At 44.2% G+C, this 243,793-nt stretch overlaps 1 protein-coding gene and 1 pseudogene across 1 annotated transcript; both read left to right on the forward strand.

Annotated features, from left to right (window-relative positions):
- The first annotated feature begins 87,775 nt into the window (after positions 1–87,775).
- On the forward strand, positions 87,776–88,957 carry LOC111187864 (non-selective voltage-gated ion channel VDAC3-like; annotated as a pseudogene).
- Positions 88,958–91,572: 2,615 nt separating this feature from the next.
- STAB2 (stabilin 2) lies at positions 91,573–243,049 on the forward strand. The gene is made up of 68 exons (XM_022600016.3): positions 91,573–92,051; positions 95,977–96,110; positions 98,588–98,703; positions 114,439–114,524; positions 115,350–115,419; positions 122,081–122,176; positions 127,229–127,354; positions 128,855–129,051; positions 130,634–130,767; positions 141,910–142,043; positions 143,925–144,007; positions 145,375–145,524; positions 146,793–146,936; positions 147,344–147,400; positions 147,550–147,675; positions 152,616–152,669; positions 152,954–153,034; positions 155,345–155,497; positions 157,517–157,579; positions 160,193–160,279; positions 161,348–161,434; positions 162,901–163,012; positions 165,489–165,669; positions 167,688–167,781; positions 168,999–169,157; positions 171,192–171,287; positions 172,986–173,081; positions 175,586–175,633; positions 177,123–177,259; positions 177,690–177,804; positions 180,701–180,778; positions 182,837–182,935; positions 183,023–183,130; positions 187,626–187,757; positions 190,427–190,555; positions 192,020–192,076; positions 193,093–193,188; positions 194,756–194,951; positions 196,372–196,467; positions 199,756–199,801; positions 201,063–201,139; positions 203,878–204,003; positions 204,803–204,876; positions 205,575–205,646; positions 207,080–207,199; positions 207,974–208,021; positions 208,859–208,942; positions 210,224–210,370; positions 211,211–211,351; positions 212,430–212,489; positions 213,825–214,001; positions 215,375–215,464; positions 217,804–217,950; positions 219,223–219,279; positions 220,411–220,537; positions 222,106–222,255; positions 224,022–224,126; positions 225,431–225,538; positions 227,271–227,464; positions 228,570–228,711; positions 232,858–232,991; positions 234,551–234,716; positions 234,862–234,968; positions 237,276–237,395; positions 238,186–238,326; positions 240,455–240,562; positions 241,496–241,624; positions 242,611–243,049. Exons 1-68 carry the CDS (start codon positions 91,974–91,976, stop codon positions 242,908–242,910), a joined length of 7,782 nt encoding a protein of 2,593 aa, XP_022455724.2. The 5' UTR covers positions 91,573–91,973; the 3' UTR covers positions 242,911–243,049.
- Positions 243,050–243,793: the final 744 nt, after the last annotated feature.

Raw genomic sequence — 243,793 nt, forward strand, 5'->3', positions numbered from 1 at the left:
GCACGTCTGGAGCCTGTGCTCCGCAACGGGAGAGGCCACAACAGTAAGAGGCCCGCGTACCACAAAAAAAAGAAAAAAAAAAAATTATTGGCTGAAATGGAGCAAACCTACTGACCTAAAAAATATGTAAGAAGATGCATTATCTCTCATACACTACCTTCATGCTAATTTGAAAGAGTCTGATTTGTAGTCAGCGAAAATGCCTCTTCTCCCATTGCTCTATATTACATCTCTTTAGACATCCATTAGCTGAGTTCATCTCCCTAAAAACAGTGTGTGGAGAAAGAACAGGCTTACAATGATGCTACAATGAGGCAAAAAATGACATTTTTAAGATACAGAATCATCCTAACTATGAACATATTTCTTCCCAGGGACTGTCAATAAAATTTTGTACTTTTCTACATAAAGTTCTTGACCATCTTTTGTAAGATGTAATCCTAGGTACTGTTGGGATTTTTTGTTTGGTTAGTTTTGGTTATTTTGCATTATAGATGGTATCCTTTATGGGATTTCCCCAGTGGTCCAGTAGTTAAGAATCCACCTTTCGATGCAGGGGACGTGGGTTTGATCCCTGGTCGGGGAACGAAGATCTCACATGCTGTGGGGCAACTAAACCCGCACGTTCTAGAGCTCACGCGCCACAACTAGAGAGGCCGGGCGCCACAACTAAGACCCAAAGCAGCCAAATAAATAAATATTTTTAAAAAGATGGTATCCTTTAAACTACGTGTCTTTCTAATTATGTCCAGCGTATAAAAATGTAATTTAATTTTATATATTGTTTTAAAACAGCAAGTTCGCTAAACTCTCGTATTAATTCTGAAATATATGTCTATAGATTATTTGGGGGTTTGATGTGAACAACTGTTATCACCTGCTAATAGTGACAGCTTTGTTTCTTCCTTTCAATTTTTTTATTGTCTAATACTGCACTAGCTTACATCTCTAAAACAGTGTTGAACAGCGGGCATGGTGGTAGTGGGCATCGTGTTTTACCCCAAAACAGATTTACTGTTGGTATACTGAAGCAAATAAAGCTTGCTTGCACAGGCCCCTGTGAGTTCTAGAAATTATTAGGATTTGCACAGTAGAGAGGTAGAAGAGGGGAAGCCTAGTGAATTTCTAGGTAGAGAGGGGAAGCCTAGTGAAATTGGGAAGCACTTCCGATAAACTGCTTTAAAAGGTCTCAAAATGACAAAACTAAACACACTCTCACAATATGATCCAGCAACCATGCTCTTTAGTATTTACCCAAAGGACTTGAAAACTTACGTCCATACAGAAAACCCTGCATATGAATGGAATTGCCAAAACTTGGAAGCAAGCATCAAGTACAAAGTTTGCTGCTTATTTACTTATTTGTTCTTTGTAGATTGCCTTATGAAATTAAACAAGTTCTCTTCCTTGTTTGCAAAGGTTTGGGGGTTTTGGTAAGGGGATGTTGTTTGTTTTTAATTAGGAAGAGATGGTGAATTCTATTGAATGTTTTCTCTTCATCTATTAATATGATCATATTTTTCCTTTTAATCTGTTAAAGTGCTGTTACATTAATCAAATTTCCAATATTAAACAAATCAAGCATTCATAGGATGAAAACAACTTGGTCATAATGTATTTTCTTTCTAGTATATTGCTGGATTTCATTTGTTGATATTTCATTTAGCTTTATTGCTTCAATGATCATGATTGAAATTGACCTTTTCTCCCTTATAATGTCCTTGCCTTGCTTTGGTATCAAATTATGCAAGCTTCATAAAATGACTTGGAGAATATTTTCCTTCTTTAATTGCTGATAAAGTCTGTATAGGATGGAAATTACCTATACCTTAAATATCTAAATGACTGTATTGGTAAAACTATTTTATCCTGATGCTTTCTTTAGGGAAAAATTTTAACTACTGATTCAATTTATCTAATGGCTATAGGGCTACTTATGTTTTCTACTTCTTTTGAGTCATTTTTTAAATTGTGTTTTTCTGGGAAATTATTCTTTGATTTTCCAGTTTTCCAAAATTGACATTAAAGTATAAACATTACCCACTTATGCTTTTAATCTATTCATTAAGAGTATATGTTCCTGTTTTAATTTTTAATGTTATTTATATTGCATTTCTCTCTTCTTTCTTGACAAATCTTGCCAAAGGCTTGTCAATTTTATTAGTCTTTTCAAAGAACCAACTCTTACCTTTGTTAATCCTTTTTATATGTTTATTTTCTGATTTATTAGTTTTTATTCTGTGCTTTTTTAATTATTGCCTTTCTTATACATTTTGGGAGCTTATCTGCTATTTTCAACTCATTGATATTTAGTTTTTTAAATATTTTACCCAGCATTTTTGATTTGTCAATTCAGAGAGTCATATTAGTCTGCAATTCACTTAGAAATAGAAAACCCCCACTGTATTTTCTAACTTATGTTTATTAATATTTTAAAATTATTAAATGTTGTACTTTGGTATCAATTAGTTTATTCAACATGATCATTTTTCCACTGATTTTTTCAGATTTTATTGGTGAGCAATACATTATCTGTAATTAGTAATCTTTTTCTTGTTTTCAACTGGCTATCTTACTTACTACTGCTTCATGTCTTTTTTAATTTCCTAGAATTTTCAGAATAATCTAAAATAATAGTGACACTTAGGTATCCTTGTCTTACTTATAATTTAAAAGTCCTCCAAGATTTTTTTCATTAAGTATGATAATGACTCCTACATTAAGATAGATTCTTTATATATTAAATTAGTATCTGCCTGTTCCTAATTTATAAAAAAGTTTATAAAGAATAGCTGTGGGCTTCCCTGGTGGCGCAGTGGTTGAGAGTCTGCCTGCCGATGAAGGGGACACGGGTTCGTGCTCCAGTCCGGGAAGATCCCACATGCCGCGGAGCGGCTGCTCCCGTGAGCCATGGCTGCTGAGCCTGCGCCTCTGGAGCTTGAGCTCTGCAACGGGAGAGACCACAACAGCGAGAGGCCGGCGTACCAAAAAAAAAAAAAAAAAAAAAAAAAAAAAAAAAAAAAAGAATAGCTGTATGTTATCAAAATGCCTAGTATTTAGTAACATTCGCCTATGATTTTTCTTGTTCAATCAACTATTGTGATATATTTGGTTCCTATAATTCCTAACATTGAAACAATCCTGAAATAATATCTACTGGGTACATAAAATATGAGATAATACATTGATATTATTTATATATTCATATAAAATAATATATTTTATGTACAGTGATGAATTTAATGTGTTCATGGGGATTTTAGGACATGGGCATGTATATTCACAAGTAAAAAATTTTATTGACTTATTTTTATTATACTAGTTTTGTCCAGTTTGGCTATCAAATGAATTAAGAAAATTTCACCAGTTTTTATGTCCTATAACAATTTCTATAATGTAGAACTTCTATTTCTTTAAAACATTGAAAGAACTCACTTGTAAAACTGTCTAGGCTCAGAGCCTTTTTTAGAGTTAATTATTTGAAAGAATTTTTCATCTTTGTCATGACTACTGTTCTAGTTAGGTCTTCCATCTCTCCTTGAGTTAATTTTAATTGTTTTTGCACATTAATATGATAATTTTATTGAGGGTTTTAAATGTATCACCACAAAATTTTACATAGTGGTTCTTATATTTTAAATCTCTAAATTAAGGGAAAACTCTGGTTCACCCATTTTATTTCCTTGGAATTGTAGATATAGTAGTTTCTGTTCTACTCCTCAAGAGAAAATATAGAAACAAACAGTCCTCCCCTCAAGAGATAATTGGCGAGATTAGAAAAAGGCTTATATCTACAGGGCTAAATTTACCAGGAGTTACACCATTTAAAAGGTAATAAGGGGGACTTCCCTGGTAGTCCAGTGGTAAAGAATCTGCCTTCCAAAGCAGGGGATGTAGGTTCAATCCCTGGTCAGGGAACTAAGATCCCACACGCCGTGGGGCAACTAAGCTCACGTATCACAACTCCTGAGCTCACGTGCCTCAACTACAGAGCCTGCATGCCACAAACTACAGAGCCCACACACCCTGGAGTCTGCACGCCACAACTAGAAAAGAGAAAACCCACATACCACAACTATAGAGAAGCCTGCGCGCCTTAACAAAGAGACTGCGCACCATGATGAAAGATCCCTCATGCCTCAACGAAGATCCCGTGTGCTGCAACTAAGACACAGCGCAGCCAAAAAATAAATAAAATAAAATAAAAAGGTAATAAGGGTATATATCTCATTCTGTGTTTTTATCATGCTTCCTCTTCTGCCTTCCTGTGCCCAGACATAGCAGGTCTGGTTTCTACATGGCAAGCAGACCTCACAGACCTTGGCAATAGGCCTGCCAATCACTGTTTTATGTACTCAGCTTCTCCACTGTGACCTGTGAGTTATCCTCAGTCATTTCAGACTGGAGAGAGTGGGAAATCCATTCTGGCTTAAAACTCAAGCCTCAATCACCAATTCATCTTTATCAGGAGCCCCTTACTTGGAGAGTAATTTGGCCTACGTTAATACAGCTGATAAGTTGATGGAAAACAGGCCTTTATTCTATGAAGCAGGACTGAAGGGGGATGAAGGAATTACTGACTTCCCAAACATAACCCCTAACTTTTTAGACACACTTCTTGTCATTCTCTATTTTACGTGCTTGTGGTTTGTCTTTTTTCTTGAATCAACTTTCCAGCAATTTGCATGTCATTATTATTTCATAGTCTAAAATAAGAGACTTAGTCTGGGTCAAAAGTGACTGTAAAGACCTCAACGGCATGACTTTATACATCTTCATTCTAATGTCACTCTAGTCACATGGCACAGTTTCCTTACGTAAACTTGCTTCTCTTTGCCACCTTCTCTTCTCTCTAACAAATAATTTCCTCCCCTTCAACTATATTTCCTTCCGCTTAAAGTCATCCATTTGATTATGATCTTTAATGATTCTTTCTCCAGCTCATGACTTTTCACATCCTCTCATGCTCAGTATTACCAGTTAAGATTCAGGAGGTAGGGAATCTTCCTAGCCCAGCTCATGCCTTCATGCCAAGCCACATTACAGATCCTGAAGAGCACAGGGAATGATAGAGGGCCTAGCGCCTGTCAAATGTCTGTCCTTAAGCCTACCATCTTGACTTGGCCTCCTCAATAACAGCTCAAAATCAATATATAGAAGCAGAATTCTTGATTCACACCCTTTTTCAAGCCTGTCTCCCATCTTTGTTCTCTTCCGCATCTCCATAATGTGACCACTGTCTCCAAGTTATTCAGCCCTATATCCTCTCCTTGGTTCCTCCCTTTCTCTCATCACCTCACTCATACACTCCCATGCATCAAGTCCCATCATTCTTTCTCTAAAGTAGATCCCAAATTCATCCATTCTCTTCATTTTCATGAACATCACCTTAATCCAGACACCAGTATTTCTTATCTGGATTATTATAACAGCCTCCTAATGGGTCCCTAACCAGTCACTACACTCCTGATTCTTTCCATCATTCTCGCCATACTCCACACAGTAATGACCTTGTTAAAATATAAATTCAATCAAATAGCTCCCTCACTTAAAATCCTCCAGTAGCTCCCTACTTTTCTCAGAATAAAATAGTCTTTTCCTGTGCCTGACACAGCTTTCCATGATCTCATCCTGGCTAATCTCTCCACCTCATCTCACGTGTTCTCCCCCTACTTACAGTGTTCCAGCCACACCGCCTTCTTTCAGAGACCCAAGACCCTTAAAGCTGTTTTCTGCCTTAGGGCCTCGGCACACATCACTCTGCTTGTTTGATCGTCCTTCTGCTCCTTCACTTGCTTTAGATATTTGATCTTCTCCAAGTGTCTTTACTTGGCCACCCTATCCAAAGGAAATTTCTCCCAACTTGTAATTCTTTATTTTATTGCCTTATGCTTTCATATTTTTGCCTGTCTCCCTAAATTATTGGGAAAGAAACTACAAAGAGCAGAGCAAAAGAAAATGCCAAAAAGAGAAGCAACAACAACAAAAACCTTCAAAAGATAAGAAAGATGGGGGGAAAGCAAGAAATTGAAAGGAAATAAGCATAAAATTATTAACCTTCCTGGAGAAAAGAAGTTCATAAAATATTTAAATAAATGCAAAGCTTGTATGAACCACTAGTGAACATTTTAACCATTATTTTTCTAAGTCTTATGTACTGATTTCTAACTTTCCTGCCTTCAAGATTTATGTAAATCGATTTTCCTTGAATTCTGGTGACTACAATATTCTGTTGTTTGAGAACTTATCATAATGAAGGCTCAGAATGAGTTAGAAGCATTTGAAAACGTCATTATGAGCCACTAGAAGAGTCTAATGCTTCTTTTCTCATTGTAAGTTTGCATAGCAAGCATCCAAGACAAGTTTTAACATAAAACAACTCTTGGGGCCACGGGTACATGGGGCATCATTTCCCCACAATAGCCTGGCTCTCTCGCCTCCTTTTCTCTTCTGCAATGCCTCTTTGTAAATCACAGGTGTTTGTGGGCACAAAGACCATCAGAAGGGAGTTTATTGTGAAGAGTTCTTTCTTTTCCACTTGTTCTAAACCTGTTCAGAGAGTGCTGCATGCCTTAGACCAAATCTCCATAAAAATCAAGAAACAAGAAGTTTTCTGTACTCCTGCCCAACAGTCACACTATGACATCGGTTCGACAGCTCTGTGACCCTGTATTGTCCCAACTTTATTCACTAGTCTCTTTTCTCTTTCTCCCTCCCTTCCTTTTTTTAAGCCTTTATTGACATTTTTTTATCTACTGTAAAATGAAAAGGAGGAGGATGGTTTTTTGTTAGGTTTTTTTTAAGCGCCCTATGTTGCAGCTAGAAAAAGCTATCTGCAGTTACTGTAGTAATGGTTTCAAGAAACACCTGCAAATCAAAGAAAGACACCATAACAGTGTCTTCAGTTTTTTGTTTTTGTTTTTTTTTCTTCCCTCAGAGCTCCTTCTTGACCATTATAGAGTAGGTCGGGAATGAATTTATGTGACAGCTATGAAGTTAGTATTAAAAGTGTGAATAGTGCCTAGCAGTTTTCATGCACTTACTATAAGATCGCCTCAATTTGCCACACAGCAGTGAAAAGGGTAAGGGGGGTGGGGGGGAAAGGGGGGTGTCAAATGAATGGGAAGAGGAAGGTCTGTGAATGGGAAGGTTTCCCTGGAGGGAGCAGCACGGGACTCACAGGAGAAATGTGCTTTATTTTTGAAATTCCAGAAAGAAAGCCCAGGAGAAGCTGCCTAAAAGTCCTGAAGCATGAGGGTGAAGGATGTGAGATATACGATATGTCTGTACACATTTAGCAAGTGTCAAAGCCAACTCTAGAATCATGGACTGGGCGGGGAATGGGGGTGGAAATGGAGGTGCGATGGTAAATCCATTCCGCTGGTCTTCCAAGATTGAATATTAAATGCCAGCAGGGAGCAGATGCGGGTAGGGGCTACAGAATGGGGGTAAGGGGCATGGAAGCAGGGCGTTAAGCGTTTATCTCAATGGAAATTAACCACTCGAGGAGAATCAGAAGAGAGCTGGAGCGGGCTGGGCAGGGGAGACCGTCTCTTCTGGTGCGGGGATTTGAGGAGCGCCTTCAGAAAAATGAGGTGAGCCGGCCTGCAAAGAGCAAGGCGGGGCGTGCCCTCCACAGCCCCCGGGGCCCCGCCCCCGCAGCACCCCCACCCCCACATTAGCATGCGGGCCGCAGCGGGCCGGCCGGGCGGGGGAGGGCGGCAGTGGGATCGCCGCGCTGGGCTCTTTGTGGGCCGCGCTCGCCTCCGCGGGGGACCATCTGCTCGCTGTCAATGCATCACCTGCTCGTCTGGGCCGTCGCCGGGGCAACGGGGGGCGGGGGATTAAGGAGCGTGTACGTCTGGGTCCCGGCCGCGGCGGGGGCGAGGGCGGGGCGCTCCTCAGCCGCCCCCAGCCCCGGGACAGGTCCGCCCCGCGGAGGGGGCCAGGCGACCACCGTGGCGGGCGGCGCCGCCGCTCGCTGCTGCCCCTTGGGCTTGGCAAAGGCACCCGAGACGCCTCTACTCGCGGAGGCGGCAGTCTCGAGGCGGAGCAGACAGCCGACGGCCCCGCCCTTCAAACTCACCGGGAGGGCTAAAACTGCGACCCTCGCGTCTACCTGGAGCTGCGTGGGCCAGGTCCCGGCGGTGCCGCCTGCTGCCTCATCCGGGGAGCTGGCCCGCTCAGCCGGTCCCTGGGGGCGCAGTGCAGCGCGGTTCTGAGCGTCCCGCAGTCGCTGAGCCACCGTAATGGGGTCAGCATCGCAGGTAGAACCTCCCGGCTCCAGACTGCCATCCAAGTCACAGATAACTTCCAGACGTATCCTCTGACATTCTCGTCGGCCGCCCATCGCCAAGCCTGGGGAAGCCTTGGAAATCAGAATATGAGTGACACCTGCTCTTTAGATTTATCTAAACGGGTTTTCCACGGAGGGAGTAGTTCTGGAGATAAAACCCCCCAGAAATCCTGAAATCCCCCTTCCACCCACTCGTACTCCTGCACTCTAATTTTGAATACAGGAGAAGTGTGGTGAGTGATTTCAGCCAACAGCAGGGGGCAGAGCTAGGCTGCAGATAGGACCACGTCCACTCTGGGATTATATTGGATCCGAAGCCATGCTCTCTGGTTTAGAAACTTCCAGGAAAATCTATCCTCTGCCCTTGCCCATCTCCACCCCACCCCCCAACTGGTCAAGGACACCAGCTGCACCAACATAAGTCAATCATATCTGCCAGAGGATTCCATGCCCCTGAACTAAGAGCAGCTAACTCCCCGACGTAAACTTAACATGGCCTACACAGAACCAAGGAGTTCAGCTTTAATCACAACTCATTTTTTTTTTTTTTTTATGGGCTGGCCAACTGCTTTTATTCCTTTGCAGAATAACAGAAGCTGCAGAAAGTAGATTCACTGAGTCCCAGGCCTGACACCCCTACCTCCTCCCCAAACCCACATCTAAAACACTTCCAGCCGGGTAAAATTCTAGCTTTTTTTCTAAAGCTTTCCGAGTCAAGAAAGCCCGAAATCTTTCGGGAATAAATCTCATTCCAGAAGCTGGCAACCCTTGAGGAACCAAGAGTCTTTGACTAACTTAGTAACTCAAACCCACTTCCTGCAGTTCTGCTCTCTGAAGGAAGAGAAATTGGCCTCTTTTCAAATGAACCCTTTGTGTTGAAGAAATTATTAAATTGTCTATTAACCTTCTCAAATTTTCTCCAGTCTTTACTATTTTTCTTTTCTTTAACAAAATCCATATTTCAGGTTACACCAAATCAAGTTTGTGATATTGACCCTACATAACTTCAACTAAAATCTCATAATCATCAAATAAAATTTCTCCCATACTTTTATGATTTCTAGATATGAACACCATGAATTAGACTAATTTTGTGATTAAAATCAAAATTTTAAAGTTGGGCTTCCCTGGTGGCGCAGTGGTTGAGAGTCCGCCTGCCAATGCAGGGGACACGGGTTCGTGCCCCGGTCCGGGAAGATCCCACATACCGCAGAGCGGCTGGGCCCGTGAGCCATGGCCGCTGAGCCTGCGCGTCCGGAGCCTGTGCTCCGCAACGGGAGAGGCCACAACAGTGAGAGGCCCACGTACCGCAAAAAAAAAAAATTTTAAAGTTTACTGTTACCATCATTTATTTGTTGTTCCTATCATTTAATGCAAGAGAAAAAAGTCAACCATAAAAATATACATGCACTTTGACATGAAAGGAAGGAAAAAAAAAAACAAGTGTGTAATGTATAAACTTGCCCAAAAGATTAAAATTTCACCCATCCAATACTGCTTTTAATTGTGACTTTTAAGAATTAAAGGTGAGAGTTCTTAGAAGGCATGCTCTTTGATTCAAAAGGTACTTCCAGATAGACAGAATCATGGCATCATTCCCACTTTAAAAAGGATGAGTTTGAGTCTAACCATCCTATCTATAGAAAAGATAACTGAAACCAAAAGATAAGCAACTAGCCCAAGACTGTTATAGACAGTGGCTGGGGGTGCTCAGAGCACCTTCAGCCCCACTAACCTCCCAGAGGAGCAGGCTTCCACACCAAGAACACCTCAAAATGCCCTTAATCCACTCTATTCCCACTGCTACAGCTGCTGGCCGCACAGCAGAGATGAGAACTCTTCACCAGTTCAACAAATAATCATTGAACACCTGCCATGTGTAAGGCAAACTAGACAGACACCACCCTCATGGCGCTCACTGTTCAGTAGGGGTAAATAGATTTTTTTTAAACTTTTTATTCATTTACCCAACAAACATTTCTTGAGCACCTAATCAACTACTAGGATAGGGGAAAATACATCCACAAGTAAGATGTGGGTATCTGTCTCAAAAAGAGAAAAACACACACAAGAAAAACCAGAGCATAATGTAATTAATTAGAAGATAACATCAGTATGCCGAAGTATCATGGAAGTATAGAGGAGGCATCAGATGATTTTGTCTAGATACTGCCACAGAGATGTCATAAACTGGGCCATCAAGAATTAGTAGGCATCCCCAGCACCTAAAACAGGGCCTGGCACATAGCAGATGCTCGATAAATAGTCATTAAATAAATTATGTATTTTCCAAGTAAGGAAGAAATTCCAGGTGAAGAAGTTACAGTATGAGCAAAGGCTCCAAGCATATTGTTTAAGGAATGAATGAGCAACTCATTATGAGCAAAACAATACAAGGGAGGAGAAAGAGGATGATGGAATGCTGGTGTGGAGGCATGTGGAGAAGGGATGTGGGTACCGTGCCAGGAATCTGGACTTCGTCTTGGAGACCAATAATTTTTCAAGAGCAGAACACTTTTTTTAAACAGAGTCTTGCAAGAAACTCAAATACAATAAAACTGATCAAAATACAGCTGCCCTAGTTGAAACAGGAATAGGATCTGACATCCTGCTCCCTGGTCACAACCTCACCCTTTAGGCACTGCTGCGGAACCCTTCTATTGCCCCTGGAACACTTTAAAAAACAGTGCCATGGGGGCTTCCCTGGTGGCGCAGCGGTTGAGAGTCCGCCTGCCGATGCAGGGGACACGGGTTCGTGCCCCGGTCCGGGAAGATCCCACATGCCGTGGAGCGGCTGGGCCCGTAAGCCATGGCCGCTGAGCCTGCGCATCCGGAGCCTGTGCTCCGCAACGGGAGAGGCCACAGCAGTGAGAGGCCTGCATACCGGAAAAAAAAAAAAAAAAAAAAAGTGCCATGGGCAACGGGCTATCACTGAACATCACTAAGCATGAGAGTGCGAGTTTGGATGGGAAGGAGTCTAGGAAAGCATTTAGGTTGTTACTGAAACTGTCCAAGCACAAAATAATGAGGACTTAGTGAAATGGATGATAAAGAGATTTTGAAGATGGAATCCTTAATATGTATGGTCTTTCTGCTTCAGGGAAAATAATTTCACCTCTGGTACATTCTGAATTTGGATATTTTTATAGTAATATGTAATAAACTGTGCTGTGCATGATAACTGTTACTATGTCCAACACATTCCCACACTTGCAAACGTTTTGAAAAAAATACAAATTCCTTTGCACTAGCTGCTTAAGATGTGGCCCATATGTCAGAATATAGATTTTTGGATCTTAAGATGAGTAAATGGAAGATTTATAAATAAAACCAAAAGGAAGGCAGAGATGAGAGATATCTAATGCTCCTTTAACTTACTAATCAGGGGAACCAATTTTTGAGCAATGATCAAAGTTATGGTGTACGGTGACCCTTCCCTGCACCCGCTCAAATGTAAGCATTCAAGTGCTTTTCTTAAAAGTCACAGGAAGTTCATCACTGATCACTTACATTGAGCTATAATTGCCCATTAAAAGCCCCTCGTGGGTAGAAAACTTGTGATTTAAGGAATCCATGGCACTTCTGAACTGGGTAGAACAAAGATGTATGCTCACGCAGGTGAGCTGAAGGAAGAGGGGCAGCAAAGGGGAGCTGGGACGCCAAGGAAATTCACATGATGAAGATAGCTGGCGTTTAGCCGGAAGTGAAAACTATAAATATTAATCAGATGAGAATCAGCGTCACTCCACTTCAAGAATGTTCTGTAATTAAAAAGGGTGGGTATTGTGTTGTGCACGTTAGCACAACTGTCACCAATAATATTGGATGCCAGCAGCTCCTGAGTGCCAGAGAGAACACAGGTTCCTGAGGATGTCACCTAGCAGAAAGTTTACTACATAAACATCAGCCATTTATGTCCAATTCAAATAACACTCTAAAATAAAGGGAGAAAAAAATACCTGGGTTTCAAAATTGTGTTTCTGTTTTTAAAAGAAAAGGCAAGGAAAGAAATATTTGTTGGATACCTATTATATGTCAGGCATTTTCTAGATGCTTTCCATATGTCGTGTCACTTAATCCTTACTTCAGGCTTGCAGAAAAAGTGTCATCGTGATCACATTTCAAAGATGCGGCAGTTCCCAAGTTGGCTTTAACGTCCAGGGTGTAGCTGTTGGTGAGTGTGTCTGAAGTGGAGGGGAGAAGTGGTGTCCCTGACATTGGTGAAGTTACAAAATCATGAGATTAGGATGCTCGGTGGACCATCCACATGAGCGCTGAGTCTCCCAGGAAGCTGATGACTTGGAGTAGATGAGAAGGGTAGGAGGGAGGCACCAAAGCTCTCATTTGGGGACATCAGCAGTCACTCTACTCAGTGGTCAGGCAAAGGACATGTGAGCAACATACCAAGTGTGTCAAAGGAGAGGGGGTTGTTAGAGATCAGAGGAGGAATGGTTGAAAGAGCCAATGGGGGACAAAAGTATGTTGTTCTCTTCTTCTGCGTCTGGTCAAAGATGAGCAAGGATGAAGAGCTTACGCTCCGGGGGGTACAAAGGAAGTCACCTCGTCAAAGGAGAACAAAGTTTTAGTTGGGTCAGAAGTGGAGGGACCTTTGAATGAAGAGGCGAGGAATGCAGAGGAATTCTGATGAGGTCACTCTCTTGTCTCTCCCTTGCCTACAGTTGAAATCCAAATCCTTAAAGGTAATCCCAGCCCTCAAGGATGTGACCTTGTCTAGTGGTGCCCTGGTCAACGTTTAACAACCAGCTCTCAGGGAGGATAAAGCCCTGATTTGTAGCATTTGCCAATTTCCATAGTGTAAATACTCCTACTGTGACTGATTTCAAGCTTCCAACGTGACATTAGTGCGTGCAGATTTGGGAAAAGATGTGTACAATCAGCTTTGATAAGTCAGTGCAAGTTGGCTCAAACACACCACTGCCTTTGACTATATTTCATATTTCCTGTCACTTCTTCCCACCGTGTATACTTGTTCAAAGATGGGGCTGCTAACTTGTGCAAACTCTACACTGCACAACTCTAGGAGTGCCACATTCATCACAGTCCTCACTGGCATGTCTAAGTAATACGACAATTTCCCTTCAGATGGTGGGAAATATAAAGAAGGATACCTTCCTTAATTTTCACAAAGGCACCATTTGGTTGTCGTGCTGCTCAAAGACCACATACCACGAGTCACAAGCCAAATCCAGTCCACAGGCATGCTGGGTTTTAAAATGTTTGTTTTTTTAAACTACCTTGCTGACGTTTAAAATAAGGAAACAATGGGCTTCCCCGGCGGCGCAGTGGTTGAGAGTCCGCCTGTTGATGCAGGGGACACGGGTTCGTGCCCCGGTCCGCATGCCGCGGAGTGGCTGGGCCTGTGAGCCATGGCTGCTGAGCCTGCGCGTCCGGAGCCTGTGCTCCGCAACGGGAGAGGCCACAGTGAGAGCCCCGCGTACCGCGAAAAAATAAATAAATAAAAAATAAAAATAAGGAAACAAGAACTCAAATTTCTAGGTTCTCTTGGAAAAATCAGAGCAGGCTGTATTATTAACACATGGAAAGTGCCGATGCCTACAACAAGGTCGTCATTCAAAAGACGTCAGTATTCTTCAGCCCACCCTGGCTGATACTTTATACTCACCATTTTTACCTCCATAATCCATGGAATCCACATCATCTGGACTCTATCTCCCCTGCAGCTCCTCTCTTACCATCTCTCAGTTTCTAGAATAGTCTTTCCACCTCAGCACCTTGCACCTGCCATTCTTCCTGAAACACTCCACTCTCCACCCCCTTCACTTGGCCAAGTCCTTCTCCTCCTTCCGTTCCAACTTAGACATAATCTCCACCATCAGCTCTCACCAAGACTCCCTAATAGCCTCCAACCTGCTGGTACCCACGTCATGTGCCACAGAGCACTCGGAGTGACCTTTTTAAAATGTAAATCATAGCGCAGTGCAATTATAATGAAACACAAACTCCTTAAAATGACCTTTAAAGGCCTACGTGATTTGGACCCTCTCTCCATTTTTCAGTCCCACTGTGTCCCTTTCTCCTTCACAAACACACCATGCCTGTACTCTGGCTGCCCCTTCTGCCTGCAATTCTTTCCCAGGTCTTTATAGAGGCCCCAGCTGCGTATCATTCAGGTCTCAGCGCGAATCACCTGCACGTGCTCAGAGAGGCTTCCCGGCCATCCACGTAGAATAGCAGCCCTCCCTTCTACCAGCCTCCCTGCAATGACTCTCTCTCACACCCTTTGTTATATATCTCAGATACATTCCCACACCTCCAAATCGCAGTTCCTGCTGGTGGGCCTGTCAACCTGTGCTTCTTCTGAGCTACCCTTGATGATTCTGACGTGCACCAACTTGGGACGCCCAGGCTATGGAACAATGGGTGAGAGAAAATAGTGGGCATGTTAAAGAATGCTGTGGTTCATTGTTAGTGATTTGTTCCTTCTGAGTTTTTGTAGTTCAGTATTGCAGTGATAGTATAATACCACATGCCCAGCATAATTTTATGACCATCAGTTCTCTGCCTGTTTATTAGTGATTTCTAAAGCCTCGATCATCAAAATTCCTCTAATCCCCAAGAAGAACAGTTATGATCATACTAGTGAAGGGATGGAATGAAGGATGGACACCTAGAGGTGAACTCGACAAACCAATAGGATGAAATAAACACAGACATGTGTTAAAAAAAAAAAAAAGCTGGAGAACCTGGGGGTGCTCGAGAATCACTGGCAAAGTATCTAATGTTGTGAGGAACTGTAAGATTAAAATCTTACTTAATGGTTATGAAAATACAAAAACTAAAGGAAAAGAAATGGAAAATGCCCATATGATCAGCAAAGGTTAATAAACCGTGTGAGTGGAGGGATTGTTTTCCTGACAGGGTGAACATGAGAATCACAGAGAAATTATTTCCCAGCAGCTTTGTAAGCTATTGAGTTTGTCTTAGCAAAATTGAAGCCATTTGGGATGTCATTTCCATGGCATGCTTCCAAATTTAACACTTAAAGAGGAAAAAATATTCCAAGTCAAATTTGAAAGCCCACACCAATAAATGGAAACGCAATTCAGTCAATATAAGACAAAGTATTGCAACTGTCCAGACCCCTGCTAAGAAGAAATATCACCCTTCTCTGAAACATTCCTCATCTCCCCATTTGATAGAATCTCTCCTAGGACCTTTCTCTTTTTTCCCTGGAAATTATAGTTTTATATCTATATATCTATATTTATATACCTATATAGATATATATAGATATCTTCCCTTCTGCACTATAAGTTCCTTTAAGGCAACATAATACAGAAGGTCAATAAACCTAAGCATTGGAGGCAGAGACACTTGATATCAAGTCCTGGCTTGGCCACTTGCCAACTGCATGACCTTGTACAAATTATTTGACCTCTCTAAGTGTCAATTCCCCCATCTATAAAAAGTTTGTCATCATTTAAGAAATAATAATAATAACTAAATAAATAAATGCTTATGGGCCAGGTAAGTACTAAGTGTTCTAAACGTTTTACATGCAATATTTTAGTCAACCCTCACAAGAACCCTTTGAGGTAGCCATTTTATAGATGAGGCCAACTGAGGCTTAAGGCTGTTACGTAACTTGCTCAAGGTCACACAGCCAACAGGTAATTAAGATGTTATTTAAATCCAGCCTATCTGATGCCAGAATGAGATAACTTGTAAAGCACAGCAGTTGTATGCCTAGGGTGATCTCTTCACACCGGGGTCTCCTCATGCCATCTGTGCCATTTGGTACGTATTAACCATAAACTACCTTATGCTTCAATCATGCAACGTTTGTTGCTGAAGAATCGGGGTGGGGGTGGAAATATAAGAGTAAGTCTGTAAAGTATCTCACTCCTTCTGAAGTTAATCACCACCCAACTAAGAGGCTCAAGGAAGAACTATTTTGCCGAAACATTTCCAAATCTGCCATTTTCAAAGGGAAAAAAAATAAATCTCAGCCCCTGAGCCAAGACTGAACACCTATAGATAGCCTTGAAAGTGCAATTTAAAAAACAACCGAAAAAGCATCTTTGTATAAAATACAGATGGTACTGCCGAAGAAAAGAAAATGGTAAATCAAAGTTAATTTCCAAGCCTGAACCAACTTAGCATCACTTCTGAGCAGAGCAGGTACTGGATGTTACACATGGGGATACTGACCCTAATCAACTCACATTTTTATTCTGAATTCCTGTTTTGAGCAGTACAACCCAGCTAGCTTTCAGAGGTCACACCTATATATGGTATAGAATAAATCCTAACAGCGAGGCTTTCTCTTTTCTTCCCTAAACACATAATAACAATTTCCACATCCTGTTTCATCTTAGCCCTTTAGACTTCTGAACCCAGGGAGTCCTAACGTGGAGATATAATTTTCTTTAAATCCCCCTGCAGCAATCTTTTCATTTGTGATGAAATTACTGTATCACACTCCCACCCTGGGCTCCCTTCCTTTGTGCTGTAGGCTCGAGAGAAGCTGGGTCATAAGCATTCGAGAACAGAAAACTTTGAAGCGAAATCAATAATCTTATATTTTGCCTCTTCTCTAATGGCTGCAATTTGGTTTTCAGCCCATCCTTAATCCCAGTTGCACTTCAGCACAATGCAGTTCTCTTCTGTATCCTGTCCATGCACATCAGGTCCAGCCCCCTCTTCTACCAAGAGACTACACATCGTTGGGTGTTCCCAAGCTAGTAAGTGAAAGACATTACCCGACCACATTGGAGAGCTGTCAAGGTTCCCTTCCTTGAGGCTGGGGCACAGGATTTTCCATCCTAACTCTCAAGAGGCTCCCAGACGAAGCCCTAATTTTTAAAGCCCCCAGAGAAGAAATGGTGAGGAGCATAGAAATACCTTTGAAAAGATAATTTCATTCACTTAGGATGCTAGTCTCATCATGACCTTCAGTTGGATCCCAGTGATGTTTAGAGAGTCTAAGAAGTAAAAGAGAACCAAAATAAATCTTATATATGTTTAATATATGTTTAGTAGAATTATATTTTATATAATTTATAATTATATACATTTATATAAGTATATTATAAAATGTATGTAATAAAATTATATAATGTGTGTATATAATGCATACGTGTATATACATTCATATATATATTGGATGTAACAAAGATTATCACTATAAAAACACCCTTTAGCCCTCACTTGGGGGTGTAAGGTATTCCAAGCTGGTTCATTCCATTGCTCTACTCTCCTTTTTCTTCTCTCTCCTGACTTTACTCTCACACGCTCTAGAGACATATATAAACACATTCACTTACTCAAAAGAGCCACTGACATGTTTCTGCATCGTCCAAAAGTACAACTAAAAGCAGGGCCAAATAGACACGTGTTCCATGGTCTCCAAGTTGGCCAATAATGTAACATCCTCGGTGAGGTCGGTAATGCTTTGATGCCTTTCTAATTGGTATTCCTTAAATTTTTACACATCTTTACATTACAGTAAGTCTTTAAACATATAAATATACTTTTTAAACTTTTGTTTAAAGGACTAGCTTCACTCATAGGAATTGGAAAGCTACGCTCTTGCCTCAACTGTGCTTTAATCTACTCTGCAAAACAGAAGCCCGGGAAGCACCCTGACCAGTCTCCTTAGAGAGTAGTTTGGGAAATGAGTGCTCAGATTTGAGCCTGCTCCTTTGGAGTCCTGGTCCCTTCCCAAGAGAATCAGCCATATTTTTATTCCTGTCACTATGGTTCTCTCCTGAGGAGTACTGGTATATTTTATTTTCTCCCTCTCATTACATTTTCAGCGCGATTTTGCTTCCTTTCATGGAATTTATAGCCAACAGCCCCGGTGGCCTGCCCTCCAGTGAAACTCTGGGAACCTTTCAGGACAGTCGTCTTGACTGTGCAGCAGACACCTAAGACACCTATTGCTGTCTGCCCAGCATCCATTCCTGTTTCTTCAGGTAAGAGTTTGCTAATAGTCCTTTGGGGAAATGCTCACCCTCCACTCGCAGTTCATGTGTCCAATGGGGCCTGTGTCCCAGAAATGGCACAGTAACCGATTCAGAGAAGGACATGTGACCTCATCCAGGCCAAGGAGAGTCAGGATGCTTGCATGAACTCTCAGGAAGGGGGAACTCTTTCCATGGAGTTTGGTAAGCCAGTAGGAGAGAAACCTGTAGCTCCATTTGGCCGTTTGCTGCCATCATGTGAAAAGGAGAATGAAGCCACAGGGAGGGAGGACAGATCCAAGAAAGAGAAAGATTCCTGAGGACACGAATTCATAGCCGATCTAGCCACGCCTAAGGCCAGTTATGACCCTGAATATCAATTACATAAGCAAATACCTTCCCCTCTTTGCTTAAGCCCATCTGGGTTAGGTCTTTTTTTGTCCCTTGCAACTGAAAAAGTCCTGATTAATAAAAGCAGTTTCGCTATAGAAAATGGGTAGGAGGTAGCAGGGGGCAAGGACAGAGTCTGAGAGATGATGTCCCTCGGCAATTCCACTCAAGCTTTTTTCAGAAGCAGTTTTATATAAAAGCCTCCAAATCCAAGTAGTCTGTCGGAAGTCTACTATAGGCTCTAAAATGAAGAACTGAGGACCTCTGAAAACAATTCTCAATTATACCTGCAGAGAGAGAGTTCGAAACCATAGTGCATAAATAATTATCATTTTAGTCCCTCATAGTTCTAGACCAGTGGTTCTCAATCAGGGGACACTTGGCAATATCTGGAGACCTTTGGGGTTGTCACGACTGGCAGCGGGCAAGGAAGGGAGAGAGCGCTCCTGGCGTCTTGTGGATAGAGGCCAGGGAGGGTGCTAAACAGCTATAACGCACAAGACAGGCCCTCCACAACAAAGAACTATCCAGCCCCAAAGAGCAATAGAGCCGAGGCTGAAAAACCCGAGTCTAGAGAATGCAAAGAGTCATTGTTCTTAGTTTTAGTGTTAGTGACTCTTAAACTTGCGATAAATATGAAATCAGAGAAGCGCAAAACGAGTCTGATTATTTTCCTCCTTGGCTAAGCATCTGAAAGGCAAAGACTACAGTTGCTGTTTTACATTTAAGACCACTTACTGGAAAAAAAATGAATAGTGGCCTATGTTCTCAAACAGACCATTAGAGGGAAAAAAAAGTAACATAAGAATATTCCTAAATTTGCGGTGGAAGAAAACTTAATTTTTTTTAATATGAAAATTTCATTCCAGGGAAACAAAAGTACCTGGCACAGATTTTGCTGTGGGGAGGAAAATGCCTTTGAAAACCCAACTAGTTGTATAATTAAGTGATAATGAATGCAGAGCCGTACTTTGTATTCCATTCCAGCACATTGGAGTTGAATCTGAGCTTGAAAGGCTAAATCCCTCAGTGTTCTGGCCCCTCATCAGTGAAGTGCAAATCGAGGCCTTTTACTGCTACAGAAGGGGTGGCTCCAAAAAAAAGTGTGAACTACAAATATGATGTTTTCAAACTGCCTGCTTTCTAATGATATGCTAACTGTGTGTAATAAAAAGAGATATTTCGTTGGAACAAGAGAGCAAACTATCATATGTGATGTTTTATGTACAATGGAGCAATAATCTACTTAAAATAAAAGAAAGAAAGGCTCCTAATTTCCATTTTATATGGAGAATAGAAAGGCTTTCTGGATTTTTAACTCACTGATGATTTCACCTAGAGAAAGACTAAATAATAGTTTATGTTTGTGCTCTAGCTAACGTCACGTATCAGAAAGATGTGTGAGAGTACATATGCACGTTGGAATGAGTTTTTGCTTGGTTACAGAAATATTGGGTTGGCCGAAACGTTCGTTTGGTTTTTTTCCGTAAGACGGCTCTAGCAGCCCTTAGTTGTCTTTAACTTCATTTGAAACAAGTTTGTTAGATTGTATGTGACAGCTGTCATATCAGCGTGCATTTAAAAAAAGACTTATCAAAATTGGTGAATTTTTGTGTAGCCATTTTAATACTGAAGATGGAAGAAAAAAGCAACATTTCCAGCACATTATGCTTTATTATTTCAAGAAGGGTAAAAACACAACTGAAACCCAAAAAAGATTTGTGCAGTGTTTCGAGAAGGTGCTGTGACTGATCGAACGTGTCAGAAGTGATTTGCGAAGTTTTGTGCTGGAGATTTCTCACTGGACGATGCTCCACGGTCCAGTAGACCAGCTGAAGTTGATAGCGATCAAATCAAGACATCAATTGAGAACAATCAACATTGTACCATGCAGGAGATAGCTGGCATACTCAAAACACCCAAATCAAGCGCTGAAAATCATTTGCACCAGCTTGGTTATGTTCATCGCTTCGATGTTTGGGTTCCACATAAGTTAAGTGGAAAAAAACCTTCTTGACTGTATTTCCACATGCGATTCTCTACTTAAACATAATGAAAACGTTCCGTCTTTAAAACCAATTGTAATGGGCAATGAAAAGTGGATACTGTACAATAATGTGGAACAGAAGAGATCGTGGGGCAAGCTACATGAACCACCACCAACCACGCCAAAGCCCGGTCTTCATCCAAAGAAAGTGATGTTGTGTATATGGTGGGATTGGAAGGGAGTCCTCTATCATGAGCTCCTTCCTGAAAACCAAACGATTAATTCCAACAAGTACCGCTCCCAGTTAGACCAACTGAAAGCAGCACTCGACGAAAGGTGTCCAGAATTAGTCAAGAGAAAATGCATAATCTTCCATCAGGATAACGCAAGACTGCCTGTTTCTTTGATGACTAGGCAAAAACTGTTACCTCTCTGCTGGGTAGTTCTGATTCATCCACTGTATTCACCAGACATTGCACCTTCAGATTTCCATTGATTTCCGTCTTTACAAAATTCTCTTAATGGAAAAAATTTCAAGTTCCTGGAAGACTGTAAAAGGCACCTGGAACTGTTCTTTGCTCAAAAAGATAAAAAGTTTTGGGAAGATGCAGTTATGAAGTTGCCTGAAAAATGGCAGAAGGTAATGGAACAAAAGGGCGAATACATTGTTCAATAAAGTTCTTGGTGAAAATGAAAAATGTACCTTTTATTTTTACTTAAAAACCAAAGGAACTTTTTGGCCAACCCAATACAACATAGTACAGTTAATTAGTTAATCCTTGGAAACTTGTTTAAAGAAAAGTTGGAGAAACATTAACCTTAACAGAGGACCTGCAAATGTAAGAAATTCGTAACTGGATGGACTACTTAATATTTTCTCATCGTAATTAAAGGACGTAGTATACTGACCTGAGGCTAAGCAATCATTCAAAGGAGCCACTATCACCTGATGTTTCTATCTTGAGGTTCAAAAACAAACAAGAATAAAGTTGGAAGAGATGGAAATTTGTTTTTGTTTCTCTACAAATTGGTATTTTCTAAAAGAGGGACTAAAACAAAAATTCCACATACAAAGAATTTAGGAGGTAAGCCTGATGGGGAGCGAAACAGACAATCTAATACATGTTCAAGTTCAAGTAGCATTTCTATAAATAGGTAGAGTTAAACATTTGAAGAAAAACAGGGCTCTACAATAGAGGGGCGGTAAACAAATGACAGAAGCTGTGAGAAAATACCTATCCATTTAATACAACTGTTGTCTGCCAGATTTGGTAGAGAGCACAGATTCTTGCCTAGCTTTGACCCCAGGCACATGCCGTGGTGCAAGAGCCCTGGGAAAAGAACCAACCAGTCACAGGTCTGCTAAGGGGACCACCAGGAAAGACCAGGACAGCAGTGAGACCAAGCTGTCCAGTCATTCTTCCCTGCACAGTGGTGACATGATAATGGAAGGAACAAGTTTGGGCAAACCAGTTTGGTAACACAGTAAGACAGGCCCAATATATATGTCCCTTTTGTAAATACACATCCATCCAAGTCTGTCTGCTTAAGAACTTTCTGGGTGAGGCAGGCAAGTAGCTGCTTCGTCTGGCTCTGGTCAAACCAGTATAATTAATTAATCATGGAGTTGCATATCTACATCGCCCTGCCTTTACTGCAAGTCGCCACTCCTTCACCAAAAAAATTGTGGACTGGGAAGCTTGCAGTCTGCAGCAAGAGATTTTCGTAGAAGTAGTCAAAGCCATAGCACCGAGAGCAGGATGTGAAGGAAGTCGTTGGGATGACTTTGCTGACGCCAAACATGAAATGGAGTCAGCCTGCTTGAAGGTCGAGAGTGGCGTGATCCACTTGATGGATGACCCACAAATTAAATAGACCATTTCAGGGGAGTGGTTAGAGAGTTAGATGAACTAAAACTTCTTTTCTGATATTTTCTGATTAGGAGATACCCACAAGAGAGCCCAGTGTCAGAAGAGAGGCTGGTCTCTGGGAAATGTATTACTTGAGCTGTGCTTTGAATTATTAAATTTTTAATTCAAAAAATTGGGTATGGGGCTTCCCTGGTGGCACAGTGGTTGAGAGTCCGCCTGCCGATGCAGGGGACACGGGTTCGTGCCCCGGGCCGGGAGGATCCCACATGCCGCGGAGCGGCTGGGCCCGTGAGCCATGGCCGCTGAGCCTGCACGTCCGGAGCCTGTGCTCCGCAACGGGAGAGGCCACAACAGTGAGAGGCCCGTGTACTGCAAAAAAAAAAAAAATTGGGTATGTCTTTTCTCTCCAACTGGATCTCTGTTATCCCTAGCATTTAGCTTTTAAAGACAGCCTTTAGCAAGGTCCTGCTCAGAGGAAAGAACAAAGAGTCACAGAGGACATTTTTAAGATTTGAAAGAAAATTCATTGAAAATAATTTTAAATAGTTTCTTCCGAAAGAGGATGTAAAATAACGGTATGCTTGTGGATTACACCTCCATACTTTTCCCTTTTATATCATCATAAATCAGAAAATAAAAAAATTTTGAGCAATATTCAAAAGGCAATAGAAATACTTTAATGCCTTTGAAGGCCCAGCAGAAATTAAAACACTTCTGTCAGGATATAAGGATTAAAGAAATTGTGACTTTTGAGAAAGATGCACAGATGTTTCTTTGAACTCCAGGCCATAAACTGGCTCACAGGCTTGCTGCAGTCTGACGCTGTATCTGTCAGAGTTCCTAGTAACAAATAACAGAATCTACTTCGGCTGGTTTAGGCAGAGAAGGATTTATTAAAAGTTATGTGAAGTAGCTCATAGAATCTTTGAAAGGGACAAGAAGCAAGACCTGAAGCCATCTGACCAGGAATCCCAGCCATCCTATGGGATTCTCTAGAGAAACATCACAGCTAACTCTACTCAGTATCCTCTCTTGGGACCAAATACCAGAAGCTTCCACTGTTGCCCCAGATGAAGTGGACATCACTGCCCCACCACACCCAGAAAACTGACTCTCCCCCACGTGCGGCCATCTCCTCCCACTGCTGTCTTCTGAATCAAGTCTCTTAAGGGTGGACCCAACTGACAGAACCTGTCACACATGGGCATCCCAGGTGCAAGAGTCCAGGGACATGGACTGACAATAATGTGGAACAGAAGAGATCACGGGGCAAGCTACATGAACCACCACCAACCACGCCAAAGCCCGGTCTTCATCCAAAGAAGGTGATGTTGTGTATATGGTGGGATTGGAAGGGAGTCCTCTATTATGACCTCCTTCCGGAAAATCAAACGATTAATTCCAACAAGTACCGCTCCCAGTTAGACCAACCGAAAGCAGCACTCAACGAAAGGTGTCCAGAATTAGTCAAGAGAAAATGCATAATCTTCCATCAGGATAACGCAAGGTGAGAAGCTATCAGAATGTAGAGAGAATGTTCAAAGGTGGCGGGCAGCCACAAATGACTAAAGTCCAATATGAATCCCAATCTACCTCTTTCATCCATAGTTCTTCTTTCAACCCTCCATTCTAGGCAGCCTGATCTCTTTATTATTCCCCATGCATCCTACTGCCCAGCTTTACAATATGAGGCTTATTTAAGTAGGCTACTCAAGATCACACAATGACTAAGAAGTAAAAACTCTGCATTTGAACCAAGTCTATTCTGACATCCTGGGTTTGCATCTCAGTCACGTGTTGAGAGTAAACTTAAAGTCTACCCTTCACGCTGTCCCCAGGCACCAAGTTCTCTGTACTAGCTACTCAGTACCAGGTACGAAGCAGACAGTAATTTAATTCACTTCAACTGTTATGTTTTTAATGCTTGGAATGGAGTCTTAGATCAGCCACCTAGAAATTATGTAATGTTGGACAAATTACTTAACCCTCTGAGTCTGTTTCCTCATCCACAAAGTGAAATGATGAGTTTCTCACAGAGTTGATGTGATGACATTTTTTGGAAACAGGGCACAAGCTTGGACTGGAATAGACACACAATGAATATCAGGTCCACACATCAAGGAGACGAGAACAAGCCTTATGCTTACTGGAGTAAGCAGGTGCCTAGCTGTATGATTACCAAGGTCCCAGGAAGCCCTTCCAGCCCTCAACCAGTCCCCTTACACACACAAACATACACAGCTCACTGATGACTGAAGTCAGGGAGATGCCGGGATCCAGCCATGAGAAATGAGGTTGACAAGATCATGGATTTGAATAACCCACTTTGAGACAAAAGTAAGGGTTATGAGGTCCCATTCTGAGAGCAGTGGTACAGGAAGAGGAGGGAAGAAGGTAAAGGATGCTGGACGGGCTAGTGGTGGCAGGAGACGGGCACCACAGAGGGCCGTCGAGAAGTGAAAAGGGATGTGGTGGCCACTGAAGTGGCCCAGACATCCCTCAAAGAGATAAACGACAAGCTCTGCTTGACCAGTGTGAAGAGTGAACGGTGAGTATAAATGACCCACAAGACCCAGGATAGGAATCACAGAAGACTGGAAAACCCTGATGGGCGACATGCCTATTTCACCTTATAAAGGGAACAAACCACCCACAACTCCTTGGCACAGGCAGTCCCAGGTAGAGGATGGGGGGAGCAGGAGAGATTTCACTCTATTTGGACCTCAGGGCAAAGGGTTGAGTCTATCATTCCTGGCCTATCAAAGACCCAATCTATGTGTACTCCCTGATCTCCTATGTATCACCTTACAATAAACAACCCTCCACAGGAACCCTCTATTTCTTATGACCAAAAGCAAAACAAACAACAAAAACACTAACTAAAATAGTGGCCTGAGCCAGGAACCCTTGAGAGAAAGAATGGCCATGTGAAGACTTCATGGCATGCCCAAAACACACATGCTCTGCCATCTCTCTCTGTCCTTGTGTGAATGCCCTTCATTCCTGTCACCACCTAGCAGACTGCTACTCATCCGTCAAGACCCAGCTTAATTATTTACTGCCTTCTGTGCAAAGCCTTCCTCCAGGACTACAGGAGGATTCAGCCATTCCCTTCCCAGCTGCAAGAGGTTTTCATGTCTCCATCCACTACAGTGTTTGCCTGTCTCCCCAACTAGGAAGCAAACTCTTCCTTTATTTTGTCATGTCATACTCCTCTGTGTACTATGGACTGTAGGCTGTGACACACACTGGGCTCCATTAAACCTTCTAGCTCCAGCAGCAAACACAATACATGGTACAGAGATGATGCCCAACAGGTGTTGACAGTGACCAGCCCTGATCTCAGCTCTACTTTCCCCTTTGTTGCGCTCTGTCTCATTGGTCGGGCACCTCTTGTGTTCCACCTCCCGCGTTCCTAGTTCACTTTTTGACCCAGCCCTTGCTGTGGCACCAACCGTGTCCAGGAATTATCTGGCAATCTTGTGTCTCATCCACACCCACATCTCTCACGTTTTCCATCACAGCCTCATCCAGCCATCTTGACACAGGTACAAACCTAGAAGGAAAAGGGAATTAACACCCCACGGGACAACCCTGACCATCAGAAGACAGGAGCCAGTGAAAACAATGCCCCACCCTTTCATGTCTCAGTGGATTTTAAGGTGCCTTCCACACAGCTCTTAAAGGTCCCCAGTGGGATTGCATTCCAGTTGCCCTCATCAGTAACCGGGTAACAATACACCCTCCAACTAGCTTTCCAATCTTCCCAATTTCCCTGTGTCTTAACACCCCCCCCCCAACACGCTCCTTGAAATTACTTCCCCAAATAAGCTACCTGCAAACAAGCCCTCATCTCGGGGCTCTGCTAAGCTACGAGTCCACAATGGTTTTGATTGTAAAGTGCACAGGGAGTCAAACCGTCCACCGCAACAACTGCTCTCCTCAGGAGGTCAGCTTGGAAACAAGTCCCGTTGTTATGAGGGTTATGGGAGGAGCTGGTATCTAGCAGGATCTTGTGGCTGGATAAGCACACACCCCTCGCTCCCAGAGAAGAAAATAGCCCCAACTTTGAAATATGTCAGTCTGAAGAGCTATCTTTGTATAGCAAGGCCATCTCCTACATCTAACTTGGCTTAGTATCAATAGCTAAGATAAATTAATCCTCTCTTCTAAAGATGGCCCCCCTATCGTTCAGTCCTTTCAGATGGTGGCTCCCAGTCACCTGGAGGCTTGTAGGGCTTTTGCAAGGGCCCATGATAACTTATATGAGCATTGTGCCTTGTCTTCAGAGAGAATAAATGTTGCCTCATTTTCATCTGACCAACTATGTATGTAGATGTGCTGTGATTCATCAAATAGAAATTCATTCCAAAATGTTACTGTATTATTTTCTCCGTCAATAATACATATCCTAGCATGAGGGGTATCTGCAAATTACTTTAACATTATAAAGGGATGCCCATATTCCAAAAGGTTGACAACTCCTGTTTCAAGTGATATTAATATAAAATAATAATTGCTTAATAATATCTTCTGTGCATTGAATGCCTACATATATTATCTTAAACCTCTCAACAACCCTGCAAGAGAGTATTATTAATCTCATTTTAGAGGTAAGAAAACAGATTCAGAATGTGTAAGGGACTTGCCTAAGGCCACAGAGATAGTAAGTGATGAATGAAAGATCAAAAATCCAGGCTTCTGAAACCTTATTGTGATTATCACTCATTCATTCATCTACTCACTGAACAGGCATGTTTGGGGACGTGGCATGTGCTATAGACTTTGGGTAAACATAGTCATTACCCAACCTCTGCTCCTCAAAAAATGTTCCTTCTGCCAATTTAATTCAATTATTCTGTCTTTCTACTCAGTTTAAGCAGGTTGAAAGGGTAACAGAATCTGACCTTCTCTTTTGGCTTATTTTCACAGCCCCCAAGACCTATTCTGCCTATCCTTTTTCAAGGATTTCTTGTTTTTTTATTATGTTTGTTCTCTGGCCTTTATCTCACCTACAAAGGAAGATGAAAGAGGAAGTAGGCCCAGTGATTTGAGTCTCTCCAGCCACCCCGACCCCTTCCTTTTGTCTGGGAGGAGAGCTTGGGTCTACAGAGAGGAATCAAAAAGTTGGCTACAATAGGGCCCTGTCACGCCCAGCCAGGCTTCCTTGAGGCACGGAGTTGGAGCAAGAGAGAAATGCACGGTCACATTTCCCAAGTGTGCCCTTCTCGTTCCAAAACCAGGGAGACATGCTTCCCTGGCCCCCTCCCCCATGCCTGCTCCCCTATTCACACCAAGTGACAGCTAACCGTGGGCAAGTCCTCCCTTTAAAATGCTACCAGTGAACAAACCCAGCAAACCCAAGCAGCCATCAACCTTGCCACTCACCAGAATGACTGTCAGCCCAGTGACACAGTAAGGCTGGACCAAATCAACTCTGCTTTACTTGAACTGTATGATTCACTAAGTACATTTATTTGTCACAATGGCTCTAGGCATTCCCTGACAGGGTGTCTCGTGATGAATGGCTGCTCGGGGGCAGAACGAACAGAAGTACTGTTCCCAGATCCATCAACAGATAGGACGTGGGTGAGCTAAGTGACAAGAGAATCACAAGACATCTCCAGGAAATATTCTCAGGGACACCTATGCTGTCACAGTGGCAAGAGAAGTTCAGCATTACAGCACCTGAATCTGGTTTTGATCAGCGTTGCCTCCTCTCGAGTCCAAGAAAGGCTAATGACAAAACACACCTAGCCCAGCTGCTAAGTTAACTACCGGCTCCATTAGATGGGGTTCTTGAGTCTTAAATGAGCTGTGTGGCAAATGCTCTTTGACTCAGCAATTCAGCTCTTCTGGGAATATACCTTAAGGCATGCAGACATTTCACTACAAAGCTGTTCATCGCAGTGTGACGATGATGGTGACGATGACGACAGCAGATCAAGCTTGGCACTGGTCAATGCACTTCATGTCTATTAACTCAGTTTATCTTCATAACAACCCCATCACGTAAATGCTGTTATTGTTACCACTTTACAAATGAGGAAACTGAAACATCAGTTAATAAATTTCTCACTATTACACGGCCAGTAAGAGGCAGAACTGGGCATGTGGCCCTGGCGGTCTGATTTCAGAGACTGCTCTCTTAGCCAACTATGCTATTTGCAAGAAGCCGGTCATCCTAGTGTGTTTTGTTTTTCAACTATGCAGAACTTTCCAATTTACACTTTTTAGTCCTCAAGAAATAATAACAGAGAATCAGTAATGATATTCCTATAACAGAATTACCAAGCTATCTTTGAGGAGAAATAATATAATCCTCAGGCAGAGTAAGACATAGTTTGCTTTTCTGAAGTATATTTAAGCTACTCTGGCTTCCTGGCTTGCAACAGCCTGCTGTATTCTCACATGGTGGAGGGAGAGGTCATCTCTGTCATGTCTCTTCTTCTAAGGGCACTAATTCCACTCTTAAGGGCTCCACCCACATGACCTTATTACCTCCCAAAGGCCCCACCTCCAATTCCTATAGCACAGAGGGTTAGGTCTTCAATTACATGAATGTTAGGGGGACACAACATTCAGTCCATAGCACCAAGACTCAGAGAAGTTAAGAAATGTGTTCAAAGTCACACAGCCAGTGAGTGGTAGAGCCAAAGTTCAAATGTTGTGAACCCAAAACTCAACATTCTTTCTACCATTTTATGTTTCTAAAGGATCATGAGAGTTTGTACCTAAAAAAAAAGCACCAATGCAAACTAGCTTTAATATTTAATCCCATGGTCTTATGAAAACCAATAAACGCCTACCCTCCAAGTACCTGAGAGCTTCCATGAACGACATGACCTAAAAATGGAGATGATTCGCATCCCTTACCTGTATCTCATCTCAGACGATCCCAATAAAAAGTGGCTCAAGATCCCAACCTTTGCATCCAGTTACTTCACTCTTCTCTTTACCACTATTGATGGCCACAAATATTAAGTTTTAGTGAATCTACGATTTCTTTTGATAAACAAGGATATAACTCTAAGGTGGATTTCCTCAGAACGTGATGCCTGTAATGCTAGATTTTGTTGATCTATTCATGGAAATGCTGTGATGGCTTTCTTGGTTAATGAACTATTTCAACTGTGCCTTAGCACACCCTCTGTTCTAAGGATATTCACTGCCAGGTAAACACCCCATTCTGAACAATACCACCACATAAACAAACTGCACTGAGCACAAAAACCCACCAGTCTGGGCTGGCAGCAGGAGATAGCCAGGGATGCGGGATTTGAGAACGTGAGCTCTACAGACTACTCTCTGGAGTGTACTGCAGGGTCTGAGTCCTGCTCTTCAGAAGCCTGGCAGCTGGAATAAATGCATTTCCACAGATTATTTCAACCTGCAATTTGCAGAAATCTGATTCCTTCTACAATGTTTGGCTATTTCAGTGGTGCGGCAGTACCAGCCCTCCACTTGAGCACTGAACTCCCATCGCTTTTTAACTTCTGCTTCCCTCACCTCCCCCTGCCCTGAAAAGCTATTTCCCAAAATTTCCTTTATGGTCACCTTCTGTCCTCATTCTCCCTTGGATAGCATTCCCCCTCTGACACTGTCAGAATTCTCCCCAGAGACCCAGGGAATGGGTCTTAGAAATGTATTTGTGCAATCACCCCGTCTTGGTTTTGCTTCAGTCAATACGTTTGGGACACAAGTTATTAAAAAGTGTATTACCGACTTGACCTTAGGCTTGGAAAGTACAAAGGAGGCTGCTCTTGACACAGCCAGTGGAGACGCTGAAAATAATCAAGCCCAGGATGGGAACGTTTCCATTTCGTCCTTTTCAGAGCTTCCGAAGGTAAACCGTGCCAGGCAATCAGAATTACCAGTAAGTGTGTGCAGAATTGTCCTGGAGGCCCTTCTCTCCTGGAATCCAAACTGTCACCAGCACATGGAGCCGGCTGACGTATGAAGAGTGGGATGGGGGCCTCTGGTATTCTGCGAAGGCGGCGGCGCACGCTGGGGGCCCCCCGGGCGGGCGTGCTGGCGACTCTGAGCTCTGCCAGGCTTGCTCTCCCTGCAGCTTGCTCCTGCCTCCCAGCAGGAGCGACCCGGGCTTGGAAAAGGTTAACTAGCACAAACAGCCATCATTTGTGCCGAGTGGGAAAGCCCCATGTGTTGCCCCAGCTTCTCTTTATGCGGCGTGAGGGGTGGCTTTTCTCTGTCGTTCAGCCCGTTGGCACGAGGTAGGTGCCCAGCAGGCTTCTGCTTTAGGGACGGGAAGGGCCGGGCTCCAGGCGAGTGTGCAGGAGGTAGAGAAAGGAAGCCATCCGTCGGCAACCCTCCCGTTTCCAACCCGGGGGAGGTGAGGGGTGGAGGGGGTCGGCAGAGAAGTTGGGGTGGGTGTCGCAGCAGAATAGCTCTTCAGTGTGCGCTGAATAAAGGCGTTCACCTCGACCTAATCGGTTCAAATGCTCTGTTTTCAAACCCCATCTGCTTATCTCGAGCGAAGTTTGGGGAACAGCTCCGTCCTATTGTGAGCCCATCATTTTGCAAATCTATTCCCGTCAGAGCTCTCATTATAGCAGATGTCAGCGGAGGAATCCGAGCTGTCGGGGACCGCCAACCATGAAAAGGAGGGGCCCGGGGGCGGCGAGGCAAACAAAACAGCCGCCCCCAAAAACGTAAACAGGCCTGTGTGTCACAATATTTTCCCACATCGCCCGGCCATTCCAGGGGACTTATTTCCAAAAGAAAGGGGGGTCGGGGGGGAATTACTGTAACAATACAGAGGCAGAAGCCGTCAAGTTCATTTCCTCCAAGTGGAAGGATTCGTAACCTCTTCCTAAAATCACCTTTCTCTGCAACAAAAGTTGATCATATGTTTATTCCCTATCGGAGAGGTTCTTGCTAACGTTAAAAATGGTGCACTAACTTTTAGTCTGGGCAGCAATCAATGTAAAGAAGTTGAATTCTTTTAGTTTCTTTTTTTTTTTTTTTTAAATAAATCCTGACTCCCCCTGGATTGTGATCAACACAAGACCTAACATTTTGCACCTTGTAGGACGGAGAGCACAACTTCTTGCCAGCCCTGTCCTCTCGTCAGAACATTAGGATAACCCATGTAGGATAACCCAGGAGGGCCATCTGTAGCAGCAGGACATGGTCAAGGGCTGCTTACTTTGGGAGTAGTTTGTCTAAACAGAGTTTCCCGTTGTCAAAGGAAAGCAGAGTAGGGTTTGGGAACCGGAAATATTGAAGGATCTGGATTTTGCCCCTGCTCGTGATTTCAGAGGTTTGAGTGGCAAGTTCTTCTCACTATATTTTAGATAAAAGAATATTAACCTGGGAACTACTAAAAATTAGCATTCATCAAAACATATTAATTCCTGGACCCTGAGAGGCTTCCCTGAACTCCCGCCCAACATCAAAGCCCCCCAGTGATTTTGTTTGAAGACTAAAGCCCTCCCCGTATGTGCAAACAGGAGCTTGAGTCGGTCACACCAGTTCTTTGTTGAAAAGAAGACAAATCCGTAAAAGTATGTGCTGGTTCTTTAAGTTTTATTTTACTCAAAACTTTAAAAGCTGCATTAGGAGGAATTGTGGGATTAAAGTTTTGACATAACTTGGGTTGTGATGTTTGGTGGGCTTGTTTTTCTATTTTTAAGACCAAATGATTATGCAGACTCCAGTGTTATGGCCCATCTGTGAAGTGTTACCCACACGTCCCATAAACACACCTATAAACAAGAATCCTTTACAAGCATAGCCTGTTCTTGGCGTCACAGAAACTCACTTAACTGTCATGACAACACTCCAAGGAGGCCAGTGAAATGTTAGTACTCTTATATAGTTGAGGAAAAATGAGGCCCTGGAAGAGCTGTGGTTTAAACTTGTGTCTTATTTTTTTTTAACATCATTATTGGAGTATAATTGCTTTACAATGGTGTCTTAGTTTCTGCTTTATAACAAAGTGAATCAGTTATACATACACATATGTTCCCATATCTCTTCCCTCTTGCGTCTCCCTCCCTCCCACCCTCCCTATCCCACCCCTCTAAGTGGTCACAAACCACAGAGCTGATCTCCCTGTGCTATGCAGCTGCTTCCCACTAGCTATCTATTTTACGTTTGGTAGTGTATATATGTCCATGCCACTCTCCCGCTTTGTCACAGCTTACCCTTCCCCCTCCCCATATCCTCAAGTCCATTCTCTAGTAGGTCTGTGTCTTTATTCCCGTCTTGCCCCTAGGTTCTTCATGACCATTTTTTTTTCCCGATTCCATATATATGTGTTAGCATACAGTATTTGTTTTTCTCTTTCTGACTCACTTCACTCTGTATGACAGACTCTAGGTCCATCCACCTCGCTACAAATAACTCAATTTCGTTTCTTTTTATGGCGGAGGAACATTCCATTGTATAGATGTGCCACATCTTCTTTATCCATTCATCTGTCGATGGACACTTAGGTTGCTTCCATGTCCTGGCTATTGTAAACAGAGCTGCAATGAACATTGTGGTACATGACTCTTTTTGAATTATTAAACCTGTGTCTTTCCTCTACATCCTATGTATGAAAAGCCCCAGAAATTTTTCACACCCATTTGCATCACGGAATCAAACAGCCACAAAAAATTAAACAAACAGGTAAGAGATGACTATTTATCAAGACAATAAAATGTTTACAGCATACAAAATGGAAAAAAGCCTGATACCAAAAGTATGTGTAGTGCGATGCCAATTTGTTTTATAAATGGATTTATACCTAGGTTAGAAATATGTATCAAAATATTCATTGTGGTTGTCACTGAATGGTTAGAATTTTACTTTCTTTTCTATAGTTACTTTGAATTTAAAACATTTTATACCTTAAACTTGTAAAAGAGTTATTTTGTCTATCAGGGGGAAAAAGTATTTATTTGTTCTCAAGGAGAGCAAATTTGATAAGAAAGGAAAATAGCTCTATTTTATTTTGTTTAATTTTCCACAAACTCCAGAAATTTCTTGGCTTTCAGATCTATGACCTCCGCAGCAAAATCAAACATTGTCATCTGCCATTTGACTGATGTGCTTATTAAATTATCATTAGTACTTGTGACCTACTATGTGACCGAATGCAGGAAAATGAGGATGACCGCTGTGTCCCTGTCCCAGGGGTCTCCCGGCTTGCCAGCCTTCTCTTAACAACGGGGTGAGGCACAGGGAATTGTGTGTCTGCTGACAGGACTGGAACCAATGCCAATCACACTAAAGCTTGGCCTTCAGTTCAGTCCTCGACAGGATGCGATTCCTTTCAGGCCGACTCTGCCAACAGAGTGAGCTCCTGAATATATCCCTGCTGCATTTCATAACACTAATGATGTAAATGAATATTGAGCCCCGGATATTCACCTGGAGCAACAATGCTGGTTACGTCCTCTAACTCAGTAATCACTGCGCTTGTTAAATACTATGGTGATTTGTCATGGCTAAAAACAGCAAATTCGTTTTGGGGAGCTTGAATTTTCTCAAATTGTCCCTTCAGATTTCCAGCCAGGAATTCACTCTGGCAGTATAAACTTTAGTATTTGTAAGAGCCCAGAAGGTGGTTTGGCTAATCTGCTGTTCACTAGCTCAGTGATTCCAGCAGCTGCCGTCTCTATTATTATTCTTTTCCACTGTGCTTTTCGGCCCTCATGGGTCTTAGTTGAGAAACATCCTCTCCCCGGTCCCTATTTTCTATGAAAAAGTCCCCTGGATGACCTCAGGGTCTAGGTAAATAGTAAAACTATGGTGCCAGGTATGTCTGGGGAACCAAAGCACATCCTGTACTCAGAATATTGATGTTTTTGAAGCTACTTTTTTGAAAACCACATTTTCTGAGATGTTTACAGCACACAGTTGAGGTGGAAATATGTGAAGGTGACATTTTTTAGGGCCAAAAGGTTCAAAGGTCGGCAACTTGATCTTGTTCAAGTGCACAATACTTGTCAAGCTACAAATTTTCAAATCATAGGACCAGATAATGATTCACTGAAAACACATAGTATAGGCTGACATCCTACCACCCTCCTTCTCAATAAATGATAACCCTCCAACATTGGCCCTTTATGGGCAGAGGGATGCTTTGGGTGGAGTCATGCCTAGGTCTGAACACCAGCCCAGCACTTGCTAACAGCATTGTCATGGTGAGTCAATTTCTCTAAGTCTCAGTTTCCTTGCCAGCTAAATAGGGCTAATATAATACCTACTTCATGGGGTTGCTGTGCAAATTAAATGAAGCATGTTAAATGCTTAGCCCCACACCTAGTCCCATGCCTGGCCAGACAGTAAGCACAAAATAAATTCTTTACTTCAATCAACAAAGTGTATTAAGGACTTACCATCTCCAAAAACACCCTCGTAGAGCTTCCATTCTGATGGATGTTACAGTTTCATCAAAGTTCTTTGAGGATTCTTTGAAGATTCTTCTTGTACCAGAAATACCCGCCAGTCCCCAGCCTAGAGATAGAGTTAGATTTCAAATAAATATCACAGCAATTATCCTGAGGCTCTGTACACCCAACTTACATGCTCTGGAAGAGGGGAAAGGAGAAGGAGAATATTGGGATACCTCATAATCACATCATCCTCCTATTCCTGCAATTACACTCCCAAATACTTGCCCAGGCATGACCCAGAGGATCCATGACCCATTAGGAGAACCCCAGCACTGCTTCCCAGATACTGCTCTAGCCTTGGATAAGAAGAGCTAGACATGGAGCATCAACCCCAACCCTGTGTCACAAGTAGAACTGAGGGCATTCATTCATTCATTCATTCATTCCACAAACATTTACTTCACATTTACTATGCACTAGTCACTGTCCCAGAGATAAAGCAATGGAAACAGATTGTACCCTGCCCTCAAGAAACTTACAGTACAGTTAGAGAACACGTCAAATGAACAATCAGTTAAAATAATCTGTAATAAGTGGTACGAGACAAATTCTCCGTGGGTCTCTCAAATTTCTGCATGCCTTGTGAGCAGAAACGTTCACTGCCCTTTTGCTCAGGCTATCTTTTCAAGAACGCTTGCAGAGCAAACAGCCTTGGAAGATAGAAAGAGTATTTCCCTCCAGAGAAAGGACAAGTTTTTTTACTGTCCAGTAAAATGAATATAAAGGCTCTCCCCGAATAAATTTTGGGCAGGTTTACTTGCAACCCATTATAAAAGATTCAGCTTCTCTAAGTCCAGGGTTCTGCCCCTGTAACACAACGCCCTGCATGTGCAAGTGTCACCTGACCCTCATTACCTCACCCTGTAGAAACTGAACCCAGAGAACCAGTAAGTACAAGAAAATGATACTCTGGCAGCTGCTATTTCTGTGAGCGATAAGCCTTCCTTTGTCTTTGACCCAGGAGTCTGTGTCCTCTGCCAGAATCTAGGAGGCTGGGGCAGACTCACATTTTCGAGTAGTCTTCCCAGAAGTAGGGACTGAGAGGCCAAATCCTGAAGGCTGTGTAGAGTTCACTTATCAAAAGGGAAGGGAAGTTGCCTCAGATGGAAAGAACGGTGTGGATATTGTTTTCCTGAAAGCTCGAAATGGCTTTCCTGACCTTCACCCACCCCCATACCCTGTAATATATCCCTCACTGCTTGAAATACCTAAAATGGTTTGTTTTCCTGGCCCAAAACTTACTGATACAAAGAGACTGGCGAAGCAAGAGAGGACAGGATCGTTTATGGAATGAAGCATGGAGGCAACGGAGATGGGGATGGGATTCAGAGTTTGAGTGAAGGAGGGGCCTTGAAGAGGTGCAGGAATCCTTCCTTAATTATCCCAGAAGAGAAAGAAACCAGGATGAGTATGAACAAATCCAGGGGAAAAGGAGGGCATGGTGTCCAAAAAGTCTTTTCTCTCTCAGGAACAATAATCATAATTGCTAACATTTACTGATCCCCTAATCCATGTCAAACAATGATTTAAGGACTTTAAATGTATTAGCTCATTTAATGTTCACCAAGATATAATAAGTATAATTATTATACCTCCATATTCCAAGAAGGGAACTAAGATACAGACAGATTGAGTGCAGAGCCAGAATTTTAACTTGGGCAATCCATCTCCAGATATACATATATAGATAGAAACAGAGATAGAGACAGAGATAGACATATACTCAGTAGCACAGAATTTGATTTAAATGATCCTCAGTTCTTGTTTATTTATTACTTTAATAAGGAAAAATCACCTATCTACCCACCATCCAATACATGAACTAGAATAGTAAGTTACGTTTACTCATGTGCTTCTCCAGTTCTGTTCACACACCTCTCCCCATTTGAAATGATCGTTATACTGGATCTTGTCTTCATCAAACCTTTACTTTTTAAATATAGTGTTAAGACATACATCTGGGAGACCTTGAAGATGGCAGAGGAGTAAGACGTGGAGATCACCTTTCTTCCCACAAATACATCAGAAATACATCTACATGTGTAACAACTCCTACAGAACACCCACTGAACGCTGGCAGAAGACCTCAGACTTCCCAAAAGGCAAGAAACTCCCCACATACCTGGGAAAAAACAGAGACAAAAGAATAGGGATGGGACCTGCACCTCTGGGTGGGTGCTGTGAAGGAGGAAAAGTTTCCACACACTAGGAAGGCCCTTCACTGGCAGAGATGGGGGGGTCGGTGGGGGGGAAGCTTCGGAGCCATGGAGGAGTGCACAGCAACAGGGGTGCAGAGGGCAAAGCGGAGAGATTCCCGCATGGAGGATCGGTGCCGACCAGCACTCACCAGCCCGAGAGGCTTGTCTGCTCACCCGCCGGGACGGGCAGGGGCTGGGGGCTGAGGCTCGGGCTTTGGAGGTTAGATCCCAGGGAGAGGACTGGGGTTGGCGGCGTGAACACAGCCTGAAGGGGGCTAGTGCGCCACGACTAGCCGGGAGGGAGTCCGGGAAGAAGCCTGGAGCTGCCTAAGAGGCAAGAGACCATTGTTCCGGGGTGCGCGGGAGAGGGGATTCAGAGCACCGCCTAAACGAGCTCCAGAGATGGGCGCAAGCCGCGGCTATCAGCACGGACACCAGAGATGGGCATGAGACGCTAAGGCTGCTTCTGCGGCCACCAAGAAGCCTGTGTGCGAGCACAGGTCACTGTCAACACCTCCCCTCCCGGGAGCCTGTGCAGCCCGCCACTGCCAGGGTCCCGTGATCCAGGGAAAACTTCCCCGGGAGAACGCACGGCGCGCCTCAGGCTATTGCAACGTCACACCAGCCTCTGCCACCAACTCGCCCCACATTCCACACCGCTCCCTCCCCCCGGCCTGAGTGAGCCAGAGCCCCCTAATCAGCGGCTCCTTTAACCCCGTCCTGTCTGGGCGAAGAACAGACGCCCTCAGGTGACCTACACACAGAGGCAGGGCCAAATCCAAAGCTGAACCCCAGGAGCTGTGAGAACAAAGAAGAGAAAGGGGAATCTCTCCCAGCAGCCTCAGGAGCAGCGGATTAAATCTCCACAATCATCTTAATGTACCTGCATCTGTGGAATACCTGAATAGACAACGAGTCATCCCAAAATTGAGGCAGCGGACTTTGGGAGCAAATGTAGACTTGGGGTTTGCGTTCTGCATCTAATTTGTTCCTGGTTTTATGTTTATCTTAGTTTAGTATTTAGAATTTATTATCATTGGTAGACTTGTTTATTGATTTTGTTGCTCTCTTTTTAATATATAGATTTTTTTTTCCTTTTTCTCTTTCTGTGAGTGTGTATGTATATGCTTCTTTGTGTGATTTTCTCTGTATAGCTTTGCTTTTACCATTTGTCCTAGGGTTCTGTCTGTCCGTTTTTTTGGGGAGGGGTTGTTTGTTTGTTTGTTTTAGTATAGTTGTTAGTGCTTATTATCATTGGTGGATTTGTTTTTTGATTTGGTTCCTCTCTTCTTTCTTTCTCTCTTTTTTATTATTACTTTTTTATTTTTTATTTTTAATAACTGTATTATATTTTATTTTTCCTCCCTTCCTTCATTACTTCCTTCCTTTCCCTCACTTCCTTCCTTCCTTCCTTCCTTTCTTTCTTTCCTTCTTTCGTTCTTTCATTCTTTATATCTTTTTCTCCCTTTTCTTCTGAGCCAGGTTGGCTGACAGGGCCTTGGTGCTCCGGCCAGGTGTCAGGCCTGTGCCTCTGAGGTGGGAGAGCTGAGTTCAAGACATTTGTCCACCAGAGACCTCCCAGCTCCACGTAATATCAAATGGTGAAAGCTCTCCCAGAGATCTCCATCTCAGTGCTAAGACCCAGCTCCACTCAATGACCAGCAAGCTACAGTGCTGGACACCCTATGCCAAACAACTAGCACGACAGGAACACAACCCCATCCATTAGCAGAGAGGCTGCCTAAAATCACAATAAGGTCACAAACACCCCAAAACACACCAATGGACGTGGTTCTGCCCACCAGAAAGACAAGATCCAGCCTCATCCACCAGAACATAGGCACTAGTACCCTCCACCAGGAAGCCTACACAACCCACTGAACCAACATTAGCCAGTAGGGTCAGACACCAAAAACAACAGGAACAACGAACCTGCAGCCTGTGAAAAGGAGACCTCAAACACAGTAAGATAAGCAAAATGAGAAGACACAGAAACACCCAGCAGATGAAGGAGCAAGGTAAAAACTCAACAGACCAAACAAATGAAGAGGAAATAGGCAGTCTACCTGAAAAAGAATTGAGTAATGATAGTAAAGATGATCCAAAATCTAGGAAACAGAATCAAGAAAATAAAAGAAACGTTTAACAAGGACCTAGAAGAACTAAAGAGCAAACAAACAATGATGACCAACACAATAAATGAAATTAAAAATTCTCTAGAAGGGATCAATAGCAGAATAACTGAGGCAGAAGAACAGATACGTAACCTGGAAGATAAAATAGTGGAAATAACTACCACAGAGCAGAATAAAGAAAAAAGAATGAAAAGAATTGAGGACAGTCTCAGAGATCTCTGGGACAACACTCAATGCACCAACATTCTAATAATAGGGGTCCCAGAAGAAGAAGAGAAAAAGAAAGGGACTGAGAAAATATGTAAAGAGATTACAGTTGAAAACTTCCTTAATATGGGAAAGGAAATAATCAAGTCCAGGAAGCGCAGAGTCCCATACAGGATAAATCCAAGGAGAAACACGCCAAGACACATATTAATCAAACTATCAAAAATTAAATACAAAAAAAGTATTAAAAGCAGCAAGGGAAAAAAAAAACATACAAGGGAATCCCCATAAGGTTAACAGCTGATCTTTCAGCAGAAACTCTGCAAGCAAGTAGGACATATTTCAAGTGATGAAAGGGAAAAATCTACAACCAAGATTACTCTAAGCAGCAAGGATCTCATTCAGATTTGACATAGAAATTAAAACCTTTACAGACAAGCAAAAGCTAAAAGAATCCAGCACCACCAAACCAGCTTTACAACAAATGCTAAAGGAACTTTTCTAGGCAGGAAACACAAGAGAAGGAGAAGACCTACAATAACAAACCCAAAACAATTAAGAAAATGCTAATAGGAACATACATATCGATAACTACCTTAAATATAAATGGATTGAATGCTCCAACCAAAAGACACAAACTGGCTGAATGGATACAAAAACAAGACCCATATATACGCTGTCTAAAAGAGACCCACTTTAGACCTAGGGACACATACAGACTGAAAGTGAGGGGATGGAAAAAGATATTCCACGCAAATGGAAATCAAAAGGAAGCTGGAGTAGCAATTCTCATATCAGACAAAATAGACTTTAAAATAAAGACTATTACAAGAGACAAAGAAGGACACTACATAATGATCAAGGGATCAATCCAAGAAGAAGATATAACAATTGTAAATATTTATGCACCCAACATAGAAGCACCTCAATACATAAGGCAAATGCTAACAGCCATAAAAGGGGAAATCGACAGTAACACAATCATAGTAGGGGACTTTAACACCCCACTTTCACCAATGGACAGATCATCCAAAATGAAAATAAAAAAGGAAACACAAGCTTTAAATGATACATTAAACAAGATGGACTTAATTGATATTTATAGGACATTCCATCCAAAAACAACAGAATACACTTTCTTCTCAAGTGCTCATGGAACATTCTCCAGCATAGATCATATCGTGGGTCACAAATCAAGCCTTGGTAAATTTAAGAAAATTGAAACCGTATCAAGTATATTTTCTGACCATAACGCTATGAGACTAGATATCAATTACAGGGGAAAATATGTAAAAAACACAAACACATGGAGGCTAAACAATACACTACTAAATAACCAAGAGATCACTGAAGAAATCAAAGAGGAAATCAAAAAATACCTAGAAACAAAGGAAAATGAAAACATGATGACCCAAGACCTATGGGGTGCAGCAAAAGCAGTTCTAAGTGGGAAATTTATAGCAATACAATCCTACCTCAAGAAACAAGAAACATCTCAAATAAACAACCTAAACTTACACATAAAGCAATTAGAGAAAGAAGAACAAAAAAACCCTAAAGTTAGCAGAAGGAAAAAAATCATAAAGAACAGATCAGAAATAAATGAAAAAGAAATGAAGGAAATGATAGCAAACATCAATAAAACTAAAAGCTCATTCTTTGAGAAGATAAACTAAATTGACAAACCATTAGCCAGACTCGAGAAAAAAAGGGAGAAGACTCAAATCAACAGAATTAGAAATGAAAAAGGACAAGTAACAACTGACACTGCAGAAATACAAAGGACCATGAGAGATTACTACAAGCAAATCTATGCCAATAAAATGGGCAACCTGGAAGAAATGGACAAATTCTTGGAAAGCATAACCTTCTGAGCCTGAATCAGGAAGAAATAGAAAATATAAACAAGCCAATCACAAGCACTGACATTGACGCTGTGATTAAAAATCTTCCAACAAACAAAAGCCCAGGACCAGATGGCTTCACAGCCGAATTCTATCAAACATTTAGAGAAGAGCTACAACCTACCCTTCTCAGACTCTTCCAAAATATATCAGAGGAAGGAACACTCCCAAACTCATTCTACGAGGCCACCATCACCCTGATACCAAAATCAGACAAAGATGTCACAAAGACAGAAGACTACAGATCAATATCACTGATGAACATAGATGCAAAAATTCTCAACAAAATACTAGCAAACAGAATCCAACAGCACATTAAAAGGATCAGACACCATGATCAAATGGGGTTTATCCCTGGAATGCAAGGATTCTTCAATATATGCAAATCAATCAATGTGATAAACCATATTAACATAATGAAGGAGAAAAACCATATGATCATCTCAACAGATGCAGAAAAAGCTTTCAAAAAAATTAAACATCCATTTATGATAAAAACCCTCCAAAATGTAGGCACAGGAGGAACTTGCCTCAACATAATAAAGGCCATATATGAGAAACGCACAGGCAACATCATTCTGAATGGTGAAAAACTGAAACCATTTCCTCTAAGATCAGAAACAAGACAAGTTTGTCCACTCTCACCACTATTATTCAACATAGCTTTGGAAGTTTTAGCCACAGCAATCAGCAAAGGAAAAGAAATAAAAGAAATCCAAATCAGAAAAGAAGAAGTAAAGCTGTCACTGTTTGCAGATGACATGATACTCTACATAGAGAATCTGAAAGATGCTACCAGAAAACTACTAGAGCTAATCAATGAATTTGGGAAAGTAGCAGGATACAAAATTAATGCACAGAAATCTCTTGCATTCCTATACACTAATGATGAAAAATCTGAAAGAGAAATTAAGGAAACACTCCCATTTACCACTGCAGCCAAAAGAATAAAATACCTAGGAATAAACCTATCTAGGAGATAAAAGACCTGTATGCAGAAAACTATAAGACTCTGATGAAAGAAATTAAAGATGATACAAACAGATGGAGAGATACACCATGTTCTTGGATTGGAAGAATCAACATTGTGAAAATGACTATACTACCCAAAGCGATCTACAGATTCCATGCAATCCCTATCAAACTCCCAATGGCATTTTTCACAAAAATGGAACAAAAAATTGCACAATTTATATGGAAACACAGAAGACCCCGAATAGCCAAAGCAATCTTGAGAAAGAAAACTGGAGCTGGTGAAATCAGGCTCCCGGACTTCAGACTACACTACAAAGCTACAGTGATCAAGAGAGTATCATACTGGCACAAAAACAGAAATATAGATCAATGGAACAGGATAGAAAGCCCAGAGTTAAACCCACACACATATGGTCACCTTAGTTTTGATAAAGGAGGCAATAACATACAATGGAGAAAAGACAGCCTCTTCAATAAGTGGTGCTGGGAAAACTGGACAGCTACATATAAAAGAATGAAATTAGAACACTCTCTAACACCATACACAAAAGTAATCTCAAAATGGATTAAAGACCTAAATGTAAGGCCAGACACTATAAAACTCTTTGAGGAAAACATAGGCAGAACACTCTATGACATAAATCACAGCAAGATCCTTCTTGATCCACCTCCTAGAGTAATGGAAATAAAAACAAAAATCAACAAATGGGACCTAATGTAACTTAAAAGCTTTTGCACAGCAAAGGAAACCATAAACAAGATGAAAAGACAACCCTCAGAATGGGAGAAAATATTTGCAAATGAAGCAACTGACAAAGGATTAATCTCCAAAATTTATAGGCTGCTCATGCAGCTCAATATCAGAAAAACAAACAACCCAATCCAAAACTGGGCAGAAGACCTAAATAGACATTTCTCCAAAGAAGATATACAGATTGCCAACAAACACATGAAAGGATGCTCAACATCACTAAGTATTAGAGAAATGCAAATCAAAACTACAATGAGGTATCACCTCACACCAGTCAGAATGGCCATCATCAAAAAATCTACAAACAATAAATGCTGGAGAAGGTGTGGAGAAAAGGGAACCCTCTGGCACTGTTGGTGGGAATGTGAACTGATACAGCCACTGTGGAGAACAGTATGGAGGTTACTTTAAAAACTAAAAATAGAGTTACCATATGACCCAGCAATCCCACTACTGGGCATATACCCTGAGAAAACCATAATTCTCTAACAGTCATGGACCACAATATTCATTGCAGCTCTATTTACAACAGCCAGGACATGGATGCAACCTAAGTGTCCATCGACAGATGAATAGATAAAGAAGATGTGACACATATATACAATGGAGTATTACTCAGCCATAAAAAGAAACAAAATTGAGTTATTTGTAGTGAGGTGGATGGACCTAGAGTCTGTCATACAGCGTGAAGTAAGTCAGAAAGAGAAAAACAAAAACAAATACCGTATGCTAACACATATATATGGAATCTAAAAAAAAAATGGTTCTGAAGAACCTAGGAGCAGTACAGGAATAAAGATGCAGATGTAGAGAATGGACTTGAGGACACAGGTAAGCTGGGACGAAGTGAGAGAGTGGCATGGACATATATATACACTACCAGATGTAAAATAGATAGCTAGTGGGAAGCAGCCACATAGCACAGGGAGATCAGCTTGGTGCTTTGTTTCCACCTAGAGGGGTGGGATAGGGAGGGTGGGAGGGAGATGCAAGAGGGAGGAGATATGGGGATATATGTATATGTATAGCTGATTCACTTTGTTATAAAGCAGAAACTAACACCATTGTTAGCAATTATACTCTAAAAAGGATGTTAAAAAAAAAAGACATACCTGTGTATTCCTAAAAATTATGATTAATTTTTCTTAACTTTAATAAAAAGTTGACATGCTAAACAGAATCTGAAATGATTTTTCACTTTATATTTTATAGAACATGAGATCATATTTATTCTTTTCACTTTTCAGTTCTTTGATATATTTTTTTTAATTTTATTTATTTATTTTGGCTGCGTTGGGTCTTCATTGTTGCGCACAGGCTTCCTCTCTAGCTGTCGTGAGCAGGGGCTGCTCTTCGTTGTGGTGCGTGGGCTTCTCCTTGCAGTGCCTTCTCTTGTTACGGAGCACAGGCCCTAGGTGTGCGGGCTTCAGTAGTTGCAGCACGAGGGCTCAGTAGTTGCGGCGCATGGGCTTCGTTGCTCTGCGGCATGTGGGATCTTCCCGGACCAGGGCTTGAAGCCATGTCCCCTGCACTGGCAGGCAGATTCCTAACCACTGCACCACCAGGGAAGTCTTCATATTATTACTGATAGTTTTGTCCACTTGATTTATCAATTACTGAGAAAAGTGTATTAAAATCTCCCTAGTAGGCTGTTAGATTTGTCAGTTTTTCCTTGTAGTTAGTTTCGGTTTTATTCATTTTGTGTGTATGCTGCTAGGCAAATTATCTTTAGAATTTTTATATTCTCAGAAATTGAACCTCTTCTCATTACATGGTAACTTTCATTATTTATCATGGTGTTCTTTGTCATAAAGTCTAAAGTTATTAACATTGCTACACCAGCTTTCTTATGACTAGCATTTGCCAGTTATATCATTTTCTATGCTTTTAATTTTTCTGTATCTAAGGTTTTACATTTCTCACTTTTTAAAGAGCATATGGCCTTATTTTCTTGAAACCTAGTCTGACAGTCTTTGTCTTTCAATTGGAATATTTACAATTTAATTTTTTGCAATGACAAGTACATTTGGTTTTACTTCTACCAATTTATTTTGTACTTTCTACTTGTCTCATCTTTTGTGTTTAATATTTTTTCTTCCTTACCTTCTTTTGGATTGACTTTTTATTTCCACTGCCTCTTCTGACGATTTAGAATTTATAATCGCTACTTTTATTGTTCTAGATTCCCATATAAATTACAGCATGTATATTTAAGTTATTAAAGTCTAAAATTAATTATATATTTATGTTCTTCATGAAATTCAAAACCTTAAAACACTTTAACCCAATCAGTCACTTCCAATTTGCACACTATTGTTGTTCTGTGTATTTCACTCTCTTGGCTTATCACCATCAATGTTTTTATACAATTGATCTTCGTTTTAGACTTATATTGGGTTGGCCAAAAGGTTTGTTTGCTTTTTCCATAAGATGGCTCTAGTAGCACTTAGTTTTTAACTTCATTTGAAACAATTTGTTAGATTGTATGTGACAGCTGACATATCAGCGTTCATTTAAAAAAAGACTTATCAAAATTGGTGAATTTTTGTGTAGCCATTTTAATATTGAAGACGGAAGTAAAAAAGCAATATTTTCGGTATATGATGCTTTATTATTTCAAGAAAGGTAAAACCAAAACGTAAAAAAAGATTTGTGCAGTTTATGGAGAAGGTGCTGTGACTTATCGAACGTGTCAAAAGTGGTTTCTGAAGTTTTGTGCTGGAGATTTCTCACTGGACGATGCTCCACGGTCCAGTAGACCAGTTGAAGTTGATAGTGATCAAATTGAGACATTAATTAAGAACAATCAACGTTATACCACGTAGGAGATAGCCAACGTACTCAAAACATCCAAATCAACTGTTGAAAATCATTTGCACCAGCTTGGTTATGTTCATCGCTTTGATGTTTGGGTTCCACATAAGTTAAGTGGAAAAAAACCTTCTTGACGGTATTTCCACATGCAATTCTCTACTTAAGCATAATGAAAACGTTTCGTTTCTAAAACAAATTGTGACGGGCGATGAAAAGTGGATACTGTACAATAATGTGGAACAGAAGAGATCGTGGGGCAAGCTACATGAACCACCACCAACCACGCCAAAGCCCGGTCTTTATCCAAAGAAGGTGATGTTGTGTATATGGTGGGATTGGAAGGGAGTCCTCTATCATGAGCTCCTTCCGGAAAACCAAATGATTAATTCCAACAAGTACTGCTCCCAGTTAGACCAACTGAAAGCAGCTCTCAATGAAAAGCGTCCAAAATTAGTCAACAGAAAACTCATAATCTTCCATCAGGATAACGCAAGACCGCCTGTTTCTTTGATGACCAGGCAAAAACTGCTACAGCTTGGCTGGGGAGTTCTGATTCATCCACTGTATTCACCAGACATGGCACCTTCAGATTTCCATTGATTTCAGTCTTTACAAAATTCTCTTAATGGAAAAAATTCCAATTTCCTGGAAGACTGTAAAAGGCACCTGGAGCTGTTCTTTGCTCAAAAAGATAAAAAGTTTTGGGAAGATGCAATTATGAAGTTGCCTGAAAAATGGCAGAAGGCAGTGGAAAAGGGCAAATACGTTATTCAATAAAGTTCTTGGTGAAAATGGAAAATATGTCTTTTATTTTTATTTAAAAACCAAGGCACTTTTTGGCCAACCCAAATACATAGATTTACAACTTTTTCACTAATCATTCCTTCTTGTATCTAAGAACCTTCCATCTGGAGATACCTTTACTATTCTTCAAGCACATCCTTTTAGAATTCTCTGTAGTAAGAGTCTGTTGGTATCAATCTTTCCCAGTTTCTATTCTTCCTGAAAATGTCTTTATTTCACCTTGACTATTAGATATTTTGCTGGGTAATACTAGGTTGACAGTTATTTTCTCCGTACATTCACAAAATTCTACTTTTTTCTGGCTTTCATTGTTGCTGTTCAGAAATCAGTTCAATTCAATTGCCATTCTTTTGTAGATAGTCTATTTTTCTCATAGATGATAGCTTTGAAGATATTATCTTTTTGGAGGGATTCTAAAGTTCGACTGTGAACCTTCCAGGTGTGTATTTTTTATTATTTGTCCCAATTGGGATGGATTAGTTTTGTAAATATGAAGATTGATGCTTTTCGCTGGTTCTGAAAAATACTTAGCCATTATCTCTTCAAACATCCTCTCTCCTTCATATATCTCTTCTCTTCTTCTGAGACCCCAAATATTAGGCCATCTCACTCTAGCCTTGTGTCTCCTCTTTTCACTATTTTTCATCTCTTTGTCTCTTGGTGCTTGATGCTGGATACTTTCTTCAGATCTAGCTTTGAATTTATTAATCCTCTTTCTCACCAAGTCTAATCTACTATTAAAATCCATCCATTGATTATCTTTCTTCCTAGTACCAAGTTTCAAGGCAGACCATTTTCCTTGCTGTTCCCTACTTGGGGGGCTGGCAGCTTTATTTTTAGTTTACCCTTGCATACTCAGCCTGTGCGGGCTTGTGGGTTTCCAGCTATATGTGGGATTTCCCTTATGCTTCCTACATTGCATGGAATCTAGTTTTTTCTCCTTTCTCCCATCCATAAGAGGCCATTACAATCAAAATCCAGCTTCATTGGGGTTTCGTCAGATGTCCTCAGAATGAAAGTATCTTTAGTAATCTGTTTACCTCTCTGGGTTCATTGCTTCCTAACAGCTCACTAATGCATTTTAGGATTTTTTAAAATTTTATTCTGCATTTGAGGATTTCACTGGGAGGGTAAGTCAGAGTATCTTATCTACTATTCTTCCAGAAATAGAAAATTGGTTTGTTTTCAATTGGGAATAAGAACAGACACCAAATCTAGCACACATTCCAGGTTTTTTATGAGCAATTCAAACAGTTGTTGGATATGTGTAATGTATGAAGAGCAAGTTGTAAATAAGCATGTATAGTATAACACAATTTTTGTAAAAATAAACATTAAAAAACCTTTAAATATATATTTGTTTACATATGTGTATGAGCATAGAGAAAGATGTAAAGAGCTACATATAAACTGTTTTGATCACTTCAGAATGGCTAAGACAGGGTGTGAGACAATAAGGGCAAAATACTATAAAAAGAGGGAAAATATACAAGTTATTAAAATGTACATATTCTTCCAAATATGTAAAAGTTTAATAAGACTACAGACAAGGACTGAAAGGTAACATGAACAAATATCTCAATGGTTTAGGTGTTATCTTCCCCAATTATAAATGGGTTAACCAGATGATCTTGCACATAATCCTTTGAATTGTCACTTAGGTAGTCCTGAATCACAGTGGACCCACAGCAATCTCTTCTCTTTCCCAGATTCATTTCTGAATCACTTCCTCTGCCTTATCTATACTAACATTACAGACCATCCAGTGTACCCCACCTTGGCCTGCTTATGACCTCAGAATTATTTTGTCTATTTACAATTTTTCCTTGATTCTTAAACCCAAAGCTCAATATTAATAAACTTCACTATGGTTCAGATTCTCCATGTGGATAGGGTGCCTCTATAAAAATAGGGACAACTAGTATTTCTTGAGCACTTACTATGTGTCAGGCACTAAATAGGTGTTTGCTCTGCATTATTTGTCTTTACAACAACCCTGTGAGGAGAGGTGCAAATGCTGAGAGAACGCATCCTAGGGAAGTCTGATTAGTGATGGAGATCAGAAAGTCATCCTGAAGAGGGGATGATGAAGCCAAGTCCTGAAGAATGGGTAGGAGTTAAACTGGTGATTCAATCTAAGAAATTGAATCTAGGAAACTCAGCATATAATGACTCAATATTAACATTTTAATTGATTGGCAAAGGAAACTACATAGATTTTTTTAAGACCAAATTACGATTTTGCCCCTAAAGGGGAGCCAGTGTTTGAAGTCCCGAGCTTGAGGCTTTGACCAAAGGGTCCTGTCACGGCTCTCTCTGGAAGGACCCAGGACACGTCTTCTCTAACGGAATGATAGGATCAATTCTATTTTTAAATTATCACTATTTTCCTGGTTGTTTTTAGGTTTTTTGTGACTTTGTTGTTTAGATGATGGGTTAAACAAAATAAACACTTAGGAGAAAGAGTATTGCCTGGGGCTCTTAAGGGATGTGAGAGAATAGGAGAAAGTAGAACCTGATGGTGATGTGGTACAAAATGTGAGGTGTTTGAAAGGAGGTCATTATAAGATAAATGATGAATGCTGAAGTTTGAAGCTACTACACTTAATAATTTATCATCTAGGTTTTCTGTGTCGTCCAATATGAGGCTGCTAGCCACATCCAGTTATTTAAATTTAAGCTAAATAAAATGAAAGATTAAATTCCTCAGCCTCACTAGCCATATTTCAAGTGCTCAACAGATATTTGTGGCTAGCAGCTAATGCCCTGGAGAGCTCAGATATAGAACATTTCCACTGTTGTAGAAAGTTCTATTTGAACTGAGAACAATAGCTCGGAAGGGAACAGCCCTCTCTAGTGTCCTACTACACATTTACAAGTACAATTTTCAGTGCAGCTTGTAATTGTCTAAAGTTTGATGTCTTATGTAGAAATTCTATCAACCTCAGTCAACATTTATTAACCACCTTCTAGATGCAAGACATTGAACCAGCCACTTGAGGGGGGATTTAAAAAAAGAAAAAAAAAATTAGACATGACCACTTCCTTTAAGAAGTTCATTACCTGGAGAGGAAGAAAGATATATTACCTGCTTCACGGGCTGGAAGAACTCAGGAAACTTTTCCTTAGGCACAATTTCTCCCAAGACTAAAACTGTCAAAGATACCACATTCCAAACACCCCAATTATAGTGTTCAAGTGAAGGTTTCTGCAACTTTGGGGACAATGGAATGAGATTTGCACAGTGACAACAAAGGTCTCTAACAAAGAATCCAAGACCAGGATTCTTTCAAAGCTTTCTCCCTTGCCCATTTTGAAGGCAGAATGGAGCATGGTCACACAGCATCACGTGGCCCAATGGGGTTCGCTGTTGTCCTTTACTAAATTTTCACGTTCCTCCAAAAAGGGAATGTAAATCGGCTTGTCTTGGCCTATTTTCTCATTTGTAAAATGAGCAAGTTGGACTACAAGACAATTCACTGCTGCTGCAAAAAGATCATGCTCAAATGATTTATATTAATTTTTATCTGAAAATACGAGAAAGTGGGTTTCACTCATCTGGATTGACACGAGGCCCTCACCTGGGGGCTGTGTCAGAGCGTCTGTGGTCACATAAGGCTTGTGAGGAATCCTGAGGGAAGAGCAAGAACTCCACAGCGTGGAGGCTCTGCAGCTCTTTGCCTTATGGTGACGCATTACAGTTGGGGACCCAGTTAGTAGATGTATATGTTATACCAATTAGATAATCAGTTTTTCTAAAATGGACAAATGGTTTAAAAAATTCTGCCAAGGGCTTCCCTGGTGGCGCAGTGGTTGGGAGTCCGCCTGCCGATGCAGGGGATGCGGGTTCGTGCCCCGGTCCGGGAAGATCCCACATGCCGCGGAGCGGCTGGGCCCCGTGAGCCATGGCCGCTGAGCCTGCGCGTCCGGAGCCTGTGCTCCGCAACGGGAGAGGCCACAACAGTGAGAGGCCCGCGTACCGCAAAAAAAAAAAAAAAAAAAGAACGAAAAAATTCTGCCAAAAAAAAATGTAGACTGAAGATAACGCAAATAATGCACCTACAGGTTAAACCACATGAAATTGCCAATATTTGCTCAGTTTTTACATAAGAAAAATAGCAATTTAATATGGTTCTAACTAGTGCTTGCAAACAACAAGGAAATGGCACTATTCCTGGTGCCAGCCAATCAGCCACATTATCAGGCAAAATAATGCCCACCTAAAGAGACTTTACAGAAAGCGAGTTCGAAGAAGGTGAAATTTTCAAGATAATTAGAAATACGGACAATATACCCACTCACCTTAACTATGAACCTGCCTGTAAATATATACTCTGCCTTAAGATAATAGCTAACAACAGAATGAAGATACCAACGTGGCTTATTTGCTTCATCCTTACATCATTTTTAATTCTCTTTAGTGGTTTATTTTATAATGTACGTAATATGTTAGTATAACAGTGCTGATTGGACCGTGCAATCAAAACCTGCGTGGATGACTTCTTGATCGCCAACCACAGGGCCTCCGTGGGAACTCTGATGGGGATGGTTTATGTTCTGCTGCCATCTCGTGGCGAGCAAACTGGGAACATGCTTTTGGGAACAGTGGGGAGGATTGGTTTGGACGAGTGAACTCCAAATTTCTGGGGATTCTAGAGCCCAAAGAATCTGAGTTATCAAGCGTGTCACTGCCACAACACCTGGAAAGTTTCACAACCCAAACCAGTCTCAGGTCAGAGTCTTATGACCTCAGCAGGTAATCTCACTTCTTTGGACCCCTCTTTCCTTACCTGTAAAATGTTGACAATTTTCTAACTCTAGATGAACTGCAAAAACACTTCCAGTTCTAAAATGGCTATGATATTAATCGTGTCATTTTTTATTTTACTAGTTTCCACACTTATTTACTTTCATTTCTTATTCCATAAAGAGCTCTAACATCTCAGAGTTAGTGCCCCTTTCTCTGTTTCTATCACATCGTGTGAACATCTGACTCTTACAGTGCTTGCTGGGTTAGTGTTTTGTTTTTTTGCTGTTGTTGGTTGAGTTTGGTTCAATTTTACTTCTTATTTTGATATAACTATAGATTCACAGGAAGGGGGGGGGAATGTACAGGCAGATCCAGTGCATCCTTCTCAACCTCCATCAATGGTAACATCTTACACAACCATGGTACATGAGCAAAACCAGGAAACTGACTTTAGTGCAATCCACAGAGTTCATTCAGATTTCACCAGTTTCATACGCACTCAACGTTTGTGTGTGTGTGCGTGTGCGTGTGTGTATAAGTTGTTCTTATGCAGTCTGTTATTTGAGATGCTCCGGCTCCTAGCATAGTGCCTGGCAGATAAATAACTTCCCTCCAATGTTGGTGAAGGGAGACAGAGGAAGAAAGGAAAGAAGGATGAGGGGAGGGAAGGGCAGAAGGGACTCCTGTTGATTAATAAAGTAAATCAAACAATCTACAAAGTAATAGTAATGCTTAAGTAATTTTTTCTGAGATAACATGGTAGATCAATGTTAAAACCCAGCTTTTCTAGAATTAGTCATTTTTTTAAAAATATTACCCAATAGATTTTTATAATCCAATCTTCAAGACATCCATGCAAATTATAGAATCTTGGAGTTTTGGGAGGCCATTCCAGTGGCTGATGAGGCCCTAACGTGCATGTTTTCTTGTTCTTTTCTTTTTCTAACACCATTTCTAAAAGTGCTGCTGAAGGCTTGTTTTACTGTAGATAGTGACTCTACTCTCTGAGCCTCAGTTTTTCCACCTGAAAAATGGCAAATGTCCCTCTCAGAAATGATAGTCCAGTAATTCTGTGGTTCCATAGTATCAGACTTCCTTTTCAGAACTACTCTTTTTATTACAAATACAATATCAAATATGAATGTATTTGAATGTATAAATATTTGCTTGTAACAAAAATATAAAAAAGCATTGAAAAAGTAAATTCAAATCACCTATAATCTCATACACTGATGATGCAGTATTAATATTTTTACAAGTTATCTGATTTCAGTCCTTTTTAAACCTGTTCATTTCACTTTACGTATGTGTGTGTGTCTATACACACATACAAATACCTATAGAAAAATAATATATTTAATTGGGAATCAAACTGTACTTGAAGTTTTGGGGCTCTAAGATCCCCAGAAGTTTTGAGCTGTGTGTCTTCTTCTATTTAAGTTATCTCGAGGGTACTGCCTCAGATCATGAAAGTCTTCAAGTATTTGTAGGCTATTCCATAATTCGGACATATTGTTAATATATTTAATCATTTCCATATCGTCAGACATTTACTCTCCCCCGCTTTTTTTCCTACTATGAATAAACCTGATATGAACACGCTTGTATGATCGTATAGTCAAAGCATATTTATTTCTTTAAGACCCTTGATACAAGCCTATATTGATGAATAATATTCCAAAAAGGTAGTTACAACTTACATCTCTGCTAAGTGCAGATGCATACTTTCATTACACCTTTGCCAAAATATTATTTTTAAAACGTTGCCTAGCGCTTCCCTGGTGGTGCAGTGGTTGAGAGTCCGCCTGCCGATGCAGGGGACGCGGGTTCGCGCCCCGGTCCGGGAAGATCCCACATGCCGCGGAGCGGCTAGGCCCGTGAGCCATGGCCGCTGAGCCTGCGCGTCCGGAGCCTGTGCTCCGCAACGGGAGAGGCCACAACAGCGAGAGGACCGCGTACCGCAAAAAAAAAAAAAAAAAAAGTTGCCTAAAATTTTATAGTTAGAAAATTATATCTCCTTGTTTTTATTTATATTTAAAAGCTAATAAAGCTAAAGTTCTGTGTGCTTATCAAATAACATTATATTTATCAAACAGCATGGTATTATATTTGCAAATTCTCTGTACTTTGCCCCTTATTTCCATTAGGGTGTTAGTGTTTTGTTAGTAATGTCATATTAATTTATATATTATGGATATGAAGCCTTGTCATATTTGTTGTTCAATTTTTGCCCCTAATATTTACGAAAACTATCTATAATTTTCTTAACATCTCTTTCACGTTCTTATTCTCAAAAATCCATTCTCTAGAATCACTTAAATATTTAGGTACTTTTTTCCTTTCACTTATGATTTCAGTTTTTATATTTAAATTTGAATACCTAAGAAGTGACTATGGTATGAGGTGAGCTACTGTAGCATCATTTTTTCCTGACTAGTTCTTCTCAAGAATTTAGGAATCTACCTCTTGCTTGTTTCCGCCCTATTTAGACTGGAACTACGCCATTGGCTTTCCTGGGTCTCCAGCTTGCAGGCGGCAGATCGTGGGACTTCTCAGCCTCCACAACGGCATGAGCCAATCCCTCATGGTCAATCTCTTCCTACATAGGTATGTAGATCCTCTTAGTTCTGTGTCTCTGGAGAACACCGACTAATACGTTAGAGGAGAAGGACAAATAAATAACTGCCATAGACTGTGATCAGTGACACAGAAGAGCACTAGTTACAAGAGAAGGCTGAGAAGATGTCTCTATGGGGATCTAAAGAGATCTGGGAGGGTTTCACAGAAGACACAATGCTCGAGGTAGGAATACCGGGCCTTCAGTACAAATACCGGGACCACTCACACCCTCCAAAATGTTGCTGGTGAGCACCCGGTCTAATCCACAGGGTTTCTCAACCTCAGCCCTATTGATACTGGGGACTGGATGATTCTCTGTGATAGTGCTGTCCTATGCATTCCAAGACGTTTAGCAGCGTCCCTGGCCTCCACCTACTAGATGCTAGGAGCACCTGCTCTCACACACAGCTGTGACCACCAAAAGTGTGGTGGTCACAGACATTGCCAAATGTCCCCAGGGGGCCACAAAGAACCCGGGTTGAGAACCACTGGTCTGTCTCTTCTCTTTCTGAGAGCAAAAATGAAAGTCTGGATAATGTAAGAGAGCACAGGACTCTCAGGCTTCAGTTGGTTACCCATCCTCCCCAGAGACAGTGTAAATAGTCCTGCAGTCCTTAAAGAAAAAGCTTCCTTAGTCAACACAGCCTACAAGGAAGAACTGCATGAAGAGAAGGTTGCCCCATACTCCTTTTGAAAGATTCAGAGACTCTCATAATATCAGCTCCTTCACTGGAAGCACAGCACGAATAAAAAATGTTTATGCACAAAATGTACATATCCATAGAAGCAGCCCATTTTATCGAGTTATTTACAGCACCATGGTATTCTAGTACCACAAGTTCATTGGAAATTGTTTAGGTCAGTGGTTCCTAAACTCTCATGCTGCTTGGCAAATGTGCAGATTCCCAGGCCCCACCCTACCCTCTTGCTCCCTGCAGTAAGGAGGAGAGCCTGGGAATCTGTTTTTGGTAAGTGCCCCAGATGGTTCTTCTCATCAGGGAAATTTAAACAACACTGTTCTAGGGCGGCCTTTCATTTCCCCAGAGGAGACAGCTGAGCACCAAGGAAGTGATTTTCCTAGGGATCCCCCAGGTGGAAAGTGACAGATCCTGGACTCTGGCCCCAGAGCTCTTTCCCTTTCACCAACCTGAGGCCAGCAGGGTCAGTGAATCCCTCAGGAAGAAGGCATGGGAAGGGGCTCTCCCAGGTGGGGTGGCAGGAGGGTTCAGAAGTGGGTTAAGCAAATCATCTGATTTTATATAGGTCAGGGGTCAGCAAAGTTTCTCTGTAAACGACCTGGGAGGAAAGTCTCGACTTTGCAAGCCCTGTGATCTGTCTTAAGTGGATGTGGGTCCGAAACAGTATAGACAATACCTAGACAAATGGGCATGTCTGGGTTCCAAAAAACACTGTGTTTACAAAAAACAGGGTACCGTGGTTTTCTCACCCTTGATGTAAACGACATTTGGCAAAAGAAAAAAAAAATCAAAAGTAGCCTTGAAAGGGGTTGAGGGGGAACAACTGGTAAAGAAGGAGGGCTGAAGTCTGGTCAGTAGTCCAAGAACTGCAAATAAAAATTTTATGCTACTCAGTAAAGTGTGTCTTAAATGACCTTCGGCAGGATAAAAAGTCAATAAGTAAGTAAACTAGATAAACTGCTGTCCTTGTTTGAGTTCTCCAGAAGGCAACCCTGAAGTCAGGAGTCAAGTAAAAATACTCTTAGGGAATTAGGGATGTGAGACAGAGAAGGGCAATCAGGTAATGCTAGATTCTTTTCAAGTTCACTACCACTGTGGGCTTAACCCTGTAGCGAAGCAGAAAAGTAGGAGTTTTATGGTGTTATGTCAAAGATTTAAGTCTTTAAGCCGTTTTGGGTTTATTTTTGTGTATGGTGTGAGGGAGTGTTCTAACTTCACTGATTTATATGTGGCTGTCCAACTTTCCCAACATCACTTGCTGAGGAGACTATCCTTTCTCCATTGTACATTCTTGCCTCTTTTGTCACAGATTAATTGACCCTATATTTGTGGGTTTATTTCTGGGCTCTCTATCCTGTTCCATTGACCTATGTGTCTGTTTTTGTGCCAGTACCATGCTGTTTTGATTACCATAACTTTGTAGTATAGTTTGAGATCAGGGAACTTGATAACTTCAGCTTTGATCTTTCTCAGGATTGTTTTGGCTATTTGGGGTCTTTTGTGATTCCCTACAAATTTTAGGATTATTTGTTCTAGTTCTATGAAAAACGCAATCGGTAGTGTGATAGGGCTTGCAATGAATCTGAAGATTGTATGGGTAGGATGAATATGTTAACAATATTAATTCTTCCAGTTTATGAGTATGATATATTCCATTTATTTGTGTCTTCTTCAATTTCTTTATCAGTGTCTTATAGTTTTCATTTTAATACCTCCTTTGTTAAATTTATTCCTAGGTATTTTATTCTTTTCAATTATAGGTGTATAAAAATGCAACCAATTTTTGCATATTAATTTTGTATCCTGCAACTTTACTGAAAATATCCCACTTAATTATAGCCTATGATCCTTTTAATGTATTGTTGAATTTGGTTTGCTAATATTTTCTTGGGGATTTTTGCATCTGTATTTATGAGTGATATTGGCCTATAATTTTCTTTTTTTCTTTTATCTTTGTCTGGTTTTGGTATCAGGGTGACGCTGGCTTTGTAGAATGAGTTTGGAAGCATTCCTTCCTCTTTAATTTTTTGAATAATTTGAGAAGGATAAGTATTAACTCCTCTTTCAATGTTCGGTAGAACTCACCTGTGAAGCTGTCAGGTCCTCGACTTTTAGTTACTGGGAGTTTTGAATTACTGATTCAATTTCATTACTAGTAATCAATCTATTCAGATTTTCTATTCCCTCATGATTCAGACTTGGAAGACTGTATACTAGACATTTATCCATTTCTTCTAAGTTGTCCAACTTGGTATATAATTTTTCATAGTAGTCTCTAATGATCCTTTGTATTTCTGTGGTATGAGTTGTAACTTCTCTTTCATTTCTCATTTTATTTATTTGGGGCCTCTTTTTTTCTTGATAAGTGTGGCTAAAGGTTTGTCAATTTTGTTTATCCTTTCAAAGAACCAGATTTTAATTTCACTGATCTTTTCTATTGCTTTTTTAATCTCCATTTATTTCCACTCTGAGTTTTATTATTTCCTTCATTTTACTAACTTTGGGTTTTGATAGTTCTTCTTTTTCTAGTTCTTTTAGGTATAAAGCTAGATTGTTTGAGATTTTTCTTGTTTCTTGAGCTAGGCCTGTATCGCTATAAAGATCCCTCTTAGAACTGTTTTTGCTGTGTCCCATAGATTTTGGAAAGCTGTGTTTCCATTTTTTTTGTCTCAAGATATTTTCTTATTTCCTCTTTGATGTCTTCATTGACTGATTGATTGTTTAGTAGCATATTGTTCAGTGTCCACATGTTTGTGTTTTTTCCAGTTTTCTCCTTGTAATTGATATCTAGTTTCATACCATTGTGTTGGAAAAGATGCTTGATATGATTTAAATCTTCTTAAATTTATTGATACTTGTTTTGTGGCCTAACATGTGATCTATACTGAAGACTGTTTATGTACATGTGAAAAGAATGTGTATGCTGCAGTTTTTGGATGGAACATTCTGTATATATCTATTTAGGCTATCTAGTCTAATGTGTCATTTAAGACCAATGTTCCCTTATTGATTTTCTGTCCAGATCTATTTATTGATTTAAGTCAGATATTAAAGTCCCCTATTATTATTGTATTATTATCAATATCTCCCTAATGTCTATTAATATTTGCTTTACATATGTAGGTGCTCCTAAGTTGGGTGCATAAATACTTAGGAATGTTATATCCTCTTGTTGGATTGACTCCTTTACTATTATGTAATATTCTTCTTTGTCTTTTGTTACAGTCCTTGTTTTAAAGTCTATTTTATCTGATATTAAGTATTGCTACCCCAGCTTTCTTTTTGTGTCCATTTGCTTGGAATATCTTTTTCCATTCCTTCACTTTGAGCTTGTCTGTGTCTTTAGATCTGAAGTGAGTCTCTTATAGGCAGCATATAGATAGGTCTTCTTTTTTTATCCATTCAGTCACCCTATGTCTTTTAATTGGAGAATTTAATCCACTTACAGTTAAAGTGAATATTAATAGGTATGTACATATAGCCATTTTGTTGACTATTTTCTGGTTGTTTTTGTAGTTCTTCTCTGTTCTTTTCTTCTTCTCTTGTTCTCTTTCCTTGGGGTTTAGTGATTTTCACCTTTAGTATTATGTTTGGATTCCTTTCTCTTTCTTTTTGGTGTACTTATTATAGGTTTTTGGTTTGTATTTACCATGAGGTTCATATATAACAATCTATATATAAAGCAGTCTATTTTAAGTTGATAGTCTCTTAAGTTTGAGTACATTCTAAAAGCACTATACTTTTACTTCTCTCTTCCACATTTTGTTTTTAATGTCATATTTTACATCTTTTTATTTTGTGTATCCCTTAACTACTTATTGTAGTTATAGTTGATTTTACTACTTTTGTCTTTTAACCTTTCTACCAACTTTATAGTTGACCCACTGCCCTTACTATATATTTGCCTTTACCAGTAAGATTGTTTTCTTTCATACATTTTCCTATTTCTAGGTATGGCCTTTTCTTTTCTACTTAAAGAAGTCCCTTTAACATTTCTTTTAAGGTTGGTTTAGTAGTGATGAACTCTTAGTTTTGCTTGTCTTGGAAACTTTATCTCTCCTTCGATTCTGAATGATAAGCTTGCCAGACAGAGGATTGTTGGTTGTAAGGTATTTTTCCTTTCAGTATCTTAAATATATCCTGCCACTCCCTTCTGACCTAGAAAGTTTCTGCTGCAAAATCCACTGATAGTCTTATGAGGGTTCCCTTATACTTAACTAGTTTTTCCTCTTGCTTTTTAAATTCTCTCTTTATCTTTAACCTTTGACATTTTAATTATATGTGTTTCAGTATGGATCTCTTTGAGTTCACTTTGTTTGGGATTCTCTGTACTTCCTGGACCTGGATGTCTTCTTCCTTCCCCACATTAGGGAATTTTTCAGCCATTATTTCTTCAAATACGTTTTCTACCCCTTTCTTTCTTCTCCTTCTGGGACCCCTATAATATAAATGTTAGTATGTTTGATGTTATACCAGAAATCCCTTAAATTATCCCCATTTTTTTCAATTATTTTTTCTTTTGGCTATTCTGGTTGGGTGATTTCCATTACCCTGTCTTCTAGATCACTGATCCATTCTTCTCTATTATCTAATCTGCTTTTGATTCCCTCTAGTGTATTTTGTTTATTTCTGTTGTATTCTTTAGCTCTGATTGGTTCTTTCTTATATTTTCTAACTCTTTGTTGAAGTTCTTCTCCTGGATTTAGTGAGCATCTTTATGACAATTACTTTGAATTATTCATCTGGTAGATTACTTATTTCCATAACAATGAAGCGTTTTTCTGAGGTTATGTCTTGCTCTTCTGTTTGGCACATGTTTGTTTTCTTATTTTGCTTGGCTCTCTGTGTTTTTTTCTAAGTATTAGGCAGTCTTGAAGGAGTGGCCTTGTGTAGGTGATGATACTTCTCATTCAAGCCTGCCCTAGCTCTTGATTGTCTCTCAAATCTTTGTGGCTCTCTATACAACCTGATTTTTTTTTTTGGCCATATCCCACAGCATGCAGAATCTCCCTGACCCAGGATGGAATTTGCGCCCCCTGCAGTGGAAGCACAGAGTCTTAACCACTGGACCACTAGGGAAGTCCCCAACCTGATTTATTCTTGATATGCCCCTGTTAAGGGTGTGCCGAGACCTGCCAGTGTTCCAAGGCAAAGGCTCTCATTTAGCACCCAGTTTCAAGCTGACTGGACGCCAGACCCTCAGGTAGCAGCTGTTAAAGTACACAGATATATACAGTCCTGTGGGGTCACAATTGTAATCTCTGCTGGCCTCTGGACCAGGAGATCTGGAGGTGTCCCCTGGATGACAGTTGCAAAAATCAAAGCTCCTGATGAGGGTATAAGCTCCTTTCTGGGGACTCTCACTGAGTTGTAGCAAGGCTGAGGGGGTACATAATGATGGTGTTTCCCTGCTTACATTCCCTGGGAGTGCCTCCTTAGCCTCTAGGTGTGCGGAAAACATGAAGCCTGTCCCTCAGGGTGATGCTCCAGGCTAAGTAAACAGGCCTTTTTCATAAAAAGACTGGGATGTGTTCCAGTCTGCTGTCAGTGTGGTGCCCTGGGGGTGGTGACCTGCCAAGAACTGTATTCCTGATTATTACAGTCCTATGGAGCTCAGGAACATCAGCCTCCTTGACCACCAAGTGCAGACAATCAAGGCGTGTCCCCTGTGTGGACTGCATGTAACTCAGCAGCTGAAGAGTGTAGAGGTTAGGACTTGCTGTCTTGCTTCAGAAAGGCATCAGGAAATGACTTGACTGCATGCACCCACAGGTTTCAGCAATGCAGCAGGAGAGAGCCTTGTATGTACAGGTATCAGTTTTAACTCCAGCCCCAGCCAGGGAGTGGGGAAGTGCTACAAGCAACAGGGCTTTTGGTTTTAGCAAGGCTGTGGGAAAAATGCTGTGACTGCTCACCCATATCAGAGCTCTCCCACCTGTGCTAGCAATGTTAGGTGGGAAGCACAACAATGGTGTCCACCAGTGCCTACATCTCCAGGGACAATTTCTACCATCCCCTGCCCATCCAGCCAATGCTTTTAGCTTCGTAAATGACTCTCCTTCACATAGAGTCGCTGCACTTTTCAAACTGCTGTTTTACTGGGTCTCAGGGTGAATGAGACCACAGGCAAGCCTTTTAAGAGGGCACTTCAGGATCTTTGGTTATCAGCTCCATTGGTTTTCTAAGCCAGACAGTTTGCAGGCTCATCTCTCTGGTGTATATTCCAGGGGACAGGGTGCCTGATGTGGGATGTCAGCCCCTCAGTCATCCAGGAGAAGCAGCCATCTGGTGAGATCCCTCCCTATGTGTGCCATCACACCAAGGTGAGGTTTTGGCAAGAGTGTTTCTCTGCCTCTCCTACCCCTCTCAATGTGGTCCTTTTCATCCACTGTTGTGGAGCAGGTGTTCAGCCAGTTCTCAGGTTCTTTTCAGAGGGAACTGATCCACATGTAGCTGTATATTTGTTGTGTCTGTCAGAGGAGGTAAGTTCAGACTCTTCCTAGGCCACCATCTTGATTCAACTGCCCTCCCTCTAAGTTTTAGTCTCTATCTGCAAGTGGGGATATTTAAACTTTCCTTGATTGCTTATTGTCATGAACATTATAAGCAGTCAAAAATAATACCTATTATTACCGTTTGGGTATTTCTGCCAAGCTATGAACACTTCAACACTGAAATCACTCAGTATCACTCAACACTGAAATCACATGGACTAAATAAAAATCAGGGCTTAGTCATAATGAATATCAGGGTAAGAACTCAGAAAACCATGTGCACTAGTCAGGGATCTCCAGAGAAACAGAACTAATTAGATAATAGAGAGATATACAGAAAGGGATTTATAGTGAGGTATTGGTTCATATGATTATGAAGGCTAAGAAGTCCCACAGTCTGTAAGTTGGAGTCCCAAGAAAGCCAGTGGTATAGTTCTAGCTCAAACCTGAAGGCCTAAGAACCAGGACAGCTGACAGTGTGAGTCCCAGCCAGAGTTCAAAGGGCCCAAGAACAAGCACCACTGATGTCCAAGGGCAGGAGATGGATGTCCCAGCTCAAACAGAAAGCAAATTTGCCCTTCCCCCACCTTTTTGTTCTATTCAGGCCCTTAACACATTGGATGACGCCCAGCCACATTGGTGAGGGTGGTCTTTACTCAGCCTATCAATTCAAATGCTAGTATCTTCCAGAAACATCCTCACATAGATACCCAGAACTAATGTTTCATCAGCTATCTGGACATCCCTTAGCCCAGTCAAGTTGACACATAAAATTACCCATCACACCATCCTCCAAGAGGTTAGTGTTGAGTGTTACTTTATCAGAAGCTTCTCCTGTTTGGAAAGCACCCACCTATATTTTAGAACAAGAGTTCTGAAGAAGAGCAAAGTAGCAGCAGCCTACTGGAACTCACCTGGTTATGGAGAGGTCACATGAACAAATCTTCAAAAACATACATTACCTACTTTTAGATGAGAACTTTTGGCCCACGTGAACATCAGAGCGTTTAAACTAACAAACCTCATAGGGTCTATAGTAGGTTATACGGCAAAAAGAAGCATCCATGTCTTAACCCCCAGAACCTGTGAATGTGACCTCGTTTGGACAAAGAGTCTTGGCAGATATTAAAGGTCTCAAGATGAAATTATCCTTGATTATACAACAGATGGCCCCTCAATCCAATGACAAGTGTTGTTTCTAAGAGGCACACAGAGGGGAGACAGAGGGGTAAGAGGAGACAACCAGGTGAAGATGGGGCAGAGATTGGAGTTATGCAGCCACAAGCAGGGGAATACCTGGAGGAAATAAGGCAGGACTCTCCCCTACAGCCTTCTTAGGGAATGTGGCCTCCAGAACCACAACATGATAAATTTGTTGGTTTTACGTCACTCGGTGGTAATCTGTTATGACAGTCCTAGGAAACTAATATAGTATCTAAGAGCAAAAGAAACCACATTCAATTCCAAGAAACGATTTGAGTTCATCCAGAGCCATGTAAGGAAAACTATAAAATGACAGGAAGAAAGGTTGAGCACAGTAAAGAATACAAAGTTTTGAAATCACAAAAAGTATGTCAAAAAATTTTAAACTCAAAAAAATTAAGTTTTTTTAACTCAAAACAAAAATGAAGTGCCTGTGCTTGTACATGCAATTATCCAGTCCTTTGAAAGAAAGTCATGGTACATCCTGTTTATAGAGCATTTCAGTAACTGCTGATGCTGTTTTCACCGTGTGGTAAAAGCTGTCCAGCCCTCACCATAAAGGCCTTATCATTACAGGGCAATTTGGCCCAACTGCCAACATCTGCGCCTCTTTACCTGGGGTTTCCTCTGGCCGCCAGAGCCTGCTCTGCCTGGGACACATGGCAAGGTGGAGCGCTGGGAAATATAAGGCCCCAGGAGTATCCGTCACGCAGGGTTTAACTGGAGTTGAGGTATACACGCCCCCATGCCCCAAATCTTGGCTGGGATTCTCTGACCACTGAGTCACCAGCAGGACTAAGCCCCAAATGCCTAGAGCACTGACCTGCTCCACGATGGTTGCTTCCCTTCCCATCTCCTCTCCCTACTCCCCTACCAATGTCTCCTGGGATCACCTCCCAAATAAACCACTTCCCCTTAAATCCTTGTCTGCGGGTCTGCTTCTTGAAGAGCCCAAACTAAGACAGATTGCAAAAGCACTGAGCTGGAAGCAGTTCAGAACCAAAAAGCATAACATGAAGCCTTTGTCTTCTTTAAGAATTCATCTTGAACCACCTGCCGATTTCATGTTAACATTAGAAAAGGATCTAAATGTTAAACTGGCCTTGCTTGACATCAACGTCTGCCACATTTATTCCAAGGAGATACACGCTGGGCTGCAGAACTCCTCTCTTTTTCTCAGCCTCAAACCCACCTTCCATCAAGAGGTGAGTTCTAAACCCAAAATATACCTCACATCAGTCTGCTATTCTCCTTTGCCACTGCCACTTCTCTGCCCTGATTCATCCCATCGCCACCTCCTGATAGACTGGCCATCACCTGCCAGGCTGTCCCAACAGCCTCCTGACTGGACTGACCCCTCTTCCACTCTGGACTCTCGCAATCTACTCTCTGCAGAGCAGCTAAAGAAACCACCTAAAAACAGAAATCAGTTAGTGTCACTCCCTTCAGAAAAGTCCTCAGCAGCTTCCCACTGCACATAGAATAAAATCCCAACTCCTCCTCTTGGCCTCCAGGATTTCCCCAGCTTCCATCTTAAGCCACTGTCCTCTCACAATGCTCCAGGAGCCTCAATTTCCTCGCAGTTCCTAGAATGGACCCAGCCTCTCCCAGCCTCCAGAACTCTGTGCTTGTCCTTCCCTCTTCCTCAGATACTCTGCCCAGACTCCGTATATAGGACTCCTCCATATCTTTCAGCTCTCCTTCTCTGAAGGTCTTCTCCAATGACCTTCTCTAAAATCATCCATCCATGTACCCCACTGTATCATCCTCTAGCATTTTACCTTGTTTACTTCCTTCACAGAACCAATAACAAGTGCTTTTTGTTTCATTTCTTTGTTATTCATTCATTCAAAGAAATATACACTCAGCCCTTATTATGTGGCAGATCCGGTCCCCCTGCCAGGTGTGGGAGGTTTACAGCGATAAAAAAACAGCCACAGCCCCACCATCACTGGGAAAGAGTCTACTGAGAGAGATAGTTTTAAAAAAAATAATAACACATGCAATTTAAAAACTGGCAAAGTGAGAAGTGTTATGTACAGGGTACCATGAGACCTCAAACTAGAAAAATCTGGCCTAGTTAGGGAAAGCATCCCCAAGAAAATAAAAACTGATCTGAGGGTCTCTGCAGGAAAGGGTTAACTCAGCAGACCTGGGTTGTTCAAACCCTGCACATTCCCAAGAAAGGTTAGGATGGGCCCTGGAAGATGAGCTCCGAGCCCTTTGGAATGTTCTGCCTGTCAAGAGTGTTTCTGTATGCCTGAGGCCCTGGGCCACGTGGTACCAGTGTGATCAGCTAGTTTATGTTAACAGTATGATTGTGGAGAATGCCAAGTTTTTCTTCTGGGAGGTTGGAGTCTGAGTAGCTGAGGTCGGTCACAAGGTACTGCCGGCTTACGTACAATCTTCAGTGAAAAACCCTGAACACCCACTTGGGCGAACTTCCCTGGCTGCCACCACTTTACTCGTGTTGTCATCATTGGTGGGAGGATGAAGGGGGTCTGTGCGACTCCACTGGGAGAGGACACCTGGAACCTTGCACCCGGTTTCTCCTGGACTCTGTCCCATGAGCCTTTTCCATTTTCTGATTTTAATCTGTTTCTTTTCACTGTAATAAGCCGTAACCATGAATACAATAGCTTTTCTGAGTCCTGTGAATTCTTCTAGCAAATCATCCAGCCTAAGGTTGGTCTTGAGGCCCGCAGACACAGGGCTAAAGAGAGCATTCAAGACAGAGGGGACAGCAGGCCCCAAAGCCCTGTGATAGCCCTGAGCACAACAATGTAAGAAGCCTGACCAGTGCTAGTTAGGTGGGAGTGGAAAGGCAAGTAGGAATGTGATACAAGATCCCTGCATTCTCTCTTCACCACGAATGGCAGCCCCATAACGGTGGACACGGACCACGCTTTTTTACCAAGGCATCCCTAGCACCTACCATGATGCTTGACACATCGTAGATGCTCAAAAAATATTTGTTAAATAAATGGATAACAAAGGAACAAATAAATAAATGAGTGAGTGAATGAATGAATGAATCTGGGCTTTATGTTACATCCTATAGCAAAGGCAATTATTTTTTTTAATTGAAATACAGCTGACTTACAATGTTGCATTAGTTTCTCGTGTGCAAAGGTAATAATCATTGATCATTGTTACCCATAATCATTTCTCAATAACTCAAGCTTGCTCAGTCAGATGTAATTACTTGGATAATACAATTGCAGCAAGACAGTCAAAACACTAGAAACAAAAACTTATCCTGAAATATTTCAAACTTCATGTGAAGTTTGTGGATGATTTCCTGAATGTGCTGCAGTAACACACGGAAAATGTAGGATTTACCTGCAGGACAGACTTTGAACTTGCACAGTAATAAAAGTTCCTTATAACTTCCCAACTTTTATAACTTTCCCCTGAGCTAAGTAGGGGAAAGTTAAATGGGGTCATTATTGTCCTCATTTTATAGACAAGAAACTACGAAATTACTGCTTTGTCCAAAGTCGCAAGCATATTAGCGGCAGAGCAAAGGTTATACTTCTGGACTTCCAAATGTTCCTGGAACGGAGCTCATTACCTTCAGGGAAAAGCAGATTGGAAGAGAGGAAGGGAGATGCGGCCTTGGGTAAGGTTAGGCTCTGACGCTCACTAGCTGAGTGACATGGACACATCCAAAGAAAATTCCTGTTGAAGCCTGTGCATATAATTACTGGTGCAAGGATGCATACTTAGCTTTCATTAGATTCTCAGAGCGGTCAGGGACCCCAAAATGGTGAAGAACAGCCAGTATCTATTTGCGTGGTCAGTTACCAACAGGACAAGAAATGGTTGTGTTCAGGTTCTGGAGTGTGACTGGTTTGGAATCCAGTTCAGCTATTCCTAGTTCTTTCCTGAAGTCGGTGGCTCAGTTTTCTCATATTTAAAATGGGGGTGAAAGAATACAGACCTCATGGAGTCACTGTGAGGACTAAACAAGGTAATGCCTGTAAAGTGGACAATATAAGGCGCATCTCAATAAATGTCAGCCACTGCCACTACTGCCCCAAGTCAACCAACATGGAAATCTGTGGGGTCACTGTGGGTCATCCTCTCCCTCACCCACAGCATTCAATCAACAACAACTATGACTGATTTTCAACCTGAAACTCCTCAATTCATTCACCTCGTTTTCACCCAAATTTCATTTCTCTAATCAAGGTCCTAGCCTGTCTTCCAGAAGACCTCCATGCTTTGCCACCCTTGAATCCTCCCTCCACTGGGGTGACCAGTAGGCACTAAAATCCTAACATGACTTAAGACTCTAAGACCTTGGCCTAAACAGGGCTCTTCACACCACGCTCCAAGGGGCCTCTTGAGTGGCTGTGGGGAGGTGAAGCCCCTGCCATTCTTACTTGAACCAAAGCAAGGCAGGCGTGTGGATTCTGTACACTGGGCTTCCTCCCAGTGTGAAGACAGGGCTGCACTGCTTCAAACAAACAAAACAAACAATCAGACCAAAAAAAAAAAAAAAAAACAGACAAGGAATCACACCCATCACTCTCTTTTGAAAAATGGCGTAAAAGGTCCTAAACACCATTGCAACATGGTCCCCGGCTGCATCTTTGCCTTCTTCTCTATTTCCACATCACTCCCCTCTGCCTATATCACTGATCTAGACGATCCAGGACAGTGCTTTTCAACTTTTCTGGTCTCAGGACCCCTTTACAGTTTTTTAAAGTATTGAGCCTCAGTATTGCTTTTTCTATTACTACTGAAACAAATTACCACAAACTCAGTGCCTTAAAAACAAATGTATTATGGTACAGTTCTGGCAGTCAGAAGTCCATAATGGGCCAGCCGGGCTGCATTCCTTCCAGAGGCTCTAAGGCAAGTAATTATGATCCGTTCTGATGCAGGACATCCCTGAGTCAGGCTTTGCAAAAACAATTTCTTATACTAAAAACCCCATTCCCTGGAGCTAGAAGTACTTAATTTCAGTTTTCACCTTTGCCATTAATACCCAACTGCTGATGCCAGAGTACCCGTTCCAAGTAGGGCCGCTGTCTTTTCTCCCCTTTCTCCCTCTTACTGTCGGAGTCACCAAAACCGTACATCTCAGAACTGCCGCTAACGTCATTTGGAATCTGGAAATGGCCCCCATTTGTCAAGCACTTCCTGTGTACCTGGCATTTGTTACCTCATCCGGTGCTTTCTCCCCTTCAGTCTTCTCCACAACGCCTTGCCAGAGGAATGGTCATTATCCTCATCGGACCCGTGAAAGGGGACATTCAGAGAAGCCACGTGACTTCTCAGCTCACGCGACGAGAACACAGCGTTCACTGATCTAGAGAACAGACACCGTCCCCCACCACACAGCTGACGGTCTCCGCCAGGGTGACAACCCCTCCACACGGGGCTCCAACACAACTGTGCTGTTTCAGACAGTTCTTGTCCAGGAAGATGAAGCTCCAAATAACTCTGTTCCGGGAACTTTCTGAAAATCCACGCATCCAAACTACAGACTATTCAGCTAGCCCACATCGGGGTGAATGGGCCCTTTCTCAGAACTCTCAGCTGAGGTCATCAAACCGCTGCTTACCCTGCAAGGCTCACTTCCAAACCACACCTCACCACGCACAGCAGTCCCCCACCACCGTACCTCAAAGTGTGTCCCCTCACTGTCAGGCCCCTGCTTTGAAAGACCCACATTAACCAGACCCCTAAAACACTATCAATTTCCTGCCTTTGAAACATCACTTCCCCTTCTGTGATGTTCCTAAGACTGGCAATGTAGTGGTCCCCCTACTGCAATAAGCAATGTGTTTGGACTTGCTTGATCAACAGGTTATTTTGACTGACAGTCAGAATGAGAGCCGACAGTCAGTCACTGGTTTCTCAAGTAGCTTGTGTGCATTCCCAATGTGTATCTACATTCTCTTCAGGTCCCTTGAGCAAGTAAACCTTCACAGGTACCTTGTCCAACAAAGCAGTGAATCACCGACGGTACATCTATGGGAACCCAGCCTCATAGTCAATCTGGTTCTGCTCCAGCCTCCAGAGTATATATCCTAGACTTATCCCAGATATTCTCTGGTCCCCTTGTCAGTTTCCATTGTATGCTACAGCCAGTTAGAGTCTATCCAAGAAAAGATCTAGAATTGCCTTGAAGATCCCAGTTGCACTAAAAATACACCTGGCATTTAAGGGCTGGGACAGAAATGAAATTCCCCGGGGCCATATACCAGTAAGCTTTCACTGCATAACAAATAACCACAAAACCTCATTGTCATACAACAATAGGCATTTACTTTTCATACTTTTGAGCTCAGCTGAGGTTTGGCCTGGGGGTTCTGCTATCTTAGCTCAGCTCAATCACATGTCTGAGAGTTGGCTTACTCTCAGCTGATCTAGACTGGCTTCGACTGAGGCTACTGGGGGCGGCTCAGCTCGGCTCCTCTTGTCTCTCACCCTCCAGCAGGCTATCCCTGGCATGTTCTCATGGCGATGCCAGAGGATCAGGAGATCAAGTCCCGCTGCTCAAGGCAGTTACAGGCCTCTGCTTACGTCACATCTGCTAACATCCCACTGGCCAAAGCCTGAGCTCAGGTCAAGCAGGGAGGGTACTACAGAGTTCTATGGCAAAAGGCACAGATGTAAGGAGAGGCAAAGAGCAGGGACCAGACGATGGCTTCTCCTCCAAACCTCTACCTCACAACACATGCTTCTGTACAGCTCCCCATAAAAAATAAGTTCATCCCATGAGGTTCAATCCCTGGGTTTCGAGTTTATAAACAATTTGCTTAACAAATCAAGACAAGAAAGCAGACCCTCTTGCATTTTTCATGATTTCTTATTCCTATAAGATGTCATCCCTGTCAACCCCATCATTTAACAGATAAAGGTACTGGGACCCAAACAGCTGAAAAGACCAATTGAAGTTTACATAGTTCTTTGAAACAGAACTGAGTCTAAAGTTCAGATTTTCTAAAACCTAGTCATTGTAGTTTCTACTATTTCTCCAATTACCTTTGCCATAGCATCCAGAAAAAAGTCATTTGGGGCTGACACTGTAGCACTTTAAATTGAGTTGAGAGAGAAATCCTTCTCATCCCACATAAACACTAACTGTGTGCTCTACCAGAAAGAGGCAATGCATCCCCAAAGCAATTTGCTCCCATAGAGTACAGGGATCTCCTCCAAACATGCACATGACCTAGCGCAACCCTAACTTGCAAAATCCAGGAGAAGGTGAGCATTCAAATTCACACTCAGCATCCAACTGAAATCTAGCCCACTTGGTTCAGCACGCTCCCCAGGGCAGGCCTGCCCAGCTCCTGTTCAAACACAGCTTCCTTTTGCTGACAGCAATGGCGCCAGCTGAGCAACTCTTTTGAACCACGCAACAAAAAGACACCAAAAGAGGCAGCTTTCAAGATCTAATCTATGGGTAAGACCACACCTCCCCAGGCAAGCGGGGTGGCTGTCAGCTGTCGCGCAGGGCCACGTTCCAGGGTGAAGCAGCCCAGAGCCTCTGCCCAGAGCCATCCCACAGGCGACATTCCTCCACAGAGCAGCTGCACTTAGGTTTTCATACATCCCATTGTCCTGTTGGTTTAATGAGGCCTCTTGGGCACTGTGTTTGTAAATGACAGTCAGCGTAATGCCAAGGCCACAGAGACACAAACCATCTTGTGTGCTGTCATCTCAGAAGCTTGCACCATAAAAGGAAAATGTTTTTCACTTAAAAATAAAATACGATCGTAATAAAATCTACATGACTGTCTGGAATTTATTAATTTATTAATTCTCCTTTAGTCCGACAAGTCATTATAGCAAAGTGGTGAAAAGCATAAGCTTTGGAGACACAAACAAGTCCCACTCCACACGCGCTGAATGGCACAAGTTGTTAAACCGCTTGGACCTCCAATTTCCTTGGCTAGGAATGGATATCAAAATTCCACCTTCCTCAAAGGGCTGCTGGGAGACTGAGCGAGGTCATGCGTGGACAACACTTAGCCTGACATCTGGTATTCTGTAAGATCTCAACAAATATCTATATAATTTAAATAAAATAAACGTGTGTGTGTATATATATATTATATATGTAGTTTATCTTACCAAAATATATGTGATACTGGAAAACAGCCAAAATTAAGTGTGTGTGTGTGTGTGTGTGTGCGCGCGTGTGTGTATCACCATTAAATAAACCTCCTTACCAGGTCTTAATCCCTTCTCTACCAAATCAGAGAAAATGAGTTACTATTTGGAAAGTGATTACAGAATGATTACAGGCAATGAATGATAAGTGCTATATAATTGTCAGCTATTACCTTTATTCTTTTTGATCACATTGTTGTTATCATTATTGAAAAAGAAACAAACTCTAGAACCTCTGGAACTGGAATTTAGTTAACTTGACCAATTGATTAACTAATGGGCTTCTTTGCTCTCCAACTGTGGGAGAAAAAGGAAGGTGAAATCTTATAAGGGATGGAGATGAACTATGGTTAGAATTAGGTTAGCGTAGGGGTCAAAAAAACTAGGACCACAAGGCAAATCTCGGCCACTGCCTACTTTGGTAAGTAAAGTTTTATTGAAATACAACCCCATTTATTTACACATTGCCTATGGCTGCCTTTGCAGTACAATGGCAAAAGAGATCTTCTGACCAACAAACCTAAAATATTTACTCTCTGGCCTTTTACAGAGAAAAATTTGCTGACCCCTGGGCTAGAAAGAAAGCAACGGGCCTAAAACAGCCTTTGGTACATAGTAGGTCATCAGTAAATATTTGTTGGAAAAAATGAATGAACTGAATAAATAAAAAGGCAGGAAGCAGCTGATTTACTGCTGGTCCTGACCTATCAAGGGCTTCATGAAGTCACAACCACTTCCTATTGATGTGTCAGCTCTATTCTTGTCCCAGGGAATTGTTTGAGCCATTGTTGGGAATGAATAGGGCATAAATACCACTTGTAAATCAGACACAACAGTACTGGGTCCCTGCCAGTGGGTTCCAAGTGTCCCATCCTCTATTCAAGCAGAAGGCGAGAGGAAGCTGGGAATAGCGGAAAATACCCTGAACTTTACATTGAGATAATATAGAGAATAGAGAGAGGAAAGGGGGCAGACTCTAAAATGTGCATTTTGTCTCTAGTTGCATCAAAGGAAAAGGATGTGGCCTATTCCGAATCCTGCAAAACTCTACAGAGAGCAATAAGTAAAGCAGACCTCCACATCAGAGAGATCAGTGAGCACAGGCATTCTGAAAACAAAAACAAGATAAAAACTTCAGTTTAGATTTGGCTAAGGCTTGGGTTGAACTAAATTATTTGGACACAATTGTCTGCTAAAACTTGTATCAAAATCCCTAGCTGAGGGGCCTAATCAAACTTACAAGCTTTTGCACAACAAAGGAAACTATAAACAAAACAGAAAGACAACCTACGGAATGGGAGAAAATATTTGCAAACAATGTGACTGACAAGGGCTTAATTTCCAAAATATACAAATAGCACACGCAATTCAACAACAAAAAAAACCCAATCGAAAAATGGGCAGAAGAACTAAATAGACATTTCTCCAGAGAAGACATACAGATGGCCAACAGGCACATGAAAAGATGCTCAATATCACTAATTATTAGAGAAATGCAAATCAAAACTACCATGAGGTACCACGTCACACTTGTCAGAATGGCCATCATTAAAAAGACTACAGATAACAAATGCTAGAGAGGATGTGGAGAAAACGGAATCTCCTACATTGTTGGTGGGAATGTAAGTTGGTGTAGCCACTATGGAAAACAGTATGGAGGTTCCTCAAAAAACTAAAAGTAAAGCTGCCCTATGATCCAGCAATCCCACTCCTGGGCATATATCTAGACAAAACTCTAATTCGAAAAGGTACATGCACCCCTATGTTCATAGCAGCACTACTCATAATAGCCAAGACGTGGAAAGAACGGAAATGTCCATCGACAGATGAATGGATAAGGAAGATGCGATACATACACACAATGGAATACTACTCAGCCATAAGAAAGAATGAAATAATGCCATTTGCAGCAACATGGATGGACCTAGAGATGATCATACTAAGTGAAGTAAGTCAGAAAGAGAAAGACAAATACCATATGATACCACTTACACGTGGAATCTAAAATATGGCACAAATGAACCTACCTATGAAACAGAAACAGACTCACTGAGAACAGACTGGTGGTTGCCAAGGGGGACGGGGTTGGGGAAGGGATGGAGTGGGAATTTGGGGTTAGCAGATGCAAACTATTATATAGACAATGGATAAACAACAAGGTCCTACTGTATAGCACAGGGAACTATAGTCAATATCCTATGATAAACCATAATGGAAAAGAACATAAAAAAGGAATATATATATATAGATATCTGAATCACTTTGCTGTACAGCGGAAATTAACACAACATTGTAAATCAACTATATTTCAATTAAAAGTTTTTAAAAAATTCCTAGCTGAAATGTGAATGCCAGGTCTTCCCTCCTCGGAATAAGGGCTCTGCGCAGGCCCAGGCTCATCTTTGATCTCTGTTTCCACCCACAGAGCTTAGCACATTGCCCTGTGCTAAGTAAGGGGCCTCACATACGGGGCCTGAGCAAGACCAGATGAAGAACTGAAGCAGGTCTCAAAGAAATTGTGAACCAGCTGTCCCAGAAGGCTACTGGAAAATAAGATCGACACCTGAGGATACCCTTGGCAAAGAGATCTGGAGCTGGATTCCTGGATCCACAGTTAGCCCTGAGAATTTGGCCCAGTATCTCCCTCACCTCCTAGTACCAGTAACCTGAATTTCCTCCAAGAAACTATCCTTTCCCTATTCCCAGCCATGTGCTTTAGCTGATGACCCCTCTCCTAGTCCCAGGGATGGATCCTAATTGATTTACATGTATCACATCCCTCTAGCCATGTTGGCAAGCTATTTTATAAGAAAAACACTAAAATCGCCACGTCTTCAGTATAATAGGGTTTATTCCTTGCTCACATAACTGATGGGTGACTTTCCTCCATGCAGTGATTTAGGGACCCGGCTCTTTCTGTTTGGTTGATCTGCCCACCTTATACACATGGCTCCAAGGTCGCCCTGGGGGTCATCTCCATTCCAGTCATCCAGAAAGGAAAGAAAGTATCAGGATCATGTCACTTCTACCCACATTTATCAGCTAGAATTCTGTCACAGGGCCACATCGAACTACAAGGGAGGTTGGGAAATGCAGTCTAGCTGTTTACACAGAAGAAAGAGATGCTTGATTTGGTAAACACTGAGTTGGTCTCTGCCACAGATGCATTTAACTTAATCAGAGCCAATGATGTGTGAAGATAGGTTTGTGAGAATTCTGGAGAAAATATATTCTCTTTTCCCGTTGATTGGGTGGGAGTGGGGGGAGGGTGCCTGAAATCCTGGGACTATTAAGCAATCTGGGAATAGGGCTAGCCTGGAAAAAGCAGAGCTGAGACAAGGATCGTAAGTCATCATTCGAATTCTGAATCAAGCGATGCCTGAGCCAAGCCTATCTCGGGAGTTTTCACTGTTGAGAACCAATACATTCTTTTTTTTTTTTCAATTTTATATTGGAGCATAGTTGATTAACAATGTCGTGTTAGTTTCAGGTGTACAGCGAAGTGATTCAGTTATACATATACATGCAACTATTCTTTTCCTTTCTTTTCTCTTTTTTTTTTAAATTTTTGGCCGCACCACGAGGCATGTGGGATCTTAGTTCCCTGACCAGGGATCAAACTCGTGCCCCCTGCATTGGAAGAGCAGAGTCTTAACCACTGGACTGCCAGGGAAGTCCCCATGCATCCGTTCTTTTTCAAATTCTTTTCCCATTTAGGTTATTACAGAATACTGAGCAGGGTTCCCTGTGCTATACAGTAGATATACATTCCTTTTTGGTTTAAGCCAGTTTGACTTGGGTTTTCTTTCACTGGCTACTAAAATTATCTAAGTTATACCATTTCTGTTGGCTATCAAACTCCACCCTCCTCTCCTCTCAGTTCTATTGATGGCAAAGAGGCAGCAGAAAGAGGTTAAGAGTTCAGAATCTGTAGCTAAACTGCCTGGATTTGAACCCCAAGCTTGCCCTTGGGCACATGACATCTTTGTGCCTCAGTTTCCTCACTGATAAATGAGGAATAATAATAGTACCTGTGGTATAGGATTGTTGAAGATTCGTGAGATAACATGTAAATGCTGAGAATACAGCATAACACTAAAACTATAGAAATACTTGTCATTATTATGCGGTGCTGTGCCAGACCTCTGTTGCTCACTGACGACACTTCCAAGACTCCATCACCTTTTCAGCTACCTGATGCTTCCCCAGTCTCTCCTCTCTTTCCCTCCACAGCCCTCTCTTCTCCACCCCTGCCTCTCCTACTATCTTAATTGGCATGGATTGTGGGGGAAAAATTCTTTTACTACCCGAAACAGATCCACGAGCTCACCCTGCATGAAATGGACTTTTTGGACCTTCCAGGTGTCATATACTAGCAACTAGTGATACCCACAAGCCAAAACTGTCCAAGACGCAAAGCTGTATTTTCCATCTATTAGGACTGAAAATCCTCCCTTGGAAGGTGGCAGGAGGAGACCCAAGTACACGGTCCAAAATGTCACTTTCACTCTATTAAAATGTAAGGGACATAAATATAAGGAAGATGGGTATTAACAACATTAGCAAATGTTAATAATTGTTGGAACTGGTTTAAGGGTACGTGAGGGTTCATCATACTCTTTAATCTCATATGTCTGAAAATTTATATTTTATGATAAAATGTTAAAAAAAAAAGTAAGGGACATGAGGTGCTCCATGAACCAGAGGCAACTGTTTATTTTCTCAAATCACCTGTCAAGGCCCCATGAACCTTATTTGACATGAAATCTAGCATCTCTTTCTAGAAGATTCCTCCCCACCCCATCTCCCCATAATCCGCGAACCCCAAGGAACTGTACAGTCCAAAAGAGGGGCTCACGTGGCTCCCACGCCCAGGCTGGGAAAAAATTGGAGTCTCGGGACCTGTCATTTCCCCTTTTCGCCACACGGGGTCACTGTTAAAAACAGATGCTGTAGGTCCTCGCTGCCATAGCTTGCGAGGGTCCTGGTACCTGCGCAGGCTGTCCTGAACTGACTGCCCAAGGAAGTCCACACTGATCCCCGTGCCAAGCGCAGCAAGCGGGCCTGTGGCACTCCCAGGGCGACCACTTTTAGGGATCGGCTCTTTCAGTCCACATGCTGAGCCGCCTTCCAGAACTTCAGCCAACCCCAGCCTCCCAGAATCAGGATTCCTTCTAGCATCCTCCTCAAGGCTTCATTTTTTCAAATTGGTTGCATTACGCCTCCTTTCTGAGGAGACCATCCTCCATGGCTCCGAGGTGTTGCGCGTTTGGAAGGGAAACTGCCCTCAGTGATTCCAGGCGGCACCTCTCTCTCGCCAGAAAAGGGCACACGACACATTTAGAATCAGGCAGCCCATCCTGCGACAGGACCAAGTCGGTCTCCTGCTAATTCCTCGCGTGCGGGAAGGGAAGCGAGAAGGAAAGGAGCTTGAGGTCTGTGCAGTTCACCTCTGCCTGCCACCCTGTCCAGATTTTTGCGGGCTCTCACTTCAATAGATTGCTTGCCCTGCGTCTGCTGATACAACTCCTTCCATTATTTTTATTAAACCTACAGGACACAGAAGAAAATATAAATTTTGTGTTTCTTTTTGCTAAAATCCCATTGACTGTCCTTTTTGGACTGTTTCGGATAGTCTGTGGACTATCAGGGGGTGGCTCATATGCCTTTAGAGCAGGACCACAAAATGAGCCACGACTAAAGGACATGAGATTTTTTTTTTAACTTTTGTTTTTTACCTAATCTGCATCCCAAAGTATGCGGTGATTTTTTCATTATAATTTTTTAATAACCTCAATGCATACAAAATTTAGGTAATCATTATACAAATATACACTGTATTATAACAAATGCTGGCAGTAGTGTATTTTTTTAAGAATAGGATTAAAAAATCAGATCTTTGCTTTTTCAACTGCCTGAGGTTTCTTCTCCCTGTTTTTCCTTCTGCACCTTCTTCTCCTGCCATCTTCCTCCCTCATTGTCTCACACTTTTTACCCTCTTGAGGTTTCATTGTTTTGCTCCCTTGATTGTTGGCCATATCCAACTGAAATGTTTTAATCAATTATTTATTGAAGAAAATATAATATTCCTGTTCTTTAAGAAACAGCTTTAGTGAAACTTTTTTTTACATCAAAGACACAAGCATACACCGGATTATGAGAATGTAAGGGCTAAAATTATAAAAAGCTTCTAAAAATGTCATGGGGAAAAGTTTCATGACATCGATTTGGCAATGATTTGTTGGACATGACACAAAAGCAGAATCAACAAAAGAAAAAAATAGACAAATTGGACTTCATCAAAACTAAAAGCGATTTGTACATTAAGGGACACTACCAACAGAGTGAAAAGCCAACCCATGGAATTGGGAGAAAATATTTATAAGTTATATACATGATAAGGGATTAATATCCAGAATATATAAAAAACTACAACTCAACAACAAAAAACAAACAACCTAATTTCAAAGTAAAGGACTCAAATAGACATTTCTCTAAAGAAGACACACAAATGTTCCATAAGCACATAAAGAGATGTTCAACTTCATGAATCTTTAAGGAAATGCAAATCAAAATCACAGTGAGATACCACTTCACATCCATTAGGATGTTTTCTCGGAAAAAATTTAAAATAACAAGTGTTGGCAAGGATACGGAGAAACTGAAACACTTGGGCACTCTTCCTGGGAATATAGAATGCTACTGGCGCTGTGGAAAACATATAGTAGCTCCTCGAAAAATTAAACAGAACTACCAGATGAGCCAGCTGCTGGAGGAGGTCACGGAGAGGACACTGACCACCGATTGACCCTGGCATCGGAAGCTCTTCACCCCTCCCGTCCTTGGAATGTGCATTCCGCTTGCCTTCCCTGAACTAGTAGCTGCCCCAAGGACACAGCCTTGAGATAGCGAGGGGTTGTCGAGACCATCTGGACAGTATAAGTGACTGAACCCTGTTAAAGCCTCTATATAAACTTTTATGATTCTGGCAGGCGGGCGCGGAGATCTCATCTTGCAGCCCCCGTGACAAGCCTCGTAAGTAAGTCCCTTTGCTTGTTAAAACTGCAGTTACCAATCTGGAACCATCTGCCTCTTTCTTGGGTCTCTCCTAGCCTTCAGCACACAGAGGCCGGTTTCAGATTTTACGTGGGAAGCTCCCAAGTTTATGAACTGACACCGGTAACTCCACTCTCGGGAACATGAGAGGATTTCAATCTAAAATGGACCCGGAGGACAGGAAATGGAGACTCTCAGGCATGCGCCCTGGGAAGAATGAAACTTACCAACTGAGACTGATTTTCCATAAACGCCTGATTCACAGAAGACGGAGACTTATCTCCTGACGAATAAACGTCCGCCATGAATCTCTCCCCATCCTCAAGCCAGTGAACTCGCTGATTGGACTCTGGCTGGACTCCCCGCTCTTTGCACTATTTGCCCATAAATATTGATACAACCCACCCCAAACCCTCAGTGACTCACCTGTGGCTTATAAGGCATGCATTTCCCAAACTGCAATTCCTCTGCTATTCCTGAAAAAAACTCAATTTCTGCTCATTTGAGCTTGCCCCAGTTTACCTCTTTATTTGGGTTGAAGGGTATAGACCCAAAAGAATTGAAAGCAGGGACTCAAACGGATACTTGTACAACCATTTCCACAGTAGCATTATTCACAATAGCCAACAGGTGGAATCAACCCACGTGCCCATCAAAGGATGAATGGGTCAACAAAACGTGGATACATATACAGTGGAATACTATTCAGCTTTAAAAAGGAAGGAAACTCTGACACATGATTCAATATGGATGAACCTTGAAGACATTCTGCTAAGTGAAATAAGCCAGACGCGAAAGGACAAATATTGTGGTTCCACTTATATTCGGCACCTGGAATAGTAGTCAAATTCACAGGGACAAGTAGTAGAATGGTGGTTGCCAGGGGCTGAGGGGAGGCGGGAAATGGGGAGTTAGTAGTTAAAGGGTATGGAGTTTTGTTTTGGGAAGATGAAAAAGTTCTGGAGATGAATAACGGTTATGTCTACACAACAGTGTGAACATACTTAATGCCACTGAACTGTACACTTAAGAATGGCTAACATGGTAAATTACATGTTCTGTATATTTACCACAATAAGAAAAAGAAAAGAAAATGAATCTCCTTTTAACTTATGTACCCTCAAATTGTATTTTTCTTAGGTCCCTGGTCCTCAACTAGAGAGAGGCAAAAGAAAAATGAAAGAAGAAAAAATGTCTGGTGCAGATCTCCAGGAAGACTCAGAGAAGCTAGAACAATAAGTCAAAACCAGAAGGGACTCAAGTTTTGAGCTCTTCAGGAGCTCAAGAATCCTAACAGTTACGTGGCTTGTCCGAGATTACACAGCTCATAAATGGGAGAGCTAACATGTAAACCCTGGAGAATGTATGACGGTTTGGTGATTTCCTCATCTTGGAGTAAGAAGTTGGGAAAGATCTATTTCAAATGGTTTTGGGGTCTTGTCTAAGAGTCTATGACAGCTCCACATCCCCCCCTATTCCCAACAAAGGTATTCGCTCCAGCAAAGTGCAAGAGGGCAAGATGTCCCGGAGAACTGCACAGGCCACCCCAGCCACTGAAGACTACACATCTCGAGGACCAACCCTAGGCTGGGGCTCCAGTGAGGAATGTGGGGGGGTGGGAACGTTAAAGTGAGAGATGGGCGGAGTTAGGGCATAAACCACTGGTTTATGGGTATCACATGGTTACTTAGGACAGACAATGTGGGGTGTGTGTGTGTGTGTGTGTGTGTGTGTGTGTGTATACTAGACTCTTTTCACAGAGCCTTTTTAAAACTTATCTCCCTTTCATCTAGAATACAAACACAAGGAATAGTTGGTTAACATTTGAAAGCTTCCATCAGAAGCCTAGAGGCCAGAAGTAACCACCAGTTCAGTATCTATGCATCACAGTCACACCAGGTAGTGAATTTGGTATGATACAGATAGGGATGGTTTTTCAATAGTGAAATTTATCATGATCATCATCCCATTTTCCTTCCCTGCGGGAACATTCCCATGAGCACACAAAAATGCGGTTATTTCTCACATCTTCCAAAAATCTTTCCTCGACTCATTTCCACCCTCACCAGTTACTGCTTTATTCCTTTGCTCCCCATTTGCTGCAGAACCCAATCTTTAAAAAATCCAATTTCTCCATCTCCTATTTCTCTCCTCTCATTCTTTCTTAAACCTACTCCATCCAAGTCTTCTTCCCTACCTCTTCACTGAAATTGCTCTTGAAAAGTTCACTCAAAACCTCCATATGGCTAAGTCCAGAGACAGCATCGGTCCTCTCCACCTCTCATCGTTATTGGACACAGGTGAGCACTCCCTCTTGCCTGACCCAGTTCTCTTGCACCTCTTCATATCAGTGTCCCTGGAGCTGGGATCTACTCTCTACCTACTCCCACTCCTTCGGTGATGTACCCTGTCCCAAGGCCTTAAATAAAATTTACAGGGCTGGTGATTCTCAAATGTCTATGTAACTCCAGACTCATTTCTTCAACTACTGCTTGGCATCTCCATTTGGGTATCTAATAGCCATCTCAAACGTATCATAAAACTGAATTCCTCAATATCCCCTACAAAATCCTGCTTTACTCACACCCTCCTATCCCAGTGGATAGCAACTTTATTCTTTGAATTACTCAGGCCAAAAGCATTGGAATCATCTTTGACTCCTCTCTTTCTTACTTGCCCCCCACGCAAACTATTGACAAATCTTCTTGGTTCTCCTTGTGAAATATATCAAGAGTCTGACCCCTTCTCACCACCTCCATGCTCCTCCATGGTTCAAGCCACCATCATCTCTTGCTTGGTTTATTGCAATGCCTGTTGAGAAGCCTTCTCACTTGCTCCTCCAAGGTCCATTCTCAGTACAGCAGCTGGAATGATGGTTTCCTAACAGAAGCCAGATCATGTCTTTCCTCTACTCAGAACCCTCCAATATTTCCCAGAACCCTCACAGAGGCCCTCTACCTTCCACCTCCCACCACCATGTCCACCTAAGGGCCTTTGCTCCTGCTGTACCCCTAACTGGAATATTTCTCTTGATTATTCACTCAGCAAATCCCCTCACCAACTTTCAGTTCTTTCTCACATTTCACCTTTTCAGTGAGGATTACCCTGACTGCCCTACTCAATATGCCTTTTCTAGCTCTCCAAAAATTCTCTACCCAGCCCGGCTGTCTCTGCCTTAAAATTCTTGATAATTTTTTAGCAAAGGGCCCTGCATTTTCATTTTGCACTAGACCCTACAAGTTAGGTAGCCAGCCTTTCTTAAAGATCTCTACTTGTCTCTGTCTTTTTGATTTGTAAAAGAAAGAAAACAATAGTACCCTTTCCATAGGAATTTTGAGAGGATTAGGTAATATATGTCAAGAACCAGGCATATTAATATATATAAATTCATTCAACAATAATTTACTATTTGTCTACTGTGCACCAGCCACTGTTCTAGGAACTGGGGAAATGCCTAGAGAAAATTGCTTTCATGGAGCTTGTATTCCAGTGAGGGAAAGAAAGCCAGTAACAAACAAGATGCTGTCACATGGGGTAAGTACTATGTGGAGAACTAAAGTGAAGTGGTGTGACGCAGTGGCTAGATGACCCCTCTTGCTTAGGTGATCAGGGGCAGCTTCTCTGTGAAGTGACATTTAAATGAGAACTGATGACAAGAAAAAGTCAACTGTGCAAAAATCAGAGGGAAGAGCATTCCAGGCAGAGGGAACAGCAGTTGAAAATGCCGAAGATGGGAACTAACTTGAGGTGTGGGGGACACAGAACAAAGGCAGGATGGGGGCAGCAGAATGCATTAGAGAGGGCTTCAGGACAAGGCCAGAGAGAAGACCGGAGCCTAGATCAGGTAGGACCCAAAGCCACAGCGACCTGCTTGGTTAAAAGTGTGATGGCAAGTCATTCAAGAGTTTTAAGCTGGGAACACTTGGTCTTACTTATATGTTTAAAAGGTAATTCTGACTATTTGAAAAATGGATTGGGGGGACAAAGGTGGAAGGAGGGAGGTCAAGCAGAATGTTACAATGCTACTATGATAATGTAAGCCAGAGATGATGGCAGCTTGAACCAGGGTGAGAGTGGTGGGGATGAAGAGAAGTGGTCAGATTCATGCTAGGATTCCAACCACTGAAGGTAGAATCAATAGGAATTGCTGGTACTCTTGGTGGAGAGGAAGAGAAACAAAAATGACTCGAGTAATTGGGAGGATAAATGTTCACTATGATCAAGTAAATATGAAAAATTATTATGTAAATACCAAATAAAAACAGCTACTAATAGTTGATTAGTAATGAATCCTAATTAAGAATTATGATGCTATCTTTTTTTTTTAAGTCTTTATTGAATTTGTTACAGCATTGCTTCTGTTTTTTATGTTTTGGTTTTTTGGCCACGAGGCATGCGGGATCTTAGCTCCCCAACCAGGGATCGAGCCCACACCCCCTGCATTGGAAGGCAGTCTTAACCACTGGACCACCAGGGAAGTCCCTAGGATGTTATCTTGAAATAACATCCTAACTAGAAAGGTGCCCTGAGGATGGTGAATGCCCAGTAAACGTTAGTTGATGGAATGAATGAACTGGGGGGAGGGAGACCGCTGACAGGGAGGGAGAGGGGGGAAGCCGGAGAGGAACACTGCCTACTTCACAATTTTGCCTAAAGCAGGACCTGCTGACTGGTCTTCACAAAAAGGAAAAACAAAAATCACAAAAAAAAGAAAGTTTGCTGCGTGGAAAGATTTGCCCTAACAAAGGAAAAGGAAAAGGCCAAGGGGACAGGGAGGCACATGTTTGGACACATCCCCTGCCTGGGAAAGCTGACGCCTGCAAGGGCCATGATCTGATCAGTGTACAGGAAACCCTTTTGCCCTGTCAGTTCCTAGTAACAACCAGGCGCATTTATTTACTCTCTCAAAGCACGATGCAGAGGAACCAGGAGGGGTGTTCAGGGCCAGGTGAAGGCATGGACATTTATTTATCCATCTGTGCATTCCGTCAGTTGGGAAGCATAAAGGAGAAGCGATGCCATGACCCCAATGTACTGCTACCTGGAGACATAGCACTTCAACCCAAACTAATAGTCTCTTGAGCCCTGGTATCTTTTTTTTTTTTTTTTTTTTTTTATTTAGGGCCGTGTTGGGTCTTCATTTCTGTATGAGGGTTTTCTCTAGTCGTGGTAAGCGGGGGCCACTCTTCATCGCAGTGCGCGGGCCTCTCACTATCGTGGCCTCTCTTGTTGCGGAGCACAGGCTCCAGACGCACAGACTCAGTAGTTGTGGCTCACGGGCCTAGTTGCTCCGCGGCATGTGGGATCCTCCCAGACCAGGGCTCGAACCCGTGTCGCCCGCATTAGCAGGCAGATTCTCAACCACTGCGCCACCAGGGAAGCCCAAGCCCTGGTATCTTATACTTGCAATAATAACCTTCCTATAAATTCAGCCCCTGAGAAATGGCAGTGTACTAAGAGGATGCCTCTCCATGAAGATTAAAAGTTTAAAGTATTTCCAAATCATGAACAGTGCTACACAGGTACATGTGGGGTGCACCATGTGAATTTTAGTCCATTTTTGACTTAAAAGAGTGATATTTCGTATGGTTCAGCCTGATATTTACCTCTGCAGGCTGATGAAATAGTTTAGGCAAAACACCGCCATGACAATAAATCCTAGCTTAAGTATAGCCCCACTACACTCTCCTCAAAATCTTAGAATGTTGGTTTCCTTTGAGAAAGCCATTTTGAGGGATTTAAGCCAATTCAGATTACTTGGGGGAGAAAATAATTTACCTATAGTCCTCTAGGATGCACCCAGATTTCAAGCCAACCACCAAAGGTGTTCAAGGCTTAACGGAATTTGGAGGGAGAGAAATCTTAGGGTGAGAAACGTGAAAAGAAATGGTTTATAATATCCTGTAAATGTGGAGAAGCAGAATGGATATCATGTCACTCAAGCCCCTTATTTTATCATAGAGGTTGAAGGGCTTGCTCGAGGTCAGGGTCAGTGGTTTGGGGCACGACTGGAGCCAGACCCTTGTATGTATTGAACCAACTCTCTTTTCTGAACCAATATTCATCACAGATGGAAAGAGTCTGGGACTTGTGGATTAAAACCATTTCGTAAGAAATAGAAAAATATTTAACACAAGTTACAAGAATTTGATTTCCCAGGTATCAAAATAATAATCCAAAAGAAAACGATGTGGAAAAAACTCACCAAGAAACAAGGACATTTAGAGGAGATTGCTATGGCAGAGCTGAGTGGCATCAAGAACAGAAAGAACTGATTTTGGGCTCAGGGAATTTAAAGAAAAAAGAAGAGTATGTTTCAATAATGTTTGGGGAGGTGATGGTGGTATTTTACTTGAATTATCCAACCTGTTTATCTATATAGCTGAGAAATTTTCACTTCTGTGAGTTATTCTGTCAATCATCTGTATTGAGCCCCTGCTGTATATCAAGCACTCTTCCAGATATTTGAGATCCATCAGTTAAGTAAACAGACAAAAATCCCTGCCCTAAATGAGCATGTATTCTAATTAGGGAGAGAGGCAGCAAACAATAAATATAATAAACTTGTGGACTGTATGGTGACTTAGAAAGTGATACATGCCAGGGAGATAGAAAAAGATAAGGAAGGGCTTCCCTGGTGGCGCAGTGGTTGAGAGTCCGCCTGCCGATGCAGGGGACACGGGTTTGTGCCCCGGTCCGGGAAGATCCCACATGCCACGGAGCAGCTGGGCCCATGAGCCATGGCCGCTGAGCCTGCACATCCGGAGCCTGTGCTCCGCAACGGGAGAGGCCACAACAGTGAGAGGCCCACGTACAGAAAAAAAAGAAAAAAAGAAAAAGATAAGGATAAGAAGAAGCAGGAGTAGCTGGGTGGGAGCTTTCGGTACAGTAGTCTGCATAGGTCTCATGGAGAAGGTGGATTTGAACAAAGGCTTGAAGGAAATGAAGGAGTTAATCAAGTGGCTCTTTAGGGGAAGATTTTTCCCGGACTAGACAAGTCATGAAGGGAGAGGCATACCTGGGAGGTGTGTGCTCCACCACGTGCTCTGTAGAGCTGGTGTGGTACCTGGTCCTGAAGCATGGCTAAGTCCTTTTACATAGAATAGGAAGCCTCAATCCATCCAATTTGCCCATGTCATGCTATGCCATGGACAACAAGACCAGTAGATCACGGAATGGACCATCTGGAATCGGTGACACTTCAGTTCTGGCCCAAGTATGCCTGTAGTTGTATGAATCACAACCGTATTCCTTTATATTTGCTCTTCAGGACTTCTGGTGGTCATGACCTTGTCTCATGTGACAACAAGTAGACAGGACTAAATTCAGTTTAGCATTTTAATGACTGAATTAGATGAACCACAGATAATCCCATCAGCTTAGGCATCAGCTATCAGAATGGTGGTCTATCGTAACAGGCAAAGCACGCGATTAGAGTAAGATTACCGGGCATCTGTTACTAGCTCATGCTAACTTACTGACACTGAATAAATCACTCAATTCCTTTAGGCCTCCATTTTCATATCTACCAAATCAAGATATCACCTTTTACCCAGTCTATTTCCCAAGGTTGTATAAAATTTAAGATAATATGTGCAAAAGTATGGTGGAAGTTATAATGCACGAGGCAATGTTACTTACCCACTTCTGTGTCCTCAGAGCCCAGTATAGTGTTTGGCATTCCATAAATGTTGAATGAATGAAAGAATGAGTGAAATTTACAGTGTGATGGCAACTAAAGAAAAAAAAAATCATCCTGTTAACACGACATATGTCTATACAATCAAAGGTATTAGGGAGTATTCGGGACAACTACCTATATAAATCAAGCCAAATAAAATATTACTTAGACTTTTACTTGAAGACTTTTTAAAGAGGTTATTTCAAACCATGATATTAAACTATAGGCTACTCTCAGTTTAGCTTGTTAAGTCCTTTGATTTAGAAAAGTGGAAGCTATTCTTACCCAAAGCAGAGAAAGGAGAAGGGCAAAGAAAAAAAAAGAATTCAACATTGCTCAGCAGATGGGTACAAGAAAGAGCTTTAAAAAAAAAACAGAAGAATGTGAGTTTCTTTTTAGTAATTTCTACAACTGGAATATAAACAGCTATCGAATTGTTTCAATGTTGACATAAGATATGAAGGAGAGAAGAAACTATATTGTGCTCTGGCCAAGATGTTTCAGGTGCCAAGAATTCTACCCAATTAGTACACAAAAAGAATATCGAGGAGAATCAACAGCAAGCTATTCCTATAATAAAACTGGATTCCACTGAAAATGCCTACTCAGCATAAAATCCACAAGCTAGGGCAGAAAAATACATCTCTTCTCCTGGGAGACTACCTTTAATGCTACTTGAAATTATGAATTGAGATTCTGAAAGTCTGTTTTGTTAGTTCTGTTTGTTCCAGCTTGGCCTGAATTTAAATTTTATCAAGGACCACATTTCCAGCTAGTTCTCTCTGATTTTGAAACCGTGGGTAATCATTAGTTAAATCCACTTCACCTGTTATCTGCCTTCACTAATCAAGGTCGTTTTAATTGTTGCTGCAAAATACTCACAAGTCCTCCAAGCTGCATATAGCGTAAACGATAAGATGTTTGCCTGAGTCGTCTTCAGGAGCTCTAGTTCGAGCTGAGCTGGTAAAAACCTGTTAAGACCACCGACCCTCCAACTGGGCATGCGCGAGTGTCCGCCCAGTGACCTTTCGAACTTGCGGAGGCCTGTAGCCTAGTTACACCTGCGCAGAATGTCAATTACCACCCCTTTTCCAATCACTTTCCCCACGCTCCCCACGCCTCAGACAGTCCTGCTTTTTTATTAGTTGTTCCGTGGATACCCCGCAGCCTCTTGCCTTCGCGGAGGTGGATTTGAAGTTTGTTCTCCAGTTTCCTCGTTTGGTTGCCTTGCGAGTAAGCCCTCTCTTCGCTGCAAACCTCAGCGTTAGCGTTTTTTGGCTTGCTGTGCAGCGAGCAAGTCGAACCTGGTTCGGTAACGATTTCTCATGCTGAAAGTTTTCAGGGATGTAGTATTGTTTTCCCTTTTCTAAATTTTTACTTCCCAAGGCACCATCTTCATTTGGAAAAATTCTAGGAGTTCTTGGATTTGTTGAACTTACGTGAAGCAACTTTTTCAATTTTCCAGATAGCTGCTCAAGAGAGACCAACAGGTAGCTGCTGTTCCGAGCTCTCTTTCTTCCTTAGTCTAGCAAAAATTGCAGGGAGAATGAAAAATAAATCTTGACCAGAAAACTCACCTTAGATATCAATTTCTGGCCTTTTTTATTCCCCTGCAAAGCAAAAGATACAATTGATTCCCCAGTAAACAGTTAGGTTTGTTCTACTTCAGAAGCATAAGCTTTGACCCATTGGCCGTCTCACAAGGTCCGGAAATATCTTGTTCAAGATTCAAGATCCAAAGCAGTTCCTGGAGATGATGCTTCAGCATCAACCAGTGGCTTCACACTGCCTGGGTTCAAGTCCCCGCTCCACCACTTACTAGCCTTGTGACCTTGGACAAGTGAGTAAACCTCTGTCTGCCTCTGTCTCATATGCAAAATGGGGATAGTATATGATACTAATACCTCTGTCCTAGGCTTGCGGTGAAGATTGAGTTAAAAGTTTAGAATGTCTGGCATGTGTGAAAGGTATGTGTGTGTTTGTGATGGTGATAATGAGGGCGCTAATGTTGGTGATGGCGAGGATGGTGATTCTCCCTCCTTGGAATGCTGGTCAGGGCACACGTGAAATGCTTTATTAGTCGAAGTGACCAAGGACTAAAGTCTCAGTAAGTGGCATGTTGTAGAGAAAGGACCACTGACGACTCAGAATGCTATAGCCATAGGGGATGCACAACAGTATTACCCAGGAAGTGTCCCAGCCCCTCTCTTGCCTTTTCCAGTATGGGAAAAGCCTCCACATTCCAATCAGGAAATTAATCCTCTCACCCAAGAGGAAACTCTCACCTCTCACGTTGTCACCGCTGAGAACAGATCGCGGGGGCAAAGGAGGTGGGTACTAGTCGGGGGGGACATAAGGAGGAAGCAATGAGAGAGCAGGAGGGCAGCCCTGGGCGGGGAAAGCCATTCCCAGGTCTTAAGTGCAGCGTAATAGGGGATATTGGAGAGAACAAACTACCTGTGTAGTATTGTTGATTTAAAATCCTTGTCTGGCTTCAGCGGTGCCCTGGCGGAGCGGACGGGCCATCCCGTCAGAGATACGTGTAACACGCCGTCTTACTGTGACCTAGGAAAGTCTGCCAAGGATGTCTTCAGCAAAGGATATGGGTTTAGCATGGTCAAAATAGATCTGAGAACCAAATTATGTAGTGGAGTGGAATTTTCTACTTCTGGTCATGCTTACACTGTTACAGGGAAAGCATTAGGCAACCTAGAAACCAAATACAAGATTTGTGGCTACGGGCTGACCTTCACCCAAAAGTAGAACACAGACAATACTTTGGGGACAGCAATCTCTTTGGAGAATAAATTGAAACTCAAATCGAGTTCATTCAACTCAAGGCATAAGTTCAACTCAAGGGTTGAAACTGACTCTCGATACCATATTTGTCCCAAACACAGGAAAGAAGAGTGGGAAACTGAAGGCCTCCTATAAACAGGATTGTTTCAGTCTTGGCAATAATGTTGGTATAGATTTTTCTGGACAAACCATCTATGGCTGGGCTGTGTTGGCCTTTGAAGGTTGGCTTGCTGGCTATCAGATGAGTTTAGACACAGCCAAATTGAAACTGTCACAGAATAATTTCACCCTGGGTTACAGGGCCGCAGACTACCAGCTGCATACTCACATGAACGATGGCATTGAATTTGGAGGGTGGATCTACCAGAAGGTGAACAAGAAGATTGAAACATCAATAAACCTCGCGTGGACAGCAGGCAGGAACAACACACGTTTCGGCATCGCTGTTAAGTACAAGCTGGATTGTAGAACTTCTCTATCTGCTAAAGTAAATAATGCCAGCCTGATTGGACTGGGTTGTACTCAGGCCCTTCAACCAGGAGTGAAACTGACCCTGTCAGCTCTCATCCATGGAAAGAACTTCAGTGCAGGAGGACACAAGGTCGGGCTGGGATTTGAACTAGAAGCTTAATGTGGTTTTGAATAAAGCATCAGCTTTGTCCCTGGAGGTGGAGAGAAATGAACCCACTATGTTTTGGCCTTAAAATTCTTCTGTGAAGTTTCAAAAGTGTGAACTTTTTATTCTTCCAAAGAACTGTAATCCTCCCCACACTGAAGCCCAGATATCGAGTCCATCCTAAGGGAGGTGCTTGAAGGCATACCCGGAAGTTGTCATGTTCGTGCCACATTTCAGTTCAGTCCCGCAGTGTTATTTTCAATGTGTTGCTCAGCGACGGTGTAGTGTCATGTTACAAAGGAGATGACCTGACCCTCCAGTTGTCCACACGTCCTGCACCACTTTTTCATGACCTTGTAATATATTGGTCTCTGTGCGACAGTGGAATCTTTGGTTTTGCATCAGAGTAAAATAAACCCAACACATTTGGAAAAAAAAAAAAATCCTTGTCTGAAAACAACTTTGAATGGTTAAGAGACAAACTATAACAATCAGCAGAAAGGAGTATGGACCACAGTAGAGAAAATGACATCCCACCCCGTGAGGGACACACAGATCAGCAGAACTGCGTCAACCCGGGACAGAGGAAACCCAGAGCTGCCTCACAGCTACACTGGGCTAAGGGTGTAGATTTGTGTAGCTGTTGTCTATGACATTAGCATATTCTAATAATAATATTAAGAATGGTTGAGCACCACTATGTGCTAGGCACCATTTTAAGCACTTGTTCATTGCAGGGAGGCAGTGGTAGGGATTTGAAATAACCTGAAGAACCTCTGTTCGTAGCAATCGAATGAGCCTCACAGAAATAAAACTATTCAATTTCTAAACAAATCCACGGATTTAGAAATGTTTCTAGTGCAACTAATAGATAAAGTCTATGAACGGGTCCTGAACTGTGGAATCCCCATGGCCACTGGCAAGCTAACTTCTACATCCTCGTAATTTAAAAATGGAACATTCAACCTGCTAAAATCTAGGATAGTATTTCCCTAGGCAAGAGCAATAGAACATAGATCTGGAGGTGCTAAGGTTAGTTTGCAAAGAGAAAACTCTTGGTCTAAAATCTTGGTCTAAATCTCTTGGTCTAAAAGTTCTGGAAAATACTGCTTTAAGCAAAGTTGAACTGTTTTTGTTTGGTTTTGTTACCTTATGTTTTACTGAGGGATGTCTCAGAACCTTTAATGAGCTAATGAGCATGGTCAATTCCTAAGAAAGGGACGGCAGAGGCAGGGTTTTCCAAATTGTAGAATTCTTCCCCAGCACCCCTGCAGCATCTTCCACAACTATTTAGGAAATGCAGGTATGGTTCATTCTCCCCCCTCCAGGAATCTAACCCATTCCAAGACCCAGACACTTATCCATGTTCTTCAGAGAGAAAACAATCAGAAAAAAGCTTCCAATTATTTTCCTTCACATATTGGTTAAGGTAACACAGCTGCTATAACAGATTAACCTCAATCTCATTGACTTCACACAATAAAATGTTTTTCTTAAGCAGCAGTCATCCATGCAAGTGGAATCACCTGGGAAGCTTTGAAAAATAAGATTTCTGTGCCCCACCCCCAGACGTACTGACTTGATTGTTCTGGAGTAGGGTAGACATTGGGAAAAAAAAAAAAATTAAACTTCTCCAAAATTCTAAATGAGGTTGAAATCCACCGAACCAAGGGATTGTAAGGACTTCCTCATCTGGCATCTTCTCATTCAGACCTCTGGGTTAGCCTCTGAAGGGCTTATCTATACCAGAATTTTCTTGGATTATTGATCAATATAATGTAATGTTATTTCAAAAATCCAGAGAGAAAGATTTTGCAGCGTAAGGATTATTTAACCAAAAATAGTCTCTTGCTGCCAGTCTCCCAATCAACCCAGTGTCATGAGATGTACCCTCATAAGCCTGTCTTGTTGATTAGCACAGACGTTATCCTTTGTGTTACTCGGCCTGACAGTTTTCTATCATGTCAATGGGACCGGAGCACCACCTGCTATTTATTCATTAGCTATTGTTTTAAGCAGTAGAGGGTAGTGGTTAACAATACTGGATCTAGAGTCACCCAGTTTGAAAACTGGATCCTCACCTACTAGCTGTGTGACCTTGGAAAAGTTGTTGCCTAACCCCTCTGCCTCAGTTGCCACATCTATAAAATGGGGAGAACAATCCTATTTCACCAAGAATTATGAGGATTAAATAGGTTAATCCTTGGAGAAGTCTAACATAGTGAGAAGCACATAGTAAGTTTTCAACAAATGTTGGCTCTTGTTATTTTTCTTACTTTCAAATGCAGGTCTCTGCTCTAAGCTGCTGGGGACACAGAAGATGAAGGCTAGCCCCTCTCTGCAAGGAATTCACAACTGGGCACAGGAGACGGACACATAGACCAGAGAATTATGATGGATATGACTGGGCTTTCGTAGAATGATGCACAAAATGCTGGGAAGGTCTCCAAGATGATATTGGAGGAGCAGGCCAGGAAGCCTTCCTGGAAGAGATGCCATTAGATCCGGGCCTCAAAGGGTAAGATGAGATCTGTAGACTCAGATCCGGGCCTCAAAGGGTAAGATGAGATCTGTAGACTCAGTTATTTGCTACTGAAGTGACCTGGAATAGGGGAGAGGATGGGTCAAAAACCCAACCAATGGCATCTGCAGAGACATTTCTTTGTGGTAGAGTTTGCCACCATCCTCGTCCAAGTCAAGGACCCAGCCTTCTGCAACATCCCCTCCATGCCTGGAACTGTGCCCATTTATGGGCATCCCTGCTTAAACTGCCTGATGGCAAGCTCAGACCTTTGCATTCAGGGGGAGAGGCCTGCAGTTTTCCATGGTGTGGCTGCGTAAATGTTGGCAGGGCCTGGGGCCAGAAGTAGGCAGGACCCAGAGGCGGATGGGCAGGGCAGTAGGAGGCAGGAGCTTTTTCTTGGGAGTTTCATAAGGCACAAAAATTCCGGACCATGTCTCTGCCTCAGCGCCTTGAGGATATCCTGTCATTGAGCCAGACGTGTATACAGTTGAGAGTGGCCGATTTCACCACGACCCCTAGATTGGCCATTTTTCCTGTCTAGAGGGAGTTCTCACAGATCATCTGTTTCAATCCAGGAAAAGGAGAGGAAGAGATTTAAAAGCAAACACTGAAATGAGAAAGAATTCACTGGGCGTTCATCAGACTAAGTTAATGTAGCTAAATAGTCCTGGCAGGTGCCTGACGTGGAGAAGAAGCAAATATTTCCTCACCATGCTACAAATTTTAATATTTCTTTTCCTTGGATTGGCGGCACAAAATCTCTGTTCCCTGCCTGACACTGCAGAGCAGGTAAGATGAAACTTGCGTTTTTTTAAAATGTGTTTACATTCACGATTGTGTACATAAACTTTTTTGCTTTCCTACATTGTCCTAGGTAAATGGTACTATCTGGACTTCACAAAATAGAAAGCTTGTGGAGAATAGGATTCTAATGGGGATCTGTCTGAAAGGGTGCTAACCCAGTTCTATTCGTGCGTTAAAACGCCATTGTTGGGATCTCTGATTTAAGTGCCAACATCCCTCTATCCATTGTGGATTTTGCTATCCTTTTTGTCGGTTTGCTTTAATGAATACCTCCCATTGCATCGTTCTGAATGTAGAAAATAACAATGGCTGTAGAGAGCTGAGTAGAGAGGAGCTCTGGGGAATTCCAGGTTGGGTGATAACTGATTGAGAAACACAGTGTCACCAAATGTGCCAGGAATCCATCCATCTACCTACCACGAGTTGAGCAGAAGTACCCAGGGCAGTCGAATGGCTAGTCCTTGTGAATGACACCAGCACTCCTGCCTGCCCAGCAGGCTCACGTGAGTTGTCATCCTATAGCAGGTTCAATACCAGTTCTGCAGCAAGTCCAGGCTAAAGGAGGGTATGTGAGGGACTCTCCTGGCAGTCCAGTGGTTAGGACTCCATCCTTCCACAGCAGGGGGCATGGGTTCAATCCCTGGGTGGGGAACTAAGATCCTGCATGCTGCACAGACAAAACTAAAAATAAATAAAGCGGAGGTATGTGAGAGGCAATCTGAGTGATTTATTTAAAATGTATTTCACGAGATAGGATTTCTGCTCTATTAATAATAAAACATAAACATGATTCTGCATCTGTGCCAGGCAATTAGTTTTACATATATATACACTCTTTTTTCATATTCCTTTCCATTATGGTTTATCACAAGATACTGAGTATAGGTCTCTGTGCCATACAGTAGGACCTTGTGATTTATCCATTCTCTATAGAATAGTTTGCATCTGCCAATCCCAAGCTCCCAATCCATCCCTCCCCTATCCCCCCACCCCCTTGGCAACCACATTTCTGTTCCCTATGTCTGTGAATCTGTTTTGTGCCAGACACATTTTTATCAACACCAATTTTACTCCAGTTGGCTATACTCTGATAAGGTTTTTCACTGAAACATTGGAAGATGGCATAAGGGTTAAGTGCTCCAGCTATGAGGTTAGATAGGGGCAAGTTTGAACTGGGGCCTTTCTTTGTTTAACAGCTATTTGAGGACCAGTCACTGCTCCATGGCTTACTAGCTGTTGAACCCTGAGCGTGTTACTTGGTCCCTCTAAGCCTCAGTTTCTCCCCATCATTGCTCCACAGACAGCAGTAATTATCATGCACATCACCACCATCATCATCATTGTTGAGTACTTGCTTTAGTACACAAGCCAGGCCTTGATTGATTTTAAAGCTGAGTTTACTTTTTAGACGGGACTGTATGAGAGAGAGAATGAGCCTTTCCATTGGAAAAGGACAATTTGAAGATCAAGGGGTTCCTTGAAGAGAGAGTATTCTGGCTTACTAAGAAAAGAGAAAGTACTGTCACCCCATAAACTTATCCAAATGGGAAACCCTAATGTAAAGAAAATCCTGCTTAAAAGAAGTGTAGATATGCCCTAACCATTAAAGGGGATTAATTCAAACAATATCTAAGAGTGGCTTTTATTATTTCACAAAGAACATTCTAGTGCTGTTTTGGTTCATAATGATCACCAAATGAAAGCTGCCAGTAAAAACAGATTTTGTTTTCTATATACCACTGTACAGTATGGGGAAGAGCAATGACTGATCAAGGAATCATAAGGCCACTAACTGACAGTGTGACCTTGGGCAAGTCACTGGACCTAACCCCACCTCAGTTTTCTCCCCACTAAAATGAGAATGATGATACCTCCCCTACTTGTCTTTAGGGTGGTCAAGATCAAATAAGATGATGCCTTTGGAAGTGTGCATAACCATATATTGCCCTGTAAATGTAAGCTTTCTTCTTAGGCAGCCTTTACATATTTCAATGAACTTAGAAGTAGTTATTTTCCCACCACCCGTAACCTAATGCTGGGCCCAGGGGATAAGCTGTGGGATGACAAAGAAATAGGAGAAGTGGTCCTCTCCAGCAAGGGATTTTTAAGTGGAGAGAAAGACAACAGAATGTGCTTCACTGTCCAGCCATAGGGAGAAATCGAGAAAAGGAGAAATGAGTGTGGTTTTGTGGACGTGGTGTTACACAGGGTGTTGAGGTGTGGATAGCCAAGGGGAGGGGAAAGAACACTCTGATGAGGAGAGGCAACAAGCCAAACACAGGTAAGAACAGAAATGTCACAGGAACAAGCATTTATGGCCTATGATATTCTAGATACTGGACTAGGTGATTTGCGCGTGTTATATCACTCAGGTCTCAATAACCTGCAGGGTGGTTATTAATATCCCCCCTTTACAGATGATGGCAAAAAGTAAGGAATTCATTCAAGACTGTATGCTTAGCAAGATACAAAGGTTGATTCTAAACTTAGGTCTTCTGAGCCTCAAGTTCAGTGTCTCTTCATCGTACAAAGCTGCTGCTTCTTAAGCTTAATGGGGAGATGAAGGAAACGTGAGAAAGAGGATTATATCCATGAAGGATCAGCAACAGGATTGCGCACAAGGGATCCTGAAGACGAGGCCAAAGTGTATCTGTGTCATTCATTTTAACAGTGAATTCTCTGCCACCTGATGTTGCCAAGTGATTATTTCTAGTGTGTCTGTGATTTCCCACAAGTCATTCATTCAAATGTCCATTGACAGATGAATGGACCAAGAAGATGTGGCACATATATACAATGGAATATTACTCAGCCCTAAAAAGAAACGAAATTGAGCTATTTGTAATGAGGTGGGTGGACCTAGAGTCTGTCATACAGGGTGAAGTAAGTAAGAAAGAAAAACAAATACGACATGCTAATGCATATATATGGAATCTAAAAAAAAAAAAATGGGCACTGATGAACCTAGCTGCAGGGCAGGAATTAAAGTTGTAGACATAGAGAATGGACTTGAGGACACGGGGTGGGAGGGGGAAAGTGGGGCGAAGTGAGAGTAGCATCAACATATATACACTACCGAATGTAAAGTAGTTAGCTAGTGGGAAGCAGCCGCATAGCACAGGGAGATCAGCTCCGTGCTTTGCGATGACCTAGAGGGGTGGGATAGGGAGGGCGGGAGGGAGACACAAGAGGGAGGGGATGTGGGGACATATGCATGCATGTGGCTGACTCACTTTGTTGTACAACAGAAACTAACACAGTATTGTGAAGCAATTAACTCCAATAAAGATCTATTTTAAAAAAGTCAGATATTTACTAAGCACTACTATGTGGTACACACTGCTCTAGGTGCTTAAGGTACAGCAGAGAACAAGACAGGAAAAAATCTCTGCTCTTACGGAGCCCACGTTCTAGCTGGATTATCATCAAAAGATTGCAAACATCTTTGGAGCAGGAACTGTGTGCTTCACAGCATTTAGCACCCAAACTAGACTATTCCTATGGAATCAATGCTGAAAGAATATTCTTGAGACCTATTGATCTGTGATCAATTGATCTTGAATAACCTGCTTACAATTGCCCATTTGAAAAGTGTACCCTGCCGTATGCTTCCGGTTTCGCATTTGGATACGTGTAAATAGTGACATTGCTCTACTTTGCTAGACTCCAGACTTGAGATCAGTTATGGCAAATGGGTGGTATAAGCAGCACCTTCCCTTGCCCGCAGCCGTGGTAGACATTGCTTGTTGATTCCAACACTCCTTGCAGATAAGATGGAAAGACCCACCAGTCATTACCAATCAACCTCATTGCCATCCCTGTCGTTTCATTTACATGAAGCTGGTGGAGAAGATTGGCCAACCCGGGCTCGGCTAATGGGACTTGATATTTTTTTTTAATGTTTTCACAGGCAAAAAGATGTGATAAGAAGTCTCTCCTTACAATTAGGACTGAGTGCCGATCCTGCTCACTCAACTTTGGAATGAAATGTCCAGATGGTTACGCCAAGGTTACCAATGGCACCGTAGGGATCCGAGATTGCAGGTACTCATTATGAGAAAATATGTGTGCTGGAGTCTTGGAACACAAAGGATTGTGAATCCAAATTGAAACCTCCCAATTCAAAAACTATGAAGCAGGCTTCCCTGGTGGGGCAGTGGTTGAGAGTCCGCCTGCCGATGTAGGGGATACGGGTTCGTGCCGCGGTCCGGGAAGATCCCACATGCCCCGGAGCGGCTGGGCCCGTGAGCCATGACCACTGAGCCTGCGCGTCCGGACCCTGTGCTCTGCAATGGGAGAGGCCACAACAGTGAGAGGCCCACGTACCGGGGAAAAAAAAAAAAAAAACTACGAAGCATTTCCATGATTTTCTCTTACTCTAAGGTTACATTGAACCCAAACTTCAGTAACTTACAACTATGACCTTGAGTCTAAAAAATATATTACAATTCATGTTTTCATACAAAATTGCACCAAAATATTCTGCCTTCATCTTGCCCTTCTTTATTTTGAAAATCTGGGGTTTGTTTCCTTTAGAAAAGGTTCTAGTCAGAACATGTTAAAAGCCTTGGGTCTGATAGTCATCTTACAAAGTAGCTATGCACCCTGATACTAATTAGAACCCAAAGAAGGGAGACAAAGGAATTACAGCTTTCTTGCATTGTATGTGAGTGTAGCATTTTTGAAGCCCTCTTATGATTCAAAACTCTCATAATTCAAGGTTAATCCTTGCAAAGGATGACAAGCAGTTCTGCCCGCCAGCTCATGGATGCAGCCATGCAGCTCAAATGCAAACACAAATTTTAATTTACTCAGTCTACTAATTCAAAAATTAGACAGTACTCAATGAGTTTGTTTTTAATTCAGGGGTGAAGAATTAGAAGAATTTTGTATAAAATGAAACCATTAACACTGTTAGATCACACTGTTTTAAATTCACGTTTGCTTAATGCGACTGTACTATATCCTAAAACCCCAAGTCACCATTTTTAATAGGAGTTTCCCAACATTACCTGGCCTGGAATTAGCAAGCATATACAGCAGTTAACCACTTAGTTACTACCAAAGTGGGCACACATTTGTAACCAGATTCCCTGAGGAAGTATATCAGAAAGCTTTGGGGTTCAAGGTTAAAATTATATGGGGACTTTACTGAGAACTCTTTATACTGATTTTTTATTTTCATGGCCAAAGTGCGTATTTGGTTATGTATCCCACCCCACCTTCCCCCCACTTCCCACACACACAGCAGATAAGATTATTGCATTCAGGCTGTCTGTTTTAGAATTGAGAACTTTGATCTGTCATTCAGCTATGCTGAAACAAACCCAAGACTGGTGTTTTTATATAAATTTTTAAAATTGTAGTTGAATTCCAATGTTGTGTTAGTTTCAGGTGTACAGCAAAGTGATTCAATTATAAATATACATATATATTCTTTTTCATATTCTTTTCCCTTATAGTTTATTACAAGATACTGAATATGGTTCCCTGTGCTATACAGTAGGTCCTTATTATTTATCTATTTTATATATAGTAGTGTGTACCTGTTAATCCCAAACTCCTAATTTATCCTCTCCCCTCCCACTTTCCCCTTTGGTAACCATAAGTTTGTTTTCTATGCCAAGACTGGTTCTTGAGGGGACATTTTGGTTCTCTTTTGGGCTCCCCCTGTCCCCTTCTTTGTAAAGAGATGTCCCTGCCAATATGCTCAATCTTTCAAAGAAATCATCAACTCTATCTCCAACTCAACTGCCCATAAAGCCAGTAGCTTTTTGGTGAATCAGCTACATTTCAGGGACTGGTTTAGGAGTACAACCTTGAACTCACCGTCACACTATTCTTAACAACCCAATAGTAAGAAATGATATTCATGGCTTTAGATACACTGAAGTCAAGTCCTAGAATAAGTCATCCATACAGAGATCCCTGTAAATAGACAAGCACTTAACCTCTGTAGACTAGCTATTCCAGAACTGTTCCTCAGCTGGTGGTACAAAAACTGTCCTAAGGAACTCATGATTATATCAAGAAAACCGTGGCAAATTTTGCTCACTACATTACAACACCTCTCACAGAAATTTTCTATCTATGGTATATGCAAAAAATGTGCAAATCCTGAATGATCAGTTTATTTTAGATCCCCAGGTACTGTGCATCACAAAACTCTTGATCTTTCCCTTCTTGCATTGGCTGCTAGGACACTCAGTGACAAGTCTGAAGCCCACCTCTAGCATGTGCCTAGAACCTAGCATCGTTTCTTTCATCTACTAACTTCACTTCTAACATTTTAGATATTTCACCCTTATTTTCATCCTTCCCTGATTTTTTCATGTTTCTTACAATTAAAGATGAATCATGATCATGCTTTATTTTACCTAGGAAGCAAAATGTGCTCAATCTACATATTTTAAAATACAGGCAAGTATAAAGACCTAAATAAAAATCTATGGAAATCTCACTGCCCAGAGTTCACTGCGTTGCCCTAATTATGGGTTAATGTCCTCTCTTTACCCTCCAAGGTACACCTTTGAGGTCAGAACATACTCGCTGTCTCTCCCTGGATGCCGCCATATCTGTAGGAAGGACTATCTCCGGCCTCATTGCTGTCCAGGCCACTGGGGCCCAGACTGCATGGGTAAGTGTCACAACACTTTCCTTTGGTGGTATTTGGTTCTCAATGTCTCATTTTACAGAAAATCAAGAGGAAGGAAGCCTGATAAAAGAGAATGTTAGCATCTTTTTCTAGAAATTTCCATCTCCATTTATATGTAGAAAATCTTTCTAGCCCTGTCAGCTTTTATATCGATATCTGCTTTCCTCCATTTAGAGATCTCTCCTTAAGACAATTCCTTTACAAGTCAGAAAAGGGGACAATTGAAAGGATATCCATTTCTATAAAAAAGATGATTGACCATAGAGAGGAAGTAAGACTGCTGGGCTATTATAACCTCAATACAATTTTCTTTAAAAAGATATTTGATTATAATACCACAAAGACTGTAGTTATTGTTTAGCAACCAAGATAATCATTAACTCTTCTAAAACTTTGTCTTAGGATGCCATATCAAACTCTGTAATGGTCAGGTTCCATTGTAAGAAAAACCACTAACCAAACCTGAGTCAATGGTATAGTTAGACTCCTCTGGTCAAACATTGCATTTGTCAGCTGAAATTGAACTTCTATCCTGATTAAAGATGTTAACACTCAAGTAGTGACTAAGTCCCTGATATGACATGCAAATTACATGAGATCCCTTTTGGGGCAGGAGTGATAGTAAAAATCAGGCGTTTTAATCATGAATTTACCATTTGTTTTCCATCTTCTAAGATGTAATGAAAACATCTCCTTAAGGATCTAAATACTTAAAGGGAGAGATTACTTCTCTTTTGCTTTGTTTTTCTTGTTAAAATAACATAAGCAAATTGTACACAGCTTGTAAAGTTTAGAAAGGTTTAAAGAAAGAAAAAATAGTGACCTGTATTCTGTCGCACATAGAAAACTGTAAGTAGTTTGGCTTATTTCCTTCGTCTTTTTTTTTCCATATGGCTTCTAAATAGTTGAGCCCGCATTATACGCATAATGTTTCCTCCTGTTTTTTTTTGTTTTTTTTGTGGTACGTGGGCCTCTCACCGCTGCGGCCTCTCCCGTTGCGGAACACAGGCTCTGGACGCGCAGGCTCAGCGGCCATGGCTCACGGGCCTAGCCGCTCCGCGGCATGCAGGATCCTCCCAGACCGGGGCACGAACTCATGTCCCCTGCATCGGCAGGCGGACTCTCAACCACTGCGCCACCAGGGAAGCCCCTCCTCCTGTTTTTTTAACTAATGCTTAAATGAATAATAGCATCCATTTACTCCATATTGTTGACATTAGGTAATAGAGAAGTAGTTGGCCTATATAATGATTTAATTCTTAAAGCTAAACTTTAAGTTAGACTTTTTTATCCCCATTTTTCCTATGAGGAATCTGATTTAAAGATGATCTCTGTCTCCTTCGGGCTGGTAAGTGAAGCAAGTTCAAGTTCAGGGCTTCCTGGCACCAAAGCCTGCTCTCTTTCTACTCTGTCCCACTGCCTGGAGCAGAACTTGTCTTAAAAAAAAAAAAAAAAAAAAAGAGAGAGAGAGAGAGAGGTAGAGTCCCCAACGTGTTTCTAATTTCTCTTTTTTTCTGTATTTTGTATTTTATTTTTTCCCATTTTTTAATTTTTTTATTATTTTTATATAAATTTATTTATTTTTATTTATTATTTTTGGCTGTGTTGGGTCTTCGTTGCTGTGCGCGGGCTTTCTCTAGTCGCGGCGAGCGGGGGCTACTCTTCGTTGTGGTGCGCGGACTTCTCGTTGCGGTGGCTTCTCTTGTTGCGGAACACAGGCTCTAGAGTGCGTGGGCTTCAGTAGATGTGGCGCTTGGGCTCAGTAGTTGTGGCTCGTGGGCTCTAGAGCACAGGCTCCGTAGTTGTGGCACATGGGCTTAGTTGCTCCGCAGCATGTGGGATCTTCCCAGACCAGGGCTCAAACCTGTGTCCCCTGCACTGGCAGGCGGATTCTTAACTACTGCACCACCCGGGAAGCCCCCCGTTTTTTTAAATTGAGGTATAGCTGCTGTACAATATTATATGTTACAGGTATACAATATAGTGATTCACAATCTTTAAAGGTTACACTCCACTTAGAGTTATAAAATACTGGCTATGTTCCCTGTGTTGTACAATATATCATTGTAACTTATTTTATACCTAATAGTTTGTACCTCTTAATCTCCTACCCCAGTATTGCCCCTCCCCCCTTTCTTTTCCCCCACTGGTAACCACTAGTTTATTCTCTATATCTGTGAGGTTGCTTATATTCACTAGTTTGTTGTATTTTTTAGACTCCACATATAAGTGATATCTTGCAGTATTTGTTTTTCTCTTTCTGACTTATTTTGCTGAGCATAATACCCTCCAAGTTCATCCATGTTGTTGCAAATGGCAAAATTTCATTCTTTTTTTATGGCTGAGTCATATTCCAGTGTGTGTGTGTGTGTATATATATATATATATATATATATATATATATATATATATACCACATCTTCTTTATGCAGTCATCTGTTGATGGATACTTAGATTGCTTTCATATCTTGGTAATTGTAAATAATGCTGCTATGAATATTGAGGTGCATGTCTTTTTCGAATTAGTGTTTTTGTTTTTCCCAGACATATACCCAGGAGTGGAGTTGCTGGATCATATGGTAGTTCTGTTTTTATTTTTTTTGAGGAACCTCCATACAGTTTTCCACAGTGGCTACACAAATTTACATCCCCACCAACAGTGTATGAAGGTTTCCTTTTCACCACATCCTCGCCAACATTTGTTATCTGTGTTTTTTTGGTGATAACCGTTCTGGCAGGTGTGAGGTGACATCTCATTGTGGTTTTGATTTACATTTCCCTGATGATGAGCGATGTTGAGCATTGCAGTTTCTCTTTCGATTGGTAGGTCCCTTCAGCCTTCCCAGTCAATGTCTGGATTCTGCTCCTTACCCTGGAAAGGTCAAGGTTTTGGGGTTTAGGATACCCTGGCCCTTGTGTTAATCACTCTGCTCTGTTTCACCCCAGCACATGGGCACTTCATGTTTCAAAGCATTTGTCACATCAGAATCAAGCGATTAACCCAGAGTTCACGAACTTTCTTAGCATCAGATAGGGTCTTGGTCACATCCAGTTCATATAGTCATCAGAATAAAATTGAATTTTTTATTTGCTTTTCTCTTTCTAACCCATGGAAACTAATGTGACCTTAAGTTAATTAGACACACCGTAGACAAGAAAAGGCTTTGTCTAAGATGCAGTAATGAAAGTGAGCACATCCAGTGTAGTGAATGACAGAATGACTTGCTGCTTCTCCAAGTCTCCTGAGCTGTCAAATGCGGGTAAAAAGTCCTACTCTACAAAACTCTAGGAGGGATTTTAAAACCTCAATATAGAGGAAAGTACTTAGCGGAGTCTATAACATAAAGAAGGCACTCTGTAGACATTTTATGAATAAATGAATGAGCGAATCACAATCAAAACAGACCTCTGATCATGAAAGGCGAATAAAGTGACTCCCTTTCCCTGAGCCCTTCTTAAACAGTGGGTTACTCGAAAAAATAGGCGCAGCCAACAGGATTCAGGATCTTCAGTGGGTTTCATGCATCGCTCTGGGCTATGCAAAAATTGTGCATTACTCACCCCTACAGTCAAAGGAGTCTGCAGGATTCCTTGAATGTTCAGGTCTTTCCTTGTGATAGGTCTCGAGGCCAGAGAAGCAAAACATGAAAACCAAGGCTGTCCTCTCACTGGGGCAAAAGGGCACTTCCCTTTATCTTCATCTCCCAAACATACTAAATGTCTCAAAAGACTTCCTTCCTTTGGCTCAGGAAAGAGATAAATGCTCTACTCTGCCATGTATTTCACTTCTCCCACTTTGTGGTGATGACAAGTGAGATCTTGGCTATCGCTGTACATTTCTGCAAGGATAAGCCCATTTTGGAGCTGCTGACGTATGCTCATCTTTCTTTTTGAGGAAGCACAAGCTCTGGAATAGCCTTCTTTCCAAGTCAAGGGCAGAATCCACTTCCTTTCTGATGCATTGACAAAGACATTCACACTTAACACCTCTGGGTTACTTTTTTTTTTTTTTTCCGGTACGCGGGCCTCTCACTGTTGTGGCCTCTCCCGCTGCGGAGCACAGGCTCCGGATGCCCAGGCTCAGCAGCCATGGCTCACGGGCCCAGCCGCTCCGCGGCATGTGGGATCTTCCCAGACCGGGGCACGAACCCGTGTCCCCTGCATCGGCAGGCGGACTCTCAACCACTGCGCCACCAGGGAAGCCCTGGGTTACTTTTTAAATTATTTTAATAGTACCTTGTTCAAAACCAGAAAACTCGACGATCAATTCTGAAAACTTAGAAAACAAAGAGAAGCACAATGAAAAAAATTACTTATCTTCTAAAATTAGGAATAAGGCATGAATTCTCACCTGAGGAAAAAATATGTCATCCTGATGTAAGGAAGGTGTTTCTACTCAGGTTTAACTTGCTTTTCCCTCATTAAAGCTTCTACAGCTTTGTCAGATCTGCATATGGGAGTCTCATATGTGTGTTATTAGCACAGAAACATATTTTTAACCTTGAAACTTAAATCACATTTGAACAACAAATATTCTGTTTCAGAGGAAATACTTTTTTAAAATTTGAACATCCCAGTTCTTTATTATCCCATGGTGAACGGTAACAGATCTGTACAAAAACTCAGAGTAATGGAAAAAGAATGTGGGCAGAGGCTTACACAGAAACTTGATTGTGGCCAAAGCAGTCTGATTATTTCAGAGGAAAATGGTCTTGATGCTTTGTGAAGTCAGTGTCATCAAATTATGCACATTTATTTTTTTGCATCATGTTATTTGCATTTCCAGACCTCTTTTTCTTTCCTCTTGTATGTTCCCTGCCATTCACTGCCTGGGTTGCAGAAAATGGACTACATGGATTTGAAACCACTCTGTGAGGTGTAAATAATGCTGAGTTCACGTGAGGAACCTATTTTCACGACAGTTTCCCAGGCAGACCATTCCATCCAGAGCTATCAATGGAATATTTACCATTTTTAAAAAACCAGGACATAGTCTCTGCCTAGTACTGTGCACCAGGCTTTGAAACAAAGGTGACGACACTAGTAGCCACTTCTGGAGTTCCTGGGAGATAAAGTTACAGGGAGGTCCCTGGCCTCTTCCTGGCCAGGAAGTTCATTATCTGCCTTTAAAGGAACAGAACAGCTGATGGTTTGCTGACAGCTTGTCAGGGGTAAGCCTCCTGCGTGAGCAAAGTCACGATGCAAGAGACCCCCAGAGTAGCAGTGACCAAAGGGAAACGTGATAATTATTGAAAACAGCCTTATCAACCGCTTGAGCCCTCCACCAGGCCTTAGAAACGTGCCCTTAGAACAGATTCTGGAAGAGCTCTTTCAAGTGTGGTTGCTGAGAATGTCAGTTTTTACCATCTTTTTTTGCCTGATGGGGACCTGAGGTGATAGAAAATGATTTGAGAAGCAGGAAAGAAATGTACACTTTTACTTTAAACTTTTTATTTTAAAACCGAGCGAGTTGTTTTCATAAATTGTTAAAGCATTCAGTTTAGGACAACACATGAAGGACTCTCCATACTCTCACATTCCTGCTATCTTTTTTCCAAAGTTCCTTCCAGGCTTGGCCAACTCATAAAGGTCGAGCATTTCTTGAGCCCCTACTGCTTGCTGCACATAATCACCTATATGACAAGCCCAGTCCGTAACCCCAAGGAGCTCACAGACTGATGAGGGAGCGGGACACAAAAGCAGATGAGGAGAAACAGTCACACTTGAGAGTCTAGGTGAGGACTCTGGGACTTTGAGGGGGTTTGCAGCTCACCCAACGAGAGCCAGCTATTAAGTGCAGAGCAGGGTAGGAAACAAGGGCCATCTCACTGCAGAGCCCCAGCTCCAACCTGTCCCTGTCTCCTTGCCCAAACACCTGGGTGTGTGGCCAAGTCAACTGCTGGGAAGGCAGCCCTCCCCCCACGAGCCTGCTCCTGGCAAACTTGCTTCCATTAGCTGGGTGCCTGTCACTGCATGGAGTTGATTCCGTGACACCCGAGTTCCCCCTAGTTCCAGTCTAGCCCTGAGGGGCAGTGTGGTTTTCCAGTAAGATTGTAGACCCTGAAGTTAGATTGCCCGGCTTCCATTCTCAGCTTCACCACATTCTCCTTCTGGGACCTTGCAAGTTACTTGCCCTCCCTGCCCAGTTGCCAGATTTAGCAAATAACACTGAAGGATACCCAGTTAAATCAATTGCAGATAAGCAACAGATATGCCTACAGTATTGGGGACATGCTTATTCTAAACATTTATTCATGGTTTATCTGCAATTGAAATTTCACTGGCATCCTATATTTTATCTGGTAAACCAATCTTTCAGTCTCGGTTTTCTCATGTGTCAAATGGAGGTGGTGATGCTGATAGCACTACCTCCAAAGGCGGTGCTGAGGATTGAGTGAACTCGTACATGTAAAGAACCTAGGATGCGCCTGGCAGATGGTAGGCATTCAGAATATGCTACTTACCGTTTCTGTCTTTTGTGGTTCTCAGATCACTGGCTGGCCTCTTGACTTCAGGAGGTGTGTCTTGGATTGGTTTTTTATTCTAAGGTACTGATCTTATGTAGCCTGGCTTAGTGTTAAGGACTCAGGATCTTGAGTCAGGCCTGATCACAATGGTAGTTCCAACAGTTACCAACCCTGTGATCTTGGGAAAGTTCCTCTCCTCTCTGAGCCTCAGTTTCCTTATCTATAACCTGGGGAGGAGGACGAGAATGGTAGCTTCCCGTACAGTTGTTGTCAGAAGGAGACCATTTATGCAAACTGCTTAGAAATAGTAAATGCTCAACAAATCCTCTCCATCTGTTATTGAGCTGATAACTATCTCCCTGCTCAGTTTGGTAAGGACATTTCTGTGCATCTCATTTTTTAAGGTAGCTTATGATCCCTTGGGTCTATTAATTTTCTTTGCACCATTGTCTGCCTTTCCGTGGACCCCGTGGGTCACCCTGATGCCTCAGGTCAAAGCAAAGGCCTACCCCTTCAGGAACGTGGGGACAGTAGGGGCTTAGTCCGCTCGAGCTGCTATAACAGAATACCGCAACAACAGACATGTATTTCTCATAGTTCTGAGGACTGGGAAGTCCAAGGTCAAGGTGCCAGCAGGTCCAGTTCCTGTTGCGGGCCCTCTTCCTGGCTTGTAGACAGTTGCCTTCTCTCAATCTCCTCAAGTGGCAGAGAGAGAGCTCTGCTCCCTCTTTCTCTCATAAGAGCTCTAGTCCCATCGCAGGGTCCCCACCCTCATGATTTCGTTTAAACCTAATGACGTCCCAAAGGCCTCACCTCCAAATGTCATCACACTGGACGTCAGGGCGTTAGCATACGGATTTGGGGGGCATAGATATCCAGTCCATAACAGTAAGCATTCACTTTGCCCTTTAGCCCGCTGACTCACAAGCCACTGGCCGAGAGGCCTGGCCAGAATGAGGAACACGCTGCAGAGAAAGCCTCACATCCCCTGCAGCATATGTGATGTTAAGGCTGAGGAAAACCCCAGGAGACAGCAAATTCACGACCGGCAGACACCCGATGGGCCCTGAATGGAGCAGGCTGCTCATTTCAGAGAAGGAGGCATTGGGGCATCTCTTGAGAAATAAGCCCAAAGCCCAGAGGCCGCCTCACCAGCCCCTGCCCGCCCACAGCGAGAGGCAGGCAGGCCCCTTTCTGTCCCAGCTAAACCCTCACTTTCTTGTGAATAAACAGAGAAGACGTTGCCAGCTTTGAAGATGATTCTAGGCACTTAATGAATGTTGAATTCATTAATTAAACGAATGGCTTGTAAAACACTTGAGCCATTTAAAATAATTATATATACAAATATATAATTTATATATAATTATATATATTTATAATTATATAAAATAATTATCCATACAGAGAAGCACAATTACAAGCCTTTAAAGTCAGACAGGACTGAATGGGAATCGTTATCTCTGAGCCCAATGGCCCTGTGTGACCTATCTATGCCGCAGTGTCCTCATACATAAAATGGTGAAAATAACCACTTCACAGGGTGAAGATTAATAGTTCACAGTTGTGGAGATTAAATATACTGAGATAATATGTGTAATGTTCTTGGCATTCCACCCAGGGTCTAGATTGCTAACAATAACAATAATAATAACAAACAAGGACAGGACAGAAAGGAAAAACAAGTCATACTGGTCTTTCTAAGACGAACATCTGGCTCAATGGTTTGCTAAATGGTTATTTGGACCTGAAGAAACACTTCCAGTACATTGATTTTCTTACAACCACACTAAAGTATTCAAATGAAAAGATTTAGAGATTGAAGGTAGGAAATTGTGTAACTTACCACGTGTTTAAAAACAGCCGTTTCTGATTCTAGTGTCCTAGTGTGTTTTCCTTTCCAGTGAGTATAAACTACGGAAATGGACACCCCTGAGGTCTACATAGAAGTAAAGTTTAATTATTTATAGGGACATTGACCACCTTTTCCAAATCTATCATTGAAGCACATAATCTGCTAATGGATTTTTTTCATTTATTCTTAAGTCATAATTTACATACAATAAAATTCACGCTTTTTGGTGGACAGTTATATGAGCTTTGACAATCCTCAACAGTTGTGTAACAAGCACCACAATTAAGATAGAGAACAGTTAGGTCATCCCCCAGAATTCCCTTTGTGGTCAAGTCCTCCCCCAACTCCCAACCCCTGGGAAATACTGATCTGTTTTCTGTGCCTGTCATTATGGCTTTGTGTCCTGTAATCAGACTCCTACAGTACGGACCTTTGTGAATCTGGCTTCTCTCCCATAGCATAATTCATCTGAGATTCTCCATGTTGTTACATGTATCAGCAGATCATTCCTTTACAATGTTTCATGGTCCACCATTATGTGGTTCTACCCAGTTTATCTATTCACCAGCTGAAAGACATTTGGGTTTCCAATTTGGTGCAAGAATAAAGCTGCTATGGACATTCATGTACAGGTTTTAATGTGAACATACGTTTTCATTTCACTTGAGTAAATACTTAGAAGTGGGAGTCTTGGATTGTATAGTGAATGTACTTTAACTTTATAAGAACTGCCAAGGTGTTTTCCAAAGTGTGTGCATCATTTTTTCATTCCTACCAACAACATATGAAAGTTCCAGTTGTTCGGTATCCTTGGTAGTACTTGGTATAATCAGATTTATTTTTTAATTTCAGCCATTCTGATAGGTGTATGGTAGCATTTTATTGCAGCTCATTTTAATTTGCATGGTTCATGTGCTTATTTGCTATTCATACATCATTCAGGTTGTTTTCTTACAACTGAGTTTTGAGAGTTCTTTAAGTATTTGAGATTCAAGTCCTTTATTTGATATGTGATTTGTAAATATTTTCTCAAAGTCTGTGGCTTGTCTTTTCACTCTCTAAAGAGTGCCTTTTGAAGAGCAAACATTCTTAATTTTAGTGAGCTCAAATATTTCCATTTTTCTTTTCTAGATGTTGCTTTTTGTATCACATCTAGAAATCTTTGCCTAATCTAATGTCACAAAGCCTTTCTTCTATATTTTATTCTAGAAGCTTTACAGTTTTAGGCATTACGTTTAGGTGTACCATCCATTTTAAGTTAACTGTATATGTGACTCTTGGTCTAAATAAAGGTTCATTTCTTTACATATAGATATCCAGTAATTCCAGCATCATTTCTTGAAAAAGCTATGCTCTCTCTATTGAATTGCCTTTGGACCATTGTAGACAATCAATTGACCATCAATGCGTGGGTCTCTTTCTGGACTCTCTATTCTGTTCCATTGATCTATATGTCTATCCCTTCACCTTACCACACTGTCTTGATTACTATAGCTTTACAGTAAGTCTTGAAATTAAGTAGTAAAAGTCTTCCAACCTGGTCATTTTCAAAATTATCTTGGTTACTCTAATTCTTTTACTTTTCCATATAAAGTTTAGCATCAGTTTATCAATTTCTACCCACAAAATTCTGCTAGGATTTTAACTGGAATTACAGTGAATCTATAGACCAGTTTAGGGACAATATAAAATATTGACTCTTTTAATCGATAACCACAGTATTTCCCCATTCACTTAGGACTTCTTTTATTTTTTGTCAGTATTTGCTAGATTTCAGCTTACAGGTTTTGCACAATTGTTGTAATATTCCCACCTAAGCTCTTCATGGCTTTGGTATTACGTTTAATTATATATTTTTATTCCAGTCACCAGCTGTTCCCTGTTAGTTTATAGAAATGTAATTGATTTTTGTATGCTGACCTTGTATCCTGAGAACTTATAAATTCATGTATTAGTTCTAATGAATTTTTGGAGATTCTTTTGAATTTTCTGTGTAGAAAATCATGTTGTCTGAGAATCAAGACAGTTTTTATTTCTTCCTTTCCAATCTGTATCCATTTTGAGTCTTTTTTCTTAGCTCTTTGCACTGACCATGATGTATTATCTGTTTTGTATATCGTTGGATTCAGTGGGCAAAATTTTGTTTTAGAATTTTTTGATTTTTAATTGTTTTAGATTTTTGAAGAATTTTATATCTATGCTCCTTAGGGATGTTGGTCTGTAGTTTTCTTTTCTTGTAATGTATTTGTCAGGTTTTAGAATCAGAGTAAAAATGCTCTCCATATAGAAGGAGCTGGGAAGTGTTCTCTCTTCTTCAGTTTCCTAGTTTTTATATAATTGATATAACTTCTTCCTTAAGTGTGAGGTAGTATTCAGCAGTGAAGCCATCTGGCACGAAGTTTTCTTTGTGGGGAGGATTTTAACTTCAAATTCAATTTCTTAAATAAATATAAGGATATTCAGATTATCAGTTTTCTCTTGAATGATCTTTGGTAGTTTGGAACAATAAATTTATTCACCTCATCTACTTCATCAAGTTTACTGGCATAAAGTTGTTTGTAATATCCGCTTATTATCCTTTTCATGTCTCTAAGATTTGTAGTGATGTCCCCTCCCTCATTCCTGCTATTTCCTGATGAAAAATAATTTCTAAATGAAGGAATTAGACTGTAATCTTCCTGAAGTCACAGAGTATATCTTTTTGATCTCGTGTCCCCGGTGTTCATTGAAACCTAGAATGTAAGCTCCATGAGGGCAGGACGCTGGCCTTCCACCAGCTGCTCGGTGCTGCACTTTCCTCTGAAGTAAGTCTTGGTCCACTTAAGTGTCCAGGCACTCCCTCCTCACGAAGCTCATTCACAGCAGAACCTTGCTGAAGCACCAAGGGCCCTGCCTGGTGCCCAGCCCAGGCACCACACAACCATCCCCATGCAAAGGCCCATCAGCTCATCACCTCCCAGCAGCCTAGGCAGCACCTTCACAGCCTCCCTGGCGGGGACCATTCACATTAATTCCTACAGCGTACCCGGCAGTTCTCAAACAACACTGGGCAGTAGAATTACTGTCAAGCCTGTTAAAATGCATATTCCTGGGTCTTACACCCAGAGATCCTCATTCAGTGGGTGTGAAGTGCCAGACTTTGCATCAGGTTGCAACAGGTTATTATTGGCCAACAGGGTGAGTCTAGACTGAAATCCAGCCCACGCTTGTGGCTCACCAAGCCACGCACTCTGGTGTGGGCCTGGTCCACCCTCAGGTAGGGCCACGTCTTGATTTTAGTTTCATCTGCTTGCCAAGTCTAGTGTCTGTGGGGATATATCTACAAGGGCAGTTGGGGTAGGGAAGGCTTTTTCCAATTTGCACAAAGCCTCTCTATGCCCTGGTGTATTAGCCTACATCCTCTAAAAGCACCTGCCGAGGTAGGGCTAGAGATGCATGAGATTAATTAAAAGAAGTGCCTGCAAGGGAAAATGAGAAAGAAGCCAGGAGAAGTGGGGAGAGCCATCAGTCAAGGATGGAGCGCTAACCCTTGTAAGAGAGAGAACCAAGAAAGGCTGGATGGAAAAGTCTTAGACTACACGTAGTTCTAAGAAAATTTGGTAAAGCTGGTGGGGAGTCCTCCATCAGCCACAGTCACTCAACAGAAGGGGTCCTCTGTCTTGTGAGAACGGGCCTGCCCTGGTATCCCTGCTGTGCTCAGTCACTGGCTGGAAGTGGAAAGTGTGGCTTCATGAAGAGGGTGGTGGATTTCAGGGAAATTGTGCCCTGAGAGGTGCACTTTCACAGCTACCGTTCCTGGAGAGAAGAGGGTCTTCGGAATCTGCCTTTGTAACCACTCCATCACGATCACACTTAGAGGAACACTTGCCTACATTTTTAAAAAGAAAGGATTGCTAACCATCCCCTAAGAAAAAAAGGAGGCCCAGGCTTCCTGGATACAATGTCACACTCTTGGGGGCTGGGATGAGGGGAAACTCCCCAATTCCTCTGCAATCAGCCTGTAGCCTAGAATCTAGTTATATCCACAGTGGATGACTCTGCCCCCATTTTCCGCTCTGTATGTGGTAACAAGGGATGAGCCGAGTAGAAGGGACACCCAGAGGATGGAAAAGTTGAATCTGCCTCAGAGACGGGGTCAGGGAGAACCACTTTGAGGGCGGACAGGCACAGGCAGTGTGTGGAGGGGAGGGCACTGGGGCACAGCACATGGTGGTCTGCTTGGGCTGGACAGAAGGGAAGGGAGGGGAGTTGGCTCAAGGCCTGGAGGAGACTATTGGATGGAATGTGTTGTGGGGAGCCTGGGGTTCAGGCGTCATTGCCTACAAAAGTGAAAAGGCCTGGGAGAGCATTTGTGCGAGGTGGCACTGATGACTGCGTCTCGGGGTGGCAGAGGCCCTGTGCTCTTCTGAGCCAGCCCTGAAGGCAAGCTGGGGGTCATCCAGAGAGCACCTTGAACACCTAGCCCTAGGGAGAGGCACGGGGGTCAAGAGAGAGCAACAGTGGCAGAGCTGTCACCTCTATCCTGGCTCTGCCCAGAGCTGGGCCTGGTTCCCAAAGTACCATCTTATCCCAAGAAGGGCCCCATAGCACCAGGCAATGAGAGAAGAACTGTTTGATAGCCCATTGTCTATGGAAACCCTCTCTTAGCACCCCTTGCTCAGTATCATGAATTCAAGTGGTTCAGTTGGTTTTCAGATGAGCTTCAAAGGTGGACCTGGCACCTGCTTGATTAGGCCCTCTTCATCCTCGCCTCCTGACGCCTTTTTTTTTTAAACATCTTTATTGAAGTATAATTGCTTTACAATGGTGTGTTAGTTTCTGCTTTATAACAAAGTGAATCAGTTATACATATACATATATCCCCATATCTCCTCCCTCTTGCGTCTCCCTCTCTCCCACCCTCCCTACTGATGCCTTTTTAAAGCTAAAGACCACACTCTTTAACCAGGCCCTTCCTTAGTGATCCAGCTGTTGCCCTCTGTTGAGCCCAAATCTCAGGGACCTGGGCCATGCAGGATTAGTGGTTTGAGGTCAGTGTTGGTGCCCTCCAGTAGAGTGATCAGAGCTCTAGGTCTCTTCCCTGGACAACCTCTCTCCTGGTTTTTAAACCAGTATTTATCTGATTGTCTGTTAATCCATGACTCTTTCCACACTGGACTGGCAGGACCGTGGAAACAGGGACCAGGTTTGTGTGCTCACCCTCTATACCCAGGACCTTCCATGGTCCTGATTCAAACAGGTGCCCAATCATTTTTTTCCTGAGTGTTGTTATCTGCTACAAGGCCAGCCTGAAAGAACAGACACTGGAGAGGATGGAGAGTATCCACTCTAAGTACTAACTACCACCATTTCTTGGGTGCCTAATATTTCCAGTCCCTACCACAACCTGCCAGGACGATGCTTGAACCAAATCTCAGAGCCAGGCATCGACTTTCCCAAAGAGGTACAGCTAGCAAAGAGTTGTGCTGGGATTCAAACCCAGAACACTCTGATTGAAAACTCTGGGTTTTTTCCTGACAGCATTTCATCTTGTGTAGCCACTGCCCTATAGCTGGTGAGAACAGCCCAAACCAACGTACTGGTTTTCTAAGTGATTTATAAACGGTAGCTACACCTCAGCGTGTCTTCTCCTTTACTCACTTCATAACCGTGTCTGCATCTGTGCTGTGATTCTGGTCTGGAGCGGTGCTGGGTGAGGATGAACAGCGATGAACAATGTAGTCGACTCTGGAGCATCTACCAGGGTTGGAAGCCTGGCTCTGCCACCGTTGTGGAAGGAAGGACCACAGGCTCAAACTGTGTGATCTAGCCCTGTGGTTGACCCAGATTCTGCATTTCTCGGGAGATATGTGACAGTAAGTTCACGGCACAGGAGAGCTTTGGACAAAGGTCTTTGTCCGTGGTGGTAGGAGGGGAGGGAGGGCAGGAAGGTTGGGTGCTTCTGGTAAGTGAGTCTCTCATTAAGCTCACCAGCTGGCTGACTTTGGCCGAGTCACTCTGCTACTCTGTGCCTTAGTTGCCTCATCTAGAAAATGGGGCTAAAAATGGGACTTAACTTCAGGGTATTGCTTTGAATCCTTTATTATTATCTAGAACTCCATATCATTAGCTATTTTTTGGAAAGCATTTGCCTTGCTAACTTTAATTTGGGATAACATTTGATCCTGCCTCGTTCACACAAACACAGTTCATGAGCATTGCACGATTTCTGCTTGGTGTTTGCTAGTCCAGATCCCTCATTTTAACAATCAGAACTCAAGCAAACCAGCATTAAACCCATGTCAACTCAGCACTCAAAGTGTAGAATGACAGCAAGTGTAGAAAGAAAGAAAAAAAAACCCAACCTTTTTTTCATCTTCATCACAGCAGTACCTTAAACTTCTGTCTCTTACCATTACTTTAAATCTTATATTTAATTTTGGACATTTAATATCTGACTTTCTAGCTAAATGTCCCTCCACCCCAATGTGTAATATAATGCCTGGCACATGGTAGGTCCCTGAATGTTTAGTGAATGACTGTGAAATCCTCTAATAAATGTCTATAAACACTCTGATTCAGGTCTAGCACAGCCCAAACGTGCAAACTGATGCTTGTTTGGAATTAGCTTCTGAGTGAAAACTAAATTCCTTTGCTTGCCACACAAAGTACTTCATTAATTGGCCCCAGCCAATCTATTATTCCTCATCGACTACCATTTCCCCATACCCTCCCCCCAACTCCCAAGTTCCAACCCTGCCAAACTTTATATCATTCCCAGAACAGGTCATGCCCTTTTACAACTCTAAGACTTTGTACTTGCTGTTCCCTCTTCCTGAAATGCTCTTCTCTTTTAAGCATGGCCAACTCCTACTGAGCCTTCAAAACCCCAGCTTAAATGACTCCTCCTCAGGGATGTCTCCTTGACTCCGCAAGGCAGTATCAGTAGCTCCCTTCCCTGGGCTCCCTCAATACCCTGTCTAGCACACTGATTAATTGGCCTGGTTTTAGAGTCATGCTAAGGGCTGAGCTAAATCCCTGGCTTTGCGACTTATGAAGTGTGAGACTTTGGGCGAGTTATGTGACCTCTCTGAACTTCAGTCTCCTCGTCTGCTAACTAGCACCAGTAGGAACCCCTGAGGGTTGTAATGGGGATGATTTAATTAGATGATTGTAAAGTGTACAGTAAATGCTCAAGAAATGGTAGCCAATCTGATGCGTCCTAGTACAGCACCTGACTACTCTGTGATTCACTTGCCTCCCCTACGTAACCCTAGATAAAGCAGGCAAGGTCTTCAATTATTTCTTATCCCTGGCAACTAGCACACTACCCGGCATGTAGTAGATGCTTGATGCATCCTTGCAGCATGCTTCTGTGCAGTCACAAACAAATGAATCTGCCCTTTGATTCCCCAGAGTGCCCGGGAGGAGCGAGGGCGCCCTGCAGTGGCCGGGGCAGATGTGCTGACGGCATGGAAGGAAACGGAAGCTGCTCCTGCCAAGTGAGTTCAAAACCTTGTTCTCCTCCTCCCTGACTCTGCTTTCTCCTTACCTGTGGGGTCCCTCTGTAAACACACTGGGTGGAGACTCTAAGAAGTAGCGATATTAGTTAAAAAAAAAAAAAATGCAGTGTGCAACAAAATGACATGTTAGAGGCTGGGGGACCTTTGAGTGTATCCATCTGTAAAATGAGTCTAATAATAATACCTACGCGATTAGACTTGTTGAAAAAGTGAGATGAGATCATGTATATGAAGATACTTTGTGAAACCATGCAGGGCTACAGAAATTTGGCATTGTTACTGTTAAAAACCACCGTTATTAACAGACGAGTCTTCGGAGCTGTCCTCCGCACCCATGCTTGAGCACTGCGCCTGCCAATTGAGGCATTTCTTTGCTGTCCCACGAAAGGGACTTTTGCAAGCTTCAAGCCTTAGACAATGGAAATACAAAGAAATCCTTCTGAAAAGGATTGAGCTCAATTGTCTTCAGAAATGCAAAACTGAAAGCGTTTTCATTTCCCCCTTGGGTGGAATTATGATTTAGCCATCAGTACTTGCTCTCTGTATCTTTGGACTAACGAAGCAGCTTTCTTCTGAAGAGCTCCAGACTCTTAGTAATAACTGATGCAGGGATGGATGTACAAATTATAACACAAAAAGAGCAATGAAGAAAGAAAGAGAAAGAAGGAGTTTCAGGACAGGCACAGAGGGAAGATAACACTTGAGAAACAAACGCTGACCAGACAAGTCAGTTAGAAATCCAAGGGCTTTGTGGGCAGCACAGATCGCTTGGGTCTAACATCCTCTCCCTGGGGTGTCCTGCAGGAAGGATTTGGCGGAACAGCCTGTGAAACCTGCACTGATGACAACGTATTTGGACCCAGCTGTTCAGCAAGTATGTCTCACTTTTGTGTCATCGAATGCAATTGTGGAGGTTGAAAGTCAGACATGGCTTATATAGCTCAAGACCCCAGAAATAAAGTTCCCTGGGGGAAAAACACAGAACGGTTCTCTATAACCAAGTCTACACAGGCAAAACAGAGAGTTGACAAGAAATCTGATAAGGAGAGACAGTGTGTCTGTGGTTTTCAGTGCTTGCAGGCAGCTACTCACCAGGAATGCTTCCTGGCAAACTCTGGGGCATAGTATCCCTCTCCCCAGGCTCCAGGATCCAACATCCACCAGTTCCTTGCCTGCCCAGCTTCTCCATGAGGTCTTCCCAGACCATGGTCTCAGCACTGACCTTCTCGTCAGGGGCCTCTATATCCACCACAGGTCCCAGCACATCTAATCTGTCCTTCTTTGGGAAGTTCACAGATAAATACCTGAGGTGATCAGAGGCTGTTTGTCCCAATTTGCAGATTATGGCTTTGTTCTTGACATGGGTTTGTCCACTCTCTTATTTCTGGTTCTCCGCAGAAGTTGACCCAGAAGCATTCTGCAAGCATTCTAGTACAAGTAGCATATTTGAGAGGTGACCCAGGGAAACACTGAGAAAGTGACACAGAGGAAATAAAGGGTGTGTTGTCAAGACAGAGGCCAGTGTGGATGACCAGAGCTTAATCCCCTGGGGAACTCTGGAGTCCGTGTAGAACACTCACCTTGGAGTTACTTTACCTGAGGGGAGAGGGAGCCATGGTGTAGTGGGCAGAATAATGACCACTCCCCAGAATGTCCACATTCTAATCCCATGGACCTGGGAATATGTTGCCTTCCATGGCAAGGGAGAATTAAGCTAGCAGATGGGATTATGGTTGCTAATCTTCTGACCTTACCATAAAGAGACTATCCTGGATAATCTGAGTGGACCCAGCGTAATGACAAAGGTCCTTAAATGTGGACGAGGAAGGCAGAGGCAGAAGATGTGGTGTCAGAGTGACGAGACGTGAGAAGGACTCCACCAGCCCTTGCTGGCTTTGTAGGCGGAAGCGGCTCACGAGCCAGGCAATGTGGGCAGCCTCTAGAAGCTGGGAAAGGCAGGGAGAGGGATGCTCCTCTCAAGAAAGGAACACAACCACCAACACCTTGATCTTAGAGCAATTACTTTGGATTTCTGACCTCCGGAGCTGTAAGACAATAGATGTGTGTTGTTTTAAGATGCTAGGTTTGTGGTAATTTGTTACAGCAGCAGTAGGAAACTAATACATGCGGTCGTTGGAGGGGAGTTGTCCATTCCCTGGCACTTCCAACCCCCAGTGGGCACCCAGGCAGAGCAGGCTTCCTAGGAAGTGTTCACAGGCTACTGGAAGGCAGCTGAATGCATGGGCTTGGCAAGGAAGGCCTAGAGAATGTGGGCGTAGTAGGGACAGTGTCTGCCAGATTCATAGTCTCCCAAAAAGGGTAAGTCAAGTGGCCTTTGTCCAACACCACCTCAGTTTGGCTTTTATAGAAAAATCATATTTGGTAGACGCTGCGTTGATTCAAATATTTTGGGCAAGAAAAACAGACATCCCAGCCCCCCCAAGTTAGCTCACTCTGTAATAAGTTTCATCTGCAACAGCAAAGACATGATCTCATTCTAATCCATGGGATCCTTGAAAGCGGGCGCTGTCATACCTCTTCATCTCCAGTACCTTCCACAGTGCAGCCTGCGTGGTAGACACACGCTACACTCTTGGCTGGATGAATGAACAAATGAGGGAGTGAATGAATGATACAACTTGCTCCAGCCCTCTTGTCCTGACCGAGGAACATGTTATTGGGAGGCGTCGTGTAGAGGTGACGAGAGCTCCAGCTTTAGACTCAGACTGGGTTTCCGCCCCAGGGCTGCTGTAAATTGTGGGAACCTGAAGTTTACTAAGCGTGCTCTGTGCGTCTTCATCTGTAAAAATAGAAATAATATTGCCTCCTTTAGAATTATTACGAGGAACTCATGAGATAATCACTGCACAACAAATGATAGCAATTATTATTATTAATACCTACTATTCCCTAGTGTCCCCCAATCTTAGTTTTTTCTTCATCCACCGCTTTATAAAAGATTATTTCATAAGAGTGTTAGCAAAAGCAAATTTAAAACAGATGTTAGCATTCTGAGTGGTTTTTTTTTAACATTACATTATATTAAAGGACAGTAAACTATTAAGTATAATCAATCGTTTATAAAGAACATGTCTTTCAAATTGGTCCTTCCCTACCATAATAGAATTTAAATCACATATTTTAAATAAATATTGAAATAGGAAGAAAGACAGCAACCAACGCTGCTTACTCACCAAGAAAGCCAAGTAATTGTTTGTGGATGAAAATTTAGAAAGAAGATGAGCTCATGTTGCCTCCAAGAAACTGGTGTTGGTTGCCTGTGAGCACAGATGTACATGGAGATTCCAAACATCTCCAAATTTAAAAAGTGGCTTTCCTTTACACTTGTTTGTGCCATGGAGAAAGGGCAAGCGAAAGGGTTTGGAAACCCAAGTTTTTAAGTAAGAAAATTGGAAACCTAAACTGAGACTCGGGAGATAAGACTCCCAGTTCTGGGTTCCAACAGAACTTTGTGAGATGATCAAATGTCCTGACCTACACTCTCCAACATGGTAGCCGCAAGGCACGTGTGGCCATTGAGTACCTGAAATGTGGCTAGTGCAACTGAGGAACTGACGGTTAAATTTTAGCCCATGTTACTCAGTTTAAATTTAAATAGCCTCACGTGGCTAGTGGCTACCATATTGGATAGCGCAGCTCTCAAACGTGATGGCTAAGAGAGCAGGCTTCAAGTCAGCTGGCCTGTGTTTGAAACCAAGCCCAGTTGCTGTGGGACCTGGGGCAAGCTATTTAACCTCTCTAAGCCCTCCTCATCTACAAAACAGGAAGAATAATACCTGCCTCGGGGGACTGACTCATAGAAAAGCTCCCAGCGGCAAGTCATAACCACTCAATAGAAGCAAGTATTAAGCGAGGACAAGAGCAATCCCACAGTAAGCTGAACATTCTTCACTCACCTATGAACGAATGAATGATGGCTCAGTGATGGCTGGTCATTTCCCATTGGCAGGTTCCCGTAGGGGAACCTGGAAACCTTTTCAGCCAGGCATCCACTGGGTGCCAGTGTTGTTTCACCCGTGAGGCAGTGGTCGTTGGTGGTGGCAATTCTGCCTGTAAGTAGGACAGTGCTATGAATTACGGTTTATTTTTAACACTGACTTTAACCTGCTGCCAGAGCATTCTCCTACCTGACTCTCGATTTGCTTAGAGATGATTTCAAGCTGCATCAGCCAGGGGTGTTCATCTCAGCTGCCAAGACCCTCGCCTGCTCAGTGCCTCACCCCAGGTGAGGGCAGAAGGCAAAGCCCACTTTCTCTGATATGACCCGAATCAATCCCACGGTCGTGTCTTGTTAAACAGTAGCAAGCATTTGCTGAGTGTCTGCTGGGCACCAGGCAGTGCACAGGGTTTGGCATGCAGGATCTCTTTGGAAAAACTCTGCAAGCTGGGTTCCTCATTTTATGGATGAAGAAGCAGAGAGGTTGCTCAAGGTCACGCAGCTATTACAGGGACAGGGGCAGGGTTTGACCCCAAGTGTCTGACTCCAGAACCTGGGCACAAAAACCACTGCACCATTCGGCCCTGGCAGGCACCCACCACGCACTAGACCCGTGACAGGTGATGGGCATCCAAAGAGGGGAGAGATTAGGTCCCCACTCCCAAGGAGCTGGAAATGTGGGAGACACTTATGAGCCTATGTGCACGGTACACATGGGATGATACGGGAACATGAGAGAGGGCAGCTCACTCTGCCAGGGGCACGGCACAGGGGCTCTGTGCTCTGTCCCTCTGACCCCAGTGGCCGTGGCTTTGGCTACTTTAAAGTCATACACCCCAGGTTTCACATGTCTCTAGAGATTTGCTGAAGCTGGTTTAACAAATACCCAGGGCTCTTTAAATGACCTTTGGGAATCCCTCTGCCACTCACGTCTCCTTCCCAAGGACACTTTCTTGGCAGTGGCTGGCGGCCCTGCAGTGCGTGTCAGAGGCTCCCGAAAGCTACCCGTGCCAGGTCAGTTAATCCAGTACATGGGCTGTGCTGGAAGACAGGACTTGGGGAGAGGCTCGTGCCTAGAAGGGAGGCTCAGTGACAAGGACGGCCCTTGTAGTTAGCATCTAAGTTGGGAGCAGGGGCTGAGTCACATTCGACTCCCCCCTTCCGCCTCCACAGCCTCTCCATGGGCTGCATGACAGCATTTAGGATGTGCAGAAGCAGTGTATCTCTTAGACTTCAGCTGCCCCACTATACTGTGAGCCGCTTGAATTTAGATATTGTGAGTTACTCTTATTTGTACACCCAGTGCCTAATCCAGTGCCCGCCCCTAGGTAGGAGCTGGGTAGATTTTTTTTTTTTTTTTTTTTTTGCGGTACACGGGCCTCTCACTGCTGTGGCCTCTCCCGTTGCGGAGCACAGGCTCCGGACGCGCAGGCTCAGCGGCCATGGCTCACGGGCCCAGCTGCTCCGCGGCATGTGGGATCTTCCCGGACCGGGGCACGAACCCGCGTCCCCTGCATCGGCAGGCGGACTCCCAACCACTGCGCCACCAGGGAAGCCCTGGGTAGATATTTTTTAACTGAATTAATTCGCGTCTTCTCTACTGAGCCCGTAGTACACCCCCTCCTCACCCCTATTATCTCCACGATGAATTTGACTTCCCTCTGGAGCTCATCTGTTCCAAAAGCTACAGCCATGGGTGGACATCAAAGTGCTCTGCTAACATAGAAACAACAGCAAATCAGTTTTTAAAGGGAGGATGCCAATTGCAAATCCAGTTTAATTCTTCAGTAATTTGAATGAGCACTGGAGCTAGTTGTCTCCCATTTTCCATATGTAGTACCTCACCAGATTGAGAGAGAAAAACGCAGCCCTGACAGCTGTCGGCTGGTCGCTGGCCTGCAATTTCGTAGAATGTCACCATCAATGGCTCGCTCTATCTGTGCTGGAACAAGACGAAAACTAGGCCACTGCCTTATCCTGTCCGAATAGAGAAATAAACAGTGACAGTGGGCAACCCAATGGCCACCTCTCCCGGTTAACACGAGTGGCTACTGCTGCTTCTTCATGACCCCTCGCCCCTGCTGCCGACTTGGACCACTGTTGTGTTCCTGGTGGTACTTGGCTGGCTGGCATGACAAAAGTAGTAGTTGCAGGAGGAGGTGATAGTGAATGAGGTACAAAGAAAGTACTGCCCAGGGGAGCACAGATTCTGTCTTGGCACCTCTGAGACGGTACCACCGAGGAGAGGGGCTTTAGCTGGCCTAGAAGGATAAGGAGGATTTCAATTGCATGCAGAAGGGAGCAGAGTGGGGGCAAGAGCATGAAGGAGTGAAAGTACAGGATGCGTGTCCTGCTGCGTCCACAGGGCGCGATCTTTCCTAGACCAGCTCCCCCCATCTCTTCCTGGCCAGCCCCCATGGCTATTGACCTGTCACATCTTAGCATCTATCACACCTCATTATGATGGGCTGCTTTCTTCCGCCCTCAGACTGTGAGCTCTTTGGGGGCAGGGACTTTGGATCATTAATCCCAAGCACAGCGCCCTGTAAGTAGTAGATGTTCAACATGTGTTTTGAAGGAAGATGAACTCTAGTGAGTCATCCCATGCACTTCGATCCTAAGACACATAAAATGAAGTGGCAAAAGATGACAATGAAAATTTTTAAAGGTTGGAGTCAGCTTGGAGAGGGCCTTGTTTGCCAAACAGAGGAATTTAGATTTCATTTGGTTAGCAATTGGGAGTCACTGAGATATTTGGAGGAACACCACCTTGATACCATTACTGATCAAATGAAATGGATAAAATGGAGAGGTGAGAAATCGAATAATGAGTCCAGGTAAAGTGCTACTGCAATAGTCCAGGCAAAACAAGATAAGGACCTAAAGGAGGACAGTTCCCATGGGGATGAAGGACGGGATTGAGGTGGGACATGTAACAACCTTAGAGTTCGAACCTTCAAGTTGCAAACTTTCAAAGATGTGAGCATGCATCTGGTGCCAGCAAGGAACCAGAACCTGTTCCATCAACGTCAGGTGTGAGTGGAATTGCAGCTCGCCCTCCATCTCCTATTGCTGGCGATCCTTCAGCTCTACCATCCCCCACCTCCTCCAGTCAGTCACTCTTCTCGCCTGTTCACTCGATGCCAGCCCCTGTATGCCAGCTGTTGTACTGTACTTTTCAAGGTACTGTACTATAAGATTAAAAACGTTTTCTTTATTTTTTGTGTTTGTTTTTATGTATTATTTGTGTGAAAATTATTATAACCTATTACAGTACAGTACTATATAGCCAATTGTGTTAGTTATGTTCCTAGGCTAACTTTGTTGGACTTACGAACAAATTGGTCTTACGAACCCACTTTCAGAATGGAACTTGTTCGTATGTGGGGACTTACTATAAACTGAAGCTAATAAAAAGAAGCCAAGGTTCAAACTAGGGTCTCTAGGGCTTCAAACCATGGTTTTGCCCACTTCATCAAGCAGAATCTCAATAAACACTATCTGAAACAGTATCCTTCCAGAATCTTTGGAGGAAGTCTACATCAGGTAACGAAAAATTCCCATTTTCTGTCTGCAGTGTGCAGCTGCGTGCATGGAGTATGCAACAGTGGAATACATGGCGATGGGACCTGTGAGTGCTACTCTGGGTACACCGGCCCCAGCTGTGACAAGCGTAAGTGCTGCTAGTTCCCTTAATACCACACCAGATCAGATGGGCACAGACATATGCATTTCAGTTGTGCATGCGTGTACTGGGGCTCTACATGTGTGATGTGCCATCAAATGTTTTGCTGGGAGATAGGCAACAATTTTAAAAGAAAGGGGACAAAAGGAGAGGAAGGGAGAGAAGGGAAGGGGAGGGGAGGGGAAGGGAGGAGAGGGAAGAGATCGTTTAGAATATTGGAAGTCACGGAAGACTTGGGAACAATGCAGTGACATGGCTGTAGCTATGTTTTAGGAAGGCCAAGCTTGTGGCAGTGTGAGGATAGACTGGAGAGGAAGACATTGGGGCCATTGCAACGAGTTAGGTACCTGAAAAGGGAGATAAGGCATGTTCTCCATTATAGGTCTCAAAGACAGAGCACATCAACAGGAAATGGAGGCTTACCAAGGCTAAATGATTCACCAAAGTTCACAGAATAGCAAATAAGTGAGCTGGGACTCAAGTCACTGAAATTCTCTAAACAGTCGATCACACTGGGTTTAATCAAAAGATAGAGACCACAGGGTGATTGCAGCAAGGGAAGTTTAATATAAAGAATTAGTAAGCTATGTTAGGAGAGTGGCTATAAAAATGCAAAATGAACTGTAGGGCTGATGGGGCATAACAAAGAAGGGCAAACTTGGAAGGGGACAGCCATCCCCAAGGCTGGGCTCAAATCTTGCTGGAGAAGGGGTGGTGGCAGCCCACTTAGTAGGGGAGAGGTTTGCTGGTTTGCCCAAGCCAGCATGGGAGCACAGTCACCCAAAAGGCAGGCAACAAGCCTTCAGGGCACTGATGAGCCGAGGCTGGGGGACAAGTGGACAGAGGGAGTCGGGGCACCGTGGGTGCTAAACCTGGAACCTTCAATGTCCGTGCGTGGGGAGGGCTGTGGGAAGGTGGCCACCGGGTCCAGGCCAGGGATGCAAGGTCACCAATGAACTGTGCACTCTGAGTGCACAGTTGGGACAGGGCATCCCTGGATGTCCTCACACACCCACACCACTGGCAGGCTGTGCAGCGGCAGCAAACAGCAGAAGCGCAACACTGCACAGCAGAACCGGCAAGCGGAGCCCCTTCCTCCTGCGGTGGCCCTCCGGCGCCCTCTACTGGCCAAGATTAACATAAACATTAACATTTCTCCTGCAAAGGAGAAATGTTCAGAGTCCAGCCCGTTATCACAGAGCAGGTGGTGAAGGGTGAATTTGGAGCTTAGCCGTTAGGAAATTGGACATGCTGCCTGTGACAATAGCTTCACTTAAGTTATCCTCTGGATTTTATTCTCCTGGTCTGTAAAATAAAGGGATGAGACAAGAATCAAATTCAGAAAATTCAAACGCACTTTATTGAAAGTCGTTGAGAAGATATGAGCAGTGGTAGAAAGGAGGATGAATAAAAGACAGCCTCTGCCTTCTTCCTGTGGAAGAGACAGACATGCAAACAGCCAATATGAATCAACGGCAGAATGAAACTCAGCTGGTTAGGGTGGACCCCTTCCATAGCCCTCAATCAGCCTCCTTCCCCAGCTACTCCTGTACTGCCCAGGGGACTCATGAGCAAAAAACCCAAACACAAACCAAAAACGCTTTTTAATAAGACCAGAGATCCAGCCTAATAGACAGCATGAAAAGATTTGCTTCCAAATGACAAAATAATGCTGTTGAGTCAGAAAATAAATAGACTGGGACAAAAATATCTGCAATCCACACGGCAGAAACGTTTTTATAATAGAAAGTCCATGAGCCCACCTTTAAAATCAGCCAAGGAGCAGCTAATTCCCAGGAAGAAATGAAAACTGGCCAAGAAGCATAGAAGAGGTGCTTAACCCCACTAGGAGTCACAGAAATGCAAATTAAAACCATAATGAAGTAGTACATTGGAGTTTGGGAGGTTTTGTTTTGGTTTGGTTCTGGTTTTTTGCCCACTGTGTTACACAGGTTGAAAACCTAGGTCATATCTATCTGTGGGTGTGAGAAAAATTACGCTACTGTCAGTGGGGATGTGAATTGCTACAATCTATAGAGATATGTATCTATTAAATTTTAAAGGATGCTTACAGTTTGAGGCTACAGCCCCAATTCTAGGAATTTACCTAGAGGACTGGAGGGGTGGGTAGGTGAGAATATATGTACAGAGAAACTCATGATAGTATTGTTTTTAAGAACAAAGCAAGCTGGAAGCAACTTGAACGTCCGTGAGTAGGAAGTGGTTGAGTGAAGTGTGGTACATCCTATTCTAGTTAGAAGAATGCTAGCTGCTGAAAGAAATCAACACAAAAATCCAATGGCTTAACACTACGGTTCCAAAACTGCGCCAAGGCATCCCAAAGGTCCCCATCGAACTCACAGGGCTGCTATGGGATATTTTTAATTTCTGAGGGAAACGGTGATACATCTGTAGAATATCGTATGAAATGTTAACCTGAGTTAGTACACAATTTCAACATTAGGTAGCGCTACATTTTGTCCGGTGGTGTCATTTCTTTACAAAGCTGCATTTCCAGTGGTCACTGTGGTAAAAAGTAAGTACCATGCAAAAATCATTTTAACTGGAAGGAGGGTGGTAGTTTCCAATCTGATTCCAAGGCTGCAGAAGTTGTGCCATCTCCAACAAGCTCACGTGTCCCGTTAGTAAGTAAATGTGGTTGTTTAAGAATCAAATATTTAATCTTCCTATTAACCGTATTACTTTTTCAGATGGCTACTACGTTATCATGACATAAATAGTCACTGAATTCTTTAGTTCTAACAACTTAGTAAATGAACCGGTAGATATTCCTTTTGTATTGGGGTCCCATGAAAAAAATACTGAAACACTAAGGGCACTGTGACCTGGGAATTTGGGGAACCTCTGGCTTAACACAACAGACGTTTATTTCTTACTAATGTAACAGTGCAATGTGGGTGTTCCTGGCCCCCACCAGCTCCCCGCCACATGGTGTTTAGAGATCCAGAGCCTTCCATTGCATGCGTCTGCCATTCTGTAGCACCTCCGAGTGCTCTGCTTTGAGCCATGGAAGGAAGGAGAGAGTGTAGAGAAGCATCTCCTTATAAAGTTCAGAATAATACATAGAACTTCCAATATTCCGTCAACGTAGACTAGTCATATAACCCCACCTGGATGCAAAGAGGGGTGGAAAACGTGATCCTGAAAGGGTAGCCCCTTCTCAGCAACAATTCTACTTTATGGAAGAGGTGAGGGGATATTCTCTATGAATTTTTGATTCAACTAGTCACTGTTGGAAGACAAACGCATACATCACATTTGTGCACATCTTGGGAGCAGCACACTGACTGCCCTTTGTTCCAACATCTTTACAAGGATGTTTGTAGAGCGAACAGCCTTGGAAGATATAGGACCTCCCTCGGGAACAAGTGCGGGCACGCTTACTGCCTGTGCCAGTTATCAGTGGATTGCCTCTCAGCTCCAAATTCACCCTTTTTGCCTGCTCTGTGAATATGGAGGTGGGCTTTGGAATAGGTCTCATTTGTCAGCCAGTAAGATGTGAAGCCTTATCAATAGAGGGTGCTAAAGGGACACCGAAGAAGCAAGAGTTTTCTCTTCTTGTTTCTGGGTTAGCTCACTCACCAGGCTCCTGAAGAACACGGCTCTGCTCCGCTGCTCAGCCCTGCACAGTTTCTCCAGCACTAGGTTCTGGCAAGGCTTAGCATCCTCCAGTATTTGACCACTGCATACCTTGTCTAGTGCTTGACTCGGGCGGCAGAGCATAGCCAGGAGCCCTAGAGAGTGCAGGCTGGTGGCCCAGTTCAGGAGCTGTTCTGCACACCCTCCCCTCAGCCCCATGCACAGCAAGGGCCCCGCAGGACCAGCCAACCAGAGAGCTGACCACCCGCCTCCATGCCACACAGCTGGCCCCTGAGACCACCCCTGCCCCGGTCACGCCCAGGAGTACGCCGCGCTTCTGAGAAGGTGGGCTTCTCAGTTTCTGCTTCCAGTAGCATCCAGAGGCAAGCCGCTTTCCCAGGCTTGGCAGCTCCCTGTGGATGACCTTCCCTGGGGCCCCAGAGGGATGGCCTCCAGCAAGTGTCACCAGCAGACACGTCAGCAACCTCTCTGCTGTAGAGTGACCAAGGCCACGTCCTTGCCAGTGACATCCGGGTCTCAGCTCTGGAAGGGGAGGACTTACTCTTATCTTAACCCGAGAGGAGTGGTTGCTCTTTATTTTTCTTCCATTCCTTTATGCTTCTGAGCTCTTTTTAGCTGTCAGGAGCCACTTCCCTGTTAGTCCACTCTGTTCATGAATCTTCACACTAAAATTTTCACTGTTCAAACAATTGCATGGTTTCTCTCTCTTGCCTGGGCCCTAAGCAGTACATTGCCTCTTATTTAAAAACAAACTGAAAAGCATTTCAGCTCCCTAAGCTCAGGGCTCCTCTTCTGTAATGAAATCCGCTGCCTGTTCAGGTCTCAGTATGGCCCTCTCTGCATTGCCCTGTGGGAACCAGGGCTTGGAAGAACTGGTCCAAAAATGCTGACATTCTGACTACTGCTCCTGATGTGAGTGATAAATGGTCCTTTAGCTCTGACCCGGGCATCTTATATCTTCTAGCAGCAACCATGTGACTGTGTCAGCCCAACTTGTTCGCTTTGCAAGTTGGCTAATTATGCCAGACTCTATAGTTTTTAACAGCCATCTAAGCCCCATCTATCTTATAGAATGCTGTGCAGTCAGCAGAGATTAAGGTACACCCTTACATACCTCCATAATATATTGTTAAATTAAAAATCAAGTTCCTGAATATTTTAACAGGATCCCATTTCATCTTTTGAAAATCTTACACATAAATGTATTTTATTGGTTGTTAACATTGGTTATTGTGGGAGTGGGATGGGAGAATGAGAAGAAGAAGACAGCTCATTTTTGCTTTACTGGTTCTGTATTCTTTGAATTGTTACACTGAATCTGTGTCACTTTTGTAATAATAGGGAATATTGCATTTGTTGAGATTTTTTTAGAACTGGTTGTTCTACTAAGGCCATTACCTCAACAATCTTCCTTTCCAGCCATCCCAGAATGTGCAGCCTTGCTCTGCCCAGAAAATTCCAGATGCTCACCTTCCAGCGAAGATGAAACAAAACTAGAATGCAGATGCATCCCCAGTTACAAAGGCGATGGCAGACACTGCGAGCGTGAGTAGAACTTCGATCCTGCTGGTTTATCCATTGAGACGGTTAGATTCCTCAACAGAAAAAAACCTCACAACCTTCTTAATATTAACGCAATGACCACTTCTGTTTCTCTCTGTGTAGTTGCATGACGTATATTAAAAATTCTAAGCAAAATGCTCATCATGTGGTAGCTCTTCAATAAATGGCAAGTTCTCTTGTTATCAAAGCACATATATAGATTTTTACACTTTTTCAATTAATTTTTTTGGAGTATAATTGATTTACAATGTTGTGTTAGTTTCTGCTGTACAGTGAAGTGAATCAGTTATACATATATCCACTCTTTCTTTTAGATTCTATTCCCATATATGTCATTACAGAGCATTGAACAGAATTCCCTGTGCTATACAATAGGTTCTTATTAGTTATCTCTTTTATATATAGTAGTGTGTGTGTGTCAGTCCCAGTCTCCCAATTTATCCCTTCCCCCTCCACTTTCCCCCCTAGTAACTGTACGTTTTTCTTCTTCTATATCACCTAAATCAATATTAAGATAGAATGTAGTTTGTTTCTTCCTTCCTTCTTCCTTCCTCCCTTCCTTTTTTTTTTTAATAAATTTATTTTATTTATTTATTTTTGGCTGCGTTGGGTCTTCGCTGCTGTGCGCGGGCTTTTCTCTGGTTGTGGTGAGCGGGGGCTACTCTTCGTCGCAGTGCATGGGCTTCTCATTGCTGTGGCTTCTCTTGTAGCAGAGCACGGGCTCTAGGTGCGCAGGCTTCAGTAGTTGTTGCATGTGGGCTCAGTAGTTGTGGCTCGTGGGCTCTAGAGCGCAGGCTCAGTAGTTGTGGTGCACGGGCTTAGTTGCTCTGCGGCATGTGGGATCTTCCCGGACCAGGGATCGAACCCGTGTCCCCTGCCTTGGCAGGCGGATTCTTAACCACTACGCCACCAGGGAAGTCCCCTTACTTCCTTTCATGCTGTTTCACTTCATGAGTGGTTGTGTGTTGGTTATGAACATGCTATTGGAGCCCGGCTGCCCGGGCATAAATCCCAGGTCTGCCTGTTACTAACAATATGACCTTGGACAAATTCTTTAACCTACCTGTGCCTCCATTTTCCTATCTATGAAATGGGGATAATAGTAACTACGCTAGGGGGTTGTAAGGATTAACTGAGTTCACATATGGCAAATGCTTAGAAATGGGCCCAGTACGTATTATAAATTCTATTAATATCAGTGCTTTCTTTCATGCGATTTTATATTTAAACCCACACATAACATGGCATAATAATACATCATCACAGTACTTGTAATTATAATTTCTAATGGCCATATGTAAATCTTTTTGGTCAATGGGGTGATCAGGAGGGTAAGATGAAATGTTTTTTACTCTCTCTCTTAAAACTGTTGAATTGCCTTTGCAGCTTGGATAAGCTGTGATTTGCAATCCCTTCACAGTTCAGTTTTCCTTCTCCTTCCCTGAGTGTGGTAACCACCTTATTTCGTCATTGCTTCTCCAGCCATCAACCCATGTTCACAAAACACCTGCCACCCTCACGCACGGTGCACCTACCTAGGACCAAATCAGCACAGTTGCACGTGCCAAGAAGGCTACCACGGGGACGGCCAGGTGTGCCTACCAGTGGACCCCTGCCAAGTTAACTTTGGAAACTGCCCTACAGAGTCCACGGTGTGCAGATATGATGGGCCCGGACAGGTGAGCTAATGATGTTGGAACTGATGAGAATAGAAGTAGGACCACCCGCTGAAGGTAAAACCGTGCTGTCTCAGTTCTCCCTTTCCATGCTCAGGTCGGGCTTCCTGTCCAGACAGACCTCCGTGTGCTTGGGGTCAACCTCAGGGAGCCATGATCTACCCTCTGAACTCGCCCTTTCCCAGCTCTCCAGTCAAAACTTCACTGTCTCCTCCATCCCAGTCCTGTTTGATGATTGACAACATATATACACATAGCTCAAATTCTATTAACAAATTAACTGTTAATGAAGTCTTGGGAAAATATGTAATTGACTTTCACCTGCATTCCTCCAGTCTCTCTAATGTCTTTTCAAAGTGAGAGGGGACTCTTAGGACCAAAATACTCTGTCCCAAAGGGATGAATGCTGATAAAATGTCAGGCAGCAAAGACAGATTTGTAGGGAGCAATGAAGATACTCTGGAGTGAGACATAGGTGATTTTCTAAATCACGTCATGACCTTGACTGGTAAAATTCAGCCTAGTCGGGAGACCTTTGCTACAGAGTCCAGATCAAAGAGCTCTTTCCTCAATATCTCATTCACCCACCAAATATGTAGTGGGTGCCCACTGCAGCCACAACTGCATGTCAAGTGTCCAGTGGAGGAAACCCATCCATACAAGAGACTACTGCTGCCTGGGTGAGAGGAAAGCCTTCAGTGTCTGACCGAACCCAGTCATGGGTCCCCAGCAGTCTAATCTACACCCCATGGGGATGCTCCTGGAGTCCCCTGCAGAGAATCCACCCGATCTCACGTCCGAGAAAAAGAATACATCATATGACATTTCTGCTATCAATTTCTGAGGCTAGCTTGTAAGGAATTCAAAGGGCTAAATTCTCATCCTCTAAATGAGGTCCCTTATGGGAAAAGTCATGTTACATCATGAACCAAAGCCCCAGGACCTTGGGAGTGAGATTAAAACATATACTTTGTCACTTTAAAAATGGGTCCCAAGGCATATTTTCAAGCCTTAGAAACCCTCCATCGTTCACACAGAAGCAGTGCGTTCATTATTCCAGAACAGGGTTCCTCATCCTTGGCATGATTAGCGTTTTGGACCTGAGAACTCTTTGTTGTAGGAAGTATCCTGTGCATTGTATGATGTTTAACAGCATCCCTGGCCTCTTGTGGCACTGTCCCCCCACCCTGTTGTCACCATCAAAAATGTCTACAAGCCCAATGTCCCTTGGGTTGAGACTCCTGGTTGAAAACCACTATTCTAGAGAAATAATACCTCCCATCTGAGCCTCAGTCTCTACTCACCTAAATCTGAAAGCAGGAAGTATGGTGCCAGGGAGGCCCAGGGTTAGCAAACCAAAGAACTGAAAATGTGAACTACAAGCAAGGTGTATGAGTTTCCAAACAGATGAGATGTGAACATGATTTCCAATTCTGGATCTGCTGACAAATTTTAGTTTCAGCCCACACTCTAGACCTACCCCAAGTCAGCTTTTATGGCAGAATAAAGAAAGGAATTTAAGAAGAATGTCAGCCTAAGTGACTAACGAGAACACTCTTTGCTCTTCTCTTCCCATCGACTGAAGGCTCACTGCGAGTGTGCGGAACACTACCGCAACTTTGTCCCTGGAGTGGGGTGCAGCGTGACCGACGTCTGTGAGTCTAAGAACCCCTGCCACAGGGATGCGAACTGCACCACCATCGCGCCAGGTCACACCAAGTAAGGCTTTCCAATTCCGCCACCATCCTTCCAAGCAGTGAAGGTGGTGGCCAGTCAATGCGGAAACTTCTCGGGAGGTTAGGAAATGTGTCTTATTCAGCCTTGCACCACGCTCACATAGCACAATGCAAGGAGCACAGTAGGGACTCGATACATCTTTGTATAATCAACGAATCATTCAGTAATGGCTTCCTTGATAATGACCGTGCCAACACCCTGAAATATTGACCTGGCCTGAAAACACGGTATGAAGTGATCAGAGCATGGGAGAAAGAATCCACCGTCACTGGGAAAACAGATGTCTATTGTGGTGACAGAGGTTTGACCTCTAATGTATATGCCTGTTTCCGCAATCTATGAAATATTGGTTGTTAGTGGTGCAAAACAATGGGAAAGTGAAAACTAGGGAAAGTGAATACACATGAGTGGTGTTTCCCGGACTCCAGGTTTCAAAAGAAGGGGTTTACTGTGAGTTAAAATATTTGTGTGAAAATTCCCGAGGCAGAGGCAGCTTGCCTTGTGGGAAAATGCTGTTCAGAGTTTAAAGACCTGGGTTTGAGTCTCCACACTGGTATCTATCAGATTCCTGACCTTGAGAATGTGACAGGGTCTCTCTGGCCTCAGTTTCCCCATGTATAAAACGAGCACAGTGGCGTCTACTTCACACTGTTGTTGTGAAGATTCATGAGAGAATGTTCTGGAAACTCCTCTCCAGCTGTGTTTTGTTTTTTATCAGTGGGTGAACCAAACCTGGAACCCTAGCCTTTTGACTCCCAGATGGAGGCTTGCATCTTGGTGCCACTTTCAGGTCTCATTGTCACCAGCATCAGCAAAGAACCTGTTCTGCTGTAGTGAGCTCAAAGCCACAGTAGACATGGAACAGTTTCTGTGCTTCCAGAGCCCGCCTCTGTCATTCCTTTTATAGCTGGGTCTTGAATGTGTAGATTCGCCCAGATAGGTTTTATGATCACTATGTTCTCTCTGGGCAAATAAGTGTATCTGTATGCACTGTGGGTGGAGTGGAAAGAGCTTGAGTGATAGAACCCCTGGATTCAAGCCCCAGTTCTGCTGCTTCCCTTACTCTGTGATTTCTATTTCCTCTGTCGTAAAAGGGGGACAGTTGTGCCTCCAACCAGGGCTGTGATGAGGATTAAATAAGGTTACATTCATCAGTCTCTGAGTGGAACCTGGCACACAGAAATCACTCCATACACACCCTGCACACGCAAACCCCTCCCAGACGTATGTACAGGCACGTACACACCTACACAGCTATGCATACAGGCACGTCCTCTCCTGAAACCCAGGTTCTGACACTGACAACCGAACCAGCCAGCTTGCACACTTGGTACCATCCTCTGAGAAAGCTTGAGTAGAACACTTTAAACACTTTCTTTTGTGTTTGAGAAGATAAAATCGAAAAATGAAACTGGAACATCAGAATAATAGAAGTTGCATTAAAACTTGTGCCTAGAATGTCAGTGGAACTAACCGTCGATTTTAGGGGTCTGTGTGTCACTCACAAACCTCTCGACATCCGCCCCCCTCCAAAACCTGACTGTCTTCAGCTGGGAAGAGGCCTATGTTAAGGCTGGCTGAGTGACATTGATAAAATATGGGGCTGCCAATAATTTAGTTCACCCCGGAGAGGGATTTATCTTGTTTATGCCTCCTCAATGTGGCAATCAGTCTATGCAGAGTATTCAAAATCATGCTGCATTAGTCAGAGAAGACCACCCAATAAAGAAGAATGGGTTCCAGTGTGGGCTCCCCCACTCACAACTGGGGTGATCTTGGACAAGTCACGTAACTTTCTGGAACCACAGTTCCCTCCCCTGACAGGTGGAGCTATTTCCCTCGGCAGAGCTGACAAGTTAATGTATATAAGCCTGCTTTAAACTCTACACTCCACTTTCATTATTACTAAGAAGAACCATTACTTCCTGTCAGTTAAAATTGTGCCTTTCTATTTTTACGTGGCAGAGGTGGGAATTAAGGCATGACAGAAGAGAAAGGCATTCCTCTCTTATTTGAGTCTGCAAAGCCTGGACGTGACAGAGAAGGCATACCGGAAAATGGGAACATTAGTGACACTAATGACAGTGTTTATATGCGACGTGTGCGGGTTAGGATTCCTTAGTGTGAACCATCTTCCCAAGAATCCTGTCCAAAGCAATACGGTGCCTCGGCACCACGCAGCAGGATCATGGGCTTTCCCAGACAGACCCAGCTTCAAACCCCAGCTCAGCCGCTTCCAGATGTGTTCCCAGCAGTGTGACCCTCAGACCTGGGCAACAGGGGCCCCTGCCCTGGGCACTGCATTTTAGAGGACCCCATTCTGGCCCTCCACTGACTACACCAGGGCAAGGAATCTGAAGGACGAAGGGGCCGTGATCTCCCAGAGCCGAAAGGCACATCAGAGACCCCACTCAAGTAACCAGGACCTCATTCTCTGCTCAGAGGGCTCCAAACCAGCCTCCGGAACCTGCACGGGCTCTTCCTGGGACCACTCCCCCCAGGGGATGGCCGAAGATGGCTGTTTGCAGAGGGGGTGCATGGGCCAGCTTTACCTCCACCACTGCCATCAACGCACCCTTGGCTCTAGTGCCATTGAGCTGTTTATTGTTCTTCAAACATACCCTGGTATTCCCCCAGCTTAGACCATCCTTCCCTCCCCACCTCCTCTGAGTCAGACCAACACGCTGATCCTGCAGTGTCAACTTGAGTATCTTCACCTCTCTGATGCCTCCCCTGTCTTCCTGGTCCACTCAGGTGCCCCTACCTCTGGGCTCCCAGAGAACTTTGGAATGCTTCTGTTATAATATTTATCACCGTAAACTTTGGGGGCACCTTATAATTTAACTAAATTTTATCCAACATTGAATATAAATAATTCCATCTCATAACATAAAATGCAGGTGGCTTGTGGGTGTTTTGAAAGCCTTGGGACAGCAGGTAAGAACTTTATACCTAGTAAAGAACCAATTTATAAAAGAGGTGATGCTATGAATGGGCCGTAGCCCAGCTGAGTCAGAAAATGGTCTCATAAAGGCTCAGACTTGTGGACCGAGATTTTAAATAAAAATTTAAAGAATATTTATGTCTCATACATTCCATTCAGCACAGAGACCATTAAAATATAATTCTCCTGCCATCCTTAGGAAAGACAAGTTAAGTCTCTTTACACAAAATGGATCACTGGCCTCATAACAACTTAGGGAACTTTCAGAGAGAAGTATAAAAAGTAACTTATAAAAGTTACTTGTCTTTCTATTGACTTCACATAGAACTTACATAACATACAGCAGGATTGGTTTTCCTTTTTTTTTTTTTTTTTTTTTTTTTGCGGTATGCGGGCCTCTCACCATTGTGGCCTCTCCCGTTGCGGAGCACAGGCTCCAGACGCGCAGGCTCAGCGGCCATGGCTCACGGGCCCAGCTGCTCCGCGGCATGTGGGATCTTCCCGGACCGGGGCACGAACCCGCGTCCCCTGCATCGGCAGGCGGACTCTCAACCACTGCGCCACCAGGGAAGCCCCCAGGATTGGTTTTCAATAGTGACTACTGTATCACTTCCAGGAGTTGCCAGTCTCCCTCTTTGTCACCTTACATTCCCCATCCTGAAGCTCAGTACTTACAGAGAAGGTTGATGTTTAAGTAGGAAACTGTCATTTGATTGTATTAAATAAGCTATTGTTTCATGGTTATATCTACCTTAGTGATTCTTCATAACAAGTTTTCTCAACCTCAGCACTATTGACCTTTGGGGCCAGATAACTCTTTGTTGTAGGTACTGTCCTGTGCATTGTAGCGTGTTGAGCCGCATCCGTCACCTCTATCCACTAGATGCCAGTAGCACCTTCACCCCCGTTGTGATGACCAAAAATGTCTCCAGACACTGCCAAATGTCCCCGGGGCGGGGGGGGGGGGGCAAAATTGTCCCTGGTTAGAGCAACTGCTCTATAAAAGCCCGTAAGGCTCAATCAGTAAATGATCTCCCAGTCATTTGTCTGGCTGGGAATCACATATGCATCCTTTTAGAATTAGCTTAAAACTTACTTCCTCCTAGAACTTGTTCCATATTTCTTCAGGCAGAATTAGTCACTTCCTCCTCCATGCCCCACCGCATGCTATTCGATCTATCACAGCGCTTCCTATGGAACTCGAGTCATCTGTTTATGGACTTGTCCTGCTGCATCCCAGCCTCGTCATTGTCATTATCACCACCGTCTCCATCGCTATCATCATCCAAGTACTGAGCTTTTTCTGTGTGTCCATCACTGTGCCAGCTGTTTTCATGCATTGTCTCTTCTATCTACAGCCCTAAAGGTGTTAGTAAACCCATTCCGTAGATGAGGAAACTGGGACTCAAAGATGTTAAGTAACCTCATCATGTTGCCATAAGTGATTTGTTTTCAGGTTCATCTCCAGCATGTGAGATGCTAGAAGAGCAAGGTATCTGTTTGTTATCATCTTTATAGCTCTCTTGCCTAGCTCAGTTTCTAGAATTAAGTAGGTACTTAGAAAATAATCAATTCGGGCTTCCCTGGTGGCGCAGTGGTTAAGAATCCTCCTGCCAATACAGGAGACACGGGTTCGAGCCCTGGTCTGGGAAGAACACACATGCTACAGAGCAGCTAAGCCCGTGTGCCACAACTACTGAAGCCCACGCATCTAGAGCCCATGCTGTGCAACAAGAGAAGCCACTGCAATGAGAAGCCCGCGTACCACAACAGAGTCACCCCCGCTTGCAGCAACTAGAGTGAAAGCCTGCGTGCAGCAGCGAAGACCCAACGCAGCCATAGATAGATAGATAGACAGACAGACAGACAGACAGACAGATAGATAGATAGATAGATAGAAAATCAGTTCAACAATGAGGCACTGTCCCAGGTGCTGGAATACAAGGGAGAGAAATAAGGTGAGAGAAATAAGGTGGGATCCAGGTTCTAGGAGAGCGTGCCAGCTGGCAGAGGCGAGAAACCCTGAAGAGGTCATTTTGGTACGATGAGTTGTGGTGGGGGAGTGAGTAGGGAGGCCGGGTAGGGCTGCCTAGGTCACACCTGAGCTCTGAGGAGGGGGTGAGAGCACTCCCGGCAGGACACACAGACTGAGAAGGGTATAACAGTCTAGAAAAAAAAAGCGATTTGGTGTTGCTGGGATTTGCATGAAGGCAGGAAGGACACGTAAACAAGATCCCCCCACCCCACCCTTTGTAGCCTTGCATGCGTGCTAAGCGTTTACACTGCATCCTGTAGACAAAAGGAGTCTCTGAGAGTGTTAAGCACACAGATGCCAGATTTCCCTTTGGGACAGACCCCTCAGGGCTTGTGTGAAAGACTGATTTGACGAGAGGAAAACTAAGGGCAGAAAGACCACGTAGGGAGTCATTGCAGCAATCCAAGCAGGGGTAATAAGACTCAGAAATGTTTGTTCAGCAAACTTGTTGGAAATTTTTCTGTGTGCCATGGTACCAATTTAGAAACACACATGGATTAGCGAGTGTATAATTGTTCTTTGAAATCCTCTCCTAAGCATGAGCCACCTCTGTGGTATGCATGCCCACAGCATCCCTGCCTCTCTCTTCTCTGAAATGTTCTTCCCCTGTCTCCTGTTTGGTGCCTCACTTATCTCCAAGATTTTGGAGACTGTCACCATCCTAAGCACCTTGCCAGTTTCAGCCAGCTGTCAGCCAGTCTTTGCCAGGTGGCAGTGGTTTGCTAGAGCCAGAGCTTACTGGGTCACAAGAGCCAATGATTCCGTTTTCAGGAATGTGCCTGCTGGTTAGTGTCACAGTAGTTTGAGATTGGCCAAGGTGGGAGTGTGAACCATGGGAAATCAGCAAATGCTGCAAGGCAGGGCTATTTGTTCCCCCTGGAGAGCTGGATGTCTAACATCTACCAGCACACCACTGCTAGTGCCTTTTTTTTTTTTTTACAGCTTTATTGGAGTATAATTGCTTTACAATGGTGTGTTAGTTTCTGCTTTATAACAAAGTGAATCAGTTATACATATACATATGTTCCCATATCTCTTCCCTCTTGCGTCTCCCTCCCTCCCACCCTCCCTATTCCACCCCTCCAGGTGGTCACAAAGCACCGAGCTGATCTCCCTGTGCTATGCGGCTGCTTCCCACTAGCTATCTACCTTACGTTTGGTAGTGTATATATGTCCATGCCTCTCTCTCGCCTTGTCACAGCTTACCCTTCCCCCTCCCCATATCCTCAAGTCCATTCTCTAGTAGGCCTGTGTCTTTATTCCTGTCTTACCCCTAGGTTCCTCATGACATTTTTTTTCTTAAATTCCATATATATGTGTTAGCATACGGTATTTGTCTTTCTCTTTCTGACTTACTTCACTCTGTATGACAGACTCTAGGTCCATCCACCTCATTACAAATAGCTCAATTTCATTTCTTTTTATGGCGGAGTAATATTCCATTGTATATATGTGCCACGTCTTCTTTATCCATTCATCCGATGATGGGCACTTAGGTTGTTTCCATCTCCGGGCTATTGTAAATAGAGCTGCAATGAACATTTTGGTGCATGACTCTTTTTGAATTATGGTTTTCTCAGGGTATATGCCCAGTAGTGGGATTGCTGGGTCATATGGTAGTTCTATTTGTAGTTTTTTAAGGAACCTCCATACTGTTCTCCACAGTGGCTGTACCAATTCACATTCCCACCAGCAGTGCAAGAGTGTTCCCTTTTCTCCACACCCTCTCCAGCATTTATTGTTTCTAGATTTTTTCATCATGGCCATTCTGACTGGTGTGAGATGACATCTCATTGTAGTTTTGATTTGCATTTCTCTAATGATTAATGATGTTGAGCATTCTTTCATGTGTTTGTTGGCAATCTGTATATCTTCTTTGGAGAAATGTCTATTTAGGTCTTCTGCCCATTTTTGGATTGGGTTGTTTGTTTTTTTTGTTATTGAGCTGCATGGGCTGTTTGTATATTTTGGAGATTAATCAATCCTTTGTCAGTTGCTTCATTGGCAAATATTTTCTCCCATTCTGAGGGTTGTCTTTTGGTCTTGTTTATGGTTTCCTTTGCTGTGCAAAAGCTTTGAAGTTTCATTAAGTCCCATTTGTTTATTTTTGTTTTTATTTCCATTTCTCTAGGAGGTGGGTCAAAAAGGATCTTGCTGTGATTTATGTCATAGAGTGTTCTGCCTATGTTTTCCTCTAAGAGTTTGATAGTTTCTGGCCTTACATTTAGGTCTTTAAAACATTTTGAGTTTATTTTTGTGTATGGTGTTAGGGAGTGATCTAATCTCATACTTTTACATGTAGCTGTCCAGTTTTCCCAGCACCACTTATTGAAGAGGCTGTCCTTTCTCTACTGTACATTCCTACCTTTTTTATCAAAGATAAGGTGACCATATGTGCATGGTTTTATCTCTGGGCTTTCTATCCTGTTCCATTGATCTATATTTTTGTTTTTCTGCCAGTACCATACTGTCTTGATTACTGTAGCTTTGAAGTCAGGGAGCCTGATTCCTCCAGCTCCATTTTTCGTTCTCAAGATTGCTTTGGCTATTCGGGGTCTTTTGTGTTTCCATACAAATTTTGAAATTTTTTGTTCTAGTCCTTTGAAAAATGCCAGTGGTGGTTTGATAGGGATTGCATTGAATCTGTAGATTGCTTTGGGTAGTAGAGTCATTTTCACAATGTTGATTCTTCCAATCCAAGAACATGGTATATCTCTCCATCTATTTGTATCATCTTTAATTTCTTTCATCAGTGTCTTATAATTTTCTGCATAGAGGTCTTTTGTCTCCTTAGGTAGGTTTATTCCTAGATATTTTATTCTTTTTGTTGCAATGGTAAATAGGAGTGTTTTCTTGATTTCACTTTCAGATTTTTCATCATTAGTGTATAGGAATGCCAGAGATTTCTGTGCATTAATTTTGTATCCTGCTACTTTACCAAATTCATTGTTTAGCTCTAGTAGTTTTCTGGTAGCACCTTTAGGATTCTCTATGTATAGTATCATGTCATCTGCAAACAGTGACAGCTTTACTTCTTCTTTTTTGATTTGGATTCCTTTTATTTCCTTTTCTTCTGTGGTTGCTGTGGCTAAAACTTCCAAAACCATGTTGAATAAGAGTGGTGAGAGTGGGCAACCTTGTCTTGTTCCTGATCTTAGTGGAAATGGTTTCAGTTTTTCAGCATCGAGGACGATGTTGGCTGTGGGTTTGTCATATATGGCCTTTACCATGTTGAGGAAAGTTCCCTCTATGCCTACTTCCTGAAGGGTTTTTATCATAAATGGGTGTTGAATTTTGTCGAAAGCTTTCTCTGCATCTATTGAGATAATCATATGGTTTTTCTCCTTCAGTTTGTTAATATGGTGTATCACATTGATTGATTTGCATATATTGAAGAATCCTTGCATTCCTGGAATAAACCCCACTTGATCATGGTGTATGATCCTTTTAATGTGCTGTTGGATTCTGTTTGCTAGTATTTTGTTGAGGATTTTTGCATCTATGTTCATCAGGGATATTGATCTGTAGTTTTCTTTCTTTGTGACATCTTTGTCTGATTTTGGTGTCAGGGTGATGGTGGCCTCGTAGAATGAGTTTGGGAGTGTTCCTCCTTCTGCTATATTCCGGAAGAGTTTGAGAAGGATAGGTGTTAGCTCTTCTCTGAATGTTTGATAGAATTCGGCTGTGAAGCCATCTGGTCCTGGGCTTTTGTTTGTTGGAAAATTTTTAATCACAGCGTCAATGTCAGTGCTTGTGATTGGCTTGTTTATATTTTCTATTTCTTCCTGATTCAGGCTCAGAAGGTTATGCTTTCCAAGAATTCGTCCATTTCTTCCAGGTTGTCCATTTTATTGGCATAGAGTTGCTTGTAGTAATCTCTTAATGATCCTTTGTATTTCTGCAGTGTCAGTTGTTACTTCTCCTTTTTCATTTCTAATTCTATTGATTTGAGTCCTCTCCCTTTTTTTCTTGATGAGTCTGGCTAATGGTTTATCAGTTTTCTTTATCTTCTCAAAGCACCAGCTTTTAGTTTTATTGATCTTTGCTATCGTTTCCTTCATTTCTTTTTCATTTATTTCTGATCTGAGCTTTATGATTTCTTTCCTTCTGCTAACTTTGAGGTTTTTTTGTTCTTCTTTCTCTAATTGCTTTAGGTGCAAGGTTAGGTTGTTTATTCGAGATGTTTCCTGTTTCTTAAGTAGGATTGTATTGCTATAAACTTCCCTCTTAGAACTGCTTTTGCTGCATCCCATAGGTTTTGGGTCATCGTGTCTCCATTGTCATTTGTTTCTAGGTATTTTTTGATTTCCTCTTTGATTTCTTCAGTGATCTCTTGGTTATTTAGTAGTGTATTGTTTAGCCTCCATGTGTTTGTGTTTTTTACATATTTTCCCCTGTAATTGATATCTAGTCTCATAGCGTTATGGTCAGAAAATATACTTGATACGGTTTCAATTTTCTTAAATTTACCAAGGCTTGATTTGTGACCCACGATATGATCTATGCTGGAGAATGTTCCATGAGCACTTGAGAAGAAAGTGTATTCTGTTGTTTTTGGATGGAATGTCCTATAAATATCAATTAAGTCCATCTTGTTCAATGTATCATTTAAAGCTTGTGTTTCCTTTTTTATTTTCATTTTGGATGATCTGTCCATTGGTGAAAGTGGGGTGTTAAAGTCCCCTACTATGATTGTGTTACTGTCGATTTCCCCTTTTATGGCTGTTAGCATTTGCCTTATGTATTGAGGTGCTTCTGTGTTGGGTGCATAAATATTTACAATTGTTATATCTTCTTCTTGGATTGATCCCTTGATCATTATGTAGTGTCCTTCTTTGTCTCTTGTAATAGTCTTTATTTTAAAGTCCATTTTGTCTGATATGAGAATTGCTACTCCAGCTTCCTTTTGATTTCCATTTGCATGGAATATCTTTTTCCATCCCCTCACTTTCAGTCTGTATGTGTCTCTAGGTCTGAAGTGGGTCTCTTGTAGACAGCATATATATGGGTCTTGTTTTTGTATGCATTCAGCCAGTCTGTGTCTTTGCTAGTGCCTTTTTAACTGCATCTTTAATTCCATTTCTCTTTTGTGAACCTAAACTATCATATACGATTCTGTGGCTTTCATTGTTTACATATTTCTTTTAACTCAATTACTACTTATTTTACAACTATTAATTAAATACCTACTATGGACCGAGCCCTGTACTAGATCTTGGGGTTACGAGAGTGAATAATTACACACGTAGCCCTTGTCCTTACTCTTTTCTCAAATTAGATGGGGAAGCAGATCTTAATCAAAAAACCACACAGGTTAGGTTGAAATTACAACTGGGACTGGTGCTGCAGAAAAGAGCTACATGGCACTGGGAGCTACATGGCACACTAAGGGCAACACAGCCTACAAAGGGATGGGGAAGGGGATGGAAAATCAAGGAAGGTTTCCCTAGGAAGGCACAATTGAGCAGAGACCTCAGGAGGGAAAGGGAGGGGAAGAGTCTTCCAAGCAGATCCACAGCTCTGACTCTTGAGGCTGGCTTCAGCAGCTTATTCTGATTTTGTGGTTCTGCAGTGGGGACCTAGACTCTACATTTATAGTAAGTACTCCTAGTGCTTCTGATATACATGGGCTCTTGCTTATGCTTTGAAAAAATACTGAGGCAAAGAATATACAGAGGGCTTCCCTGGTGGCGCAGTGGTTGGGAGTCCGCCTGCCGATGCAGGGGACGTGGGTTCGTGCCCCAGTCCGGGAAGATCCCACATGCCGCAGAGCAGCTGGGCCCGCGAGCCATGGCCGCTAAGCCTGCACGTCCGGAGCCTGTGCTCCGCAACGGGAGAGGCCACAACAGTGAGAGGCCCGCGTACCGCAAAAAAAAAAAAGAATATACAGAGTTTTCTAGTGTTTACATATACACACATAATTTATTAAATATCCATTTCTTGTGGGGCTGCTCTATGTCAGCCAGTACACTAGGAATGCTCACTTGTATTTGTCCCACTCTTCTGGCCTTGTCTCTGTCCCGCTCTGAGCATCCAGTCTGACTGTCCCAGTCTTCCCCATCTGCACAGTGAGGGATTTGGACTGTATGACCTCAACATCCAATGGCTTTGAGACGCTGAAAGTGTGTTTTCCCCCTCTCTGTAGATGCACTTGCCGCAAAGGTTACGTTGGCGATGGCTCGACGTGTTATGGAAACATCATGGAGCGACTCAGAGAATTAAACACTGAACCCAGAGGAGAATGGCAAGGAAGGCTGACCTCTTTCATCTCACTCCTGGGTACACAGCCATGGGTGCCCATTTCCACAGAAAGCGCAGTCCTCTGATGGGCAAGGACATCTGCCAGACACACAATCACTCAGAAAGGGGTGTGCAGGATAGGCAAGTCTTGTCTATTGGGATCAGCCCTTTCTAGGAAGGGCAAGTGGGAGGAAAAGGACAAGCAGCTGTTCCAAGGAGATGAGAGTTAGTGCCAAGAGATCCAGCAATGCAGCAGCTAAGGACAAGGTCCTGGGGTCACCGTCGATTAACAGGTCTGCAACAACAGTGAGATAGGCAGCTACCGACGTGAGGATGGAAACCATCCTCTTTCCCTTGACCTTATGGGTCCTCCAGATGGGAAACAATGTTGGCAGGTAGTACTGGGAGGCACTCTCCCTGCTCCTCAGTGAAGGTGCCATTTGAATGTGGGGCAGAGTCTTGACGGTGTGCGACCAACCATCTCACATATCGCTGGGTGTTTAGCATCCTTGGTCCCCCAACCACTAACAGTCTATAGTGACACATTCTCTGCCAGCCCCCAGGCAGGGTGACAGCCTAAAACACCCTCCTGCCTTTCCGAACACCCTCTAGAGGTCATGACCTCACACTCCCATAAGAATGAAATATAGCTGATCACAACGTTAGACAAGATTTCCAATAAAACACAAATTTTGCCAGTCGACAGGAAATAAAACACAGGTTTGAGCAATCAGCAGAATCCTTAAAATATCATCATCTAGAACTGACCAGTCACCAAGGATGATTTCCCAGAAAGAGCACGGGCGGAGGAGGCAGTGTTCTGCACTGGTCAGTGCTGTGTTCTCAGCGCAGATAATGTGCCTCCTACACAAATGACCCGCTCTTTGCAGGACACCCCCCAGGGAGTCAGGCATTACTGGCAGACCTCAGGGCTCTCCCGCCTTCCTCTACACACTCTTAGAATATCAGTGAGAACAGACAAGGGGGACAGTGTCCTTTAGACATTTCCCTGGACAAAGTCCAGTCACCCTGTCACCTGCCCGGTTTATGAGGTGCGGGGCACACTGCCTCCTGTGTGAGAGCACAGAGCCCATCCTGCTGTCCCCGCCTCCCCAGGGGCATAGAACAGGACCAGCTATAAAATTTCTAGAGCCCAGTACAAAATGAAAAGACCAGGGCTTCTTTGTTCAAAAAATATTGAGCATTTCACGATGGCAATGACAAAGCATTAAACCAAGAATGAGGCGCTTTTTTTTTTTTTTAAGTATTTATGTTTGGCTGCGTTGGGTCTTCGTTGCTGCGCACAGGCTTTCTCTAGTTTTGGCGAGTGGGCTTCTCATTGCAGTGACTTCTCTTGTTGCGGAGCGCGAGCTCTAGGCCCGCGGGCTTCAGTAGTTGTGGCACGCGGGCTCAGTAGTTGTGGCGCACAGGCTTAGTTGCTCCATGGCATGTGGGATCCTCCCGGACCAGGGCTCGAACCCGTGTCCCCTGCATTGGCAAGCAGATTCTTAACCACTGAGCCACCAGGGAAGTCCCAAGAATGAGGCTCTTCTGAGCTGGCCCTGATGGAGCAAGGGCTGCATCTTCACTCACTGAGATGGCAACAGCTCAGAAAGTCAGGCACAGAGGCAGAGGTTGTCCAAGGATGTTGTCACATGACCCTCATGGACCCTCTCATCCCAGGGTATCTTTGAGTCAAGACTGTGGCTACAGGAAAAATCACACAGTTGTGAGGAACACTTGGGGGCCTCACGTTCTTAGCTTCCCAGTTCACCTAGGGCCTGCATAATACCAATTAGAATGGAGAAGCTCAGGAGTCAGAGGGTCTAAGTGGACCACAAGGGGCATTGCCTGATTTTACTCCTCATGAGCTACTGACGCATTTAGTGTTTTCTTTCTTTGTGTATTTCAACTCCTAAGACAAAGCCTATGCTTGGCCACTGAGTAACCTGGGACCATTTACCGTGCTGTTGCCGACAGACAAAGGATTCAAAGGATTCAATGTAAGTATTTTAAATAACCTTGTTTTATAAATAAGGACTAGTGTAAAAAAAAAAAAAAAACACCTTAGTAGACAGTACCCTCTTTATTTAAAGTGGGGAACCCCATTAAAATTAGAACTCCTGATGATGAGATGCAAATTTTTTTATAAAATTCTTTGAGCAAAATAAAACGTCCTTACGGATAGTGCACAAACAGTAAGCGCACAACTCAATGAACTGTCACAAAGCGCATGTCGATGTGTCTAGCAAGCCTCCCCCAATGCCCCCTTCCAGTCATTACCCCTCAAGGGTAATCACTAAAGGTTCTCAACTGTAGTCACGTGATAAATAAGATTTGCGTAATGCAAAACTGCTCACTTCCCACAGAAAGAATCAAATTAACATACCAGCTAGGTATTTGTTTCTTTAAAATCATCATAAATGGTAACAGCGGTAGAGGAAACTAGAAGAGAACTGCAGTCTTCAGTGTGAGCAGCTGTTTTCTCAGATAATGTCAGCCAGTGGGAATGAAACCCGTAGTGCCCAGTGGAGGTTGCCCATGGTATCAGTGCCGTAGTTAGATTTGGTTTAATGTAGGTAATGAACACACTGATTTGTGTGAAATTGGTTTATATACGATCACAAAAATATCCAAGATATTTTGTGATCATAATTTGTGCTGCATTCAGTTAACACCCAGCGAGTTTCAGACTCTCTGCTCCTAATATGCCACCACCATTCATCCGTCCAAGATGAATCTGTCATTAATCTTCAGAGATGCACTCACATGTCTCCTGTGGGGAAGGAGAACTAGTGAACATTGAAGGCATCTGGGCCAGACACTTTGCATGTGGTCTCTTGTTTAATATACAGATTGAATTTACACAGTTGAGAAAAGGTCTCTGAGTGATTGTTGACAATATAATATTGACAGAACGTCAATTTGATCCAAAGGATTTCGAAAATCTTAATTTTGCTCTTCAAAAGCTCCATCGGTCCACTCTACTGGGTCTTTTCACACAATTTCACATTTCATTCCCAGCTGCTTCCTGGGCTCAAGATGACTGACCTCTCAGCACCTGCCAACCATGTTGGTCCTCCTGGCCCCAGCGCTATGCTCTCCCCATGATGCCCGGTTCCCTCCCAGAGCACCCCCCATGGTTTGAGAGCATACCGTGCCTCACCTCTAGATTTCTGCTCCCTTTAAGGCCTGGCTTAGGGCAGCTTATCTCTGGGAAAGTCATCTGTATCTGAAAGAGCCCAAACTCAAGTCAGGGTGAACTAACTTTGATGTTTTTGATGCTAAACAAGTCATAACCTGAATCACAAACCTCATTTTTCCCTTCAAACCACAGTAGAGACTGAAAGAATCGGCTTTCTTTTCTCAGGTAAAAGAGCTTTTGCTGAATAACGAAGCTGCTCAGTACTTTGTGAAACTCCACATAATTGCTGGGCAGATGAGCACCGAGCAAATGAATAATACAGACACATTCTATACTTTGACCGGAAAGTCAGGGGAAGTCTTCAGTGATGATAAGGTAGGTGAGGGTCTCTCTGATTTTCACTCCCAGAATGAAGCTGCTCACTGAGTCGATGGCCATAGCCAGCTCTCTCTTGGTGTCCGGAGGTCATGAAAGGTTCCAAAGAACTTCTTTCCTTGTTCCTTATTTGTCAGAGCACTTCCCTACACAGGAAAGAAATGGAGAACAACACTGGAAAGGGTCAGGTGGGAGAGGGGTGGGCTGTTACAGGAAGGGAATTGTAAAGTGATTCTGCTCTGGCCTGAATTAGTTTTCAAGGCAACCATCATTCAACTACCAGCAGGAAGGAGAAATTTACAGTAAACCTTTTTCCTGGAAGCATCAGCAGAAAGCCAGGTCAGCACTCATCTTACGAAAGGAAATGGATTGTTTGTTTTAGATTGCCAGGGTTTATCCATTCTCTCCAACTCAACACTGCATCTCTCCTGATGCCATCAATTCTGTTTTGTTTTTAAAATATCTTCCTCCTGTTTCACAAATAACTCTTTTTGTGATTTTACTGAGCTGAAGGGCACATGGTCAGTCAACAGAGAGAGTGTGTATGGGGGCAGGGGTTATGACCTATCCTGTTGCATTTCACCAAATATCAGTAGTTGATAGATTAATGAGCACTTACTACGTGCAAGGTACTGGGGTAAATCTGGATTTGTGTTACATAAGGCTCACAACAGCCCTGTGAAGGCTTTTCCAATGGGAAAACTGAGAGGTAGCACAGTAAGGGCCAGAGCCACGATTCAAAAGCAGGTGTGCCTGACCCCAAAGCCTGAATCCTTCACCAGTGGGTTGTACTGTGTGTGTGTGTGAGGATGGATGGATGGATGGATGGACGGACAGACAGACAGAGGAAGATGCGGTTTCCTTTCTCACAAGGACATGCATTCATTCCTTTATTCATTCAACAAATATGTTTTATTGTGTGCCTCTTCTGTCCAAGACACTAAAGTAGGTAATGAATTTACGATAAATTGAATAGTTTGGGGCCTTTTTGTAGCTTGCCATCTATGGCGGGGAGACTATAATGCCTTATTCTCATTTAGCAATCACTGGTAGTCAGAAGTGATTTCATATGTTATCTCATTTGATCTTAATGAAAGACCTGTGAACTCAACTGAGCAGAAACCATCATTCCCATTTTGGGGATAAGTGACTCATCCAAGGTCACACAGCCAATAAATGGCAGAACCCAAGGATTTAAGACTTCTTCTAATCCAGTGCTCGATTTTTCAAGGGCACACATTAATTTTTATTTTTCCTTGGTGTTTTAGGACAGTCACCTGAAGCTTAAACTCTATGGGGGCAAAAAGAAGGTAAAAATTATACAAGGGAACATAATTGCTTCCAACGGGCTCCTGCACATCCTCGACAGAGCCATGGACAAGGTGGCGCCCACGTTTGAGAGCAATATTGAGGTGAGATATTTCAGGTAAAAGTGACGTCACCTCACATCCATCTCCCTTTGCTCCCTGGAGAGTCACTCCCAAAAAGAAAATGAATGCCACCACTATGTGCTTGTACTAGGACCCCAACCATGGGGAAAACAGGATAATTTCTGTTTTTAGTAGAATTCTGGGCACCTCTGAGAGAGAGAGAAAGGCATATAGTAAGTGTAGGAAAGATGTTGATTTTATGACCTTTTTCATAGTCACACCTGACAACTCAGACCAGCTGTTGTGAAAATTTATCCCTGTGCTTTATGGAGGAGATCCACACTTACATGTAAACTCTGTCATCAGTCTTTTCTTGTTAGAGCATCTAAATATTTCCTAAACCACCTTATTTTTTTTCACTGAATTTTAAACAAGATGTCTCTTTTTAGCAAACCATAATGACAATGCTACAACCAAGATACAGCAAGTTCAGATCTTTGTTAGAGGTATGTACTTTTCATGAATTTCTAGAAAGTGTTTTATGTCCAGTCCTTTGTAAAATTAGCAGGGGGTATCAATTATAAATACTTGCTGGGGAATTCATATATTTATCTGAGATAGGTTGCAGATATACATTTTCATTTCTCAAATGCAGGAAACCAGTGTGGGACATGTCTTAGATGAAGATGGGATTGGTGGACCATATACCGTTTTTGTTCCAAGTGATGAAGCATTGAATAACATGAAGGATGGCACTCTCGATTATCTCCTTTCTTCAGAGGTATTGTATCCTACTGACTCTAATGATGTCATGTCAGGATCACTGCTTCAGTCTCTGTCCATACAGGCTTTTTCTAAATTAAGGATGACAAATAAGTAGCACATGTATCACCATCTACCCTTCTGCAAAACAAAGGCAGACATCATTAATCAGTCACAGTACTCTGGAGCTAAGCCTAGATGTGGCTACAATCTCCTCCGTAGAGTTCCAAGTAGCTAAAAGACCAGTCGATCAGGCTGGGCACAGGAAATAGAATCTATATGCAACCCCAGCTCTGAATGGTTGGTTTGATTTGTCCTGGCTCTTCTAATATTTCTTAATAGCAAAATCATAATTTTAAGTTCCCTACAACTCTAAAATCATCTAGAAAATGAAGCCTAATGTAGGGCATTCTGGGCCAGGTCTAGGCTAAACTTAAAAGGAATAAATGTTATTTTTAGGGGCTCCCGACTCTCCTTTCTATTGTTTTCAGTTCTCTCCACAATAACCCTCTCCTTATTCTCCATAAATCTTCAATTCTCTCACGTCCTCCTCAAGAAAGGAGATTTTTTTACTCTTTCACTCTAGGGTATAAATGACTGATACCATTTAAAGTGTTTCCTCTTCCAGAAATATCAGCCTTAAACTGAAAAGAAGGTTAGCTAATTATGGAATTTTTTTTCACTAGAATATCAAATAGTGGAATTACAGGAAGGACCACAGGCTTTCTTTCAGTACCCTGAGGCCCTACCATTGCCTACCATGTTGGCAATGGGGCAAAACTACCTATGACCTCATATAGATCAGTGTTGACTATATAGAATGAGGGGGTCTGAATCTTTTAGAGTAGTGATCCCCAAACTTTAGTATGCTTAAGAATTACCCATGGAGCTTGTTAAATAAGCTGATTCCAGAAGCTCACCTCAAGCGTTCTGATATCATGGCAGTGGAATGAGGCCCAGAAATAGACATTTTGGTAAGCACCAACTTTGTAACTCAGGTATCCCAGGTCACACTGTTTTCTTTTTTGTTTTCTTTTTTTGGTTTTTTTGTTTGTTTGTTTTTGTTTTTGCGGTACGCGGGCCTCTCACTGCCGTGGCCTCTCCCGTTGCGGAGCACAGGCTCCGGATGCGCAGGCTCAGCGGCCATGGCTCACGGGCCCAGCTGCTCTGCGGCATGTGGGATCCCCCCCGGACCAGGGCACGAACCCGCGTCCCCTGCATCGGCAGGCGGACTCTCAACCACTGCCCCACCAGGGAAGCCCCACACTGTTTTTTGGCACTCAGAAACTTGTTGCCTGAATGATGTAGAGGCTCACATTCCCTTTCTGGGATACTTTCAGGTACCTATAGGATATCTTGCATTCAGAATACTTTGGATTAAAAAAAAATAGGTATCAAGGAGCTAAGTCAGAAGGTAATCTCTTACATTACAAACAGATGTTAAACGTATTGATATGTGAAGATTTGCTACAGGTTTCCATTTAAAAAGTCAGATTTCCCAGTGCCTTTAAACTAGGGTGTTATTTTAAAAATATGATTCACACTCAAGTTTCCTGAAACCTAGCTATTACAGGAAAACTAACATTCTTCTCTTTAGAACTCACATTCATATTTAATTTTAAATCCAAGAAGTAATCATTTCTCCCCTGGGAAGGTATTAAAATCCTGAGATTATATGGCTTCTCTGAATGCATAGCTTCTAATTTGATACATATATTTTTAATAATAATAAAGGAGTTCTCAGACACCTAATCGGGTACATTTAAAATGAAAACAAAGCCTTTAGACTAGGATAGAAAAGATCAGCCTCCCTGCTTTTCTGTCAAGTACCTTGGCTCGGGAAGCTCCTCTTTCTCCTTGTAGCTCCTTCCAGTGGTGACTGGAGCTGCTTCACTCAGGCTCTCGAGAGTAGATATGTCTCTTCCCGTTCAGTGAGATCCCATCGGTAGCTTGAAATCAGCCTCTGGTAGGAATATTGACACCATGGAAATTGGCCAACACTATAAATCAGGGCTTATTTTCTTCCCCATAGAAGGGATTTACCAGCACACCATTGCCCCTGGCTCTCAATCTCATTTCTCTCAAAGGCGGTATCTTTCTGCTCGCAAAGAATATAAAACCTCAAGTCTCTTTATCCTGAGTCTAAAACAGTTTTTCCACTTCAACTTCTAGGTGAGGAATAGAACAATCATTTCTACCAGTTTCTCTGGTCCAGAGTCAGTGTGGGTTAAAATTCCTCAACCTATGAGAAGCTCCTTCTCTCTCCACCCATCTTAAGAGCATCCTTTAGCTTTATCTTCAGGGAGGAAACTTAGCTGGAGACAAGAAGATCCCCATCAGTTATGTGCCAATGAAATGGAAAAAAAATGATTTCATTAGAAGAATACTTTCTAATTCTGCTTTGGGAATGCATCGTTCCCAGTGTATCTTTCTGCTTCTCTCTGAAGCAAAATTTCAGTTCTGAACCATCCCATCCCTGCAGAGACCATGGCTATCAATCACAAGCCCCAGCTTATGACTTCATCTAGACAGAAATAAGAGCAAAGGGAGCAAGAGACCAGCCCTTGCCAATTCACAAAACCTTGCAAGCTAAATGGGACAAAAAGAGGTGAATTTACAGAGTTCAAAGTGATAGTCACAGTTTGGTAGAAAAACTTTCCCTTTCTGTCTCTGGCACCAAAAGCCTTGGTTTTTGTTGTTGTTATTGTTTGTTTGCATCTAAAACAGCAAGTAGGAAATGAATGTCCTCATAAAGGAAAGAATGCACTGCTCCAAAAGGCTCTCCAGCGACAGCACATGAAGGCACATCCTGTCGACCTGAGCCTCACTGGACTAAACTATCTGAACGATATGGCCCCCGGCCAGATAAGGTGGCAGGCACACACGGTGGCACAGTGATGCTGGTCAATTCCTTTGTCCCTTTCATTCTCCCGTTTCTTGTAAAAAGGATCCAACGCCAATTAATTCTTGAGGCTTTAGAAGTGGATTATCCAGTTTATCAGGTCTTTCTATAGAATTAGAGGGTGGAAGGGGTCCATACAAACCCTGTTGTTTTGCAGACTAGAGGTGCTGAGTGGCTTGCTCAAGGTCACACAGAAGCAGAACCACAATTAAACTCAGGTTCTTGAGGTCCAGTTCAGTGCCCTTCTCAGGACTCTTCCCCTCCTCGTTTTAACTTATTGGTACAAATGTTTACGTAGGTCCTGTCGTGTGCCCTGTACTATGCTGGCTGGGGACACAGTTACAGACCCAGTCCCTGCCTTCTGGGAGTTTGCAGCCTACCTTTGTCTGATATTTTCCAGTGGTCCCCACTTTTTCCCACCCTTTCTGCCACTTAGCATCCAAACATGTAATGGCATTGCTTCTGCCTGCAAGTCCTCACTTCTGGGTACCCTAAAGTAGCTGTAAGGGGAAGTTAAGACACAGAGGCTAAGTGATTTGCTCAGAGTTTCATAGTAACAGAACCAGAGCTACAGAAACCATCACTTCCAGGGCTGGCCAACTGGTGGTCAACTTCAGCATTCTTATTGGTAACCCTGCCCTGCACATAATGCTATTGATGTATAGATATGGTGGCCTGACGAGTGTCCACACCAGGACACTTTTGAGAGTGAATGGGGCTGCCAGGATGATAGGTATAAAAGCCAGGGTTGTACTAGACAAACCAGGATGTGTGGTCACTCTACTTACAGGTAATTCCCCTGGCATAGGGGCCAAGGGGGAATGCAGAGAGGGGTCTGAGTGAATGGAACTCAGGTTCGGCAGGGCTTTCTCTCCACCTGGGACCTCATGCTGTTGGAACATGTCCCTAGCACGGCCAGCCTCTTGGAGGTTATGATGATCTTGATTTGTAATCCTTCACCTTTCCAAGATAGAGTAACCGTGGCAGTGCCACTGAAGTAGCAGAATTCAGCGCTTCGAAGCTTGTAACCCCAGCTCTGATTCAGCTGGGAGATTACACACATACCACAGCTGACCGCCACTGCTGCTGCCGTCTTCTACCAGAGAGAGCGGCCCTGTGTTCCTCAATTCCATACACTGTCTCCAGGGCACCCGTATGGGGACTGTTCATCCTGCTTAGAGTCCCAAGACTCTCTTTTTTCCTCCACTTCTGCTTCTGTTTCTTGAAGCATGAGAAACCCTCGAAAGGGCCTCGATGGCGAGATGAACAGGTACCATGAGAACACAGAAGGAGAAAGAGCCCTGGCCAGATATTCCTAACAAGGACTGTATGTTCCTAAATAACCAGTACATGGTCTAACAAGCACATGGTCATTTAGAGAGAGTGAAACAGAATCATAAACTGAGGCTGTCTTAGAAAACCTGGAATGTAGCCTTAGACATGGAGAGAGGTGATGGAGCAAGGTGACTGAGAGCTTGAGTTACTTCTTCGGCTTGTCTCCTAAGTTAGCTTTGTGACCTTGGACATGGCTTTAAAACTCAGGGTTCTCACACATGTAATGAGTCAATAGTGTCCCCACCTCACAGGGCTGTTGGGAGGCTTAAATGAGATGTGCATATAATGTTTTCAGAATAGCCCCTGCCATAAAGTAAAAATCTGAGGGCTTCCCTGATGGCGCAGCGGTTGAGAGTCCGCCTGCCGATGCAGGGGACATGGGTTCATGCCCCGGTCCGGGAAGATCCCACATGCCGCGGAGCGGCTGGGCCCGTGAGCCATGGCCGCTGAGCCTGCGCGTCCAGAGCCTGTGCTCCGCAACGGGAGAGGCCACAACAGTGAGAGGCCCGCGTACCGCAAAAAAAAAAAAAAAAAAAAAAAATTTGGTGAATGTTAGCTGTTTGGGGGATGGGGCTGTTCTCACCCTGGACTTCCCAGTAGAGAGATTATGGGTCATTTGTTTTTCTTGACCAAGTGTCCAAAGTCATTTGAGGAAGTTTGAACAAGAGAGGGAAATCTGTGTTTTCCTCAGTGACTAAAGAAGTATTTTGATTCCATTGCAGGGATCTCGGAAGCTTCTGGAACTCGTCAGATACCATGTTGTCCCTTTTACTCAGGTCGGCCCCACTTTTCTGTGGTATTTTTTCCTTGCTTTCAAGATATCTGACCTTAAATTCCAATATTTTAGTGCTAGAGAACGTGTGACAGTTGTTCTTTATCTGGTGCTCTGAGCACACGCTGAGCAGTGAATAATGAGCCTGTCGTCAAAGAAATCTTCCAAGCCACCAAAACTCATGACCTCAAAGCTCCTGTCACTTATTTCATAAGCTTTCAAGCTATTTTTTCCAGCGAGGATTTGGGTGCCGCTCTCAGTGTCTCTATTGTTCTCTTGTTCTTGCAGCTAGAAGTGGCTGCCCTCATTTCGACCCCTCACATTAGGAGCATGGCCAACCAGATCATACGGTTTAACACAACCAACAACGTAGGTGAAAACTCTACTGCTGACGTCATTGCTCAAATGCATTTTTCTCTGCTTATGATTCTTCATTGGGTTATCCTACCTCGACACTAATTCACAGGCTTCGACTCTTTATGATTATTTCATTCATTTGTTATGTCTTTCAGCAAATACCTGCTGAGCAACTCCATGTGTGAGTCTGAACTAGAAGCCAAGAATAAAGCAGTGAAAAAACCAGGCTTACATCCCAGCAAGGAAAACAACTTTAAGCAACTAATTAGTGACCAGTTAATTATTTAATTACAATTATAAACAGGGGCCCCAAGAGGAAGTTAAGAGGGCTGTGGGAGCTCACAGCGGAAGGAGACCAAGCAGATCTGGGAATCTAGAAGTCCTCAGTCAGGAGAGGATGCTTTGGCCAAGCTTCAAAGGATGAGTCATGTGAACTTGGGCAGAGATGAGTAGAAGAGAGTTCCAGGCAGAAGAGAGAGCAGGTGCAAAGGCCCTGAGGTGGGAGGGAACATGATTTATATAAGAAACACAAACTTTGAGTTTATGTAAGAAACTCAAAGTATTATTCTGCTAACTTCTCAGGGTTGTAATATCAGCAGAAATATGGCAGCACAGAGATTATGTCTCCTGTTGATTCACTTTGGATTGTGATGATGACGCCCTGTCATCCTTTCAGCAAGTTCCTGTTTGTTTTGGTTTTGTTTGTTTTGTTTTGTTTTTTTGGCCAAGCTGCACAGCTTGTGGGATCTCAGTTCCCCAACCAGGAATTGAACCCAGGCCCACGGCCATGAAAGCACTGAGTCCTAACCACTGGACTACCAGGGAATTCTCTCAGCAAGTTTCTGTTGAGTGCCTCAGATGTGTCAGACACCATTCTAGGCCCTCAAGGTTGGACCAGTAAGCAAACAGATAAAAGTCCCTGGTTGCGTGGAACTTTTGTTCTAGTACATAGGACAATAGATAATAAGTGAGTTAAATATATCATATATCAGAGAGTAGTATGTGCTGAGGCAAAAAAGAGCAAAGCAAGGATGGGAACTAGAAAGTGGGAGTGGGGCTGATGTTTTAGATAAAGTGTCTAAGAAATCCTCATGGAGAAGAAAATATGTGAGCAAAGACCTGATGGAAATGAAGGAACAGGCAATGTGAATAGCCGGGGAAAGAGCATTCCAGAGACAGGAAATAGAAAGTGCAGAGGTGCGAAGCAAGGCGCATGCTGATCGGGTTGAGGAGCAGCAAGGTTCTCGGGGCCAGAACAGAGGGAGGAAAGGAGAGAGGTAGAAGGAGGACAAGGTGGTAGGAGGGAGGAGAGGTGGGGTCAGGTCACACATGGCCTAAGAACTTGGGGCCAGGATGTAGGTTCTTACTCTGAATGAGATAAAAAGCCATTAGAGGATTTTGAGCAGTGGAATGACACGATCAGACATACTTTTGGGGAGACTGGTTGGGAGGTGAATGTAATAACTCAGAGAAGAATGATGGTGACTAGTGGGGAGACAGGCCGAGGTGTGAGGTAGGCTCAAGGAAGTATTGTACAACACGGGGCATAGAGCCAATATTTTCTAATAACTGTAAATGGAAAGTAACCTTTAGAAATGGTATAAAAAAATTTTTTAACGTATAAAATAAGAATGATGGTGACTCAGAGCAGGGTAGTAGCAGAGACATGGTAAGAAGTGGTTGAATTCTGAAGGTATTTGAAAGGCAGACCAACAGAAGGTGCTGATGGATTGGATGGGGGATGAGGAAGGAGGAAGCCAAAGATGACTCCTGAGCTTCTGATTAGAGCCACCAGCAGGATGGTGCTGCCATTACTATTGCTGGGGGAGCAGATCTGGGAGGAAAGTAGAGATCAGAATTCTTTGCTGATTTGTTCGTTTTCTGCTCCCTCGCCTACAGCATAAGCAGGAACTTGTCTGGGCTTGTTCCCTGATATCTCCCCGGACCCTAAAGCAGAGTGTAGTACAAGGCCACTAAACGTATCTGAATGAACGGATCCCCATTTCACCACAGGGGTAAAACCGTTTGCCCAAGGTCTCATAGCAAACATATTGCAGAGCTGGAATAGTTATGCCTCTTCCCCAGTCCGGCACCGGCAAGGACCATATCCGCAGAGACATCCTTGCTTGGAGTCAGTCAAGAATTCATTCAACAGATTCATCTTTCCCTGTCAGCCAAGCCCTTCTAATGGCAATCTTCCACTCAGTGGAAAGTTAAGTGAAGTTGAAGTCTTTTTCGAGAGGTCACCACATTCAGCTCTGCCCGGGGACCTCTGGCGCTCCTCAGTACAGAAGGATGAAAGATGCCGTTGCTTCCTTCCAGGGACAGATTCTGGCAAATGATGTGGCAATGGAAGAAATGGAGGTCGTTGCCAAAAACGGCCGGATTTACACACTGACTGGAGTCCTCATTCCTCCCTCCATCGTCCCAATCCTGCCCCACCGATGTGATGAAACAAAGAGAGAGATGAAACTGGTAAGAAAACTAGGAAGCTCCACGAGGACCCTAAACAGCCCCACAGAGCAGACCGTTCTCTCCTCACAATTCTGAGGGAGCTGACGAGGATAGTTTCACACTTGAGCCTCGTTCGGAAGGCCTTTCCGTCTTTGTGAAGAGGCAGGAGGGTCGGAGGTCGTATCTCATCAAACGTGAACCAAAGTTCCTGGGGGAATTTCCAAACTGATAGTTGCTACCCTGGTATATTCGTTTTCTAGAGCTGCCATAACAAGTTACCGCAGACCAAGTGGCTTAAAGCAACAAGAATGTATTCTCTCGCAGTTCTGGAAGCTAGAAGTCCAAAATCAAGGTTTCCTGTTTCCATTGCAACGTTTTGGCTCAGCTGGTTTTAATCAGAGCAACTAAATTTCAACAAGATTTTGAACAGCCAGGAACAGAGCAACCCTGCAACAAGGCAGGGAGTTAGGGCTGCCCTTGTCCTCCAGACTTCCTTTCCTGAACTTGAATGGCAGCTGCTCGGGGAGGGGTGGGACGGGGAGCTCTGAACAAGTCTAATTATTGACTCCTATTGAGTCTTTTCTGCAGGTTGTCCAAGAACTTGTTCTGCATCTCCCCAAAGAAAAGAATTAAGATGTGGGTTTGAGCCACAACCAAAAAAATTTTGGTTAAACAAGAAAGGCTTCCCAACAGCTGCCTTAGACCGAGGTCTTCTTTTACTATTTTCTCTGGGTTTAAAGTCAAATGAGTCTGCTCTGTGTGGTTTAGGGTGGTTTCCATTAGGTCTATTAAAAGTACAAATGGGGCTTCCCTGGTGGCGCAGTGGTTGAGAGTCCGCCTGCCGATGCAGGGGACACGGGTTCGTGCCCCGGTCCGGGAAGATCCCACATGCCGCGGAGCGGCTGGGCCCGTGAGCCATGGCCGCTGAGCCTGTGCGTCCGGAGCCTGTGCTCCGCAACGGGAGAGGCTGCAGCAGTGAGAGGCCCGCATACCGCGAAAAAAAAAAAAGGGACAAATGTATTCTCTGGAAAGTATTGAGAACTAGTAAACAGTAGAAGCAGCCGGTCTCTTCTAGAAGTCTCAGTTTTCAGCAGGCTGAACCCATAGCCGCCTTTGGGCATGTATGTTTGAATCTTAGAGGCTTCATTTATAAGTCTCTGTACTAGTTAGGGTCCGTGCAGGAAGCAGAATTTATACCAAGGGTTCAAATTAAGAGACTTTAATGACGAAGCTGCTACAGAGGGGTGGGCAGGGCTGAGGAAGCAAACACATGATGCTGGGGCATCCAAGGAGAAGCTCTGGCAGGAAACCATTACCACCAGAGAGTCAGTGGTGGGGAGGGGGTGGAGTTACCTGAACCCAGTGAGAGTGGGGAGAATGGAAGAAGAGGTATCCATCAGCAGCTGTAGGAACGGTGCTCGAGCAGAGAGGGAGCAGGAAAGAAATACCTTGACCTTGTTCTCCCCTACCCACTAATATACTGCTGGCAGCTCACTGAGACCAGCTGGAAACTGGCAAGGGGCCCCAAGAGACCATCCTTCAAGGTTTACCTGCTGGAGCACAAAACACAGTAGAGAAGGTCAGAGAATGGATCTGGAGAGATTTGGAGGCACGCACCCCTTTTCTTCCTCCTGAATTCAGAACCAATGGAGGAAGAAGCCCAGGAGACTGAAAGGCAGAGAGTCAATGTTCAGCCTCGTTACTGCTAAGCTAATTGGAGAACAGGGACTTGAGTGTGTGGCCAGTGCTAGTACTACATCGCTGGCACAGGTGGGCAACTGCAGTGTCCCCTCAGGGTCGACCAGAAGCCTGAGGCCTGTCGGACCCTGAAAGAGGATGAGGAAGGGGCTGCTCTGAGCGGGCCCACTTCCTTCTCCCAAATTCCTTCTCTCTGGTGAGGAGGCAGTAGGGGCGGGGAGAGAGGCCAAGAGTGGTACACTAGTGGGACCCCTTCACAGGGAGGATGCATGAGGCCAGACACGTGGCCTGCCCCTCCCTCTTACAGACACGCCTGTACTGACCTGCAGTCTTTCCTTCCAGGGCACTTGTGTGAGCTGTTCCCTGGTGTATTGGAGCAAATGCCCTGCCGACTCTGAGCCCACAGTGAGTGTGACAGCTTCAGGGAAGCACACGTCACCCAAGCAGCCCCGCTGGTGTGGTTTCTCATCCTTTCCATCTTCCCCTCTTAAAAGATATTCGTTCCAACTGGGATAACGTAAGGTTAGCTCTTAGCCTACTATATCTGGGGGGATGGTAGAAAGACAGCCCACAGATCTGTGTTTGAGTCCTTGCTCATTTATCCAAGGTAAGTTGCTTCACATATTTACTCTAATTTTCTTATCCGCAAATGGTAATAATAATAATAAGAACAACAACAGTAGCAGCAGCAGCCTTAGCACAGATAAAACTCCAAGTGCAATGCCTGAATCAAGTAGCCACTCAGTAAATGTTCCCTCTCTACTTGCCCTATGAAATAAAACCCAGTGTTTGCGTAAGAGAGGCAAAGCTCTACCCTCACCCTCTTGCGGTCTCTGGCTGGGCCTGAGAATTAAGTTGACATAAGACAAATTAACAGGAGAAAAGCACAGGTTTTTACACATACCTGAGAGCTTCCATAGGAGAATGAAGACCTGGAGAAACAGCAAAACCCAAGTGTTTATATAGTATGTTGAGCAAAGACAGGTAAATGTAGAAAAGTAACTAAAATGTGAAATATATTTCACAATGGATACCTACATCAAATCATTATTACTATGTTGTACATCTTAAACTTATACAAGTTTTTTGGGTTTTTGTATCTGCTATATTTCAAGTGCCTTTAGCACAAAATAATCCATATGCCAAAGTGGCACGTGTGGGTGTGGCATGTTCTGCTACCCTTCATTTGTATCTGCTCTTCCCAAGCATCATTCTGGAGAGAAATACAAGAAATATCGAGAAAAATGACACTAGGACCATCAAAACCTTGTCAAGCTTGATAGAATTCTGCACACGTCTATTGAGGTTTATAGATCTGGTTCAGGGAGCATAGAGATCAATAAGATATTGCTTTGTTTTGTTTTGGTCTTGAGAAGCTCTAATCTAAAAAGGAAAACAGGTAATTTTTCTTGGCATAATTTATATGCCAAGTAAATACTCTACTGGTAGCAGAAGCAACGTGTTCTAAGGTAAGATTGGCGATAGAAATTCCTGCCTCTAAGTTCATCCTAAGAAAGAACTTCCCAACCAGCCAGTTCATTCCACACTAGAATAGATCGCTATTATAAAGAAGGTGATGAGTTTTTTTTAACACCATCCTATTGTGGAGCATTTCATAAAGAAAAACATTAAAATTAAATAGGCACAGGTGTTCAGATATTTATTTTGCTCAGTGAAGCCATCACCCCTGAGTCCTGCAGGATGCTGTCGACCAGGGCATATGGACAGGGAGAAGAGAAGAGGAAACTGTGGTGACTGGCATCCCAGTGAGTGCTGTGTGCCAGACATTGTTCTAAGTGCCTCATGCAGCAAACCTATGAGGGGGGCACGTTATAACCAGAGTGTAACCTGGGAACTAAGGCGAGGAAACATAAAAGCCCTCCCACAAGGTCACACAGCTGGTACACGCAGACCATGATCCTACATTGCCTCAGCCCAAAGAAGGAGGGAGAGAGTAAAGGAAAAAATGAGACACATGGGTCAGAGCCAATAGAACCCCTAAACTGCCCCTCCCGTGCTCCCATGGTCTATACTTGGCTAATTATCCTGACAGCCAACAAGGGGGTTGAATAGTCCTTCCTCATCGACCTGAGAATTCCTTTAGACATTTAAGATTTTAGGATTTTACTGCCCATGGTTTTCCCTGCTCTCTTCTTAAGTAGGAGCCTAAGATGAAAGAGTACCTCCATATCCACTTTTATCTAACATAAAATTTGAGCCATGGACTAAATGCTCAGCACAAAACTTGAGATCAGCATTTTTGTCCTATTTCACAGATTAGACAGCATGACTTGCCTCTGAGATCCTAAAGGTAGTAGGTGGTAAGATCCATTCTCTCGACCTGCCACTTACTATCAGTGTTCTTAAGAAAAAGGATTTAACCCGTCCGGGCCTCAGTTTCCTTACCTATAAAAAAGGGATGAGAAATACCCACATGGAGTTGAAGATTGATGACCTCATACAGGCAATGTGTCTGACCTTAGTAGGTTCTCAATAAATGGTAGTTCTCCGTAATTCTGAGTGGGTAGCAGAGGTTAGAGAATAGAAAGAAATCTGCCCCTATACCCCACAATTCCTAAGAGGAAAACTCAGACTCTCACTATTTTTTTGGTTGATCTTTGTACAAATTAGGAGGAAAATCTCTAATTGTTCCAAAATGCCTATATAGGAAGTGGTTAGGGATGGTTATTAATTGGAAGGGGAGGCTAAGCCACATCCTGGATGCACAGGAACATGTTCCCTGATTGATTAACAATGTCTTCCAGGGCATGAGAAGGGACGGAAAGGTACATATGCCCTGCGTGGTGCAAACCCTGGCCTGTATTCTTCCAACAAGGAAACAGGCTTAACAGGGTGGCAGCTCTGCCTGGGCCCTGTGTGGGCTGTGTGCTCTAGCACTCTTTCCTAGCGCTGACAGTAAAACAGAAGAAGATTGTCTGGTGTCTGTAGAAGCCGAGTCATGCCCAGAGGACCTCAAAATACAGACTGCGATGCTCTTCCTCATTGGCTTTCTTCCAGACACTCTTCACACGCAAATGTGTCTACACTGGCCGAATCAGGAGCCTGAAGAATGGCTGTGCCAGATACTGTAATGCCACCGTGAAGGTGAGGCTTGTGTGTGGCCGGGGCCCTTATCCAGACCACCAAGGCCTTGCACAGAAGCCCACAGGGCTGGGCAGCTCTTGGACCCCAGGGTCTGTGAGTCACAGGTTGCCCTTGGGTTGACCCACAGGTTGACCATGTCTTCTTGCAAAGGAAGGGAAGGGCAGAGTCCCCACACAGCGGCCAGGTCACCCCCTCCCTGCATCCATTCATCCCATGGTTCCTATCCCTGTTTTTTTTTTTTTTGCGGTACGCGGGCCTCTCACTGTTGTGGCCTCTCCCGTTGCGGAGCACAGGCTCTGGACGCGCAGGCTCAGCGGCCACGGCTCACGAGCCCAGCCGCTCCGCAGCATGTGGGATCTTCCCGGACCGGGGCACGAACCCGTGTCCCCTGCATCGGCAGGCGGACTCTCAACCACTGCGCCACCAGGGAAGCCCCCTATCACTCTTAATATGGAGCCCACACCCTTGACACTACCCTGCGTGGCCCACCCTCTGCAGCGTCCCTGGCCTGTCTCTCACCCTCATTCCCACCTCAGCGGGTGTGCCTTTGCCATTCCCTCCTGGAAGAATGTTCTTCCAGGTTTTCTTGGGGCTGACTGACCTCTCAAGTCTCCATCCGACCCTCATCTCCTCTGTCGCCGCCCAATCCACAGTGCCCCCGCCAATCTCCCCACATCTCTGCTCCCACCTGCCACCACCTGATAACGGCACTCTGATTTCCCGGTACTTACTGCTATCTGAAATCCTCTTTTTTTTCTTTTTAAATGTATCGTCTCTTCCCTGACTAGATGGAACACGGGCTCCATGAGCCCAAGCCTTTATCAATCTTGCTGTCACAGTACCAGAGCCAAGCCAGCAGCCCGGGGCGGCCCTCAGGGGATTTGTGGTGAACAGGTGGCTGAGCACAGGCCACGCCATCATCTACAAGAGAAGAAGTCGTGCTCCTAAGGGTGGGAGGGGCTGATACTGCTTGAGATCGTAACGGAAATTAAAATGTATTGATATTTCCTTTGAGGAACTGGCACTCTGCCTGGGATTCCAAAAGGCAACACACATTTTGTTTCTCAGATACCAAAGTGCTGCAACGGCTTCTACGGGCCCGACTGCAACCAGTGTCCAGGAGGCTTCTCGAATCCATGCTCCGGGAATGGGCAGGTGATAAAGACTGAGGCTTACTTTTTCACAAATGCTGAGGTTGACCTGTGTTAAGTCGAAAAGTAATTTTTAAAACCACTAAACCAAGAAATGGTACAATGCCAGTCACTGTTCCCAGGGAGTAAAAGAAACAGATCAGTTGCTAAAAGAAAAGAGGGTGTCTGCAGGAGAAGGAATTTTGCCTGGGGGAGTGGCAGGGGGCAGGGTGTCCAGTGATGTCGCTTCTGGTCTGCTTTCCTACTGCTGATGGCGTGACTTTGAGCAACTCAGCAAGGCTCTCTGGACCCCAGTTTCCCCGTGTGGGAGATAGCAGGACTGGCCTGCATTGATCTCCAAGTCTTTTTAGGGCCGAGATTTTACTATTCTTAAGGAAAAAAAAAAAGCACTGCCCAGTGAATGCTTTCTTTAAGATTTTTTTTTTTTTTTTGGCTGCCTCGGGTCTTAGTTGCAACACTCGGGATCTTCATTGCAGCGCATGGGCTTCTCTCTAGCTGTGGCGTGCAGGTTTTCTCTCTCTAGTTGTGGCACTCAGGCTCCCTGGCGCGTGGGCTCTAGTTTGTGGCACGCAGGCTCTCTAGCTGAGGTGCGCGAGCTCAGTAGTTGTGGCATGCAGGCTTAGTTGCCCCACCGCGTGTGGGATCTTAGTTCCCGGACCAGGGATCGAACCCATGTCCCCTGCATTGGAAGGCGGATTCTTTACCACTGGACCCCCAGGGAAGTCCTGAATGCTTTTTTTAGCCCATCTGCAAAACCTATGAAATGTAAGAGCCAAAACTTAACTCACCTAGCGTGGAGGCCAGGGCTAAACATACAAAGGTAATAGTAGCTGTGGTTCATATGGGGAAATTATGGATCTGCACATATAAGGAATCCACATCGAAAATATGCCCCTTTCAAGGGGAAGGAAAAACTGCATGACCACCAAGTGGGGACACCACACAGGCCAGGGGAATAGGGCGAAGCTGCTACAAATTAACTACTGTACCTGGGTGTTCCGGGACCCAAGCCCAATTCTGATACGTGTCAGTCAATACAAATCTAACCTTGAAAGAGCTGGGGAGATGAGGGGTAAAATGCTCACACTGAAGGGAAAAACGCTGCCGTTTGGAGTCACATAGCTGAGCATGTGAGCATCTGGAGAGAAAGGCCTGCCTTCAATCTGATTGTCAGTGGTTTATCGGGCTGCCCCTTAAGCATTGTTTAGAGGTTCCATTTCACCACTGTGACACCCCCCCCACCCCCGACCAAATGACTTCCTGTGAAGTTCTGAATCCTGGCTCGGGACACCCATATGTCACTGTCTTAGCTTCCTACCCACGACTCCACTTTCCACAGGGGTTCCCAAAGAGTCATTTCAAGCAGAATTGAATCTGAGTCAAAGAAGCAGGCCAGGAAACGAAAGCATCTGGGACTCCTCGCCTGGGGCGTGTTGTCCTGATGGCCAGGGGCCCTGCCTTTGTTTGCAGTGCGCCGACGGCCTCGACGGCAATGGGACATGCGTTTGCCAGGATGGCTTCCAGGGCTCCCGGTGTCAGTTCTGCTCGGACCCCAATAAATACGGACCTCGGTGTGACAAAAGTAAGTGTCGCTTCCTGAGCTGCCTTCTGCTCCTCACCCGGGGTCCCTGCAGCACTGCAGTGCAGTCCTGGTATCAGGTGCCCCTTGGCTTGGTGGATGCCCTTATCACAGGGTATTTCTTAAGCACTTGGGTCCCAAACAGTGCACATACCAGGTTGCTGGGCCCCACTCACAGAGCTTTGAGATAGGAGGCCTGGGTGGTACCTGAGGATTTGCATCTCTGACAAGTTCCCTGAGATGTCAACACTGCTGGCCCAAGACCACACTTTGAAAACCAGTCTTTTAGGGTTTCCCCACATACCTGAAGTGATTGTGGGCTCCATATCAGAAAACAGACTCCCCATCTTTCAAGCAGTCCTCTTCCATCAGCTCCTCCCTTTGCTAAATGTGTGACCTTGGGTTAGTTACTACACCTCTCTAGGCCTCAATTTCCTCATCTATAAAATGGGGATAATAATAGTAACTACCTCGTAAGGCTAGTACAAGTTATAAATGGAAAGCACTTGCCTTAAAACAATGCCTAGCGCCTAGTATGCACTACCAATATTATTATCTGTTATTGTTATTATTATCTATTATTGTTGGTACTGTTACTCTTATGCTGAGTTCAGTGATAGAAATGTCCAGAAGCTCATAGAACGTGTAGGAAGTTCCACAACACTAGGCATTGAAAAAAAAAATGCAGTTATATAATCTTAGAAAACACATTATGTTCTTAAAAATAACACCATGTGAATATTTAAGTACATAGATAGAAATATACATCTATCTATCTAAGCTAAGATTAGAACTTGACAGAAAAAAAAAAAATGAAGAGACCAGAGCTTGCTGTGGAGTCAAACCAACCTGAAGTTCCGTCTTCACTCTGCAACTTACTGGCTCTACGACCTTGGAAGAAATCTCTCATTGAAGCTTAACTTCCCCATTTATAAAATGAAGACAATATTGGTACCCACTTCATAGGTTGTTGATTAAGTTAGATCATAATTTAGGACTTTAGCCCAGAGCATGCACCTAGCAAATAATCAATAAATGAAGCCATTCTTATTACTATCACTACTAACTCCACTCATCTGTTACAAAACACACCACCCCTCTCCTCTCTTACCTTGTCTGATCTTCATGGCTACCTCTCAAGAAGGACGGGACACCAGAGCCCAGCAGATTTGTGGCTGCTGATCCTAGTCTGATGCTCTTTTTGCCAAATAAGGTTTCTGAGGGAAAAAAATAGGAGTTTATTCCAAAGCCTGTTGACATAGGCATTTTTATGAGGCCAGTAGTCACGATGCCGAGGCTGGGGCAGCAGTGGTGGCTTCCCGCTCCAAAGCCTCTTGTCCAGGTCTGTTGCTGCCCACCGCCTCATGCAGGGGAGCTTCCTCTTCATTCTGGGGTCTTGTTCCTTGCTAACCAAGCCCTGACGTCCTTAAAAGTTTATGAAAAGTTTTCTTTGTTTTAAAACCAGCTGTGCTTTGCCAGCCCTCACTGTGTTTCTCTTTCCTGGATGCTGGCTCCAAGCCCCGACACAAATCCCTTTCCCATCAGTCCCTTCTGGGGCAAAACCACACATTCCTTCATTTCTGATCACATTTAAGCCCCCAAATCCTTGCCACCTGCCTTTGAGAGTCTCCAGAATGTTCTTTTCACTTCCACATGCAGAGGAGCCTGAGTCTGATACGCTGGCTCACATTGCAACTCTTAAATACCTGTAATCAAAAGCAAAGTTAGCAGCTAAAGTTTAAAGTTTAAGATGATAACAGACAGTGGAAATGCCAGTCGATATACTGATCGCCTGGTTACTCATGGTCACTAACGGAAATGGAATTTGAAGGTCTGAGTTCAAGTCCCTGTTTGGGAACTTGCCAGCAAGTCAGGCAATTTGTTTTACCTCTCTGGGCCTCAGTTTCCTCATCTGGAAAATGGGGATGGTAAAAGTATTGATACCTATCTCCTGAGGCTGGTGACTATGAATGAGAGGGTACAGGATAAAGGCTGGCCCAATGCCTAGAACAAGGTCAGTGTGCAAATATTGGGCATGAGTTAGCATTGGTTTGCTGTGATGGAGGGTGAAGTGCAAATATGTAAGCCACACATCAGAGGCTGTGCCGGCAGGAGAAATCACTTCCAGAATGTCTTCAGGAAAAGGTGAGAAATTTCCAGACTAAACTCTCCTACCATGAAGTAGGTGAAAATTGAGCTCCTTGGCCTCTTTCACACCATCACAACCCACCCTCCCCCTGCACCCCACACACAGACACACAAAGCATCCCGAAGACCAAGCTCTTCTCACCGAGAGCTGTCCTGGCACACGAGAAAGACGCTGAGAAATAGCGTCCAGAGCCTTCCGCGTCTCAGCCCCGGGTTCTGCACCTACAGGAGTGAGTGCGGGGTGAGGGGAGGGTCCCTGTCCTCCATGACCCATGTGCCCATTGCTAAGCTTGTCCCCAAGCCCTGAACGGCCCTCTTCCTTCCCTTCCAGGGTGTCTGTGCAGTTTCGGAACGTGTGACAACAGAATTGACAGTGACGGTGCCTGTCTCCCCGGCACCTGCAGGGACGGCTCCGCCGGGAGATTCTGCCACAAGCAGACCTCAGCCTGCGGGCCCTACATGCAGTTCTGTCACATCCATGCCACCTGCGAATACAGCAATGGGACAGCAAGGTAGGCCGGTCGGGGAGGGGGGATTGCCATCCTTAACGGCCCATGGCCACCGTGTTACCTGTAGACACACCCAACCCATATCTAAACTCTTCATAAACTAAGCCCTGTTCTCTTCAGCTGCCAGTATGGCTTTTGTGGAGAAAACCTCAGACTGAGCTGGGTTCAAAGTTTGCAGCATGCCCTGCTTTGAAACTTACCAGCTGTGTGACCTTGGGCAGTTACTTAACCTATCTGAGCCTCACTTTTGTCATCAGTACAATAAGCGTGATGTTGCCTACCTAGCAGGGCAGTTGTGGAGATTCGAAGAACTGAATGCCAAATCATCCAGCCCCAGGGCTAGTACATCATAGGTGTTCAGTCATGGAAACTGCAGTTATTACCATCACTCATGTGAAGGAAATGAAGATTTGCCCACCAACTTTCCAACCCTTTAAAAACGCCTTTACTTCCTAAGGTCATTAATAACTACTCCCCTGTTAAAGGCATCTTACAAGAAATTGGATCGTTGGTCACTGGATCACCATTTGTTTTCTTAATGCTATCTAACATATGAAGTGGGCTTGGGGGGAACATGTCAGAGGAAATTTTCCTCTCTGGGAATATCTGGTTCAAAGGCAGTAACCATGCAAAAAATAGCCTGGGAAATGCAGACATACATGTAGAATTCTTAGCCTTATTTTTGCAGCACTTTTCTGAATTTGTAATTACCTAATCATTTGCTTACCCGTTTGTGACCTGTCTCCCCCACCAGTCTGCAGGAAGCATGGGGCAGAGACTGACTTTGCTCTTCCATGGTGGTACAATAGGAATGCATCCTCCTAAGGAGTTCGTATATACATCAGTGCATAAGGCGAAAGTCGCAAGTCACCGAAATTGCCCTTAAAACCTCCTAAGGGAATTCCCTGGCGGTCCAGAGGCTAGGACTCGGCGCTCTCACTGCTGGGGCCTGGGTTCAACCGCTGGTCAGAAACTAAGATACTGCAAGCCGTGAGGCACGGCCAGAAAAAAATTAAAAGTAAATAAATAAACAATAAATAAATTTAAAAACCTCTAATCACCCACAGGGGATCATCAACATGGGTCTGTATTTACTATATAAACTTAGGTAAATCAATGTTGAAACAGATCAATCTTTTTTTTTTAGATCAATCTATCAATCTATTTCTTCATTTGGGGACCACCTAAAGTATTTAGTTCTTCTAGGATTCTTGATGCATGAAAAATAATTTTATTTAGAGTTTTGTGAAGCACGTATGACTGAATCTGCAATAGTGACGTGGGCGTGTGATAGGTGTCCCAGCACCTATCACAGGGCACTCAGTAAATACTGGTAGACCAAACAAATGAATGAATGAATGGTCCTATTTTACAGCTAAAGTTTCAAGGTGGAGCATTTTGAGAGGAGTGCCTGAGGGCGTGATGGATCATGGAATCAGGTACCTGAGAATGTTGTGCTCTAAAAAAAAGAACATCTGAGAGATCAGAGAAGGGAGAGAGGGGAGGTCTCACCTGATTGTCATGTTCAAATCACTGAACTGTCACACAGAAGAGAGTGTCGTTCTCTGCTGAACCAGAGGTAATGACTTGAGGTATAAAGGGACAGATTCCAGCCCCATAAGAACAGAAAAGCCGCCCAGTGTCGAGCCTGAGAAGGTGCAAGTGTGAGCAAGTGCCCTGCTGAACGCCCCATGTGCAGTCACTCTATACCACAGCTTTATGAGGGAGATGTTAGACCCATTTTCCAGGTGAGGAAACAGTCTCCCAGAGGTTAAGGGACTCGCTCAGGGTCACACAACTGCTAAGAGGTGGGGCCTGGATACCCACCCAGGTGTACCTGACTGCAGACCCAGGAGTGCTGGTGGCCACCATGGTACATGGCTCCCCCAACAAGGGCAAAGTGTCAGGCCACCTGGCCGTGAACACGTTCACCCCTGGCTGGCTGGTCTTCTTGGGGAGGGGTGGGATAGTTAGTGCTTATATTTCTAGGGCTGACTTTGTGCGCTCACTCTTCTTTGCAGCTGTGTTTGCAAAGCAGGGTATGAAGGGGACGGAAGCCTCTGCTCAGAGACGGACCCTTGTTCGGGATTAACCCGAGGGGGCTGCAGCCGCAATGTGAGTGTTGGTCTTTATTTCCAAGCTGCCAGGTTTTTTAGGAAATCCTGAGGGAAGACCTTCCAAGAGGCAGTGTCAGATGACTTCATTGCATGAGGCACATTTGCTTGAACCCTGCATTTTAAAGATGGTGCCAGGTACCTTCTGTGAGCCTCCACTTCCTAAGTTCACGTGTGCTGGGGGAGCCCCAGGTTCACATGTGCAGGGGTATTGGGCTTCTAAAAACACAACCAAAGGATCAGATACTGGAGATCATTAGTAATAAACTTCTGATTCAGACATTACAGCTTACAAGTGACTTTCATGTATGTGATCTCATTTGCTCTTCCCACCAACCCATTGAAGCAGGTGTTGTTTATCCCCATTTTACTGATCAGGAAACTGAGGCTCAGAGACTTTAAGTGACTTGCCTTAAGTTCTATTAGTGTCAGGGGTATAGCCCAAGCTGACTGTTGCTTTCATTAATACCTTCTGAATATCACCACCACCACCCGGCCAAGGTCACCTTCATTCCTTACCCACAGTTTAATAACTGTTCTCCCTGATGCTCCTCTTGGCTATAGCCACAGCCAGAGTGGATCAGATCATGTTTCCCCCTTGCTGAAATCCCTTTGGGAACTTCCCCTGGCTCTGAGGATGACATCAGATGCAAATGCCTTGCCCAACCCTCCAGACTGCGCCTGGGCAAGCCCCACCCTCTCAGCCTCATCTGGACAACTTACCTTGCACCTCTCACTCTGTCCTTCAGCTTCCTGGTGTGGTCATCCTGAAAGGCCTGGAATTGGTACAGGTAGGAGCTTGGGCTAAAGCATCATACAGACCTGGGTTCATGCCTCTTTACAGCTGTGTGATCTTGGGCAAGTCACTTACCTCCTCTGAGCCTCAGTTTCCTTATCTGTAAAATAGAGATAATCACAGTACCTTCCTCAAGATGATGGCTTACACCTACAAAACATTCAGAACAATCCCTGGCTCAATAAATGGCAGTGACATTAGTGATGGTGGCCATTAGCTGGCCAAAAACAAGCAAATGTGTTCTTTAAGTCATCTTATCTTTTCCATTGATCTTAATGCAAATGCGTGTTTTAATCATTTCCTTTGCACTCCATGTAAATATAAGCTGCTTCAGTGCACCTCTGGAAATCCTTGCTTTGCACTTGGAATCTTGCAGCTGGACTGGGGTTTCAGAGGTTTTGCTGCTGCTTTTCCTCCTGTAGGCAGAATGCATCAGAACTGGCAGGGGAACCCACATCTGCATATGCCGTCAGGGATGGACGGGGGACGGAAGGGATTGCTCAGAGATCAACACCTGCCTGCTGCCCAGTGCTGGCAGCTGCCACCACAATGCAACCTGTTTGTACATCGGCCCCGGGCAGGTAGGTGTGATGAGCTGGAGAGCCAAGAGGAAGCAGGATTCCTGGAGTAGATTGTTTTTTCCCCTAGACACAGAAGTACTTTGGCTAGAATTTACTGCAGCTCTTCTATCATTTGTAGCAGTGGGAAAGGGTTAATTGTCACAACAAACCTATGATGTAGGTACTGTTTTTTTTCACCTTTTGACCCCATTTACCCTCACCACACCCCACCCCACCCAACCTCTGGCAACCACCAGTCTGTTCTCCATATCTATGAGCTTGGTTTTGTTTTGTTTTGTTTTTGATTTCACATATAAGTGAGATCATATGGCATTTGTCTTTTTCTTACCTATTTCACTTAGCATAATGCCCTCAAAGTCCATCCATTATATTGCAAATGGCAAGATTTCATTCTTTCTTTGGCCAAATAATATTCTAATGTATACGTAGGCCACATATTCTTTATCCATTCATCTGTTGATGAGCAGTTTGGTTGCTTCCACGTCTTGACTATTGTAAATAATGCTGCAATGAACATGGGGGTGCATATACCTTTTCGAGTTTTTTTTTTTTTTTTTCAGGTAAATACCCAGAAGTGGAATTGCTAGAACATATGGTAGTTCTAATTTTAGTTTTTTGAAGAACCGCCATAACAGTTTTCCACAGTGGCTGCACCAACTTACATTCCCACCAACAGTGCACAAGGGTTCCCTTTCCTCCACTTCCTCTCCAGCACTTTATTATTTCTTGTCTTTGTCTCACTGTGGTTTTGATTTGCGTTCCTCTGATGACTAGTCATGTTGAGCAGCTTTTCAAGTACCTGTTGATTATCTGTATGTCTTCTTTGGAAAAACGTCCACTCAGATCTTCTGCCCATTTTTTTAATTGGATTGTTTGTTTTTTTGCTGTTGAGTTGTATGAGTTCTTTATATATTTTAGATATTAACCCCTTATCAGATTATGACTTGTAAATATTTTCTCCCATTCCATAGGTGACCTTTTCATTTTGTTGATGGTCGCCTTTGCCATATAGAAGCTTTTTATTTTTTTTTATTTTATTTTTTTTTGCGGTGCGCGGGCCTCTCACTGTTGCGGCCTCTCCCGTTGCGGAGCACAGGCTCCGGACGCGCAGGCTCAGGGGCCATGGCTCACGGGCCCAGCCGCTCCGCGGCATGTGGGATCTTCCCGGACCGGGGCACGAACCCACGTCCCCTGCATCGGCAGGCGGACTCTCAACCACTGCACCACCAGGGAAGCCCCCAGAAGCTTTTTAATTTGATGTAGTCCTACTTGCTTATTTTTGCTTTTGTTGCCACATAGGTACTATTATCATTCCATCTTATAAAAGAGGAAACTGAAGCATGGAGAGGTTAAATACTTTGCTCATATCACACAGAAACCAAATTACGGTGTGAGATTCACACCCAGACAGTCTGACTCCAGAATTGTCCTCTTGGTCGCCACCCTTGACCACACTCTATTTCTCTATAACACTGTGTAATACTCTACAGTTTGTGGGTCACTTTCACTTAACCTCATTTAAGGGAGACAGAGGCAGAGAAAGCTACTTCTTAGGAGTTAATCAGCTCCAGGGGAGGTGATGACAACTGTCCTAGGACTGTAGCCATGAAAAAGTCCTAGTCATGAAAGAACTCACTGCATTCTTATGTCTTGCCAAGCAAGTACCAACAATTCAATTAGTTTTTGACTCACCTGAGTCGCCACGTCACATTTGAGAGAGAAAAACAATTTCTTGGTGTCAGTATCAGTTTGCTAAGGCTGCTGTAGCAAAGTATCACTAACTGGGTATCATAGAACAACAAAAATGTATGTCTCACGGGATTGGAGGCTAGAGGTCCAGGATCAAGGTATCAGCAGGTTTGGTTCCTTCTAAGAGCTATGATGAAGTGTAATAAACGAAAGACATTAATGGTGTTCTCTAAAAGAGCCAAACAGTGAAGGCTTCCATACTTCATTTTGTGGTACAGTGTGAGGGCAGGGCATGCAAGGCAGTTGTTTTCAATAATCCGTTTGACTTTGCTCTTGGAATTACAGAATGAATGTGAGTGCAAGAAAGGATTTCGAGGCGATGGGATTGACTGTGAACCAGTAACTTCATGCTTGGAACAAACTGGGAAATGTCATCCACTGGTGAGTTACTTGATTTCTTTCATTAATCCTTAAAACAATGACTTGAGAAAGAAAGAAGGTTGGGTTATTTTTTTATCTGGGCCGAGTAATGAACAAAATCTCTCTTACTCCCAAAGGGGGTCCCTGAGCAGAATGTGAGTAATTATTGCAACCTTCACTCCATTCTAAAGCTCGGAAGAACCAACATACAGTTGCCAGATAAGATTCCCGGTTAACTCTGAACTTCTAGTAAATGACAGATAATCCTGCAGCACAAATATGACCCAAATGTTAGGACAGATTTAAACAAAAACTTCTTCATAACTTAGCTAAAATTCATACTTGGCGTTTTTATTTGCTACATCTGGCAATTCTAAATCACCAGGATAATTTAAAGGGTAACTAGACTCCCATTTTGAATGTCATGACAAAATTTTACCCAAATTATTAGTGAAAATGCCCATTCAAGGGTAGGTTGAGCCTTGTGTCTAAATTATGGAAGAGCAGGCAAAGATGTTAGAGCTGGTCGTGTTCATGTTTTTAAAAGATCACTAAGCACCCAGCATCAGAACCAATGAAGACGACACCTTAGTCACAGTGCTTTTGCTTGCAAGGAACAGAGTCCACGCAAATCCGCTTAAGCTAAAAAGGAATTTGTTGGACAGATGCCGCCAGGGTAGCTCCATAGTCAGGAATTCCAAAACTTCCCACGGGCTTAGAATCGACATCAAGGCAGCTTCTTCCCTCGATCCTCTGAGACCATGCAATTTCTCATTTTGCTACTCCCTGTGCTTGTACTTTCTCTTTGTCTTTGTCTCCCTCTCTCTCTCTCCCAACTTTAAGTGCAGTTCTGTGCATCTTGGGGTAGATGACTCCCTGTTCTTAGAAAAACGTCTACCCAACTACCAGAGATGGTAGTTTTTCCACTAACTTAACAGCACTACCAGAGATGGTAGTTTTTCCACTAACTTAACAGCACTCTGTGTCCCCATTCTAACTCATAGGAGAAAGGATCTGACCAGCCCAGCTGGGTCCAAGTGCCCACATATGAGACACTCAATGATGGCCAGGGAGTGGGGTGACATATCATGAACAGGACTGCCAGACCCACGCCTAGTAGTGTGGGCAGGTGGGTAATATTCAAAGACAAAAAAAATGGGAGGAGATGCCTCTAAAGCAGCCGTTACCCAAGAATCACGAAAGCACTTCATAAAGCTGAAGAAGCTCCAACACTCTTGCTTAATTTAAGCCCAACCAAGCCCTGACATTCCACACGTGAGAGGTTATTGGAACTTTCACTTCATTCCAAAGCGTGGAAGAACCAGCATAGGGTTGCCAGATAAAATGCAACACACCCAGTTAAAATTGAATTTCAGATACACAGTGAATTCTTCTCTGGCACAAGCATGCCCCCAAATACTATATGGGACATACTTATACAAAAACCTCTTGGTTTATCTGAGATTCACATTAACTGTGTGTCCTGATTTCTGCTTGCTAAATCTTGGCAGGGATGAAAGGAAAGAATCTAATTGTGATTCCATAAGAAGTGCACCAAACCTGCAGAAAGGGCTGAGGGCCTGTGGGTTACTTCCACCATCTTTCAGCCCCAAATTTGCAGTTCTCACTGTAGAAGGAGCCTGAGGATTCACAGGTGTACCTCATACCTAATGCTTTAGTTGGGAAAGCAAATCGTTTCTCTCATTTTCTTTGTATCAGGCAACCTGTCAGTTTACTTCTTCTGGTGTCTGGAGTTGTGTTTGCCAAGAGGGCTACGAAGGAGATGGCCTTCTCTGCTATGGAAACGCTGCAGTGGTAAGTCCTCTGAGATCAACTCCAGTACAGAATAATAAAGACAAAAATCTTCAAATTTAAAAGAAAAGAAAAAGAGTGCTCTTGGCTAGGATGGCTTTAAAGTGTTCTACCAGTCATTTGCTCCAGGTTTTATCTGAAGCAAACTGCTTCTCATAAATGGCATATGTGCTCTGTGGGCCACAAATTTTCTACAAGGTGAAGGGAGGTAACTTTTATTAGGCACCTTCTGTGTACCAAGCAGTCCTGGCTTCCCTTTCTTGCCATTCTGCCTCTTGCTAGTCCCAGACTTCCCAGATGAGCAAATAACTGGTCCCTGCTGAGCTCTCGGGCACTCCTGTCCGGGCTGTGTGCCTCCTATAGGCACCCAGAGCACCCTGTGCTTACCCCTGTCTGGGGGGTGTGTGTGTGTGTGTGTGTGTGTGCACACACACACGCGCACGCATGCGCGCGCACCTTCTGTGTACCAGGCATCTTACTAAATCCTTAACATGCTGCAGCACCCCCTTTAAACCACAGCCTCTGGGCTTATGCTATTTTTATGCCCATTTCATAGATGAGGAAACTGAGAGCCTAAGCACACTTGCCTAAGGTCGCTCAGCTGTCTCCGTGCAGAGCCCAAGCACTTAACCGTTAGTATGTTCTATCAGCGTAGGGCACGGCCCACCTAATTGTCTGTCTCCCCACTGGACTGTCAACTCTTGAGGGCAGGTCTTTGTCCTTGCTTCCTACTTCACTCCTACTGTTCATAAAGATTTGCTGAAATGAGAAAGTAAATTGGTGAATTTTCTCATCACTCACTTTTTGTTTAACTCACTGGAGTTTGGTTCCTACCCCTCCTCTCAATGGAAACCACTGGCGTAAGTGCCCAGGGCTGCACCTGCCCTAACGTGCTCCCTGGCAGCTGCAGCCTCTGACCTTGGCCTCCCTGCCTATCAGGGTCCTTCCTGCTCTTTACTGAACCTGTTTCTCCTACTCATCCCATCAGGCCTGTCTCCTGACATTCAGACCGTGGAGCGTGGACCCAACATTTTCTCTGCACTGTCCATGGGCCACATTTCCTAAAACCTTAAAACCCTAACACCCTGCTTTCACAATGCCCCTCACCTCCCACGGAAAACAAGATCAAGTCCAAATCCTCGGCCTGGTAACTCCGAGGACTTCACATGGACTCAACTCACTTCAACCAGCTTAGCTGAGCTGTCGCCTTCCCAGCTGTCACCTTCCTGGCTCCGTTCCCCGCCCCCACGGACCCAGCCTCAGGTCTTTCTGCCAGCAGTTCAGGTCCAGCTCACGCCCTCCTCTCCTTGAAGGGATTACCCGAGCATCTCAGCTCTTGTACTTATCTAGTTACTGATTTACTTTTTAACCGGTATTTACTAACTTATTCCATAACCTCAACCACTTTCAAAAAGGAATTAAGACAGCTCTGAGATGTATTGCCTTTTGGTAAATTTGCACATAATAATTGTTGTTGCCACTTTCGTGGTGTTTAATAATTTTTAAAATGTTTTCACATACATTAATGCATGTAATGTTCATAATCCCAGGAGCAAGGCATCATCATTTTCATTTTTCAGGTGAGGCACTTGAGTTCTCAGAGAGGTTAAGTGACTTGCCCAAGATCCCACAGCTGGTAAATGGCAGACCCAGGAATTGAACCCAGACTTTTTAAACTCAAAGTCTAGAGCTTTCTTTAATCTATCACACCTTCAGACATCACTGATCTACCAGCCCTCTGTGTTATTTTTTCACATCCTAACATCCCCCAAACAACTGTAAGTTGCATAAGCTCAGGGGCCATCTTTTCTCTTTCATATCTTATATCCTCCCTCACTCCAACTTGGTGCCAATTGCGATGGTTCAGCGTGTATGTTCATTAGCAAACCCCATGGCGGATAAGTTAAAAAGAATAGTTGCTAAGACCTACTGACTGTGTCCTGCGTGCCATCCTCTATTCTAAGCACTTTAGAAACATTAACTCTTGCAGTTTCCACATCAGCACTATCAGCTGGAGCTTCCATCATCCCTGTTTTATAGCTGGGAACATTGAAGCCCAGCGAGATGAAGGAACTTGCCTAAGGAACTAGCAAATGGCCAAACCAGAAAGAAAACCCGAGTGGTTTGGCACTGTGTCCCAAGCCCCTGCTCAATGCTAGCTCTGAAAGGGGACCGTTTACTGAGTTCTGTGACCCTCCTTTAGGGCTGGGTGGCCGTGTTCTTACAACATAAATTCTGATTTGGACGAATTCGACGTTGTTGTTTCATTTAACGTTTCTGGAATTACTCCTTTACCTCGAATATAGAAGATAATTCAAGCCATTAAACATGAAAGAAATGCATGGCTCTGGCAACATGGGGATTCATCCAGCCTGGGCATCATTCATGTCGGCATCGACAAGGCTGGCAAGGACGATGCCCAGAGATGCCCTGTGATTATGCCTCTCATTGATCCTCCTCTGTGTTCTCTCTCCTCTCTCCTCCCTCTCTTGCACGAAATGAATAAGGAATTGTCCTTTCTCTCTGCAGCAGCTATATTTAACCAGTGGATAAATGTGAGTACCTTTGTTGGAATTAGGATTGGGAAGATACAATAATTGTAGATATTTGGACTACATGTAACAGAAAACTGAAAATGCAGCTGGTGAGGGGGAGGGAGGGAAATTGTCTAGAACAGTGGTTCTCAGCTTTGATTCCACTTTAGAGCCACATGGAACAGATGTTTTTCAGTAGCCCTGCCTAGGCTCCCACCCCCAGACTCTCTGATTTGATTGGGTAGAGGTTTGACCTGGGCATCAGTGTATTTTAACACTTTCCCAGGTGATTCTAACATGTAACCAGGGCCAAGAGCTTCTGGTCTCAGATAAGCTGGGGTGGTCGACTTTTCAACCAATCCAAATATATATGTATAACTTCATTCATCAAAAGAGGGATTTTTGAAAAGTCAGCATAATTCATCACGGTAATTCACCAAATTATATTTGGCATTTATAGTTGCAGTACTATCATATTTCATGTGTGTTTAGCCCTCAGCCCAACATGCCCAGAGGAGCTTTTCCCTCTCCTTTGGAAAGTTCTATAACAAAGAGTCTAATCTCCACGAACCCCAGTTGTCTGAGTCTCTGTCATCTTTGCCTGAGTGGCCCAAGGTGGCAGGTTCAGCCAGCCATCGTGACAAGTGGTTTGTCCCTTTTAAGAAGACAGATCCCAAGATACGCAGTGTCTGGTCAGCAGCCACTCCAGGACGCCTTCCTGTTGCTTCCATGTGGGGTCCCTCTGACCCCCATCACACGGGACAGCAGGGACTGAGGGTCCTATAGCAGGTGCTAATTTTCATACAGACCCACCCCACACTCATAAGCTTGCCCTGTGGTGTGCTAGACCCACTCGTCCTAGCTCACAAGAGCACAGCTTTCCCAACTCCACTTTCTGTGCTGTTATGGCGGTAGCTTGGAATCAGCTATGATGGGAGAACTTACGCCACAGAAATCAGCAAACACTATGAAGCGGGGCTTTTGTTTGTTTGTTTTTCCTGGAGAGCCGGTTGTGAAACATAAACCCACCACCGCTTCTACCCAGAAGTAGCTCTAGGTGAGTAGATAAAGGTTGATTTCAGGCCTCCAGTCTCTCTCTCATGCTGAAACTGTTCCTGTAATCTTGCCACCATCCTTATTCCAAAGGCGTCCAAGGATTCTCAAGGTTCTCTGTACACACGTGTGCACACACACGCATGACACTCTCAAGACTGTTCGCTGCCTCTTCATTTAGACTAAAGGGTGAATGACTGATAATGGCTCAAGTGTGACCTGATCAGGAAAATTTGCCTTTTGTCAAGGTTCACACGTTTCAATAAAAGGAATGAGTCTCAGAGGGAAGAGGAGGCATCAGCCAGTAGGTGGGATCGATTTGGGAAAGGGGTCCCTAGGACCTTCCCAGTATCTCTGAAATTATATCACATGGGAAATTGTCATCTCTGCCAAGCAATAAGTCAGCATTTGTCCTCTGACATGAGTCAGGCCAGTTTCTTTTCCTTCTGCGATTCAGAATGCTTCCCTACAACCCATGCTGTCAGCCGCCTCAAACCTCACCATCCTCGTGCCTTCCCAACAAGCTATTGAGGACATGGACCAAGATGAGAAAGCCTTTTGGTTGACCAAGAGCAATATTCCCACCCTCATAAAGTAGGTATTATGTGTGTTTTATTCTTCATGGTATCTTACTGGCATCAGTGTGAATGAAGTTCAGTGAAGGGAGGCCACGTGGTCCTTCAGATCCATGCAACTGACCATGTCCCAGGACCCCCTCACCTCCTTACCCCAGGATGGAAGTCGTCAACATGACTGACAGCCAATTCTGTGCTAACTGCTTTATGTACAACCTAGTTAATCCTCCCAATGACCCTGTGAAACAGACAGAATTATTCCCATTTTATAGATGCGGAAACCAAGGCACAGGGTGGTTAATTAACTAACCCCAGGTACCATGGCTGAAGTTGCAGGGGAGATTTTGAACCTGGTAGTCTGGCTCCAGAAGCTACTCTCTTAACTCCTCACAATGCCACTGCCTCAAGCATTGATACCTCATTACAGCCCTTATGGACTGTTGTTGTAGGTACCATACGCTACTGGGCACGTATGGAGTGGCCGATCTGCAGGCCCTGTCACCTTCTGACATGCTGGCAACGTCTTTGCAGGGCAGCTTCCTCCACCTGGCGAAGGCAGATGGGGTAAGAGAGCGTCGTGTTGTGTCTGTTTAGTGGAAACTTGTGACCTACGTTCATAGTGTACTTTTAGTTTTTTTCTGTTAGGGAAATTTCCAAACGTGAGCAAAAATAAATGGAGAATAAAACCTCCATGTAGGTATCACCCAGCTTCAACACTTAGCAACCTGTATTGACACACACACACACACACACACACACACACACACACACACACTCTCTCTCTCTCTCTCTCTCTCTCTCTCTCTCTCTCTCTCTCTCTCTCTCTCTCTCTCTGTAGCAGGGATAGTATAAAATGAAGCTCTCTGCCCACTGGTTGGCCACAGGCTCTTCCTGACAGACAACAGACTGATCCGGAAAGGCAGTCCTTTCATTTCTTCTGGGTGAAGGCCGTGCAGTTTCACAACTTGGATTTTTATGTGTGGTTAAGAGCTGGTTATTGGAAACCTACTAATTGAGTCATTTGAGATTACTACAATTTTGTATTAAGCTAGGGTCAGTCAACAGATATTTATTGGGACTTCCCTGGTGATCCAGTGGTAAAGAATCCGCCTTCCAGTGCTGGGGATGTGGGTTCGATCCCTGGTTGGGGACCTAAGACCCCATATGCCACGGGGCAACTAAGCCTGCACGCCATAACTAGAGAGCCCGCCTGCCTCAAACTACAGAGCCCACAAGCTCTGGAACCCGCACTCCACAACTACAGAGCCCATGCACCCTAAAACCCAAGCACTGCAACTAGAGAGAGAAAACCTGCACACCACAGCTAGAGAAAAGCCCACGCACCACAACGAAATATCTCGCATGCCTCAACGAAGACCCCGCGTGCCGCAACGAAGACCCGATGCAGCCAAACAGATAAACAAACAGATACTTATTGAACACCTCCTATGCTCCAGGAACTGATCTGAGTGTTGGAGACAGGACAGTACACAGGAGAGCAGAGCCCTGTAGAAGCTCACCTTCTGGCTTTTTCTATAGTGTTTCAAGGACTTGGATTCAGTTTTCTGTGCAGAAGTCTGGCTGCCCTGCTGAATGAGGCAGTGTTTTAAAGTTCTTTCTGTGAACTGAACAAGATGAAAATGGAGACTCTACTGGGAAATGAGAACTGCCCCATCAATGGAGCATGGGCCAGAGTCAGAATATTCTAGAACTGCAGCTCTAAAGCATTTCTGCCTACCTACCCATCAGTGGTGGCGCTGTGAAAAGGCTCTATGCCTAGTATTACCTAAATATATGTGCTTCATCAGATCATTCCTTTTAGAAAGCAGAAAAGAGTTACATAAAGTCCCATGGACTCTTTACATTTTATTACAATAATTCTAGAACGTTACATGCATGTATCAGACAATGGGTGGTTTTCCATTGGTGTTTGAAATCACTGATGCTCTGAGCAAGCATTAGTTGAACACCCACCCTGGGAAGGTTCATCCCAGGTTCCGTAGATTCAGAGGTAAATCAATCAAGACCTGTGAGCTAGAGCAGCTAACCATCAAAGACACAGTTGTAATGGGTTCTTTCATACGCCTGATATAAATGTCTCCCTGTAACCAGAAGAGATGTGCAAGGTAGCCAGGAATGTTTGTTTCAGGACCTCTGCTGATGTGCTCAGGGTGAGGCAAGTCCCCTCTGCACCCAGGGTTCCCAGGAGGAATTTCAGACAAAGGGCAGTGGTGGGAGAAGAGGAGAGGAAACCAGAGAGAGCAGAGCCCAGATGTGTCATGCTTGGTTGGTGGCTGCGTGAGCGGGCATTTGGATTTACTTAGCTCCTTTCAGTGGCTGCGTGAGAGGGCATTTGGGTTTACTTAGCTCCTTTCCCCGTGTAATTAATATTCTTGAAAAGTCAGTAACTATTAGTTTGCTAGGCCTACTATAACAAAGAAGCACAGGCTGGGTGGCTTAAACAACAGAAATTTTTGTCTCAGAGTTCTGGAGGCTCGAAATCCAAGGTCAAGGTGTGGGCAGGGTTGGTTCTCTCTGAGGACTGACGTCGGGCTCTCTCCTTGGCTCGTAGATGACCGTCCTCATGTTCACATGGTCTTCTCTCTACATAGCTGTCTGTGCCCAAATATCCTCTTCTTATAAGGACACCGGTCATGTTGGATTAGGGCCCACCCTAATGACCTCATTTTAACTTGATTACCTCTGTAAAGACCCTGTCTCCAAATAGGGTCACATTCTGAGACACTGGTGGTTAGCACTCCAGCATACGAATTTTGGAGACACAATTCAACCCACAACACTATTTGTGGTGTTTTTCCAACTGCAGGGTCACTTTAGTGAGCCTCAGCCAGCACTTTTTTTTTTTTTTTTTTTTTTTTTTGGCAGCGTTGGTTCTTCTTTGCAGCACACGGGCTTTCTCTAGTTGCAGCGAGTGGGGACTTCTCTTGTTGCGGAGTACAGGCTATAGGCGGCACGAGCTTCAGTAGTTGGGGTGCATGGGCTTCAGCAGTTGTGGCACGCAGGCTCAGTATTTGTGGCTCGTGGGCTCTAGAGCGCAGGCTCAGTAGTTGTGGCGCACCGGCTTAGTTGCTCTGTGGCATGTGGGATCTTCCCGGACCAGGGATTGAACCTGTATCCTGCATTGGCAGGAGGGTTCTTAACCACTGTGCCACCAGGGAAGTCCCCAGCACTTTTTTAATGAAATAGAATGAAATAGAGTAGAATCGATGATCAGGTGCCTACCACATGATAGAGGAAAGTATTATTTCATTTCAATTGTGTGTGTGTGTGTGTGTGTGTGTGTAATATCAAAAGGCTCTCAATTTAAAAATTTCTGACTTTGTGTCATGGTCCAAAAGTGAGAAGGTCACTACTACTCAAAAAGTGGGAAACCCAGAAATAATTCAATCCCTGGGTGTACTCTATAGGGACTCACCTTCTCACTGTGGTGCATTTACAGAATATCACAATCGAAGGAGCGTGCGTCATTGATGGTGACAATGCAGCCACAAATGGAGTGATACACATCATCAACAAGGTACAAAATCGCTTCCTCCCGCACATGTTGAATCTCTTCTTTTGTTATTTATCCTCCTGTGCAGTATCTTTTTTGGGAAAAAATACTTAGCCTTAATATAAAAACAACCTGTATTGTGCTTCATTATTTTTATTTTAAAACAATTTTGAGGCTCTACTCATTCAGTAAGACTCAGTTACTATATACTCAGCCTATATCCTGCAGTGGGTCCTGTATAATGTGTGGCCACATAGATCATATTTCTTAGTTATCAGAACATCTTACAAGGCACACGGGAACCTTAGTATTGGGAAGTCCATATGCCCAGATTGGATATAATCAAGAACTGGAGGAGAGGCAACTGGCTATGTGTCACTGGTCCTCTCCCCTCTGCATTATTGTGCCCTAGAAAAAAAAATGGAAAAGGGTAGGAAGGGTATTGTAGAATTTTTATTTTCTTCTAAGATGCAATTCAACAGTATTCAAAGGTATGAAATAGAAAAAAAAAGTTTAATGGGAAACTAGCTTTTAAACTATCCTATAATTTTCAGTTACTATATTAATATCTTCATTTAAAATTAAAGTTCGAATTTAGGGTATATTGGGAAATTCTGAAAAGCGGAAGATTAGAAAAGACAATTAACTAATTGCATTTTAACTAAAATTATTCTCACTTGGCACTTACATACTTTTCTATTTCAAGTTACAGAACACATTAACTGTTTCTGTTCAGAAAAGAGAGGCTTCTTATAAGACTTCTGAGTGCAACAATTTGCAAAGACCTTGCAATTCTCTTGTATTACCAAGAGGCATTAAAAAATACACCACTTTTTGAGCAAGTGATAGGTCATTTGCAGGGAACTATACTGGGCTTATGGCTTCATTTATCAGAAAGCAATATTACTTAGAGTATTTTTCTTCTCCAATACTGGCTTTTCAAAGTACTAAAAAAAATTTTTTTTTAAAGTGTAAAATTACCTCTTCTTCTCATTTACATTTTTGATTAACAAAACCTCATTAGTAAAATGGCACCTCAACCCATGTCCTGCACTGAGCGTTATTATCACGGGGGTCAGGTCGAGTCCCACCTCCTCTGTGAAGCCATCCCTGATCCCTGCAGCCCATATCACCGAGGTTGACATAGTGTCAAGAGGGTAAGTTCTAGAATCATACAGCATCTCGTTCAGGCACTTAACTAACTGTGTAACCCTGGGCAAGTTACATAACCTCTCTGAGCCCCATTTTTCTTCCCTGCGAGTATTAAACAACACCTTCTCTCTCACTGCTGCCTAGGGAGACCTCGATAAATGTCATTTTTATTCCCTTTTCCTTCCTCTGAAATCCCGTGGGATTTCTCAGTATAGAACTCATTTGGCATAACTGTGCCCCCTTGTTTTGATAGTTCTTTATGGAATAGGTCATGAGCCCCCATATAATGGCATGTCCTGGAGGGGTGGAGCTGCATCTCTTCTCTGTCCCTCATCAGCATTACCACCCCACCTTGTGTGCAGTAATATTGGAATGATGGACAGCCCTCTAGGTGCCAGGCATTGTGCCAAGTGCCATGTATTGCATTATCTCATTTGATTTTTATAACAACCCTAAGAAAGTATGTGCCATTCTCCTCACTTCTCAAAGGAGGCCGCTGAGGGTCCTCATGGCTAGGTAGCTGGATTGAGGAAGAAGTTTATGTGGACACAGAGATCCATGGCTGTGCGTCAACTGATTCAAGTTCCCTGCTTAGCCTCTGGGTTGCAGTGGCTCATTAAGGAGCTTCTTTTCTACCTGTCCATTGGGCGCTGTGGTCCCCTTTGTTAGGGCCACCATGAACAGTTGTGCAGGTTGTTCCCTGCCTAGAGGTACCTGGTCTGGTGGTGGAGTAGGGCTGAAATCCAACCCACTTCACTTCCCAAACTGTGCACCTCTTTGGTCTTGCAAACGATCAAAGGAAAAGGTACCTTGTTCTCTGTTTGCAGAGGCTTCATGATCACGTATTGTTATGTGACATGAACCTATGTACTAGAGAGCAGCAAGTCCTACCAAGGCAGGCTAACAGAATTTTGGGGCTTCCTTTCCCAGGTTCTGGTTCCCCAAAGAGGTCTAACTGGCTCCTTACCAAACCTACTCACCCGGCTGGACCAGATGCCTGACTATTCCATCTTCCGGGGCTACATCATTGCAAGTACCATGTCCTCTGCATGACCCTCTGCTCGGGTTACCTGGGAACAGAAGTCCCTCACGCGCTCCTGTCTCTTTCCATCACAGCAACATAATCTGGCAAGTTCGATCGAGGCTGCTGACACTTACACAGTGTTTGCTCCAAACAACGACGCCATTGAGAGTTACATCCGGGAGAAGAAGGTCACAACTCTGGTAGTATCAGCAATAATAACCTGGGAAATTATTTCCTGGAAATTCAAACACTTAAAGGTTTTCAGTCCATCAACCATGTACCATTTCACTCTTTCATCAAAACTTCTTTGTCGATATCCAGATATTTAACATAAACTTGAGCAGAGACTCTCTCATACCCGAACCTCCCCCAAGCCAGAGCTACTCATATATTGAGTTCGTACCCCTGGAAGCACACACTCAGGCTCACATACACAAGGATGAAGGCATCCCAGGAACCTGGAAACATCTTCATGGCCACCCCTCCTCCCCTCCCTGGCTTCTCCCTGGTCCCATGCAGTGAGCTGTCAGCAGCTGGGACCTAGAGGGAGTGCACTGTCTCTGTCTTCCTCCTATTCTCCCCGCCTCTGTCTTCCCTGATTCCTAACATCTGGGGCTGAACAGTCAGAACTTGTCAAAAGACTTTGTGAAATAATAAAAAGCTCCAGTCCTGTCACTCTCTGGCTCAAAACCCTTGGGTGGATCTCCATTTCCTGAATGACTAAGTCCAAGCTACCTCCCCAGGTTCTTACGGTCTCCATAAACTGGCCACGATTACCTTCTATTCAGTGCTGGCGCCAGAATTTCCATTTAGAAGGATCCCAGGGGTGCCCCGCACCCAGCCCCACAGTGGCAGGACAAGTTTAAAGCTGTAATTGCACAGCAAGCACGCTGTTTTCACTTCTCTCTTTATATAGGGTGACTGAGATGAGGATGCTAAGGAGATGGGGGCTGATACTTGAAGTCCCGCTAAGCCACCCTTGGGCCCACTGCTTTCTCCCATCCATTCTCTGCAGATACCATGTGGTCTAACCAGAGTGATGTCATACAGACCCTAAAGAAAGCAAAGGCATGTTTAGTACTTTGCTCCTATCTACACACACAAACACACACACACACACCCGCCCCCTCAATCAGGAAGGCTGCCCTTCCTCCTTCGATGCCTCCTGAAACCTCCCCACCCATTCTTTTTTTTTTTTTAACATCTTTATTGGAGTATAATTGCTTTATGATGGTGTGTTAGTTTCTGCTTTATAACAAAGTGAATCAGCTGTACATATACCCATTCTTCAAGTCCAGTCTCACCTCCTCAGACAAGCTGGCTCTGGCCCCTGAGCTGCAGAAAATCTCTCCTGCCTCTGAATTCAGACCATTAGTACGCCCTTCAGCACTTACACACCTGGTATAAGGAACTGTCTTTTCAGGCGGGTGTGTCTTAGCTCTCCAATTGGATGAAAACTCTGTGAAGGGAGGAACCGTGGGTTAGACTTTTGTAACTGCCGTGTTGAGCAAGCAGGACTCCTGGGATGGAAGTGGAAGTCCTCTTTACTGTGTCTCCTCACCCCCAGCCCTCCCCCAGCCCTTTGAACCTGTTCAGTGGGGAATATTCTTCTCCTGCCCTGGGATAAGCCCTCAGGCAATCCCGCAGCCTTTTTTTTTTTTTTTTTTTTTAACATCTTTATCGGGATATAATTGCTTTATAATGGTGTGTTAGCTTCTGCCTTATAACAAAGTGAATCAGCTATACATATACATATGTTCCCTTATCTCTTCCCTCTTGCGTCTCCCTCCCTCCCACCCTCCCTATCCCACCCCTCCAGGCGGTCACAAAGCACCGAGCGGATCTCCCTGTGCTATGCGGCTGCTTCCCACTAGCTATCTATTTTACATTTGGTAGTGTATATATGTCCATGCCACTGTCTCATTTTGTCACAGCTCACCCTTCCCCCTCCCCATATCCTCAAGTCCATTCTCTAGTAGGTCTGTGTCTTTATTCCTGTCTTACCCCTAGGTTCTTCATGACATTTTTTTTTCTTAAATTCCATATATATGTGTTAGCATACGGTATTTGTCTTTCTCTTTCTGACTTACTTCACTCTGTATGACAGACTCTAGGTCTATCCACCTCATTACAAATAGCTCAATTTCGTTTCTTTTTATGGCTGAGTAATATTCCATTGTATATATGTGCCACGTCTTCTTTATCCATTCATCCGATGATGGGCACTTAGGTTGTTTCCATCTCCGGCTATTGTAAATAGAGCTGCAATGAACATTTTGGTGCATGACTCTTTTTGAATTATGGTTTTCTCAGGGTATATGCCCAGTAGTGGGATTGCTGGGTTGCATGGTAGTTCTATTTGTAGTTTTTTAAGGAACCTCCATACTGTTCTCCACAGTGGCTGTATCAATTTACATTCCCACCAACAGTGCCAGAGGGTTCCCTTTTCTCCACACCCTCTCCAGCATTTATTGTTTCTAGATTTTTTGATGATGGCCATCCTGACTGGTGTGAGATGATATCTCATTGTAGTTTTGATTTGCATTTCTCTAATGATTACTGATGTTTAGCATCCTTTCATGTGTTTGTTGGCAATCTGTATGTCTTCTTTGGAGAAATGTCTATTTAGGTCTTCTGCCCATTTTTGGATTGGGTTGTTTGTTTTTTTGTTATTGAGCTGCATGAGCTGCTTGTAAATTGTGGAGATTAATCCTTTGTCCGTTGCTTCATTTGCAAATATTTTCTCCCATTCTGAGGGCTGTCTTTTGGTCTTAGCCTTTCTGCTTCCCCAGAAAGTCCTATCATCACTGTAAGTCACAAACACAGTCTCAATTAAGTAAAAAAAAAAAAAAAAAATCCATCTCCTTGTAAAAATCAACATTTTGAATTGGATTTAGAATTAAATCTTCTTTCCTCACTGCTCCATGCTGGGCTTTGTCCAGAAAGGAAACTAGAGGAGGGGGTTTGGTCCTTGAATCAATCAAGGTCCATCAGAGGGTGGCAGGAGGGATAGATTGGGAGTTTGGGATTGATATGTACACACTGCTATATTTAAAATAAAATGCCTTTCCATGAAAAAAAATCAGTATGGAAAGGTAAAAATGATTGCTAAAAAAAAAAAAATCAAGGTCCATCAGGAGACGGAAACCACATCAGAGAGAATTCAATATTATGAATTGTTTATTGGGTATAAAATTATATAAATATAATTGAAAGGTAAAAAAGAGATAGCATAGAAGCATCTATAGCCCCAAAGGCTGGGAGAACAGAGGAAAGAGGTCAGAACAACTAAAAGACAGAAATCTGGAGGAGGCTGGAGGAGCTGTACCGCAGACCTCTGAGGACGGGGTGCCATTCTGCTTGTGGCTCTGACATTGGAGGAGGGTCCCTGGGGATCCAAGACCCAGGCGTCTCGGAGATGCCATTGCCCAGCTGGTGCTGGCGTCTTGGGGGAAGGGGGACATGATAAGGCCAGTCTGGGAGTGACAGGCCTCTGCCACTCGGATCCAGCTGCCGCTGGCAGGGCGATGAAGTGCAGCTGGGGTGATGCCCCCAGGACCAGGAATCATGCAGGAAGAGGAGATCCCTCTAACAGGCCTCACAGTCTCCCTCGAGCACTTTCCACTGGCGGCGCCAAACAGGAGACCTGGCAGAGGAGAAGTGTGGGCCGTGGTCCCAGCTCCACCGCAGAAACAGTGTAGAGGGTGATTTGGAGCTGAGACAGTAATTCACCATCTCTCCTTCCCCATATGACGCTTCTATTTCCTTTCCTGATCTCACTGAATTCAGCTTTGGTCTCACCAGATTTGCAGTTAGGACCTGTTGATGGTCGGGAAGAGATGTTAAGAGGGTAGGAAGTTCTTATTTAACTGGTACCGTCTTGAGATGCCATTGCGCTCTCGCTCTCGCTCCCGCTCTCTGATGGTTCTTTGGAGACCCCCCCCATCCCTGGTGGTCTCTGACTGCAGTCCCCCCACCTGTGTGCATGCCTCTCTTCCTGCAGCCACTTTTTTTCTCAGTGGACCCTCAGCATCCAGAGGCCACCTCCAGCTTTTCCCTTGGGGAGGCCCGCCTGCCCTTCCAGAAAGCCATCTAGGATAGGACCTAAGGCACCAGCTCTCTCAGACACGGCCAACCCTCTGGTCCACAGGACACCTGTACTCTCTTGTCCCACGTCAGTGCTGGGAGTGCAGGCCTGTCTCCGTGCGGTGACAGCCTGCCCCCTCCGCTGGGGGTCAACCTGCCAGCAGCAAGATTGCTCAGGCCTGAGTGACACCCCACAGGCTACCCTGTCTGCAGAGGACACAGATCAAGCCCTTTGAAATACCCCATTGAGCCTCCTCTCATGACCTCTAGGTGAAAGGCAGGCTGGGGTGTGAGGACTCTCTTCACAGCTGTTCTCACCAAAGAAATCAACTTTAAACCCCCCCCCAACCTTTTCTGCCCTCACTCCTGGTTTTAGGGTCCCATAGTGAGTTCCTGACCATCCTACATGGAAAGTCTGCAGGTTCCCCAAGGTGATCTGTCTCGGGTTTGGTATTTATTATCTACTGTGCCCTGATGCCTCGGGTGAAACTTCCAGTTCAACAAGCTATTGCTCTTAAACCCCGTGGTGCCTGGACATCAGGGCAGCCCAGTAAGTGCCCGGGGACCGGCTGGTTTGTAGGTTGACTTTCCCTTCTGTGTGTTGTCCAGGAGGAGGACGTACTCAAGTATCACGTGGTCTTGGAGGAGAAACTGCTGAAGAATGACTTGCACAACGGCATGCACCAGGAGACCATGCTGGGCTTCTCCTACCTCCTTGGCTTCTTCCTCCGCAATGACCAGGTGCGATCCTTTCCATTAAAACCCACAGGCGGGTGTCCTAGCTCCATGTCCGTCATCACTTTTGCGTTGCATAATCTCCCCAGCACTTCCTAAGCCTTCTCTACAGAAGACGGTTGTCTGTGTTTCACCATAAAGTAATGACTCAGCCAGACTGGGAAGCTCCCCTTCCCCCTCCCTGTCACCAAATCATCAGTGTGGCCTGGCTGACGATGGGATTGAATCCCAGTAGTCACAGGTGCCCTTCAGTTCTGATTCCTAACAAACAAACAGCCCCCAAGCCACCTCCAAGAGGGAAGGGAACCCGGCAGCAAAACCTGACGCTCAGGAAGTGGCACTGGCCCCAGGGTATAAGGAGCCTCACGGACTCCAGCAGCTAAATGAATAAACATTATTATCATTGCTTGATCATACAGACTGCAGACCTCAGACCAACTGACCCCTATACCAGTATTCCAGTATTAATCTCACACAACCCCTAAGTACTTAAAGTGTTTAGAATTCGTAGAAAGAACTGAGACTAAATACATATTTTAAGTATTTCAATATACATATTTTAAGTATTTCAATATAAAATTCAATATAAAATACGTTCTCATAAGAAAAATTAATAAAAACAAATGATTAGGATAAACTCAGCACTATATTAAAGTAAAGAAAGTTTAATTGCAAATTTTTAAGCAATAATAATTGGTCCCAAGTGCAGTTTTGAAAATAATTTTCTCAGTGTTATCATCATTGAGGTACCAGTGAATTTTGTGTACAGGTTTTCTTTTAACATGCTTGGGTTAAAAAAAAATCTTCATGGTTCTTCATTACTTAGGGAATAATCTACCTCCAAATATTTCCCTCTGACTCCTATAAATAATCTTACCTATTGTGCAATAATTTTGAGGAGATCCTTTTAAATACATTTTCTTTTTTTTGCAGGTAAGGCAATTTTTGTTGGTAAAGACCTTACATTTTTGTTTTTAATCTATGTCATCTTTTATTTTCATCATGTAGAAATGAATATTCCAATGCAGTTAGTTGAATCAGTTTTGATTCTGTCACATTTATTTTTCATGTGTTTGGAAAGTCTTTGATCTAGAGCTTTTTTTTTTTTCCTTTCTACAATAGAGGCTTTATCTTACAGTAAACAAATAGTTCGATCTTACAATAGAGGCTTTGCTTTTATTGATAACTCATTTACTCTCAGGACAAAGAAGATGTAGAAAAATGCTCTCTAAATGAGTAAACTTGTGTTCAGATCAAAATTTTAATGCAACCTGTAATTCTTCGAATACATCTCACAATAAAAATGATTCAGACGTTTTCTAATGCCAAATCAACAGTATTACAGCATCCGAAGTTCTGCCATTTTGATATTTTTAAATAGCTCAACATCTTGGAATTCTACAAATTTGTTTTGCAATCACCGTTTGACACCACAAGTAAGGCCCCCTGCTTCTTTTCCAAGTCTACACAGACCCTGGACCACTTCTGTGGACCTCAGCCGTGATTTATCCCAACATCCAGTGGAAATTCACTTGACTCCAAGTAAATCATCAGGGACTTTAACAGTCAGTGGAAGTTCAAATTTAAACACTTAGAGTCATTTTAATCTTGATGCAGTGGGGAGTTTGGGAGATGTTAATCATTTTTAAACCCTTATGAGATATGAAGTTGACATCTGTTTAGTACAATAAAGAATTCCCTCTTCTCCCAACCTCAGCCCTGCTACACACCCCCCCACACACACACACCACCCCCCAATTTTTCAAACAACCATTTGTTTTCAGTTATATTAGTTATATTAATGAATGAATTAATGGCTTTACTTATTTTGCTAAGCAATCATTAAGGTATGCTCCCATTTAAAAAAATCAAAACAAAACAAGTTACAACTCAAAGTTGAATTTAATTTGGCAACATTTAGAAATTTAGTTCCCATGTCTTGGATGCTTAGGGACACACAAGGCAAAGACAGTACAAACATACCATGAACTCCAAAGAAGCCCCAAGGGAAACATGGTATGGTAATGCAGACCTCTGAGCAGTCTCCTCACACTGGGAAGTAATGCTATCTGGTGCAACACTTTTTACAAACTCTAAAACACTCAAATATGCTAGTTATTTTTATTCTTATATAACAGCCACTTAGCCCTACTTAGAGGTGCTTGCAAATTAACCAGGAAGTAGAGATATGCTAGAAGGACACTGAGTTTCGTTCTCCGTGTCGTGGCTTTGGAAGGCATCCACACCTCCTGGACCACCAATAACCAGCACAGCCAAGCACATCCGTCATCCATGGAGCCATTTTATCAGGGGCACTAACATAACGATCATGACTCAGAATTTTTTAAACAATAAAAACCGACCATTTGAAGGGTGGAGAGAAACCTTGGAGATTATCTAGAACAACCTCTTCCTTTTACAAAAGGGGAAATTGAGATTCACAGAGGAAAAGCAACTAGCCCAAGGTCACACAGCTGGAAGGTGTCAGGTGCAGGACTGTCACTCAGACTCCCCTCTCCTAGGGCAGAGCTCTCTCCACTACACCGTGCTACCTGCCCGGTGAATTTTGGAATATCTCCTAAGCCATTGTCATATTGATATCCTCCAATCCCCATCGTCCTTATTTCCCTTAAAATCACTGTAGTAAAAACTTACAGTTAACCCTCTGTTCACAGCTCTACGTAAATGAGGCTCCGATAAACTACACCAATGTAGCCACTGACAAGGGAGTGATCCATGGCTTGGGGAAAGTTCTGGAAATTCAGAAGAACAGATGTGACATTAATGACACTACTATCCTACGAGTAAGTTCTATCCGAGGCCAATGATGAGCTAAAGAGTGCTGGCTTATTTTTTATAATTTTGAGCATAGGACTCATCTATCAGAGTATCTCAGTTCAGTTCAAAACACACTGCATGCGGGCTTCCCTGGTGGCGCAGTGGTTGAGAGTCCGCCTGCCGATGCAGGGGACACGGGTGCGTGCCCCGGTCCGGGAAGATCCCACATGCCGCGGAGCGGCTGGGCCCGTGAGCCATGGCCGCTGAGCCTGCACGTCCAGAACCTGTGCTCCGCAACGGGAGAGGCCGCAACAGTGAGAGGCCCGCATACCGCAAAAAAAAAAAACCAGAAACAAAAAAACACTGCATGAACGTCTCTAAATGCCAAGGAGCATACTTGGCTGTGGCTCCACAAAAATAAATAAGACATGACCCCTGCCCTCATTGGGCTCACAGTCTAGTGCCTTGAAAGGCTGCCTGGAGGGTTATGTTGTGGAGGGAGGAGGCTTCTGGAGCCACCGGCCTTCCTCAAAGGGAAAATGTGCCACACCCAGCATAGGCACGGGAAGGGGGGTGGCGGGGTATGGTGCACCCATGACAGGTTTTGGCCAAGCCTGGTCTAGCAAGAGAGACAATATGGAAATGAGTCACTTCAGTATAATATAGGATGCAGTAATGGAGACGTTTTAGTCCATGAGATGGTGTAGAGTCTCTCAATAATAGTAATAACTGCTGAAATTTACTGGGCACTTTTTCTGTGCCAGGCACTGCTCTAAACATTCTACATGTATTAACTCAGGTAACCCTCACAACACCCTTCAACGCAGGTACTATTACTCCGCCCATTTTTCAGATGGGGAAAAATGAGCCCCAGAGAGGTTGAGTAACACCCGCAGGTTCACAGAGCTAGCAAGTGTCAGAGAAGGCGTTCAAATCCAGGCAGTCTGGCCCTAGAGCCAGAACTGTGAACGACAACACAATACCGTCCAGTAGGTGCCAAGTTAAGAACTAGTCACATTGGTCTCCTTCTGTTTTAGGAACAGGCTGCACTTAAAAATGCCTGTCATTCTTGTGCTCTTTTTTCTATGATAGTGAATGTTATCTCCACGCGGACCCCATGGCTGGGCGCTGCTCGTGATGCATCCTTTAGTCTCAGAATCTGGCCCAATTCACTGAGTAGTGGGTTTTCAATAAATGACAGTTGTTGTTAAAGGAATTAGGATTTAAGTGAGTTAAGACCCCCTCCACACAGGTTACAAGATTATGAGCATCTGGAGTGTATAGTAGAGAAAGTGATGCTCCAGTGTCCACAACCCAAAGTAGTTGAAGTGTTTGTCTCAAAGGACATTAAAGAGGTTGACCAGACGAGCTTCTGGTTTTCAGTTTTATAGCCTAAAACGTCCAGCTCCATGTCGGGAAAATATTTGTAGCCTCATTTTGCACTAAATGTAATAACCATGAGATATTCACTCTGGTTGTGTTTTACTAAGGGAAAGTGTGGGAAGTGTCCCCAGCAGCCGATCTGCCCGTTTGGAACTAAACCACTAGTAAGTATTTTGTCTGCTTTGATAAAACTGTTTCTGGATCCCAGGGAGGTCCAAATTAGAAAATGAGTCTCAAGCACAACTCATTTCACTGCTTTCATTCCTTCACTTGATCTTAATTTAACCTTACCTTCTTACCTTATATGCATCTTTCTAAAGTCTTAAATCCATTTTTTTTGGACCAAAGCAAAAATTTAATTAATACATAAATAGAAACAGGGGTTCATCTCAACCAACACCCAGTGCAGGAAGGGATTTTTCACTTTCTACATCTTTCATATTCCAGTAGCTGGTTAAAGACAGGAGCAAGAAAGCTTATCAAAGGAGGCAAACTCCATATCCAACTCGGTATCCAACCTGGAGGAGTCCCACCTTCCCGATTCCCTTTACAGTTGAAGTTACAACTAACTTTCTCTAAGAAACACATGACAGACCTGCGGGGAGGTAGACATGTCTTTGAATTAACTACCCATCTATATTTCTTATAGCTGTTTATTGCAAAAGCTAGCTCTGATGATGCTCCAACCATTACATGTACCTTCCGTTGCATAATAGTAATTTATAACTAACAATGCTGACTCTTCTCACTTGAGTTTGCATTTAATCTTGTATATTAGAAGTCTTTGTAAGCAGCCTTAATCTTGTCTCAGACCAAGGCAGAATATCAACCAATAAATAAACAGAAACCAAGCCGCATCTCAATGTGGAATGTTGGAAGGATGTTTTCATCTGATTGACTCTGTGATTCTTCCTAACTTGAGCTAGTTCTAAAGAAAAGTTCTTTTTACATAGTACTACCATAAGGGATAATTATCTGAATTTTGCCACCTGGTATTCTGGCAGCCAACATTGTGATTTTGCATTTTCTTTCTTATGAAACAGCTCCAAGAAGCCAACACCCTCCTTTTCCAGAACATTTCAGTTAGAGAGACAGCAATGTACCACCCACCTACTTGCTTTTAGAGATTGGAAAGCTTTGTTCTAACTGAAAAGCTGATATAATCATTATTATTTCATAGGGTGCAGAGATGAAGAGATGTCTCTATACCATTTATTTCATGGGCAAGCGATCCCTGTTCATCGGGTGCCAGCCAAAGTGTGTGAAAACTGTCATTGTGAGTATAATGATTTAATAAGCCTTCTAACTATTGCAGCAGCATTGAGAAATGTAATCATGTGTTATACTTTTCAAAGTGCCTTTCCATGTATTCTTTTTTTTTTTTTTGGCCGCTCGTTGCTGCACACAGGCTTTCTCTAGTTACAGCGAGCGGGGGCTACTCTTCGTTGCAGTGTGCAGGTTCTCATTGCGGTGGCTTCTCTTGTTGCGGAGCACGGGCTCTAGGCATGCAGGCTTCAGTAATTGTGGCACACGGGCTCAGTAGTTGTGACGCACGGGCTTAGTTGCTCCACGGCATGTGGGATCTTCCCAGACCAGGGATCAAACCTATGTCACCTGCATTGGCAGGTGGATTCTTAACCACTGTGCCACCAGGGAAGTCCCCCTTTGCATGTATTCTTTCTGCCACCTCCCCTTCCTCCTTATCATCTCCATTACCACTGTCATTCAAAGTAGTAGCGGTAGCACTAAAATTCAGGACAGCCCTGCAAGTCAGCCCATTGGTGAAAGCTGCAATATTCTGTTGCATGATGAAGAAATAGAGGGGGACTTCCCTGGTGGAGCAGTGGTTGAGAGTCCGCCTGCCGATGCAGGGGACGCAGGTTCGTGCCCCAGTCCGGGAAGATCCCACATGCCGCGGAGCGGCTGGGCCCGTGAGCCATGGCCGCTGAGCCTGTGCGTCCGGAGCCTGTGCTCCGCACAGCAGTGAGAGGCCCGTGTACCGCAAAAAAAAAAAAAAAGAAAAGAAAAGAAATAGAGGGACTGAGAGGCTAAGAGGCTCTCCCTGTTCTCACAACAGAGGAAACGCCCCGTGAGCGAAAGAGACAGGAAATGGGCAGCTCTCCAGAGAAAGAACAGGTGCACCTGGTCATTTAGAAAGCGGGACCCCAGAGCTAGGCATCTCTGACCTGTTACTTTGGAATCTGCAGGAAAGTCCTTTATAACGTCCTGTCCTGCTGCTTTCGCAGAAGACTAGACGCAGCCTCTGCCTGTCCCGCAGAGGCAGTTGATTTGGCCCTTAAGTTGCGGAGCCTGCAGCTGCAGGAGATCTTGTGTTTTAATGCACTCAAGAATAAAGGCAGGCGCAAGCGAGCAGATATCCTGCAGGGCTTCCCTGAACCCAAAGAGAGTATTCATAGAATGTCAAAGGTCTCACCCACCTCCCAACCTTCAGTACCAGGTGAAATAACACACAACGCAAAGGTGCCAGGTTTGGGGATGCCGAGGGCCCCTCTGGCATCACTTGCATTGTTTTTACTTTGTTCCTGCTGCCCCTCCTTCTTTCTCGCTTTTCTTCGTCCTCTCCCCCTGCTTGCCTTTTTCCTTCCCCTCCTTCCTGCCTCCTCGGCAGAAGCCTCCACGCTGCTCCTGGCACGCCTGGAAATTGCATAGCCTCACCTGGTTCTCGGGGGCTGCTCTCCCCATCCCTCCCAACCCCTCCATGAGGGGTCAAAGCTACGGACACACATCCGGTCCCACCTGCAGGATGTCCACACCATGGCTGGACAAAACCAAAGGATGGAAGTGTGGCCTTGTCCAAGCCCAGCCTGGTCCTTCTGTTTCAGACGAGAGAATGCTGTGCGGGCTACTTTGGTCCCCAGTGCCAGCCCTGCCCAGGAAAAGCCGAGAATGTCTGCTTTGGGAATGGGATCTGTTTGGACGGAGTCAATGGCACGGGCATGTGTGTGTGTGGAGAGGGCTTCAGCGGGACAGCCTGTGAGACCTGCACGGAGGGCAAGTACGGCATCCACTGCGACCAAGGTGCGCACCCTCCCTGACCCAGGCAGGCTGCCCAAAACCAGCCGGAAATGCAGGAGAAAAGAGTGATTCGGCACGTGTTTCCTCACCAGCCTGTCTCCGGGGCAGACTGGAATCCCCCCCATTATCATGTGAATTACAAGAACTTCTGTGTTGTGTAATTTGCAATGGGCAGTGATTCCAAACATTTTCAGTTACTAACCTAGATTTATCAACCCTCCCCAATCTGCTCACTGACATTCTCCAACCCACCCACATTTCTGTATTTGCCTGCGTGTGCTGGTCCTCTGTGGGTACGCTCTGTTTTGGACATTGCTTGATCGTGTGAAAAGCAGATCTGTGCACATCATCTCATTTAATCCATACAGGAGCCATGTATAGTTGAGTATTCGTATCCCCGTCTTACAAATGAGGACTTAAGGCAAAGAGGTTGAATGACTTCCCCCAAGGTCACACCTGATGAGATTTGAACGCACACCCTGCCTCCCTCCAAAGCTTTGTTCTTGAATCATGTCCCTTAGGTGAAGGTCACTCTGTTGATTCATCCTCTGCCAGCCACATGCTTTACGTTGTTTTCACAAAAATCATGATCTGTTTTAGCGGCGTCGTCTGCATTCTTGTGCCCAGGGACACACACCTCTGAGCGGGCTGACGTGGAGAAGGGGTTTCCTAATCCATGATGGGAAAACGAAGCATTTTTTTTTCTACTTTGTATTAAAAACGACATATTTGACCTGGCTGTTGCTGTTTTCTCAACGGCTAGTCCAAGCCAAACAAAATCAATATATAATTGAGTCATTATAATTGGACCGTATAATATATAATTGGCATTATAGTGCTGATTTTTTTCTGTGTTATATGGAAGAATTATCTGCTTGCATTTATGCAGGATTTCCTAACCTAGGATCCACAGATGACCCTCATGGGGTCCAGCACACCCCCAAGGCTGAATGCTTTTTTCTGAGGAAGGCATCCTTAACTTTCATCCAGTTCTCAAAGAGGTTCACAATGTTGCTGCGTAACCAAGGAATCAGCATTTCTGTGTTGTCAAAGAAGGTGGTGCCACACCGGCTTTATAGGAACCGAGTGGGCTTCTCTCTGAAGTCTACTCTTAGGGAACAAACACGGCTGTGTCCCAAATGGGTCCCGTATAACCATGATTCCTCAGATAACCTCAGCCAAAAACACTCTCACACTGCTTGGGTCACTGCCCCACAGTGCTACACGGTCCCCAGACCTGTTAGCTCCCTCCTATGCCCCCGCCCTTCCTGGGAATCCACCCCCCAAACCCATGAGCAACAACGATCATCTAGAACCAGGCAGCAGAGTTACATGCACCGAAGTGAACCTTAGTATTAGATGTAAAGTGAATTGTTGAACACGGGTCAGAAGTCTAACAATGTGTGGGTGTTTTTCCACTCAGCGTGTACTTGTGTCCATGGGAGATGCAGTCAAGGACCCGCGGGTGACGGCTCCTGCGACTGCGATGTGGGCTGGCGAGGAGTGAAATGTGACGATGGTAAGAGCCAGCCTTTCGGTACTTATGATCTGTTCTTAGCCTCACTTCTCAGCAGCTACATGTTTTTCTCCTTCTAAAATAGAAATGGCATCTTTATTTCTTCCTTTGGTGATAAGGTAATTCCTACTTGCAGCCAAAAAGATTGTAAAATAAAGAAAAGCATTAAAAAGAAAATAAAAATTACTCATACTCCCAAGACAGGGACAGAACTGTCATTAGTGTTGTGTATTGGCCTTCCAGCCTTGGTCTAGGTATATACGTGTGTGTATGGGACTGTACTCCTCACAGTTTTGTAACCTACTCTTTCACTTCACAATATATATAATCAGTATCTTTTCATGTGAATAATTATAGGTAAATATCATTTTTCTTAATTTCTATACAATATCCGATTATCTGATTGTACCATGCTTCTTAAAATCAATTTTCTGCTATCATAAACAATGCTGCAGTGAGTATCTCATTCATATATATATATATTCATATATATACTCATATATATATTTGCATTTGTCTTATTAATTTATTTGGTTAAATTCCTTGAGATGGTGAGTTAGAAGTTGGCAGTTTGGGGGAAAGTTTTGCTGCTTACTGCCAAGTTGTCCTCCAGAGACTGTATCAATTTATTTTCCCCCGAGTAGGGTCTGAGCAGGCTCATTTTCCCCAGCCCCCCACGCTGCACTGATGACTCCTAATGTGCCCCCATGAGAGTGATGAGAGGGGAGAGAATTTCAGGCAGAAAGAAGCTCGTGGCCCAGCCCAAAGATGTGGGAAGTTTCTGCACATCTACAGGACCAAAGGACTGCAGAATGGGAGGGATGTAGAGGCAACGAGGAAAGTGGAATGAGAACAGGCTAGAGGTGTAGGCAGGAGTCAGCTCGTGAAAGGCTAAGGACGGCGGACCTTCTGCCGAAGCCAACAGGAAGCCATTCAAGGGTTTTGAGCAGGGCGGCAATGTGATGAGATCTGCATTTTACAAAGATCACCCTGACACTGGGTTGGAGAGGATACCCCTGGAAGCAGGTATCAGAGAGTCCCCCTCACCTGGGGCAGGGGCTGGGGAGGAGTCACAGGTGCCTGCCAGCCCAATGAGGGCTCCAGGGATGTGGGGTTGTCAGAAGGAGTGTCTTTGCCCAAAGCTCCAGGTTATGTTAAAATCAAGTGAACTCAGATTTTGTTGAAAAGCTAAAGTCAGAAGGGTGAGTGGTCTCGAGCCAAAAAGACAGCCTAGAGCAGATATCATATGCTAGTTTGTGAAGCCAGGGTTCAGAGGGCCTGAAGAGGAGAGGGAAGCAGGGAGCAAAAGGGTCACATAAACAGGAAGACAGTCCGGGGGAATCCCTAGATCAAGACATAAGCGGCAGCCAGGGTTAATCTGGGGGTTTACCCTTGCCTGTCATTTATATGCTTATAGGACCATGGTGTATGGGAGGACCAGCCACTTTTAAAGGGACAGGGAATAGTCTGGAGGCTGTGACAAGTTTTCAAGCCCGTCCCCCTGCTGCTCCTCTCACCAGCAGCCTTGTGATTCATCTCTTTGCCTCCTGTCCTATTTCCCTCCGTTCCATACTCCACATTGCTGCCAGACATAACTTTCTAAAACATAGATATCTTAGTCTGTTCTGGCTACTGTAACAAAGCATCGTAGATTGGGTGGCTTATAAACAACAGAAAGTTATTTCTCATAGTTCTGGAGACTAGAAGTTCAGGATCAAGGTGCCAGCATGGTTGGGTTCTAGTGATAGCCCTCTTCTGGGTTGCAGATGGCCGTCTTCTCATGTTATGGCAGAAGGGGCAAGGGAGCTCTCCAGGGTCTCTTTTATAAGGGCACTAATTTCGTTTGTGAGGATTCCACCCTCATGACGTAATCACCTCTCTAAGGCCCGACCTCCAAGTACCAGCACGTTGCAGATTAGGTTTCAAAATATGGGTTGGGGAGTGGGGACATAAACATTTGGACTATAGCAGCACTGTTACCCACCCTCCCCAGTACCTGACAACCTGCTCTGATTCTCTATAGCCTCCAGTAGGAGAAACTTCACTGCCTATAGGAGACACACCTTAGCAAGGTGTGGTACAGAGCTGTTCACCAATTGGCCCTCACCCAGTTTTCCAGCCTGGTCTCCACTGCACACTCTGCTTAAGGGGCTTCAGTCTAGTAAAATGGAAATAAATGTTCAATCATGTTCAGAAAATTGCGATATGAGAGTGCAGAGTAAAGCGCCTCTAGACCAGACTAGACTGTTCTTTGTTCACATGCAAACTCCCCACTCCCAAGCCATGTCAGACATCATTCATCGATCATTGCACTCCTTCCTCTGAGGTCAGATGGGGCGCCACATCCTTTTCAAAAGAGCACACCATGTAGTCACTTCCAATTAACTGAAGTTGGCTCAAAGGTTTAGAGCAGATATCAGAGAGGAGGACCTAAAAGGTGATTGGGATTTCAGAGATAGAGAATGGAGAGAAAGAGATTTCCAGGCTCAAGGAAAAGCACACATAAAGGCACAAAATTGCATTGCATCTACTCTAGCCCACTGGAGCCTGTAAATGTTCCCTCTGACACAAAACAGGCCACTTTCGCAGCCAGGTCTCTGTTTCAGGACCTTCTATACAACCAGGCCAGGCCTAATGAGATTTCTCTTGGCCAGGCCTAATGAGATCTCTTTCTCAAAAGCTCTTAGCCTGAGCAACCAACCCTGTGGGTCCTTTTTCTCGTCTCTAACAATTTCTTTCTGGATCTTCCCCTGCCAGGAAGTATCTGTTAGCTGGGCATCCAGGGTAAAAACATTATGCTGTTCCAGGAAATTTAGGAACTAATTTGGCAAATAGGTGGTGAGTACCTGCCGCATGCCAGGCTCTGCACTATTTCTGCACATGCAAAACAATAACAACAACAACTTCATCTTAATTAGAATTAGTATTTGCTTATTTATATCACTCTGTAACAAGATGATGAAAAATTAGAAAGAATAAGGAACATAGGAAGTATAAATAAAATAGAAAATTAAGCTCCGGGGAGGGATATGCATCCTCACCACCTAGCATGGGGACCGGCACACAGGAGACACTCCACTGGTGTAACTGACCTTCAGATTTGGCTCTGAGCTTCCTAGAAGCCAAGGTGAAAAAAGATTTACATGGTCACATAGTTTTACATAGTTCATATGATGCATACCAGTTACTTGTGAGGAAGTAAATCTTTTCCTAGCACCAAGTACTAAAAGAAAGTTCTTGGGTGAGATTTAGTAAAGAAGAGCTGACACAGCATTTGGTTCTCTTTTTCAGAGATCACAAAAGATGAATGCAATGGGACCTGCCACACCAGTGCCAAGTACGTCCCCTTTAGCCTCCTTTGGAGGCGATGCAAGGGGTTTTTTTTTGTTTTTTTTTTAAACATCTTTACTGGAGTATAATTGCTTTACAATGGTGTGTTAGTTTCTGCTGTATAACAAAGTGAATCAGCTATTTGCATACATATATCCCCATATCCCCTCCCTCTTACGTCTCCCTCCCACCCTCCCTATCCCACCCCTCTAGGTGGTCACAAAGCACGTAGCTGATCTCCCTGTGCTATGCGGCTGCTTCCCACTAGCTGTCTTACGTTTGGTAGTGTGTATATGTCCATGCCACTCTCTCACTTCGTCCCAGCTTACCCTTCCCCCTCCCCGTGTCCTCAAGTCCATTCTCTACGTCTGTGTCTTTATTCCTGTCCTGCCCCTAGGTTCATCAGAACAGTCAGAAAGAGAAAATGCAAGGGGCTTTTTTTCCTAGTAGCATGTGTCCACCCAGGCCTTATCTTTAGGGAAATAGTTTCCTGAGACTATTTCTGAGGATTTATGATTAATTTAAGTACGAAACTAAAAATGAGGCCACCATCAGCTTGCAGGTCCAGCCTTTTGAACATGCTGCCACCTGAGTTACCTGACATGCTGGCAGAGTGCCAGTTGTTACCCCCATTCAAGCCACAGGGACTCTTCCACAGAAGCAGAGGGAGGCCGGTGGGCCTCAATTTCATCAAACCTTACTTGCAATTCACAGCCAAGCCTTCCTTCTTTATAATGGAACTTCATACTCCTAACTCCCAGAGGGGTTTAATGGGTTAATTAATTAAGAGCCCAGTAGCTGGAGTTAGACCTGAGTTCAAATCAGCGTCTGTCATTTCCATTGACTGTGTGACCTTGAGTCACTTATTTAATGCCTCTAAGCCTTGGTTTTCTCATCTGTAAAATGGGAATAATGATAATACCTACCTGTTAGGGCTATTGGATATTGTGTAGGTTACAGAAAATAATGTGTGAAGCACAGCTCCCAGCACATAGGATGCTCTCTAAAGATGGGCAGCTACCCTCCTTATCCTTGGGCTGATGCCTACATATACACACTCTGTAGTTTGCCTGATAAATGACTCCAGTTTTAGCTGCTTGTGGCAGGGCCATGCTAGGGATGGACTCTCCACCCAAGCCTTGGGCGGGGACCTCAGAGTGCCTCATGGGGGTAAGAGTTGGGATGCTAGGGATGAAGGGGTATTGTGAGTCCCGTGGTGGGGTGCTGTGCATTTTTCTACAAACACCACTTGCCCTTTCTTGTTGCAGCTGCCTTCTCAATCCGGATGGCACCGCCTCATGCAAATGCGCAGCAGGGTTCCAAGGGAACGGGACGGTCTGCACAGGCAAGTCAAGAAGGAATTTGCTGGGAGGAGAATAGCATGAACTTTTGAGGGATCTGTGTTCCTGCAGACTAAATGGGCAGCTGCTGCCAACCATTGATGGTGAACTGGACGTAACAGGGCAGCTGATCGTGCCCGGGGAGCAGGACACCTGTTCACGGAGAGGGCGTGTTGGTTTTGGAATGTGTGGGGCAACCGCCCCTGTTCTTTTCTCCCAGCCTTGGCCACAATTGGAATCATCTGGAGAGCTTTAGAAACCACTGATGTGGCTGACCTAGGCTGTGGCCTGTGTGGGGGGACTCTGGAGTGGGATAGAAAGAGGCTTGAGCCCTGGTTCTTCCCCCCAATCCCCACATGGCCTTGGGTGGGCCTCTAAACTACCCTGGGCCCCCTTAGCTCATTTGTAAAGTAAACGTGAAACTCTCTCCCCTCGCAGAGTAGTTTGGGAATGAAATGACCTCTCCACGTACAACAACAGAATGAGGCAGCTGTTAAAAACAGCCCCAGCGTTACACTCCCTGGGTTCGAATCTATGTTCTTATAGTTCGTGTCACCTTGGGCAAGTTGCTTGACTGCTCTTTGCATCATTTTGTCATCTGTAAGTTGTAGCTCATAAGAGAATCTCCCTCACTGGATTGTTGGATGATAACCTGAATTAAATAATACCTGTGAAGTGCTTAGACATCCCTGGCACAGAGCACTCGATAAATGTGAGCTAATACTCTCATGGTGCCCAACACGTATTTGGTGCTAGAAAAATGGAAACACTTAGCACTGTATCCAGGCGGGCTTCAGTGCAGACTGTGGTGGAGCCAGACAGTGACCGCACCAATTTGCTTTCTAGACCATCCGACCCTGGGGATTGTCCCCGATGTACCCTGCAGTAGGATGTGTACAGCACGCCAGTGAAAACAGCTGGAAAGGCAAATAACTGTAATGTTTCTCTTGCCCCCTGCTTTGGGGAAAAATAACAAAAGCAGAGGACACAATATAACAACCAACATTTCCGTAACATTTTCGTATACATTATCCAAACCTGTAAGTAAACCTATATAGGTGGATCCCAAAGTTCTTATTAATTGAGTGATTCGTCCAAAGTCACACGGTGAATGAAGGCCAAGCCAAGACTCAAACACACATCTTGGGTCTCCAAATGTATCTAGGTCTTTGATCCACTTTGCATTAATTTTTGTATATATTGTGAGGTCCAAATTCATTCTTTGCCATATGGATATCTAGTTGTCTCAGTAGCATTTGTTGAAAAAATTATTCTTTCCCCCATTGAAATAACATCTTGGCATCTTTGTAGAAAATCAATTGACCATAGATGTATGGGTTTATTTTTGGACTCTTAATTCAATTCCATATAGATCCTTATGCCAGTTCCACACTGTCTTTATCACTGAAGCTTTGTAGTAAATTTTGAAATTAGGGAAATTAGGGAGCGTGAGTCCTCCAACCTTCTTTTTCCTTTTTCCTTTTTCCTTTTTCGAGATTGTTTTGACTATTCTGGGACCTTTGAATTTACAAATGAGTTTTAGGATAATCTTGTCAATTTATGCAAAGGAGTCGGCCAGGATTTTGACAGAGATTGCATTGAATCTGTAGATCAGATTTGGGGAGTAGTGCCTTCTTAACAATATTAATTCTTCCCATCAATGAACATGGAATGTCTTTCCATTATTTAGGTCATCTTTTATCCCTTGCAACAATGTTTGTAGTTTTCAGAGTGTTTTATAGTTTGTTAAATGGAGTCCATCTTCTAATGCTATTGTAAGTGGAATTGTTTTCTTCATTTCATTTTCAGTTTGCTCATTGCTACTGTACAGAAATACAGTTGATTTTTTCCTACTGTTCCTGTGTCCTACCCAGGATCATTTATTAGTTCTAATTGTTTTTAGTGGATTCCTCAGGATTTTCCATAACAAGATCATGGCATCTGCAAATAGAAATGGTTTTACTTCTTTTCCAATCCGGATGTCTCTTCTTTCTTTCTTGCCTAATTGCCCTGGCCAGAACCTTCAGTACAGTATTGAACAGAAGTGGCAAAAGCAGACCTTGTCTTATTCCTGATCATGGGAGAAAGCATTTGGTCTTTCATCATTAAGCATGATTTTAGTGGTGGGTTTTTCATCAATGAAAAATGTCCTTTATCAGGTTAAGGAAGTTCCCTTCTATTCCTAGTCTGTTGAGTGTTTTTATCATTAATGGTATTGAATTTCGACAAATGTTTTTGCTCGTTCTGAGATGATCATGTTTTTGTCTTTAATTCTACTGATGTGCTATATTACATTAATTGATTTTGGGATGTTAAACCATCTTGTATTCCTACATAAGTCCCACTTGGTTGTGGTGTATAATCCTATTTACATATTGCTGAATTTGATTTGCAAGTATTTTCTTGAGGTTTTTGTATCTATATTCATAAAGGATATCAGTCTGTAGTTTTCTTTTCTAGTGATGGCTTTGTCTGGTTTTGGTATTAGTAATACTGGTCTCAGAATGAATTGAGAAGTCTTCCCTCCTTCAGTTTTTAGAAGAGTATGTGAAAATTTGGCATTTATTAAACGTTTGGTAGAATTCACCAATGACATCTGGTGCTTTGCATTCTTTTGAGCTATCCATATTTAATCCAGTGCCTACCATTTTGGAGTATTTTCCATTTCTCAATGATTCAAGTAAAAACGCATCAATTCCCCCCCCCCCCCCGCCCTGCTCTGTGTCATCTTTCTCTTCTATAGCAATCAACGCCTGCGAGATCAGCAATGGAGGTTGTTCTGGCAGGGCTGTCTGTAAAAGAACCACCCCAGGAAGCCGGGTGTGTGTGTGCAAGGCAGGCTATACTGGCGATGGCATCGTGTGCATAGGTAGGTACCATCCCTCACCCGCGATTTCCAGCTGCCTTTAATTTTGACCACTCGGTCCAGGTGCTGTCTGATTTCTCCACTGTACATTGACTTGTTTCCCCTTTGCTGCTCATAAGCAATCGTCTAGGAAATGCTTAACACCAAGCACATATCCTGCTCCACACCAAAATGTCCTCCTAAATTTAGCACCTACTAATGATTCTTCTCTGAACCAATTATACTGTGATGGTGACAAGTGGTTTTTTTTTTTTAATTCCTACATCTCTTCATTCATAGCACGTTAAATGGCACTCCGAAATTTTATTATTTTGAGTCCTTGGCTGCAAACACTCATATTCAGTCAATAGAGGGACAGAGTCAAGCCCGCAGACATGCCTCTGAGGAGCTGGTTTTGAGAAACCACAGCTGGTACCCTCCCTGTTGGGTTACTTCTGCCTCAGGTTGTCAGAAAACCAAATCACGCCTTGACACTTGCTCCCCTCGGTCAGTTAGCCATCCTGGCTGGTCCCTCAAGGCATTGTTTTACTTAAAAAATGAGGCTTGGGCTTCCCTGGTGGTGCAGTGGTTGAGAGTCCGCCTGCCGATGCAGGGGACACACGGGTTCGTGCCCTGGTCCGGGAAGATCCCACATGCCGCAGAGCGGCTGGGCCCGTGAGCCATGGCCGCTGAGCCTGCGCGTCCGGATACTGTGCTCCACAACGGGAGAGGCCACAACAGTGAGAGGCCTGCGTACCGCAAAAAAAAAAAAAAAAAAAATGAGGCTTGACTCTCATGCCAGGTGTTGCTTTTTGTTTTAAAGAGATCAACCCGTGCTTGGAGAACCATGGTGGCTGTCACCAGCACGCAGAGTGCACGCAAACAGGACCCAACCAGGTGAGCTGTGTCTCCGCGGGGGCCTACGTTTTCCTAGGAGCAAATTCCTGGGTAGTTAGACCCAGGCCTGAGGGACAGGGGCTGAGGACAGACCTCTAGGGAGCAGCAGCATGAAATAAATACATTAGAGGAGGTTCTGGAAGAATTCCCCAGGAGGCCATTCTTTGGGAAGCAGGAGAAAAGGGGAGAGGGGCAGGGGACAAAGGGTGCACAGGGAGAAGGGCCTTCCCTAGAGTGGGAAGAAGTGGCATTTGCAAACACCACATGGTTCCAGAAGCACCTAGAAGGTCTCCAGCAATGCTCTCCTTTCTTTCAGCTTTCTGATGCCCAGAATCTTACCATTTTTCTCTGTCTTGAGGCTCTGAAATGCATGTGCCACAGCAGAAGATAACGGTGTTAAGGCCTCTGTCAGCCACGTATTCCCCAACACTGTGCCCCTTGCGGCGCCTTCCGCGGGAGCAGGTTTGGGGACGTGGGGAAATGTGAGGGCTCCAGCACAAAGGAGGGGAGAGGTCGAGGGGTGAGAAGACTCAGGCGGGGAAGCTGGAGGCTCGGGGACCCAGGCTGTGCCTCCCTCAGTCCATGTCATGTTATGAACGAGCAGGAAATTGCATACGTCAGAAACTGGATGATGACCAGAGCTGACAGCCAGCAGAACCTCTCTGTGAAATGACCCATTTCCCCTTCCTCCTGGACAGGCCGCCTGTAACTGTTTGTCAAAATACACTGGAGATGGGAAGGTCTGCACGCTCATCAACGTCTGCTTAACCGTGAGTACGCCCCCCCCCCCCGGGGTCTGGCCTGCGGTGCCCCCTTCTCCGCGTCTAGGGGCGGGGCATTGAGGTGGGCCCCATCAGAGCTGCTTCTGGGCCATTTCTCCCTCGTGTCCCAGTTGCAGTGTTGGAGAAACTCCAGTCTCTGCCTCCATCTTCAAGTGGCTTCCCCTCTGTGTCTGTGTCTCCTCTTCTAGTGAGGACGCTTGTGGTCTTAAGACCCCCTGGTTAATCTAGGACGATCTCATCTCGAGATCCTCCACTGCATCTGCAAAGACTCCTTTTCTAAACAAGGGTCACATTCACAGATACCAGGGCTTAGGACGTGGACATAGCTTTGCAGGGGGCCACGATTCAATCCACCGCAGAGCAGGAAGAACAGAGGTCTCTGCCCCAGCTCACAGAGCGAGCGCCTGGCACAGCCAGAACTTGAGCGCACGTCTGTCTGATTCAGAGGCCACACCCTTGACCACTTCTCGTGGTGCGTGGTGCTTGTTCCTCCCGCGAGGCACTGATCCCCCACGGGGGCCCGGTTCATACACCTTCCTTCCTCGTTCATATCACTGCCCACCTGAGAGCCTCCTGCTGTGGGCGTGAGTACAGCACAGACAGCTCGTAATTAAAGCCCTTCCTCTCCAGTCGAGGTCCCTACTGTGCCCCCTGCTGGTCTGCTTCATACTGACTGCCTTCCAGCTGATGACTTTTCCCTTTGCTATGATGGATTAGAGTTCAGCCTAAAGCTGAGAAGTATCCAACACGCTTGATGCCTTTCTAGTTAACCCCCAGGTGTTGAGAAACTTCCCATTTGGCAGCTCTGGGCTGATCTGTTCAGGGCTGGAGATCTGCTGGGATGGGCTGCCATCTTGAGATATGGGCATACCTCAGAGGTATCGCGGGTTCGGTTCCAGACCACCAAAATAAAATGAATGTCGCAATAAAGCAAGTCACAAAAATGTTTGGTTTCCCAATACATATAAAAGTTATATTTACACTATACTGAAGTCTATTAAGTGTGCAATAACATTATGTCTAAAAGACCAATGTATGTAAACCAACTACAGTTAAAAACAAAAGACATTAGGAGTTAAAATAAATAAACAAGGTACATACCTTAATTTTAAAATATTTCATTGCTAAAACTTGCTAACCGTCATCTGACGTCGCCACAAACCTCCAATTTGTAAAAACCACATTATCTGCGAAGTGCAGTAACAGAAGGTGTGCCTGTGTAAGGCTGCAGGAGTGGGATGGCCCTTATAACTGTAGAGAGTTGGAAGGCAAGTTCAGGAAAAGGGCAAATAAGGCAAGCCGGTCAGTTACAGAGTGAGACAAAAAGTAAATTTCAATACAGAGTCGCTGCGTGAACATTGGCAGAGCCGGCAAACTAACTGGTCTCGTTCCTATCCCCCATTCCTTGGAAATTCTACCAGAAAAACGGCGGCTGTAGTGAATTTGCTCTCTGCAATCACACCGGAGAAGACGAAAGGACTTGTACTTGCCAACCTAACTACATTGGGGATGGGTTTACCTGCCGTGGCAACATCCATCAGGTAACACGAGGCATGTCTCCATAAAGTAAACTCCACCTTCCTCCCCGTGCGAAGAATCCAGGGAGCTAAGGAGGGTGCAAGAGTTTTGTTACATATAAAACTATAAAATACGAAAGGCTATTTTCATATAAATGGACAATGAAAAGAAATTTTATCTCGCAGTGGGAATTCAGTGATTCAGATCAACAGTTCTAGAGTCAGAAACACCTGGGTTTGCATTCAGCTCTGCCAGTTAGTAATGTGGCTTTGGGCAGATTATATCACCTCTTTGTGTATCCATTTTCTAAAGTGTGAAAGAAAATAACAATGGTACCAGCCCCAGCAGGTTGTTTTAAGATTTCGACGAGATAACGTGTGTAGTGGGCACAGAGCACACAGTACCTCAGAGGCATCGCCGTGATACGGACTGTTGTTGGAGTGTGTCTGTGAACACCCTCGGGCGGAGAGGGTGAAGCCTTGTGATACTTGTAAAGTTCTGCCTATTACAACGTGAACATCCTGTTATTTGGTTTAAAGAGGGACTAGAGCATTCTGGCTGATCAAATGTTCTTGTTGATAAAGAAACTAAACCTGCCATAAACCTATAACTGAGTTTTTTAATATTGAATTTTTTAAAATGAGTCGTTCTGAACATCAACTGTGAGCCTATAGATGAGGCAGATTTCCAGTTGAAATGATGGTAGATACTCTCAATCTTAGAGAATTTGTCCTCCAGTGACATTCTGGTATATAATTCACAGATGTTAAGTGAACCTTCCTTGTCTTTGTTTCCAGGAGCTTCCCAAGAACCCCCAAACATCCCAGTACTACTTCCAGTTGCTGGTAAGAATGTGTGTGTCTGTCTAACTAGAAGAGTTGGGTCTCAGGCCAGATATGGGATAAATCTGTAACCTCCAGAGTAGGTGAGACTAGAATAAATCCGGGAAACTGCATTTCTGGAATAGGCTCTGTGTTGGTCCTTTGTGAACTTCTCAGGCCCCAGGTGGGCAGCATAAAAGAGTGGAATAAATGTTGCACTAGCCCACTGCACATGTGAGAATGTAGTTTATAAAAAAACCTGCCATCATACCTGTGGAGACAAGAAGCGTTACTTGGGGCAATTGGCTAATTCTCCCGGTGAAAGTATTAAGTTAGATCTTTCTGCACCTCTTACATCAGAATACATTCCAGATATATTGAAGAATAAAGGATAAAAATCTAGAAGAATAAAATCATAAAACCTAGAAGAAAATATAAGTAACCGTAGGGTCTTAGCATTGGCAAGAAGACAGAACAGTAAGTCATCTTATTGCTTATATTTGTATTGTTATCCCAAACAGAAAACATTTAGTATGTGGAAAAGACACTGGAAAAAAGTATCTGGAAATAACAGAGATCCTTCTAGGTGGTGGGATTATGGGTAGTTATTTTCTTCTTTATACTGTATTTTCAAATCTTTAATACAGTCAGCATATGTTATTTTTATACCCAGATAAAAATAAACATTATTTCAATGTCTAAGAATCTGAGTGACTCTGAATCTAAGACTAAATAAAACACGGGTCTCCCTATCCAGTTTTCTCTCCCCTCTGCCATCATGTACTCTCTGCTAGTTGTTTGAGCCCCTGCCTGTACTTACGTTAAGTACATGGCATGTGGCCCCCACCTTCCTTCCTACAGGAGCATTCTGTACGAGACCTGGTTGGTCCTGGCCCCTTCACTGTTCTGGCACCTTTGTCTGCAGCCTTTGACGAGGAACCCCAGGTAAGCATGAAGCTAGAGACAGGTGAAAGAGGTTTGAGATCGGAACACAGTCTCTGGGCATCACCCTGGAGACAACGCTGAAGACATTTCTGGACAGTAGATCTAGGATCGGCTGGAGCTGACCAGTAATGGAAGGGGCTGCCTCTCAGTGTAGGGACCCCTCTCAGGGGAAGCATTCAAGTGGATTTGGGGTAACCACTGGCCAGAGACTTTCTAAAGGACATTCCTGAATAGGGTAGGAGGTTAGAAAAGACCAACAATTCTTAAATAATTCAAAGCTCCCAGAGACCACCACCCCCCCCCCGAAAAAAAAAAAAGGAATGAAAAGAAATGCTATATTAATGGGATATAAATAGGTTCTTTTCTTGCAGGACTTATCAGAGCCTTTACTGTTTAACATTCACTTGGACTCTTCATGCTGGATTACCTATTAATATACAATAATGTAGCAAACATTTATCGATTGTGCCAGACACTGTTTCTAGTACCTGTCATAGATTAACTCATGACAGTCTTCATGACAACACAGTAAGCTGAATGCTATTATCATCCCCGTTTAACAGTTGAGGACGCTGAGAGAAGTAACTTTCCCCAGGTCACACGACGAGCAAAATGTGGAGCAAGGACTCAGACATGGCTCTAGAACCTGCGTTCCTGACCACCACCCACACTGCTTCTCTATGCATATATTTTGGACACCAGTGAAGCAGGGACACAGAAATAGTTTTTAAACAAAATTTGACATTTGATTTTTTTTAAGCACTCAAAGAGTTATCATGAAATGATGATAACCTCGTGGGCTTTATTATCACACTGACTTTATGGTTAATATTGTTTGTAGTTTGATTTACGAATGATGAAGCATGGTGGGCTTCTCCGTACTAACGGTGTAAATCTGGCCCAGGCATCTCCGCAACAGGGGGCTGTACTATGTGGCATTACCCGGCATTTTTTCACAAGAGCACTTGTTTTTCAAGTAGCATCTCACGGGACTTGGGGTCCTTGGCATATGTGTTGTGAAATGCTGGACCAGAGGAACTCCAAGTTCCCTTTTACTCTGAGATTCTACAATGGAAGCAGGAAAGGAACTATGGCTGCCTTCTCCCTCTTGCCTGAATAATCTCTACCGTAACCCTGACTACAAGCCAACCCCGACTGCCGACTTCCTAGGGTCTGGGTGGGGACAGAGGTATGGGGGAGAGTCTGGAGGAGAGGACAGCAAAAGGGAAAGTTGGAGCAGAAGGCTTCTGACTCTGGCTGGAACCCTCTGATCTATGGCAGATTAAGGACTGGGACAAACAGGGCCTGATGCCCCAGGTTCTTCGTTATCATGTGATCGCCTGCCACCAGCTGCTTCTGGAAAACCTGAAATTGACCCCCAATGCTACTTCCCTCCAAGGGGAGTCAATTGTCATCTCCGTCTCTCAGGTAAGAGAGGCCACCTCTGCAAGGTGCCCATTTTCCTTGGGCCCTCTCTCTTTCCTCTTCCTTAGAGTAGTAAGAGGAATAATAACAATAACTAACGCATGTGGAGTGACTGCTATATGCCAGGTACTACCCTAAGTATCTTATGTGTACTAACTGATTTAATCCTCAAAATAATCCCATCATGTAGGGGATTTCCCGTCATGAAAACACTACTGTTTTCCCCAATTTACAAATTAGGAAACTGAGCTTAGAGAAGTTAAGCAACTTTTCCAAGGTCACACAGCAAGTAAATATTAGAGCTGGAATTGAAACTCAGAGGCAAGGCAGCCTCAGGTGGTCAAGAGAACTGCCTTTGGCAGCACTGGTCAGAAGCCGGAGAGGGATGAAAGCTTTTGTTCAAAGCATTTGACCATGCTGATCCCTTCCCTCCCACAAAGAGAAACGAATGGTGGCTGTGGAATCCATTACAAAGGGAAAAAAGTGTGTAGTGGGGTCAGCAGGGGGGCTGGTGGTGTAGAGAACACATGTGAAAGAGAAGCCAATTGTGATCTGCTTTTTAGTTCATATTTGAGAATCACAGTGAAGTGACTGTTTTGGTTGATTATTTGCTATTAACTTCTCCAGGTGAAAATTACATTCTTGTCTCAGTTTTTTTTTATATAATCATGATAAAAAATGTGCTCAAGTAATTTGTACCTTCAGATTTTTCCCACGGCTCTACGTAAGTATTCACTTTCACGATGATGTAACATGTTCGTGAAACGTTTTGAAAAAAGCGATTTTGTGTCTGTTTCTCCTCGTGCTCATTTCCTTTTTTTCTTCTTTTTTGATTGATTTCAGGACACAGTGTTGATAAATAATAAAGCTAAGATCATATCCAGTGATATCATCAGTACCAACGGAATCATCCACGTCATAGACAAATTGCTGTCTCCCCAAAACTTGCTTGTCACCCCTAAAGATGCCTCTGGAAGGATTCTGGTGGGTGAACTCATTGTCAGGCTCTCAGCGTGGAATGACTCACAATACTCATCATTTATTACCTCAGTTCTGATTTTGAGGCATTGTTTCAAGACGTTTTAATTTTGCTGCTTCAATCTCAAGCTACTATTAAGAACCTCATAAATACCATTCTTAGTAAGCAGTAAATAGGCAAGAGTCTATTTTAAATAATTGAATGGATTTTGTAAGTTTTTCTTCAGTGTCCACAAGGGCAGGTGGTCTTGTATAGATTTGGAAGATGGAGAAGTTACATAGATGGATGGTGATGATGATGTGTGAGAGAGACAGGATAGATGACTGATGGATGATACAGAGATAGGTAGATAGATAGGTGACAGGTAGGTAGATAGATAGACAGACAGATACCACTAAAACCGAACCAGGAGTAAAACGTCTTCTCAATTGACAGGAAAGACAATTTCAACTTTTTTGTTATTTACTAGTATTGGGTTCTTCACTGCAGACAGCAGAATCCACTATATCTCACTTAAATAAAAAAGAGTTTCTAAAGATATTAAGTATAGCACCAAATCTCTTAGAAAGCCAAAGAGCCTAATTCAGATGCTACACAGCTGGGAACAAAGCAGCCCAGGGACACCTACAAAGGGAGGACACCTGACTTCACCGTAGGGCTGTCCTATACCAGCTACGCCCATGCCACCTGTCTCCAGCCTCATCACTAGGACATGAGAGTCTGGATACCAGATGCCTCCACCCTGTGCTCGTCAGAAGATCTGATATTCCTGCTAGCAGCCACCACCACCGCATGTTGTTTCTTTTCACCTCTAAGTCTTGCACAAGCACCTCCGCCTGGGGGATCCCGTATCACATATGGAACTCTAGCTGCAAGGCAGTCTGGGAAAATGCAGTGTTTGGCCATCCAGCCTCTGTAAAGCAGGAAGGCATGGGTACAGTGGAGCTGGGGTGGGTGCTGACGAGCCAACCTACGGTACCTGCCACGCTATCTTCCCCTCGTTCTATTCAGTTGAGCTTTTGTTAAAGTGCTTTGTGAACTGTAGGCAGAAAAGTTTCATTCCCATTCTTATTATCTTTGCAGCAAAATCTTACAACAGTGGCAATAAACCATGGCTACATCAAATTTAGCAACTTGATACAGGTAAAAACCTAGCAGGAAAGTTACCTCAGGGGATATAACCTACCTAAAGAGGTTCGGTGTTTGGAGGGTTTTTTGTTTGTTGTGTGGTTTTTGTTTGTGGCACTAGCCAGCTGTTGTGGGATCTTTGGGAAAGTCCTACTTTTCTGAAGAACAAAGTCTTTCTCTGCCACTCCATTCCCCAAATGTTGTAGGGTTTGTTCCCTGGCTGAGTTAGAAATTGAGGTATTTGAGCCTGGAGCAAGGGAAAGGAATTAGGATGTGCCAGTTCCTGAAATAGGTGCTTCACATCTGGAATCATCACCCCTGTTACCAAGATGGGGAAACTGAGACACAGAGATGGGAAATCTATGCTGATGAGATGGGCAGAAATTACACTTCAAACCACATTTTTCTGACTTCAGAGGTGACTCCCACGAATTGAGTAGAGAAACTTCTTGTTCAAAGATTTCGGAGGAGAATCAGGAAGGAGCGGGGTTCTCCAAGACCCCTCTCCGCCACCTAACCCCAGCAGTCCCAGGAGGGCTCTAAGAACCCTGGGGCTCCCACGGCGCAGTCAACAAACCTGGTGTAGACCAGTGATTTCCAAAATGGCCTGGGGCTTGGGTTCTCTGGGGAGCTTTTTAGAAATGGAGATTTGAAGGTGTTCTTAATGAGACTCTCCAGGGGTGTTACAGACCAGTATATTTGCCCATCCACCCAGCCCCTAAACCTTATACTACCCCCCATACCTGGACATCAGGTCTGCTTGAACACAGACTTTTATTGCAAGGTAGCAAGCTTCTCTGGGGCTCAAAAAAGGGGAATAAAAAAGCCTACTTCATAGTGTTGTCGGGAAAATTATAAGAAAAAAAAAATATGATGCACCCCTGCTATAGAAGGTTCTCAAAATGATTCTTACCCATTCATCTGGCAAATTCTTTTTTTTGACTCTGTGTGATCTAGAAATCTTCTAAATATACAGGAGTATCTCAATATTGTATAGGTTTCACTTTTTTTTTAATGAAATATGAGAAAAGTGCCAAGTGGGTCTTCCAGAAATTAAAACATTTGGCCAAGAGTAGTAGCAAAAAAAGATAGAGAGAAGGAGAGATACTTGCTAAAGTGTTTCCCTATTAACAAAAGCCCAGAACTTGACTTTGTTTTACTTTCTAAGAAAATGAAGGTCAGGATGACTGGAGTCTGATGGGCCTTTAGTTTTAGGGACCAGCCAGAGTCCCCAAAAGCCCCAGGGCAGGCACAGAGGGGACCCCGGGCTGGCTGGCTCTGGTCCTCAAGGAGAGCCTGTGCCTCTTGGCTGGGCTTTGCTGTGCATGTGACCAGCTCCCTGCGTTTCAGGACTCGGGCTTGCTGAATGTCATCACTGACCCTATCCACACCCCGGTCACTCTCTTCTGGCCCAGCGACCAAGCCCTCCAAGCCCTGCCCCCTGAACAACAGGATTTCCTGTTCAACCAAGACAACAAGGACAAGTTGAAGGAATATTTGAAGTTCCACGTGATCCGAGATTCCAAGGTATTTTGTTTTCACACAGACGGGAGTTGCAGGGGTGCCCCTGGGGTGATCAAATCCAGGAATTGTCCGTGCATCTCCCCCCCGCACTACGGTGCAAAGGTGGCCTGAGCATCCCCTGCCCCGCTGTGTCCTCCTCTGACTGCCTGTGGTGAATTGACCCCTGCAGTGTAGCACATCTCGTTCTGTTTCTCCCACTGGCCACTGTTTTTGTCCCAACTTTAACCAACACCCAAGAGCATCCCTCCCCTCTTGTACTGCAGACCAGCTTCCTCCCTGCCCTAGTTCACATGGCAAAGTGGCCGTTGACGACAGTCCCCAAGTTCCTCCCAGAATGACTCTATCTCTCCCAATTCCAGAGTTTCTAGGCAAAGGTCTGATTCATCCAGCTGTGGCCAGCTGTTGGCTCCTGAGCTGATCCTCTGTGATCAGGGAAGCAGGATCTTGTGGGAACATGGCAGCTCTTGCTAAAACCCTGTCTCTTTGGGTCCTCAGCCAGGACCCTGTTTCCCTCCAGGAATGAGACACCTAATCCAAGAAGGCCAAATGCCCTCGCTGTGGTTAATTGGTAGGAACTGTAGTAGTTTCCTAAGGCTGCCATAACCAATTACCACAAACTGGGTGGCTTGAAACAACAGAAATGTATTCCCTCAGAGCTCTGGAGGCCAGAGGTCTGAAATCACGGTGTTGACAAGGCTGTGCCTGCTGAAAGCTCTGGGGGAGGGTCTGCTCCCTGCCTCTCTCTTAGCTTCTGATGGTTGCCAGACATCCTTGGCAACCCTGCCTTGTAGTGCGTCCCTCCAGTCTCTGGCCCTGTTATCACATGGCTCTCTATCTTCTCCCTGTGTGTTTCTGTGTCTTCACATGGCACTCTCCTCTCTTCTTAAGAAGGCACCAGTCATATTGGATTAAGGGTCCACTCTACTCTTGTATGACCTCATCTCAACTAATTATATCTGCAATGATCTTATTTCCAAGCAAGGTCACATTTTGAGGTAATGGGGACCAAGACTTCAGTAAAACTTTTGAGGGGACACAATTCAACCCATCACAGCGCCCAATGCCATCTCCCTAACTCTGATCCTGCCACGGGCTTCACACACCAACACAGCATCTTCCATGGACTCCCGAGCATAGATGGGGATGGAAGGCTGATTGAAACCAGCTGGAGGAGACTTTCCCCACAGAAAAAATGTCCAGCTTCCTAGAGAGCCCACGCTTCTTCTTGCTTTTGATTATATCTACTGTCATTTTAAGGCTGGAATTATTAGAACTCTTAGAAAAATTGTGTCTGAATTTGGTTTGTTGGCGAAGCTCCTTGGGGCCATTCTTCAGCCCAGATTTGGGGTGTTAATGTGGCATCATCACTCCTACAGGTTTTGGCAGTGGATCTCCCCAGGTCTGCTACCTGGAAGACCCTGCAAGGTTCCGAGCTGAGTGTGAAGTGCGGAGCTGGCAGTGACATCGTGAGTATTGTCACCCAGTGGAAGTTGGGAGTGCATTCTCCAACCACTGCCCCTTCCAGGAGTTGTTCATTTTTTCCCACGTTGACAGCAAGCTCTTTTCTCTCACTGCCTTCAGGGCTATCTCCCCTGAGTAAGTGGATATGAAAAACCTGATAAGTCCTGGCCAGCCCAAGCCCTCACCAGGTGTCAGGGAGCCTCCCTTTACACTTGCAGAGAGCAGCTTTTGGTTGATTTTTGGGGAAGATTTATTTTCCAGTGTGAGACGCTTCCCTGAAGCAAGAAAGTACCCTGTCATTCCTTTTCCTTCCTTCCCAGCCCTGCTGCAGCTTCCCCTCCAGCCCTCTCAAAGCATGTCAGAGCCAGCTCTAGGTTACATCTACCTAGATAGGCCAACAAAGAGAAAATTTGCAATTTTCACCTTCCTGGGCTTGCTCCTTAACAATATTACCTTCCTGTAATTCCATGTGATGAATGGGTCTGATGGGATAATAGTAGCTGCATCCTCTATCTTTCATTTAATGGAAAATGGCAGTGGCTTAAATATGTAAGGGTTTCTCTCTCTTATAAAAAAAAAAAAAAAATCTGGAAGTAGCCAATCCAGAGGTAGCGTGATGGCTCACTGGGGGAGCTCCTTCTGTCTTCCTGCTCTGCAGCACATGTTTCCAGCCTCACAGTCACCTCAAGGTCCAACATAACTGTTGGAGCTCCAGCCATCATGTCCACTTTCCAGGCAGTAGAAAGGAGAAAGGGCAAAAGGGATGCAGCTCTAAGCTGAGTTGATTACCTTCAAGGAGCCTTCTGAGAAGTCCCAGATAACATTCTGTTTACGTCTCCTGACAAGCCAGAATCCCTTTGGTGATTGGATTGGAATTGCATTGAATTTGTTACCAAATATGAAGAGTGTTAGCATCTTTACATCCCAACTTCTGGAAAGTTGTCCTAATGTACGTACTCTCTTGAGATCAACTATACTGTCTCCATAGACCAAACTGGACATGTATCAAAGAAGAAGAAGAAAAATGTTCACTGCTCATCCTGAGTGCTAATAGAACTTTCAGGCACTTTGTACACGGGACTTTTCGTTGCGGCGCGCAGGCTCTTCGTTGTGGTGCGCAGGCTTCTCTCTAGTTGTGGCGTGCGGGTTTTCTCTTCTCTAGTTGTGGTGCATGGGTTCCAGAGTGCATGGGCTCTGTAGTTTGTAGCACGCAGCCTCTCTAGTGGAGGCAAACGAGCTCAGTAGTTGTGGCACACGGGCTTAGTTGCTCCACGGCATGTGGAATCTTAGTTCCCTGACCAGGGATGGAATCCGCGTCCCCTGCATTGGAAGGCGGATTCTTTACCACTGGACCACCAGGGAAGTCCCCAGAGTACTATTTAGTTGGAACTTTATAACAACCCTATGCAATGGAATCATTAATCCTATTCACCTGGTAAAAACAATTAAACCTCAGGGAAGTTCAGGGACTTGTTCACACAGTGTATAAGTAGAAGTGGGGGGATTCAACTGCAGTTTTCCAGGGCTCTTTCCACTGAGTTACACAGTGTACCTCCCATCAGACACTAGAGAGAGATTTATCTTTTTCTTTTCATGGCACTTTCTAAAAGCATTTGCTTCCTGGGAGGGAAATATATCCATCAATTTACTAGCTGGGTGGACCTTAGGAAAGAAAGCCTGAGGACTGCTGCAAGCATTAAACGAAGTCATGTATCTCGAGCACAGTTTAGACAATGCCTAGTATACGTGAAAAAGTTGTTGTCGTTAAAAGGGTAAAGCCCATCAGTGTATATTTTGGAAAGGAAGTTGTACCGGTAGCTCTGCTAGGTGCTGGCACTAAATATGAAAACTGGGTAGCTGCACGCGACGTGGCCATGTCAACCAGGTTTATCCTGAGCCACGGCCAGGCCATCCCTACCCCACCCTGTTAACCCCCACTGCCAGCGTTTCTACTTTGGTAGAGGCAGTGCTGTCGACTGGCCAGGAGTGTGGGCTGAGGCTGCCAGCCTGGGCATGAATGCCTGCACCACCACTTACCGACTGTGTCACCTTCGCAAGTTACCTAACCATTCACTGCCTCATTCTCTTCATCCGTGAATGGGGCACCAGCAAGAGTAGCCACATCCTCGGGATGTTGTGAGGATCGAAAGAATTTGCACAGGTAAAGCATGAGGGACAGTACTCGGATGTAATACATACCGCGTGTCTGAGAAAAAGATGTTGGCCGTCGGTACGTATCAGTTCTCTGTGACTCTAGCAGGCGCTGGCCACACTCCACGGCCTGGGAAGAGGAGAAGTCTGAGGACTGTTGACTGTTCCCCTGCTCTCTCTCCCTCTGTCACAGGGCGAGCTCTTCCTGAACGGCCAAATGTGCAGAATTGTGCAGCGGGAGCTCTTATTTGACCTGGGCGTGGCCTACGGCATTGACTGTCTACTGATCGACCCCACCCTGGGGGGCCGCTGTGACACTTTTACCACGTTCGATGTCTCGGTCAGTCCTAAAAACACTACTGTAGTAAGGGAACCTTGGGCCAAGGAACAGCCCTCATGGGTTGTGGGACCCTGCTGTGACGCCACAGAGGGCTGGTCCCCAGTGAACACGGGACCCAAGGGGTCAGAGCGCCACATGACAGTGCTCTTCAGATTAACGTCTACTTAGTCCCGTACAAGCCTTGCCCGTGCTCATTTATGCACCCACACACCCATCCATCCATCCCCCTGCCATTAAGGAAACAGTTGTTGGGAACCAACTGTGTGCCACTGTTCTACCAGTCATTTTCAAACCCACCCATCCACTCAATCATTCACTTAACCATTCTACAAGCACTTTTTGAGCCTCTGCCAGAATAAACCGTGAGAAATGCCGTACTTGACAGGGTATGACTACAAAAGTGGCCGTTTCATATGGTTCCATCTAATACATGCCACCATACCGCCATTCATTTGCTCATTCATTAACACTGACTGAACTTCCGTCCCGGGTCCTGCACTGTTTGAGGCGTGTGTACATCTCACACACATTCATCCACCCAGTGCCATTTATTGACCTTTGAGCCTACTGTTTGGCTCAATGCTCATCTTACCCCTATCCAATAGTAGAAGCAGTTATCATCTACTCTATTATGCAAACTTGTAAATTGAGTCTCAAAGAGGTGGAGTGACTTACATGGCAAAGTCTGTCACCAGTTGATTTCTGTACCGGGCAACTTGTAGGCATTCAATAAATATCCCAAATTACTAGGATAACAGCCGAAGTAGGAGATGAAAAACCAGTTGTTAATTTCTTCACTTTCAAAGTATATACACAGACAGTTTTTTCAGTTAATCGTTTTTCCTCACCAATCAATCCCCTGAAAATCAAATAGCAACAAGAATTATTATCCCTGTTTTATAGATCAGAAGACTAAGGATCAAAGAATATGATTAGCTAGAACAATTACAGCTGATTTATAATGGAACTGACGCCTGCATCCACATTTCCCACTGCTGCTATACCGTGTGCCTGTGTGACCCCGCCCTGGTCCACCTCCATCTAACAGGGAATTTTTACCTCAAAGAACTAGACTAAGGAATTGAGGTCCACGACATACCTTCAGAATTCTCTATGGCAAAGTTACAGAGTGTTTGCTTTTATATTCTTGATCATAGCCAGAATCTTAAGATAGATTAAGTTTTTAGTCACATAATCAAGGCATTAACCTGGGGCATTCCTTGTGTTTCCCAATATTCTGGATTTTTAAGTGTTTCTTTTCTTGCGTACTAGGGGAACTGTGGGAGCTGTGTTCATACTCCCAGCTGCCCCAGGTGGACTAAACCAAAGGTAATTATGAACATAGTGATAACGTTTGGAGAGTGATAGGTTTGTTTCTCTATCAGACCCCAGTCTCCTGGTAGCTATGAGTGTGCATGCGTGTGCATCTGCAAGTGTGTTATAACTGTGTGTAATTAGTTTATGTCTTTCTTTCAACAGTCAGGCCAGTGGGATGAGAGATGAACATTCTTAGCCCAGGCAGCCTGTCAACCCACTATCCATCTTTTAAGAACTGTCTAGGAGAGTCATGGGATTACAGACCTAGAAGGGGTTGTAAGGATAATTATAATTATAAAAATAATAGTTGTATTTTGTTGGTTGCTGTTCATGTCCCCGGCTCTGTGCTGGCCCCTTTATTTTGACATTATCCCTATTCCCCATTATAATACCTATAGAAAAATATATTACCTCCACTTACAACAGATGAGCCTCAGAGAGGATAAGCAATCAGCCCGAGGCCACACAGCTAGTAAGGAGCAAAGCTAGGATTAGAGCCCAGCATGCAATGTAAGAGTAATGGTTAAGCCAATGAAATTTGGGGTCCACAGTTATGGGGTCAAATTCTCATGGGTAATCTTTGGCAAGTCATTTTATATGTTTTTGCCTCTGCGAAATGGAGCTAATAACAGTTCTGTGTGTGATTATTAGGAAAAGTAAGTTTTTAAATGTGGGTACAGAGCCTGGCACATAGCAAGTGCTCATTAAGTATTAGTTTTAGTACTTACTCCAAAGCCAAGCTCTTTCTACTCTACCAGTAACCCCTCTCACAGAAACACCCCTACAAAATGAACTGTAACCCCATACCCTCTCTACTGATGTTCCTGGGGCCTGGCCACAGACCCCTCTCCTGATAGAAAGCCACCTCTTTCCCACTCCCTTCTCAGGCGACCACACCTTTTGCAAACAGCTCTAAGGATTAAGATGGGGAGAAATCTTCTTCCCATGGACTCCACCTCTGCCCCCTCCCCCATTCATTTGTCTCTCTACACCCCTAAGAAGAGAATTCCCTGTACAGGGCTCATGACCATTGAGTCCCATTTTCTACTTGGGCAGTACCCAGGTTCCCCCACTGGGGGCGGACTAGAGCCCAAGAGCCCAAGGGGATGGAAGGTGGAGGGATGGTTCAATCTCTTCCTTTAGGGTGAGAAGCGGAAGTGTCTGTACGACTTGCCCTTCAGGAGGAACCTGGAAGGCTGCAAGCAGCAGTGCACCCTGGTGATACAGCTCCCCAAGTGCTGCAAGGGCTACTTCTGGCCAGACTGTCAGGGTAAGGGAGCCTCTTACTGCCTCGCAATTCTGAAATGATTGTACAATCACTGTGGAGCATTTGAAAGTACTGTATAGGGGGCCGGGGGGGGGCACGGGGAGCAGGGGAGTATATCACTCTTAATGATTCTGCTAAGAAAAGATCCAAAAGCAATTATTCTGAAGAGCTGTGCAGCTTTCCTTCTCCTTTTTTTTTTTGTCTTGTCGTATTTGGTTTTTACAGAGTTGAGATTCTACTGTGCATAGATTGTACATCATGTGTCATGCTTTTCTGCTTGATGTTATAGCATAAGACATTTCCCATGGTGTTAGAAACACCATACTTCATTTCTGACACCAGTCTATGATACTGATAAGCATGCTAGCTTAAACGCGTCTAAAGACATCTACCTTGGCAGGTTGCTATACAACTGTGATATGAATGGGCCATTATTTCCTGAAATCTCCCGTTATGTGTAACGTCGCCCTCCCTCCCTCACCTCACCCTTTCAGGAAAGGGCTCCCGAAACCCCTTTGTCTAGATACGACTTCTAGCCAATAACGCAGCAGCAAAAGCATAACAAATGCCATAGAACTTCCCATCCACCATGCATTGATTTAAGTGAGCACATTTATTGAGTGCTACTTCCCATATATGGGAACATCTGAACCTCACAGCAACGCCTAAGAAGTAGGTTCCCTTGTCATCCCCATTTTACAGATGACGAAATCAAGGCACAGATTGGATAAGAAGCACACTTAGGGTCCCACAGTATGTCTCCAGAAGCCGTGGTTTTAAGTACCATGCATACTCCATTCATCATGGTCCAGTTGAGAAAATTCTGGGCTGGGAGTCCACGCAATCACTCAGCCTCCACTCCACTCTCCATCACTAAAGCACAGACCATTGATAAAAGTCAGTGTCATCCCTTATATTTGTTCAGCGCTTTATATTTTCAAATGCTCTTGGTTACAGTGTCTTATCTGATCCTCAGAGTGGGCACTCTGTCATCACCCTCCCCCTCCTCCTCTAGAGCTAAGAGAACCGAAGCTCAGAGCAAGTTCATTATTCAGCCCAGATCAACACAAATCCAGGTCTCCTGACCCCCAAATACAGTGCACAGTTCAGTATATTGCTCTGCCAGTCCTATTAGATAGATAGATAGATAGATAGATAGATTTTTTTTTTTTTTTTTTTTTTTTTGTGCGGTACGTGGGCCTCTCACTGTTGTGGCCTCTCCTGTCGCGGAGCACAGGCTCCGGACGCGCAGGCTCAGCGGCCATGGCTCACGGGCCCAGCCACTCCGCGGCATGTGGGATCTTCCCGGACCGGGGCACGAACCCATGTTCCCTGCATCGGCAGGCGGACTCTCAACCACTGCGCCACCAGGGAAGCCCCCCTATCAGATATAGTTAAGCCATAGGCCAGTGGGTTGCTCTAAACATCCAGTGACACTATGTGGATATGTCCCCGGGGCCACAGAGGACAGAATCCACAGCTAAGGACAGGTTAGCAGCATGTTCACAAAGACGCTGAGCTGCTCTGGGTCTGGGGAGCCTGTTGAGTCACTGCTGTTTCATCTCTTCCAGCCTGCCCTGGAGGACCAGATACCCCATGTAACAACCGGGGTGTCTGCCTCGATCAGTACTCACCCGCGGGACAGTGTAAATGCAACACCGGCTTCAACGGGACAGCGTGTGAGCTGTGCTGGCCAGGGAGATTCGGGCCTGACTGTCAGCGTATGTGGCACCCACTCCCCTGAGCTTCTGCCTGTCGTTCGGCTGTATGCTCCCTGCCCCGATGCACACCATCCACCTGAGCTGGAAGCATCCTTCTTCCTCTCTTTCTTTCCCGGCCACCCACCTCCCATCTGCCTGCCCTCACATGCTTTTTTCCTCCTTGGATATATTCCCAGTTTCCATCCACTGAAAGAGCCTCCCCTCTAGAAGTGAAACTCACATCCCCTGCAGCCACCAAGGCAAGCTGTGGCCGACCAACACTCATTCAGTCATTCAACTATCACATATATGCTGAGTCCTTACTAACGTTGACAGCTAATGTGTGTGGAGTGCCTACTGTGTGCCAGGCAGGTATGTTGTACCATCTAATCCTCACAACAAGCCTTTGAGGTGGGTACTCTTTATTATCCCCACTTAGCAGATGAAGAAGCTGAGGCACAAAGAGGCTTAGTGACTTGATCAAAAGCCAGGAATGGTTCTAAGTTATAGAGCTTAGCTTTCAAAATCCCAGCTTTCAAGGAGTGTACATTCAAAGGGAGGAAACAAAGATGACAGAAACAAAAATAGATATAAAGGCATAAAGAAGATGAAGCAGATGAAGGGAATCGAGATAGAAAGGAGGCACTGGTCCAGAAGACATCTCATGAAACATCTGAGTAGAGACCTAACAGAGGTGAGGGGGCCGGGAGTGGGACTGTCAATAGCAGCTCTGTCCGGTCAAATTTCAGTGATGATGGAAATGCTCTGTAACTCCGCCACGAGGGATGGTAGCCGCTAGCCACAAGTGGATGTTGAGTACTCAAAACCTGTGACTAAGGAACTGAGTTTTGGTTTTTTAAATTAGTTTACATTTAGATAGCCACGTGTGATGAGCGGCTGCTCTGATGGACAGTGCAGGCTAGAGGAATGGCTTTCCTGGAAGAGAGACAAGCAAGTGCAAAGGCCCTGAGGCAGGCGTGGGCTTGGCATGCAAGGAACAGCAGAGTGGCCAAGGTGGCTGAGCAGGGTGGGCAAAGAAGAGGGAGAAAGGGAGAAGAAGGAATCTGAAGGTCGCCAGGGACCAGATAACATAGGAGCTTCTTGCCCAGAGACAGGTCTTCAGCGTCTAATCTAAGTGTGATGGCGGCCAGTAAAGGATTGTGAATGGGGGGCGGGGGGGGGGGGTTGTCCTGAGCAGATTGGAAAGGACCACCCCAGCTGCCCCGTGGAGAGTGCACCATGGGAGCGCACGAGCAGAAGCAGGGCCAGCTTTGGGGAGGCTAATGCCACATTCTGGGTGAGAGCCGGTGGTGCCGTGGGCTAGAGTGGTGCTGCTGGAGGTGGTAAGAAGCAGAAGGATTGGTATATTTCTTGAAGGTTTGACCATTCAGTCCATTTCTCTGTTAGGAGGCCCAGATGATGTTCCCTCCCCCTACTGTTCAGTTACATACCCCATGATACCCTCTACTTCTGTGTTTACAGCAATCACTGTATTTATCATTACGTGTTCGATAACCAGGTACTGCTAGACCGTAAGCTCCCTGAGAACAGGGACCTTATGTCTTGGGTTTTCTGCTGTAACCTCATTGCCTGGTAGTGTCTGCCTCATGATAGCCACTGAATTGGTTATTTTTTGAAAGTCTGAATGAATGAGTGAGTGAATGAATGTGGATAAACACGGTGCCTTCCAAACCAACAGCGCCGCCAGCATGTGGTCAGTGGGCTTGGTTGATTGGATTTCAATCCCTGATCTCTGCCGACTGACCACACTCCAACTTGCTCTACAGCCTGTGGCTGCTCGGACCGTGGGCAGTGCAACGACGGGACCACGGGCTCTGGGCAGTGCGTCTGTGAAACGGGGTGGACGGGCCGCTTCTGCGACACTCAGACAGGTCTGTCCTGGGGGTGGCCACCTGCCGGCGGCCCCGTGCTGCAGCGGACCCTGCCGAGAGCGGCCGACCGAGGGTGGGGGTCTTAGCGACATCGGAAAAAAACAACAAGGCACGGGTTCCCTTTTTCACGAGGAATACATGACGTGGTTGTGTGGCCCCAGGGTCCGCAGATCTGGTGACTTGAAGGAAAACTAGATGACAAGATTTAACTCAAACCCATGAAACCAGCATGCAGTCCTGTCAATCATGGAAGGACCCACCTCAAGCAAAGTATACAGGATTGGGCAGGAAGGGTCCCTCGGGATCGTGGTCCAGGCCCAGATGTGTGCAGACCCAGAGGTGAAGGGTTTCACAGAAAACGTGCTGTTCCCTGGAGTCCAGGATATGACCCCTGATTCAGTTGCTTATTAGACAAACGGCCTCAGCTAAGCCACCCTCTCCGAGGCTTGATGCGCTCGTCCGAAAAAAGAGAGCCTGTTGCATGGTTTTCAGGGGAGGATTGTTGTAAGGGTCGGGGTCATGGTTTCGGGGTGTCCGGTGCATGTGGGGCACTCAGAAACAGTAGCTGCCATTATCGCTATCCGTCATTGTCATCCTTGTCATGACCCTGATCCTTACTGAGCTGTCAGTTTTCTGAGGCCTCCCTTGAAGCCCAAGCCTCATGTTCCGGTCAAAGGTTGAATTCTCCAATGTAAAGCACTGTCGCTTCATCCTCCCTGGGGGCAGAGGGGCAAGACCAAGCTCTTCCTATGGGCATCAGCAACCTGAAGCTCCAGCAGCCCAGCAGTCCCCTTAACTTCAGTTCTTCCCCCTCTTCTCTCCCCCGTCCTCCTCCCGTGGCTTCATGCTGCCTCCTGATACTGCAGCCCCTGCCAGCCACCAGAGCCCCAGACTTCTCCCAGGCTCTGCAGTGCCCACAGAAGGCCTTGGAATTTCTCCTCCAATTTAACCATCTCCTCTGGAACCCCATGCCCTTAGGGCCAAAGAGCTAATCTGCTAAATTCACCCTTGCTAGCGGACTTTGAGGTATAAAGTGTTCATTGGTTGCCCCTAATGGTAACATATTTGCATTTTAATCTGGATAACATTTCAGAAGTAATGTCTTAATAATACAAAGGAGTGATTCCGGAATCTCAGAATCTCCAGGCTGGGAGGGACCTTAGCAAATCACCCCGTCCGCCCGCCATAAGGGGCCACTTTTGAAACACAGTGGCAGGCCAGATGGGGTCTCAGGAAGATGCCTTAGGTGGGCCCCAGCCCTTCACATCATGGTGCGGAATGAATGCTGACCTCTTTCTTTGCAGTTCTGCCCCTCGTGTGCATGCCTCCTTGTTCTGCTCATGCCACCTGTAAGGAGAACAACACGTGTGAGTGTAACCTGAATTATGAAGGGGACGGAATAACGTGTACAGGTAGGTCCCATCCGTGCATGGGTGGAATAGCAGCGAGGTGCTAGGAGCAGAGCGGCTCTTGGTCAGGGTGCCTGGGCTCCATCCCGGCCCTTCCGCTTCCTGCTCGGACTGCTTCGGCAATACCCACCCTCTCTGCGACTCAGTTTTCCTCGATGGGTTTGCTCATGCCTGACCTGCCCACTTCCCAGGTCATGACTTTGAAACTGCTTTGCCAACTGTGATGCACTTTGTTCTACGGTATTTTTGTGACTTTACAGATAATCCAGTCTTACTTCAAAAAATTCAGAAACTATACTACAGTATTTAAAAGACAACAGTGAAACCTACACATGCTCTCACCACTCGGTGAGAACCACTTTGAACACTGAACTGTCTCTGTCTCTAGTAGTTACAATATAGGTTCAGCCACACAGAGACCCAAATGAACAGTGGCACAAACCAGGCAGAGGTTTAAATGTTTATTTTTATCTCTTATAGCAGTTTGCATGGAGGCATCCAGGGCTAACATAGGGTTTCACTCTGAAAGGTCATCTGGGGGCCCAGACTCCTTCTATCTTGTTGCTCTGCCATCGTTCACTTGCCTGGCCCGAGATGGTCACTACCAAAGCACATCCCAGGCAGCAGGATAGAGAGGGAGAGAGAGGAGGCAGACCTCCTCCCTTTAAGGACACACCTAGAAGAGGCTAAAATCCTGTCTGCTTCCACCCCATTGGCTGGAACCTCATCATCTGTCACACCTAGGACACAGGGGAGCCTGGGAAATGTAGTCTTCAGTTGGACAACCATGAAGCCCAGCTGAAAATCTACCACTACAGAAAAAGAAGACAGTAGGTACTGGGGGAAAGCTACTAGTCCTGGGCACGCATACTTTCTAACTGTCCTCACGAGTAGATATTCATATAGAGATATATACTTTCTTTACAGAACTGAGATCTTGCTATACCTGTTGTTCTGTGATCTGCTACGAGGCAGTCTAGAAGTAGCTCAGCAACAGCAGTGGCAGCAAAGACCCAGGTTCTGTCTTGCTGCTCTGCCGGCCTTAGGCTGAGGCCTTTTGTCCTCATGTTCATGCTCTCAGGGTCTCAAGTGGCTGCCACCACTCTAGCCAAAAAGTCAGACGAGAGAAGTCAGAGCGCTTTCCAGCTACTCCTGAGGCTGGAGCTAATCTACTATTAGGTTGAAATTTGGGGGGATCAAGAAAACAAAGGTTAAGGGGCACACAAAACAGTGGGGAAAGTGCGGGCTTTGGAGTCAAACCAACCTGGCTTTAAATCCCAGCCCCTCCACGTTGTAGCTAGTTTGCCTTTGTCAGGTCAGTTAAGCTCTGAGTTTCCATTTGTTAATCTGCAGAATGGGGGTAACAATGTCTATGTCACAAGGTGCTCAGTAGGGCGCTAACCCTACACACACACACGCGCGCGCGCACGACTATGTCCTAACACCAAAAACCCAAACTCATTAGAAAACTACTACCAAAGTAAAGTATGTGATTAAAAAAAAGAGCAGAGGTAGACAGATGTCACCAGGCCTGGTCTATGAGGGTGTTCGCCACAGGACACTAGTGTTGGCAAATGCAGCACAGAGGCCACCAGGCACAGGGAGAGAAGGCACTGAAATGTTGGGGCCCATTGTCTCGCCCAGCGCCACTGGTCCCGGGGTGACCCACACCTCGATCTGAAGCCCGTGTCACACAGAGCGTGGTTCATTGAGCCCCTGTCCTCTGCTCTTGCAGTTGTGGATTTCTGCAAACAGAACAACGGCGGGTGTGCAAAGGTCGCCAGGTGCTCCCAGAAGGGCACGAAGGTCTCCTGCAGCTGTCAGAAGGGCTACCAGGGGGATGGCCACAGCTGCACGGAGATAGACCCCTGTGCGGATGGCCTCAATGGCGGGTGTCATGAGCATGCCACGTGCCAGATGACCGGCCCGGTGAGTCTCGCCTCCCCGGGGAAATTGGGGGTGGGGAGCCCTTGTGCCTCGCTCAGCCTTGCTTCTCCACTCGGGTTACCACTGGCCTCTTCCTAAGCCTTCTTCCCACGTGAGTCTATTTCTTGTTAAGTCGGTGGGCTAAATACGAAGTGGTACCCTATGCAGAAAAAGGACCTTACTGGGAAAGCTGGTGAAGACCACATAAAGTTTATTTAGTTAATCATAATACACCAACACTAACTGTTTAGTTTGGACAATGAACTACGGTTTTGGAAGATGTTAACGTTAGGAGAAACTGAGTGGAGAATATAAGGAGACTCTCTCTCTGCAACTTTTCTCTAAATCTAAAATTATTCCAAATAAAAATTAATTAAAACCAAAAAAGTTGGTAAGAGTTGGCAGGAAAAGTGCAGTTTGGGCACTCACTCAGGTCTTTCTAGAATGGAATCAGTGCCCTGTTGCCCCATTTCTCTGGTGGGAAGGAAAGATGGTGGGAGATGATGTCGATTATATTATAGTTATAAACATGAACTCAGAGTCAGGCAGCCTTTGAGTCTTTGTTCCTGGCCTGACACGCTGTGTGGTCTGGGGCTGGCTGCTTAACCTCTCTGAGCCTCAGTTTCCTCATTCACAAAGTGGGCCTCATAAAACTGCGAACCTCACAGGATTGTTGTGGACATTAAATGGGATCATTCGTTGACTCAACAAATGGTCATCAAGCACCTACTTTGTGCTGTTGTAGCTGCCAAGGATGTAGCGATCAAAAGCTTATACACGAGTAGGGAGAGGGGGCATCTTCAGTACAGAAATGAGTGTACAAGATACCTTCAGAGAGGGCCAAGAGTCAGGAGGAACAAAAACCAGGCCAGTGTGATAAAAAGGGACCGGGAGTCAGGGAAGCGACATCTGAGCTGAGCTGTCAAGGAGGACATTCCATCCTGAGCCTGTGCAAAAGCAAGACGGAGCAATCAGTCCCCACCGGACAGGACAGGCGTGTTTCTTACCCTTCTGAGCATCTCCTGTGTTGGATGGTGGCCCGCGGAGCACATGGGGCTCTGGGGGCCCAGAGAAGGGCCTTTTTCATCTTTCCCACTCTCCCTCCCAGGGCAAGCACAAGTGTGAATGTAAACGTCATTACGTGGGAGACGGGCTGAACTGTGAACTGGAGCAGCTGCCCATTGACCGCTGCCTGCAGGACAATGGGCAGTGCCATGCCGACGCCGACTGTGCTGACCTCCATTTCCAAGGTCAGTGTGGCCCAAAGCACCTGGTCTTCAGGCATGGGGAAGGGACCTCTGCAAGAGCAAAAGGAAAAAGTATTGAAAACTGGGGTCAGGGACTTCCCTAGTGGTCCAGTGGTTGGGACTTTGCCTTCCAGTGCAGGGGGGCAGGTTCGATCCCTGGTAGAGGAGCTAGGATCCCACATGCCTCAAGGCCAAAAAACCAAAACGTAAAGCAGAAGAAATATTGTAACATATCCAATAAAGACTTCAAAAGTGGTCCACATCAGGAAAAAAAAAAATCTTAAAAAAAAAAAAAAACTGGGACCAAACAGCCCATGCATTGCCCAGGACCCAGTGGAGGCTGACATCAAGCACATGGAGGGTTCGGATTTCAACATACAAATTTGTGGGGGACACAGACATTCAGTCCCTATCACGCATCAAGTCCTAAGACACCTCAAGTCCATTTTGGGGATGAAATGGAGGAAATATAAGCAGGAGAAATACATAGGAGATATGACAAATATATGACACTGTCTCTTCTTGCAAGGAGATTCCCAATGGAGTTGAGGACATTTTTTAATCGATAAGACCGGGGGAAGAAAGGTAATAAGACAGGAGATAGCAATTTATCTCAGGCTGATGGTGCAACTGAAGGGAGAGAGCAAGCTGGTTAGAGAAAAATTGGAAGCAGGGACTCAAGCAGGTATTTGTACACCCACGTTCACAGCAGCATTATTCACAACAGCCAAAAGGCAGAAACAACTGAAATGTTCAACATATGGATGGATAGATAAAATGCAGTATACCGTGGGAAATTACCCTATAAAAGGAATGAAATTCTGTACATGTTACAGCGTGAATGAACCTTGAAAACATGCTCCATGAAATAAGCCAGACACAAAAGGACAAACATTGTACTCTTCCACAGATAGAAGGTACCTATAATAGGCAAATTCAGAGAGACAGAAGGAAGGATAGAGGTTACTGAAGGGTGGGGAGAGGGGGTCATTCTTTAATGGGTACAAAGTTTCTGTTTGGGATGATGGAAACATTCTAGAAATGGATAGTGGTGATGGTTGCACATGTAAATGTACTTAATGCCACGGAATTGTACACTTAAAGTGGTCAAAAGGGCAAATTTTATGTTATGTGTATTTTACCGCAATAAATTTTTTTTTTAAAAAAGAATAGAGAAGGGAAGGATCTCTGGGTGGGATGAGAGAGGGAATCCCGGGGAGCTGAATAGAGGCCTGGGGCTACAGTAGACGCTTGAAAGATGCTGGAGTTGAGCTATGCACAGAAGAGCTGGCAAGACATTTCTGCTGGGAGGACTCATGGACAGCAGTTATCAGGGGTCAGCTGGCAAGGACGAGGCAATGGTGGGAGGGACAGCATAATATCAAGGCTATGACCCCAAGGTAACAGGGTCTCTGCTGGGAAGAGGAGTGAGATGAGGGAGAAAAGGGCACACCGTGGACATGGAGAGTGAAGAAAAGGAAAGGGTCGACCATAATGTAAGGTTTCCATCTTGAGAGACCAACCCAGTGGTGGTGTTAAAGCAGTCTGGGAGTAGGGGGCCCAAGAATTTTGAAAGCTTTGCTGGGGACAGTTTATGTTCAAGGTGATGATGGATCTTCCAAGTTCTATTTCAAGGTGATGGTGGGACTTCAAAGCAGGGAGATTCTGTAGGCGGTTGTTATTTAGGATGGGGTCAAGAACGAGCAGTTGGGACCAGGGATGTTGATTCATGAGTCATTTGCCAGGAGGAGTGTGGAGTCAAGAGGTGCTTGGCTTTTTTCTTTAGGGCGCGATTCATTCAGCCAGTCCTGCCTGTTCCTACAACTCACTGAATCTATTCAGTTTGTGGAACATCACCCATCTTCTCCAGGGGGCTTCTATCTTCTACCTTTTTATGAATACTGAGACAGTGATGGTAGTGATATTAAGTGACTGAGCGTCACATTGGACCCACCTTCTGTTGTGGCTGAGTGCTTACCCTTAAGAAGACGAGATGGCATTGGGATAATGCCTCAGCTGTCCCGTGGGTAGGCTACAGAGGCATCCCACACTCAGGAGGAAGTGCCTACTCTCATACAGTTCCAAGGAGGGCAAACTCACACAGCCTCTGTGGCATCCACTTCGGCAATGTGTGCAGAGAGCCTCATGACATTCAAGGGACACAGCCTATTGAAATAATCTAAGAATTGAATAATGGGAAACATACCATCCCAGCATTACCTAACATCACAAAAAATTAGAAATAACAAATATCTAACAGTAAAGGATGATCAAATATACTGTTATATCCACTCAAGGGCACTATTAAGAATTGTGGGGACCTCCCTGGTGGCGCAGTGGTTAAGAATCCGCCTGCCAGTGCAGGGGACATGGGTTCGAGCCCTGGTCCGGGAAGATCCCACATGCCGCGTAGCAACTAAGCCCATGTGCCCCAACTACTGAGCCTGTGCTCTAGAGCCCGCGAGCCACAACTACTGAGCCCGCGCACCACAACTACTGAAGCCCACGCACGCTGCAACTACTGAGCCCATGTGTCACAACGACTGAAGCCCATGCACCCTAGAGCCCATGTGCCGCAACTACTGAGCCCACGCACCCTAGAGCCTGCACGCTGCAACTACTGAGCCCATGTGCTGCAACTGCTGAGCCCATGCGCCACAACTACTGAGCCCATGTGTCACAACGACTGAAGCCCATGCACCCTAGAGCCCATGTGCCGCAACTACTGAGCCCGCGCACCACAACTACTGAAGCCCACGCACCCTAGAGCCCGTGTGCTGCAACTGCTGAGCCCACGCGCCGCAACTACTGAGCCCATGTGTCACAACGACGGAAGCCCACGCACCCTAGAGCCCGTGTGCCGCAACTACTGAGCCCACGCGCCACAACTACTGAGCCCACGTGCTGCAACTACTGAAGCCCGCATGCCTAGAGCCCGTGTTCCACAACAAGGGAAGCCTGCGCACTGCAGCAAAGAGCAGCCCCCGCTCGCTGCAACTAGAGAAAGCCTGTGCACAGCAACAAAGAGCCAGCGCAGCCAAAAAATAATTTAAAAAAAAGAATCGTGTTGACTTGGGAAGGAGACAAGGCTAAACACCTTTCCGTCCTTCCCCAAGCTGTTATATTGGTAAGTGTTTATATTGCAGGTGTGGCTGACAAGATCATATGGCCTGTGGATGAATATACTATTGTCTGCGGTCAAAGAAGAAAATCTTGGGAATTCCCTGGTGGTCCAGTGGTTAGGACCCCACACTTCCACTGCAGGGGGCACAGGTTCGATCCCTGGTCAGGGAACTAAGATCCCGCAAGCCAGGCAGCCAAAAAAAAAAAGAAAGAAAGAAAAAAGTCTTAAACTTCGCTCTTTTGGGGGTAGAAAGTACCCCTTTTAGTGGCATTTGATAAAGAACTTGACAATATAAAAATTTGACTTGTTTCTTGAAGTCACATGCATTGGTCTCTGCATTAACTGGTTAAAAAGAAGATACCAACTATTTAAAAAGGATTAAAATCTTCTAGTATCGTAGGGGGAAAATGGCTAGAAAGCTTTTGTAAAGGCATAGTGGCAATCAGAAAACACATGGGGTCCTTGGCAGAAACTCATTTTAATGTATTTTTTTTATTCATGGCTGTGAAGTTCACAAAAAGTGTTCAACTGAAAGTGTCAAGGGGAAATTATGTTGCCAGAGAAAATTTATAATATTGGGAAATAATCGTGATTTCGTGTTATAAGAAAGATTTCTAAAAACTAAATATGCAGCATACTGCCACACTTGTGGTATATATGACATGTAAACGAACAGGGAAAAAGACTGGAAGGGTGAAATTACATCAAAATTAAAAGTTACAAAAATAAAAATTCTGTACGGAAGCACATCAGAACGTTAGCCATGGAGTAATGATTATTTCCAGAGAGCGGGACTGTAGGTGATTTTTGTTCATCTCTCTTCTTTTCCGTACGGCCCAGATTTCTACCAGACACGTGCTACTTTCATAGCTAGAAAAGAAATAAGTATTTTAAATAACATCTCAAAGGGGAGTGGCATCCCAAGAAACCCTGGGATACGGTCAGCCTTCCACTTTGAAAATCTCTGATGAAAGCATGCCAGCCAGGGGGGCTGGCCTGGACGATTCCTCTCCTCCCCCTTCTAGATACCACCGCTGGAGTGTTCCATCTACGTTCCCCACTGGGCCAGTACAAGCTGACCTTTGACAAAGCCAGAGAGGCCTGTACCAAGGAAGCTGCAACCATGGCAACCTACAACCAGCTCTCCTACGCCCAGAAGGTGGGGCCCAGTTGGCGGGCACTGTGCAGGCAGGGTCTTCAGGGGAGGAGATGCAGCTTCCTCTTGACACAGGGGAGACGCAGGCTGTTGCCTTCCTGGAGCGAGGAGTTCAGGGAGCTCCTGGAGCAATAACGATTCGTCATGTCCACTGGGAGTCTGCCGTGTGTCAGGCACAGTGTGGGGTGCTTCCCTGACATTACTGTCCATTCTTACAACATCTCTGGAGGTAGGTATTCCTATCTTTTTACAGATAGGGCAACTGAGGCTCTGAAAGGTAATGTGCCCAATGTCACCCAGCCAAGAAGTGGCAGATCCAGCATTCCATGTACCCCTGACTCCAAGTCTGCTCTCGATCATGACATTCAACCACCAAGGCAGAGGCACAGACTGTGAGTGTGTACCTCATAGATGGAAACCAGAAAGAGATCAGTTAACCACAAGCCTAGGATCTCCCTGAACCCACAAAGCAGCTGAGTTTTCTGGAATAGCCGGGGCTCTCTGTGTCTGGAGGGGCTGCGAAGGGAGTACATGGGAAGTGCCTCAGCTCTCAGCCACAGCCAGGGAGGAAATGGAGCTCTGGTCAGGGCTACTCTCTTAGCCTCTAAAACCAGAAGCCAATTAGGAAAGGTCAGCGACTTTGAGTGACCTGCTAGTGACTGCTCACTGGGAGAAGGGGAGACCACTGTCCATCAGGATGATGTTACTGCCCTCCAACCTCCATCACTACCAAATCCTCAGACCTGACGTTTCTTTACCAAGGAGCAAAGCCTTTGATGCCAGGACCCAGCATCCTGGAGGGTCAGAATTTCTTGTTTCTCCTGCTTGCTGGTTGTATAGCCTTGATCAAGCCATTGAAACCTCTGTCCCACCGGGCATGTTTGTATAAGGACTAAAGGTAATGTGGCACAGTGACTGGCACACAGTAGGAACTCAGTTTTTAAGATTAAGAGCTCTGGAGTAGACTGCATGGGTGTGAATCTCAACTCCGCTACTCGCTGGCTGTATGACTTTGAGCAAGTTACTTAACCCTTTTTGCCTCTATTTTCTCAATTATATGATAGAGGTTTTTTTAAAGTTTCTGTCTCAAAGGGTTGATATAAGTGTTAAAGGTGCTGACACATGAAAAGCCCTTGCAACAGAACCTGGCCCAGAATAAGCTCTCAATAAGTGTTAACGGTGAATGGTGATGGTGATGGTGAGGATGATGACTGATGACCGGTTACAGTTCTATCAACCCATAAGCAGAAGAATTTGCACCCAGGGAAAAAATAGCTGATTGCAAATCCTTTCTCGAGAGCAGAGGGAAGAAAAATGAGTGTGAAGGACCCGGGCACCTACAGGAAAAAGGAGGCACCACTTTCATCCATCCAATGGCTCAATCAACAAAAATTTAATGAACACCTACTATGTTCCGAGCACGGGGTACAATAGGCAAAATGAGCCATAATTCCAAACTCCATGGAGTTTTCAGTCTGATGGGGGAGTCAGACGTTACCCAAAGAACTCCACAACAAATATGAAATCACAGCTGACCCATGGCCACATCTGTGTCCCTACAGGCCAAGTACCACCTCTGCTCAGCAGGCTGGCTGGACAGTGGGCGAGTAGCCTACCCCACATCCTACTCCTCCCAGAACTGTGGCTCTGGTATCATTGGGATAGTGGACTACGGAAAAAGAAACAACAAGAGTGAAATGTGGGATGTCTTCTGCTACCGGATGAAAGGTAACGGCCCACGCGCCACTTCAGATTCCAGGCCATGCAGCTGCTGAGCAATCCTCAGCCTGGCCAGCCGACCTCCCAGGGTGAGATGGGGCAGCCCAGGCCCCTGCCTCACTGGGGCGGGCCCCCGTGTGCTCCTGCCTTCCAGATGTGAACTGCACCTGCAAGGCAGGCTACGTGGGAGATGGCTTCTCGTGCAGTGGAAATCTGTTGCAGGTCCTGATGTCCTTCCCCTCGCTCACAAACTTCCTGACGGTATGTATGTACCGTGTCTGTTTGCTTTTGCCTCGGGGTGGAGGGGTTGCCTCAAAGCAGGTATTAGAGAGGTGAGTCCTTCAAAGAAGACAGAGGTTCACAGTCATAGTTAAGAGCATGGACACTGACAAAAAAAAAAAAAAAAAAAAAAATGGACTTCCTGGCGGTCCAGTAGTTAAGACCCCACGCTTCCAATGCAGGGGCCGCGGGTTCAATCCCTAGTCAGGGAACTAAGATCCCACATGCCGTGTGGCGCAGCCAAAAAAAAAAAAAAAAAAAGTCTTGAAAGGGCATGGATACTGAGCCTCACTGCCTGAGTTTGAAGCTCAGGTTTGCCACTTACCTGGTGCATCACCTTAAATGAGTTACTTTGCCTTCTGAGCCTCAGTTTGCTCATTTGTAAAATGGAGATGATGATAGCACCAACCTCACAGGGGCACTGTGATAAATAGATGACCTAATATTTATAAAGTGCTTAGCCCTGTGGCCAGCAGATGCAAAATGCTATACTGGTATTAGCTGGTATTCTTATCTCTGTTTGCAACTACAGCAGCTTCAGAGTCGGCCCTGGAGGAGTAAGATGTTCTTTTATCTTTGTGGACAGGGTAGGGCACAGTTAGCTAAGTCTGCCTGGTGGTCACCCAGTGAGCCAAATTCTCAACACGGGGTCAACTTGCATTTTGCACTGCACTTTTTTTTTTTTTTTCTTTTCGGCTGCACCATGCGGCTTGCGGGATCTTACTTCCCCAACCGGGGATCGAACCCACACCCTCGGCAGTGAAAGCGCAGAGTCCTAACCACTGGACCACCAGGGAATTCCTGCACTGCACTTAAAGTCACTTTAATATTCTACAAGTCACGTCCAATGAAGAGAAAGCCCCTGTTAGAGAAGGAATTGGTGTTGACTGATGAAAGAACTGAGCTAATAATTTTAATAACACTAGCTAAAATTTCTTGAGCACTTCCTTCGCATGGTGCGTTGTACTGAGCCCTTTCAGGGCCCTTTTCACTTGGTTCATAGAACATAAGCTCCATAAGGGAAAGGATTTTCTCTGCCTTGTGGCTGGCATATAGTAGGTGCTCAATAAATCCTTGCTAGAAGGAATAAATCCTTATGCAACCTTATGAAGTCACTTCTGCTGTTATTCCCATTTTGCAGATAAAGAAACTGAGGCTTAGCAAGGTCAAGGGCACAGCCAAGGAGAGGGGACTGAGCATAAGTATAGGGCTTGTAGGAGCAGGGCAGAAGCTAAACCAAGGACCCCACAATGGCGAGCCTTTTTCCACAGACCAAAGGTATCCACCTAACTCGTCTAAAAAATCAGGGTTACTGTAAATACTCTAAAGGTAAACACCCAAGCCAATATTTGTGCTGCACGGGAGCTTGGCTTGTGACAGCATCTCAGAGAAAAGACAGTGTAGAACAAAACTCACTGGCTGTGTGCCCTTCAGCAAATTATCTTCTCTGGGTGTCCGTGGTGCTCTCTGCACAGTGACAAAGCTGAACCGGGTAGTGTGACTTTTTAAAATTTGTTCAGTGAGTATTTATTGAGTACTTACAAACTGCTTCAGATATATCAGTGAACAAAATAGACAAACGATAAGCAGAATAAATAAGTAAACGGTATTGAAAGCTAGACGGTGGTCTAGGCTGTGGGGTGGGGTGGGGAGGGTAAGGGGAACCACAGGGCTCTCATTTTGCAGAGTGATGAGGAAAGGCCTTAGTGAGAAGGTGACACGCGAGTAAAGTGTGAGCAGAAGAGAGGAAGTTAACCATGCAGATTTGGAGGAAGAATCCTCCAGGCAGAAGAAACAACCAGGCAAAGGATGAAAGGCAGGAGAGTGCTGGGCAAAGCTTGAGGAACGTCAGGGACGCCAGTGTGCCTGGAACAGAGTGAGCGAGAGGACAGCCGGGCACGGGGTCAGAGGAGCAACAGTCCAGATGGTTTGGGCCTCACGGGCCACTGTAAGGACTTTGGCTTTTCCTCTGGGAGAAGTGGGGGCCCTTGCAGGGTTTTGACAAAAGGAGACTCAAGATTTCACTTAACGTTTCAAAGACCGCACGGGCTGTCGTGTTGAGAATGGCCTGTGATCTGGCTGTGACTTGGGACCACAGGATTTATTGAGGAAAGGAAAAATCCTCCTAAAATCTTGTCAAGGGGCAGTCAGACAGAAGAGCGGACAAGTGGCAGCCTGAGTTGGGATGACCAGCAGGAACATTCCCAGAGGGGTGATGCTACCCTCTCCAGCCACCCCGGTCCCTGCACACCAGGCTGACCCATCTGACCACCACCTTCCTCTCCCCAGGAAGTGCTGGCCTATTCCAACAGCTCAGCCAGAGGCCGGGCGTTTCTGAAACACCTGACTGACCTGTCGATCCGAAGCACCCTCTTTGTGCCACAGAACAGTGGGCTGGGGGAAAATGAGGTGAGTTGGGTTCCTGATGTCTGTGCTTTAGGCTAGCGCTTCTAGACAGTATCAGTTGTCTATCACCACGATAGTGCAATGCTACAAACGATCCCAGAATGCAGTGGCTACACATTTATTTAGCTCCAACATCTGTAGATCAGCTGGCAGTCCTTCCGGGCTAGGCCAGGCATGTTCATATGTCTAAGCTGGGCTGGCCCTCAGGTTATCTAGGCTGGCTTGTCTGGGGCTCTGCTCCGCAGGGCTCTCATCCTCCAGCAGGCTAGCCCGGGCTTGCGGTGAGAGCAAGCCCAGTCCTGCCAGTGCTTTCTAAGCCCCTGTCTGGTCACATTTGCTAATATGCCACTGGCCCAACAGGTCATGCGGCTGAGCCCTAAGTCAGAGTGGGAGGCCCTCAGATGATGTGGTAAAGGGCAAGGATACGGGGAGGGGTGAAGAACCAGGGCTATGGATGCAACTGATCTACTACTACATCAACCTTTTTCATGTCACGGCACAGAGAGGAACTGGCAGTGTTTATTCAGCCCAACCACGGGCTCTGACAGCCCAGACCCCACTGAGGGCTGAGAGAAGCAATACCTCTGCTCACTTGTTACCCACTCAAGACCCATTCCTCCCAGGACACCACTGGGAAGCTCTGCTTTGACCATTAAAATGACTTTCAAAGTGGAGGCAGAAAAACCAAGGCTTTGCGAAGTGATTTCTTTTCCCTGGGTCATCCTTGTCATTAAAAGGAGAAAATATTGCTTGGCCTTTAAAGACCGTTTTCGTGTCTCTTCTTTGCTCTCAGACTCTGTCTGGGCGGGACATCGAGCACCATCTCGCCAATGTCAGCATCTTTTTTTACAATGACCTTGTCAACGGTACCGTCCTGCACACTAGGCTGGGAAGCCAGCTGCTGATCACCTCCAGCCAGGACCAGCGCCAACTGGTATGAAAAGTCTTCTGGGCTTATAGGGGGAAGTGGGGATAATATATGCCAAGCTCCTAGCAGAGAGTAGGTGCTTACTAGATGGCAACTCTTATAATGTGAAAGTAAACTCCAAAGCTGCAGTTAGCGGTACTAGCTGCTCACCAGAACACACCACACTGTCAGGCAGCCCCTACCCTTCGGGAAATAAGCCATTGGTGACCGCCAGCCCCAGAAGCTGGTGAAACCAGCTTTAATTGAAACCATTTTAAAGCAGTCTGATTCTCTGCCCTTATTTCTGTCAGATTGCCAGCCTATCCTAGGTGTTAACATGTGAGCCTTCAAGTCAAATGACCCTCGTATGAAAACCAGTTCTGCCACTCACTAGCTCTAGGAACCTAGACAAGTTATCTCACTTCTCAGTGTCCCAATTTCCTCATCTGAAAAGCACGGATGTTGGTGATGATGGTGGTGGTGGTAACAGTGATATTTTGATAATGGTGATGGTGTTAATGATGTTGGTAATGATGATAATTACGATGGTAATAATAGTGATATTATTTTGATAATGGTGATATTATTTTGATAATGGTGATGTTAATGATGGTGGTGGTGGGGATGATGGTGGTGGTAGTGATATTAGAAGTAGTGATAGTGGTGGTGGTAATGTGACCATGACAACCATGATGTTCAAATCGTAGGTTTTTTTAAAAGTATATTTTTTAATCGAAGTATAGTTGATTTACAATGTTGTGTTAGTTTTAGGAGTACAGCAAAATGATTCAGTTATATATATATTCAATTATATATATTTTTTTTCAGATTCTTTTCCCATATAGGTTATTACAAAATATTGACTATAGTTCCCTGTGCTATATAGTAGGTCCTTGTTAATTATCTATTTTATATATAGTAGAGTATATCTATTAATTCTATACTACTAATATATCCCTCCTCCCTACCTTTCCCCTGTGTTAACCATAAGTTTGTTTTTTATGTCTGTGAGTCTGTTTCTGTTTTGTAAATAAATTCGTTTGTATCATTTTTTTAGATTCCACATATAAGTGGTATCATATGCTATTTGTCTTTCTCTGACTTCACTTAGTATGATAATCTCTAGGTCCATCCATGTTGCTGCAAATGGCATTATTTCATTTTTCTATGGCTGAGTAATATTCCATTGTATATATGTACCACATCTTCTTTATCCATTCATCTGTCAATGGGCATTTAGGTTGCTTCCATGTCTTGGCTATTGTAAATAGTGCTGCTATGAACATTGGGGTGCGTGTATCTTTTCGAATTATGGTTTTCTCCAGATATACGCCCAGAAGTGGGATTGCTGGATACACCCTCTCCAGCATTTATTATTTGTAGACTTTCTGATGACGGCCATTCCGACTGGTGTGAGGTGATACCTCATTGCAGTTTTGTCAAATCATAGGCTTTTATGGAGATTCAGTGATTCAAGTCTTTCGACGTGTGATAATACTGTCTGACATGTAGCAAGGGCTAAATGAATTACTTTTAATTTTTACCTGATAAATGATCTTTATTACCGACGATCAGTAGTTTAGACCAGTGCTTCTCAAACTTTACTGTGCATTTTAATCACCTACAGGTTTGTTCAAATGCATGTTGTAATTCAGTGGGTGGGTTGTGAGGCCTCAGGTTCTGCACTTCTAAGCATTCTCAGGTGACTGTCCACGCCACAAGCCAGTGGAGCACACTTTGATTAGCAAGTAATCAGATCCCTTAAAATCCCTTTCTAACAGTGTGGTGTGATGTTCACAGCGGTGGATCTGGAATCCAGAGGCGTGGGATTTGCCAGCTACGACCTGGGTGATCTTGGACATACCATTTTCCTTCTGAACTCTCATCTGTTAAACAAGTGGGCTGGACAGAACGAACTCCTGGGGTCTCTGCAGCTCTTAGATCAGCTAATTGGCACAAGAGCTACTAATGTGTTTTGGGCTGTCCAGAGGGTGAGCGCAAGTCCTATGCTACCTGTCAGTGAGGACTGGCCTGAAGCCCAGGCACCACGACCTCGGGGAAACTGGACAACTTTCCTCCATGAAAGGGCTGCCCACATGGAGAGTAAGAGTCAGGTGGTCAGAGATCTCCATCAGCCTCTTCTCATCTCCCCTAGGAGACCAGGTTCGTTGATGGAAGAGCCATTCTGCAGTGGGACATCTTTGCCTCCAATGGGATTATTCATGTCATTTCCAGGCCTTTAAAAGCACCTCCCACCCCAGTGGTGAGTATCCAGGGTTCCTGGTGAGGGGCCAGGGGGAACCCCAATGTCCACTCCCCAGGAAGCAAACCACTCCCAGAAGCCCTGTCCACCCCTCCTCCGGATACTGGAGGCGCCTCCCCCATCCACGGCAGCTGGCTTCAGGGATGCCGGGCCCTGTTGCATCCCACCCCCCTCCAGTGCATTAGCAACGTAACACCTGTCACCATCAATATCTATTGAATGAAAAGGGCAGTATGGGCCAATGGAGAAACCACTGGAAAGGGAGTGAAAATCCTGAGCATCTCCACTTCATAACCGTGTGACCTTAGACAAGCCCCAGAACATCACTGAGCCCCATTTTTCTTATCTGCAAAATCGAGGTCATAATGCCTTCCTCCCTGGGTTCTTGGGAGGGCGAGTTAATATAAAATAATGAAGACAGTCCCTGGCACATAGTACATGCTATATAAGAGTTGGTCGGCTGTGGTTGGTTGGTGGTGGTGATGTTAGTATTCTAACTTTGTTCTAAAAGTATGAGGGAGGGGCAAGCACAGCTGGCTGCTGGGAAGTTCCACAGCATAGTGGTTAAGCACATAAGTTCCAAAGCCAGGCTGGCTTCCAAAGCCCACCTCTACCACTCACAGGCTGTGTGATATTGGGCAAGTGCTTACCCGCTCTGTGTCTCCATTCTCCCGTATGAAAGTGGAAACAATAAAAATTGTTCTTATCTCTTTGTGTTATTATACATTTAAATGGATTATTTTGTGTAAGGGGGCTTAGAACAGACCCTGGAAATAGTAAGGGCTAGATACATGTTAACAATTTTATCATTATTTTTATCCCAACTGGTACCAAGATGCCTCAGGCCAGCCAGAATGGGGTAGGCTCCAGAAAGCACACCTCTTTGGGGAAGTCACAGTTTTGAGTACCAACCGCTCCCCTTTCTGTGTTCAGACTTCAAGCCACGCTGGCTTGGGAACGGGGATGTTCTTTGCCATCATCCTGGTCATTGGAGCCATCGCTTTGGCTGCATATTCTTACTTTCGATTAAACCGGAGAACAATTGGCTTTCAGCATTTTGAGGTAAGACGGAGAAAAACGGGAACATGGGCACGGGGGTCCTCTCTGAAACCCAGCCCCTGGCTCTGGGCTGCTTCAGAGAGCTCACCGGCAGCTGGGCGCCTGGCACACACTCCCCGTCTCCTGGGTGGGGGGGCCTCTGCCCCTAAGAGAGCAGCAGTGGCAGCTCCAAGGCCCTCTTCCTGGCCAAGACAGGATATGGAGGAGGGTGATGGGCTGCCAATGGCCCTTTGTGCCAGGGGTCTGGCTTGGAGGCAAATTCAGCAGGGGCCCAGGAGGCCACTCACCTTGGAGGATTCACAAGACAGGCACCCACCAGGATTGATCTGAGCTTCAAGGCTGACTCTGAGGGTGGGGACAGGGTAGGGACCTACACAGCCAGAGGCCTCACGCCACAGCCAGGGAAACACACTGGCCCTCTTTGAACTGTTGAGCCCACATCCAGGTCAGTGGGTCTTGGCTGATGGTGGGGTGACCCTGGGGAGACACTGGGGACCAGGTTTACCAGCAGCCCCCAAGCAGTAGGTCACGTCCTCCTGGCAGATAACCTGTGTATTTATCGGCACCATGTACATGGTTTATAAAACATCACATCTAGCAAAAGGGCACGTGCTGTATGATTCCTTATATGCTAACTTCAAGGACGGGCAAAACCACTCCAGGTGACAGGAGTCAGAATAGCAGTTACCCTGGGTGGGACCGGATATTGGTGGGCGAGGGGCATGAGGGCACCTCCTGGGGGGGGATGGAGATGCCCTATATGCTGACTTGGGTGGTGGTCATACCTGGGGGGACGTATTAAGAAGTCATTAAGCTGAACATTTAAGATTGGTGCATGATATTATATGTAGTCAGATCTCAATAAAAGGAAAAGGAAAAAGCTCCCGGAGGTGGGTGGGGGGTGGCTTGCTTTACCCCCCAATTTTGATGATACACTCCTGCCTCGGGGACTTGGTGGTGCTCAGCCCTGTGCTTGTCTTTCCGAGCAGTCGGAAGAGGATATCGACGTGGCAGCTCTCGGCAAGCAGCAGCCCGAGAATATCTCGAACCCCATGTACGAGAACACAGCCTCAGCAACCCCAGAACCTTCCTACGACCCCTTCATGGTGAGTGTGTGTTTTTATCTAGGAACAGGTTCAGCTGGGGTGCAGGGGAACGATGTCTTTCAGCACATCTCAGTGGAAAGCTCTGCACCAAGAAATCTCACTACTAGAACGTGTCTCCCGGCAACAAGCCTAAAATCGAGTGTTGTGAGCTGGGTGAAGCCAGGTAGTTGTGTAGCATTCTGAGCTCTCTTGGGTGGACGGCAGAGGCGTCCAACAGTTAGAGGCAGGGGAGAACTAGGGGTTGCCCAACCCCTACCTCGTGACCAGGTGAGAGGTCACAAGGAGAAGAAATCCTGGGCCAAATTCTGCCACAAACATTGATGAGGCAGCAGGCGCAAAGTTAAGACATAAAACTGCTTCAACATTTACAATGTTGTCCAGGATTCTTTTGCCTGTTGTCAGAGCTGTGGCTTGCTTTAGGAGCTACGTTTCTTTGATAAGGTCTTTTATATCTAGGGGAGCATATTCTGCTCTGGTCTTCCAGGAAAGGACCACTTGTTTCTAGAGTTAGTGACGCTTGAGCTTAGACGGAGCCTCCACTGACGTTAACCCCATGGCAGGGCACCCCATTCACACTGAATGTGGAAGATACCGCCCTGCCTGTAATTTATTACCAGGCCTGGACTGAGAAGCTAGGAGGGACATAAGAGAAAATGTATATTGGTCTCTGCCCCAGAGCTCATAAACCCTTGTAATTTCCTAAGTGATAAGAACACTAGGGGCATCTTCTGTTCTGATGAGGATCTTCTGGGTGGGCTCCTGGATGGGGGCTGGTCACCAGAAAGACAAGCCATGATTAGAAGGTTGGAATTCTCAGCCCCACCCTTCACCCTTAAAAGAGGAGAGAGGGGCTAGTAACAGAGCTAATAATCAATCATACCCATGTGAGGAAGCCTCCAAAAAATCCCTTTGTGTGTGTGTGTGTATCTATTGCAGATTTTTGGTTTGTGGTTACCATGAGGTTTTGATACAGCAGTCTATATATAAACAAGCTTGTTTTAAGTTGCTGGTCTTTTAATTTAAATGCATTTCCCGTATCCTGCATTTGCACTCTCCTCTCCTCAGA

The sequence above is a fragment of the Delphinapterus leucas genome, chromosome 11 (genome assembly GCF_059928025.1).
Source record: "Delphinapterus leucas isolate spDelLeu-1000000601 "Yukka" chromosome 11, BTC_Dleu_Yukka2, whole genome shotgun sequence".
NCBI lineage: Eukaryota > Metazoa > Chordata > Mammalia > Artiodactyla > Monodontidae > Delphinapterus > Delphinapterus leucas.

Bases quoted from the DNA above. Each gene is read 5' to 3' on its own strand.
- STAB2 (XM_022600016.3), top strand. From the start codon at position 91,974: ATGCTACAAATTTTAATATTTCTTTTCCTTGGATTGGCGGCACAAAAT. The intron at 182,936-183,022 runs GCAAGTACCATG...TTTCCATCACAG, and splicing joins TCTTCCGGGGCTACATCATT to CAACATAATCTGGCAAGTTC. The intron at 212,490-213,824 runs GTAAAAACCTAG...CCTGCGTTTCAG, and splicing joins AATTTAGCAACTTGATACAG to GACTCGGGCTTGCTGAATGT.